Genomic DNA, 266663 nt, shown 5'->3' with positions numbered 1-266663 from the left:
AGAGAAAGTTTCTTAAGTAGGCTTTTGGCTGCTTTCTATCCCAGGGAAGAAAGAGCACGGTTTGGAAAAGGGGAATCCGGTCTCCGGGTAGAGGAGCTTCAGTGTGTGTTGATAGCAATGGAGATGGTTGGAGGAAAAGCACAGTACTAAAGTGCAGTTGTACTCTGAAAAGAGGCTTAGGTACCCACGTTGCTGGTGAGAAAGGAGGCAGAACAGAACACACTGTGGGCTGCTGGCGTTTTGTTGGCTCTGTAGGGCTAAGAGTGAAAGCTTGGTTATGTGAGTGAAACAAGCAGCTTTAATTAACATGTTGCAGTTAAAGGACCTTGCAAACAGTAATTTATACTCTCGACTGCTGCTGTGAAGTGGGTATTGCCCCCATTTTACAGCTGGGGAATCCCAGGCACAGAAAGAGCATAGGCCTGATTTTCACAGGTATTGGGCATCCACCACCCTCATTGACTACAGCAGGTAGGGTAGGAGCTAAGCCCTTTTTGAAAGTCAGGCTCTAAGTAATTTGCCCATTGTCACATGGAAAGTCTATATCCTAGGTCTCACAGTCTTGCGCCTTAAACCTTAAAGTAATCCTTCCTCCCCTTCCATTATAAATTGAATAGACCAGGGTGAAAATCTTGTTCCACTATAATCAAATTGGAGTTTTGCTATTAACTTCAGTGGAGCCAGGATTTCACTTAAAGGACACACATTTCCAGACAACAACCATACTTTAAGGTAGTTAAAGTGTAAGAGCAATCTAATACATTCCCAAAATGGTGAAAGATGATGAAAATAGGTTTGTTCAAAAGATTTTTACATGAAAGATCAAACTTTCATGAAAAACTAGAAAATTACAAGATTAACAGCATTAAACAAAAAAGGTGCAAGAAATAACAGATTACAAACTGGGATAACTTTATCAAAGTTAGAAGATGAATATTTGAAATTTTGGGGGGGATTTGAGGTATATGCCTTAAGAGTCAAATTTTCATTCATACTCCAATTGTGTACAAAAAGGTTGCAATAATTCTTCTCTTTGCAAGTGTAAAAAGCACTGATTACACAACTCTGTTTAGCAAACACAGAAACCTGCTTGCATGTGCAGCCATAGGCTTAGTACCTGTAACCTGGCATAGGTGCAATGTTATGAACACAAATGAGTGCACACAGTTTTGTAAGCATAAAATTTGGGGCACTATGAAAATTTTGCTTCAACTTGAGCAGAGATGATGAATGTGGATTTGTGAGGAGGAGGAGGCCTAGCTGAGTTAATTTGCTGTTTGTGGGGATCATTAAGTTAATTACTACTAAGATGCTGTAGGCACGGGGAATGAAGTGAATGTTACTGGATTACAAAAATAAATTAATATTCAACACTAAGAATTATTGTCTAGTGTCAAGTAAGTTGTGATAAAATAAATTTAAGTCATACAATAATTAAAATTAAATAAAAAACTTGTGCAATGCCACAAAGTATTGACTGTAAACTGTAACTCCACCATCTGTAAAATAAATTGCCAATGAAGTATCTTAGGTCTTGTTCATAGCGTCAAGACCGTCCAGTGGAAGACGGTTTTCTGATGGCATCAACACTGGAGAATAAAACAAACAATAAGCAACAATAAAAGAGGTCCAGAGATAGCAGACTCAGATTTTGAGCAGGGAGTGAAAAGGTACATTTGAGGTAAAAAAGGTAAAGTAAAAGGACCAAAATTCAGAGGACTTATTCCATGTAGCAGTACCTCAAACAGCTTTAAAAAAAGGAGTCTACAATAGTGTACATTTCCTCTTTCCTGAGTACCTCAAAAGCACTTTACAAACATTAGACAGACCTCAAACCACTTGTAATGAAGGTAACCCCACTTTCCAAATAGGTAAAATAGGTGTTGAGAGGCTAAGTGACTTGCCAAAGGTCACACAGCTAGACAATGGCAGAGGCAAAGAGAACCCAGAAGTTCAAAACAGTTTCCTAATTACAGATTACTACAGGAAAATCCTTGAACCATTACTATCTCCGTGCATAGTTCATTAAATAATGTTAAAGGCTACAAAACTTAGAAACTGAATTGATACTGCAAAAATATCCTTCCTTACATAGCCCATCAGCATGGTATAATCTCAAGTGACCTGCTCTGCCTAGGAGACCTTCAAACAGAAAATAGATTTTTGCTACACGTGGTCAACATCTAGGCCTCCATGGGTCTCTTTTCCCCTTGACGAGTGCCTCCCATTGACGCTAATACCTGTTACCTTGTGGTTCTTGTGTTCTCGTTGTGTGTGTGTATGTGTGTGTAAGTAACACCAAGGCAGGTGTTTCAGCCTGAACTTTGATTGCCCCTCATCTGCTTTTGTCAGTTTCAGACCAGCCTCTCTCATCCCTTTGATGCAGATGTAAGTGTGAACTCTGAAAAAAATTTAAATGAAGGCCCTGAGTCCTGCTGAGCTGTGATTGACAATTGACATAAGACATGAAGAGGTGAGGGACAAAGCTGGCAGCATGCTACCTCTGTGCTCAGCCAGGGGACTGGGGCTACTCTAACTTGTACCAACGTTGACACCCATCTCAACATCATTATACTGGCTAAGAATTGCTGGAGCATAGCAACTTGCATCCAACATTTTACATGGGAAAGGGGTAACAGAGCCAGTTATGGCAGTGTTACAGCACTTGGGGACCCCCAGCTTCCCAACTAGGGTAATTCTGTGCCAACAGAGCAATTTGAAGAGACCTTATCAGGGCCCACATGTTCTACTTGCAATACAACGAATCTGCTAATTTATCATCTGGGACAGCAGAATTAAAAATAAATTAGTAAATTAGAAAACGGCACAGCTGAACATATCTACTCCAAACTATTCTGGGGAAGTAGGGGACAGTTAGATAATTCTGTTCAATGAGATTTGAGAGAGGGGGGGAAAAAGCCAGAGCATGTAATTGAGACAAAATAGTAAGACTCTTAAGCAGAAGTTTCCAGTAAGTACCCATCACGTCTGCATTATTGATCTGTTCTGGCAACATATATTCATGTGCCATATAATTCAGCAGTCATTGTCAAAATGGATCGTGTGAGCAATAACAAGCTTCCACCAACAACTGAAAGCTACTCTCTCCTCTGACACACACTGATGCAGTCTGGCCATAATTTACTTCCCTCTTGTGAATGGCAAATTGCCTTTCCGGTTTTGGTGATGCGTCTGAAATCCTTGTAGGTTCCTGCGGCTGATTGTCTAAGAACTGTGCACACAATTAGTCTGTCTGTTACTAGTCCACACCCATATTTTTGTCTCACGCAGCTGGTATGTCTTGTCTTTTAGACTGTAAACTCTTTGGGGAAGGACTTGTCCTTTACTCCATGTTTGTACTGGGCTGTGCACTAGCAAAATACAAATGTTAAATAGGCCAAGAAACAGGGGAATCTGTGAGAGAATTCGGTGGTGGTGGGAGATGGATTGACAGCTCTGAAGTCCTGTTTCTTCATAGCGTAGGTAGGGCACTGGTAACAGCATGCAAGCTGCCCCGCACCTCCAGGAGAGACTCCCTTTGCAGGTAAGAGAGGGGTTCAATCTGCACATCCCTTTAGTCCTTGGGCTCTGTTGAAACTGCCAACAAAATGTCCAACTATGGTGGTATCAGGGAAAGGTGAAATGAGAACTTTGGTCCACTAGGAATGGGGCTGAGCGCACCAGTATACTTTATCCTATGATGTTGCTGGTTAGAGGTAACTTTATCCCTAACAGGCTGGGCCGGATTCAAACCGGTGGTCAATTGGTGAAAGGATCCAGAGTCCATTTTTTTTCCACTGAGCCAACTAGTCCCCCAAATCAGGGAAAGCCAGAAATAGTTTGTTTTATGTGAATATGACTGTTCTTAATCCATCAGCACTCCTGGGAATTGCAAGGAACAGAAAAAGCCACTAATGAGATACATATTTTTATGCCACCTTGCAGAGAGATTGAAAAGAATGATGCTTGTAACTTATGCAGCTCAACCTATCTGAAATGAGCACTCATTGTAAGCCACTTGCTGAATGGTGGTAGCCTGTTAATAAGAACAGAAGAGAATTGTACTGTGTGTGTTTGGGAGATAGATTTCTGCTGTGAAATGACTCCAAAGTTATCTAATAAGGGTGGGTCACTTCGACAGGTTGCTCCGCACAAAGAGGAATGTTTTTTAAGTGAAGGGCTCTATCAGTGCAAAGCAAAAATTAAAATTTGATGAGCAATTCGATATTAATTGGTGCTCAGTTATTTCACTCTGATGTCCAGCAGGCCCATAAACAGAGTACTGCTAATAATAAACACACACATCAATACAAGTTTATGGCCATTGAAAAGAAGTTTGGAGCACCAAGTTGAGAATTTTTCAGATGCAGTCAGGCAGTGGAGATTGTCAAAGGCACAAATGGGAGCTAGGGACCCAACTCCCACTAAGTGTCACCGGAAATTGGATGCCTAAACACCCTTTGTGTCGGTGAAAATTTCCCCCACAGCTCATGAATAAAACATGCCATTGAAACGTGTCTTGTGGGGAGGCTTTAACAATTTGACTTTTATCCAGAAAAGAGAACAGACTCAGCTTTGCTATTTACAGGACACATTTCTCTTGTAAAATAGGAACTGTTGCTGAAGGTACCAAGGAGACAAGGATCTAGATGAAGCTGAAGCAGAACAGGAAGACAGATATGCACCTTTGCATGTCAATGCCCAGACTATTTCAATTCTTATAACAATGTTAGCGTCTGAGCTCTAGGAACAAGCCAAAATTTTAGGTAGGTTTGTGGATACAGTGAACGTGTTGCAAAATTCTACATGTAAGAACTATGGAAAGTTTCTCCCTTTACTCTTCTTACCAGTTTTGGAATTTGGAAAAATAGGAGAAAAAACAACACACGCTACTTTATGGAGATGATGGGAACTATTTACAGTAGCAGGGTGGTGGAATGAATTAATCAGTAGTGAGAGTGAACTCTCATTGCTTCATATTAATCCTAAATTAAAAATGCCAAATTAAAATATTTTGCATTAGCAAACATTCTGGTCAAACCAGAAAGTGCAAAATGCCATACTACACTAATGTTAAAACACTTGGTTAATGAAAAGTAACCAAATCAAACATTGTTTTCTAAGAGGAGCATTTGAAAGACCGATGCAGTCTCATTTTTGAATTTTGCAGTAAATAAGATTTTGATTTAAAGTAGCAGGAATGCAAGATACCAGACCGTTCATTCTAACTGGGAGGTCTTCCTTGTACACATTTGTAATGTGCATGAATAATAGAACTTGTTTCTTGTATCTTTCCCTGAAATTAAAATTGTAACAAATCACACATTGGTGTTTGTTAAGAATAAAAATTTCTGACATTTAAGATACAAGATGACAATGTTTTCCAGGAATAAAAAAGGCAGCATTCTTAAGAATAATCAGACAGATCTTTCTTTGTTGTATTTGCTCTGAATTCTAGAAATACATCTAAATGTAGTCTAACAAGACTGATTCACAAGAAATTAATGAGGAACAAACATTAATTATTCATGTCCTGAAACTGTAGGTTTGCTAATGTTTCTGCTAATCACCAAAGCCAAACAGATGTATCTCACTATAAAGGCAATCTTGGTGAAGAGGTGAAAGAACAACTTTGAAAAGTCTACTTCATTACAATTAGGTGAAATGCATCAGTGCCCCAAAATGTCCTCTATTTACCTGCAATTCAGTTTTAAAATGCTGCAATACAAAGGTAAGATCCCAGTCTGTTTCAAGCCATGTTCTATTTGAAAAAGCTTAATCTATGTATTGTACTGAAATACTTTAAAGCACTAACATACCATAGATTCATAAATTATGATGCCAAAAGGGATCACTGTGATCATCTAGTCTGATCTCCTACATAACATAGGCCATAAGACTTCCGTGAATTAATCCCTGTTTCAACTAAAGCATGTTTTAGAAAAACATCCACTCTTGATTTAAAAGTTTCCAGTGATAGAGAATTTACCATAACCCTTGGTTAGTTGGTCAAATCGTTCATTACCCTCATTGTTACTGATTTATCTAGCTTCAACTTCCAGCCATTGATCTTGTTATACTTGCATCGGCTAGATTGAAGAGCACTCTTATCAAATTTCTGTTCCTCAGAGAGATGCTTATAAACTGACCAAGTCAACCCTTAACCTTCTCTTTGTTAAACTAAACAAATCACTAAAAGGCATGTTTTCCAGTCCTTTGATCATTCGCATGGCTCTTCTTTGAATGCTTTTCAATTTTTCAACATTTTTTGAATTGTAGACACCAGAAGTAGACACAATATTCCAGCATCAGTGTCAAATGTAGAGGTAATATGATTGCCCCTCTACTCAAATTTCCGTTTATGCATCAAAAGATCACATTAGTCCTTTTGGCCACAGCATTTCACTGGGAGTTCATGTTCAGCTGATGATCCTGGTGGATAGTCTTTTTCAGAGTCATTGCTTCCCAGGATAGAGTCCCTTATCCTGTAAGCATGGCCTACATTCTCTGCTATAAGATTCATTAACTTTGCACTTGACTGTGTTAAATCACATTGTTTGCTTGTGCCCAGTTTACCAAGCAATCCAGATCACTATCAGTGACCCCATCCTCTTCGTTAATTTACTGACATCCCCAATCTGTGCGTCATCTGCAAACTATCAGTAATGATTGTATGTTCATCATTCTAATTTCTTAGTCAATATGTTGGTACCAACTCAAATACCTTGTGGACGTCTATACATATTACATCAACACTATTACCTTATCAACCAAACTTGTACTCTTAAACAAATAGCTTAAGTGTGACAAGGTCTATTTTCCATAAACCTATGTTGATTGTCATTAATCCAGTATCAGCCATTCCATTATTTCAGGCCGACAGGCCTATAACTACCCAAGATTGTCCCATTTACCCTTTTTAAATATTCACACAACATTGTCTGTTCCAGAGGATGGAGAAAGCTAATGTTCCAAAGACTTACTTAAAAAAACAAACAAACAAACAAACAAAAAAAATCCCAAAAACCAAACGCAACATTAGGGGGGGAGGGATAGCTCAGTGGTTTGAGCATTGGCCTGCTAAACCCAGGGTTGTGAGTTCAATCCTTGAGGGAGCCACTTGGGAATCTGGGGCAAAATCAGTACTTGGTCCTGCTAGTGAAGGCAGGGGGCTGGACTTGATGACCTTTCAAGGTCCCTTCCAGTTCTAGGAGATGGGATATCTCCATTATTTGTATTTAACATTCAAGAGAGTTCCTCAGCCAACTCTTTTGAAGCTCTTGGATGCAAGTTATCCAGACCTGATGATTTTAAAATGTCTGACTTTAGTAGATGCTGTTTAATATCCTCCTGAGTTACTGCTGACATGGAAAGCATTTCATCATCATTAGATATGACTACATGATCCAACTTTTTCCCAAATTCAAAGCAAAAATATTTACTGAACTCTTCTGCTTTTTCTGCAGAATTATTGACAATTCTACCATTTCCATCTAGTAATGGACCAATACCATTGTCAGGATTCTTTTTGTTCCTAATATTCTTAAACTCCTCTTTATTATTCTCAACTCTGCTGGCCATAAATTCATTCATGTCTCCTTTTGCTTTCCTTATTTTTATTTTATGATACCTAGCTTTTGATTTATATTTACTATCAACTTCTCCTTTCTTCCATTTGTAATATATGTGGGGTTTTTACAGCTGCTTTCACTTTCCCACTAAGCTAGGTTGGTTTTTTAACCAGTGTAGCCTTCTTGGCATTTAGTAATATGTTCTAAAACAATTCCTAAACATTCATATTTTGCTGTTTTAGTTCTTTCTCCCAACTAATTTGAACTTTGTGAAACTGATCCTTTTAAAGCATCAAATATATGTCACTGATCTGGACTATATTCTATTTGCACTTAACAAATGTGATCAAATCGTGATCATTTGTACCTAAGTTATTACTAATTTTTAGTTTGTGATAAATTTCTCTTTATCTGTCAAGATGAGGTTTAATACAGAATTCTCCTGCGCTGGATGCAACATGATTTGAGCTAGGAAATCATCTACAATATTTAGAAATTCCAAGGATGTTTTAGTACTGGCAGGCTGGGACCTCTAGTACATATCAGATTGAAGTCTCCCATGATCACAAAGCTATTTTCCTATACATTATTGGTAAGTGCTTAAGGAGCCAATAAGCCTATTCGCTAATGTGATTTGGTAGTGTGTAGTAGACACCAGCTAATGCCCCCATCTTGTGCTTTACGTGTTAGGACACTGGTCTACAAGCATTCAAGATCATTTTCTTCAAAGATTTCAGTGACTCAGAAAGAGAAAATGTCATTTTTGACAGAGTGCTACTCCCCATCCCCTTTTCTCCACTCAATTTTTCCCTGATAGGTTATGATCATTGTTTGTAACATTCCAATCATGCAAATAATCCCACCAGGTGTCAGTTATACCATACATGTCAAATATATGCTCAGAAATCCAATTTCCCTTGTTTATTACCCCAGCTCTGAGCATTGGTGCATCAGAAATTAAACACCCTATGGTGCCTTGATTAATTTTGTTGTTAACATTTTTTGTGCTAAATAACTACTTATTTGTTCACGCTTTTCATCCTCTCCTTTTCAGGGCCAGCTCTGACTTTTTTGCCGCCCCAAGCAAAAAACAAACAAACAAAAAAAAAAACCCAGGGCGCAGGGTCAGGGCCGGCTGTAACTTTTTTGCTACCCCAAGCAGCAAAAAAAGCGCCGCGCCGCTGGAGCGCCCCCCCTGCCACAGAATGCCATGCCACGCCGCACTGCCCCCCGCCCCCACCCCAAGCATGTGCTTGTTTGCCTGGTGCCTGGAGCCGGCCCTGCGCAGGGTGGCCAAACCCGGAGGCAAAGCCAAAAAAACCAAAACAAAAACAAAAAAAAACAACCACCACCCTGGGCGCAGGGCGGCTGGAGCTGGAGGCAAAGCAAAAAAAAAACACAGGGCGGCCGTGCCACCCTAAGATTGGATGGAATGCCACCCCTTAGAATCTGCCACCCCAAGCACGAGCTTGCTCGTCTGGTGCCCGGAGCCGGCCCTGCTCCTTTTGGTCAAATGCCCTCCTGACTCGTCTAGCCCAGTGGTTTTCAACCTGTGGTCCATGGACCTTTGGGGGTTCGCAGACTATGTCTAAGATTTCCAAAGGGGTCTGTACCTCCATTAAAATTTTTTTTAGAGGTCCGCAAATGAAAAAAGGTTGAAAACCACTGGTCTAGGCAAACTGTTCCTGAGAAGATGGTAGTATTGACATGGATGTCATCCAAAACGTACAGCCCCTTCTCCCTACAGAAGATGGACAAATGTTCCAGAAAATCAAAACCACAACCACTCTACCTTACACCACTTACCTAGCTAGGGATTTATTTTCAGAATCTTCTGCCTTCTTTCTTCCTTCACTTGCAGAACAGGAAAGATCTCAGAGATGATTACTTGGACATTCTTCTCTTTCAGCATCCTTCTGAATTCCATATATTGGGTGAGATATTCCATGACATAGTATCATTAGTGCCAATGTGCACCAGCACCAGGGGATCTTTGCCAACTTCAGAAGCCTCTCTTATAGTGGCATCTCATGGCACCAGAAGACAGCACATCATCCTGTTGTCTGTCTGTTCTCCCTTACAGAATGTTCTTCCCCATTATTTTTACTACAGAATGCCCAACAAGGATTGTCTGTCTTCCTTAGATGCTGAAGATCTTTGAGGGCATGTTTTATTTTCCCTACAAATTGGGCTCAGCAGCCAGCCACTGGCACACATCTCCATTCCATTCAACCAACTGGATTTTCAGAGCTATCTTCTGCAGTTTCTATGCTGATGACCTGGTAAAGACTGGAAAGTACTACAGGTCCTGACCCAAAGCCCGCTGGAATCAATGGATGTCTTTCTATTGAGTTCATTGGTTTTTGGCTCATCCCTCTGTAGAAATGGGAAATAGAAAAGGAAAACGTAAGGGGAAAACTGAGAACGTTAGCTTTTGGTTCTTCAAATACAAACTCAAGGATTGAATACTAGAATAAATCCTGTAGTTGCACTTCTAGTGTGTTGAATCACAATCCTAGATCTGAAGATCCACTGCTGTCTCTTCAAATGAAAATACATAGAGAGAACAAAGAAAAATTAATGCTTTAACAAGTTTTAGGGCCTGATTTTCAAACTGTGCCTCCATCTTGGTGAAAACAATTTTACTTCTAAAACTGAGCCTGCAAATGCTATTTAGACATTTGCCTACCAGAATACACTTGAAAAACTGGTGGCCTGGTGTGTGTGTGTGTGTGTGTGTGTGTGTGTGTGTAATCAAAGCATAATTAATGCATTAGACAAAGAGTTAGACATCAAGGCTAAAGTTTGGAGCACTACAAAAAAAATTAAATTGTGATCTTGTCTTTTACTTAAACAGTCTGAAATATTGTCAGACTTCAGAGATGGGCAATTTATCCAGGCGTTCTGCAATCATTTATTTTATGAAAAAAGTCAATCATAATGAAGACTGCATCACGAGTGAAGATTTTCCCTTGAGTGAGCATACGCACACTGTGCTTCTTCAAAACCCTCTCTCTAGCTCCTTGTGGAGCTAGGCAATACTGTTCCAGCTATTAGCCAAAGGGGGTCACTACAAAGTATGTAATAGGAGAACATGCTTCCAGTCACACCCTCCAGGGATTAAATGCTCTTCCAGACTGGGAGTGAAATTCATTCTAACAATATTGCAGAAAGCAAGTTCAGATTGTCACATATTTATCCCAAAGTGTTGTATTCACATATTTATTTCATACTTCTCACAATCAGTAGACCAGCAAGAGGAGATAATGGTTTTTCACTTCATTAAAATGCTATCCTTGGTGATTTAAGTAGAGATTTCAAACCTTCCTCACCAAGGAGCTGATAGCTTGGCGCTCTGGGCTTCTATCTTCAGACAGCTTATAAGAACTTTACAAACATTTATTCAATCCTGGAGCACTAGAATTCCACCTGTGCTGCAGGGTTAATTCCACCAAGTTCCTGCATAACAGGAGGAATTTTAGAGCTTGTTTATACTGGGAAATTTTTCTAACTAGTCTGTCTGTCTAACCTGATTTTAAACCTGGTTAGAGTCATAGTGGTCTCAAAACTAGTTCACTAAGACTAGGTCAGGCTGCCTAAAACCAGACCTACATTATAGCTGCATCTGCAAAACATTGAGAGACCTGCTCAAGGTCCCAAAGTAGGTCGGTGGCAGAGCTGAGGACAGACGTCAAAACTGACTCCTCCTCCTATGCTCTAACCATCAGACCATGCTCCCTCCTATGTACCCTGCGGACCCCTTTGAACTAGTTCCCATGGCAGTGCATAAGCGGTACCTTGGAAGTCGGCATAAAGGTTAACGGGTTGCTTCTAGAAAGTAACATTTGTAACATGTGCTTCCAGCTTCCACCCAAAAGTTAGCGATGCCCCTCTGGCTGAGAGCCGCTGGGGACAAGGATCTTTTAAAGCTGTTGGGTGCATGCCTGCCCTGTAGCTCTATAAAGTTATTCAGCTTTGTGTTTTCTTCACCTCCCTTTTACATTAATGCTCACTGAAATCTTCATTAAAATTTGAAATTAAAATGTAACAATCAAAGAAGGAAGGGGAGAAATCCTGTCACCTGACATTAAACTCACCGCGTCCACATTTACATTTGGAGGGTTTTTCGTTACCCCAAAATAAATGAATAAATAAATCACACCGGCTGCTATGTCAGAGTTTGGGGAACAGAAGTAGTCGCTGGCCAAAGCGTGTGTATTGTTAGTTGCACTGCCACAGCAAATCCCACGTATGATATCAGTGCTGACAAGCCAAAGCTTCCTGCACTACTCACTATGTTTTATTAAGGAACAGAATCTGCTGGGCCGTGTAGCTGGCAGTGGCTGTTGAACACACACCAGCTGAATTCCCTTTGCCGCTGCAGACACTCCCAAGTCACAGGCATCACACAGTATTTTCAGAAGCTCCGTGTATCTTCTTCTGTTAAAACATCCCTGATTCTTACCGCTGTTTTTCCACCCATCAAACACACCTATCCTTTCCTTTCCTGAGCTCAACAATCCTCCTGAAAGCCTAAAGGTCTTAAACAACATTATATTGGTTACAGAGCTGCATTAATGCAATGGAACCTTTCCACAGTAGCCGAAGGTTTATAGCTCATGAATAGCAGATAGGTGCTTTGGAAAAACTCCCAGGGGATTTAGGAGCATAGGCCCAATTGACATTCACAATGATTTTCAATGGGTCATATGCTCCTAAATCCCTTATGCACTTGAGAAAAATCCCACCTCACACCCCTCAATTATTTGGTCTCTTCCCCCTTGTTCCTTCAAACATTTTGCCCAGTCAGGGTCAGGCAACAGGGCTTCTGGCACTTCCCATGAGATTATTTTAGCCAGACATCACTCTCATACACTCTTTCCATTCCCGTTATTTTCCTTTGATTATTTTCACCTCATTAGTTTACCTGCTCTTCCCACCCCCAACCTCCTACCACACCTATTCTTTCCCCACCTTGGTCAAGCCAGAAACTCAAATTTGGGCTTTAGGTTCACAAATGAGTTTCAAGCCGGCCTTGTCAATACACCAGTATACTTACATACAGCCTTTTAGTGCTGGCTTTCCCAGTCATCCTTTAGCCCAGCTGCCCTTCAATACAAGTCTGCCCTCACAGACCAGTCCTTCCAGAACTTTCCACATGGTTGTTGCAATCCTTCCAGTTGTCCACCTGTGTTGGGGAGGTGCCCACGATTGCACCGATTAGCCCAGAGTGGTTGTACCAGTGCTGTATACAGGGAGACTAGCACTTTTTCAATCTATGTGCTGTCATTTGTGCAGCACACAGAGTAAGTGCATGGCTTTCCCCCACTCCCATTTCAGCCTTCCAAGCTTCTCCCTCCTGTTGAATACTGTACTAGGACGACAGTACTTCTCCCCTTGCCCCCACCTTCACACACACTTTCACTTGCATTCCTCTAGCTTGACACTTGTGCTGCCAATATATATTGCCACGTTTTGTCCCTTGGCATTATTCTCCTGCCCTCAGTAGTGATGTTGCATGGGGAAGAGGTCTGTGCATATGTGCAAGGTGAAAAAATGATGTTCAAGATAGGGAAGCACAAAGGACGCTAATCCTGCATTGCTTTATGTCTGGCTTACTGCTGCCTAGTAGCAGAGCAAGGCCTAAGGCAGCAACACACGAGTAAGTCCATCAACAACTTGATGAACATGGGGTATAAGTGTTTGTATTAGATGCAGCCATTTTTTTGTAAGGGAAGAGGAATTCAGACTCTGCACCATTCAGTGCAGAGAGCTTGTGCTTACCTTCAAATGTACTCACCTGCAGCCCCTGTTCACGCTTGCTTTCCTCTTGTTGTTTTACATGTCTTAAAGGTAGCAGTCACCCAAATAAAACAATTCTCTGGCTTGCTGGAGACCAGGCATGGGAGTGAATAGGCCAGTGAGCACATCTTTAAAAAGAGCTCTTGAGGTGTGACATTTTGACACAAACCCTCGAGGCAGGCTGTGAAGAGAGGCTGCCCTCCAGTGGCTTCTCTTAGAGAGGTTAGTACATTTACCTTGTTCTACAGGTGGTCACAAGTGAACCGGTCTTGCCAACCTTCCTCACTCCCCACATAAAACAGAACCCTAACCTTAAACATTAAAAATGCAGAAACCTCAAGCTGTGTAAACTAAAGCAGTGATAGGATCTTATTACTATGATCTGTGTCCCATTTCCCCCACCTTGCTCCTATCATTGGAGTTCTAGCTAAAGCTAGAGGTCCTGATTTTGACCACATTATTCATTTACCAACGTGATATATGCCATCATGTGCCAGCAATGCCCCTCTGCCATGTACACTGGCCAAATCAGACAGTCTCTATGCAAAAGAATTAATGGACACAAATCTGACATCAGGAATCATAATACTCAAAAACCAGTGGGAGAACACTTTAACCTGTCTGGTCATTGAATGACAGACCTGCGGGTGGCTATTTTACAACAGAAAAGTTTCAAAAACAGACTCCAATGAGAGACTGCTGAGCTGGAATTGATATGCAAACTAGATACAATCAACTTAGGATTGAATAAGGACTGGGAATGGCTGAGCCATTACAAACATTGAATCTCTCCCCCCTTGTAAGTATTCTCACACTTCTTATCAAACTGTCTGTACTGGGCTATCTTGATTATCACTTCAAAAAAATCCCCCCCCCCCTTACTTAATTGGCCTCTCAGAGTTGGTAAGACAACTCCCACCTGTTCCTGCTCTCTGTATGTGTGTGTGTGTATATATATATATCCTCAATATATGTTCCATTCTATATGCATCCGAAGAAGTGGGCTGTAGTCCACGAAAGCTTATGCTCTAATAAATTTGTTAGTCTCTAAGGTGCCACAAGTACTCCTGTTCTTTTTGCGGATACAGACTAACACGGCTGCTACTCTGAAACCTGTCATATTGAGTAGTACTTCATTCTGCAATTTGATTTCAGCATGACTACTCTGAATAAAGGCGACAGTCAATCTGTGATACTGTAAGCTGCAAGGAATTTTGTCTACAAGGAGTCATGCATACTTATGACAGTTTATAAATAATCACATTAAAAATACTATCCTAAAAGAATCTTACTATTGCAAAAGTGTAAAAAATAATAAGCTATCATAACTCATCATCATAATGCATGGCAAATTACAGTTGCACAAGCAGAATTAATTCTGTCACTTCCTAATTTTTGCTGGACTTTGCAATCATATTAAAGTGTTTGCTTAAAACAAACAAACAAAAAAATGCCATTAAGTGAAACCATACTGACCCCCTCCCCAACATGGATCATCACCAGGACTGAAGCCTCTAGATCCATAGAACAGACTTCTACCATTTGAGCTGATAGAGTAACTGGCAGCAGTAGTAGGCAATTATCCTCTGTTTCATCCCCCTCTAAGGGGCTAGTCCAAATACTTTGCCAGTGGTCTTCCATCCTTTGCTGAAAACACAGAAATGCTGAGACTTGAGGGTCCTGGGTTCAATTTCGAGTTCTAGAGGGGAGTGCCCTCTAGTGGTACTAAACACTTCTCATCCTGTTCCTCTCAGTTCCTTTATGTCCTGTGCCTCCCTGCTCCTATTATTCCCCTCCTTACCTCTGGCTCCTGCCCGGCCCTCTCTCAAATGCAGAGGGATGATAGGAAGGGAGGTTTTAGGTCGATTGCTACCTAGTCACCGGCAAGGGGAGCATGGAGTCTCCCTGTTCTCAGTTCCAGTACCTGGCACCACAGAGCACCAGCAGACGGGAAGAGCAATTAGAGGGCAAGTCCAGCTCAGCCCTTGCAGTAGCCTTGGGATGGAGCATGCTCTGTCATTCTGAGAGGATGCTGCACGCTCAATGCAGTTAGTATGTTTGGGGATGTGGAGCATGCCCAGTTATTCAATCTCTTGGGAGAATTTAGTTGCCAGCTTCTAACCAACTTCTGAGCATGTATAAACTGCAACTTTCAGAGGCTTATAAATTGGCCAGACTTGGGTAGATTTTTACATGAATGGCAGAGGGCACATCCCTAACATGGGGGTGACCTCCCTGCCAAATTTCAAGTCCCCTGCTCCAAAGCATGGAGGTGCTAGAGCTTTTCAATGAAACTGTGCTAAGGATCTCATGTGCAAAACAATATTTTTCCTTTAACTTTTCCCAGAACAGGCAGACATCCACCATGGACAATTTCTGCCTGAATAACTTACGCTTGGCAAAGTTGTAAGCAACTGAAACCAGGGACTTACAATGGAAAGTGTGTGTTACCTACAGATAGCACAACCAGCTTAGCCTAAAGTGTCCCATTAGGTTTCATTTACACTTTTTCCAGCGAAGAGATACAAATACTGCCTAGGTAGGAGGGCTCACTTCCATTCAATTCTTACTTCATACATGTCCAGCTGGAAAGGGAATCTTTATGAGAACTGAACTGACAATCACATTGCCCTGGGTAAAGATCAGAGCAGGTGCTGTTCTGATTTTGTACTGAGCATCATAAGAAGGTAGAAATTCTTGAAAGTTAGTTACCTTTCAATCCCACCGTCCCTCCCAATCCCAACGTGAAAAGTTGACTGGATCTACTGGCAAGCCATTTTCTTTCTATCCAAGTAAGAATAGTTCCGTCCATTAATTGAACTAGAATGTGTGGACAAGGGAATGCGCTAACAAAGCCAGAATCAGCAAGTACAAGCCAGAGACAAGACAAGAACAAAAATCCCCAAAACCAAAAAAGGACACATGGGACAAAATCATATTCCATTTCTACCCTATAGAACCGCAGTGAAGTTGGAGCAGAATTTAGCCAGGAATATTTACAGCTACTGTCCTTGACTCCATGGATTACCGTTTTGTCTGAAAATAGTGTACTCTGAATCCAGGGATCAAAGATTGGAGTATAAAGTCACGTTCCTGATGTATCATGCAACAGGCTGATAGTGTCTCTAACAATATTTAAAATGAGATTCCTGCTGTGAAGATAGACATGACTAAAAAAAGCAGAGGTTTTCATGTTTATCAAATCAATGGCTTTCAGACAGAATATCCTGTTTACAAGAAAATTGTTTTTACTGTCAGGTCTGCAAATGCAATCTGGAATCTAGAGCTGGCTGGAACATTTTTGACGTACTGTGGTCTTGTGGAGACGTACCCACCTCAATGGAGTTTTCGTCCAGGGGAGAATAAAAAACCTGACCATTTTGACAATTCATTTTTTGCGGAAACATTTGAAAGATTCTGGTTTTGTTCCAATGAGGAATGAAAAACATCAAAGACTCAGCAGTTGTTGAGAGATGGAATTGCCATCCTCCGATCAGCTCTCCTGGACTCTAGATAAAAGCTCTCTTTGTGATGACCTCTGAACCACCTGAAGTACAGGATTTTGAAGCAAGAACATGCGAATAATTTGTTTGGGGATGCACAAGTTAGAACAGACTCCTGTTTGCTCATGTAGTTATGTGGGCATAGTGGTAATAAAACACAGGACCTTAACACAGGAGCAGGCCTCTTCAACTAAGTGGCACAAATTTTGCAATGTCACTTTCAGGGCCGTCTCCAGCTTTTTTGCTGCCCCAAGCGGCGAAAGGGGGGCGGGGGGGGGGCGCAAAAAGAGATAAAGCCGCGATCAGCAGCACTTCATTCTTTGGCGGCAATTCGGCGGCCGGTCCTTCCCTCCCCGAGGGAGGGAGGGTCCCACCGCCAGATTACCATCGAAGACCTGGACGTGCCGCCCCTTTCCATTAGCCACCCCAAGCACCTGCTTCTTGCGCTGGTGCCTGGAGCCAGCCCTGGTAACTTTAAAAAATATACAACGCCCCTAAAAAAATAAAATACCCAACTGTAGGTGCTATCATACTTCCAGTCCCCACAGGCAATCAGGCTATACCCAGAAGTATAAACGACTTTTTTATACTTTGAAACAGACAGACTCCTGGTTGACTGGAGCTACCATGTCATCTGACAGGAAAATTGTTAAGCTTCACGCACTCATTTTAGGTTCTTTGTATTTGGGTCCTGGCAGATGCACGCTAGTTATGGAACTCTCAGAAAATATCAGCCTTCTCCAACCTACTACACACTCAGGCAACTAAGTGAACCATTAATAGCATGTCAGCTCACTGAACCATAGCAAAGTCAGAAGCATGCCTGGGGCAGTGTGCAGCATTTTATTTTAAAACAATATTATTTGTAAAACACTGGGGGAGGGAGGCAGAGGACCCTTATTTGAATGCAGATTAAGTACAAGCAATTAAGTAGCAGCACTGACATTTGTCTTCCACAAGCAGCACTATCTCTACTGGTGCAATTTACCCCTCTTCTGCTTAAAGGGGGATTAAAGGAACTGAGGTGAGGGGCTCTTTTCCCTGGCTGGCTATGAGTTGAATACATGTAGGAGGGTGTCCCAGTAGCCATACAGCACATACCACTGAGATTGGACTTCCTTAAGAAGCCTGTTTAACTTAAATGCTGCTCCCTGGGACACATCCCTCTCCAGCGACACATGGCGTCCATTGATACCACTGAATAGTGACGTGTTTAGATGATTTAGTAAGGGTAGAGCGTGCCACTTTTGCTGGAGCTGGGCAGGAAGCAGCAACAGTTCTTTATTCAGGGCAAACAAAGTTCCACCCCAATTCTGTGGCCACTGACAGGATTAGGTCGACTTGCAGGAAAAGAGCATTGCTCTTGAAACTATCCTCCATTTACCAGGAATTTCTTTTGATGGAGAAGCAAGGTAGGATCCTAATTATCTGCTATCGCCTTTTGCTCTGTTAGTGTCACAAAGAAGGAATTCTGTACTAAGCATTGGTGACTATATAAGATGAAGATGAAGAACTGAAGCTTGTTCCTGCAGCAAGTCAGTCTGGACTTAAGTTACACACTATCCGAGATGCATAAAGCTTTATGTCATGAAGAGTGAAATCAGCACAGCTGCGCCCGGGGTAAAGCAATCTGTACTCATCCGTCTGGGAGAGAGAGGGTAGAATCTATAATTCACTGCATTCACTGCCACCGATGAGTGCTTGTCTGTCTGTGACTCGCAGCAATGAAATGAACCGTCAGTTCCAAATGAGTGTTGCATGCCTTTCCAAGAATCTGTACCTTGTACCAAGAGGCAAATACTGTATGTTCATAAATATACTTAAGACAACACCAAAATTGCATTAAGATTTGGTAAGGAGAAGTTTCTCACTTAGGTCAATCCTCCTGCACTCCTGTTAAAACTTCCATTATACAATACACAAATAAAGTCAAAAAAACCTTCAAGACCTATATTAAGCTTAGTATAGAAATACGGTCTATGTAATAATACAAAAACAAGTTCTATCCCCCTTTAATAAAATCGATTTTTGAGATGTGTTCTGTTAAAAACTGTTCCTCACTTTTTTCTGACCCACAGATAATCCAGTCACTTTAAAATGTGAAACAGAAGAGTGGATGAAATTGTTGTTTGACATATTTTTGGCCACAAGAGACCACACAGAAGTACATTATATTGAGCTGACTCCAAATAATTTTCACATGAATTACTAAAGTGCCAGAAATGTATAATTTATTAACATTTAAATAAATCACATGGAGTAGAAGCGCTTTAAGGTTATCAGTGTGAGATGCACAGAATACCAAATTATAATTACCAAAAAAGGTTATCAAGTACAATAGACCCAATTGTGTCATAATTTTACATAAACAAGGCAAGACAAATATTGAAAAGAAGAGGGGATCTGTCTTTTAAACACACTGAATGATCATAAATACAATACCTGGTTTTAAAAAAATGCACTAGTTAAAAAACTAATGCCAGAACTGGTCCCGTTCATTTGGATCCATTGCTCTTCCTGACACTTTCACTGGCAGTAATTCTCCCTAGGGTCTACAACACATTTTTCCTCTCATCCTCATATGTGCAACTTCCATAGCATGTTTTCTATCAATTAGCAACCAACCAGTTTACAGTGCACAGCTAAAATAACCTATTTGGGGGAAATTCTAACAGATCATGAGTATTCAATGTACTGCTTCATCTGTGGCGTTTCAATCTTGTATACAATAAATAAAGCTTGCAATGAATAGAGCCCACCACAAATTGTGTTAGGGTCATTCCATTTTGACAGTGTTCCTATTACTCACTTTCAATATAGTCAGATACTTAGAATGAAGACATATCTGCAATTATTTCCATCAACTACTGGTTAGACATATATACAATGTAAATAAAGTGTGTAACACTTTTTTTGTTTTTTAAATAAAGTTCAAAATCTAAAAGCTACCTTAAAAAAAACCCACCTTTCTCCAGAAGCCACAAAAACTGAGAAATGGTAAAGAAAAGGGGTACCTGGAAGGCAGGAGTATAGGATGAAGGATAGTGTTGAGAAAACTTAAAGGACTTTAGATAAATCTTGATGGAATGTTTGACTCCTTGGTGGTAAAACAGGACTAAGAAAATAATGTCAATCATTAAAGTCCAGTTTTCAAATGTTCTTTACATATCAAACTTTTTAAAATGTTTTCTCTGTAACAACTTTGACATTAACCATCTCCTCCTGGAAGACCATGTCCCAAAAGCAAGTAGGACTTAATTCAAATATCTAATAAAAATCAAATGTTTTCATTTTACCTCTTTAAAAAAATGTAACAATTTCATCCCTTTATTGTAACAGGATTTGTGCTATATGAACTCTATGACAGATTATCTGAAGACAATGTTCTGCAAAAAACATTCCCCCATGTATAATATGTATTTAATGTATTTTGCACACAAACATACACCCTAGATGTGATCACGACCACCATGGAATAAGCAATGTTCATTTTTTACCTTCTCACCTGCTGTATGCCCTATGAATCTAACTTCATTAAAATGGTTTATAACACTCTAATCCTGTCACGTCTTTCTCCAATCAGCTCTTAAAACAAAATCACATAACCACAAGTTTTTCCTCCACAGCTACCTAACTTATACATTTAATACAGGCAACTCCATGGTTTTAATCACCATACGCACAATTTAAACAATCTGAAAAGATCCTACTCCCATTCCACCACTGATTTAGCTGCTTCTGCAGGGTTGCTACCCCGTGGGAAGAGTTCATTTGGTGGTGGTTGGGGGAATATCTGTGAAAACACCTGTCTTGCAAGTCTGGCTCATCCTGATGTCCTGAGGAAGAAGGTTTAATGGATATGGCCTTTGGCGATAGAGGTGTGCCCCCAAAGTTGCACTGCTGGCTGTTAGCTTGAGCATTGCTACTGACTGAAGCTGTTGAGGCAAGTCTCTGGAAGAGAGGCAGACCAACAGTCATGCCTGCAGTCCAAGGTCTAGATGAAATGTCAAAGTTGAAGTGGATCCAATATGACAGGGAAACAGCGTAGAACAGAAGAATTAGTTTGATGTGCTCATCTGTATTGCTTTAGACTACAGGCTGCCACGACACCCAAGCGAAGCTTCCGTGACCCTCACCTCTCTTTCTAGAAAGTGTGCATGCCCAGCCTGAAGTTGACTGAAGAAAGCACAGATCATCCTGGCGGGATCCACATCTAGCAAAGGGTGCTGCCTCACAACCTGTATCAGGTAAGAGCAGGGACTGAAGGTTACAATGAGACTTGTCTGTTACAGTCAGTCCTAAACAGATGCTAAAAAAAACAAAAAAACACCACACAAAAATACCACTGCTACTTTTCAATAGCACTGCAAGCTTTGCACAGTTCAGTATCTCTTGAGGTGTCCGTGCTAAACACAAATGTTTCACGTTACAGGTGTTCTAGGAATCCTGGCTGTTCAAAACTATGAAAGAAAACCCTGTTTTGCCTTGAACTAATCGGTTTGCTTCAATTCTAGACTTTATAGGAACTAATTAGTACTAATTTTTCTATCCTGTAGTGAGTGTAACACTTTAGTTACTGTATTATACTGAAGAAAACAATCAGAGTTTACAGGGGAGCAATAGAAGAACAAAACAAAATTAAAACATAACTACTCCATAATGTCTATATCACACCATATTTTTATGTATTGCATTTTTATTGGCATTTTGAAATGATCTGCAGAACATACAAATGGCACAGCCATGAGTAATTGTTATCTCAAACTCTTTCCAATTAGCTGCATATCACACATCCATCCATTTGGTATATAATGCCAAAGCCTTTTATGGTCATGACATTACTGAATGAAAGTGAAAAATCCAAAAGTTTAATATAGGATTGAAAGTATAATAAAAATGAATGTACCATTGTTGGAAGAATGAGGGTCATAATTTCTGGTACATTGACAAGATCCTACTTTATGCATGCAATCGCAAACTAAAAATACTACATCAGCTCTTTCTATCAATACAATTTTACAAAACATATGAAAACTGCAAGAACACAGCTAAATAAGTTTATAAACTTTCATTTTAAGCTAAGATTAAAAGAAAAGGCATCAAACTCACAAAAATATTGAAAAAAAACATACAGAGGCACCATATAAAAACTGAAAGATCATCGTAATCCAGTTTGCTATTGTGAAGGCACATTTAAGATTAAATTGAAAATAAAATAAGCAGCCAAATTACTGCAAAATGCTTCATATTTCCTGGATAAACATTGCTAGGGTCACAAAAGATATTGCTTTAAAATATGTTTATCTACAGATTAGCATAATCCTGTTCTATATGGTTTCCAATAAACTTTTCTGTGCTGCTCTTCCCAAGGGATACAATACTCATACAACTTGCAGATGGCGACAGATGAAGCTAGGACACTGACACTTGACAGACACAAATAAAATGGCCTGTTGACAGCGTTACTATACTTACCTCTACCTAAGCCCGCAATAAGCCAAATGGAGGGAAAAGCTATGCTCATTTTCTAAGACATGCTCATGCAGTGTTGTGTGACGGGTCAATACATTAATCTAACACAGGGATTCCCAAACTTGGTTCGCGGCTTGTTCAGGGTAAGCCCCTGGTGGGCTGCGAGATGCTTTGTTTACCCGAGCATCCACAGGTATGGCCGCTCGCAGCTCCCAGTGGCTGCGGTTTGCATTTTACATGGTCTGACTTAATACCATTATGACGCTGTCAGACAAGTTGCCAGCTCATGCCCAGGCCCCTAGGCCTCAACAGGGCACTGACCAATACATAACTGGAAACCAGTGTGTTAGTATTGTTTAAATAGATGTTAAGTTTATACAAATGTGTTTAGTGTTAAGGTTTTATGAAATGCTTATAGGATGCTGCACGTAGTAATCTCACTTACAACTCAGTACCCTATGTCGTAAGGTAATACTGAGGGTTTGCATTGCCTGGTCCATGCTGCAAAGTTAGGTCAATGTAAGGTAGCTTATGTTGACCTAATGATGTCGGTCTACACTACAGCCTTGCTCCTGTTGATGTAAGGGCCCTACTACACCGACATGTCTGCACCTCCATGAGAGGTGTAGCACGTATGTCGGTGTAATTAGGGTGATGCAGTGTCCATGTAGACACTGCGTTACTTACATCAACTGTTGGCTGAAATTCTTACCAATTTTATAGCTCCCCTCTCTGGCAGGGGGCTCAGAGCTGGAGCCACGAAACTGACAAGGCTCCCTACTATGAAACTGAGCCAGGGACCAAGCTGACAGCTGCCCCCTCTCCCCGCAGCTGTCAGCCAGGTGCTGGGCTCATAGCTGGAGCCCTCATCCCCCACCCCGGGGGTGACAGCCTCAGCTGTGAGCCCCGTGCTGGGCTCAATTTCACAGGAGGAGCCTACCAGCCTTTCTTGTCAATTTCACAGCTTCAGTTGTGAGCCCCTGGCTCTGAGACTGGCAGCAGCCCTGAAACTGACAAGAAAGGCTGGATGGCTCTATTCTATGAACCCCGCGTGGGGCTCAAGCTGATAGATCTGCCAATGGGTACATCAACTCATCTAGATATTTGCCTAGTTTTACAACAGGCTACATAAATAGCACTAGCGAAGTCTGTGTATATGAAATGTTAGTTTGTACAATGACTTGTTTATATTGCTCTATATACTACAATCAGCAGTTCTCAAACTTGGGTTGCAACCACAAAGTGGGTTGTGAGTTTATTTTAATGGGGGTGCCAGGGCCAGGGTTAGACTCGCTGAGGCCCAAAGCAGAAAGGCAAAGGCTGAGCGCCATCCCCTCGGGCTGAAGTTGAAGCCAAAGTCCGAGCCCCGCTGGATGGAGCTGGAGCTGAAGCCTGAGTAGTGTAGCTTTGCGGAGCCTACGGCAATTGCCCTGCTTGCAAACCCGTAAAGCTGTCCCTGAGTACAGAGAGAATACACTGACTTTAGGAACTATGTTTTGGCTTTCGGGTCAACATCTCTTTGTAAAGTCTCATTTTCTACTAAGACTGCCATCAAGACAAAGAGTAGGAATAGACTCAATATGGAGAAAAATTTAACTGCTGCTATGCTTCACTGCTTCCCAGAATGACAAGGCTCACAAGTGAAAACAGGCTCCAGTACCACACTGAAATTTAAGTACAATATTTACATTCCAATTGATTTATTTTATAACTATATGGTAAAAATGAGAAAGTACATTTTTCAGTAATAGTGTGCTGTGACACTATTTTTAGGTTTGATTGTGTAAGCAAGTAGTTTTTAAGGGGGGGTGGTGGTGAAACTTGGGGTATGCTAGGTAAATCAGACTCCTGAAAGGGGTACAGCAGTCTGGAGAGGTTGAGAATCACTGCCCTAACTCACCTAACAGGAAAGAAGCATTAACTCACATAAAATGCTGGCTTCCTACAGAAGGTGTTACCTCCTGTCAACAAAAAGGCCCATTGAAACCAAATGAGCCACTGTGAAACATCAAAGAACAAAGACTTAATTGTTCTTCCCCACCCATGATGAGTAGATGCTTGAACTCTGGAGGAAGGGAATAAAAATCCCTGACAAGAAGAAACTACCTCTATGCTGCTTTGACTTTGGGAGGGCAAGATTTCTAAGCACAAGCAAGGGATCCCCAGCTGCTTACCCTGGATTAACCCTAAAGCTTGCATATTACAGTAGCTTCTATCATCTTTTGAAACTGAAGACTAACTCATTTGTATGTTTATGTTTATCTGCTTTAACCTTGTAAATAACTCATTTCCTTTTCTTAGTTAATACATCTTTAGTTAAATTATAGGATTGGCTACAAGCATGGTCTATGGTGTAAAATCTAAAGTGCAATTGACCTGGGGTAAGTGATTGGTCCTTTGAGATTGGAAATAACCTGAATATTGTTGTGATTTTTGATGTAAGGGGCCATCAACCACAAAGGCAAGTTTGCCTCAGTGGCAAGATAGACCGGAGCACCCAAGGAGACTGTCCATGACTCCATGGTTATGCTGTTATAATACCTGAGGAATTTACACTTGATATTTGGTTAGAGAAATCGAAGTATAGAACTCATGCTTTTGAGTCGCTCCAGACAACTTGGCGACCACAGCTGATAAACAATCCAATTCCTGAGGAGGCCTCCCAGATAATCCATAGTACCTTATTTTAAATAAGGTAACACACAACTAAATCACTCAGCTGGAGACCATGGCTTTTTCAGTCTGGGTGTTGTGAATAGGTGTTAAGGAATTATGACCACCCCGTCCTTCCTATATATTGCTAAAGGGAAGAAGGGGCTCCAGTTCCTGGTAAAAATCAAGCACTCCTGTTCCTTTCCTAACCTGTACACATGGTCAACTCTGATGGGTATTTTGAGAGCCACAATCCAAACAGCCATTTCAGACTAGAGAGATGAGCCCCTCTGCATAATGAGAATAGTGCTTACCTCCCTTATTACAAGGATTTGCTACAGTGTGTAAAATGCTTTGGAGATGTAGAGTTCTATATAAATGTAAAGTGATACTAATAAATGCAAAAGTTAATTGCAGGTTAGAAGTTTAAACAGAAGTTAGGAAATGAAAACATGATTAACTCGCCCACATTGAAGACCTCACTTTTCATTGCCTGATCTGTATGCTTAAATTCATATTGCCACATTAAAGATTTTTACATTTAATTTCCTTTCAGAAAAAGGGACCTGCCTTTGCTTAATAATGTTAGCATTCAAACAGAAGGTCACACCTCCTTGATATGAAGAGGGATGGAGAGCAAATGTCCCTATTACTGTTATGTGTGCTCAGGTTTAGGTGCTATTAATCGCCTTTTGCTGGAGACAGGTTTTCTGCAAGGACTTGTCTACACAAAGTTTCGTATTTGAACAGGATTTTGATTAACTGATTTGTGGTTGCCATCATGTCAGCTAACATGATTCTTCACAGTGGTGTTCAAACACTGCAATGTTGACAAGCCCCAAAACTGATTTGGCATACTGGGCTGACACGGTTTACTTTTGCAAAAGGAAGTGTGATTAAAAAAAAAAAACATTTAAAATTTTAACAATGCAGAAAAAATTGCTGAGAAACTTTTAAAGTCATAAGACGCTCAATTTTCACATTATCCCTGAAAAGGTTTTTTCAAAAAAGTTTGTGTTGGTTATTTCAACAAAACATTTAATGCCAGATTTTTAAAAGTGCTTAACGTTGGCCTATCACTGCTTCAACTGAAGTAAAGGGAGTTTTACCATTGATTTTCCTGGAAATAAAATTAGGATAATGCTAAGCGCTTTTGAAAATTCACACTCTCAGCATTTCTTTTGTTCAAACTGTCCAAGAAAGCAGCTTGAGTACAGAAGCCTCTATGTCTGTCAGGTCAGCCAGTGAACTGAGGTTTATTATGCGTTGCTAAAAACTCATGTCTACTGAAACTGTTCAAAAAAGTTTGTTTTTTATGGTGATTCATACCCCTTCCTCCGAAGCATGAAGTACTAGTCACTGTTGAAGACAGGACACTGACTAGATGAACTATTGGCCTGACCTGGTATGGCAAATATTTTGTACTTGTATTCATTTCTCATCTATTTTACCCCCAAATAAACATCCACAAAGGACTAGCCACACATCAAGTATGGTGGGGTGTTACCGGAAACATTTTCTAGGTGCAGAGATAGGCGACTCCAGTAGGTTTTTATGATAAATATTCACCATCACTTACTCTCCAACATCCCTTCCACCAGTATTTCACCTTATATTATTATTATTGTGTCCTATTAAAACTCCTGAAAAAGCCTGCAGGCACCTTATCTGTTGGACCCTGATGGCTGTTTTTTTGGACTCTTAATACTTAGGGTGACCATACACCCCGTTTTGATGAGGACAGGCCCCTTTTTTAAGCCCTGTCCCTGCCATCCTGACTTTCTTGGCAAAAGTGGGCATTTGTCCCATTTGCTCTTGCCAACTGATCAAGTTGGCAAGAGCAAATGGGACAAATGCCCACTTTTGTGTAAAAAAGTGGATGTGGAGGAACATGCGGGGGGGGGGGGGGGGAGCGGTGATGCCAGCCCTATGTGGGGGGAGGCAGGGCTCGGGTGGCGGGCAGGCAGAGCTTGAGCCAGCAGCAACGCCACCCCAGCCTCGCAAAGGGAGTAGTGAGGGCTCCGGACGCCAGCTCCACACGGGGAGGTGGCTCAGGCAAGCGGTTCGGGCCAGCCCTGCATGGGGGGGAGGGCTCGGGCTAGCCCCATGATGGGGGAGCAAGGGAGAGGGCTTGGGTTAGCCCCACGCCCTGTCCCATTTTCCCTTTGGGAAATATGGTCACCCTAAATATCTGAAGCTAGAAATCTTTCCTCTGGAAATCAAAGCTATTCAAACTTGCCTTTTCCCTTACAAAAATAGGTTAGAGGTACTGGAGTGTGAATGTTTAGACTGGTATCCAGCTTAAAATGCCAAGTTATTTCTTAAAAACAACTGGCATGGATAAAGGACAGTACAAACCTATGGAGCAGGAATTTCTTTGCTGAGGCTATATCTACACTATGGACCTTACAGCAGCTATGCCGCTGTAAGGTCTCCCGTATAGCCACTGTATGGTGATGGGAGAGAGCTCTCCTGCATAATTAAACCACCCCAATGAGCAGCGGTAGCTATGTCAGCAGGAGAGCATCTCCCACGGACATAACGCTGTACACACCGGCGCTTTTGTCCGTCAGGGGGTGTTTTTTTTCCACACCCCTGAGCGACAGAAGTTTTACCAACAAAAGTGCTCGTGTAGACAAAGCCTTAGTTACAACGAATAGTGGAGATGTTGGCTGCTACAGAGAGGCAATTTGTTTAACTTTGGCTCTGGAAATGACAAGCTTTAGGTGTAGAGTGCTTTATTCTGAATGACAAACTTATCACACTAACTTAAAAAATCTGGTTCTTTGTGCCTAGCTGAGGGCTTTAGTCTTACAATGTTAAGACCCACGACATCCATTATGTGATTTTCAAAAGTACCTACATGTCTAACTCTCCACCTATCTACATCTTTAGGCACCTAAACACCTTTAAAGTTCTGGCAGCAAATACAGAGGTACTCTTCTGACAAGCTTTAGCAACTTGTGATGCCACAGATGTATGAAAGTGGGTTTAAGAGCAGACAGTCACAGTCAGAGTTTGTGGTGTAAGTGTAAGATCTCTGTATTCTTGTGCCCTCTACAGGATAAACTTCCTACAGCCTCAATTTCTCACCAATTCTTATTTCAACCCACAAGGTTTTCAGCGTACAAAACTGAATTAAATGGAAACACGAGAAAGAAAGCATTACTACAAGTTACAGATGTCAATGTAATTGTAACCAAAAAATGCATCAAAACCCAACGAGTTTCAGAAGATCAGGTATAACCACACACTTGTCAGGAGGTTTGAGCACTTTACCTTAAGCCTTATAGTGTCCAGTAGAGTTATGAATGTAAGCTCCCACACTCATCTTTTGAAAGTGTTGTGGAGGTTTCCGTTGAGGTCTTCATAAAGACACTGGATTTATGGCTTATTACTCCAATCTGTAACCCACTAACCCTCCTTTTTTGTCCTATGACTGCAGAGGTGTTAACAGGCCACTTCACCGGTCTCTTAAGCAGTCATGTAGACAAGCCCCAAATCGATGCAACTTATGTCGCTCATGGGTGTGAAAAAGCCACCCCCCTGAGCGACGTAAGTTACATCGACTTCAAGCAGTGTCTACACTGTGCTATGTCGGTAGGAAATGCTCTTCCGTCAGCATAGCTTCTGCCTCTCACTGAGCTGGAGTAATTATGCTGACAGGAGAACACTCTCCATAAGCATCAGTTCATCTGTGCTGATGTTGCCTGGTAGCGTAGATTAGCCCTTAGAATGTGTGTTAACTACCTACGCTAAACAAACTGTTCCACCTTGTATTTAGCTGTGATTCTTTACCTTTCCCAGATCCATATAGCTCGAAAGCTTGTCTCTCTCAACAACAGAAGTTGGTCCAGTAAAAGATAATGCCTCACCCATCTTAAACTTTATAGTTTAATAGTAACTATTTAAATTGTGGTAGCACCTAAAACTCGCTAAACACTTTCCAAATAAGCATACTACAATTATTTGAATAGTTAGTGCAATTCATTTTCTATACAGATATTCTCTTCAAATACAGATTTTTAAAGCTGTGAATGGGCAAAAAAGGTGATGTAGGAGAAGACAGACAAGAGAACCAAGATGTATTGTGAGAAAGCACTGACCTAGCAATCAGAGACGACCCAGGCCTGCTGATAGTGGGGGAGAAGGGGCAGAGGGAGGGCAGCTGGCTTCAGCAGTGTAGACAAGCAGCAAATTTAGGGGGCACGTGACCCTGCATGTGCCCCTCCCCAATGCGTCGCCTCTGCTAACACTTCTACAAAAGGCTCCTTCAGCAGATGTTGGTCTCAGTGAAATACCTTTTATCACTTGTTTTCTAGTTCAACCCTACGCTTTATTACGCTCATTTGAAAAAACAAAACTTGTCACCCACCAACTTATTTTTTATCTTCAGTATTTCATCGTTTTAATCTTTGATAAAATAGCTACAGATCAATGGTTACTATCAAAATACCAGGCTGTACTACACGCAAGACCACTATAGACGTCTAACAGTTACTTACCACAGTCCTACCTATATCAAGTAGCCTAACTCCAAAACCTGGACTGGTTGGTTAACCTTCAATGGACTGCAGAAATGTGCGTCAATGGCAGATCCTGTAGAAAAATAAATAAATCTACAATTAATCTGTTTGCATTTTGCCCCAAGTGAATTGTTCCACAGCTATAGCTTTACTGTGCAGAAAGTAGTGTAGCAATATGTATGTAGGCTTTAGTGAGTTAAATATAACTGACATGCACTGTTCAGTTGGCTTCCACTCCCCACCCCGGCCCCCCGTTATGAAAATCTTACAACTGACAACAAGACCGTCAGTTAGTTGCCACTTTTATGTCAATTTTAAGGACAGGCTGAAATCCTCCTCCCTTATTTGATATATCAGGATGTGTTTGTAATTACAAAGGAATTGTCATACCAGACCAGACCCATCATGCATTAAGTGTAACATCGTGCCTCAGACAGGGGCCAACGCTAGATGCTTCAGAGGAAGATGCAAAAAAACCCCTCCTAATAGCTAGTAGTTCAAGAGTGGTTCAAATTCTGAAGCATGAAGGTTAACATCTCTTACAAAATTTGATCGCATTATCCATTAAAACTTCGGATATTCTTGTCCATTAATATCTAATCCCTTTTCGAATCTTGCTACTTTTTTTGGTCAATGGCATCCTGTGGCAATGAGTTCCACAGTCTAATTATACATTGTGTGAAGAGTATTTCCTTTTATAGGTTTTGAATTTACCACATTTTAATTTCACTGAAAGCCTTTGTTTCTATGAAATAAAGCAGAAGCTCCTGATCTACCATCTAATACCATTCTTTTTATATCCTTCTCTCATGCCTCCTTTTATCTAGTCTTTTCCAAGGTAAATCCCAATCCTTTCAATCTCCTCATACAAGCGTTTTTTGAAGCAACTCATCGTTTTCATCTCCCTTCTCTGACCACCCCCTAATTCTGAAATAGCCTTTTTGAGATTGATTCCAAGACCAGAAGGGACCACTGTCATCATGTAGGCTGACCTCTTATATAATACAGGCCACAGAATTTCCACAAAACAATTCCTAGAGCAGATCTTTTAGAAAAGCATTCAATCAGGATTTAAAAATGGTCAGTGATGGACAACCCACCATGACACTTGGTAAATTGTTCCAATGGTTAATTGCTCTCACTGTTAATATACGTCATATTTCCAATCTGAATGTGTCTAGCTTAAACTTCCAGCCATTTGATTGTGTTGTACCTTTCTCTGACAGATCGAAGAGCCCATTATCAAGTATTCGTTACCCTTATAAATACTTACAGACTGCAATTAAATCACCACTTATCCTTCTCTTTGTTAAGCAAAACAGATTGACCTCCTTGAGTCTATCACAATAAGCATGTTTTTTAATCCGCCAATTATTGTTGTGGCTCTTCTCTGAACCCTCTCTAATTTTTCAACATCCTTCTTGAATTGTGGCACCAGAACTGGACACAGTATTCCAGCAGTGGTCATGTCAGTGCCAAATACAGGAGATAAAATAACCTCCCTCCTACTTGAGATTCCCAATTATGCATCTAAGGTCACATTTGGCTCTTTTGGCCACAGCTTTGCACTGGGAGCTCACGTTCTATTGGATTATCTCAGATGACCCCTCAAATCTTCTTCAGAGTCATTGCTTCCAAGGATAGAGTCCCGCATCCTATAAATATGGCCTAAATTCTTTGTTCCTAGATGAATGACCTTACCTTTGGCGTGCTTGCGCACAGATACCCAAGTCAGCCAGATTACTCTGTATTAATGCCCTGCCCACTTCATTATTTGCCACTCCTCAAATTGTGAACTACAGTGATGATTTTATGTTTTCTTACAGGTCACTGATAACGTTAAACAACATGGGGCCAAGAACAAATCCCTGCAGGACGTGACATGAAACACCCCTGCTTTATGAGGATTCCTCATTTAGAATTCTATTTTGAGACCTAGCAGTTAGCCTGCTGTTGATCCACTGAATGTGTACCATGTTCATTTTATATCCTTCTAGTTTTTTTAATCAAAACATCGTGCAGTACCAAATCAAATGCCTTAAAGAAGCCGTAATACATTACATCAGCCATTACCATTAGCAACCAAACTGGTCATTTAAAAAATAAAAAAAGTGGGGCGACCAGTCCCACACAAGCTCTAGACAAGGCCACATCACTGAGTTATATGATGGCATAATATTCTCCCTGTTCTCCACTCCATTCTTTATCTATCCTAACATCTTGCTGGATAGACAAATACAAGCCTACCCAACTGGGTGAATCAACAATACATTTATAAAAATTTTTTTTTTTTTTTTATAAACAGTGAAGAATAAGACTTAAGAACATAATTTTAGTTTAAGGAACTTCATGTTATCACATCACGTGCTTGGGTCAACAATGTTTAAATGGGTAACGGTTATCAAAAATCTGACAAGTATTTCCTAGTACACATTTTATTTAATTAATTACACAAGCTACAATCTGATCTTGTATATTTAAAAAGTAAAAAAAAAAAAAAAAAAAAAAAAAAAAAAATCAGTTATTAGCAAGTTCTAGTCCCGCCTCTGAGGAAATTCTATGCATAGAAATGCCAATCAACTCCACAGGAGTCCTGCATATAGGACAGGCATGTTGGTTTCCTAATTAGCAATGGTTGAAGTATAATGTAAAAATCTTTGAGTTAAATGCATTTACCTTCAATTTGTTCTGTTAATAGATTCCTTAATAAGTCTTGTTTTGACCATAAATGGTTTTAAAGAATACTTTCTTCTCTACCATAAGTGTAACTGCCACATACCAGTAAAAGGGCATTTATAAAATTCAGGTGCAAGACAGCTATATTCCCATACAAAAGATCTGCAAAAACATGAGAGAAAAAAATAAGAGTCCTGAAATACACACAGGATGATTTCTATTACCTTTTCTTGCTTAGAAAACATGTTCAATTAGTGGTTTTTGGGGCAACTATTTATTCTCTATTCCAAATCTCACACCCTAAACATCCCCATTTCAAGGTCTCTTTCCTTCAAAAGCCCTTATCTCGTAAGGCAGATATTGCACCAAGACTTTATATTTTAGGCAAAGGAAACAAGCTCCAAAAATGAAAACCTTTTTTTATTTCCATTATGGTACTGCCTAAGGCCCCCAATTGGGGTTGGGACCCATTGTGGAGAACACTGTAAAATACAGAAAAGCCAATTCCCGCCTTGAAGTACTTACAATCTAATGACAGACAGATGAAGGGTTGGGTAATAGGGATACAACACACCAGTGAATGAGCATGGTGAAGAAATGACACCACTGTTGCATGTAGCACAGCCTTTTTTTTTTTTTTTTAAAAAGAGACTAGAAGTAAAAAAAGGGAAGAGAAAAAGTCACAGCTTGTCACCTGCCTGGCCATGATCAGTAAGCAAGGTTTTGTAGGCATCGTGATAGAGCAAATTCTAAGGAGTAATTTGAAGAAGGATAAGGATGAGACTGGATGATTCCCCCCCCCCATATGCAGAAGGGACAACACGGAAGAAAATGCAGAGGCATTTAAGGAACTGATTGGTGGACATTAAAGGCTAGAAACAGTGGCAGTGGTAGAAGTTCTGATTAACAGATTGGATCAATGGGGGGGGGGGCATGCTATGTTGTGACAAACTTTAATCTTATTTATACTCTGATACCATCCCGCCTTAGAGATCATCAGGTGATATGCATTTGCTTTAAGGGGCTGTAGGGTGTGTAACTCACTCCTAGTCTAAAATAATTCTCCATTCATTGCTACTTTTAAATAGAACTTTAGAAAGGAAAGAGAAGCTCTAAAGATTTAGTATAAATATGGGACCAACACTGGTTCTCACTTTGCATTAGATCACTCTTAACTTGGTTTTACAATTGGCACATTGCAGTTTTATTGTTTCAAATTGTTTCAAAAGGTCGATGGACTGGAATTCATTTTGTTCAGTGCACTGGCAAAGGTGCATTAAAATAATTAGTTTACCCTTTAAATAAAAAGATATGAAATGCTTTGTCATTTTCTGCAAAACACAAATATACTCACAGTTTGCTGACCACATTACTTCATACTGGCTCTTACAGAACTGTAATGCTCTCCACAGAGAAACTATCTTCTCTCCAGCTGCTTCAGCAATATTTGTTAACTATAAGGCAAGCAAAAGCCTGCACATACAGGGACACACGCACACACACACACACACACACACACATTTTTCAGAAGAAAAGTGATACAGCTCTTTTTGTGATGGTTGTAATTTTTTGGAATGGTTCTTCAGTTTTCCAATTTTTTTAAGTTAGAGTTATTTGTAGCTTTTTCTTTTTTTAAATTTTGAACCATTCCATATTATATCTTTATTGCAAAAAGTCAACATGCATCTTAGAAATTCAGATTGTAATCAATAAAACAAACATTACATATATGAATTTAAATGTATAAACAGTTAGAAATTCAACAATATCTCCTATTATACTATTACACAAGTTCACAATTTTGTAAAAACTATAGTACAAGTTTACTATACATCAAGAGGAACTTATATTCCTTTTCACATGATTTTGTTAAAAACTGTTGAAACATTTTCATCATAAATGGGCAAGTGTTTTCAAATGAATCTTTTCAGCTCATGGGCTTTGTTATGCTTAAGAACTTAATTTGATGATAAAGAAATGAAGAATAATTCTTCATACCAAGGTTTAACGTTTAGCATATACAGTTGTATTGTCTGTAAACTAGGCTTTAGTTTGGTAACATTTTATTTTAAATTTCCTATACATATGTTGCTTGGTATTCATATATAGATATAGTACTGATTAGGAATTAAGTCAACTGTACTTTCTGAAGGTGTACATTATAATTTCATAATAAAAATAAAATGTTACCATAAAAAAATAAAATGGGCATTCTCAGTTACCTACTTAAAAATAAACAATTTAGTATTACCTACTAAGCCCTAAAATACAACACAGGGAAATCCTCTAGCTTTGGCAAAATGAAGGTCACTTTCAAACAGCTTTCCCACTCCTTAAACACCAGAATTAAGTCAATTACTGTTATATTATTGGTAATATAAGTGATAGGCAGCATAATAGCATGTTTTAAATACACAAGCTAAGTTCAGAGGCACAACTCACTTTTGTGCTTCAATGCTTAGAAATCATGTTTGGGATGTCACTTGAGGATTTATGTAAGGCTACCAATGTGTATACCAAAAGAAAATGTTATATAAATCTCTCCAAAGCCCATTAAATAAATCTTCCTCCCTTGCCTCTCGCCTATCTCACCCAAATAAAAAAAGCCAATACATATGAGCAAGGGCAAAAGTGTCTCTCAACGAAGTGTGCCGATAAGGTGTGTCCTTTTAGAGCTAAAACCATATGAAAAGGAAACCCCATTCTGTTTAACTGTGTCAAAGGCTACTGAAATTTCTCTTACAGCTTCATTCGTTCACTGTAATCTTCAGTTTCCAAATACAAAAATACAACAATTCTTATTGAAATCTATACGCTGGTAGTTTTAGTACACAAAAAGCAAAATATTTACAAAATTATACAGTTTAAGAAAAAACTCTGTACAAAAAAAATATATAAATCCTTTGTTCCCTCTATCATTTTTTAAACCATCAGGACTCAAACATCTGCTGTAATGGATCTTTCAAAATATACACTGAGCCACAGACATTAAGAAAATATTAGAGATGGTGGGAGAAGAGCAAGGATTATTCTTCTAGGTTCAAAGTATTAATGTTTTTTCATCATTCCTTCATAAATTTAATTTAAACTCAGCATTAGTAGGAATGCAGTATTTAACTAGAAAATGGAAGTCTTAATATGAAGGGGGAAAATATTGAAGGACATATTCCCTCCAACTGACACCGAAACTTAAAGCGATAAAGTTTTGGCTTCTTTTACATGTTACCACAGCAAAAGGATATTCAAATGGAGAGGAAGAGTACAAGGGGCAACTTGAAAGAACATGACTTCAAGTAACTAGCTATGTTCAGCCTAAATTAAAATTTCTGGTACATGTTGTATTTATTTTGAATCAGGAACCAGTTGCCAAATACTCTGGTGTGCTAAATATCTGAAAGCAATATATGATTTCTAAAGCCAAGAATGTATGCATTTGGTACATGTATATAACAAGCTGTTTAGAATCCCAGCAGTTGGTAAGAGTGTTTGCTCTGCTCCTTCAAACTGACATTCAGAATGCAAAGACTATTTTATATGACTACTTACATAACAGATAACTCCAACTGTACAAAGCGTACAGTACAGATGCCTACAGAGTGAAGGAAAGCCTACTGGATAATGTATTTATGCTCACGAACAGCAAGACCCACATAACAGAGTTATGAAGATCTATGGCTCTTGAGGGTCTAAACTTCTTAGCCCCATTTTTACCAAAATCACCATCATTTCTTTTTTGGTGCTTTTTTGTTTTAAAGTGGTATAAAGACAAAGGCAATTGAAAATTTCATAGTGTCTGTCTTACCTGCTTTTAAACTAAACTGCACTTTAAGATATAAATACAAATAGTTTTCCTAAAGTGAGTTTTAAACACTAGTCTTAAGAATCATATCACTTAAAGTGCTGGTTTAGTATAATAGGATATCGACCTTCCATGGGCCAAAAAACTTGCTCTGAACACTGTATGGGTTTGGCCCGAATATTAATAAAAGTGACAGACTTGGTCACATTGCGGAGGTGGGAGAAGAGGGTTCTCACGGTTGATTGTTTTAGAACTCTACACAGTTTAACAGGATTGACATTTACCAATACTGACAATGCAATAAATCAACAGCCTGGATTAAGCTTGAATCTTGTATCCAAACTGTAAGAAGGAATTGACACTGACAGTGAAAGAATGGACACAGATATCAGTGTCACTGCTAATGTTTCACAGTGAAACAGGATTTAAAGCAATTTACAGTGAACTAGTACCAGGCAATATCATACTAATACCCTGTTAAAGTATGCAAGAGGAAACAGAAGACAAAACACTAGAATGCAGAAAAGTTGGGGTCTTCTACACTGAAGTTGTGTGTGGCTCTCAAGACAGGTCTTGAAGCAAAAAATGAATTCAGACATTTCCTACAATAGCTGACTTCACATGTAATAAAATGCTACCCTTTTTGAGTTAGCAAACATGAAGCAATTGACATTTAATGAAAATGTGTCTGCAGCTCTCTCCTGCAACCCTATAATATTACTAAATAAAACCTGTAATATTTTTTCATTTATATCTAATAAATCAAAGCATTAAAAAACAAGATAATACAGGTGGTGTGAAAAAAGGGCTTGACAATATTGATAAGTTTCTTCTTTATAGCAGGACTACCACCACTGATGATCTTTATAACTCTGTAAAAAGTCATTGGGCCTTTGGCTGACCTAGTATCACAGCTAAGTATCTGACATGTTCATATCACAAACTTGTTCTCACTTGAAATCTACTGTGTGTTTTGAAAAGTAAAATAAAATAAAAATTTTTGGCTCATCAACTTTCTTAAATAAATTTTTAAAAGTTGTAGTTCAAACTATATTCCTAAAACTATACAATTCCAAATCAAGTTTCATCTTCTCCAAGAACGGGATTCATCTTCATCTTCATCATCATCGTCATCATCTTCGTGCAAAAATAAATCTGAGGTTTCAGTCTCCTGGATGAAGACAAAATTGCAGTCTGGTTTTAGAGCTGACACGCCAATGCACTTTTATATATAAGAGGCAACATACTATACAAAGCAGCAGCAGCATCTTGATATTATTTTAGGGTTGGGTTTACACAATGGCTTCTAGATACTATTTGAAAGGATTCCCCATATAATATGCATACACAATGTGTTGGCTCTAAAAGAAGGAGCCATGTCCCCTCCTCAATGGCATCAGCATGTTGCAAAAATAGTAGGATCTTTTTCAATTAAGTGAAATAAAATTCTTTACTAAGGGGAGAATAAATTGCAACATTCCTATTAAGTTCTGGTTAACAATATATCCATATCCCTCTATGTCAAGGGTGGGAAACAATTATCCAACTTAAACATTGCTTGGTTCAGGATGGCATGTGATTTGAGGAAGCAATACATAGTTTAAACTTAAAGATTATGTACTTTGCACATTTTTGTTGCTCTAAAGGGGTTTTGCACCATCTGGCCAGGATTAATAATACAAAATGTATCATCTAGTACCAATAATTAAGACTAGTAATTTCACCTTCTTACTAAATTGATTCTAGTAAATATTAGATTGTTAATGTTGAATTAGAGTCTCTTGCAAATATCTAGTAGTTTACAAGTCAAAGGGATAATCTTATCTTGAGATGTGAATAATTATTTCTACCAAAATTTATAAAAAATACTATTTTGCCCCCATCATAAGGGAGGAAAAAGGGTAGGAAGGAAACCGCTACCAGTCGACAAATCAAATACTGTACTATGCTGCTTCTGAGCAGTCTTTGTTAACTATAGTTGGTTCTCAGAAATGAGTACTTTCCTTTGCAGACCAGGCTAAGGCAAGTTTGTTTATCCATCAATCATTTATAAGTGCCCAAACCAGGGGGGGAAAAAAAAATAAAATAAAAATCAGGTACTAGAAATGAAGGATTTTACCCCATATCAGAACTGCTGATGTGCACCTTTAACAATCAGCACACAGAACTCAAATGTTTGGTCCTGATAGTTTATACAGGTATGCATATTTTACTCAAAAATACATATTGCTCTCTTAAGGATGCACGTGAAGGTACAATATCCAAGTAAGGTTTCAACATTTCTATCTTGTAAGAATTACTGTGAACTTTGACACAATATCTTAAGACAATTTCCACAGCAAATAGAGAGAAAACATTCTACACAACCAAAAATCCCGACACTGTTAGGAATCCTGTGAAAATGGATAAGCCACTATTCCAATGCACTACAGTACCTCTTCCTTGGACTCCTCTTCCTCAATTTCTGTGGACACAGACGGTACCTTAGGTTTGTGCCATGATATCTGAAGTCTTCGGTCTTTGAATCTTGATCCTTGGTTAGCAGCCTGGGTTTTATTTTAGATGTGTTTTTAACGGGAATTAAAAACATATGGTTCATAAGAGTAAAGAAACAAGGTAACCAATAGTGAGCTAGATACTTTAATCAGAAGAGGTTATCCCCTTAAGAAGTGTCAGTGTACATCTCCCAAATCTATGCTACACAACTACCACCTCCCACTCCCATGAGGATATTTCTGAGCAGCAACTTCAACACAGCTCCTAATTGGCGGGGTCACTGTATGTACATTGGCATTCTGGGAACAGCAACAGGGCTCCAAGATAGCTTGGCTGGAAGACTCCAGCCTTGAAGCTCCGTCAATACTGAGTTCACCAACCATTTAACTAATGGCAACAAATATCCACGCTGTCCATTCCAGACTGGTATGAAACAAAGCACCCCAAAGACAGTTCAACTAGTACATTGTACCAAAGAGTAGGATTCTTACCCTCAAATTACAGGAAGAGTTCCCTTACTGAACTTACATTTTCAGCTTCTGAGCGGGACTTAAAAGTCAGAACGACACTTAAAGGAGAATCCTCTTCTTGGAGGTCTTCAATATCTCCAAATTTCTGTGAAACAGATGTACAATAAGAAAAATCATCATTAAACAGGTGTTCTAGTCGGACAAACCATCATATTGTAACACGGGCCTATTCAAAGCTGAAATTTAAATATGGCTTTTTTGGTGGAAGGAAGAGAAAGCCTGAGGCTAGAAAGGTGCCACAGCTTGTACCATCCAGCAGCACTGTATAGCCTCGAGCCTGTCTCCCAAGAAACAGATTTAAATTACTTGCAATTAAAATTCACTGCTCAACTAGGAACACACATCCGCCCCCCTACAAAAAGGGGCCTTCACTTACCAGCGTGTTAAGAATTTTTTTTCCCCCTTAATCCGCTCCTCCACACACATACACACCCCTCCCCCATCACATAACTTCTCTAGTCCCATGAAGTAGTTCCTTTGGAGCTCATTAATTTGCAAAAGGGAAATTGTTCAGCAAGAGAACCATAGCACTCTGCCAGAAAACAGAAGCTTGATCAATCCACTATCACTATATTTGATGTTTACATTTTACAACTAACCAACTCCCTTTAATCTGAGTATTAGTGGCAATAACACTGGATCACAATACTAGAGAACTAGATTGTACACTAAAGCCAATCTTGCTGAAATGAGAGCAACTTACAAACTTTCATATTGTATTTGTCTTCAATACAAAAAGGATTTGTCGTCAGTGAAAGCATTTCTTGAATCGTAGTCTGAGTAGGAGAATGAAAATTATTCTTGTCTTCTACCTTAATTTTATGTAGAAAACTACTAAGCTTCTTGGAAACACTTTATTAACTCAGGTAATAGAAACGATGGTATGCCAAATCTCTTACTACAGGTCTAACAGCTGATGCTGCTGAACTAGCAGAGAACATTTTCATAAGAATGTAAGTCACTTAGAAAACGGGGAGAATTCCTAGAGGATGGGCACTATAGTGCAGTAATTCACGTTCAGCTAAAAAGTACTAGAGCTGGTTGAAAAAAATTCCAAAACAAAACTTTTCATCAGAATTTACCAGTCCATTGAAATCTAAAGTGTTTTGCAGATATAGTTCTATTTCTAGGCTCTCTTCCCCCTCCCCCCCGACCACTCCAGGCCTGGGCTCTATTCCCCCCCTCCACCCCACTCGCACCCCCTGCCACCCCAGCCCTGGGCTCCCCCCACACCAGTGCTGACTCCACCCGCTCCCCCCTCGCATCCAGCTGGTCCGGCACTGGCAGGGTCGGGCTAAGCAGCGGGACTCCTGGGCTGCACCTCAGCCCAGGGTCCCTCCATCCAGGGTTCCCGCCTCTAGGACCGGCTGGGACCCGGGAGGGCAGAGCTGGGGGACCACCCGGCAGGGGGCTGAGGAGCTGGGGCAGGGTAGCCCCAGAGGGAGCGGAGCCCTGGAGAGCTGGACGCGGGCCCCGCACAGCAGCGCCCTGCCCTCTATGGCCCTCCTGCTGCTTCTTCTGGCCGCCCTGCCGCAGTCCCTGGGCAGCTCGGGCTGGCTGCGGCGCTGGGGGGCAGCGGCGCTGCGGCACCTGCAGGCTGCTCCATGTGCCCCGTGGGGTGGCCCCCAGCCCGAGTGTCCCCTGCTCAGAGCCTGCCCGGCCCAGTCCACGACGTGAACTGCAGTGGCCCCAGGGCGCGACGCACTGCTGCTGCCAGGGCCGGCTCTAGGCTTTTGCCGCCGGAAGCAAAAAATTGCCAGAATGCCACCCTTGAAAATTTGCTGCCCCAAGCACATGCTTGGTTTGCTGGTGCCTAGAGCTGGCCCTGCCCTTATTTCAGGAGACCAAGAGAACCCGCCCTGGTCACATGGCAGGCAGGCAAGTTGGCAGGAGGGCTGCCTCAGAGTCCTGAACCCTAGGTCTACCAGGGTTTGCAGCTCTGGGTTAACCCAACATATGGGACACAGCCAGGATTCCATTCCCTTCTACAGAGAACTTTGAAATTTTTGGTTTTAGTTCCAATTTGGAATAAAATCAATTTCTGAAATATGAAAATTCTCTGTGAAATGAACTACCTTTCTCTACTCAACTCTAATAAATGGTTCTTAATATTGCCCAGTTTTTCCATATCACCACTTTCTCTTTGCAAAAGTTTAGGTATTCTTTGCATTAACTTGGTCAAGGTTCAATGTCATGTTTCACAAACACGGCATGTGTTTCAATTGCTCAAAAAGTTAATCGGCTTCTCGATTAAGAAGTGCCAGGATGCAGAAGACATTTAGGAAAATTTAACATGATAAACTGGTATTAAATTTAGTTGTGTCCCATACCAACATTGGATGCAACAGTTCACAACCCAACAAAGGGACCTGAAAGCTGCAATATGAACTTCCTACAAAGTTAAATTTGTGAAATTGCTGCTTTGCTTGGAAAAGAGACAGACAGTTACCTTTTTCATAACTAGTGTTCGAGATGTGTTGCTTATATCCATTCCATATTAGGTGTGTGTACTCACCACATGCACCAGTACCAGAAGTTTTTCCCTCATCAGTATCTGTAGGGGACCGGCTCTGGCACCCTCTAGAGTGGCGCCAGTATGGCATGGTACAAGGGGCGCCGCCCACCCTCAGTTCCTTCTTGCCCGAAACTTCGACAGTGGGGAAGGAGGCGGGTCATGGAATGGACATGAGCAACACATCTTGAAGAACACCATTTACGGAAAAGATAACTGTCTTCTTCTTCGAGTGCTTGCTCAAGCTCATTCCATATTAGGTGACTCCCAAGCAATACCATCAGAGGCGGGTAGGAGTTCACGGACGCGTAGATAGCAACACAGCTCTTCCGAACCCAGCGTCGTCTTTGGCCTGCTGAGTGATGGCATAATGTGCTGTGAGCATGTGAACAGAGGACCACGACATTGCGCTACAGATGTCCTGGATAGGGATGTGAGCCAGGAAGGCCACAGAGGATGCCTGAGCTCTAGTCGAGTGGGCTCTGACAATTGGTGGTGGTGGGACCCCTGCCAGGTCGTAACAGCTCCTTATGCAAGAGGTGATTCAGTTGGAAATCCTCTGTGAGGATACCAGAAGGCCCTTCAGCCTATCCACTGTAGCGCTGAAGAGCTGATTTGATTTATGGAAAAGCTTGGTGCGTTCTAGGTAAAAAGCCAAGCCCCTTCGGATGTCCAGCACATGAAGACACCTCTCATCTGGTCTTGTGCGGTTTGGGACAGAACATCGGGAGGAAGATGTCCTGGTTCATATGGAAGGGAGACACCACCTTCAGCAGGAAGGCTGGGTGGGGCCGCAGCTTAACCTTGTCTTTGTAGAAGACCGTGTACAGACGTTCTGAGGTCAAGGCTTTAATCTCAGAGACTCATCTCGCTGATGTCACTGCCACCAGGAAAGTGACCTTCCATGACAGGGAAAGGGATCAGGAGCCTAGAGAGGGCCAAGTTAAGATCCCACTGCAGAATAGGGGTCCGTACCTGCAGGAAGAATCTGACCGTCATTGTCATGAGAAAACACCGTCTGGCCCTGGATCGGCAGGTGAAAAGCGGAAATGGCTGCAAGATGCACTCTAATGGAAAAGTGTGCCAGGTCCTGGTTCCTCAAATGAAGCTGGTAGTCTAAGACAGGCTATATAGAAGAACGTGAGGGAGAGATTACCTCGCTCGGATGCCCAGCGGGAAAACCGTGTCTGCTTGGCCAGGTAAGTCAGTCTGGTTGAGGGCTTCCTACTCCTAGGAGAACCTGTTGGACCTCCTCCAAACAGGTCCGCTCCTCCGGGTTCAGCCATGCAGCATCCACGCGGAGAGGTGGCGGGATGTAAGGTTTGGGTGTAAGAGCCAACCGTGGTCCTGTGACAGCAGGTCCGGTTGACTGGGCAGGGGCCAGGGAGGGACCGCTGTCAGGTTCACGAGCGTGTCGAACCAGTGCTGGCAAAGTCACTCCAGGGCAATCATGATAACCTTTGCCTTGTCTCTCTTGATCTTTGCCAGGACCCTGCTGATGAGAGGAATCGGAGGGAACGCATACATTAGGCTCCCCGATCATGACAGGAGTAAGACATTGGAGATGGAGTCCTTGCCAAGAACAAAACTGATGACATTTTCTATTTTGCCTGGTGGCGAATAGGTCCACTTGGGGAGTTCCCCACCGCTGGAAGATCATGTAGGCTACCTCCAGGTGGAGTGACCACTTGTGGTGAGAGGAGAAGGCCCTGCTGAGGTGATCCACTAGTGTGTTCTTGATGCCAGGGAGGTGACAAACCTCCAGGTGGATCTCGTGATTGATGCAGAAGTTCCAGAGACAGAGTGCCTCTTAGAGAGTTGACGAACATGCTCCCCCTTGCCTGTTGATATAGAACATTGAGGCTGTGTTGTCAGTTAGAACTCTAACCATCTTGCCAGACAGGTGAGGCAGGAAGACTCTGCATGCCAAGCGGACCACTCTGAGTTCTTCGACGTTTATGTGTAGTGTCCTCTCCTTTGGGGACCACATACCCTGGGTCTGGAGATCTCAGAGGTGCGCACCCCAGCCGAGGTCCGAGGCATCCGAAACCAACTTGACGGAGTGAGGGGGGTTGTTGAATGGAACTCCCTCTAGGACTGTCTTGCGATCGGTCCACCATCACAGCGAGGTGAATATTGCCAGAGGGAGGGTAACCATCTTTTCCAGGTGATCTTTGGACTGGGAATAGACCATCGCCAACCATTGCTGCAGGGACCGCATCCGGAGCCTGGCATAGCGGACAACGTATGTGCACGCTGCCATGTGACCCAGCAGACACAGGCTGTAGTTGGGGGAACACGGACACCTCCGTGATAAGGTTTGTCAATGTCCGAAACTTTTCTAGAGACAGGAATGCCCTTCCGCAGATCGAGTTGAGCACCACTCCAATGAATTCTATCCTTTGCACCGGAACTAACGTAGATTTTGTTGTTGTTCACCAGTAGGCCCAGGGAGTGGCACGTGGCTAGCAGCACCATGACATCCTTTTGGACATGAGACCTGGAGCTGCCTTTGATCATTCAGTCGTCGAGGTATGGGTAGATCTGGATACCCCGGCATCTGAGGTAAGCCGCCACCACCAACATGCACTTGGTAAACACCCTCAGTGCTGTCGCTAGGTCAAACGGGAGGACTGTAAATTGGTGAATCGGAGAAAACGTCTGTGTCCTTGGAAGATCGCTATGTGGAAGTTTGCGTCCTTTAGGTCGAGGGCGGCATACCAGTCTCCCAGATCCAGGGAGGGGATGATAGAGACCAGGGAGACCATGTGGAACTTCAGCTTCTTTAGGTACTTGTTGAGGTCTCGCAGGTCCAGAATAGAACACAGAGCACCCTTGGCCTTTGGGATAAAAAAGTATCAGGAATAAAACTCCTTGTTCCTGTACTTGAGAGGAACCTCCTCAACTGCACCCAGCTGCAGTAACCCTTGAACCTCCTGCACGAGGAGATTCTTGTGAGAAGGGTCCCTGAAGAGGGACAGGGAAGGTGCGGGGTGGGGGGGGGGGGAGGGGGGAGAAAGAAACTGAAGGGCATAGCTCTGCACCACTGAGTCCTGAACACAAGGTTATAGCAGACCATAGGGAGGAAAAAGTAAAGGCAGTTGGGAAAAAACGGGGAAGATGGATCCAGGGAATAGTCTGGTAGGTCATCCTTGGGCACACCCTCAAAAAGATTGCTTGTTTTGGGTGGAGCCTGACTGAGCCGAGGGTGGAGGAGGGTTGCTCGGGTGGCGTTTCTAGCCCTTGGCCTTCTTGTGAAGCGGGTCCTGCCGAGCCTGGCTCCCTTGTCCCTGAGGCTGTTGTGGTTTGAACTGCTTACGTGCCGGGCCTGGGACGTAAAGCCTCAGAGTTTTCAGGGTGGTATGGGAGTCCTTTAAACCGTGCAGCTTGCCGTTTGTCTGCTCTGCAAATAGGGCCTCGCCGTCAAAGGGAAGGTCCTGCATCAACTGCTGAGCCTCAGTGGACAAGCCTGAGAGGAGCAGCCAGGAAGCTCGCTGCATGGAGATGGCAGAGACCATGGTGCGGGCGGCGGAGTCCGCCACATCTAAAGCTGCCTGGAGGGTTGCTCTGGCCACATCCATACCCTCATTGAGGATCGCTCAGAATTCCTTCCCGGACCCCTTGGGAAGCAAAGCCTCGAACTTGGCCATGGCCCGCCACATGCTGTAATCATAGTGGCCATGGAGGGCTTGGTAACTGGCCACTCAATTGCAGGCTGGAAGACTAATAAATTTTGCGTCCAAAGAGATCCAGCCTCCTTGAGTCTTTGTTTTTGGGGGTAGCCCCAGGTTGAGTTTGCCTCTCCGTGTGGTTAACTGCCTCAACTGCCAGGGAATTGGGGGCCGGATGGGAATACAAGTACTCATGCCCCTTGGTTGACAGTAAGTACTTGCACTCGGCCCTTGTGGAGATGGGGGAGCAAGGAGGAGGGAGTCTGCCACAGGGCATTAGCAATCTTAGATACCCCCTCATGAAGGGGTAAAGCCACCCTGGCAGGGGCCGAGGAGCAGAAGACATCAAACAGGGAGTCCAAAGGCTCCTCCAATTCCTCGGCCTGAAGCCCCAAGTTAGATGTGACCCTCTTCGATAGTTCCTGGTGAGCCTTGGCGTAATCCTGAGGAACTGGGTGAGGTGGCTCCGGGATAGCCTCGTCTGGCAATGATGAGGACGATGCCGGTACCGCGGGATCCTCAACGTCCAATGGTGGTCCAGCAGGCTGCTCCCCTAGGTCCTCCTGGACCTGTGGGGTCCTTCCCCCCCAAAGTCTCGAGGGGGTCAGGATGTCGAGGCTGCTGGCCTGTCTGAGGCTCCCAACACTGAACCGGCAGCCTGGGAAGGCTGGGAGAACCCCCAAGAGTTCCATGGCGCTGGCTACTGCGCTTGGGGCCATGGGACAGGTATTGATGCTGATGATGTAGGCAGCACCGCAGGCATTGGAGGCTGCCCAGCAGTTCGGGAAGCCTGCTCCGTGCCAAAGCTATAGCCAGAGACCACCTGGCGACCAGGATTGGGCGGAGCGGTGGCTCTTATCTGACCGGTGCCGGTCGTTGCACTCAGAGGTAGACCTATCCAAGCGAGACGAATGTCTTGGTTGGGGACTGATGGTATTCGGCGGATTGGCATCGGAAACCTGGCAATCTATGCCTTACGCTACCCGACTGGTACCGGAACGTCAAGCGGGACCGGGAGCTATCATGGGCTGGTTGTGGAGAGGATCTTCCCAAATACGGCGATCCCCATCTCGGAGACCAATGATAGGAGGCTGGTGACCGGTGGCTTCGATCCCCCAATCAGTCCCAGGATTTGTACTGAGCTCTTGGTGACATGAGGGGTTGGTCTCAGTGCTCCTGCCGGGGAGGTGCATGCCTCAGTGAGTCTGCACCAGGCTACTGGTGAAATACGTCTCAAATCTCACTGTTGGTGCCCAAGGTCCGGGGACCAAAGAGGGCTCCACTAGTTAGCTTGGGATCTACTCACCACAAGACATGCATTTCAAGTGTTTGAGTACGCACTCAAATCTAGGCACCTGGACATCCATAGAGACTGCAGTGCAGATATACCAGATATGGTAAGTATTATATTCGGGCTTGCCAGGATTACATTTTTATCAGTAAATGTCAATTTCACCATACACACACAAACCAATAAAAAAAGATTTTCCTTGATAAAAAAAAATTTACAGATAAGTAATTAAGAAAAATGCTGCTTGAGAACTTTTTAAAGTAAAAATCTAGTGATGTATACTTTTGAATTAGGCTTGTGCCAAATGGACTAGCAAATGAATAAAAGTAGGTATGATTTGTTGATTTAAGGACATTCACTTTGTTTATTTTGACATGTGACGTTGACAATTTCTGTTTTAATGGGTTATAAAGATTTAAATTTTTGAATGTCAACATCTAGTGTCACTAACAGTCTGCCCCTCCATAATTTCCTGGAACTGTGAAAATATAAAATTGATAAACAAACAACCCCCCCCCCCCTTCAACATCGATATCCACTGAAATTATAAAAAATAAAAATTGAATTTTGCAAAGCCTCGTTACATGTAATAATCCAAATCCCAATTTTGGAAAGCAAAATTATATACTTAACTTGTTCTAGGATATTGGGATAGTGATATGACTTATCTGTATTATGGAAATATGAATACAGATTCTCACATCTTCAAGATGGAGGGGGAGGGGGTAAGGTTTGCACATGAAGTTGCTTGAGTTCCTCCATTGGAAGATGCTAAAGAAACACCAAGTCTTGTATCTGCAGTACAGAATCAGGACTACATTTTTTTCCAGTTTAACTATCCAGAGCTGACTTACAGAGAAATGTTGTAATAATTCATCTTTCTCCTCTTCTACGAAGCCACCAACAGTTAGAGCTTTGGGGCGGTGATCCACCACCATATGATTCAATGTGCCCCTTCCTCTCCCACCACGACCTCGTCCTCTTCCTCTGCCCTGAGCAGATATCGCCTTTCCTCGACCTACAGGCAAGATACCTAAACGGGCAGCCTGTTAAAAAGAAAGGCACATAGTGGGCAAAGCTATTTTCAGCTTTCAGGGGAGTTGAAAGCTTCATGTAACAGACATGAAGCAGTGGGGCAGCACTCCTTACAAACTCACCTCAACCTGTAGTTGACTGAGTTTTTTCCGCAACTCTGTTGTATCTTCTCCAGAAGACAATCTTTTATGAAAGTCCAGTTCTGCATCTAAAAGCTCCTTTTGTGCCTTAAAAAAAAAAAATGGGGATATTAGTACTTATCCTCTGAACACCTTATTGCATTTTCTTTAGCCACAAACTTTAGAAAAATCGCCCAGTATCCATATTCTTCCTTAAGCCCAGTGGTTCATGCCCAGTAGAAGAAAATGATGTTCAACTCTGAAGGGAAGACAATTTGAATTCCTGTGTTGAAATACGTACAATGCCAGGCTGGTCAAGTTCCTTTGGACAAGCAAACTATGATTTCAGTGATTTCTTCTCAGGTTGATCATTGAACTGTATGGATCAAAAGTAACTTTCAAAAAGTTATTTTCTATTGGAGTTGATGTATTTGCCCATGCTTATACTTATCAGTAGGTATTTGGTTATAAGGATCACAGTGAAGTAATTTCTTAGGTTTTCACATTATGAAAGGATTTTATACTAAATGCTGCAGGAGGACAACTTTACTGCTTGTGGAGTGCCAGTTAGTCATTTATATTCCCACTAATCTATCTTGGCCTTTAAATGCTGGTAGAACTTGTTTTGTCATTGCATCTAAAGCTTTTGCTTATACCTTTCCAATATGGAAAGTTCAAACAAGTCGCAGCAATTAAAAACAGTATCCCTAATGCTTTTTAAATAGCTGTATTACTGTAAACACTGTTACAAGTTATTGAATTAGAAAAGTAATCAATACCTTCCTGTATCATTCATGCAATACAAACCAGCATGTACAGTAACTCCCCACTTAATGTCCTCTCGCTTAACGTTGTTTTGATCTTACGTCCCTGCTCAATTACAGAACATGCTTCATTTAAAGTTGTGCAATGCTTTGCTATAACAACATCTGGCTGCAGACCCCACGGACCAGCGCCTTCCCCCTCCTCCCCCAACCTCCTGCCTGTGAGCCAGCTGATTGCTGCGGGCAGGGGAGGGAGGAGTGGAACCTGCGCGCTGAGTCCTTGCTCCTCCCCCCTCCTTCTTGCCCCCTGAATGTCACAAGCCAGCTGATGGTCGCTGGGGGGTTGGGGTTGGAGAACAAGGACACGGTGCACTTCCCCCGTCCCTCCCCTGCCGCCTGCCCGCGGCGATCAGCTGGCTTGCGGTGTTCAGGAGGCAGGGGGAGCCTGCATGCTGTGTCCTCGCTCCTCCCCCCTCCCTCCTGAGCATTGCAAGCCAGCTGATTGCTGTGGGCAGGAGGCGGGGAAGGAGCGAGGACGTGGCGTGCGGAGTGGGGGGGAGAGGAAAGGCGGGTTTCAGATGGGGTCTTGGGGGGGGGGGGGGGGAGGGCTGGTGTGGGTGGGCCAAGGATTGAGACCCCCGCACCTGGTGCTTGCAGAGTAGGGGAAGCTGCCGCTGGTGCTGCGCAACATGCTTCTCCTAGCCTACAGCACCCTTAGCCTCCTTGCCGGCCTCATTGTCTCCAGTGCCAGTGGGCGGTGCCTGTGCGGGGTAAGGCGGGGACACCTCCCAACTATAGTACTGTACTGTATGGCAAAAAACATTTCCCTGGAACTTTACCCTCCCATTTACATTCATTCTTATGGGGAAATTGGATTCACTTAACATCGTTTCACTTAAAGTCACATTTTTCAGGAACATAACTACAACGTTAAGTGAGGAGTTACTGTACTGGGTAACATGACAGTTCACATTCAGGACCCAAAGAACAGGATTGGCAAGAAAAACTAAATTATTAAATTATTACTCAGTTTGATTTCTTCTCAGAACTAGTGTGATACATTTTACTTCAGAAAGTTGACATTCAAGCAATGTCTAATCAACTTAAGGTTTGAGATATGCTCAGATTACTATAACAACTAGGTATACCAGTTCCCTGTGTACCAGTGTCCTAAAGTGTATTAGCTTTCCACTTTGTTCTATCTCCATATTTCATTGTCCACTCTAAAAGATGAGGTGAGAAAGTAAACCTGAAGACTGCTATTGCCTGTTTGCTAAAAATCCTAGTAATGATTTATTTCAGAAGATTGTATGTATGCATGCATAGAGGTAGGACAATGCACACACCTCTGTCTTGGACTTCAGTTTTGATGGTGTGGAGGCTACAGAAGAAGTTTTCAATTCATCCTTTAATTGAGAGATTTTTCCTGTTAGTTCTTTCAAGGTCTTCATTATTTCTGCCCTCTCCTCTGGTTTCGTGGCCTTATTTTTCTCCAGCTTAGATATCAACATCTATGTAATGTTTAAAAAAAAACAACAACTGAGTAAGAAGATACAATTTAGACAAGCAACCACATTGAATAATTTTGGTGCCCACTGGAATCAGAATGGATTACATTACAGCTGGAATACATTCCAGACTTACCTTTTGGCATTCTATTTGTTTTTCTAACATCTCCTGCTTCTTTTTTCTCATATCTTGTTGTAGCTTCATTGCCTCCTAAGTGAGAAGGACATACTTTCAGTCAGTTATTGGGCAAATACAAGTTACTATGATTAGAAAGAACTAGATTAAAATCACACTACTTTTTCTTGGCTGAGATCTAGAGTAACATCCATTAAGTATTAAATTTGTCCTGCAGTGACACACAATGCTACACTGGACGGGGGATGGAGTCAATAAGTCTTTAATCTATAATTTTCTGATTATCCCATATATAGCCAAGAAAGCCAATAATAATAACAACTTTTCTAACACTCCTCCTGATAACTGCTCAGGTGTTATACTTTTTCTTTTAAAAATAATAAAAATGAAAGCACTAATGAAGATTAAAGGTGTGTGTGCTGCACAAACGTAAAGAGGCTCTGATCCTGATTCACTATATCACAGTAACACTAAATGCTCCAAGCTAATGCTGCAACATGCACACAAAACAAGGGACAGCATAGACCACTTAAATGAAAACATTTGTCTCTCCCAATTTCCCTTCATCTTTTTACAAACACTTTCTTGGTCAAGTAGGATAAATTTAAGTGCCTGAGAACTTTAGAGATAGAGGAAACATCCTCTGATACAGAACACATCAGCCACACAATAAGAGCATTTCCAGTAAAGACAAAAAGATATAATACACGTAACACCATACGCTCCCTTTACTGCAAGGGGGAACAACTATTGAAAGCCACTGGGCCCACCAGGAAGAGGAAAGTGGCCAAAAGGGCTGCTCCTGACCCTGCTTAGCCACACTGCCTCTCTGCAAGATATCCAGACAGCCCACAGGCTGTACTGAAAAAAAAAAAAAAAAGTGGGATCACTGTAAGAGGCATGTTGTCTCAGAACAGATCACTGCTCTACAGGAAAAGTTGGAGTTAAAGCTATGTGACCAGGTATATTAGGCCTGGAAGCCCCGTGCTGGAGACCTCACAGCCTTATCCAAAAAAGAGTAGAAGAGGATTGTCCTCCAAGCTACTTAGAGAGGCTGCAAGGATCAGCCAACCAGGGCCCCAAAAGACTCATATAAAAGGAGCTACAGAGCCAGAGTGAGTTCAGTCTGCTGGCAGGGTCTGGGGAAACAAGGAAGGTGCTCCTGGCTGTCTGCAGGAGATGCAAGGGCCAAAGTGAGCAGTTACTGGCAGGGACTGGGGGAGCAGGGAAAGTGCTCCTGGCTGGCTGCTGGGACATGAGTAAGACAAGGGCCACAGGGAAGTGGCCCAGAGAAACACAGTAAGTTAAAGGGACGCAGCTGCTACTTAAGAGTGTCCATGGGTTAGGACCTGGAGTAGTGGGCGAGCCCGGGTCCCCCCCCAACTGCCACTGGGGAAGTGGCTAAGCCCTGAGCAAGAGAGTTTAAACAGGCCCAGTGAAGGGCTGCATTTGGAACGGTGTTACCATGACCAGAAGGGGCCGAACTGAGACTAAGGCCATGTCTACACTACCCGCCGGATTGTCGGGTAGTAATCTATCGGGGTTCGATTTATCTAGATGAGACACGATAAACTGATCCCCGAATCGACGCCCGTACTCCACCTCGGTAGGAGGAGTAAGTGGAGTCGACAGGGGAGCCACAGTCGACTTGCTGCCGTGAGGACGGCCAGGTAAGTCAAACTAAGATACTTCAACTACACGAACAGCATAGCTGAAGTTGTGCATCTTAGATCGATCCCCCTCCCTCCCAGTGTAGGCCAGCCCTGACTCTGCTGGAGAGCTGGGGTCAGTGAACTGAGTTCAAGAAAAGTGGCTGAGTTGGAGAGCTGGAGTCACTGAGGACTCAAGAGAAGGCAAAAGTCGCTAGGGAGGAAGCCCTGGGGGCACTGCTCTACTCCAGAGCAGGAATCTTTGCAAGGTAGTCCGGCCCCAATTGAGGATACCATGATGAGCCCTGTTGGATGGACTGACTAAGGACTGAGCCCGGAGAAGGCTGCAGGACTTTGAGGGCCTCGCGATAGGCTCTGTATACCAGTGCATCCCACAAGGTGGGGGGTGGTGGTGAGTGAGAGAGAGAGATTTGGCCGGAGAGCTGAGTCACTGGAGACCTGCCTGACAAGCACAGTGGCTGACAGTGGGCACTGTAAGTGGAGAACTTGAGAAAAAACTGCAGGCACACGCAAAGTGACCTTAAGAGGTAATTTCTTTACAAGGATCTTGACTTCTAGAATATCCAAACATATATACAATTACCTGTTTCTTTTTAAGGGCCTCTTGAACGTCATGGGATTTAGATCCTGTGCCAGATTTCACAGATGTCTTTAAGTTTGGGGAATTGTACACCATTTTTGTATGGCTTGTAGAAGTAGGAAATGTCTGAAATAATAGAACACTAAAATGAATTAGGTTAAAGATGTCTTTAAAAAAAAAAAAAGCTATTTGGTATTTAGGTGATGCATGACAACTTAATATAGAGAGACAAGATGGGTGAAGTAATATCTTTTATTGGACAAGCTCAAAAACTTGTCTCTTACCAACAGAAGTTGGTCCAATAAAAGATACTACCTTGCCCACCTTGCCTCTTTAATATCCTGTGAGCAACACACTACAACTACACTGCAAACTTATTGATTCCCGTATACATGTGTATATATTAACAGCATAATTCTGCCCAGAAGAGTAAAGCCTGAATGCTTGTCAAAGGCATTTGACAAAAGAAAACCTCTCCCTTACTAAAGTTCTTATTTAGAGAATAATACAGGGAAAGATAAGAGCCAGTGAGGCCATAACAAGCTGATGCTGCCAGTTACACAAACCACATCAGGATCAAATTTATCTTTGCTAACCACTATGGAGACTAAGTGTATTACTTCTGCATTCACACGCCAACATTATGCTTTCTGCTCAGAATTTTAGAAATGTGATTCCCATTAAAAGAGCAATAGTTGTTCAGCCTAAACCTTGCACGATTCCTTTCCACTACAAGCATATCTTTTGGTTACCAGGGCTGTTTTGCACCACAGCATCAGTGCAACTCAATCTGCATTACTCTGAACTGTATGAAGATTTATATGGTTCTACAGCAAAGTACCTATCCATGCAGATCAGTGCACATGAAGAGTAAGTTTACAGGAATAAGAAGTGAAATCTTGTCACTAGAGATCTGACTGACTATACTGAGGGATGAGATTTGTTAGCTAAGCAATACCTTTTGAATATTTATTTTTCTAATCAAACCTATATTTTAAACCAAGATTCAGCAATTATTTCCCACAGACGTTACTCTGCAGATAGGAAATTGGAGCTACAGAGATTAAATGACTTGCTGGAGGTCACACAGAACGTTAATGAAACAACCACAAACAGAACCCGCAAATCCTATTTAGTCATCCTCTGATCTAACCAATAGTGAAAATATTAAATTTTGAGATTCACAGGGACTAATCTTTGTCAAACATACCTGAGAATCCTCTGCAGTAGCAGTGGACTGGTTTAACAAATGTGCTGCATCGGTCTGGTTTCCACCTGCTGCTCCAAGGCGACGTTTAACTGAAACCTTATTAAGGACATAGGCACCCGATGCCAGTGGTTTAGTTATCACCTGCATATGAGTACACATAAAAAGGAAAGATTATATAGTTGCATCTTTAAAGCACTATCCACTTTGAAGCATCACTGATCTTCAATGCTCTGACCAGTTTGACAAAGCAGCCTCATTTTGCATGAGGGCAGTATACCTTTGACACATTGCTATGTACCGTTGCAGCTGGAGGTTGGGCAGTCAGTGTTTGTTGTTGAAGATGAAGCTGGTGATGCAGAGATTGTGGTGGTGGCTGCTGGTGATGGTGCAGGTGTTGCTGCAGCAGTGGTGGCTGCTGCTCATTTTCCCTATGCCACAGCACCCTTATAAATCGATTGTTTAAAACTGCCTCTGTGCTGGAAATGGCCTTTCTGGCCTCATCGTTAGTTAAATACTGAATTAGAGCAGCTTCAGGATCATTCTTGAAAGCAACCTAAAACAGAAGTTCGGCATATATGAACAATTGCCACTGATTCATATTTCACAGGAAACAAAGCATCTGAAATGTCATGTAAAACTGTATTTGACAAATGTTCGCCAGAAAGGAGGGAGTTGTATTTTTCAAGTATCGATTACACAAAAATGACACACTGATGAAATCAAAGCCAAATGTCCTCTGACATACTTTACATGGCACAGACAATAGGTTTTATGCATGTAGTAAAATACACTACCATTGTGTTATCTGCTATCATCACTATTAAATATTCACTATGAAGTGAGACAGAAACAACCGTTGCTGCTCCTATCACAGCTGTGCTCTGCATCTCCAGTTCTTCCTTTTAAAGCGCCTGTGGAAGGGCAGGATTCGAATCCATACAAGACTAAATATCCACTGTATTAGGCATTTGGGTTACAGAAGCAAGGAGAATTCCGCCCAAAGGCCCAACAAAGTCACTACAATGCAAGCCACAAAGGTTTGCTCCACTTTTAGGAGAAAAGCCTCCTAATTCCATGTGATGCATTTGAGGAAAAAAATGTTTTATTCAATGTCAGTATCAAAGACCAATTTTATTTTCCAGTACAAAAAAGGTAATTACATTTTTTAAATACACTATTTTGGAGGAAGATAGATACTACCAATAGAGCAAGTCATTCTTAATAGAGAAAGCTAGATAGTTTTGGACTAAAAATGTCCTTACTCATATCAAACTCAAAACATGGGACCTATGAAAATCTACCTACTTTTTATTCAGTTTTCTTATCAAAGGCCTAAAGGAAGCCAAGCTACTTTCCCAGCCAAACAGTGGGAAACAGTTGACTAAGATTTTAGCCATAGAACTAGAAATATTTTGTTTATATAGTTCCATGCCAGACAATCCCAAGCACCATCACTGAATTGCAGTCACCTCTGTGGTGGAAAATGGCAGTAAATTGCTACTCAGACTTTTGGTGAAAGATTGGATAAAGCCCTGACCTTATGAAAAATACTATGGGATCTTCAATTCCCATACAAAAACACGAAGGATTTTTGTTTACCAGGTCTCTTCCAAAAATCAAGTGTAGGGTGCTCAGTGAATGTTGGGGTTTCAGACCCAATGCTTAGCCCCCTTGCTTCACCCCCAGCTTTGAGAGTTTAAAATGCACCTGTGCAACTAGAAGCTACTGTATTAATTTTTAACAGAGTGGAGAGAGTAATGCAGAGTGGACCAAGCACAAGAGGCTTCTGATTCAGTCCTTTGCCCTCCCCACTAACTATCCTGATTTCCCAAATGATACAGTATGGTTTTTTGACAAAGTTATTGGAGAGAGACATCTGAAAAAAATAATCTTGATTTTACCTGAATGTTAACAATAGTTCCAAATTTGCTGAAATGTTCATTGAGTCGTGTAATATTATTCAACTCAGGTGGGATTTTTCGAACTTCCAGCTTGGTGTTAGTGTACTGATTCTTTTTCAGAAATCCTGGTTTATTCTGGTTATTGGCTTGCCTAGAAAAAGCAAGAGTGAGATAACATTTATGGGAAACATATTGCATACTAATTACTTAATAGCCTACTGTTCATTACTTAGGTTTATCCTTCTATAATAAGGGTAGATGACAAACTCAAGATTTAATGAGACTGTGGTATATGTAGCATTTAACATCTGTAGTCTCAAATGGCAGGAGTCTGTTCACTAAGCCCCAGAGTCTTGAGAGCGCTCTGGCTCAGACAATTATATTCAGAACACTGAAAGAAATCCATTTTACTCCCTTGGTGTTCACACCTCAACTGCTAGCAGAGCACCTCACCCTCCCTGATTGAACTAACCTCGTTATCTCCATACTGATTTATACCTGCCTCTAGAAATTTCCATTACTTGCATCTGAAGAAGTGAGGTTCTTACCCACGAAAGCTTATGCTCCCAATACTTCTGTTAGTCTTAAAGGTGCCACAGGACCCTCTGTTGCTTTTTACAGATTCAGACTAACACGGCTACTCCTCTGATACATTTTACATTACTGATTAGTCAGCTGCATTTAGATAATCTCATCGTCCCTTATGGCCTTATACTCTGACTTATTAGTTCTTACTTTCCCATCCAGGGTTTCTTTACAGATGGGCCTTCCATACTACTTGGAGGTCTTTTCCTGTTGTCTGGCTCAAGCACCACTCTGGTTACATTGCTGCTGTTATTTGCAATGGAAATGGGAGTTTCAGTCTGGATGACAATGTTGGCCGCTGGAGGAAAAAGAAGCATATTATTTAAAGTGCTTTAACCGAGACATCCCCATAATTAGCATTTAAAGTTTAAAAAGCAGACTTTTGTTTAAAGAAAAGCACAAGTATACATACAACAGATGGGTATGTTCAGCTGTTAATACTAAAAATCAAAGGTTTTGACAAGCTGATCAATCTTGTTTATGGAATTACTTCAGGGAATGGAAGTAAGTAGCTTAACAATAAGCTGAGTAGTGGAGGGTAAAAATCTCTCTTAAAAAGGACTTTGGACAAGCACCATATTAAAATTAGAGAAAAAGCCTCAAATTAAACTTCATACTTTAATTTCCAAATTAAGTGTCAGCCTATTTAACTCATTTAAGAAAGTATGAAAGCCTTAAGAAAGCCACAAATATAGGCTGAAGCCTGTCTGTTCAGACCACGATTAACATTTTTTAGCATCTTAGAGACTAACAAATTTATTAGAGCATAAGCTTTCGTGGACTACAGCCCACTTCTTCGGATGCATATAGAGTGAAACATATATTGAGGAGATATATATACACATATACAGAGAGCATGAACAGGTGGGAGTTGTCTTACCAACTCTGAGAGGCCAATTAAGTAAGAGAAAAAAAACTTTTGAAGTGATAATCAAGATAGCCCAGTACAGACAGTTTGATAAGAAGTGTGAGAATACTTACAAGGGGAGATAGATTCAATGTTTGTAATGGCTCAGCCATTCCCAGTCCACTGACTTCCTGAGGAAACTACAATCCATCGGTGATCTTCCAGAAAACAGCATCCTGGCCACTATGGACATAGAAGCCCTCTACACCAATATTTCACACAAAGATGGACTACAAGCTATCAGAAACAGTATCCCCGATAATGCCACAGCTAACCTGGTGGCTGAACTCTGTGACTTTGTCCTCACCCACAACTATTTCACATTTGGGGACAATATATACCTTCAAGTCAGCGGCACTGCTATGGGTACCCGCATGGCCCCACAGTATGCCAACATTTTTATAGCGGACTTAGAACAACGTTTCCTTAGCTCTCGTCCCCTAACGCCCCTACTCTACTTGCGCTACATTGATGACATCTTCATCATCTGGACCCATGGAAAAGAAGCCCTTGAGGAATTCCACCATGATTTCAATAATTTCCATCATACCATCAACCTCAGCCTAGATCAATCCACACAAGCGGTCCATTTCCTGGACACTACTGTGCTAATAAGCGATGGTCACATAAATACCACCCTATACTGGAAACCTACTGACCGCTACACTTACCTACATGCCTCCGGCTTCCATCCAGGACACACCACACGATCCATTGTCTACAGCCAAGCTCTAAGATATAACCGCATTTGCTCCAATCCCTCAGATAGAGACAAGCACCTACAAGATCTCTATCAAGCATTCTTAAAACTACAATACCCACCTGCTGAAGTGAAAAAACAGATTGACAGAGCCAGACGAGTACCCAGAAGTCACCTCCTACAAGACAGGCCCAACAAAGAAAATAACAGAACACCACTAGCTGTCACCTTCAGCCCCCAACTAAAACCTCTCCAGCGCATCATCAGAGATCTACAACCTATCCTGAAAGATGATCCTTTACTCTCACAGATCTTGGGAGACAGACCTGTCCTCGCTTACAGACAACCCCCCAACCTAAAGCAAATACTCACCAGCAACCACACATCACTGAACAAAACCACTGACCCAGGAACCTATCGTTTGTAACAAAGCCCGATGCCAACTCTGTCCACATATCTATTCAAGTGACATCATCATAGGACCTAATCACATCAGCCATACCATCAGGGGCTTGTTCAGCTGCACATCTATCAATGTGATATATGCCATCATGTGCCAGCAATGCCCCTCTGCCATGTACATTGGCCAAACCGGACAGTCTCTCCGCAAAAGAATTAATGGACACAAATCTGACATCAGGAATCATAATACTCAAAAACCAGTGGGAGAACACTTTAACCTGTCTGGCCATTCAATGACAGACCTGTGGGTGGCTATCTTACAACAGAAAAACTTCAAAAACAGACTCCAACGAGAGACTGCTGAGCTGGAATTGATATGCAAACTAGATACAATCAACTCAGGATTGAATAAGGACTGGGAATGGCTGAGCCATTACAAACATTGAATCTATCTCCCCTTGTAAATATTCTCACACTTCTTATCAAACTGTCTGTACTGGGCTATCTTGATTATCACTTCAAAAGTTTTTTTTCTCTTACTTAATTGGCCTCTCAGAGTTGGTAAGACAACTCCCACCTGTTCATGCTCTCTGTATGTGTGTATGTATATCTCCTCAATATATGTTTCAGTCTATATGCATCCGAAGAAGTGGGCTGTAGTCCACGAAAGCTTATGCTCTAATAAATTTGTTAGTCTCTAAGGTGCCACAAGTACGCCTGTTCTTTTTGCGGATACAGACTAATACGGCTGCTACTCTGAAACCTGTCATTTTTTAGCATGACTTTCTTTCTTGGGCTTAAGATCAAGACAGAGGTGAGAGGCTGCAGAAGTGCTGGGAAGCTGCAGTTAGAATTGGATGCAATTAAGAGAACTAGGGAGGTGAGGAATATTTGCCTAGTACTTGCTTGCATCCTGCTTAGATGCTGCTATTGCCATTAGTCTTTCACTTCCCACATGCCAAATACTCATTCCCCTAAAAAGAAGCTTGCTTAACTGTACATCATTTTATACGGTTTGTATAAGTACCAGAGACTTCGGTAACACTAGTTACACTGGTGAGAATGAAGGGTATAGGATGCACAGATTTTTTCATTTTAAATATAAAAACAGCTTCCAAAGTAAGTGCACCTCTCTTAGCCTTGAAAAACTTGAATATAAGGGACTGAAACAAATTTGCCTATAGTGTTCTGGATTTTCCCCGTTACTGAAATGCATTCTCAGAGAGCAGTCTCTTAGAGCTTGCCGTGAAGTAAATCTTGTGTTTATGGCATAACAATCCTATGCTATGGAAATGGCGTATCAGATTCCACAATAATACCTCACTACTAGATCCTCTGCCCCACCCTCCTCCACACCTCTGGGAGCTTCTTTAATACTGTTCTGGGCCCCAACAATTTTTTTTTTTTTTTAAAGCCTTACAGGTGTTATGTGCAAGCTAAAGTTTTTTTATACATGAGAATTAACCCTTCATTTAAACTACACCAGCTCAACTGAATAAATGCAATAGTTCCACACGCAAAAAGATATAATATTTCATGTGTGATAGTCTGTTTAAATTAAGATACCTTGCTTAAAATAAGCCAGATCCTCATGTGGGCAAGACCTGCCACAGCAGCTCCTTTGCCACCACCCTCACTTCAGCTGACACAGGGAGTATATGGAGAGAAGATGGTGTGGGTGGGCATTCTTGTGCCCAGTTACCAGAATGAACCTTTGTTACATTAAAGCAGTGTTCAGGCTGCTTATGTTATAATGGGTACGATTTTGGGATTAGGTAGCTTAAAGCTTTTTGCCCCATCTCACCTCCCAGCTGCACTAAGAGCTTGAGTGCTTTTGAAAATTAGAGAGAAAGTGATTTGTATTTTGCACTAGTCTGCAAAGTAGCAAATCAGTTTTAAGTAATAAGTTTAAAAAAAAAAAAAAAAAACTTTTAGATGATCATGTTAGCATTCAAAATTATCTTCTACTTTAATAAGAACTTTGACATTTAAAGTGTGTGAAAGTTATGCCTGAACGTTAGTTCAAAGGCTCTATTGGTTTTCCTTTGTTCCAGGCTGAAGCTAAGAAAAACCAAGTGATGACAGACTCAACTCAGCTCATAAGAACAGTTACAGCAGTGTCAAGATACCTTTCTTACCTCTTGGATTTGTATCCATCTCCCCAGACGTTAGGCCAATCAGATTTGGACGCTGTGTCTGTGTTCTAGTAAAGAACTGTCGGTATTGAGATCTACCAGCACTGGTAATACTAGGTGCTTCAGGGTTATAACCATCTGGCTCATACGTATCTATCAAGAGACAGAAAAAGAAATGGGAGGGATTTCTAAATAATTCCACAATTTCAGGTTAGTTGCCTTGAGGAAGATGATTTGAATGTAACACGTCTGATGTACTACACTGAGCACATAGCCCTTGTCTCAAGGAAAAGAAATTGCAAAATAGCATTCAGCGATATCATCCTGAAGGCCATCTCCCTACCCACCATGACCTGCAAAACCATGCTGAGGTCCAAGAATTAGAGCCTGGTTTGGGTGGGGAGAAGAGATGGGAGTAAAATAGGGCATAGAAATACACGTAGCTTGCAATCTAAAACACTTGAGTAATATTATTGAACTCTGTAGTAAACCCGTGCTCTACTTAGTTTGTCACTGTTGCTAGTTTGATGTGTGTTAATACTTCAACCTTTTTCATGCTGGTCCTCAATTCAGAAATGAAGGAAGATTTAAGCCATGTAGGTTATTTTTAATAAATACGCCAGGCAGTAGGGTTTCCTTATGGCACTCTTCACTAAATCTAATTATATTCCAGTGCCTGAGGGGAAGCAAAGCAGACACCCATGTATTTTGCAGAGCAGGGTGGGTAGGGAGACGGACCTTCAGGATGATATAGCTGAACTCTGTTGTGCAATCTCTTTTCCTTGAGAAAAGGGCTATGTGCTCAGTGTAGTACATAAGACACGTTCTACATTCAAATAATTCTAAGACAGCTGAAATACCGTGCAATCATTTGATCAAAAATATTTACCCACTAAATGAGCCAACAAACAGAATTTAGCTATCTGACTCCAAGACCAGAAAGAAGAACTCTGTGTAAGCTTGAAAGCTTGTCTGTCTCACAACAGAAGTTGGTCCAAGATATTACCTCACCGACCTTGTCTCTCCAATTAGACATTAAGGATCACAGTAATCAAAAGGGATAAAGTAGGGCTGTTGATTAATTGCAGTTAACTCAAAAAATTGCAATTAATCGCAGTTTGAATCGCACTGTTAAACAATAAAATACCAATTGAAATTTATTAAATATGTTGGATATTTTTCTACATTTTCATATATATTGTATTCTGTTTTGTAACTGAAATCAAAGTATATTTTTTATTACAAATATTTGCACTCTAAAATGATAAACAAAAAAAATAGTATTTTTCAACTCATCTCATACAAGTACTGTAGTGCCATCTCTGTCATGAAAGTGCAACTTACAAATGTAGATTTTTTGTGTTACATAACTGCACTCAAAAATAAAACAATGTAAAACTTCAGAGCCTACAAGTCCACTCAGTCCTACTTCTTGTTCAACCAATACCTCAGACAAACAAATTTGTTGATATTTACAGGAGATAATGCTGCCCTCTTCTTATTTACAGTGTCACCAGAAAGTGAGACCAGGCATTTGCATGGCACTTTTGTAGCCGGCATTGCAAGATATTTACATGCCAGATATGCTAAACATTCGTATGCCCCTTCATGCTTCAGCCACCATTCCAGAGGACATGCTTCCATGCTTATGACGTTTGTTAAAAAAATAATGCATTAATTAAATTTGTGATTGAACTCCTTGGGGGAGTATTGTAGGTCTCCTGTTCCGTTTTACCCGCCATCTGCCATATATTTCATGTTATAGAAGTCTCGGATGATGACCAAGCACGTTGTTCATTTTAAGAACACTTTCACTGCAGATCTGACAAAACGCAAAGAAGGTACCAATGTAAGATTTCTAAAGATAGCTACCGCACTTGACCCAAGGTTTAAGAATCTGAAGTGCCTTCCTAAATCTGAGAGGGACGAGGTGTTGAGCATGCTTTCAGAAGTCTTAAAAAAGCAACACTCCAATGTGGAAACTACAGAACTCGGAACATCAAAAAAGAAAATCAATCTTCTTCTGGTGGCATCTGATTCAGATAACAAAAATGAATATATGTCAGTCCACACTGCTTTGGACTGTTATTGAGCAGAACCCGTCATCAGCATGGACGCACGTCCCTGGAATGGTGGTTGAAGCATGAAGGGACTTATCAATCTTTAGCGCATCTGGCACATAAATATCTTGCAATGCTGGCTACAACTGTGCCATGAGAATGCCTGTTCTCACTTTCAGGTGACAGTGTAAACCAGAAGCAGGCAGCATTATTTCCTGCAAATGTAAACAAACTTGTTTGTCTGAGCGATTGTCTGAACAAGAAGTAGGACTGAGTGGACTTGCAGACTCTAAAATTTCACATTGTTTAATTTTTAAATGCAGTTTTTTTTTACATAATTCTGTAAATGATATTCTATTATTGTTTAATAGGGCGATTTATCCTAGGTCTGATAGCGATTAAGATCCAAGAACACAAGAGAAGCTAGGTTGGAGAAACAGAGCAAGTGTGGGGTCTTTCTAAATGCCACATCAAGGATGTCTCCTTCTATCAAACGTATGAGGAAAAAAACCCACACAAAACCCGGAGTTTGTTAAAATTTGTGGAAAGCCTCCAAGTAAATATTGCATGGCCTGGAAGGTGAATGACTGAATAGAGAGATTCATCTGACACCAAGTATCAAAAATCCACCAAACCAGCCTTTCACATTGCCAAGAGGCCATTGAAGTTTCCCCAATACATACTGTAAGTTTTAAAATGTATTCTTTCAGAAAAAGCAAGAGTGATAAAATGCTTGATCTTGGATATTTTTTAAAAGCAATTTAGCTCTGGATTCTGCTGAGGACTTCTGTTAAGCATATGTAAATTGTCCTCTAGTTGCTCCTTTGTTGTATCCCATCTGATTTCAAGGGCACAGTCACTGAATGTTCCAATGGCAACAGTGAGAATTTATGTAGTGTCAAAGCATCAGTAACATCCTAAGAATTAAGACAGATTAATCAATCACGAAGAAAAACCCTGCAATTGAAGGACAATCATGTGGGGACAACATGGACTGGAAGTATTTGGGATAAATGAACAAAGATTTCAGCAAGATAACTGAGTGAGCTAAAGCAACACTGCCCTTCAGAACAAGGAAAACAGAAATGCCAATCGACTCTTCATTACAGGCAACAGTAGTGTAGCACTAAAGATATTGTTGGATTTAAGTTAACCATTTAAGGTTATCCAGTGACCAGATATATTCAGTTACTGCTTTCAATTATGTTTTATATAAAATCTTCATTTTCCATAGTAAAGAGGGACACATTCATCTTTTGGATAATTACAATGAAGTCGCAACATAAACAAAGTCTTATCTTTATAGCTTGCTTTTCTGGTGGTAACATACTTGGAGGTGCAGTCTATTTTGGTAGCTGCATATATATATTTTTTTAATAGAAAATTAAAAGATGTTACTGTAATCAAGAATAGAAGCCTTAAAACTGGCCAAAAATAAAAATATGGCTGAGCGAATGACTGGGGGGGGGTGGGAAAGCTACTTAGAGGTTTAAGCGTACACAAGGTTACAAGTTTAAGTGTAAATACTGAGGATTAAGCTGATAGTTTTAGACGAGACTAATAAATCTAGTTCACCCCAGGATCCTCCACATTCCCTGAGGCTGCAGAGATCCTATGCCACAGTCATACTGCTTTAAGGAGATGATGCCTGGATGAAATTCCATTTAAATGTGAAACTATCTTCTCCTCCCTCCTGCCCCCCTCTCCCCCAACAAATGGAGCATTAATCAAAGGAAAGCCACCAGACTGAATGTTTTTGGATTTGTATGCACTGCAAGAAAGTAAAAGTAATCACCATTTATATTATACAACATTAACAGAAGTAGTTTTAACTCTATTTTATCCCAGGCAGATTAAAAGACATTTGCTTACGTTCTGATACTGTATACAGTAGGTTCTGGGGTAAAGGAGGAGGTAGTCTTGCTCCCACGGGTGCAAGATTGGGCACTGCACTCGTCCGAGGCTGGTCACGGTTATTCATCAAACTTGACTGTGTTAAAGGTGGTCCTATAATGACAACATTAAATAGATCACTGACTTCATAGCCCTACAGATACTGAACAAGTTTGGACTGAACTGTTTGTACATTTATACTCAGCCTTTACTATAACCAAGTTTCTTGAGACTGCAATATTTTCTAATCTGAGCAATAAAAACATTCTGTATATGAAATGTGATTTGGGTTATTTACTCAATGATATTTTATCAGAAAGAATAAAGCTTTAAACTAAAAGGCACTCTCTCTTCCCTTGGAGACTATAACTATTATTGTTAGGGCTTACATTTGCTAGAACAAATCCTCCCTCACTTCCACCAGGGGAATAAAATCCCATTGAGAGCAAGAGATTACAATAGTGCTGTTTAGCCAGCATTTCTCAAATGTGGCCACCAGTGGCTTTTCTTGTGGCCGCAGCCTTCCGGATGGTGATTGAGGGGCGGGTGCAAAGCAGTGACCCTCCCCCGGAGCCACAAACGCCAGAGGAGCAGACAGCTGGTGTGAGTTCCCTATCTTCTCCATGGCGGTGGGGTTCAGGCTTTCAGCTTCACCCCTGCAGGGTGGCGGGTTCCGGCCATGCGGCAGTGGGCTTTGGCCTTGGGCTGTCCCTCGGCCCCTCGTGCACCACCCCCAGTCCTCGCTGGATCCTCCGGCCACTCACCCATCCACTACATCACCCCCAGCTCCCACTGCCTCCCTACCCACATCGCCTCCAAGGCTTAATTTGTCTCCCGGCTTGCCAGGGCTGAGTAAGTCTGCTGTGAAAAGTGATATTTGCATGTTTGTTAATATCACTTTTCACAGCCTCCCAGCTAGCTTAACACCACAAAACAAAACAAAAAAGACAAGAACATGCAAAGCACCTTATTTGTGTTTCTATTCTGTTTAGGTCCAGTAAAGGATAGAGACAACTGTATGCTATTTTTATTATTGAGCTTGCAAAAAACCTTGCATAAATTACTATGATTTGGACATGTACATACACACACACACACATATATATATTTTAATTTTTCCTAAAGTTAATTAAGTATTTTAGGAAAAATTATAGTGGCCACCACACTCTGAGGCCACCAAAAATTTTGTTGTGAGAACCCCAGGTTTAGACTACAGGTCTAAAAGAAGAACTGCAAGGACAAGAATTAATCCTTTTGTGGACAGAAGCATTTTTGTGTTCAAGCTCAGAGTTATTTTACTATGTTCTTTTCTACTTAAGTCCAGTACAAAACTGAGAACAGCTTTGATTTTTATTCATATTTTAAAGGTCCACAGAACAGTGGCTTAATCATGATATGCATCCAATTAATAAGGTTTCAACCATGATCAGACCGCACTACAGTCTGTTTTCTATTGAGCAAAAAAGGTGGTAAGCAGCTCCAAGTAGTTTTTCTGCTGATCAGATGTACTCGTTTTTGGGGGGGAGGAGCGGGGAAAGAGGGAGGAGAGAGAGAGTATGTTTTTCCATATCCAAATGATTTTAATTTCATTTTCTTATATTTTTAATACAAATATAAAAGTTAAATGTATCGCCACAAAGTTCTTAAATCCTGAAGCCATTTCAGAAATCTTTAGAAGTTTTGCACACAAGTTGGTCAATAGCACTATTTTTGGGGGGGAAGGCTAGCAAACTCAATCCTCAAAAAGAGATTGTATGAATTATTAAACCTCACATTCACACACTTTTCTGAGTATCACTTATCTGAAAAATTTACAGGAGGCCCAAATGCTGAATGCTTGGAGAGTTCTGACTAGTCCACAGAATGCCACATGTACTGTGTTGATGTAATGAATAAAACAGTGCTGGAACACAGTGTACATGTTTCCAGTATTCTGCAAAATTCTTCTCACAGGCACAATTTATGCCCCCAACATTTCTCAGAACCAGCAAAATACATTGGGATATAGTAGAGAAGTGGCTAGGGAAACTCAGCCACCACTGACAAGCCAAAAAACCCTAATCAACCAGAAATGTTAGATGTGCTAGAATGCATCCTCTTTATTTTGGACATTCTACAGCTAAGAGAGGAAATTTTGAAAAATATTATTAAGTATGATATGCTTTATTACCAAGTCTAGTAGGACAACTACAGAACTTGAAACCTCTGCCTGTAAGCTAGTTCAGTTTTGATGACAGCACACATTTTCCTTAAAATTAGTTATTTGAATATTATATGATTGGTAAGGAGTTTCAAACTAATGTGAGAATCTTTTGACTAGACTAACCTAAAAAGGTCATCTAAATTAATTGTCAGCAATAATCAGCCCCAGGTATATGAATAGCTGCATCTATTCCTTTGTATTTAACATACTTTGAGTCCTGAGTATCTACTAATCAAAGGGATATATTATACTGAATCTATAGTGAGACTTATTGGAGACTGAAGTGCATGAATCTAAATGCTCAATCCTACACTGATGGATGGGGGATGGTTAGAGACACGGTGGGGAATCTAGTTTCTATATTAGTCATTTATAGTGTTGTGAACACTACATTTTTAAAACTGCCTTCCAAGTTTCATTTTAGTAAATGTTTTGTACAGCATACAGATAGCTAAGAAGCTAGAACAATGTGTTACTTTGGGTAAATAAAAGTCTCTCTTTTAACAGGAGCCAAGTAATTCATACTACAAAATAACCTACTGCAATATTTTAACTTACTTGATACAGGAAGCACGACAGGAGGTGGTGGCCGAGGATGTACTTGTGGGCCTGGCATTCTCATATTGTGAGCTGGACCTGGCATTGGAGGCATTAGCATACCAGGAGGAGGAGGAGGAGGAGGGAGTCCTGGGGGTGGTGGTGGAAAAGGAATCATGCTTGGCAATGAAACTTCATCTACTACTAAAGGGTCATTTCCATGATCAAATTGGCAAAGGTCGCCAAGGACACAAAATCCTCGCTCTGCAAAGACAGACAGACAGACAATTTCATTACCATGTTTCAAGAACTTCAAAAGTGATGACTATAAGATTTAATCAAGTATCACTATTTCTGTGCTTTCTCACTAAAAGAACAAATAGATGCATTTAAGAAGTTCAGCATATTCTGATCTAACATTTCCCACCATTAAATAAAACTTCAAACTAGAATTCCAGTTGGAATATTAGTTTAGTGTCAAAGAATCTGAACTGTTTCCACAACAGTGTACAAACTTCAACAGCGACATGGGGGATGGGTAGGTAGGGGAGACAATCACCACCTGTTTTATGTCAAACCCTATAATCTTACTGAAGACTGCTACTGGCTGAAGTATTTGCGAAGGCACGCCCATAGAATTATGAACTTAATACATTCCTGCCAGTGCCAAGAATTGTCAGATTTCAAGTAAACCACTTCCAGCAAGATTAAATCTTATCCAAGCAAACTGCAGGCTCATATGCATCCCTACATTAAAAAGAATCTACCTACCACTTAATCTTCATTTACTGCTTGCATTTAGTGAAGAATTTAGTAGATATATTTAAAAATAAAAGAATGTGTGAGAGGTAAGAAATAAGACACTAGGGAAGAAGTTGGAGAGAAAACAATAGCTTCCTTACCATCATAATCTCGACATCGTCTTTTAGGAGGAGGGTTTCTGCCAAATGAATTGGGAACACTATGATTGTTATAATAATTTGACCAACTCTCTGTGGTGTTCTCGGGATGGTGAGCAGGTGCAATCACGGTAACAGCACTGGGAATAGACTGCGCAGAGGAATACTGTTCAGTAGAATTACTGGATGACAAAGACACTGGGTTATATGAGCTCTCCATGTCATTCCTTTCACTCTTGAATTTTGCTCTCTCTTTGTGTTCCGCTTTAAAAAAAATTAGCAAAATAAACCAGGTAAGTTTTCATGCTTTTGTTAGGTATATCAAAGTCCTGGAGAAATGGAATGTATAGATGGTTAGTGGACATTACACAGTAATACAAACTCACGTATTCACCATGCAGAACGTAGAGTGTTTATACTGTTTGTGTAAAATTACTTTTCTTAAAATGCTAAAACTGTAGACCCAAGACATCGAAGAAGTTTCCACCTCAGAAACTGATCATTACTCTCACAAAGCTCACATTCATCCATTTCCTTTCTTGAAAATGAAAGCAACTTTTCCCTCTAATGTTGAATGAATGACAAACACTCCTTAACATATCCTGAAATACACAACACTTTATTCTGCCAATCGCTTCAGTTCCTGGATTCCCTATACAAGACCAATAGAACACGATGCCATCATTCCATTTAAGTATTAAAAAAAAAAAAAAAAAAAAAAAAAAATCTCCTAAAATTGAAACAATTTTATAGGAATAAATCAACTTCTGCATAAAAAGATACCAGCATTTTGGAACAATAATATGTTTTATCAACAGACAGCACAATACCAGAAGCATACATCCACTGGAATACACTTATGAATAAATTAAAATGGAGTTTAAAAAAAAAAAAAACACCCTAATTCCCCTAACTATACTACACTACAGAACAGCGTCTTAATTGGTTTAATTATGTCAGCAGCATGTACTTCTCCAAGCCAGTTCCATAGCTAGTGTTCTTAAACAACTCACAGGCATCCAACTTCTGTTTATACATTTTGCATTAATCACTACAATGAGTCAGATGTTCTTCTAGTGCAACTTTTTGGCTACTCACCAATATTTCTGTTCAGATCCCGGTCTTTGCTTCTACCCCCGCTGCGGCTACGACTTCGGCTTAACCCTCTGCTTTTACTACGACTTTTACTCCTGCCTCTTCGCCAGTCGTATTTGTCTCTATATAAATCATTCCGATCATAGTATCTGTCATAGTCTCTCCATTTGCCATCATCTCTCTTTTTCTCTCTGGTTCTGTAAGTCATGTACGTATAAGCCACATATATTGAGAGAAACAAAGCCACGGAACAAGTTTGGAGTCACAAATGGTAAATGTTCTTCCCTCCTTACTCTACTCAGACAGTGGCACCCACATGTGCCTCTATTGCCATGCTGTCTCACAAGACAGAACAGGTTCCTGGAATGGCCAACATCATCAGCTGCTGTTAATATTGTGCATAAAAAAACCCCCAATGTTCTTCTACTCTCTCTCTCTCCTTTCTGAAATGTGGGTGAATAGATGGAACTCTTAAATATCCCTAAGCACCAGCCCGTGGGATACTTTGCGGTGTTCTCAGAGGAGACTATATTCTATCAAAGAGCTACTGGAGGTTGATGGCAGAAGGGGAGGGAGGACCGAGTAGGCATTCTGGTAAAATTACAGCCTCAAGAGGTGAAAATCCACAGTTAAAAGAGTCTGGCCAGCAAGGAAAGGGAAAGAGATGAACATCTTGTGATTAAACGGCAATACTAACCTTTGTTCATTAGAATCTAAACGGTTTCTCTGTGGGCTAGGATACTTCTTTTTCCTGCCATCTCGTTCTTCCTCAAACGACTCTTGAAATATCTATTTAACAAACACCACATCATTAAATATAAACAGCTTTAAAAAATACAAAGAAATAAACCTAGATTTAGTTCAAACCACAGCTAGCAGCTGTTTAAGACAACAGGACACCTATGCTAAATGTGTATGTAACAAAGCAGCAGGGTTGTAAATCTTCATGTCTTTTTAAAAGCTTTTAGTTTCCCTTTGTCAGTAAAGCTTTCCAAAATTAGAAGACTATTTTTGGGTTAAATTTACATTATACAGGTGGTGTTGAAGTTAAAGAAAAACAGTGTGTCATCCTCTAATTGGTTGCAGGGTTCCTTACTGTAAGCAAATAGGATCTCCTACATACGATTTCCCAGACAACGGGAACTTAAAACTATGCAGCTTTGCAAGCCTTCTTTCATATGTAGTTGCATCATTAATATGAATTCTGGATGTGGTAAATTATTCATATATTTGGATAGTACTGTACAGGTCATACCTCTTACAAAAATTAACAAAAGCCAAAAACAATTTCACTGGTGTTTTTACTCAGCTCCACCATAACTTGGTCTGTTAGAAACAGTACAAGGATCTTTTTCAAAGTTTATTTGTAGCCATTTGGTTCCAAACAGTGCATCACTTCTAAATTATTAATAATTTTGATGGCAACAGCAATGTTCTTCTATAAAAGCTTCAAGATAACTATATTTTATAAGATTCTTCCTTTGTCTGCATTATTTTAGCTTGTGTCATTCCATTTACAGGAATCCCAAAACATCTCTAGATGCACAGCAAATGACGTTTCACAATGAGTTTAAAAGACATTCTGGTCTAGGACTGGCTATATTATGTCCTGATCCCATGCAACCATACATAAGAAACCCAAATACCCAATTCTAAACCAAGAGAACAATGGCAGTTTTAAAATCTGTTCTAACATGAACGATCATAGCTAAATACAAGTGTTATGGCATCAAAAGAAGTGATAGACTTATAAGGATGCAGTATGATAAACTTTCACTCAGGATCAAATGGTATTTCAGAATTAGAATTTTGGTATGAAGAGATGATCCTTAGATACAATGAAGGGCAACTTAGAAATAGCTAGATTGAACAGTGTAGATGTAAATCTACACTAAGTTACACTTTTAGCAGAGAAATGTCTCCCTTTCCAAAACCCAAGGTTACATGACTATTCTTTGGAGGCCTGACTGACAGTTCGCAATGTGTGATCATTTACTGCCTCCATGACCTTCGGCTGATTGCTGACATTGCAGACGGGACCACAAAAATATAGTAAGATATTTCCAATATCTATATGTAGACTCTCAGACAACAGTGGATATATGAAAAATCCATTTAGAGGCACTTGTCTTAAGCCGTGTTTCCCAACTGTTCACTTACCAAGGAGAGATTTTAGAAGGGAAACTTCTAGTAGTTCTAAGAGTACATGATATACATGCACATGAAGCGGGAGAAGGGGGTCAGAATATCATATATCCCATCTGACCTTATCTAAATATAGCCAGCTCTTTTCTGTAATAACTACATCACTTAAATCAGGCTTGTGAATCTCACTGAACCATGATGACTACATCCAGAGAACAGAGAATTATTTCTATTGCATTATCTATTAAACACTCCAATCAGGATCAGGGCACCACTATGCTAGGTGTTTTACAAACTTGTAGAAAGAGGTTCCCTGTGCTGGGGAATACACAACCTAAAAAGACAACTATAATAAAAAAAGGTAGTGGAAAGGGGTACAATATACAAATGAAGTGACCAAGGCTGATGATGGGCACACACTTTGGCGCCTCCATTTTTAAACATTTTTATTATTGTGGGCAACAATGAATACAAGTATAAAAAGCAGCTGCTGTGGAAAGAAAACTGTATTATATCCAGGATAATTCCTTAAAAAAAAAAAAAAGCTTGCTAACATGTTTAATTGGTAACAACTTTTCTAAAAAACCCATTTGTTATGCATTTAATACTGCATACACAATAGCTACACCTAGAGTAGTGGTCTTTTGGAAATCTACATGCATCTTTTGAGGTAGCTAACAAGACCCTTACATCATTCCCCATTCCTTAAATCTGTCCATTGTAGAGTCATTCCTCACTGCCAAGGAGGGCCGAATGAGAGTTCGGAATGCTACTCCCACATTGATCAAAGGGAGGTGTCTGCAAAAGGACACAAAATGCTCCCTTACCCAATGGACAGACCACACCACCTTTACAGTATTCATGCAAGCTCAGAGATGGTAGCACAGACCATTAGCCACAAAAGAGCCTGTTCAGAGCATGTTTTGTTTTTATAACAACTTCCTACAAAAGCGGATGGTGGAGGGACTAGTTTGAGAAGCTCACAGCAGCAGGTGGATGGGAAGTTAATATTACCTCCTCTTTGATTTCTTCTTTTTCCTGACCTGCAGGCTTCGGTTCTAGTTTTGCTGGTTCAAGGGAAGGAAGGTAGTTCTTTGTGTACAGACTTTCAAATAGTTTATCTACAAAACCTGAAGTTTCTGAGGAGAAAGATGCACACAAAACTTGATTATACATCTTGACTTAAGTCTATTGTCCAGAAGGACTATGTTGATAAGACAATTCCCCATAATCCAACCACAAAATAGTATTACTTTGAAAAAAAAATCTTAAATTTGTGTGAATTTTAGTGGTGTTAGGTACTGGAATGACAGCCCTAAAAAATGATGTTTTCCATACAGCTATAGACATAGGTACATAATAGGAAGCAGCATGGACAACGCCACATAGCCTTGCTAATACATCTTAATTTGTGGTGAAGGGACCACTTTTAGGACTGAATACACCACTATCTCAATTGCTCATTCGATTTTTGTCTCTGTAATAAGATTGCCGACTGCAGCAAGTTTTGTGACGTAGACACTCATCCACAGGAAACAAGACAAAATTTCACACTGGATCCCAAAAGGCCATTGAGAAGTACTAAGTTACAGTCTCTATTAAATTGGTCTTCACTTGAACCAGTGGCTTAGAAATGAGAGGTTCTGTATCTCCATTGCCACTTCCTGGACAATACAGTCCATTCAATACAGGCTAAAAAAAAAAAAAAAAAAATGCAAAAATACAACCCACCAATCTACATTTATTAGCAAGTGAAAGTTTAATATTTCAAAATCCCTGAAGTTTTAATTCCATCAACTTGTCCTTAGCAATTGAGTCCTAACCTCTCGTTTATTTATTCTTCTTACCAGCGCTTCTATACTGTAACTACTGCATGCATGCAAGCGGTGTGTGATATATTAACTTTTCACATTCTGTGCACAAGGGATAACCCTTATAGAATCATTTGACTTCAACTGCTGAATTCTTTGTGAGATATCTAGTAGGCCTATCTCGAGAGTCAGTTTTCTTTAACCTAGTTAATTAAAACACTTATAGTAAACAGAGTTCATGCCTGCACTGAGAGTTTTAGGCAATTTTTGGTCTAGATACAGTAACGCTTTCAGGGTGGAAGCAACAGTGTAGACACACTGACATTTTTATCATCAAATCATCGAAAGATGCTCAAAGCAAGTCTAGATGACAAAAATAATGGTGTGCTGTCTACGCTGCAGCTTTCACCATTGTTAACACAGGAGGAGCTGTGCTTGTGCTCAACTTGATTAAAATTCAAAGCATAGACAAGAGATAAGGGTTTTAGTGGCATTTCAATTCTGGCTGCATGAATAGGAAGGGCTCCTCACAAAAATCAGAAATGGAGAAGGGAGATCAAACTGCTCTCCAGTTTTCAATAAAAAGGGGGTTCTTACAAAATGACTTTTTTCTATAAGAAGAGCCCCTTTTTAGTCAGAATTCAAAGGCTGTTTGAATTTCACTTCCTATCACACTCAACCTTAGTTATTTTAGAGACATTTGCAAGTGGGCATTTGTACTTTAAAGGACAATATAAGTCTTAGTATAACTCTGCTGAAGTCAATGGAGTTACACCTGAGATAAATTTGTCCCAGAATATCAAGTCTCTGATCTGACATTACAAAGATGGCATTGGGTTCCCTACCAGCAATGAGGAGGAAGATTTAGTTAGGCACAGGAGTGAAGTAGCACCTTTGAGCCCTGAAGTTTCCATCTATTATAATAAAATGGTTCCATCCTGTTGAGGAGCTGGTGAGAAACAGGCACCCAGGAAATACCTCAAATCCTCGGTGTTGTGAAAGTTCGTCATCTTCATTACTCATGTTTAAAAGCAATCTCATCCCACCATACCCACTAATTTGGCCACTAAGGGTCAGATTTCCAAGTTCTCAGCACCCATATTTGGGGCCAGATTTTCAATTGGAACTGAGCTTCCATTTTGGCACTTAACTAAGGGCCAGATTTTCAGAAGTACTCTACATCTGATAGCTCCTATTGTGAAACTTATGTATGGCCCAATTTTGTTTTGTAAACCTGGCCACTAGTGTTTAAGGAAATTAAGTGTTAATTTTTGCTTAACAGGCTTTAACTCAATTGAAGTTGTTTAAAAATCAGATCTTGGAACCTTCATTTCCTGGCAAAAAATGCTAAATCTCATTATGAATGCAATATACTTGTATATGGGAAGAAAAGAGTAGGCCCCAACATGACAAACTTTATACAATCCTTTCTAAACTTTAACTATGATGTTACAGAACAACAACCTTCCAACTCTAAACCACTAATCACAATAATTGCATTTAAATTTTATAAATTATGTTGAATATTAAGCTACATAGTTACAAAGAAAGCAGAACAAGTACCTTTCTGCAGAAAGACGTCTAACTGATCAGCACAGAAAGCCTTCAGCTCTTTCTCTGGTTTGTCTTTCTTGACTAATGCCACAACGTAGTTAGCTAAGGCTGAAGGGTCTGCATCACATCTGACGAGGAGAGGAAAAAAATTCTTAGCAACATACAAATTGATTTTGTTAAACAACGTTGAAAATCACTAGAAATTACATTCTGGACAATCACAGTAGTTATAGAGGCATCATCAAGACAATCTTCTGGCAATGCATGTTGTTGGACCTTTAGGATAATATCGTGCAATTCAGTAACATCACAGTTGCACCTGGCTCCAGTGTCACAGAGCAGTTTCTGCCATTGTTCCACACCAGTGAGCTGTTTCGATTTTATTTTGTGCTCCACTAACAATGTCAGAAAAAGCTTCCATGCCTTGTGCTTGTTCTTTGGCTTTGCTTGTGAAAAACACCATAATACAATTCTTAGGTCAATCAAGCAGATGCTATCATTTCTGGCCAACACCCCCTTACCAAAGCACACCCAAAACAACTGTGCCCCACCATTAATGAGAGAAACTTACAGAAAAATGACCTGGAAGATTGTTCCACAGTGGAAATGTTGTATGATGTCTTAACAACCAGAACAGACTAACCAAACACATCTCACCAGGAAGAGATCTGAAAAATGTGTATTACGTACACAGTTTCATCACACAGAAGCACAAGTGAAAAGAATGAAGCCAACATGCAAACCTTCTTTCTTTTCTTCCACAGTACTCTCAAGGTAGAGATTTCACTATCTAAAAGTGCCTTTATTATCACAAACTAATTATATTACACTCACAGCCCAGCAGACTTTATTTGGCTATGTGAAGATCACTAGAAACACATCCTCCCTTTGTACTACAATGTGAGCTTTATATCGTACACTGTTCAGCCATCAGAAAACGTTCAAAAATGAGAACCTACTTGCCATAGTGAAGCATTATACAACACAACAAATGTAGCAGCTAGGTGAATAGATGCAGAGGACCCCTAAATGCCAGGGGTATGTATTTGTATTTTATTCTAAGTTCATTATTAAAAAAAAAGAAAAAAAGAAAAAAAGAAAAAAAAAGATTCTAAATAACCTTTGACTGTCAACATTTGCTTGCTTTTGGAATTGTCAATATAAAGCATACTAGACATAGCAAACAGTTTAGAGCCTCAAACTTGTAACAAATTATTTGTTGAAAAATGCAAAACTTCACAATTAAATATTCAATCACCTCTACACCCTATTAATTTGCTCACTTATTTCCAGTGTTTGATGGTTTCAGGAAAAAATATTTTATGTTTCAAAAGGACGTACAGAAATACAGTAATGAAAAGGGTTAATCCAAAAAAAGTGGAAGATTATAATGTTTGTAAAAGTGCGGTTGATATGTTCCATCCAGTCCCCATGTACAATTTAATGAAAAGAAAAAGCTTCAGGGGTTGCAAAAAAAAAAGGGAGCGCTTCCATCCCTTCTAAACATGTTTTTTTATTTTAAACTTTCCCCCTCCTTCTTTAGCATCCCAATTTCTCTCAGGATGACCCACTGGGATATTCTAGCACTTGCTTATTACATAACAGAAACTTGCATAAACTGCTTATTATACCCCGGAAAGGATCTGTGCTGCACGTTCACTCCTCATTGATCTCAAATGCACAACCACCACCACAAAGAAATTCTAACACTGTTTGCCAAGAACCCTGGTCTCCAGCTGAAATTCATTCAGAGTATACCTTTGGTACCAGAAGTCTGAAAGTGCTCAGGTTAGAAGGACGATCAGAATCAATAATGAAGACAGATGATTTAATAGAGATTGTAGACAGTAATATGCTAGATCAGGGGTAAGCAACCTATGGCATGAGTGCCAAAGGCAGCATGCGAGCTGATTTTCAGTGGCACTCACACTGCCCGAGTCCTGGCCACCGGTCTAGGGGGCTTTGAATTTTAATTTAATTTTAAAGGAATCTTCTTAAACATTTTAAAAACCTTATTTACTTTACATACAACAATAGTTTAGTTATATATTACAGACTTCTAGAAAGAGACCTTCTAAAAACGTTAAAATGTATTACATGCACGTGAAACCTTAAATTAGAGTGAATAAATGAAGACTCGGCACACCACTTCTGAAAGGTTGCTGACCCCTGGAGGCTTTTTTTTTTTTTTTTTTTTTTTTTTAAATAAAGACATGATACTGTAATTCTCAATTTAAGCTTTTGTATCAAAATTAAAGCAAGTGAAAAGTTAAAGTATTCAGAGGAAAAGAACCACACTGTAAGTACAAACATTATACTTTAAATGTTCAAACATCCATTGGTAATAGGAAATGGGGAAAAGTTTCAGCCAGTCTTTATTTCTTTGCTATTATAGGTTTAGGACAGACCCCTAATATTGTTATAGCAAAGTGGAGAGTAATATCAATGTTTATTTCTTTTAATAATTACATACAAGTTGTTAAAGACTTTACTAACTCCTCATGTAAATATGTAACAAAACTAGTCTGCAATAACTTTTATCGTGTATCCGTATACAAACAATTATTTTACAAAACTGTGCTATTTAACAGATTGTAGCCAGTCTCATTGTAGGACCTCCCCAAATTTTCAAATGGAAAAAAAACAAATACAGAATATAGTCAGTGATAAAAAGTAGATTACTAATAGCTTATAAATTACACAACTGTGAATTCACATAGGCCTCTATTTTCCTCTGATAAAAACTAAAAATTCAGATAATTCCATCCCCCCCAACAATCCTGTCCCACAGCTTTCATTATAGGAAAACCCTGTTTCTGGCAAACTTTTATGAAGTGAGTGTGCATTTATACATAGACCTCTACCTCAATATAAAGCTACCCGATATAACATGAATTCGGATATAACGCGGTAAAGCAGTGCTCCAGGGGGGTCAGGGCTGCGCACTCTGGTGGATCAAAGCACGTTCAATATAACGTGGTTTCACCTATAACACGGTAAGATTTTTTGGCTCCCGTTATACCGAGGTAAAGGTGTATTTTACAAATATTTACCCAGTACATCAGGGACTCTTTTAGAACGACATTTCTTTGTAATTACAGAAAAATGGCACATTATCAAAATCCTTCAGAAGTTTGACTGGAAAGTTTCCTGCAGATCCTCAAGAGTGGCTTTTGAGTGTTAACTTTTCCCACCTTTTCAATGTGACTAAAGATTTATTTTATGAACTATTTTATATATATTGTGTGTGGGGGAGGAGGGACTGAACTCATGTTGCACAGTTGAAGTTTAAATGCACGCTGAAGCCAAAAACTCCCAAACCCTCAAAATATGGTGCAAGTGCCACATATTCTGTCTGCAAAGCCCGTGCAAGTGTTAACTAATTAATCCTTCACACTCCTGTGAAGTAGGAAAACAAGTATTATTCCCATTTTACAAGAGGATCAGGGAGATTTAAATAACTTCCCCAAGGCCAAAGAGGGCATCAGTAGCAGAGCTATGATTAGACCACAGAAGGTCCCTGGACCTCAGACCATTTTAAAAGGACAGTCTCTCTGCTTACTGAAAAGTATGAGCCACCATAGGAGTGTGACAATACAGAAGCTGCCGCATCAACTTGTTAGCTACTAGGCCCTGCCACTAACCCACTGCATGGACATTCACGCCTCTGTCCCCTTGGCCTACCCCCCCAGCCCGCATACCAGGCGCAGAGTCCAGGGCACCTTTCGGACAGGGGGAATATGGACCTTGCCTCGCAGGAGCCTGGGAACTCGCTGGCCGAGCCCAGAAGTTTATTTGCGAGCCCGAGTGGGGGCCAGTGGTGGAGTATCCGTTTTAGAGACAGCCAAGCCGTTTTCAGCGGGCAACACATTTCAACCCCCGAGTTTCCCGCCCCCCATGAACACCCTCACCCCCCACGGCACCCCCCATTGTCTCCCGCGCCAGCAACCAGGCAGCCCCTCCCCCCCATCGCCACACAGACCCCTCGCACCCTGGGGCCACCGGCCCACACACGCCCCCAGCCTTCCCAATGCCCCCCGCCAGCGCCCACCCCCCCGCTGCCCTCCCGGGCCGCCGCCCCTCCCCTCACTCACATCGGCTCCAGTAACTTGGCCAGCCAGGTCTTGAGGGCGTCCACGTTCTCAATGATCATGGTGCCCCCCGCTGCTCCGCCCGGCGCCTCCGTTACACCCCGGACACCATGGCCCCAGGCCCTCAGCGCCGGCTCGGACCCCGCCTCCCCCAGGGCAGTTACTCGCCAGCAGCCCCCTCCCCCCCGCCAGGGCCTAGTACAGGAACTAACCACCCGCACACAACGTAAACTGCTGGTTGCCAGCAGGGGCGGGACCCCGTTCACGGCCACCAATCACATGGGCGGGTAAGCGCGAAACCAGCCAATCGTAGCCGCGCAAAGCTGCTCGGCCCGGGGGTCACTAGGCAGGCAGCAGGTTAGGTCGAACTAGCACGTGAACTCTTGGTGCAACATGGGTAGAGGAGGCGTTCTTAAAGGGCCAGGCACTTCTATTTTCCACTCACCCGCCGTCCCAAATGGGTGAGCAACAGCCGTAGTGCCCTCACTCAGCCCTGCCCCCTGGGGCGAGCCCCTCATTCCCAGCCGAGCACCCCGGCCCATTGAGGGACGAACCTCCCCATTCCTCATCCCCTTGCCTATGGGGTGGGCATCCCACCTTCCAGCCAACCCCCCCACTGGGGAGCACCCCATGGGGAAAGCATTCCACATTCCTCCCAGCCCCCTCCTCACCCCCATGGAGTGAGAGCTCCCTATTGTCACGGCCAGAGTCCTAGGGACTGAGCACCTTACAGTGCATCTTCACACTTGCACTGCAATCCTGTGCACACTGTTCTACTGTGAATCCTGCACAAAATGGCTTTCACGATCTTATTTTTAATAGGCCGCTACTGTCACCAGTCACACACATGACGTTCAGGGTAGGACCTGCAGGGGGCAGGGGATTGATTCCTCAGCTATTGGCCTCCAGGGGGAATTAAATTTATAAAACCAGCAGGTACACTTGCAGCTAGGGTGCCACTTACAGTTTAAAATACTTCCAGCTTCACTTGCTTCTGTTTTCTCTGGAAGAAATCCCCACAAGTCCATCCTTTTATGAATGACTGTGTTATCTTAAATTAATTAAGGCATAAAACAAAGACTCATACTCTGATGCTATATTTAAGAGGATTTTGTATGACCTGGCTCAGTGATTTCCCTACAGCTCCCCTGAATTTCCCCCACCCACCCCCCAGTTTTGTGAACTAGTTACATGCCAATTTAGTGCCTGGAAATTTGAATTTAAATTGAAACATTAGTACACACTTTAAAAGCATATACAGTGTATGATAAAATACATGTATCTGAAAAAGTATGATAGATTTGAAAAGTATGAACATAGACTAGCTTCCTTATACAGCTGTTGTTTTTTATAACATCAGTGCATTCATTTTGGTGACGTTGGCCAACCTAATAATTTCAAATGATGATTTGTAAGCAAAGTCTAAATGAGCTGTCCCTGACAGCTAGTGATGAGCTGGGGTAGGGGGGAAAGGCTTCAATTACATTCACACCTAATCTAGGTATCCAGCAAACAGAGCTGTGTTGCCCAAGTGATAGATTTTGGCTGGGGTTGGGTTACAAATCACTTGAATGTGGGGGGAAGGAGGGAATGAAATGTTGTTGTTGTATTGGCTGATGTTTATGAGTCACATTTGTCTTACCGGATTGCTTATGCCAAATAAATACATTTGTCTTACAAAGAGACTATATATAGTGCAGCATGCTCCAGCCGTGCTTTTGACATGCCCCTTCACCAGTGCTTGGAACAAGACCAGTTTAGAGCCTTTTCTCCAGCTGTCCACTGACCAGGAAGGACCTCTGCACAGGCAGTATTATCAGGGAGCTGTTTCACTTTAAAGCCCCCTTCCACTGCTAGAGTGGCATTGGGGGGGATCTCAGTATAAATAAGGGATTGTCCACACTCAAAATGCTACAGCGGCATAGTTGTGCTGCTGTAGCGCTTTGGTGTAGACACCACCTATGCTGACAGGAGGGGTTCTTCTGTCAGCGTAGGTAATCCACCTCCCTGAGAGTTTTACAAGTGTGAATACATACAGACCTTCTCAAATATTTGTGATTATATTGCCCTGTAGTTGGTGTCCCAAAAAAGAATTACAAACCATAATAAAATACATATACTGCAGATTTTCTTGCAGCTCTAGTGCTGATCTTCTTTCAGCAGTGATAGATATCTAAGTCTAGACTAGCGATCCAGTTGATTGCTTCAGGTGACGTGGCGTGGATTGAAAAAATATTCCTGGGCTATAACTCTTTGGGATGTTGATTGCTGAGGGGTGCTGTAATCTGAAGTCCGTTTCCACAGCCACAAATACAATTGTGTCTCAGTCCCCGATTACGGAGGAGGTAGGTTCGACTGCCATGTGATTTGCAGATGTGGTTCAGAGTAGACCGTATTTTTTTATGGGAGTGTAAAGCGACTGAGTTCTTTGGTTGATCCTCAATGAATTGTTTCTTTGGGACATTTGCATCCTTCCACATTGTTCGCCATTGATCTTTGGGGGAGAACCCTGAGTGTTTGAATGCTTGCACTGCAAGCCAAAAAGGTTTTCTGGATTTAAATAATAATCTGTTTATTGTTTAGGTCTTCATGTATTGGAAGATATTTGTTCCCTTGAATACAATGGAGCTCCCACAGGATTCTCATTTTGTGAAGAACTTAAGGTGGATAGATTTGCACCAGTACAGGAATCCACAATTTTGGAATTGATTTTACTGTACCTGTAATGAACTGCATGATAGTGTTAAGTTGAGAATTGAAAAGTGATGTATGGGACTGTTCACCCATCCAGATGGGTGAACAGTATTCTGTGGAAGAGTGGACAAGGATGTGTAAAGAGGTCCATAGAGTTTTCACATTAGCTCTCCAGGTGATTCCTGCCAGTTTCTGGATGAGATTTAACCACATCTTTATTTTGCCATGTATATTTTTCAGGGGCTGTCGATACGTGAGGTTTAGGTCTAATGTCACACTAACATAATTCAGGATAGGATTGTTTCTTATCTGGTGGCCACAAAAGTCCATGAGCAGCTTTGCCCTACCCTTTCGATTGATTAGATGAAATGCTGGAGCAGGTGATGATCACCTTCTCATGGTCTGTCCTATTATGGGCTAGAGCACAACCAATGTTACCAAATAGGCATCTGAACATCACTCAGTGAAGTCCTGGAAAGAACAGCAATAGAAATAGTTACTTTAGTGGTAATAAGAACAGGAGTACTTGTGGCACCTTAGAGACTAACAAATTTATTAGAGCATAAGCTTTCGTGGACTACAGCCCACTTCTTCGGATGCATATAGAATGGAACATATATTGAGGAGATATATATACACACATAGAGAGCATAAACAGGTGGGAGTTGTCTTACCAACTCTGAGAGGCCAATTAATTAAGAGAAAAAAAAAAACTTTTGAAGTGATAATCAAGATAGCCCAGTACAGACAGTTTGATAAGAAGTGTGAGCATACTTACAAGGGGAGATAGAATCAATGTTTGTAATGGCTCAGCCATTCCCAGTCCTTATTCAAACCGGAGTTGATTGTGTCTAGTTTGCATATCAATTCTAGCTCAGCAGTCTCTCGTTGGAGTCTGTTTTTGAAGTTTTTCTGTTGTAATATAGCCACCCGCAGGTCTGTCACTGAATGACCAGACAGGTTAAAGTGTTCTCCCACTGGTTTTTGAGTATTATGATTCCTGATGTCAGATTTGTGTCCATTAATTCTTTTGCATAGAGACTGTCCGGTTTGGCCAATGTACATGGCAGAGGGGCATTGCTGGCACATGATGGCATATATCACATTGGTAGATGTGCAGGTGAACGAGCCCCTGATGGTATGGCTGATGTGATTAGGTCCTATGATGATGTCACTTGAATAGATATGTGGACAGAGTTGGCATCGGGGTTTGTTACAAGGATAGGTTCCTGGGTTAGTGGTTTTGTTCAGTGATGTGTGGTTGCTAGTGACTATTTGCTTTAGGTTGGGGGGTTGTCTGTAAGCGAGGACAGGTCTGTCTCCCAAGATCTGTGAGAGTAAAGGATCATCTTTCAGGATAGGTTGTAGATCTCTGATGATGCGCTGGAGAGGTTTTAGTTGGGGGCTGAAGGTGACAGCTAGTGGTGTTCTGTTATTTTCTTTGTTGGGCCTGTCTTGTAGGAGGTGACTTCTGGGTACTCGTCTGGCTCTGTCAATCTGTTTTTTCACTTCAGCAGGTGGGTATTGTAGTTTTAAGAATGCTTGATAGAGATCTTGTAGGTGCTTGTCTCTATCCGAGGGATTGGAGCAAATGCGGTTATATCTTAGAGCTTGGCTGTAGACAATGGATCGTGTGGTGTGTCTTGGATGGAAGCTGGAGGCATGTAGGTAAGTGTAGCAGTCAGTAGGTTTCCGGTATAGGGTGGTATTGATGTGACCATCGCTTATTAGCACAGTAGTGTCCAGGAAATGGACCGCTTGTGTGGATTGATCTAGGCTGAGGTTGATGGTGGGATGGAAATTATTGAAATCATGGTGAAATTCCTCAAGGGCTTCTTTTCCATGGGTCCAGATGATGAAGATGTCATCAATGTAGCGCAAGTAGAGTAGGGGCGTTAGGGGACGAGAGCTAAGGAAGCGTTGTTCTAAGTCAGCCATAAAAATGTTGGCATATTGTGGGGCCATGCGGGTACCCATAGCAGTGCCGCTGACTTGAAGGTATATATTGTCCCCAAATGTGAAATAGTTGTGGGTGAGGACAAAATCACAAAGTTCAGCCACCAGGTTAGCTGTGACATTATCAGGGATACTGTTCCTGATAGCTTGTAGTCCATCTTTGTGTGGAATATTGGTGTAGAGGGCTTCTACGTCCATAGTGGCCAGGATGGTGTTTTCTGGAAGATCACCGATGGATTGTAGTTTCCTCAGGAAGTCAGTGGTGTCTCGAAGATAGCTGGGAGTGCTGGTAGCGTAGGGTCTGAGGAGAGAGTCTACATAACCAGACAAGCCTGATGTTAGGGTGCCAATGCCTGAGATGATGGGGCGTCCAGGATATCCAGGTTTATGGATCTTGGGTAGCAAATAGAATACCCCTGGTCGGGGTTCTAGGCATGTGTCTGTACAGATTTGTTCCTGTGCTTTGTCAGGGAGTTTTTTTAGCAGATGGTGTAGTTTCTTTAGGTAATCCTCAGTGGGATCAGAGGATAATGGCCTGTAGAATGTGGTGTTAGAGAGCTGTCTAGCAGCCTCTTGGTCATATTCCAATTTATTCATGATGACGACAGCACCTCCTTTGTCAGCCTTTTTGATTATGATGTCAGGGTTGTTTCTGAGGCTGTAGATGGCGTTGTGTTCAGCATTGCTGAAGTTATGTGGCAAGTGATGTTGCTTTTCCACAATTTCAGCCTTTGCACGGTGACGGAAGCAATCTATGTAGAAATCTAGTCTATTGTTTCGACCGTCCGGAGGAGTCATTTAGTGGTAATGACCTTGATTGTAGGAAGAAAGGTCCTGAGTTTTAATCCTTGCTGACAGCTATGAAGTCTGCAATACAAATGGTGACTGTGAAACCCAGGGTGGCAATGGAATAGTTACATCTTCCATCATTTTCATTAGTCTACAGTGTTTTCATTCACTTGTTTGTTCATGGGCATACTAGCTGACGATGTCTGAAATATAAATGTGAGGAGATGAATAGGGACACTACTACACCTTAATGTCACTGAAATACCCTGGACTAAGGGAGATTCTGAGAAAGAGAAACAGGGAAAATGGTAAATAGTAAGACTATATGAATGTTGCATCGGTGTCAAAAAGATCATTAGGCTTGTTTTCACTGAGTATTCATGCTCAGCAAGATAGAAATATTTTTCAAATGTCTCAGCTAAGCTCTACTGGGTTTTCAGTGTATACTCTTGAAACAGTAGATAAGTGAATACAGAGCGGCTCTTGCCATATTTTTCTATAAACGTAGCTTTTTAAATGAAGTCTAATGTCAGAAGATTTAAAATTCTCTCTCTGTTTGGTGCAGGAGAGACTAAAATGTCAGTTGTTTGATGCAGCTTCAAAACTATGTTTTAAAAGGTATTAAAACATTTTAAGATGAAACTAAGCTGTTGGAGACATGTATCCAGGATGTGATGCATTTCAGTTAATCAAATTATCAATTCTTAATGTCATCCTATGTTCTAGTTGTCTTTGAGTACTTAAACCCTATCGAAAATGACATTTAGAGGAAGAAAATACTGGGTCTGTGCTCCCCCCACTTATGACTAATAAAGAAGGTCTGATTGTTCTTTTTATATTAGAGATTCAGATCCTCTTTAGTCTGGAAGACTCCCTGGACACCTGGTAAAATGATGATTTCACTAGCACTAAACAAGAAAAAGTTGAGGAGTTAGGCAAGGAATTAGTCGGACAAAACACTTTTCCAACTTAAGTGACTAATTAACAGTTTGAATAAAAGAAGCATTTGTTAGACATGCAACACCCTCATACCTTCAATTAAGACATTAAGAGGTTTCCGTGTACATGCCTTATACCTCCTACTAGTCCTCCAACGAAACCAGGGAAGATTAGATGTTATATTCCTGATATTTCTAAGATTAAAAAATACTAGCAGGAAAAATGAAAGAGTTTAGGCCTTTATACATCATAAAGAAACATAAAAAGAACAAGCACAGTTGTTTTAAAGTCCTTTGGAGATCACTTTTAAAATAAGAATAGCGGTTAGAAGAATTGAAAATTGTAAAGCTAATATAATAAGCTACTGGTACTGTAGCTTTAAAAACACCGAAGTCCAGAGTCTCCTCTGCCTTACACCTTGTGTATTCCGTTACACCTCTGTAAATGGGAGATAAACTGTTACTAAATCAAAATATCATTTTGATATCAATTATCAAATCAAATCAATATCATTATCAATATCACAGATTTAAATGTTGACACCGTACCAGACAGTGGAGAATCAGACCCCAACTCTCGTTAATGGATACAAGTAATAATTAATTATTGGAGCCTATCAATACAGCTCACACAGAATTACAGTATTAACTATTTGTAGGAGCCAGAAGGGGAGAGAAATACTTAGATTGTAAACTCTTTAGTGCAAGGGCTGTCTGTTTTGTGTTTGTACAATGCCTAGCACAATGGGGTCTTGATCCAGGACTGGGACTCCTAGATGCTACGATAATAAAAATAATAAATAATATTAATAAAGCAAAAAACACAGGCAGATTCTTATCAAATACAGAATTCAAATTCTTTGCTGCTGAAGGTGATGCAGTTGCACCCATTTTTACAAACAGAGAATTGGTCCACATTGCAACCTAGAAATAGAAGCCAGGTGATATAAGCCTGATGTTTTACATCTCCCCGAAAACAACAACAAAAACAGCCAACCACCAATGAGCCCTGACTTTGTAAAGGGTGTGCTGGAGAAGTCAATGAAAATGAAAGCTGTTTTCTACTTCGCCTTACAAAATATAAAGTAGTACCAGAAAGATATTGTGCTTCCTCAAACTACTGGCTATAGTAAATGACTTCTAGCTAAAAAAACAAGAAAGAAAAAACAGGCATAACTGTGGAAGAAAAGAGAAAGCAGAAGCAGCCTTTGAATCAGAAATACTAAAAAATAAAACTTAGCCCTTATGTTGCATTTTAAATGTTCAAGTCTGTCTACAAACAACTTTTTTGTCCTTTTAGATTTTGTTTGAGCAGAACTTTGAACATTTAAAGTGTAATATAAGTGCTAAGTTGTATTATTTCTTATTCAGAGGCTGGCTATAGAATGTGAGACGTATTTGTGCTGTTCTTTTTCTTCCCAAGTTATGCTATCTTATTTTTTTGTTAAGTTGACTTCTTGGTTTTTAAAATTTTTAAAATTTTAAGACTTTAATTTTATGCTGCTAGTCTGTGACTAAACTTGCAGCCGCTAATTTTTCTGGTGACTTTGTCAGTTTCAAAATGACACTAAACCTCACATGGACACATATAATATCCATTTACCACATTATCTTTGGGAAACCAGACCTATAAACAGACACTGGATGTATTAACTTCAGCAACAATTGAATATCTCGTCATGCCATTCCCTTCAGGTTTGGATCTTTCAGCCTTGAGAGTTTCACTAAGCAAAACTAATCAATGGTGTATGAATTTATCTGGTCTTACGGTCTGATGATTTATGCCTTTGAGTTAGCAAACTTGATTCTTATTTGTTCCTTGCCTAACCTTCAGGCAGGAATGGTATTTGAGGGCATAGGTTCCTTGAATTCAGTGGCCATGCAAGAGCTTGCCCAGATCTCAGTGGAAATTAAAACAGTTTGGGAAAAGAGACTATATGTAGTGCAGAATGCTCCAGCCTTGTTTCTGACATGCCCCTTCACCAGTGCTTGGAGCAAGACCAGTTTAGAGCCTTTACTCCAGCTGTCCACTGACCAGGAAGGACCCCTGCACAGGCAGTATTATCAGGGAGCTGTTTCACTTTAAAGCCCCCTTCGACTGCCAGAGTGGCATTGGGGGGTCTTAGTGTAAATAAGGGATTGTCCACCCTCAAAATGCTACAGCGGCATAGTTGTGCCGCTGTAGCGCTTTGGTGTAGACACCACCTATGCTGACAGGAGGGGTTCTTCTGTCAGTGTAGGTAATCCACCTCCCTGAGAGTCTAGCGCTGTGTACCTGGATCAGTTTAACAACATTGCTCAGGGGGTGTGGCTTTTTTAAACCTCTGACTAATGCAGTTAAACAACCTAATTTTCTAGTGTAGACCAGGCCTAAAAAACAGACCCAACACAAGCCCAAGCCCCTTTGAAGTCATGGAGTATCTTTCCATTGACTTCAATGGGCTTTGCATCAGACTTCTTATTCTTGTCTCTATCTGTTATATGTGCTGGTATCCTCTGTAACCCACATACCAACATGATCCCAGGCACTGTGTTTAGCTGTGCCAGACAGAGTTGCTTAAGGGCTGTAATGGAATCTTGCATGCAGTTGCAGTCAGATATCTAGGTCAGTGTTTTCTAAACTTTTACATCTTTGACTGGCTCTATGAATAAATCTATGACTGGGTTTGGACAGTACTTGCTTTTTAGGCAAAACAATGAATGATGCAATCTGAAGCTGGTATTGTGTCATACATGATATGAATTGCATCATGTTATTCCTAGAAGTCATGGATGATGCAATCATAACGAAGCTTACATCACTCTGCTGAACAAATTGCCCTATATCAGCTCTAGAAATCATACAGTGTCGTGCTCTCTTATTTGTCAGTGTTTGATTTTGCAAAGGGACACATTTCTGTTTAGCCAAAGTGAGCACAGATGCCTCGTACTTGTGTGAACAGCGCAGATAACTTCTGCTATGTTTGTGGTGAAGTGACTTTTGCATCACAAAAGCGCAGTATAACCACTATGGTTAAGAAAGCCTATCACCTTTATTTTGGCTGCAAAATTGGAGATCAGGACAAGAGGTGGGCCCAACACATATGCTGCAACACTTGTGCAACAAATCTTCGCCAGTGGTTGAACAGGAAAAGGAAATCTATGCCTTTTGCAGTGCCAATGATTTGGAGAGAGCCAACAGATCATACCAGCAATTGTTACTTCTGCATGGTGCCTCCAGTTGGGAAAGGTGTGTCAAAGAAGAAAAAGTGGACTGTGCATTATCCAAACATTCCATCAGCTATACGCCCAGTACCCCACGGAGAAGGACTGCCGGTTCCTGATGCACCAGAATCATTCTCACTTGAGTCAGACGAGGAAGAGGAAGAGGATGAAACTTCTGGTCCTGAACCATCAATGTTACAGGACCCACATTTTCTCCCATCCTCCTCCTCTGAACCACACCTCATAACACAAGGTGAACTGAATGACCTTGTCAGGGATTTGGAACTACCCAAGAGTAAGGCAGAGCTGTTGGGCTCCAGACTACAGCAGTGGAATCTCCTGGCAGGTGATGTTAGGGTTTCCATGTTCCGTGACCGTCAAAGGATCTTGTCCCATTCTTCTTCATGGAAGGTGATCTTGTAGCCTGTAACAACATCGATGGTGTGATGGCAGCCCTCAACATCGTTCACGATCCAGATGAGTGGAGACTGTTCATTGATTCATCGAAGACGAGACTTAAAGCTGTTTTACTGCATAATGGCAATGTTTTGCCACCAGTTGGTCATGCAGTCCATATGAAGGAAACCTATGACAACATGAAACAACTTTTGAGGTGCATAAACTATGACCAACATCAGTGGCAGCTCTGTGGCGATTTGAAGGTTGTTGCTCTCTTGCTTGGTCTGCAGACTGGATACACAAAGTACTGCTGTTTTCTCTGCAAATGGGATAGTCATGCAAGAGATTCCCACTACATCAAGAAAGATTGGCCACTCCGACAGTAATTGGAGCCTGGGAGGAAAAGTGTTCAGCATCCACCACTTGTTGAATCAAGGAAGATTTTGTTACCATCCATACACATCCAGCTGGGTCTGATGAAGAACTTTGTCAAGGCCATTGACAAAACACAAGCTGCTTTCAAGTGCCTCCGTGGAAAATTTCCAAGGTTAAGTGAAGCTAAGATAAAGGAAGGTGTCTTTGTTGGTCCTCAGATTCGTGAACTTCTTCATGAGATGATGCATTTGACCATGCACTGTGTTGGCAAGGAAAAGACGGCATGGAAAGCCTTCCAGTTAGTGGCAATAAATTTTCTCGGAAACAACAAGGCAGACAACTATAGGTTGTTGGTGGAAAACCTCCTCAAGGCATACAAAAGTCTTGGTTGCAACATGTCACTAAAGATACATTTTTTGCACTCTCATCTAGATTTTTTTCCACCGAACTGCGGAGCAGTGAGCGACGAGCACGGCGAGCGATTTCACCAGGACATTGCAACAATGGAGAAACGCTATCAGGGAAAATGGAGCCCATCAATGCTTGCAGACTATTGCTGGACAGTGACAAGAGATGCTCCATTTAATGAATACAAGAGACAAGCCAAGAAGCGCCGAGTAGACACTGAATAGGTCTAAATTATGTACATAATAGTTTTTTGCCTTTTGTTTCATAATAAATTTTATTTATATAACCCTTTTGCTGATTTTTAAAGTGTTACATAAACAGGACAGGTGAAATATTATCATGTAAAGCAACCATAAACACATGAAAAGACCTAGGTTTACAATTTATGATTAAAACTCTACTATCTACACAATATACATAGACATAAAATGTAAAAACTTAAATATCATAGAAACAGTAGCCGATCAGTTGTTTTAATTGTCATATTTGAATTCAGCACATCAAAATACATAATAAATAGCACATTTTATCTCTGAAGCAGACAACTTCTCAAAAAATATAGACCAGTGTAATAGGACATGCTCTATCCTCATCCTCTGATGCCCCAGAAACCTCAGTCTGTCTAGTAAGTGGCAACTTTATGTGAATTTATTTACATTGCCATCACCAATGCAGTCTCATGCAGCAAAGTATTTACAATGCTTTTTGTCCTTTCCCACGGGTTGTGGGTGCACTCTGGTCTGGGAAGATTGGATGAGAATAAATAACCTGGATTAACATTTCTCGAGTACATCTTCTGTATCCTTGGCGAGACCCATATTTACCCTAACATAAGAATGGCCATACTGGGTCAGACCAAAGGTCCATCTGGACCAGTATTCTGTCTTCCGGCAGTGGTCAATGGCAGGTGCTTCAGAGGGAATGAATAGAACAGGTAATCATCAAGTGATCCATCTCCTGTCACCCATTCCCAGCTTCTGGCAAAATCGAGGCTAGGGACACCATCCCTATCCATCCTGGCTAATAGCCATTGAAAGACCTATCCATGAATTTATCTAGTTATTTTTTGAACCCTGTTATAGTAACCCTACTGCAGAAGTTGAGCTGGAGGTTCAGGGTTGGAGATCTTCACTGTGTTCTGGATGGTCAAGGTTCTGCCTTGGCTGATACTTCAGGGGAGAGACTAGTTTGGTTTCTCAGCCCTCATACAGCAGGGGCTAGAACAACCCAGCGCCAGAATGGTTTGAGGTCAAGTAGAAAAGGAAGTAGGAGGGCTAGAGGCTGGAGTAAGAACAGCAAAGGGAGACTGAAAGAGAGATCACAACCTCCCCAAGGACTGAGGGATCAGCCTAGAAAATACCAACAAGAGTTGGACAACATAAGCTCCACACAGGGGAAAATCATCAACCAACTAGTCATGTTAGAACAAGAGACCACGTTTGGATGTGGGCTAGGAGGAAAAGCAACAATGTCTAGTCCTGCAGGAAGAACTGGTCTGGGCCCAGATAAGGAAAACTGAACAGGATACCGTGGAGACCCAAACAGAGTCCCAAATTCAACAAGGTGTCATAGGGACCCAGGCTGGACTCTCTCCGTTAAACAAGCCAGCAAGAGGATTCAGACAGGGCCAACATTTACTTCTCATGGTGAGACTGAGGTAGAGAGTCTGTGTGCAGAGACAGAAAAGCCTAGGCATGCAGCAACCCCGAAATCAAGGAGACAGAGATAAGATATTTTGTTGTCTCATCATCCAGTTTTGTGAGATCCTTTTGTAACTCTTCGCAATCTGCTTCGGACTTAACTATCTTGAGTAGTTTTGTATCATCTGCAAATTTTGCCACCTCACTGTTTACCCGTTTTTCCAGATCATTTATGAATATGTTGAATAGGACTGGTCCCAGTACAGACCCTTGGGGGACACCACTATTTACCTCTCTCCATTCTGAAAACTGACCATTTATTCCAACCCTTTGTTTCCTATCTTTTAACCAGTTAACAATCCATGAGAGGACCTTCCCTCTTATCCCATGACAGCTTACTTTTCTTAAGAACCTTTGGTGAGGGACCTTGTCAAAGGCTTTCTGAAAATCTAAGTACACTATATCCAATGGATCCAGGGCCAGCTCTGGCTTTTTTGCTGCCTGAGGCAAAAAAGCCTCCCGACGCCCCCCCGCTGGGAGCGCGGCAGGGGAGGGCGGTGAGCCCGGCCGCGGCCCCGCTGTCCCCGACCGGCCAGAGCGCCGGGGGAGGGTGGCCCCGCTCTTCCCGGCTGGCCTGAGCGCCAGGGGGAGGGCGGTGAGCCTGGCCGCGGCCCCGCTCTTCCCGGCCGGCCAGAGCGCTGGGGGGAGGGCGGCGAGCCTGTCCGCGGCCCCGCTCTCCCCGACCGGCCGGAGCGCCGGGGGGAGGGCGGCGAGCCCGCTGCGGCTCCTCTCTCCCCGGGTGAGCGCCGCCCCCCTCCAGGTGCCGCCCCAAGCACATGCTTGGAGGGCTGGTGCCTGGAGATGGCCCTGACTGGATCCCCCTTGTCCACGTGCTTGTTGACCCCCTCAAAGAATTCTAGTAGGTTGGTGAGGCATGATTTCCCTTTACAAAAACCATGTTGACTCTTTCCCAACAAATGATGTTCTTTTCTCAAGACTAAACAGGTCCAGTTTCTTTAACCTTTCCTCATAGGTCAGGTTTGCTAAACCCTTTTATCATTTTTGTTGCTCTACTTCTCCTCTGGCCTGTCTCCAATTTGTGGACATGTGCTGTCAGCTGCTCAGTCCCCAAGAGCAAGAGGCCCTTGGTGCAGACGCTGACCCCTCCACTGGGCTGGACACTAAATCCACTAAGCGAGACTCCCGGCTCAGGCAATCTCTCAAAATGGCCAAAATAAAGGCAAGGGGCAACAGTAACCCCAATCCTACCCCTTCTCCTAGCCCCAACGACTAAGGAGGAGAAACTTGATACTCTCCTATCTTTGAGGGTTGGTATAGCCCAATGATGAGCATGATGGGACTTGTAGTACCACTGCGAGGCTTCTGGGAGCTACACGTCGGCCAGCCATGCGCCCGGCGGCGCGGAGATTTCTGGGACCTGTAGTGTTCCAGCCCATCCTTCAGCATTAGACTAGCAGCGTGGAGAACTACATCTCCCGCGAGGCCTTGCGGTAGCGTTCTGGCCTTGCGCTTGGCGGAGTGTGCCTGGCAGCCGGTACAGCGTGGAGAAGGCTGCGGAGGCCAGCTGGGGAGTCGGGACTCCGGTCGCAAAGGATAGGATTATGGTGAGTATGGGGCTGTGTCCCGGGGGCACCCCGGACAGCTGGTGAGAGAGCGAGAGGTTGGGGGGGGGTGTGCATTGACCCACAGGGCGAGAGGCTGTGGCGGTGGGGGCTGTGCATTGTCCCACAGGGTGAGGGGCTGGGGGGACCAGGGGGCTGTGCATCGTCCCACAGGGCGAGAGGCTGGGGCTGTGGTGGTGGGGTCTGTGCATTGTCCCATAGGGTGAGGGGCTGGATCCATTTCCTGTCATGCCTTCTGTCAAAGGATCTCAAAACAATTTTCTACCATGGATTCACTGAACTTTACAATGCCTTGTGAAGCTGTTGTTCTCTCCCTTAGAAAAGGGGAAGCTGAGGCGCTGAAAGGTAAAGTGACTTGCCCAAGGTTACAGAATGGGATGGTAGCAGAGCTTGGGAAAGAACCTATGTTGACGCCAAGTGCTGTGCTTTAACTAGCATATGGCATGTATGGTCTTGCTCGACTTTGGCCTGTCAATATGGCACATGCACTTAAGGGGTTCTTCCTTTTTAGACTGTCCTGTCAGAGGATTTTTGTTTTACAGTGTAGTGACAATTATACCGTTGTGTTGAAACATACCCAAAGCTATCCAGGATTAGTCTTGTAAAATGCAGGACTGCTCCAGTGAAAATTGGCACTTTCCCTTGAAAGAACAGGCAAGTTTACTTAGACTTAAATTTGGGAATTATAAAATGTTTATAACAAAATTTTAAAAAAAGAACTTGGTTCATCTCTTCTCATTGTGTAAGGCAAGTGTTCTCAGCCTTTTTGTTTCTGAGGCCTTCTCTAACATGCTGTAAAAACTCCATGGCCCACATGTGCCATAATAACTGGTTTTCTGTGTATAAAAGTCAATGCTGGCATAAGGGGGTAGCAACCAGGGCAAATTGCCTGGGGCCCCATGCCATAGGGGCCCCTGCGAAGCTACATTGCTCAGGCTTTGGCGTCACCCCGGGTGGTGGGGATCAGGGTCCTGGGCTTCAGCCTCATTCGGTGGCGCTTCAGCTTTCTGCCCTGGGCTCCAGTGAGTGGCCCTGCTTGGTGGACCCCCTGAAACCAGCTCATGGCCCTGGACCTCTGGTTAAGAATCACTGGTGTAAGGTCCATACACTAATAAGATGTTTGGGATATCCCTGTCTATTGCACAGACAGTGGAAAAAATAGTGTTAAGAGATTATGAGTATCCATTTTAATCTCAAATATAGGGATAATTCTATATCAAGCATAGGAGAACAAGAAGATGTCAGTAGATGGGGTAGATTCGAAACATTTCATCAGGTTATGTAATGCCTTTTGTATGGTTTAGAGTCATTCTGTGCCTTTCAATGGCACCCTTTTATTTCAGAGGTCCCCAAACTGTGGGGTGCCCCCACTAGGGGGGGTGCAGAGGAATGTTCTGGGGGGATGGGTCAGCCCCCCACGAGGGCTTGGGGAGGGAGCGCTATCCAGCCCTGTTCCACCCCCAGCTCTCAGCCCCTTGCCTGGCCCTGCCCTAGCCTCAGCACCTGGCTGCAGCCCCGCCCCCAGCTTTAGCCCCTGGCCGCAGTTCAGGCCCTGGCCCCAGACCTGCCCCCAGCTGCAGCCCCCTTACCCCGTCTGCATTTCCCTCCCTCCTGGAAACCCCGGCCCAGCTCCTGGGGGGGGAGGGGCACCAACAAGGGTAAGAGGGGGTGTGACCCTGAAAAGTTTGGGGACCACTGCTTTATTTAAGTCTGTGCTCACAAGTGTATTGGGTAATTTACAGACAGGTAAAGGTAGACACAATCCAAACCACAAATTGCTTACAATCAAGTCCCTGTCCTGAAACCAGTTCCCCTTTAATCTTCTTCTTCAATGCTTTGCTGGTCGACCATAGAGATTGTTCGCCATTTGGTCTGTTCCTGTGTGGGACTGCAAGCACTTGATGGGCTGAAAGTCCAATGTTAGAAGTCACTCGATGCACCCTTATAATAGGGGGTCTGCCTCTGGGCCGCCTCCACCTCTCGGTGGGTGGAATTTTAGTTCAGATGTTCCCCTTGAATGGTCCCTTGGGATATGTGCTAACTGCTTATGCTAAACTATCTGTTCAACCTTGTATTTAACTGTGACACTGTGAGTACCTTTCTCAGACCTGAGGAAGAGCTCTGTGTAGCTTGAAAGCTTGTCTCTCTCACCAACAAAAGTTGAGCTAATAAAAGATATTACCTCACCCATCTTGTCTCTCTATATATACATCAAACTTTATGCATGTTAGTAGTCTGACTTCAATATTCATAATGTTGGAAAATACACAATGAGTGCTAGTAACAAACAATGAGTATACAGAATAGGGAGAAGGAATAAGATTATGTGGTTTCCTCACGTTATGTAGGTCTTAATGGTTCCAGTAGTTGTGTTTTGTGGGAAAGTATATGTATATGAATGCATTTTAAAAATGTATCAATGTTCGTTGCTTATAAAATAATGCAACTTAATTTATTAAAACCTTTTAGTCAAAGATCTTATACTTCACGTGCAATAATGCAAGCAGACTCTGCTCTCTTGCACTTGTAGGAAGTATTATTTCCATTTCCTGTAGGGGGAAAATTGAAGCACAGTTAAGTCTGGAGACTTGTCCAGCATTACACAGTGAGGTAGTGAGAGAAATAGGAATAGAGATGCATGACTTGTCATTCCTTGTTCTAACCGCTACTCATGCTACTTCCCACTAGATCCAAGCTGTTTGCCAATATCTAACTCATTACTTGACAACACAGTAACTGCCCAGGCATAGGCTGTAGCCATGATGTGCTTATAAGGCTTTCTTTGAGGCACATTTGCAAGGCCCTTTGTATGCTACTGTTGGCTACATCAAGCCTTCTGTCTTGGAAGAAGAGTATTAATTACTTTCTTTGAGATTTTTGGTCTTATCACATGATTAAATCTTAGGGCTACAGCCGTCTGTGGGTCAGTCCTCATCATAATATCAATGTCCTGAAGCTCGTTCAGGCACTATGGTGGCAGGGAACAGTGTGTTCAAGTATTGTCACTCCTTAAGGTGAGGTCAGAGCAATAGTGAAGAGCAGTAATATTTTAAATTCAATAGAAAACCAAAGTTAAGTTATAAGTATTGTGGTACAAAGCTGGTGAGATCAATCAGCAAGGGCTAATGCCTGTCTGTGGCATAAAGTGGAGGTCAAGTTCAATCAGTTTGGAAAGAACATTAGTGGTTTTGAATTAACTGTTACAATTTATTGTCCAAGTGGACCTTTTGTGCCAGTGCTTTCATGTTTTAGAATTCATGCTGGTGATAAAGCATGCAGTATAGCCTCTTGGTACTTTATCACTCCTGCAACAACGCTCTCTGCCAAAGACTATGTACTGAAAGCCTCGCCATTCTTTTAAAACTATGCAAAATAAACTAACCTGTATTTTTATTTTTAAACTTCCTAACTCCTTGGTCTTTAGGTGCACAAATTGAACCAAACCACTTATAGTTTGCTTTGTTTTTTCCCCTAATGTCAGGGATGGGAACTCTGTAATGCACAAGTCCATGGTAATTTAGTTGTGAAGGAAAGACAGATCATTTAGCAATAGGGCTCCAGGACAGGAGGCTTAATTTCAAGTGGCTTCCTAAAACTGACTTGGAGCTAATATGGAGGGAGCATGGTTTAGTTATCTGAGCACATGGGAGTGCGTTAGGAATTTAGGAGTTCTAACCTAATGTAAATTGCGCATCCCTATTTGCTATCAGGGAAACTGAGATAGAAAAGTTAATCGTACTTCATTTAGGTAGCGAGTGTATGAGAATTCATTAATTATAGTAGTGCTTTGTAGATATGCAGCATTATCTGAGTCCTAAACATTTTACAATATTCACTGAATTTTAACCAGATGACACTAGTTTTAACCTTAAAAAAAAAAATCTTAGGAGAATAGGAGACATATTAACATTTTGATAGATGGCAGAGTGCTCCAGTTTTGTGTACTCCAGAATGATGATTGGAAATCTGAGATACAGTTCTAATGTCCAATTACAAAATGAATGCAGAACTGTTCTGTGGTATAACGAGTGCAGAAATATGGTAAATGGTTGGCCAACTGGCTACATTTTTTTTCTCTTGTGTTGAATAGGAACGGAAAGGGACAGCAAAAGTGGACTTCCTGAAGAAAATTGAAAAAGAAATCCAGCGGAAGTGGGATGATGCGCGAGTGTTTGAGGTTAACGCATCTGATATTGGGAGCCGGACAAGGTAACACTTTTGTGTGGGGAGGGAAAGCTTCTAAATAGAGCTGGTTGGAATTTCTTTGATGGAAATTTTTTTTGGTCCAAAACTCCTCCCGCCCCCCATTTTTCAACCACTCTGTTTTTACATAATCCGAAATATTTTTCTGTTTCTACATTATGTGGGAATCCCCGTTGCGCTGACGCATGTATGTTGGCTGAAATACCAATGAGCTAAAAGAGATTTCTTCCATTTCCTTTGTAGCAGCAGGTGCTGCTGACAGTGAGTGAGGATGTTTCTGAGATCCCCTCTGTGACCAGATGATTTCCTATACTTTGTGGTCCTGGTAAAGATGTGTTGGTCTTAATATTTCAATATGGGGCAGTCTGCAGTTCCTGCAAATCAGATAATTGGTGACCCAAAAGGGGCAAACAATCTCTGAATGCTAAGAGAACTAGTGCAACAAACCATGTGTGGTTATTTTCCTTGTTCAGATTTCAGGAAGATACATGGGGCAGCTGCAATCCCCTATCTTTAATATTCATGATGTTATCCTCCCAAAAGGTCATGGATTTAAATCCAGAACTATTAATGTTTTTGAAAGTTTCAGACTGCAAAGGAAAGCTACAGGTCAGCACTCCATAGACAATTTTACAGTAATAAATCCTTTTATCTGGAATTCCACGGGGCACTATGGTAACAAACAATCATTCTATTCATAAATGGAATAAAAGCTGCTTTGCTAAATTAAGCTGTTTATACTTCTAGTTAGCATGCAGTTCTATTTATTTTGGGGTTTAAGGTCCTATGGCTTTAAACTCTTGGCACTATTTGTAAAAGTTAAAATAGGTGAAACTGGCTAGAACTACCCCAAAACAGAGAGTTTCCAAGTCACTGGTGCAGCTGCCCTCTGCAAACAGCTTGTCTTTGAATAGTCTAATTAGGAGTCAACCAAGTCACCAAATAGGGTATGTCTTACATTGTACTGAGCCTGAGCTCTTCTAGATCAGCAGGGGGAGCAAGTTATGAACGTGAGGGCCTCCTGCTGAGAGCTCTGCTGCCATTCCTGGATTCAGTCCTAGAAACTGACAGCAGGAACATCCCTATCAGTCTTAAATGCTACAATGAGATATAAGGTTTCATAGATTCACATTAATAGATTGTAAGGCCAGAATGAACCATTGTGATCATACAGTCTGACTTGCTGCATAACACAGGCCATATGACTTCCCTGAATTAATTCCTGTTTAAAAAATTCTAGTCTTGATTTGAAAATATTGAAAATGAACATTAACAGTCCAGAGAGTCTGTCAGCCAGCTCTCTTAAAACTTGAATGCAAGTTATCTGCACATGCTGATTTAAAAATCTCTAACTTTAACAGCTGCTGTTTAACATGCTCCTGAGTTATTGTTGGAATGGAAAGTGATATGACTACATCATCAGGCTTTTTTCCAAATACAGAACAGAAATATTTATTTGAATACTTTTGCTTTTTCTTCTTTATTGTTGACAATTCTGTCATTTCCATATGGTAATGGACCAATACCATTGTCCTTAATATAATTAGAAAAATTCCTTATTGTCCTTAATTCTGCTGACCATACATTTTTCATTGTGCCCTTCTGGTTCCCTTATTAAATTTATACAATGCCTAATTTCTAATCTATCTTAGTTGCTATCAGTGCTCCATTTCTTCCTTTTGTTATATGTTGTATTTTTATTTTTTTAAAGTTGTTTTCACTTCCCCTCTAAGCCAGATTGGTTTTTTAACCAGGGTAGCCTTATTTCTTGACTGTGGCTTCATGGGTACTCATTAAAATGTTCTTAAACAGTTCCCAATTATCATATATATATTGTGTTTAAATTGTTTCCCACAGCCAGTTTTGCTCGTAATTGTTTTCAGCTTTGTGAAACTGACTTTTTTAAAGCACCCAGTATATAAAATACTAGTTTGGCCTTTTATTCTGTTTGCACAGAAAAAATCAAGTCTTGATTGCTTGTACCTATGCAACCACTAATTTTTAGTTCTGTAATCAATTCCTCTTTATCTGCTAAGATGAGGTCTAATTATAGAATTCCCCCTGCTGAATGCAATATTTTTTGAGTTAGGTGAGAGACCACCTCCACGTTACCTTAGTCCCAAAATATTCAGAACTCTAAAGACTATAATTAGGATCCTACCAAATTTATGGTCCATTTTGGTCAATTTCATGGTCATAGGATTTTAAAAATTGTAAATTTCATGATTTCAGCTATTTAAATCTGAAATTTCATGGTGTTGTAAATGTAGGGGTCCTGACCCAAAAAGGAGTTTTGTGTGTGTGGGTGTCACACAAGGTTATTGTGGGGTGAGGGGTTGGGGTACTGCTACCCTTACTTCTGCACTGCTGCTGGTGGCGGCGCTGCCTTCAGAGCTGGGCAGCTGGAGAGCGGCGGCTGCTGGCCGGGAGCTCAGCTCTGAAGGCAGAAGCCACCGCCAGCAGCACCGCAGAAGTAAAGATGGCATAGTATGGTATTGGCACCCTTCTGAGCAGCTGCCTCAGTCAGCAGCTGCCACTCTCTGGCCGCCCATCTCTGAAGGCAGCATTGCAGAAGTAAGGGTGGTGTGGTATGGTATTGCCACCCTTACTTCTGTGCTGCTGCTGATGGGATGCTGCCTTCAGAGCTGGGTGCCTGGCTAACAGCTGCCGCTCTCTGGCCACCGCTCTCTGAAGGCAGCGCAGAAATAAGGGTGGCAATACTGCAACCCCCTTAAAATAACCTTGTGACCTCCACACAACTGCCTTTTGGGTCAGGACCCCCAATTTGAGAAACATTGGTTTCCCCCATGAAATCTGTTTAGTATAGGGTAAAAGCACAGAAAAGACCAGATTTTACAGGGGGAGACCAGATTTAACTGTCCATGACGTATTTTTCATGATTGTGAGTTTGGTAGGGCTCTAACTATAACCAACAATTTGAATTGTACCTATAAGCACTGGATGCATATCAGCAGAATATGTTTGTGCTTCTGGGAGGAACACCATTCTGTTGGCGAAAACAGGGTGGTCTGGAGATATTGAGTTGTATTTCCAGCTCCACTTCTGACTCAGGGTAGGATTTTCAAAAGTGCTTAAGTGACTTAGGAGCACAATTCCACTGAAAAGCAGTGGGGCTTATGCTCCTAAATTACTTAGGCAGTTGAGAGAAATCCTTGCTTTTATCTCTGTGTCTCAGTGTCACCATCTTTAAAAATGGAGATAAATACTCACATCACAGGGCTGCTGAGGCTTCAGTGTCTGAGGTGTTTTAAGATCCGCAGATGAAAAGCACCATAAACATGTAAGGTGTATTATACAATTTGATAGCTGAAATCAGCTGGGACTCTCTTACTAAGAGTCGCTAGTTTTTGAAGCTGGGTGGGATGGAAGCAGAATGTGCTTATGGGGGGAGATATGGGGTGTGTCCCTCAGGTCTAGAATCTGCTTTCCTGTCTGTCCATTGGTGCAAAAAAGCCTGTTAGCTGACTCTCAAATCTTGAAACATACCTTATCAGTTTATAATAGGCACCACTACTTTTACCTCTCCTAGTTCTTTAAATTTACTGTGAGAATCATGATGGCTCCCATCTGAATGATAGAGAATATTGTGATTGGATTAACATCCTTACTTTTGCTTGAATAAGGCGGCTTGAGTAGATTGTTCTCTTGTGGTTCTGAGGAGGGAGTCAGTTTTGTTGTCTTCCTGTTATTTGTTTAAATGTTTTCAAGTTATCATACACGTGCCCAGACAATGAGGAGGGTACAAATAAATACACTTTTAAAAACTGATAATATGACTCATAAGCTGGGTGGCTGCATTCTGCACGAGCTGAAGCTTCTGGGCCTGGGTGCTGGGGGTGCTGCCGCGCTCACTGGGTTGAAGTGGTTTCCATTATATACAGGGTTTAGAGTTTGGTTCAATGGCTCTCAGTATCCCCACTATAAAAATTGTTCCAGCACCCCTGCTTCTGGGTGGTCTTCAAGATCAGCCCTAAGCAACGACAGTTGTGGTAGTAGCTTGTCCTAGATATATGATAGGAAATAGCTGCTCTTCCAGGGCTTTTAGACTGTCCTTCCTTCAGAAAACTGCCTTAATGATGCTTTGTGTATTTACTCATTTAATGCATACAGCCATCAATGTAAGAATAACTACACTGGACAATCTGAGAACAGAAATCCATAGCTAATGAAGCTTGAGGGTAAGACTCTAAATAGCATTGTAGGCATTACATATTTATAATAATACATGTTCATATGCTGGGAGAGTGGAATGATAGGTGGAGGAGGATTGAAAGCAAGGCAGAGAGAGGATGTGGGGAGGTGAGCCTAGAATTTTCTAACGTTCCCAGGGCTTAGACATTATCTTGGTAGTTTTGACATTCCAATCTATAATTGTAGCAGTACATAGCACTTTAATGTTTGCACAGCATTTTGAATATACAAACAACCCAATGCTCGTGTGAAGTAGGTCAGTATTATCTTCATCATGCAGATGGGGAAACTGCCCTACAATGTCTTATTACGAAGTTCTCTGATTCATACAAAATCTTTGGGCTAGCAATAAGCTTGAAAAAGACAGTTGTCATGCACCAGTTCCAGATATCACCTTAGATGGTATTTGTCTTGATGATGTTAACTAATTTTGCTACCTTGGCTCTACTGTTACCAGCAATGTAGATCTAGATGCTGAGCTCACTAGTAGAATCAGCAAAGCAGCCAGGAACTTTGGTCTTTTGCAAGACAGAGCCTGGAACAATAATAAACTGTCAACTAAAGTGAAAATCCGTATTTATGAGAGAGATTTTTTATCTACTCTTCTATATGGCTCAAAAACACGGACAACTTATGCCACACATACCGAAAGACTAACCAGTTTTCATATCCGATGCTTGCGTAAAATTCTTCAAATAAGATGGCAAGACAGGGTGACAAATGTGGAAGTGTTAAATTGTGCTGATATGTCATTCCCTGGAATGTTGATTAGTAAGAAAAGACTCAGGTGGCGTGGACATGTCAAGTGAATGCTGGATTACGTGATCCTGAAGAGCATGTTGTACTTTGAAGCTCGCAAAGGGTCTGGAAAGAGAGGCAGACTGCTGCACAGATTTTGGAATGCTTGCAAAGATGATTTAGTATCCTTTGGAATCTCTGTGAATGATTGGAAAGGAGTGCAGAATGCCACTCTGGTTGGTGGAGTCAGTTTGTAGATGGAGTGGGGCATTGCGAGATGGCCTGGATCAAGCTTTGTGATGTCCGGCATCAGAGGAGGAAAGGATCTGTTGCTCTGATTCAGAGCATTGCTAGTGTGTGGGTGTGACAGGACTGTCACTTGTGCATTGGACTCGGCAGCCATCAAAGAACTCATCGGCTCATACACCATGCTCTGTAAAGAACATTGGTGTCATTGTTGCAGGTGGGGAATCTGAGGCATAGATAGGTTAAGTAAATGACTTATCCAAGGCTATGCATCAAGTCACTGGCAGAATCAGGATTAGAACTCAAGTGTTTCTTGGTTCTTAGTCCACTGGAAGATGCTTCATCTAGTTACCACCTATCTTGTTAGAACAGTATTCAGTTTATTTATGAAGACATTTTGCTTATAACCAAATAGATGTTGTTGCTGGGGACACTTACGTTATCGTAGTTGTGGATCTACGGTAGCTAAACCGTTTATTTAAGCCTGTTTGTTTAATAGATTCATTCATTTAAAATAGGTGGTGCTAGTCTCTTATTCTGAAATTCACTTTAAAAGCTAGTTATGGTGGCCTTTTAAACATCTTTTTAATCCTTCCTCAGTAAAGGGAAGTACTTCGTCACCTTTCCATACCCATATATGAATGGTCGCCTTCACCTGGGACACACGTTTTCTTTATCTAAATGTGAGGTAAGAATTTTTCTTTCCTAATAGCTTTTTATTTTAATGCCTCCTCAGAGCAAATGTTGTTGAGCCACCAGAGTGCTTCACTTATTATTCTCTTGTCTTAGTAATAACAAAGACTTAAGATGCCAAGTTTTCTGTTTTCTCTACATTTTAATGTCTCTGTCCTTACATAAGTAAGTAATCCAGTAAGTAAAAAGTAAAATGTTTCTAATCCCAGCAGATTGTGAGATGTTGGACCTTAAAGCCAGATCATTCTGATTATCCTGTCTTGTATTCTTTGTACTCCCATTTCAAATTCGTCATGATTTTAACAGCTGCTTTCTCGCATGAGTTAGAAGATTAAGGTCTGAGATTTCCAAAGAAACCTCAACACATCTTTCTTTTGTGCAAGCTCTAACACCCACGTCCAAGTGTTTTTAAATCCTAACAGCTGCGCATGCACAAAATCCGCCATCTGTGTGCATATGTGTTTGTGCACACACTTGTTCGTATCCAAAAGTAGACTATTTTCTGAAATTCTACCACTAGAGAGACGGTATAAAGCAGTGATTTCTAGTTATACTGGTTTTCATAGTATTGTCTGCTGAAATCATACTGGATTTGAAGCGTGGATGGCATAAGAGAGTCGCCATAATCACAACTGAAATATTTTTTCAAGGTGCAATGTTTGTGACTTGCTGGGCTAGAGAAGAATGATACATAATATGGGAAAGATGAGAATTCCAACTTTCCTAATGGGGCACAACATGAATTCTATCCCTGAAGTTCAGAGATATCACATCTTAACTACCATTTGATCCTTCAGTTTAGCAGTGTCTTTTTGGCACTCATACAGGCTGAACAGACCATATGATCATTCATTAATGTATTATTCATTGTTATCTACTTGACACTGTTTTTTCCTCTTTGTTGATCTGTGCCAATTGAACAGGAACATTATAAGGCGAACTGCTATTCCCTTTCCTTTCTTAATATAAATATTTGTGAAGAAGAGTATTAGTCTAGATCATTAGAATAATTTTATAGAATTTCACTGCTTATTTAGTGAAAGTACAATGGGTGTTATACTTAAGTTCATGCTCACCTTCCTAATGTACCGTGTCTTGGAGTGAACAGTTTATATAAAATTATGATACTGCTGTGCACTCTTTTCATCCATGGAAACTCAGTGCTTTACAAACAGTCAGTCAAGTCTTGTGGGATCTGTCATATAGGTAAATATTGATTTCGCTTTTCAGATGGGGCACCTGAGATAGACTGAATGAATCGCTCAAGGTTTCACAGCAAGTCAATGGCAGAACTGGGAATATAGTCCTGATTTCCATTCCTTCGCTCAGATCATTAGACAGTATTCACTGCTTTGTGTATTTTTAGTAATTTTGACTGCAAAATGAATCTGAGTCAGAGATTAAGGACTTAATGTGTCAAGTCACCTGTTATAGCTTTTTGCAGTTATTGCTTCATATTTCTGATGGATGCCTTTTTTTTTTTTAAACTTTCTGTAGTTTGCAGTTGGGTATCAAAGGCTAAAAGGAAAGACTTGCCTGTTCCCATTTGGCCTGCATTGTACTGGCATGCCTATTAAGGTAAGACTGCTCTGAGTTACTAAGGTCTCTTCAGCATAGTTCTGTATTTAAGTGAAGTTTTCAGTTAGGTCTACACTGCATATTCAAAGTATTGATTGAACTGACTGAAGAATGCATAGATGCAGTTTGAACTGAAACCCGTCAATTTTTAGGATTTTTACAGTGTGAAAGCATGGCTGAATTTGAATTGAAAAGTATCGCCTGTGGGCACTTCTGGAAGTTAACACCCTGGTCTCAAACCAAATCTATGTTTAGATCATATTTACATCCTTTCCACACCCACACTGATGTGTGGTATCCCCTGTCATAATAGGTACAGACAGAATCCACAGTACTTGGATTTGGACAATTCCTAGGATGAGGATGGTATTTTAGATTATAGTGGATAGGATTAGATCCTTGCCATGGTAATTCTAGCTGACATGCATAGGATGGAATTGATTGCTATGTTATTCTCCAGTGCATGCAGCCAGGGAGCTGGTGGGGTACATCTCTGCTCTGATGCCTTATATATTTATTAATTAATAAATATATATTGCAATAGGCCCTAAAGGCCACAACCAGGTTTATTATGTGCAAACACCTAATGAATGACTTACTACAAAGATCTTACAATCTGAGTCATTTGGGTGTATCCAATGTTATCCGTGCACGAGGGCCTTTTAATAATCTATTTTCATGTTCTAAAGTTACTTCATAGCTGCAAAACTTACAAGCAAATTATGTCTTTGTTCCTGCGTAGCCAACATTGCTTATGCACCTAGGACTATGATAAAATTGAGCAGTGACTAATAATATTTTTTATTGATTAATGGCTAATAAGCTGTCCTGATTATAACTGAGGCTTGATAATTGCTTTCCTATTTCCATCACTAATTAAAATATGAAGTGGAGGAGAATTTTTTCAATTCCTAGCCAGTGGTCAAAGATGGACAGGTTAGTAGTGAATTAGGGGGAATTAGTGAACTACAAGCCAGGACACTTGCAACTTATCATGAGTCTCCAGAAGTGGTTTAAATTGCTCTAGTGGAAAGGCAGATCAAAAGCTGAGTCCTGAGATAAAGAACATTATAAATATAGTCTTTCAAGTACATAAATAATTGATATAAAAATCAGTCATTGATAATTGTTCCAGCCTTAGCCACTGAGCAGTTCTGATAGGTTACCAATGACTTTTTATTTAGGCATGTGCAGATAAGCTGAAAAGAGAAATGGAATTATATGGCTGCCCACCTGAGTTCCCTGATGAGGAGGAGGAAGAGGAGGAAATGGCTGCTAGAAGAGAGGAGGAAGTGGTCATCAGAGACAAGGCAAAAGGCAAAAAGGTAAAGTTTTGTATCAAACCTTTCTGAAAGTATTTGTATAAATACATATGAGCACATGGCATATATACCTATGCACGTGAAATGTAAACATGGAGATTTTTAGTGTACATTTGTTAAAGCTATTTTTTCACTTTAATGTAGTGCTTTAATGTTGGCTTTGAAAAGATGCTTTAATTACATGGTCTTCAGAATCTCATTTTAAAGCATAAAAGCTTTCTAATGATGAGCTTTCTTAGACTCTTCAATAGTCTGAGGGAAATGGAGTCTGCCCCCTTGCTTGGCATGTTGAAAAGGACACTGGACAAAGCACTTGAAAACATACTGAAGGAAACAATCCTGCTCTGTCAGTGTGATGGATTAGATGACCTAATTGGTAGTTCCATCTCCAGATTTTCTCGTGACTCTCTGGGCTAAATTGAGAGTCAAACCCTGGCTAGACGTATCCAGTATAACCATATTCAAAAGAGTGGTTATCAAACAAACTATTAAGGAGATTTATGAATTTGGGAAGATGCAAGAAATATTAGGGCTAGGGAAAACTTAAATTTTGGGGGGGTTAAGTCTTGTTCCACACAGATTAAGTTATGGTTTGTTAAATAATTTGTGAGCAAAGGATTTTGGACACAGTCTGTTCTCTCCATGTGCGTATATGTGTGAAAAACAGATCTTGCATAAGGCGTTGTCTACACTGGCAACTGAACGACAAAACTTTTTTTTTTTGAAAAAAAGTTTCAGAGGTGTTAAAAAACCACACCCGCGAAAGACAAAAGTTCTCTCTGCGAAAAGGGCTGGTGTGAACAATGCTTTGTCGGCAGGAGCGCTCTCCTGCCAGCAAAGCTACCGCTGCTCGTTGGGGGTGGATGTTTTTTGTCGGTGGGAGAACTCTCTCCTTTCTCAAACATCATCTACACTGCGTGCCTTTTAGTGGCACGGCTGTAGTGGCACAACCATTTCGCTAGAAGGTGCGTAGTGTAGACAACGCCTAATTTGGCCTGTGGCAAGTGAATATTTTGTTTTGTTTCTCCACAATCTTCAATCTTAATTTCCAGCTATTTGTCCCTAGCATGTGCAAGCAAAATAGGAGCAGAAGAGATTATCAATCAATCAGAAGGATCTAGAGCAGAGCTACTTAACCTTTTCCTGCAAACGTATTTTTACTAGACCAAGACCTCGCCTGTACCAGGCAGTGCTTGCTAACTGCCCCACAGCATGCCCTGATCTCTGAAAGTATTAGGACTGATCTGAACTTCATTCTCATGGCTGCAGCCTGTTAGAGTAGACACATGTGAATGTGAGGCAGACGGTGAGTATATACCAGCACCCATCGCAGTGTATCCTCATTAAATCACAGAAAGGCAGCCAAAATAGCAGTACTAGTATGCATCTCAATGATTGGAAGGTGTTATGTTAGGATTGAATGATTCCCTGCAGGAGAAGAAACAGTGAGACATGCTTGGATGTTCTTTTGTTCATTATACTTGTCTTTTTAGAGTAAAGCTGCTGCCAAGACGGGCTCTTCCAAGTACCAGTGGGGGATCATGAAGTCTTTGGGTCTCTGTGATGAAGAAATAGTGAAGTTTTCAGAGGCTGAGCATTGGCTTGATTACTTCCCACCCCTTGCTCTCCAGGACCTAAAGAGCATGGGGCTGAAGGTACACGTTTAAAATCTAAAATGCTGTTACAAACATGAATTCTCTAACTGATTTTACTAAATTAATGTTGAGCTCTCTTCTCCCCTTGATGTGTTTGCCTAACATTAGTGGCAGTGCAGTAAGTATTGGAACACCCAAAGTGCTATAAAGCATTAATTAAGCTTCACAATATCCTTGTATGATCAGTAAGTATTATCTCAGTTTTACAGCTAATGCACAAAGATTACCTGAAACACTGAAGCTCATATAGCAAGACAGGAATAGAACCCACTGTGTATTGCCCCAGAAGATATGTCAAATGCCAAATTATCCCTGCAGTTACTTCCACATCACACAGGAAACTCTCAATGCCAAATGGCTTTCTAGTGATGGAATTCCTTCATTTTTAGGACCCTGGCTTACAAGTGACTTGATGGTGGCGCAAGTAATTGATAGTTTTTTTTCTGCTATCCACAACTTCCCGCTGCATCAGATCCTGCCCTGGTGGTTGATAGCCAAAAGTTGTTGCTGTCTCACGTCTGTGCATTGATTTGTTATTAATACTACTGTGGTTCCTTTGGGCAGTCTCTGTAGAAAATCCAAGGACTGAATGTATATTGAAGACAGAGCTGCCTCAACAACCCTCGAGGGAGTCTCTTCCACGTTACAGTTGACTCGCTGTTTTTCTAACTGGTTGGGAAACTTTCACTTTGTTACTCGTGCCTGCACCTGTTCTGTGGATAGAGAGGATGTCAGATTTTTAGTTCTTTTAATCCGGCCCTTTTCACCATCAAAAAACTTATTTAAATACAGAGAAATAACTGAGGGGAGTCTATTCATTTATTTATTTTAAAAAATGCCATCTCCCTGAGCTTCAGTGATGGACGTTTGCTTGTCCATAAAGGGGTGTGTGTGTGTGTGTGTACACGATGTGATTTTTTTTTTATATAATCATACCTTACTTTTTTTTTGAAGATTTGGGGGTGAAAGGTGCTACAGATCATTTACATGCAATGCCATTTACAGGCAGCCCCCTCTAGGGTGTAGCATAGCCTCCAGGTAGATAACATGCAAAACACATGCAGAGGAGAAAGAATCCATAAAGGACATCAGAGAAATATGTCCCCACCACCCTGGTCTTACAAAAAGTGCCATGGAGCAAACTGAAGACAGAATCCAGGCTTTTGAAGGTCTTTTCTGAAAGACCCACATGCAATCAACTGCATAGACTTTATATATACATACAAGTGTCAAACAATCAAAGGTTGTTGTTTTTTTAATTTCATGGAGCAGATACCTTGTAGGGTTTGAATAAGCATAGCAAATGAGTGAGATGAAACAAGTGTTCTGTGTGTGAATGTTCACAGAAATCTTTGGCTGGATTTGCTTACCTGTTACTTGCATATCTTTCCAGGTGGATTGGAGGCGTTCTTTCATTACCACTGATGTTAACCCTTATTACGACTCATTTGTACAGTGGCAATTTTTAACACTGAAGGAAAGAAATAAAATTAAATTTGGGAAACGGTAAATATGCTCTCTTTAATTTACTAAGTCTGTACTATTAAGAACCTAGCAAAAAATGTAAATTTCCCCCCATGCACTGCTTTACAAAGTTGGGTATAATATTATGTGTCTCTGTGACTTAGTTATAATCATTCTGTAATTTATACAGACTCACCCCAGCAAGCCCTCTGAATGCAGATGTTCCACCGAAGTTAGTGGGGCTACTATGCTCAGCCAGCTGTCCAATTTGGTCCTTAGGCTTCAGGGGTGAGGTTTTTAAAAGCTTTCAATATTTACCTACCTTTGCTTCCATTGATATCTCATTGACATTAATGGTAGCAGAGTTAGCAAATTGAGTGTTATTGAAAATCCCACCCAAAGTTCTTTGTGCCAGGGACCTTCTCCTCCTCCTTGTCTGTAGATTGGCCTGCATACCCCTTAATGAAATAATTTACTGTGTCTCCTAGGTATACAATTTATTCTCCAAAAGATGGACAACCTTGCATGGATCATGACAGACAAACTGGAGAGGTATTGTATTTTATTTGACACAGGTTCTTTGTACATTGTATGTATCTTTTAAATAATGAAGACGTATGCTCTATGCTGAAAATAAGTCAATATGAAAATATATTTAATAATCTGATCTCAAGCTAGTCATACGTGGGAAGCTTGGATGTCTCTAGAAAAATAATAATTGTTGTGACACATGCAATAGATAGTGTTAACTTTAGCCAGTTTTCTCTGAGTGATAATCTGGCAGTTGATGTCCTGACTTTCACAAGAGCATGATTCAATGCCCCCTGAAGTCCAATTCATTTACTTTAGTAGTGTAATATAATAGCCTAGATGAGTAAGGTGTTTAATCAGTTTGAATAAATAGGACTCTGTCCTGCAGTCTGTATGCTGCTAAGCTCCCATTGATATCAGTGGACTCCAATATAAGATCCTGAAATAGTATTTGAATTGTGCTACTACAAAATGTAGAATTGATTTTTGGGAAATGGTACTTTTGCTGCATGAGTGGACTTTTATATTTACTGGTCTGTTTGTGTGACTCTTAGGGTGTTGGACCTCAAGAATATACGTTAATAAAAATGAAGGTGGTAGAGCCTTACCCTGCAAAGCTAAGGTATGTCTCATAGATTCATGGATTTTCTGGCCAGAAGGAACCATTAGATCATCTAGTGTTACCTCCTGTATAACATAAACCACAGAATTTCAACCATTACCTCTGCATTGAGCCTAATACCTTTATTTGACTAAAACATATCTTCCTGAAAGCCATCAAGTCTCCTTTATAAATGTATTTAAGAGGGATCCAGTCTCCTTAATTAAAAAACAAAAAATTGGCCAGGAAAACCTTTAAATTCACCTGGATTTTTTCTCTCTTGTAATTATAATATTTAAAATGCACTTCCCATAGACTCAAATTTTAAGGCCAGTGGGGACCATTGTGATCATCTAGTTTGACTTCCTGCAAATCACAGGCCACAGACCCTCATCCACCCACTCCTATAATAGACCCCACAACCTCTGGCTGACTTATTGGAGTTGTCAAATCATAATTTAAAGAATTCAAGTTACAGAGAATCCACCATTTACTCTAGTTTAAACGAGCAAGTGATCTGTGCCCCATGCTGCAGAGGAAGTGAAAACCCACCAGGGTTTCTGCCAATCTGACCTGGGGGAAAATTCCTTCCTGACCCCACATATTGCAGTCAGTTAAACCCTGAGCATGTTGGCAAGACCCACCAATTAGACCCCTGGGAAAGAATTCTCTAACTCAGTGCCCTGATCATCTAGTATGTCATCTCTGGCTGTTGTGTATATTCGCTACTAGCAGTCACAGATTGCATACAATGGCATGTGCACCATCATACTTATCCCCTCAATAAAGTTATCAAGCTCAGTCTTAAATCAAGTTAGGTTTTTTGCCCCCATTGCTAGTCTGTTCCAGAACTTCACTTCTCTGATGGTTAGAAACCTTCGTCTAATTTCAAGCCTAAACTTGTTGATGGCCAGTTTATATCTATTTGTTCTTATGTCAACATTGACGCTTAACTTCTTTCCCTCTCTAGTGTTTATTTAAGTTATCCCTCTGATGTATTTATAGAGAGCAATCGTATCTCCCCTCAATATTCGTTTGGTTAGGCTAAACAAGCAAAGTTCTTTGTCTCCTCTCATAAGGTAGGTTTTCCATTCCTCTGATCATCCCAGTAACCCTTCTCTGCACCTTTTCCAGTTTAAATTAATCTTTCTTAAACATGAGACCAGAACTGCACACAGTATTCCGGATGAGGTCTCACCAATGCCTTGTATAATGGCAATCTCTATCTCTACTGGAAATATCTTGCCTGATGCATCCTAGGATTGCATTAGCCTTTTTCATGGTTGCATCATATTGGCGTCTCATGCTCATGCTATGATCAACTGATACACCTTTCTCCTTCTCTGTCACTTCCAACTGATAAGCTTATAGCAAAACATTTTTGTAGTTAGTCCCAAAGTGCATGATCTTGCACTTTGCACTATAAAATTTCATCCCATTTCTATGACTTCAGTTTTCAAGATCCTCCAGCTCTTGTGAGATAGTTCAGTTCTACTCCCAACTTTGTGTCATCTGCAAATTTTATTAGCACACTCCCACTTCTTATGCCTGCGTCATGAATGAAAATGTTAAATAAGATTGGTCCCAAGACCGATCCCTGAGAAACTCCACTAGTAACTTCCCTCTTGCCTAATGGGTCACCTTTCAGTATGACCTGTTGTAGTCTCCCCTTTATCCATCTTTTAATTCTCACATTAATCCCCATCTTCTCCAATTTAACTAATAATTTCCCAGGTAGAACTGTATCAGATGTCTTACTGAAATCCAGGTAGATTAGATCTACTGCATTTCCTTTGTCTAAAAAATCAGTTATTTTCTCAGAGATCAGATTGGTCTGGCACGATCTACTTTTTGTAAAACTATGTTGTATTTTATCCCAATTACCATTTACCTCTGTCCTTAACTACTTTCTCTTTCAAAATTTGTTTTCATACGTGACAGAATGTCTCCCTGTGTGTGCTCAGTTTCACATCTAGTGACTTAATTGACAGTTTACTGCTCTTTATTCCTCTTGGCCAATAGTGACCTTTACTGGGAAGAGAAAAGTGCTTTGGCTAAGATTTTTCAAAAGTGATGACTGGAGACTCCTTAAAGGGGCCCGATTTTCAGAAAGTGCTGAACATCCATCACTTGAAAATCGGGCTCCTTTAAAGTGTCTCAAGTTGGGCACCCAACTTGTGAAAGACTTGTTTGCTGTCTTGAGACAGTGTATTCATGAATCTAAATAAAGACTCACTAAATTCTACAGTATTAGATTAAGTGAAAAAGCCTAATAGACCATCCTGATTCATCCCTTACAGAACTTTCCTTAGGGCTAGGTTTAGCTTGTGAGTAATTAGACTGTGTAATAATCCGAGTTTTCTTATTTTAATGTGCCCTATCTTATTTTAGTGGCCTTAAAGGAAAAAATATCTTCTTGGTGGCAGCTACTCTCAGACCAGAGACCATGTTTGGACAGACTAACTGTTGGGTTCGCCCAGATATGAAGTACATTGGCTTTGAGACTGTGACTGGGGATATTTTTATCTGCACCCAAAGAGCTGCCAGGAACATGTCCTACCAGGGCTTTACAAAAGATAACGGAGTGGTACCTGTCGTCAAGGAGCTGATGGGAGAGGTGAGCATCTTGCAGCTTATAGGCCAAGTTATGGACTCCTGCAGGAGTTGTGCTTTGCCTATTTATGGCATCCAAACTTGATGACACTTTAATCTATATTGGTAGCTTTTTGGTGAGTGTTAAGTGGCCAAATAAAGAATGGGGAGGAGATTACCAGACTAGTGCAGATGTTTAATCTATGGACAAATGTGTTAATGTTGCCACAATCTTAATTGAGAACTAATGGCACAAGTAATGTGTGTTGCAGTATGTAAAGCAGTGACTCGTTATTTTTACTACAAAGAATGGAGGGGAAATAATAGTTAGTTAGAATGAGTTAAATGAGTCCAGGACCATTCTCTACTGAAATACCCAGTTCACCCTGGGTGAGAATAGCTACTTCCTTTGACTGCTCCCTGTCTTTAATGCTTTCGAATGCTTGGGCCAGGTGTTCAGCATATTTAGCTTCTCAAACATTGAATAAAAATGCTGACCCAATGGCATTTATTCAACATAACAATGCAATATGGGGTGTGCCATTCTACATCACTGTCTAACTAGAATGCCACCTGCTAAAACTTGATGCACTGGATCTCCTAACAATGTCCTTTGTGTTACTAAGTCACATGAAGGACAGAAAGTGCAATATTCTATTCCGTCTTGTTAAAGATAGAATCCATATAAATTGGAGTTGGGGAAGACTGCTAGGACACCTACTCCAACCCTTTGTCAATGCATGAGTGGTCCTCACAATATGAGTGCTTTTCCAGTCCTTCATTCAATTTAGCTATACATTTCCCAGTTCCTTCCTCCATTTTCTTTGGGAGACTATTTTTCAGTCTAATAGTCCTCTGGAAGTTTTTCCTGATATTTGGCCTTTAACCCTCTTTCACCTAAATGTACCACACTAAACCATTCCATTCTCTCCTTGCTGTTTACACTTTTCAGTTATTTGGAGACAGTCTCTCCCCACTCAACCATCCCTTTATCAAAATTCTTCTGTGTCTGGAAAACGGGTATAATCCTCTGTACTGTTCTCCAATTCTAATAATTTGCGCTTCTCTGAATTCCTTCCACAATCTGGTACTTCGTTTCCTAGTAATGAATAAAACAGTCCATTATACTGTCCCACAAAGCGATATGCACGGTATCTAGTAACTTTGCAGAAGAAGGGCTTCTGCAGTTTGAATTGTGTCATGGCCTTTTAATTTATTTATCTATTTGCACTATGTGGGGAAGATCAGCTGGGTTTAAAGGAACATCAGCTCAGCAGGGTCCTGCTGAGCCAGGCCAAGACAGTGCTCCTTGTTCTAATATTCCTCTCTTGCACAGGAGATTCTTGGAGCTGCACTCTCTGCCCCTTTAACTTCCTACAAAGTTATCTATGCTCTTCCTATGCTCACAATTAAGGAAGATAAAGGTAAGATAAAAGTAATTTTCTTGCATGAGCCTGTTCATTACATCCCATGTTTCATAGTATATATTAATTGATTTTTGTTACCTGATTGATTTTTTGCAAGGCACTGGAGTGGTCACAAGTGTCCCATCTGATGCTCCTGATGACATTGCAGCCCTGAGAGATTTGAAGAAAAAACAGGTCAGCCTCTCATTCAGATCTGTATTGCTCACAGTTCAAGTGTTCTGAGTGACAAAAACAAGTACATTGATAAATAAAACGGGGACCTTTTTTTTTTAATTGAGGAAACTTCCATGAGTGGCCTCTAAACTTATGTGCAAACTAAGTGTACGGTGTTGCAGACTCTAGTTTGGAATCCACTTGTAAATAATATTTAAAAAAAAACTGATCTTCAGTATATTTTCGTGCAGACTTTGGAAATGATTTTGTACCAGAATCTTATCACTTTTATATTATATAGGTGAGGTTGACAAGACTATTAAGATGGAAATTAGTACCGGGTGTGAGAGGGATTTCTCTGGTGTGGTCACTTGTCCTTTGGTTACTAGGCTGAGACCACTGTACTCATTTCACATAAGCCAAGTAGCAGCCGTTTGATTATATAGTACCAAAAGCATGATAGGTGTTTCAAAAATATGTGAAACTGGTCCCTGCCCTGAAGAGTCTAGACATACATTTTCTAGGTAGTGTGGTACCTGAGCACCTAACAAATGCTAATGTATTTATCCTCACAACACCCCGGGCGGTACAGAAGTAGTATTTTCCCCATTTTATAACTGGGAAGATTGAGCCACTTAGGGATTAATGAGTTGCCTGAGACCAACTGGAAATCGATGGCAAAATTGGGGGACTGAACCCAGATTTCTTAATTCCCAAGGAGTGGTGGGCAAATAGGGTTGACAGCATGTCTGAGAGCATGATATATTGTTCATTCAGCAGGACATTCTTTTTTTTTAAGGAATTACACATAATGAAAAAATAAGTTAATAAAACAGAGGGATTTTTTTTTTAGTGTGCTTTTTTGTTTTGTTTTAACATCTTCTGTAGGCACTAAGAGTGAAGTATGGAATTAAAGATGAAATGGTCCTGCCTTTTGAACCGGTGAGTGCAGCTAAGTGTGTGTCTCAAATACACATGGCTATTTTTACTTGGATTAGGAGCTTGCATACCTTTCAGAAATTTTGGTTTTAAAATCCTTTATTAGCCAAAAGATCTTGAAGCATCAGAAGAACTTGCCCTCATAGTTGTGAAACTGCAGTTGTTAGACTGTGGCCTTGAAGGAGCAAAGCTCCATTACTTCGAATTTTTTTTACACAAAATACTATTTTTGTAGCAAGTGCTACTTTGAGGCTGCAGTTTAGAGTTTGAGTCTCTCTTTGTGGATGAAAACTTTCTGTGATCATCTTGATTTAATGGAGAGTATATTATCTGCTCCATGCAAAGTTCTATATCTGTGTCACTTCTGTTACTGCTAATGGAATTTATGGGGATTCAGCCATTTATGTCATTTTGAGAGTATAGGTTACAGCCAAATACATCTCAGATTTTCTGCATTGCTCCTGCTCTCCTCTCAGTTAGCTGCTCAGCACTCCTTGTCTGTCTCCTGCGCAGGGGAAAAAATTGGGTTATTGCTTGCAGACGTGCAATCAGGAGTCACTCTGGGGAGTGCCAGAAATTCCTGATGAGCTTAGTGGCATTGTGTTGAATTTTTGTAAAATTCCACCAAATTTGATTAACAGTAAATTCTGGAAAGCAGCACATTATGTATAAAACAGCAGGAATTCAAAGACTGCTGTAACTTTGACAGCTGCTTTTAATAGGTGTTTTCTCTATAATATCACTTGTTCTGTGCAAATCATACAAGTATAACGCTCATGAATTTTCACAATTGGTAGCTATATGCCTTTCTTCCTCCCCTCCAAATCTCTGGTTTCAATTCCCATGTTGGTTGTTGGATTGTGAACATGGAAGAAAAATGCACTTGGCTCTGCATTTTCTTCGGAGTACAATTTCCACTGAAGGCTGTGAAATTCAAGAGACAATTCCCTGTGGGACTGTGTTGCGATCACACAATTTGAAACAAATCCTGACAATACTATGATATTCCCAGGTGCCCATCATCGAAATCCCAGGCTATGGCAACCTTTCTGCTCCATTGGTCTGTGACGAGTTGAAAATCCAGAGCCAGAATGACAAAGAGAAACTTACAGAGGCTAAGGAGAGAGTGTACCTGAAAGGATTTTATGAGGGAGTAAGTAACTAGGCTTCCCTAGGTGTGTTGTGAAAACTGTTTTTTTCTTTTTTTTTTTTTAATACTGAAGTTGAGAAACATTTGAAAGGAGGCAGATCGGGGGTGGCCAACGTGTGGTTCCAAAGCCACATGCGGCTCTTCAGGAGTTAATATGCGGCTCCTTGTATAGGCACCGACTCTGGGGCTGGAGCTGCAGGTGCCAACTTTCCAATGTGCCGGGGGTTGCTCACTGCTCAACCCCTGGCTCTGCCACAGGCCCTGCCCCCACTCCACCCCTTCCCACCCCCTCCCCTGAGCCTGCTGTACTCTCGCTTCTCTCCCCTCCCACGCGCCCTCCCCCCCCCAGCCTCCTGCGCGCCATGAAACAGCTGTAACGGAGTGCGGGGGAGTCAGGGCCCTGCACCCCTCCCTCTTCCTGAGATTCACCGTGACTCTCAGCCAGCCAGTAAAACAGAAGGTTTATTAGATGACAGGAACACAGTCCCAAGCAGAGCGTGTAGGTACAGCCAGAACCCCTCAATCAAGTCCTTCTGGGGGGTGTAGGGAGCTTAGACTCCAGCTTGGGGTTCCCTGCGTTGCACCACCCAGCCCACACTGAAAACAAAAACTCCTCCAGCAGCTCTCTCCCCCCTCCCCTCTGCTCCTCCTCTCCTTTGTTCAGTCTCCCGCCAGAAGGTGTTACTTCTCCCAACCCCCCTCCTGGCTCAGGTTACAGCTCAGGTAGCTTCCTTCCCATCCCCAATGTAATTCCCCTGCAACATTCCCAGGTCAAATCCCCCTGCTCCGTCACAACAGCTGATTGGGAGGTGCGGGGAGGGAGGAGGAGGTGCTGATCTGCGGAGCTGCCGGTGGGGCGGGCGGGAGGCGCTGGGAGTGGGGCGGGGGGGAGGCAGGAGCTGATGGGGGGCTGCTAACATATTACTGTGGCTCTTTGGCAATGTACATTGGTAAATTCTGGCTCCTTCTCAGGCTCATGTTGGCCACCCTTGTAATAGATTAATAAATTGGGAAGGTGAAGGTGTATGGATTTTTTGGGGGACGAGGGTCGGGTCCTATGGGATTTTTTCATGGCCCACATTCTAAGGAACTTCCCCTTAAGTGAGCCTCTGTATGTGCTATGGGGATAGTGTAGAATCCCAGTTGAGAGGTTGGAGGTGTGTCTGTCTCAAGATGAGGCCCACGGTATGGCCACTGGATGCACCTTTCTCAGGAAACAGTCAACATCATTCCAAACCTTGACTTGAAGAGGCTGGTAGAAAATGACAGAAGGGTGGTTCTTCCTCATTTCTGCTCATTCAGTGGGCTTCTGTCACAGTGCCCTAAGCCTCAGCCCATCTAAATTATTTGGAATTCTAAGACTAATTTCCTGTGTGGCAGGACTGTGCATGTCCAGCTAGCCCTCCTGGTTTGAATGTGCATAAGTAAAACATATAATGTATAAATATATATGTGGGAGTTAAGGGAGATCTTTTTTTTTTCTTTTAAAGGCAGATTTTCAGCATCTAATTTTTAAGGTACATCAAAGGTCACAATACCAGTATTTCTTGTAGCTCAAAAGAACTGGTTGTTTTTACATAATACTTGAAACTTTAATCCTTTTAAAAAAAACTAACTTCTGCAATGGTCTCTCCCTTACAGATAATGTTGGTGGATGAGTACAAGGGGCAAAAAGTCCAGGATGTCAAGAAGCTTATACAGAAGAAGATGGTGGGCAATGTATGTGGTAGTTTGGATACTGCTTTCCAAGATGATCCTCTGTCTTTCCCATAGCAGGATAGTCACTAAATAAAGTATATTGTCTTGTTTCCACAGAAGCATTGCCTTAGATGTTCTTTGGAAAGAGCAGTAGCAATAGAGTACAAAGTGATGCTAAAACAAAGTACGGTATTCTTAGATAAAGAGAAATGTATTGTACCTGATGGATCAAGTAGAAAGAGACGTCTGTTTTTTTTAGCTTTGTGTGTCTTGCCTTATATAGAGGCATGTCTTATGGCCTAGTCATAGCCCACAGAATCATGATGGTAATATGGAAAAGGCTTTGGTTATTTAGTCTATATCTCTGTCAGTGCAGGATTGTTCCCTTCAGTCTGTAGTGTGGTGCTCTATCTCGTTTTTCTGATACAGAATATGGATGCAGAATTAAAGCTAATCACTCACTCACTTCTCTCCCATTGCCCATTTTCTTGAGGATTTTGTGCATCATATTTTAAAGCCTTGTTATACACATTTTTACCATATGTACATAGCTTTAAACAGTAAAGACTTTGTGCTTCTATAGCACCTTTTAACTGAGAATCTCCACACACTTTACAACATTATATAAAATAAGTCTCAGCGTCCCCTCTCTGATACAGTTGATAGTATTTTCTCTATTTTATAGTTGCAAATACCAAGTCATAGAGAGGCTGGGGCTTGTCCAAGGCATCACAGTAAATTGCTGGCTGAGTTGGGATTATAATAGGGGGTTTATTATTGGTAAACTCCTTTCATATAATGCCCGATGTGTTATAACTTCTTTAAAGGTATAAATATACCTCTTCCCTTTTATCTCAGGGTGAAGCAATGATTTATATGGAACCTGAGAAACAAGTTATATCAAGGTCCATGGATGAGTGCGTGGTGGCTCTTTGTGACCAGTGGTGAGTGAAGTGAAATCACTTAACCCATCCCTCTGTTACACCCTTATGTGAACTTCTTTATTCTAATTATTTTGCTTGATCTTAAGGTACCTAGATTATGGCGAAGTAAACTGGAAGAAGCAGGCATCTGACTGCTTGACGGATCTAGAGACGTAAGTTCTGGGAAAGAGATGGATAAAGTGTAGGTTGGGAAGTGGCATGTGCTGACAATGTAACTCTGAGGGAGACCAAGGATTAATAGTAGTCTGTTCCGCATAGGTTTTGTGAAGAGACCAGAAGGAATTTTGAAGCTACACTGGGCTGGCTGCAGGAGCATGCCTGCTCAAGAACATATGGCTTAGGTAGGGAAAACGCACAGCTTTTCCTCACTTGCTGCTTGAGGAGAGTAACTCTCACTGTTTCAGCCATTCATGCTTTTCCTGGTGTGGCTTGCAGCAGTAGCATGAAGGAAAGGGAGATCTGGTCCTCCCTATTCTCCCTTTCCTCCGCAGGGCCTACTTCCAGAGGGACTTTCCCGGTAAAGTTCCAACGGGAGCCTCCCAGGGGGCATCCTTATCAGGTGCCCGAACCACCTCAGCTGGCTCTTCTCAATCCAGAGGAGTAGCGGCTCTACTCCGAGGCTCTCCTGAGTAGCTGAGCCCCTCACCCTGTCTTGGAGAGTAAGCCCAGCCACCTTGTGAAGGAACCTCATTTCCGCTGCTTGTACCCAAGATCTTGTCCTTTCAATCATTACCCAAAGTTCATGACCATAGATGAGGATGGGGGCGTAGATCAATCTGTAGACCAAGAGCTTCGTCCAAGAACTCAGCTCCCACCTCACCACCATGGATCGGTATGGCGCCCGCATCACTGTTGACGCCGCATGAATCCGCCAATCGATCTCATGCTTCTGCTTACCATTGCTTGTGAACAAGACCCCTAGACACTTGAACTCTTCTACTAAAGGCAGCTGCTCCACCCTCACCTGGAGAGGACCTAATTCCCCTGCACTAACCTTTCAAATAGATGTAAAATCACTAGACATACTGATCATTTTAAATCTAATCCAATATCTAATTGAGAGGTTAGTGGGAGGAATTAGGTAGGCAGAACAGAATTACCCCAATTAGAATTTGACCCGGGACATCAAAAAGATGACACCTTCCACATGACCTGAGTTAATTAGGAGCTGTTTTATTTTTTTGTATGGAAATACCACCAGCAATAAAGCTCCCCCCCCATCACCATGCATGGCCCATTTGTTCAGAGATGACATGGAAGGAACCAGTACCATTTCCTGCAGCGCCTGGGGGTTTTCCTCGCAGGTCTCCCATCCAGACCCAATCCTTATTAGTTCACAGAATAGGATCCTGATACAATACCACCTGACTCAGTATGGCAGCAGGCCAGGATAATCTCTTTCTATGAAACATGCAGAGCAAACGATAAGGTGAACAGGCACTTCAGTTTGTTGAATTTAGAAGTGAGCTGACAGTTGCATTAGGAAAGCTAAGGACAGTCCCCTGAAAGGATTCCCTCTGTCTGCCAAGATGTTCAAGAACAAAAAACCAGCTGCAACTGGCCCATTCTCCTGAGTGAGAGTTTCAGAAGCACTGAAGTGATTTAAAAGCGCAAGTCCAACTGGAAGTCAGTGGGGCTTGTGCTCCTGAGTCACTCGGGCACTTTTGAAAATCCCATCATCTGTTGTGAATTCTGCAAATGGAAATTCTGGCCTGTGCCTGGTAATGACCATCTTTTTTGGGTCTTCTTGTAGGTACTCGTTTGCCTTGGGATGAGCAGTGGCTGATAGAATCTCTCTCCGATTCCACTATCTACATGGCCTTCTACACAGTCGCTCATCTGCTGCAAGGAGATAATCTGCGTGGACAAGGAGATTCTCCACTTGGCATCAGGTAAGGGATACAGGTTGGTGGGGAATGGTATGTTTCAATGTATTTCCGCACTGGCTCTTTCCAAAGGCATAACTTGTAGGCCGACTCTTCAGATTTGTGCTTAGAGCATTATATATAAATAGTAGCATAGATAAAGGCAGAGCCCCGATTTAGCAAAGCTTTTAGACTGGTAGTATTGGAGGAATTGGGAAGGACAGAAGGGAGTCCCTCCAAGGGCAGCTGAAGGAGGTCTGTTTGCAAGTAACCTTCTTTGCTCAGCACTTGCTGCCTTCAAATGGAAACTGCATGATATTTTGGTAACTGATTGACTGGTTTCATTGTGGCTCCTGCAAGTACTTCTGTGGAAGCTGCTAAAAATCTGCTTTGTAACTTCTTACAACCTCAGCAAATTGCAGCTGGTCCCCTTCTACATGCCTGCTTCTGGGGACAGAGTGGACAAGGATAGGTCTTGCTCTCAATCACAAATGAACCCACACTAGAAGCTGGCGGTTTTCTAAGAAACGGGGATTTTTACTATGCTGCAGCCAATATTTATTTGGAAGGCTTCTAGCTTTTTCTCCTCTCTCGAATCTGAAGGATGTTTGACATACCAAGGATAGGTTTCACTTTTGGGGTCTGGCTCATTTGGTAAGTGTCCTGTGAAAAGCAGTTGTGCTCGGATGTTTGCCTGGTCTGCTCCATGACCTCTCAGATTGGATGGCATCTCAGACTGATAGTTTGTGTTCAGTCTTCTCTTCAGGACAAGAACAGCCAAGTTTCCTGCCACTGCTACTCTCCCCTTTTGATGCTGGGGCTTTAGTTTAGCGTTTCATGTGTTCAGGAGAGAATAGAGGAAGGGGTGAAAGCTTCCTTCAAATGTTGGACGGAGGGATTGGAGGGGAGTGAGGAGAGGTATTCAGACGCTGCTGGTGGGGGGAGGGGAGCTGAGCCCATTCATGGCTGAAAAGGAGGGTCCTTGGGGTTTCTACCTGTTCCTGGGCCTCGCAGTGGCCTTTTTGGGTCCTGCTCCCCAAGCCTGATCCTGGGCCTTGTGGCAGCTGCTTCAGTCCCTCTGGGTCTCATTCTCACACCTCCCATGTGCAAGTTTAAGGGGGGGCAGAGCCCTCACAATATTTCCACTGCAGGGGCTCTAGCCTTTCTGGCCTCTCAGTTCTGTCACTCCTGTACACATCTGCTTTGGAGCCTCGTTTGATGCTTTAGTTAATCTGGAAAGGAATTCCAACATAAGGTACCTGCAACAAAAACTATTCTTAAGAAGCCTGGCAGGAATTTCATCTGGCTCAAAGAACACCTCTAATTACATACAGAAGATATTTTTTGCACTAGGTATGTCTGGAAACAAGGTTTGAAGTGAGCAATCTGAATTGCATTGAATTTTAGATGCACCTGTAAATTGTGTGCTTTGCCTAATATAGAACATCTAAACATCCAAGGTTTGCAAAGCACTTTTTGCAGAGATTAACACTATTGTGTGGTAAATAAGGGATGTTTAGGGATCACTTCACCCTTTGCTATAGTGTAGCGATCTTTGGCATGAAACATAGCAGTTGAGTAACAGCACACATCTCTAACCTGTAGGGTAGGACAGTAACTGAAAGCCTTTCAGCAATAATCCACCAGAACTAGAAATTTTAAAAACTTTGGGGAAATAAGAGCAGGTAGAGTCTAATAAACTTCAATGAAATCCCCACAAGAAATGGGGGATGAAATCCCCCATACAATAAGTGCCATGGGATCTTGAATGACTGCAGGTGACTGGAGCCTTGGCTTTGTATGTGATCTCTAAGACTGCACTTCAGCATAGCACGTTTGTTCTAAAACTACTGTCGTCCTGCCTCTAATGTTTTATAGTATATGCCTTTCATCGTGAGAAAATGTTAATTGTGTGGGGATTCTGTCTCTTGGCCTGTGTTGGAAGAGTCTGGGGGTGCTTGCTATGGGGACGAAATACTCACTCTCTGAAGTGGGAGGTTGCCTTGTGTTGTTGAACAAGTAATTCCCTCCCTCTTCTCTTCCTGCCCTCTCCGTGACAGTTAAGGGGAAGGGCCGACACACGTGAAGGAGATTTAATCTTGTCTTCCACCGGAGGGATGGTAGCATGACCTGTGAATGACCCGTGGCATAGAGGCTTGGGGAAGACTTAAATTCTGGTTCTGGGTTTTCAGGATAGTATTTAGGACACAAAGGATGCCCAGACAGGAATGGGGAAGAGATATAAAATCAAGTTTCCAGGGCATTAAAGTGTTTGTATCCCCCTCACTTTTCAGGAGTCAAAGGACACTGTCAAATAGAGAGGGGTATGGCTGAGACAGGACATCCTGAGTTCTGAGCCTTGCTCTGACATCGACTCAGTTGTCTGTGTCCAAGGGTAGGTCCTCTCTGGGTACATCTGCACTGTAAAAAAACAAAAAACAAAAAACAAACAAAAAAACCTCTCCACAGCACTGAGTCTCAGAGCGTGAGTCAGATGACTCTTCCCTCATCAGGTGTCAGAGATTAAACTCCAGTCTGAGCAGGAATGTCTATGCTGCTATTTTCAGTCCCATAGTATGAACCTGAGTCAGCTGACCTGGACTCCGACGCTTGCTGCTGCAGTGGGGTGTTTTTTTTTTTTTTTTAAAGTGTAGATGTACCCTCTGTGTCTCACTTTCATCACCTGTAAAATAGCAATAAGAGTAACTAGCTCATAGGGACTGTTGTGAGAATTCATTAGTTATTGTTTGTAGATCACTTTGAATTAGTAAAGTGCTAATTTTTGAATTATGTAGTGATAGGCCTCAGAATCAGATTTTGTTAAAAACATCCTGATTTTTAAAGAAAAACTAACTCTGTGTGTGTGTGTGTGTGTGCGCTTTATTAAGACGTTAATATTTCTACGCAGGGCGCATCAGATGTCCAAAGAAGTCTGGGATTACATATTCTTCAGGACTGCTCCATTTCCCAAGACACAGATTCCAAAGCAAAAGTTAGACAAACTCAAGGAGGAGTTTGAATTTTGGTATCCTGTGGATCTAAGAGTCTCTGGCAAGGATCTTGTCCCAAACCATCTATCATATTATCTCTACAACCACGTAGCCATGTGGCCAGATCAAAGGTAAGTTTGGAAGCAATGTCAAGCAAGCGTGGAGATAAAACTACGAACGCTCCGGCCTTGGTATCTCCATCAATGGCTCTTGACAGGATGTTCTGTATTTGGGACTGGGTAATAGCATGTGTGTTTATTAGTGGGCTGCTTTGCAAGTATGCGTATATACCATCAAGACCAGTGGTTCCCATATTGTGGCATGTGAGCTTAATGTTCCATCCATTCACTTCTCAACAATTCCTTAAGAAAGTGATATGTGAACCAATAAAGTTTGGGAGCTGCTGATCAAGATCATAGCAGGAATGGGGCAAATTTCCTCTCTCAAGCATCCTTAGAGCTCATAAGCTTCTTCTATCAGCAAAGGTGTGTGAAACAACTGGCTTTATCCATTGCTACTGGTCCCTAATTTCATTGGCACTAAATTTAAAATAAAAATGTAATTGAAGAGAGGAGAATGTGTGGGGGTAAGTGAAGTATAGTGTGTTTTTTTTAAAGCTCTGTAGTGCATGTTTTGAATTGTAGTAGCAATAAGGCTTAGCACATGTAGTGTAGCTCTGTTGTCTTCAAAGTGACAACATTAATCCTCAAGATCCCCAGTAGGTGCCTGTTTTGAAGGTTCCACTTAAAAACATGCCCATTCCTAACTGAAATCACTAGACTTTTGTTCTTTATTGAAGAAAAAATGTAATTGCTTTTTAAAATAAAAATACTCCATATTTTGTGTCTTCAAATGCAGAGACAAATGGCCTGTAGCTGTGAGAGCAAATGGACATCTCCTCCTGAATTCTGAGAAGGTACAGCAGTTTTTCATCTGTGATATTCTTGTGATGGTCAAGACAGCTAGAAACTCCTGGGCCCCCTTCAAAAATATCTTCCTGCAGATCAATCAGGGCAGCATTTAGCATGCTGATTACTTCCTTCCTTTAAATGCCTCAGTTACCCATCTTCCAAAGTAGGAGCCTGCTTTTCTTCCATTCCATCTGTCTAGGTTTTCTACTATAGTGTCTGACCATTGAATGGTTCTGCATAGATCAGGGGTAGGCAACCTATGGCATGTGTGCCAAAGGTGGCACGCATCCTGATTTTCAGTGGCACTCACACTGCCCGGGTCTTGGCCACTTGTCAGGGGGGCTCTGCATTTTAGTTTAATTTTTAAATGAAACTTCTTAAACATTTTAAAAACCTCATTTACTTTACATACAACAAGAGTTTAGTTATATATTATAGACTTATAGAAAGAGACCTTCTAAAAACGTTAAAATGTATTACCGGCACGCAAAACCTTAAATTAGAGTGAATAATGAAGACTCAGCACACCACTTCTGAAAGATTGCTGACCCCTGGCATAGATCATCAGCATACCTGATCCGATAATGCTTTGTAAGTTTACCTGAGGTATCTGCTTAATTCTCCCAGAGTTTCAGGATTACCTGCCTTTATGGGAGTGTTTCTTATGTCAGAATCTTAATTACAGTACTTTAAAGGTGCATTTCATTTTGAAGTGAAAATGGGGGGAAAAGGGGAAAGTTCATGCAGACAAAATTTGCTTTACTGAGTGTGTTTTGTCAAAGTGAATTAAATGTGCTTTAGCCTCAGGGTATAATTGTCAAAAATGCCTAAATGACATAGGGAATGCCTACACTTCTGTCAGAATTGTGACTGCAGCACATGTAGAAATACTTGAGCTAACTTTGGTCTAGCAAACTTGATTAACAGTAGCAGTACAGGCCGTATCAAGGACTGTCCATCTCCACCCAGGTCCCTAGGTATGTACTCAGGTGGCTAGCCTGTGCTGCTGCCCTGGCTTTGCTGCTGCCCTGGCTTCATTGCTGCTGTTCGAGCTAGCTAGATTAAAGATAGTTCAGCATGTCTATATGTGCTTCAGGCACATCTGTTTGCAGTGTAGACTGAGGCTGTGCCTACACTACAGAACCTATGCGGGTGTAGCCCCCTAGTGTAGATGCAACATATGCTGATAGATGGAGGAGTCCTGCCAGTGTAGAAACACCACCTGTGCAAACAATGTTGACAGAAGCCCATTATGGAAAACAGGAGACTGAATCAGGGACTGAGTTTGGGTGTCTTGCATGGTAATGCAGAGAGCTAAGTCCTGAGCAAGCCACAGGAATCTCTCTCATCTATCTTGGTTATCAATAATGCACAATCCTACCCTCTTAGGTGGGGACAGCTTGTTTTATTTGCATCTTTCCCCCTTTGTTTATCAGACTGAGCAGCATGAACGTGTCAGAATTTCTCTTGTCTGTCTTCTCTTTCAGATGTCTAAGTCTACAGGCAACTTCCTCACCCTGAGCCAAGCTGTTGACAAGTTTTCTGCAGATGGTAAGTGCCCGTTAACTTGCATTTGTTTTAGTGATGCTAAATTTTTGGGTGTGTCGTGCCATCTTCCAAAGAGTAATGGGTTATTTGCAGCTTTGATATTTGAATTGCAAAAAGTACAATGGTTATCGGCTGCTCTTGTCTGTGAATAGTCACTGAGCTCTTGTATCTGTAGGAATGCAGAGTACATGTTAATCCTGGCATTAGTTATCAGGGACTCTGGGTCCGTAGGAAGGATCTTTTTTTCCCATCAACTGCAAGGTTCTTTGGCACCTCCTTTCGGCATCCTTTCCTGTCGCACGTCCCCTGCTGAGGCCCAGGGCCCAGATAGTGAATGAGAAAAGTGCAGAATTGTGCTGCTGTGCTAGACTCTCATTACTTTGCTCCCTCCTACCCCTCTCTTTTTGGACATGTCCCCACCCAAGATCATTCCTGCCTCTTGGGACACAATGGTTTTTGTCCCCCTCACTCCTGTAACAAGGCGGTACGCTGCCCTCCTCACTCCAATCAACCAGATCCCTTTTGAGGCACTGCTTTCACTCACATTGACCACATGCAACACACGCTTGTCCTTCATAGGTGAGTGTTCTGTCTGCATTTTGCTGGCCCTCTGCATAAAAGACCAGTTAGGATTCAGGCAACCGCATTTACTAGCTGGCTGTGGAGCCAGACATGTTAGTTAATCCTGTCTCTCATTCCTCTAGGCATGCGTCTGGCACTGGCTGATGCTGGCGATACAGTTGAGGATGCCAACTTCGTGGAAGCCATGGCAGATGCTGGTATTCTCCGTCTCTACACCTGGGTGGAGTGGGTGAAGGAAATGATTGCAAATAGGGACAGTTTAAGAAGTGGGCCTCCCAGCACCTTCAATGACAGAGTTTTTGCCAGGTACCTCTCAGAATAAATAGCTTTGTAGTTTTTAGCTTCTTATTGTGAGTCTAATTTTCACATTTGTTTGTTTTATGAAGCTATTTCTACAGAATAATGAATGTTTTAAAACAAACAAATGTCAGACTATTGTGTGATCCTGCCAGATCAGGGTCATTTATAATGTCTCATTACCATTATCTTTAATTATTATTGCCATTATTATGTAAGTTGGACTGCGTGATGCTAATGTTTTCTCTTCTCTTTTTTTCTTCCTAGCGAAATGAATGCAGGCATAACAAAGACAGATCAAAATTATGAGAAGATGATGTTCAAGGAAGCTCTGAAAACAGGCTTCTTTGAATTTCAGGTAGGAGGCCTACTCTTCAGGGGGCAAGAAACCAAATACTGACATTTGTTACGTCATGTGGCTTTTTCTTTTGATACTGATGTCTCTGATTCCTATTTAATTATACAGTTGAATCAGGGTCCGTATTGTGCTAAGAAACAGGAATAACTAAATTAAGTAAGGATCTGAGGTCATGGTGGTCTGTTTGTGGCATAGTACTTCTACAGGAAGCAGCTGTGATATTGCAAATAGAGCCCTATGATCTTAGGTGAGCAATATGCAGCAGAAAAAGCACAAATGGTTAAGTGTTTCCTTGCCTCAGCTTTTTTTAAACAAGAATAATATACATGAGAAATACAGAAAATACATCAGCAGAACTATTTGGAAATGGAATGTTTTTCAAAATGTTTCATAAGGTGTCAGCATTTCTCTAAAGTGTCTGCAGAACCATCTGATTTCACTTAATAATATCTTGTAGAGACTGCTTTACGTGATTGACTTGTGATAGATCATATTTATTGCCTTTTTTCTTAGTACTTAATGGCATCTTTTATACGGGCCATTCAGAATGATAGCACCTAATATACAATTACAGTTATCTTTGACTTTTATGTCTGTGTCGATAGATGTCTTTTTTTTAAGAGCCATAATAATGTAAAACTACTATGTCCAATTGGCAGAAGTTCGTACTCTTCCATTCCCAGCTGTTTAAGAAAATATAGTCCTTTTAATAATCCATTATCGGATTCTAAGTAGTTTACATTTTAAAGACATATTAAAGCAAAGAAATTGGCTTTTTAAGAAATGTTTCTCCATGACAGCCGGAATGTTTAATGGTGGCTGTGCTGGCTGTGTTTCAGGCGGCAAAAGATAAGTACCGAGAACTAGCCGTAGAAGGAATGCACAGGGACTTGGTCTTCCAGTTTATTGAAGCTCAGACCCTGCTGCTGGCTCCAGTCTGCCCTCATCTCTGCGAACATGTGTGGACACTGTTGGGAAAGGTACTATTATATAACTCAAGAATGCTTCTTTGAGACTCTACTTTTGGCTCAGGTTAGTCACAGTAAGCATGCATGCTTCGTCAGCCCAAAGTCTGGGGCAAGAGAAAAATTAATATGCGTCATGAATAATTGAACTTTGACAGCATCATCAATCTATTTGAGTTGAAGGGACTGCCCCAGTTTTGGTTGTTAGTGTTTAAAATTTTAGGCCTCTATCAATATATGAGATACACCTCTACCTCGATATAACGCTGTCCTCGGGAGCCAAAAAATCTTCCCGCGTTATAGGTGAAACCACGTTATATTGAACTTGCTTTGATCCACCGGAGTGCGCAGCCCCGCCGCCCCGGAGCACTGCTTTACCGCGTTATATCTGAATTTGTGTTATATCAGGTAGCGTTATATCGAGGTAGAGGTGTATATATGAAGTGTATATTTGTGATACTTTTGTTATGTGAACTTAATAGGTGAGAAATTTGATGCTGGAGTGTTCAAGATGTAGCCTGATCTATAGATTATGTATAAGAATTCCCAGTTACCACTTTGCGGGTTGACAGGTTATTGTCCCAAGATCAGACTCAGTATTGTTAAAATTACTATATAGTTGTGAAGCCCGATGTACACAGTTGCAACTCAGACTATAGGAACTCTTCTATATTTACAAATAGTTTATTAATACATTTAGCACAGTCACAAACACTTTAACTCAGTAAGGTAGATAGAGATAATACAGAAAGTACAACTGAACATCCATACTTACACCATTCCTTGCAGAACAACCGGAAATCTTAGCCATTATCTTCCTCGTAATCATCACCTTCCTCATCTGCACCAGTGGCCATCATTCTGTCACCTCCCAAGAACTACATCTCTCTCTCTCTTCTCCTGCCCACAGCAGGGATGCCAGTTTTATAATATGCTATGCTGATGCTACCATATCTAATGCATATTCAGTAGGGGTTTCTCCCCTCTTCCTTATTTGTATTTCCTCCCCATACTAACGTTGAGGTATCCTTCTTCTATAGGTTAGTATATTAATGCTTTCAACTCATTATCATATATGTCAATTCATTGCCATGGCACTCTTGTGTTAGAATGTTCTTTCCAAAACCTGGTGCTAGCTCATGTTTCTGTGGTTGGCTGATGTCATTATGGACAAAATCCCCCCTTACACTCTACTTCTAGTTTCCCAAAACATAGGGGTTACTGTTGGGCCGTTTATCTATGCCAAAGTTCATAGACCTCGAGCCTCGTGCTAACTGCTGAAGACAATGTCTTACAGAATGCAAGCCTGTAGGTTCCTTGCATTACTACTGAATATAATAAAGGCAAGGCAGTGAATCATGTTTTCGCCCTGCTAGCCCTATGAGCTACAGAGGGTGTGTGTGTGTGTGTGTGTGTGTGTGTGTGTGTGTAAAGTGCCGTATTTGCTATAAAATTAATATTGGTGTGAGAAATGTAATTGTAGTTGATAATCTGTAGATGAAGGCTTTATCCAAAGCCTGTTGAACTCAATAGAAAGACTTGTATTGATTTCAGTGGGTCTTAGATCAGGTTTGTGCTTAATACCTGGATGTCTTCCATATATAGATAGAGGAATTGTGTAAATGCATGTCATACAGCAAGGGAGTATGACAATGTGAACCTTGTATATGCGGCTATGTTTGCAAGGATGTTGTGTTAACATACAAAATTTTAATGTAGTCATATGCCTCATTGTTATGAGGTGACCTAAAGTTAACCCAAATAACAATGTGGAGTTCATTCACTTAGTCATATAGCCAATATCCACCCTTGTGTAGGTAATTTAACAACCACAGAAGTAAATTTCAAGTTTGCATATGAAAAATTATGTAATGGTATAAACATGAGCATGTGTGTGTGGGCATGAATGCACTTTCACAAATGCATGCTAATTAGGAGTATATTTCTGTACTTCACAGCTGAATTATAGGGTTAGTGAGTTGGTGTACTGCGAAATGTAAACTCTTCATGTATCTCCTGATTGCTCAGTTTCCAATTAAAATACAATAGATAGAGAAGTCACCAGAATTTCTTGTCCATTAATCCCAATGCCTGTCATTTTCTTTGTTGACAGCCTGACTCCATCATGAAAGCTTCATGGCCAGTAGCAGGCCCAGTGGATGAAGTATTGATCCGATCTTCTCAATACCTCATGGAAACAGCCCATGATCTCCGACTGCGTCTCAAGAACTACATGGCACCCCCGAAAGGAAAGGTGAAATACGCTAAGTCCCTTCTCCAAAAGTGTATGTGAAAGTTAACAGATTCAGGGACTCTTCTGAGATGATACATATTTTCCCTCTTCTTTCTTTAGAAGGGTAGTAAGGAGCTGCCCCAGAAGCCATCCCATTGCACCATCTACGTGGCAAAGAACTACCCACTTTGGCAATATACCACCCTATCAGTTTTGCGCAAGCACTACCAGGTGATCTGCTTTTGTTGACACTTGTTGCAGTTCTCATCTGCTCTCTATTTTTCTGTCCATGAAACAAAAGTTAGCTTGGCACTGAGGTATTTGAATGCAAGGAGAAATAGTTTTAACTTGCTTTATTATGCTCTTATAACTCGACAGGGGATTACAGTGTTCAGTAAAAATGGGTTTTGGCACATGATTGAATCCACAATGTGACCTATAACTTTTGACATTTTTAAAATAAAGACTGGCCAGCATTCCATTACTTTTAATCTTTTTCACATGTATAGATTAGTAAAATATTCCCCTCCCCCGCAATAACGTTTTTGAGAAAATATTGCCTATTGTCAGACTAATTCTGCCTTATTATGCAAGGAGGTTTAGAAGCATCAGTTCTGGTACTTGGTGGGTATGGTATTCAGCAACTTTGCAGGAAATTTGCTGAAATGCAATCAATTCTTCTCTCTTGTAAGTAATACAGTGTAAGGAAATCTGGCTTAAAAGCAGAAGACCCTGCTTTGCTGAACAGCTAGAACTGATCCTGTAATTGTTATTGTGCATGAACAATTGTTCTACTCGGCCCTGACAAGTCACTATCATAATTGATAGATTGTAAAGTTGTGTTTTTCCACCCTCATCTGTAATACCATGGTTACATTTCACATATGGTTGGAAATGAACAAATGTTGGTATTCTGAGGGTAAACCAAATTGGAGTGAAGTATGCATTTTCTTCACATCAGGGTCCAAGTCTGCCATTGGATGCAGAGGTGCAATGGTCACCGCTGCCAGTGAAAGTTGCAGAGCGAATATTTAATTGTGGAATTTGAACCTTAAAAAAAGAATGACCTAAGATACTGCTGCTTCACGTCTGCTTGAAGGAGAGTCTTGTTACACAAGATTAAAACATGTGGCGAAAATCCAGGCATACTTAATGTAATAGGTTTATGCGTGTTGCTTTACATAGTGAACAAAGACATTGGGTAACGTTTTCAAAAGTGCCTAAATCTCATTTTCGAAGTGATTTGACAATGGGACTCAGACTCTGCAGTCACTAAGGTGTTCTGAAAATATCCCTCGTCCCAGTCTCAAATAGCTTAAAATCTATGTGGCTGGGATAGACAGGATGCTTGGAGAAACACCGAGTTAGGAGAGTGAGGGATATACATCATAAGCAAATTGGTCGCCTGGGTGGCATATAGTCATGTTTTTTTTTTTTCAAGCTTTTTTTAGGTTTACTTTTTAAAAGTTACTTAAAGGGACTTGGAAGATCGTTCCCCATGGGATTGTGGGAGCAGGTGGATTTTGAGGTGTGTGCACTGTAGGTGGAGGGAGGACATTACAGGCATATGAGGAGTGTGAAAGAAGGTGCGGCGGAAAATGGTAAATCCCTGTGGAATGTGTTGATATTTGCTGTGCAGTCTTTAATGGATTGTTGTTCCATGTTGTAGATCAATGGAGGACAGTTGCCAGATAACAAAGTAATTGCTGGTGAATTGAACACCTTGCCGGAGCTGAAGAAATTTATGAAGAGGGTTATGCCTTTTGTTGCCTTGATTAAGGTAGGTGCCAGAGAACAGGACCAAGATAAGGACAAATTTTCAGTCGGGAATAAGAGAATTATCTGAAATGTAGGCAGTGCTATCGAATGGTTAGAGCATAGGCCTGGGTGTTAGGATTCTCTAGTCTATTCCTGGCTCTGCCTTACTCTGCCATTTTGGGCAGATCATTTAATCCCTCTCTGTTCAATTTCTTATCTGTAAAACAAATGATATATCCCCAAGAAGAAGAAATGGGGCTTTTTGTTGTTGTTAATAAAGCACTTTGAGACTGTTGGACAAAAGGTGCTGTGTAAATGTCTCCAATATGTATTGGCCTAAGTGAACTATGGACTAGTTGACACTCAGTAGCTTGCAACTAGAAAATTTATATGATTTGTGCCACACTGCTTCAAGTGTATCCCTCCTGCATGCATCAAATGCATCATCTCTTGTTTGTGTTCTCGGAATGAAAACTGGAAGAAGGTGGTGTTATGGGGACATTAAAAATTGTCTTAGCGGAATTCTTAGTATAGTTTAGAAGTTTGGCACAAATCTAGAGTTAGTTATTGGGCACTCAGTTTTTAAGAGTGCATCGGGGATTGCTGATCTGGATTATTAGTAATGGAGTGTTACCAACTCTCACAATTGTATCATGAGGCTCAAGTTACTTAGGAATTTTCTTAAAGCCCCAGCTCCTTGTCATGTAATGTTCATGAGAGTCAGAAAAGTAAGCTTCTATCCCACATGGTGGCACAGAAAAGCTCAAACACAAGAACTTGGAATGCTCAAAAACCAAAAGATCAATAGAGTCCAACATTTATTATATTTAAAAATCTCATGATTTTTAAGCCAGTGTCCTGATTTTGGGGGCCTGACTCATGATTTTTGAAAGCTTGAATGGGGAATGTTGATGGTGAATAGAAGGGGCTAAGGCATGAGCATGTGAAAATGTTACATTTTTTTCTAAAATAAACTAGAAGATGTTAACTTTTTTTTTTTAAACACATGTAAGCAATGTTATTCACTTCGTAGAGCAGTGAGTTTTATTGCACCATACAAATGCACGCTCGTTCTTTCCCTGTGCATCCAGCACTAATCTAATTACTCCCTTCTGCTGAAGCACACAATGTTCAGAGAAATAGAATGGGTAAGACCAGCTATAACACTCCCCGCTGACTATTCTCCTGGGCCAGTGTCTGCTGCATTAAAACATGCCAGGGGATATGGCATCCTTTTAAGATTAAACTAGTTTAATTCTTCCATCCCAAATATAAAACACACCATATGGCTTTTAGGGATTAAGGGGAGAAGATTTTGTTAGGGAATGTTCTGCTTTCTTGATGATGCAGAACTCCATTGATGTAGATGTTGTCTGTCTTGCTTTGGCTCCAAAAAGTCACAAGGTTCTGCAGTTTAGTGTTTTAACTGTTCAATGTGTCTCCTATACTGAAACAAGCCTATATTTAAAGATCCTATCTGATGCGAGGATGCTGGCACAAACTAGATGGCTTGCCTTCATCATGAGCTTCGGTCATGCTTACCACTTCACCTCCCTACGCATAAGGCTTATCAGACAGGCTCAGCATGTATGTTTTGAAGCAACAGTAGATAGCAGTTACATAACGAGACCTAGAAACATCCAGCCCAGATTTTTAATTTCCTAGGCCAATAGTTCTCAACCAGCGGTACACGTACACAGATGTCTTCTAGGGGGTACATCAACTCATCTAGGTATTTGCCTAGTTTTACAACAGGCTACATAAAAAGCACTAGTGAAGTCAGTACAAACTAAAATTTCATACTGACAATGACTTGTTTATACTGCTCTATATGCTAACTATACACTGAAATGCAAGTACAATATTTATATTCCAATTGATTTATTTGATAATTATATGGCAAAAATTAGAAAGTAAGCAATTTTTTCAGTAGTAGTGTGGAGTGACACTTTTGTATTTTTATGTTTGATTTTGTAAGCAAGTAGTTTTTAAGTGAGGTGAAATTTGGGGGTACGCAAGACAAATCAGACTCCTGAATGGGATACAGTAGTCTGGAAAGGTTGAAAGCCACTGGGCCAACATGCTATGCTCAGAAGTAGATTATTCAGCAACTTCATTGTACAAAAGATATTTCTTATGTTGTTCTTTCCATTAAAGAAAGGTTTTCTAATTTACAAACTGAAGCAAATTACTGATAGTTTTTTAAGATTCTTGGATATTAAAAAATCATGTATAAAAACAAATTCTCAATGGAGCAGAAAGCCACGACCACCTGAAATTTGACCTCATTAGACATTAAGGGAACAGTGCTCAGTTTGTGAAAGAAAGAGAGGGGCTGGAGCCTTAGCTTTGAAAAGGAAGTTCTGTTTTGTTCTCATTAGAGATTTCATACATAGGAGATGACATGCTGGCCCCTTTTGAAGTCAATGGAAAAAATCCCATTGATTTCACCGTGGCCCCGATTTCACCCATTGTGTGTATTAAATTAAATGTTGGAATTTTGAGTAACTGTGCTTTAATATACAAAGTACTTTTTTTCTATGAAGAACTTATGTCCAATTTCTGCCTGCCTGTCTCAAACTAGGTCATCAACTGGACTTCCTACTGTGAAGCAGCAGAAAAATGGCAGCTTACTGAGAGTGTCCTACAGTTTGCACATTTAAAGAGAGAGTGAAATGTTCACAGCTATTTCTATATACTTTTCAAATTCTATGTTAAAACGCATTCTTGCTTTTAAAAGAACATTCAGCTGTACAAATACTGGAGCTGAGGTTCGCTTCCCCTTCCATCAGTGTCAGTATCTCGCTGTAGAAACAGCCATTTCACTGTCAATTATAACTACTGTACTATAGTGCGTGGTGAAATTGTTGCCAGGAAAGAGCTCTAACAGCGAATAGCCTGGTCTACTCAAGACTGATGCAGCTAGAGTGTGTAGGTTCCCAGTTTTCTCTTCATTTACAACCTGGGAGAGTTTTAATCCAAATTTCCCTTCTTTTGACATAACAGGAAAATCTGGAAAAGAAGGGTCCACGTGTTCTTGATCTGGAGCTGGAATTTGATGAACGGGCCGTGCTCCTGGAGAATATAGTCTATTTGACAAATTCCCTGGAGGTTCGTATTCATTTGGGGGCATATTTTATTTGACCTTTATTGGAGTATCTGGAAGCCCAACACTTGCTGAGATTTTAAGCCTATCTAAATTCATTTCTGACTTGGGATGACCATGAATGTTTAATGTTTTTATCAACACTGACACGCACACTAACACAAAAAGCAGAGTTTGCTCTTATTGAGAGATTCTTTTTGTATGTACGGTGATGACCTCAGTGGTAACCCAGCTCTGAAGAGCCAGTTCTCTGGAATTGTGTCTGACAGAAAGTCAGTGGGAAAAGGCTCTTTGCCGGTGAACAGTGGAAAACGTCAGACAATATTCTGGCTTACTCAAAAATTACAGATAATCAGCCTCTTCCATGGGCAGAGCCATAGAGGGCTGTTCCAAGGGATGCCAGTGAGCATAGTCAGAATTCTGATGCGGTTACAGCTTTTGATCTTGCCATGGCAACTATATGTCATCTCCTCAATCTCCATGCCAGGGCATTTAGAGCTAGACTATGGTGCATGCTGCTTTTACAGTGCATGCAGATGCCAATTTGGGAAATTGAAGGGGAAAGCCTAGGCGCAGTTACAGAAAATAACTTATTTCAGGATTTCTAATCTCATGATATTTAGATGTAAAGCAATTGAATGCCTCACTTTCAATTCTGTAATCTATGCAGTCGGTGAGCGTAGCTACGTTTTGAATTCAATCCTCTGAGCAAGATCACCATGCTGGCAATAGTATGCTATCAACTTTTAAGTTTGCTGTTCCTGTTGTTCTTTGTTTTGCCTTTTATCAATGGGGATTGCCTTCCTCTGTACTGTAGAAACAAATCTACTTCAGTGGCCTGGTATCTCTCATTAATTCAGAGGGGATGATAGTACTTTTATTTCTTCTTTCCCAATGCACCAAAGCTGGATCATATCGAAGTGAAATTTGCTTCCGAAGCAGACGATAAAATAAAAGAAGATTGCTGTCCTGGAAAACCTTTTTCTGTGTTCAGAATGGAAGTAAGTTCAGAAATCCAGAGGCATTGGAAATACAGGGTACATCATTAACTAATTTAAAAAATAAAATGACTTTCAATTTGAGGATGTGTTCCCATCAAAAAATATATGCGCTGAAGGGCTAGATGGCTCAGGGCACTTTGTGACAGGACATGCTGGTTCATGTTAAGCTAAAATTGGTAAGGACTAAATTGTTGTTATCTTGCTATCCAGGAGCTTGTGATATACGAGTTTGTTCTCAGTCCAGTTCCCAGTGGATATGATTGCACAGCATAAATATCCATCCCCCTACTTGCACCTTGATCGGCGTTTCTGCCGAAAAAAGCCACAGACTGGATGTGTGTGGAGACTAAACTACCTTTTCATGTCTATAAGTGAGCCCTCTGGTTAAGGGCCAAAGCACATTGACAGGGTAATGATGGGGTTTCAAGTTATGTGATCAGTAGAAAAACCTCTCCTGTTGTCGATCCAACACCTTTCACAAGCACTGAATTAACTTAAAGAAGTGATGCTTGTTTTGTTCTTTAGATGTAGAATTTAACATGACTGTGATTGTGTCTTAAGTTGACTTTCAGTAGAACCTCTCTAACTTACACTAACTGGGAGACTCATCACAGATGACTGAATTTGGAGGAAACTTCCCCTCCCTCCTCCCCTCCCCCCCCCACTCACTCACTCGCACACAAGTGCACAAGAATAACGCTTGCTAGAGAGGGGTGGATAATCTTGTGGCTAAAGCACAGGGTCAAGTCTTGGGAGTACAGAGCCCTGGGTTCTATTCCTGGCTCTGTCATGAAAATCCTGTGTGGGCTTGGGCAAGTCTTGCTTCACCTCTCTCTGTCTGAAAAATGGAGCTATTACTCACCCTATCTATTGAGGGTATTGCAAAGCTCAGGGTCTAAAAAGGAATTTGAGCTCCCACATGGAAAGTGCTATTGTTGATTTGATGCATCCCAAAATGTGCTGTGATTTTGATTATGATAACTGCAATAATGTACTACTGTTTTGCATTGCATTTTGTGAAAACTTAACAAAGGCCTGTAAATTGAGACCTCATTACACCTCTCTGTAGTGAAATCTTTGAGAGGTAGAGTGAATAATAAGGCATGGAGCTCAGTGAAGTTCAGTGTAATGCTACCTTGTACCAATCCTTCAGCTAGTTATAATAATTTAATATGGCTATCTGGATATCTTAAAAGCAAAACACTTGAGTGTATTTAAAGAAACAGTAAGCATTGTTATACATATGCTGTAGCTTATTTTTTTAGGTCTGTGATGGTGCTTGCATCCATCCACTGGTATTAAGTATTTCTGAATAAAAGGTTTTCTTGTCCATCTAGAATGCAGTTGGATGCCAGACATTTCTCTTTGTTCCCTTGCTGGTTGCATGCTTCCTGTGCAATTCTACCCACAAAAAGCATGATTTAAAAAAAAATTGTTTATTCTTAATTTCTTACAGCCCAGCATATCTCTATTTTTGGTGAACCCCCAACCATCTAATGGCCACTTCTCTACAAAAATCGAGGTCAGGCAAGGAGATGGTAGAGATGCAATAATCAGGCGTTTAATGAAGGTGGACAGAGGAATCAAAGGTAAACGTTGGTTTGGAAGTACAGATATCACATTTCAACCAGGCAGTCTCTGAACAATTGTGCAGTTTCTCGAATTCCCAGGAGACATTGGGAAACAGGAGGCAGCTTGGCAGGTCTTCATTATCAACAGGAATCTCTTTCTGAAATTTGGCCTGTTTTAATAATTGCTTAGTAAGAAGCCAAGAGCTCTGTGCTCAGTAAATGTGAATACGGGATAAAGCATGGTGCATACTCCTTTTGAGGTGTAAAATTACAGAAGCTGAGGCATTATTGATAAGCAAATGAGTGTGCCTCTGATATGAACCCTTAATATGCACTGTCTTCCCTCCTTGGGGTACGTCCAGACTACCTGCCGGTTTGGTGGGTAGCGATCGATCTATCGCGTCTTGTCTAGACGTGATAGATCGATCCTCGAACGCGCTCCCGTCGACTCCAGAACTCCACCACTCCACCAGGGCGAGCGGCGGTAGCGGAGTCGACGGGGGAGCCGCAGCTGTTGATCCCGCGCCGTGAGGACGGGAGGTAAGTTGAAATAAGGTATGTCGACTTCAGCTTCGCTATTCCCGTAGCTGAAGTTGCATATCTTACATCGCCCCCCCCCCCCCCCCCCCCTTGTAGACCAGCCCTTGGTTAGTCCTTTATTATCCACCAAAAGAGCCACTTACTCTCTCTCTCAGTGATTTGCACAGTGGATGTGTTCTTGTGCCAGGGATTCCCAAAGGGGGGTTTAATGGTCCAATAGTCTGCTATATGGAGCTTCTTCCAGGAGGGTGAGGGCCTCTTAGGTTAGAGCCCTCTGAGGAGAATTGCCGGATTGCAATTTATTTTCTGTTTAGACATTTAAAATGAATTCATTGCGGAGAAGGTGCCAGATGGACATTTCAAAGCTTTTCTTTATCCTGCGAAGCTTCTCTACACCCCATATCCTTACCAATACCCAATCTACAGATATAATCTGTGTGTGGGGGGGGGGGGGGAGAGCTCTTTGTCACAGTACATCTCCTCCTTAAGGCCACTCTTTTAAGACAGTTGACATGAAGGCCAAACAGTGCCAACTACAATAGCATGATTTATAATGTGAACACTTGTCCTCTAAGAACCTAGACCGAAGCCGTTAGTTCATTTCAAATAGGGACCACTGAAAAATTGCCCCAGTGGTCTATCAGTCACTATTGACCTCTGCTAAATTGGAACCAGTGACCTAAATGTGAAAGGCTCAGTATTCCATTACGAGTCCCCTGAGCCATCCATTCCCTCCCATTTCTTAATACACTGAATGCCTTGTTTTAAATTTCAGACTCTCTAGTGTTAAAAGAAATAGGGGATAAGTACCAGCAGAAGCTTTCTGAAAGCACTTAAAGTTCATTGGCAGTAATGAGCTGCAGTGTGAAGGCATTAAGACAAATGCGTTTTGTCACCCAGGAGCCAGAGTCTGCAGGTAAACTGCTATAAATTCTGTTCCACCCCCCTTAGAATAGCTGAAGAGAGAGCTGTGTCACATAAACATCAAAAGGTTATATGCAGGTGCTGCAACCTCCTGTAGCAGCTCAGGGTGGTTTTCAACAATGAAAAATTGGGTCATGGTAAAGTTAATGTGTGTTAAACAAAACCAAAAAACCCATGGACTCTGTGCAAATATGAATGTGCCCATCTCGAATTCCCATTGTGCTAGGCTTGTGTGGTTTCCTATTTAGAGAAATTATCTCCAAAGTAACCTCCACAAACTTTCTCTTGGAGACTTCCAAGGTTGCTGCTGATATTCATGTGATTCAGTGTCTGTTCTTGCTTCTTTGCTTTCCAGACATTATAGCCTTGTGTCCTGTTGTTTGACTCCTGCCTTATGTTGCAATATTGCATCCCCCCATTGTAAGTGCCAGAGGGGCCGCATGCTTAAATAAAACGGAGGAAAGGAAACCCCGTGTTCTCCTGCCGACTCTGCCATTGACTTACTGTATGGTCCTGAGCAAATTCCTTAGCACATTTGAGGTACAGAGAGGCTAGCTGTACAATGGGGATAATAGCTGTTTCTCACTGGTGCTGTAAGGGTTGATTTGATTAATATTTTTATAGTGCCTTAACAATGAAAGTGCTTTGTAAGTAGTATAATTTCAGAGGTCATGTGGGCAGCATTTTTTTAGCGGTTACATTATCCTTTTCATTTTCAGCTAAAACAAGTATTTTTCTCCAGCTTACATTGATACATTGATTTGTTTAGCAGTTCCTAGTTTCTCCTTAATCACTTGCTAAAGAATGCCTTACTGGAGAATACTGTGGCCATCAAACACATTGTTGGAAAAATGTTACATTTCAGGCTAGTATGTTGAAGGGTAACAGTTTTCTTAAAGGGACAGCAGCTTTTCTTTGCCTGGAGACTTCGCTAATTCCAGAGCCAGACAAGGAAACCTCAAGCAGTGCAGACTGGCAACCAGATATGAAATGAAAACTGGACTTGGTCTACAGGCTTGTAACACCAAGGCTGCTTTTGTTTCCATGTGATTTAACAGCTTTCATTTGCAGTAATGCTTATCTCAAGAACAAAGAGACAATTTTATAGTGATGCATAGGGAAACAGTACTTCAAAAAAAAAAAAAATGCTCCAAGGAAGGAGTACATGGTAATGTGCATGGCAAAGCACAAACAGAAAGGACTCATACACACCGTTAACTAGAGCAGTGGTTCTCAAAGCCGGTCCGCCGCTTGTTCAGGGAAAGCCCCTGGAGGGCCGGGCCAGTTTGTTTACCTGCCACGTACGCAGGTTTGGCCGATCGTGCCTTCCACTGTCCGCAGTTTGCGGCTCCAGGCCAATGGGGGCCGCAGGAAGCTGCACAGGCCGAGGGCCATGCTGGCCACCCTTCCTGCAGCCCCCATTGGCCTGGAGTGGCAAACCGCGGCCAGTGGGAGCCGCGATTGGCTGAACCTGTGAACACAGCAGGTAAACAAACTGGCCCGGCCCGCCTGGGCTTTCCCTGAACAAGCAGCTGCCCTAGTTTGAGAACCACTGAACTAGAGTTCTGCAGACTAGCAGTTTGAAATGAATGAAAACAATAGAGAGAATAAATCAATGATTCTTCCAGATCTTTGTTGCTTCTAGGAGATATCACTGTTAAGCAAGTACCTGAGGAGTTTCTGTCTGATGAAGGCTAATGGTGAGAGAGAGCTTTATTCGACAATTAGTTTCTGGGCTTGTTAGTAAAGCTCTTGAGATGTGAATTTGTTGTTTGTGGTCTGTAATAGCTGCTGAAAAAGCAGCTAGTGTCATTCAGTGCTGAGCTTTAGGAATTGGGACTCCTAGGTTCTGTTCCCAATTCTGCTAGCAACTTGCTTTGTGACCAAATTGTATAACCTCTGTGCCCATTGGTAAAATGGTCATAATACATATCGCATATGGCTTGAGGCTTAATTGGTGTTTATAAAGTGTTGTGCATTTCTTTGAAGAAAGGTGCCTTAGAAGGGCCCATTATTAATTAAAGACCTTCATTCTGGTTAGTTTGGGTGAAACCCAAATCTGGGTATAGACTCCTGTGACCTGAGAATTGTTAATTCTTTTGTAGAGCTCTCTAAAGTAAAACTAATGCGATTTGATGATCCTGTGCTGGGCCCCCGTCGTGTTCCTGTGCTTGGAAAAGAAGATGCAGAGAAAACGCCCATTTTAGAGCAAGCTGTCTTCCACCTTGACCTGGCTGAGAAACGGGTTCGCATAACCGAGAACGGGCTGACAGCAGATATCGGCGACACAATTGTCTATCTAATTCATTAATTTGTGGACTACACCAGCTTGATCCAGGGTTAATATGATATTTTAAAACTCCAGAATGGCTTTGAAAACATCTGTAATGGACCAAGATAACTGTCATTTCTTAAAAGAAATGTGTTGCACGTCCCCAAAATCTTTTAAACATGGGTATAATGAACATTTTCTTCCTTCCCCTTGGCTCTTCTTGAAAAAAATAATTTCCCCAAATGCTGAGACAGCAAATTCACCTTTTTCAAGAGCTTCTTAGCTTTTTGGTATTAGACAAAGCTTTACGTGGTATTATTCTTGTCAGCTAGATACTGATTTCTGTACATAGAAGGTGATCAGCTCTCTCATGGATAGATTGATAAAAATAATAGAAAGCGGAAAAATTGCATTTACTTACACTGTCTGACTCTTTCAAAGATTGTGGTCAGGCTTTAAGCATAATGCAATGGATTTTTATATGGACCTGTAGCTCAGAAGGAATTGCGTAGTGAGGACCCCTCAATGAAAGCATACATGGAAGTTTCCTCATTGAATATAAAATATAATAGGCAAGCATTGATACTAACAATTGAGATGTACCTCAAGCACAGTGCTGTTAGTTGAGGCCTTCCACTTTTCTCTGTTCTTAAAATTGTTTGTAGAACTGTTTTTAAGTGGCGAGATGAAGTGTCCTTTTCCTAAACAGTTTCAGTTTGAACTATCCTGGCTTTTGGTATTCCAGGACTACCGAATTGTTTTTTAAAAATGAGCTGTTCTAACATAAGGCACCAACAGTACTATAAAGTATGTTCAGCTCATCTAGAGAGAAGTGTCTATATTTGGCTTGAGGATCAACACACACTGCTTCAGAAATCTTACACATACAAAATTTGCCTATGCAGATTTATATTTAAATAAAGGTCACTGGTGGCAGGCAGAACTGGGATAATTTGTTCTGTACAATCAGTCTTTGACTGAGTTTCACAACTTCTGATACTGCACTTCGCTTAGCATGTTACCAAGGGAAGATCAAATTTATAGTGGGGGTGAAAATAAAGGGAATAGTGTATTAGTCTAAGGGCAGGTCTTCACTAGTGTGATCGATCTATCAGGGATTGATTTATCACATCTAGTGTAGACGCAATAAATTGATCCCCGATCGCTGTGCCGTCGACTCCGGAACTCCACCACTGCCGAGAGGCGGAAGCAGAGTCAACAGGGGAACGGTGGCAGTCGACCCCGCACTGTGAGGACATGAGGTAAGTCGATCTAAGATACGTCGACTTCAGCTATGCTATTCTCGTAGCTGAAGTTGTGTATCTTAGATCAATTTCCCCCCCCCCCCCCCCCGTGTAGACCAAGGCTAAGAATTCTCATTATGATTGTAAATATTGCCATGTCGTTTTCCTCGTCTCCCGTTTCATTGTCCCATCTTATGATGTGTATTTTTAATGTACATGATGTGCCCTCTCACCATGGAGTGTGCATATACAAATGAAATTAGACCTACATTATTTGCCTCTATAGAGAGAACTAAAGCAAAATACCAATAAACCTCCACCAATATAAACAAACATTCCTTTGCCACTAATCCTTCCACAGCCCCACCAAGAAATGTTTGAGAAATAGGCCTTGTCTTGATCCCTAAAGATCCACCCTCACACCAGTGGGGGAAAATAAGTTCCATAGCCGAGGGCCACCCACTGAGCATGCCTGGCCCGCAGGGATTGTTAGCTTGAAGTCAGCTACCACTGCAGAATTTGAGGAAGAGGCTCTACTTCAGCTACACCCGGCAAAGCCTTGAATTGAACCCAGGAGCCAATACCGTTGTTTTAGAACGGGTGCCATTTGTTCTCTTCATCTATCACCAGCTGATATAGCAGCAGAGAGTAACTAATGATCTCAGCTATCATAGATGAACTCTATAGCTCCCCTCTTTACAAGTCAGCAGGGGGAGAGAGTCCAACGTGTAAGGTCACTGGCAAAGATCATCTAGAACCTCAGTCAGCGAGACTGTCCCAGTCTCTGTTAATTTTATCCTGGAAAATCCCTCATGGTATGAAGATCAGATGATTTCCAAGTGGGAGGTAGCCATGGTCAACTGCTTAGAACTAGAGCTGTGCAAATCATTGAGTGTTTTTTGGGGTTCCCTGGCAATTCTGAAAAATTTTCATTTCAGCTTGATCCAAAATGAAAAGTTTTCAGTGAATTGAAAAGTTGAAGAAAACCTTTGTTTTGGGTCAAAAGAAAACTCTTGTTTGATCCGCAACAAAATGTTTTATTTCAACTTCGAGCATTTTTTTACTTTAAAAAACCCAACCCATTTTGAATTGAAAAATCAAATTGTTTTTGTTTCAAAGAGGTTTAAACAAGATGTTCTGATTCTCCCTCCCCCCACCAGAATTGTTTAAAGGCTCTTTCGGCCAAATCAATTTGGCACAATCTTCAGGAATTCACGAAAGGTTGACCCAAATTTTTCATTTTTTTGCAACAGAAAATGGCTGAGAAACTTCACTCGGTTGTACTTGGCACCGTTCTTCTTCACATGCTCTGTCATGTCCAGAAGTATGGGTTTTACCGCTGCTGTGCCACAGGTCTTCAAGAACTCACATAGAAAAATCTGAAGTATTTAAAAATAAATAGTAATCCAAGCCATTTCTATTTCCTGTCCAATATCCTGGGCAGAGTGGCAGCCACCATCTTTTTCAATAACTTATTAACCAGTGTGGAAAAGGGGGTTGAGGGTGAAAGACACTGGTCCTTCTCTTGCCTTTTTCTCTGTGCTCTGATTTATTTCTCTTCAGACATCCAGGCTGCCTCCTAACGCCTCTTTAACTAGGGCTTGTCAGTAAGAAAATGAGCTATTTTAACTGTGCAATTACAGTGCCTGCTGAATGCTTGTCATCACAGCGGTAGGAACCTGCTCTGAAGTGTATATCTGTTTGAGAGGGAATTACAGCAACCAGGGCAGAAGTTATAAATATGCAGTGAGACTCGCATACCAAACCCCCTCTGTTTGTGTAAGTATATAAAACACTGACAATAAGACTCGGGTTTTTTGGCCAGCCAAGGAAATAAATGTTCAGAAGACTCCATGCTTTTGATGGAGTTATACTCAGGAGAAATAAATAGTTAGGTGTGTTCATAAAAGTGGGTAGAATTGTAGGCACAGGTATGTAAATACATATGTATACTGTCCGAATAAGATCTCCAGTGACCTCTTCATCAGCAAATCTGAGGTCGTCTACATCATCCCCATCCTCCTCAATCTTCTTTGCTGCTTTTGACACTATCACTTGTCCTCTTCTTGAAGTGACCTCACTGAGTTTGAGATCCTCGCCTTTCTACCTGTTTTTTCAACATGTTTAGTGACTTAAGGCAGTATATATAGCAGAGTGTTGCTGGTAGAGAGAGTAGTACAAATCAGAGAGTGAGGGAAACGAGATAAGGAGCCTTAAAAGGCAAAAAGGTTGGGAATAACAAATGGTGAGGAAGCCAGGGAAAATGAAAACAGATCTGGATGGTAAGTGAGATTACATTGGGCCTGATGAGGCTGACATGAAACCCACTTCTGGCACCCTCAGTAGCTCAGGCTAACACTTCTGCTTTTCTTCTGCCTGCCTTCTCTCAGAAGTGCCTCGCTGTGCTAATCTCCAACATCACCTATAACCTAGAGTTAGACAAACGATGCAGTAAACTTAACTAACTAGGTCTGACTATTTAGTTACAATCAAGCAGGAATAACTTTCATGCCCTCTACTCAGACTGACAGTGCATGATTTCATCCTCTTTTTGTCATGCCCTAGCATCATGTCAGTCCCTCTGTGAGCTTCCATTAATTGCCCCTGTCTCCATATGTGAGCAATGATCATTTTTGCCCCTCACCCCTATTTATAATGTCTTGGTCAGCTCAAGGTGTTAAGTCTTGATTAGCATTGTGCACTTTGCTGCTTCTGTTAGCTCAAGACTCAGCACCTTGCATTCTCAAGTTCCAGTCTTTGCTTTAAATTCAGTATCCTCATGAAATCTTTAATTCATGGCCTCCTAATTTCACACAGGTGTATATTGAACAGTGCAATGGGCTTTTTATACATTTCAAAGAATTCTTCTGAGTCTATGTAAAGGGCTCTTGAATAAACAGACCTTGCACATCACAACCAATTCGGTGTTTTGTAGGAGTTACCTCTGACCCTGGATCTTTTTCAAAGGATCTCCATACACCCATTCTCCTCTCCGGTGTCTCTGGGTAAACATCCCGCTTTAGGAGAACCTTTGTAGGATGTTAATGGTTCCTCCTACTCCTCAGGTTTTTCAGGCTCAATTGTCAAATAAAATCACTTCTTTAGACTCAGTATTATTTTTTCTTACCTATTTTTAGCAAATAGTTTATAGCAGATTGTCAGGGCTCTGAATGTCACAACTTGTTTGACTTTCCTTAAGCAACCCTCACTAACTTTGGGTCTGATACTGAAAACTGAGTTTTTAACAAACAGAGAAGGAGTGAAAGACGGGTAAGTATTTCCAGATGTGCCGCCGTGGTCCCAGTTCATAACACTGACACCAACTTCAAGCCAGAATGCTAAAGGTTTAGGTGCTACCCCAGGAAGGGACGATATACTAAAGCTGACCCTTCTATGCTGTTCCAGTAGGTTGTTGTTACATTACAAGTCTCCTCCTTTGGAATAAGGCCTAAAACCTTTCCACCAGCTTTGGTGGATATCCAAGTGGAAGTAACAAATAGGTGCTGCTGCAAATAAGTACAGATGTTATTGGCAACAATCCCCAAAAAGCCCAGCTGAGTTTCAGGCCAAAGTGTAGAATGGAGATGATCAAAAAAAATTTCTTAAACAGCTGCTTTCCTTGTCTGGAATCACCCTGGCTGGCTCCAGAAATTGGAAACCAAGCAAGCAAATAAATAATCCTGAAGTAGTGTGGACTGAAGTAGTTTGGACTGACAACCAGATAAGCAGGGCAGGCTGGACTTGATCCAAAAGCTTCTAACAGCAAAGGTTGCTGCTTGACCCTCCTCATTTAACAGATTGTGTTAAAGCTTATTTCAAGAACAAAGAAGATTTCAGACTGATGTTGCACAGTGAAATAATGTTTTGGTTTGCTTTTTAAAGAAGGCATCTAGGAGGAAAATCTTGTACTTTTCATTGTGAAGCAATAAACGAAGACAAATATGCTTCACATTTGCTCAAGGTTCCTGCAGTCCAGACAAGCTAGTTTTAAATGCATGAGAAGCAACTGATAAACTAAACTGATTATTCTTCCTAGTCTTGTTTTGTTTGTTTGTTTCCAGGAGATGTCACTGTTATGCAGCTACGCATGCAATTTCTGTCTGATAAAAGCTAATGATGATATAAAGAGATTTGTTAGTGTTAGATTCTCCTTATTAGTAGCAAAACTCTGGCCCTTCTTCACAGCCTTACTGGAAAAAGTTTGGTTAGGTAAGCTTTAACAGGGAATTGCTTTTAAAAAAACATTGATGAGCAATTTTTTGCTCATGCTAAAGTATAGTGTTGTCCAGTGGTATGGAGCAGAATGACTATCAAGGCTCTGCTATTAACCCTTTATGTGGCCTTGGGCAAATTCCGTTAATTCATCTGTGCCTCAGTTTCCCTATCTTTAGCAGTAGTATTAAAAGATCTTCCCTTCTCTCAGGAGTTTTGTGAGGCTTCATTAGTGTTTCTAAAACTTTGAGATCCCCTGAAAAGTGCTATAAATGTGCAAATTATTATGGCTGCATTACCTAAAGCCATCACAGATTGGATGAAATCCCAAATTGTGCATAGATTTCAGCAATCTAAAAATAAACTCAACACTGAAAATAGATTTCCTCTTTCTCTGTAGTCCTCTCCAAAGTGACACAAATGTGGCTTGATTTTCCCTCATCAGGTGTCCATCTTAGAAGATTCAAGGAAAACTCCAATAGCAACAATCTTTTACATGGGTCCTGCCAAAAACCATGTTAACCTCCCCGGGGGCAGTGTGGGAAGCCTGCTCTAATGGAGGCAAGAAACCAACCCCTCCTATGTGAACTGTGGGTCTGTAATGTGGGTACTTGACCAATTTATGTCTGATAAAAGTTAGTGACAAGATAAAGAGATTTGTTAATGTGTTAGATTCCCCGTATTATCAGCAAAACTTTGGGATGACTTTGCCTTACGGGAGAATGGGGGTTAGGCAAGCTTTAACAGGGAATAGCTTAAACAAAATCACGAGCACGAACTTCTTGCTGCCCTACAACAGCATTAAATCTGTTTGCACTTAATTCCTCCTGTACCTGGTTTATCTCTGTCTTTCAAACTTGATTTGGTAGAATGCTCTGTTTTCAGAGCTGTCAGCCAGCATTAAACTGTAGCTGTTTCTTTGCCCTCTCTCCCCCCACCCCTTTCCCTCCCTCCCTCCAGCCTTAGGCCTGGTCTACACTTTGAAATTAGGGCAGTATAACTATGTTGCTTAGGGGTGTGAAAAATCCACAGCCCTGACATGCAGTTAAACCAACCTAACCCCTGGTGTAGACAGCGCTAGGCCTATGGGAGAATTCTCCCATTGACCTAGTTGCCACCTCTTGGGCCTGGTCCCCACTAAGTCCCCAAATCGGACTAAGGTACGCAAATTCAGCTACGTTAATAACGTAGCTGAATTCGAAGTACCTTAGTCCGAACTTACCGCGGTCCAGACGCGGCAGGAAGTCTCCCCCCGTCGATGCCGCGTACTCCTCTCGGCGAGCTGGAGTACCGGCGCCGACTGTGAGCACTTCCGGGATCGATCCGGGATCGATTTATCGCGTCTTAACCAGACGCGATAAATCGATCCCAGAACATCGATGGCGTGCCGCCGAACCAACCGGTAAGTGAAGACTAGGCCTTGGAGAAACCCTCCTGTCGGCGTAGGTAGCATCTTTACCGAAGTGCTACAGCTGCAGCGTTTTAAGTGTAGACATGCCCTTAGCAACTGTCTTCTCACATTGCTTTTGGTAAATTGTTGAAAGATTTCTTCAAACACTGTGAAATAATATATCATTAGTTGTATACTATAACTGTTAGTAGTTCTAGTTTGAAAGGCTATGGGCAGGGGCGGCACCAGCGCACCAAACGCGTGCCTGGAGCGGCAAGCCACGGGGGGGGCTGCCGGTCTCCATGAGGGCGGCAGTCAGGCTACCTTCGGCGGCATGTGCCTGCGGGAGGTCCGCCAGTCCTGCGGCTTTGGCGGCAATTCGGCAGCGGGTATGCCGAAGGCGCGGGACCAGCAGACCTCCCGCAGGCATGCCGCCGAAGGCTGCCTCGCTGCCGTGCTTGGGGCGGCAAAATACATAAAGCCACCCCTGGCTATGGGAAAGGTGGATCTACTACTACCGGATCTGATATTTATACCATTATACACTTCTTGGCTGGAGCTATAGGCCCACTCGCCATTGGATCATGTCTGTGGCAAAAAAATACATGGGCACTGATTAGCAGTTCTTAATCAAGGGGGACTGGATTATCTTCCATCACTTTAAATTTCAGGCCTGTATCTCCAGTCATTCATCATTTTAAAGGACTCTCCCATCCACAACAGACATGCTTTAGAGGCAGAAGGGCTATCCTTTAATGTAAAGGTGTGTGTGTGCGTAATTTCTGGAGGAGGAGGGGGTTTCACTTTCTAATCTGGAGGTTGTTTCAGCTGTTGGGACCCTATTGTGACATCAGGCCTGAGTATGCAATGATGTCATCAGTATTCAGCTGTGAGCAATCTTGAGGCACTTCTGAATCCAACAGAGGAGAATTTTTCTCTCTCCTTCCCCTCAACACCAAATGAACCAGTTGGGAAGTCACTGCTTCAGTGTGACTGAGGAGGCCTCGTTGCCTGAGATCCAAGCGCCGCTTATCCTTTCCCTAACAACACCTGAAGATGGGACCTTTTTTCTTTCTGCTCTACGGTAAGAAATAAAACGAGGCACTTGCCTTTCACTTCATAGTTGGCATTACAAATAAATGGTGTGTAAAAAAACAAAAACGTATTACAGGTGATCAGAAATGTATGCTTGCTGCAGTATAGTGCTGTGTACAGGATTCGGTTTGACACAAGTCTTAGAGATGATTCCTTGTTATTCAGTCTTGTGTGGATTTCAGCTGAGAAGCTGATTGGTCCTTTTAGGCCTTCATGGCCAATGAAGAGAGAACCAGTGACTGCATGGGGCACCAACAAAGCACCGAGAATCCAAATTTTGATTAAACCACATCTGGATGTATTTCAGTAGTGTCTTATTGGGCTAGCAAGATAGTTTGACCTTTGCTATTCTCCACTGAGATTAGGAACAACCTGAAATCATCAGCTAAATGTTAATGAGAGACACACATCAGCTGCTGAGTAGGAAAGGAATCCCCTTTAGGAAACAGCCATGAGTGAGCACATTTGCAAATACTCATTTTTAATTTTTATGTAGTGCTGTGCACTTTCATGTGGCTGTACGTTAATACTGATCAACTCTCAAATTGCCTGTGTGGGATAGAGAAGCATTATCCCCATTTTACAGCATAGGAAACAATGGCATGATACACTGCGGTTGAGTCTTGCCTGAGAAGCATCAGTACAAAACTGGGATTACAGCTCAGGGCCTCGATTGGCCCTCCTTGACCCACATGGAGAGGATCTTCCCCCTTGTATGCATGTGTGTGTTAATTGCTTCCACAGCACCTTCCTTGTGCTTCCATGGGGCTGGGAATGAGGCTGAGAGAGCCCCCAGGCCTCCCTCCAGCAACTCTGCGGAGAATTCACTACTCAAGCACTGATATAGCCAACATCTATATTACTTCATGAGCCAGAGCTGCTCTGTACTGACCCAAGGTACAAGAGTCCCTGGCAACATAGAAGGAGTGGATCCCAAATCCAGTGTGGAGGCACAGGGCCTCCATGCAGATGAACCTCATTCTCCAGCAGACCCCTGCTTTTACAGAGTTTGGCTTGCCACAGGACACCTTCCTGTGGGACTTTCTATAGAAGAGCGTGGCTGGGTCCCAGGAGTTCTTGGCTCTTAGGTCCATGTCAACTAGACCTTGCTGCCATTTATAATTTAAGTGCGTGTTGTCCTGTATGGTCAAAATATTGACCAAATCATCATCAGATTGTTGTGTGTTCTCAAAGAATAACATTAAGAAATGCTGAGGATTGATACAGGCTCCCTCCTGAATTATATAGTTTAATAGCAGAACCTATTGATATTGGCATGAAGGACAGCTTCCCTGATTTAGCACAGCAGCGAGACTGCTGTGTTCTTCCACTGCTGGAGAAAGGGGGTGGAGAAAATAGTTCCCCTAGGATACTATAGTGGAGATTTAACTGTTGTGATTTACTGAGGTAGCATTGCTGCAAGAAGCATTAAAAAAAAATCGTTCGGCAAAAAGCAGCATTACTTCACCAGAAGTCCAGAGAAACTAGTCAACCTCTCAATCCCTTTTTATTAAGGTTCTTGCAGTTTCAGTTTCAAAGCAAGTGGAACACCATTATTGAACCTATTGAAAATTAATTACTATGTGGAGCATTTTAATAAATAATTTTAAAAAATCCATGCAGGTCTGTTGCTGCCAACTCTTGGTTTTTAAATGGGGATCAAACCACTCTGGCTTGACTCTCCATTTGTATGAAATAAACCTGAGACCTGGGAGCTAGATTTTGGTCCCCACTCTGGCCTCTGTTTGTGCTGCTACCATGCCATGTAGGCTGGGGCTGTAAAGGTGTCACCTAAGCCCTACAGCAAATTGCCCCAATGCTGGAGCTGCTTAATGCCAGTTTACGTGGTCCTATTTTCATTGATTTCATAGAGTTTAAGTCCAGAAAGGACCATTATAGATCATCTAGTCTGACCTCTTGTTTAACACAGTCCATGAATTTTCACCCAGATACTCTTATATAAAGGCTAATATTTTGGGGAGTATTAATGGGGAGTGTTTTATGTAAGACATGGGAGGTAATTGTCCCACTCTACTGGGCACTGGTGAGGCCTCAGCTAGAGTCCTGTGTCCAATTCTGGGCACCACACATTAGGAAAGAGGAGAGTAACAAAAATGATACAAGGTTTAGAAAATCCTACCTATGAGGAAAGGTTACAAAAACTGGATCTGTTTAGTCTTGAGAAATGAAGACTGAGGCGAGACCTACTAACAGTCTTCAGATACGTTAATGGCTTTTAGAAGGAGGACAGCGCTCAGTTCTCCAGGTCCACTGAAAATAAGATAAGTAATGGGCATAATCTTTAGCAAGGGAGATTTAGGGTAGATATTAGAAAAAACATTTCAACTCTAAGGGTAGTTAAGCTCTGGACTAAGGGCTGGTCTACACTGAGGGAGGAATCGATCTAAGGTACGGCACTTCAGCTACGAGAATAGCGTAGCTGAAGTCGACATATCTTAGATCGACTTACCTCGCATCCTCACAGTGTGGGATTGATGGCTGCAGCTCCCCCGTTGACTCCGCTTCCCCCTCTCGACCTGGTGGAGTTCCGGAGTCGATGGGGAGCGCATTCGGGGATCGATTTATCGCGTCTAGACGAGATGTGATAAATCGATCCCCGATAGATCAATTACTACCCGCCAATGCGGCGGGTAGTGAAGACATACCCTAGGTTTCCAATGGAGGCTATGGAATCCCCGTTGGGATTTTTTTTAAGAACAGGCTGGATAAACACCTGTCAGGGATGGTCTAGGTTTACTTGGCCCTGCTTCAGCGCTGGAGCTGGGCTTTGATGACTTCTCCAGGTCCATTCTAGCTCTACATTTCTATGATTTGATGCATTTAGATTGAGCCCAATGATTTTAGTTAGACAAAAGCATTTCAGTCCTCAGGAAACAAAACCATTGAGTGCCATAGGCAGAGAACAGGAGAGACCGAGGTACCGCTGCCCGAGGCCCCTGCAATGGCAGGAAATAGATTAGGTAAGACATGCCCAGATGATCTTTGACCCTTGCTGAAGAGAGAGGCAAAACTTCCCCAAAGTCACAGCCAGTCTGACATGGTGTGTGGAATCTTCCTGATTCCAAATCTGACGATCTGTATGACCCTGAGCATGTCAGCAAGAAACACCAGCCAGGCATCTAAAAAAGAGGATTCTCCATGCCACCTGAGAGCACTGCTCCTCCCCATTTGTCATCGTGGCTCCAGCTGTGGCCAGTCTCTGGTGCTTCAGAAGAGGGCAAAAAAATAAATAAAAAAATTTTCAACAACCCTAGAATACATCTGGCCAATTGTGTATCAGAGAAAAAATTCCTTCCTGACCCTGCGGGCAATTGAATGAACCTCTGACGCATGAGATCTGATTTGCTGCTCCTCTCCCTGTATTTCAGCCTCCCTGCTGTAAGAAGCAGGGCTGGGAACATGGCATGGGTGAGGCAAGGGTGTTGGCAAAAAGAAGGGGAGTGGATCTAGCATTGAGCACCTCTACCATTCTAGGCTGCAAAGATCCCTGCAGATAACGGTGAAGATGCTGCCATAATTTGGGGTTTGCAGCATTGGCTGCAGGCACAGTCTGGGTGGTACAAAGGGGGATTAAAGGTACCTTGGCACACCCTACACCCCTTGGGGGCATCTTCTGGGCTGCACCTCTTGGAAGATGCAGCACCGAATGCAGCCGTAGATATTCCACCAGAAGAGTTGCTCACAATACTACTTTAGAAAGAGGCTGGGTCTGGCTCAGAAACCAAGTTTCATGCTATGTCCGAAAAGGAAAGAATGCAATTTCAGCATGCAAATGAAATCGTTCCACTCAGAAAAAAATCAGTATCAGTAGCTCAGCCCTTGAAAACCCCCTCTGGTGAAATGATGAATGATTTGATACATTCATCATAAGGATGAAAGGTCTGTGCTAGGAACAGATTTCTAGCGTTAACATTCAAGAGGTAAATTGCAGTGATTTGGCTGGTGGATGCTGAAACTTGCATAGATATTGTATATTTGCACTTGAAGTACTTGGTTTCTGATCATTTCTTTGTTTGCTAGAGACTGAAGGGCACTGGTGATCAGCTATATTTTCTGCCACACTCTGAGAGGATAGAGAGCAGCAGCAACAGAATCGGAGAGAAACGAAACTGCAAAAGAGGATAGCCATAAAGCAAATTGGTAGCACTAAAATAATGAATTCCACTTTTGTTTTCTGTCAAACTCAGGATTGCTTCGTTTATGAGCAACCTTGGTGGTAAAAGGCCAGCCTTCCTTTTATATTTTATTGCTTTTTTTCAATCAGGAACAAAAAGCCAACAGAGCCCGTGACAACTCAGCCGACTCGTGGGGTTGGCACGTCCACCGTCACAACAGTCATACAGACCGGAGGAGATTGGACCACTGGCCTCTTTGGTATCTGCAGTGACAAGAGTGTTTGTAAGAGTTTGCAGTGTTTTATCATTGCTTTAATTCCTCCTTTGGGGATGAATCCAAGTAATACGGGGAGGAAAACAAAATGAGACTTTTATAGACCAGTTACCAGACGCTGGAGCTTGAAGATCAGACAATCCATCATGGCTGGTTTAGGGGTAATGAAATTAATATAACCGAGACTCCCAATAAATCAATAGTCAAATCATAAAAACAAATAACACTTGTGGAAGCCTCTTTCATGGATTCTAAAAGTTGGGTGTATTTTATTGTCCCATTTTGTCAGTGGGGAAACTGAGGCATCGGACCATTAAGTGTCTTACTGAAGCTAACACAGTGAATCAGTGGTAAAGTCAGGAATAGACCAATTCTTCTGACTCCAATTCAGGCGCTGAAAGCTGTAGAATGCCTGTCACAGAGTCCTTAGTTGTTCCATGTTTTTGTTTCATTCGGGTGCTCCATGTAAGTGAGTGCTAACAGAACCAAGTATTAGCCCGCGTAATGCAGGAACTCATTAAGGATTTTGCAAATAGTTACAAAGAATCTTTCACACACACACTTTCCCCTTTGGTTTATCTGGTGTCTTGCAAGCTTCCTCTACACAGCCCTGCTAATGAACTCCCTTGCTGACTTACATTTGCGAGTTCTGTGCCTTTCCTGAACAGGGGATACCCATCTTCTCATATTGCATGGTGATTTATTGTGTGGGCGAATGATGGGATCAAAGTGAGATCTCTACGCGAATTTTACTTGTGACAGTGTTTATCTCAACTTCCCTGCATTCTGGAATGGTCCCTAATTTGAATGGCTGCTACTATTTCCGTTGCCAGAAGGAAGAGAAGGAGGGGTGTCCTGAAGCAGGTTTGAGCTAAATGGGCTCTGTCTATTTTCCTCCCCTGCGGGCTGAATTAAACCACATCAGTACTTGAGAGAACCAGGGAAGATGGGTCTGAAAGATTAGATATCTCCAGCCAAATCAGTTTGCTCTTGTGCATTAGTGAGTTGCTTATAGCCATGTTGTTTGTTGAAGTAGTTTGTAGTTTCTGGTGCCAACTCACTCAGTACCAAAGGACCTCCGAACCAAAACTCCCCCATCTACTTTTCTTCCATAGTTGCAAAATAGCTTTAAATATTGGAGCCGTTCTTGAAGATTAGTTTCTGGAATATTGAGAACAATCCTTGTCAAAAGAGAATTGATTCGGAAAGTTATCATTTTCAGAGGAGTTACTCTCACCAATAGGAAGGCATGATATTCCATCAGATGACTAGAATGCCCCATTTTGTAAGATAGAGTATGTACTATGAGAGGTGCATGTTACTGGATTACCTGTGTGTTAAACACATTTTGAACAGACGTTCAGAGAGGAAGGATGGTCTAGTGATTCAGGCACTAGCCAGAGACTTGAGTTCAAGTCCCAGCTTTTCCCCCCTGCATTCCTGTGTGATCTTGAACTAGTCAGTGTATGTCTGTGCTACAAACAAACAAACAAAAACCCAGGGCACTGAATTCTGGAGCCTTGGGTCAGTAGACTCTGACTCAGGTTGTGGGGCTAAAAATAAAAGTGTAAATGTTTGAGCTGGAGCCAGGGCTCTGAGACCTTCCTCTTGCACCAGGTTTCAAAGCCTAGGCTCCAGCCTGAGCCTGAACATCTACACCGCTATTTTGAGCACTTTAGCTTGAGTCCTGCAAGCCTAAGTCAGTTGGCCTGGGCTCTGAGACTTTGTGCTGTGGGTCGCAGTGTAGACATGGTCTTAGCCTCCCTGGGTATGTCTGCATTGCAGTTGGGAGCAGGTCTCCCAGCCAGGTAGACAGTTGAGCTAGTGCGCTGAAAATAGGAGAGTGGCTGTTGCAGCATGGGGAGTAGTTCGGGCCAGCTGCCAGGGTCCAAGCTCACCCGAATTCCTGGGTCCAAGCTCAGGTGTCTAGCCCGAGCTGCTGCCTGTGCCACAACGTCCACACTGCTCTTTTTAGCATGCTAACTTGAGTGGAGCTTGTCTGTCTACCTGGCTGGGGGACACGCTCCCAGTTGCTGTGTAGACATCTCTTTTGTGCCTCAGATCCCCATCTGTAAAATGAGGATAATAGCACTGCCATTCCTTGGGAGGGTAAATATGTTACAAACTGTGCATTCCTTGGGAGGGTAAATATGTTACAAACTGTGAGGTGCCCAGATACTCCGGTGATCGAGGCCAGACAAGTACTTTAATTAGACAGAACTTGATTTAAAAAACCAAATGAATTGAAAAAGGTCAGTTCTCCAGAGCTGAAAAGCTAGTTTAATTGTGTGATTTTCCCTGAAGGAAAGAAGCAGGGACTGTTGAGTGGTTAAGGTGCAGCACTTGTGAGTGGTTAAGGTGCAGCACTTGTGAATCATGAGTTCTTCTCCTGGCTCTTCTAAAGACATGCTGTAGCATGATTGTAAGCTTGGGCAAGTCGCTTACCTTCTCTGTCCCTCAGGTTCCCCTTTTGCAAAGTGGGGATGATATCTTTGTCTCATGTTAGACTAAATTCCTGTATGTCTATCAAGGTCTTTGATGTCCTCATTTAGGAGGAGTGGAAAGTATTAATTTCTATTTGAAAACTGATCCTTGAACTTGCCCAATATTAAATTAGCTTAATGCTGCCATTCTTTTCAATTAGAGAGAATAAATTTACATACATGGTGGCACATCCACATATAGCGCTTGGAGTACCTGCTGCTACCGAGGGGTTGAAATGATAGGCGCTAAAGCCAGAAATACAGCCCCTTTCCTCCTCCTCCCTTATTTCAGTTTAATTAAATAACAGAAAAGTAAAAACTCATTATTTTCAACTTTCCATTTTCTTTGGACTTGAGTCCCTTTCCAACCAACTGGAAAATGGCAGGATAACCCAGAGCTGTAATTTGTGTGTGCCTATGGGCTTGCATGCGGTGGGTGGAAGACATATACTCTCTTTACTCCCTTATTTAATTTGGTCATAAATTATGTTAAGCAAGCAATAGAGTACATAAGCCCCTCTCTACTGCAGCTGTGTTAAATCTTGGCTGCCGAATAACTCCTTTTGCTTCAACCGCTCATAATGTCACAGTTATTAGCCGTCATGTGGGAACATTTAAATCTAGTTGGGCTAGATCCCTGAATAGTGTTCAGCACTGACATCATCCATGGAAGTCCGCTGGAGTCAGGGATGCTCAGCATCAAAAGGGATTTGGTCAGCTAGTTGTTCTTTTGTCATCCTCATCTCCTGTGTTACACTGAGAATTTGCATTATCCCCATGGCTTATAGCACTAACTAGGTGCCATTAATCAATGGCTTCCTGCCATCCCTGACTAAGAGAGAGACGGTATGTTCGTAAACACAGTTTTTTTTAAAAAACCAAACTCTTTTGTGTATAAGCAGTTGCTAAAAATTAAAAAAGGCAATGAACCTGCCTTCTGTATCTTAGTCTGACACACCATGGAATCCTAAACATGCATTATTTTCCCTCTGATCTTTAAAAAGAAATTGTTTCTTTGCCTTAACTAAAAAAGAAAGGGGAAACAAAGAAAAGAAATTGTGGCGGAAATTTCTAATCCTTTAAACAGAAGGTAAACAACTAATAGCAATGTTTTTTCTTTGTTTCTTTTGATGTTTTATTTCCTTAATAGCACTTCAGGTTTTCTTGTCTTTATTTTCTCTCGCTTATTATTTTCTTCTGGTTTCTTTTGTCCTTTTATCTCTTTCATAATATGTCAACAATAGCAAATCATCACTATTAATTTGCAATAAGAATACAATCTGGAGCAAAGCCAGATTCGAAGGCACAAGGTGCTTCATATTGCTCATTGTGAACTAGTTCTCTGAATTTTATTCTGAACACAACTCTAAAGGCCGGGGCTGCTTATTTTATGGAAAAAGTATTTTTAATGCCAGTTGGAGGAATAAACTGGCATATGTATGTGTTTGCAATTGTTCAATAGATCAGTGAACTTAAATTCACAGTGGAGCAGCTGAAACAATACAGCTGATGTGCATGTTCTCAGAAAACTGCTACTGCTTTGCCTGATTTGTCTGAAGGTAGCTCAGCTGAGCTTTGGATGCAGGTATGAGGTCAAACTATGCCCTCATTGACACCTGTGGACTCTACTAAAATCAGTGGAGTTCTACATGGAGGGGGCACGGCTTTTTAATTCCAGTTTCTGGCTGGGTTGATTGGGCCATAAAAATAGGTTGCAAGACCTGGTTGGCATCGCTACTCAGCTGAAGATAGAACTGGGGATTCACTTTTGGCTTTCAAATTTTGCTCTCCGCCACGTGGAGAAAATACTGGAGAAAATATCCTTCTGGATGAAGAACTCTGTTTAGTTTCTCCTGCTGTGTCACCTGGGATCGTTTGCATTGACTTTGTTGTCTTAGCCTGCTCCCAGATTAGGTGAGTTGAGGGCTGTGGTTTTACTATTTCTTTCAGCTTTTGTCATCTTCAGAACATAATATTTAAAGTAATTACAGATTTAGGCTTCCACTGAGATTAATGTGAAGATTTCCCGAAAAGGGGGCTATGGACCACAATTAACAGAACAGGAACTAATATATTTTATTGTATCTGTTGTCACCAAAGAAATTAAATGAATGATTCCCTGCAGTGGACACTTGTGCTATAATTCTGCTGTAGACAAATGCTATCCTAGGTGCTTTTACTCCTGATCTGAGAACAAAAGACATTTAAATGAATTGCATGAAACTGTGATAACAATGCTGTTGAATTTACCTTTTTCAAGAATTTTAAAAAGAAAAACAAATGAAGCCAAATGGGATTCAGTGCTGTCTGGAAAGATATTTTGAATACAATGCATTTTAAGCTTTGCTGTCAGTTCATCCCCCTTGTTGTTCATAGAGTGACACTTCTGGAGATTTAGGGCCCATTTGCACTACAGGGGAGTGTATCTTCTGACTTGGTTGGAACAGTCGTATAAAAAGGCCGTTAGTGTTAGAAAAGTGTTATATAGATTACTTTTGTGGGGGTGGGTGATCCATTGTATACCTGTATTGGTTGTTTTAGCTCAAAGATTAAAATCCCTATCCACACTGATCAGCAAAACCATAGCAGCATCCTGCTAGCAATGGTTGGTTGAAGATAGCATAGTTCATAGATCCATAGACATTAGAACCAAAAATGACCTGCTGCGCCAAGTAGAGTAGTGGTTATCAAACTGTAACTTATGAAACCCTACCTGGTGTTCTGTAGAAAGCTACATGTTGAGAACTAAGCACTAGGGGATTGGGAAGAGGAGATGGGACATGTTGGAAAGCCGCCACCTCCCTGCTAGCGTAGGGTTTGCTAGAATTCTGTGAAGTCCAGTTTAAAACGTTCTTATCCCCGAGGGGACAAGGTTATTAGAATAAAATTAATGTCCCAGGTTATTTTCAAAGTGCCGTTTGCCTCTTGATAAGTGTGAACCTACAGCACTCCTGTGATTGTGGTTACTGGCAGGTGTCTGTGGGGCCTTGTGTAGCCCATGTCTAGAATGCGACCTTGCAAGGCACTATGGGGAGTGCCTGTGTTTCCCATTGCTGCCAGGTTCCACCTTAGCGTTGAGAGTCGGCGCCAGAGAGAAATACAAGATACGAGTAAGTCTTTGTGTGTGTGTGTGTGTGTGTGTGTGTGTGTGTGTGTGTGTGTGTGTGTGTGTGTGTTTGGGAGGGTGGAGGCGGGAGGCTCTTTTGTGCAGCTTACATAATGCTAAGAGGCATGTTCCTCCTGTTCCCAAAAGAGAGACTGCAGAACAAGCTTAATATCTGTAGACGTGGTCAAATGGGATTAGTGTGCTAGAGTGTGCTATTGAATATTGATGATGTAGAAATTATGCAAATGTAAAAAGTTCATTTGGGGCCTGATCCTGAGAACAGGGAGCTCAGCACCTCACTGGCCTTCCTCCTCCCTTAGTTTGAACAGGGTCCTCTAGCCAAACTCCTCTGTGATCTGAGAATCTGTTGTTTAGATGCCTTAATGCATTTTTAAAGCAGAACTAATGCATTAAACCTCAAGAATGCCCTTTCTCTTTGCACAGAGGCAAAGGCAGCATTTGATTTATAATAGAATGCCAACTCCAAGCAACTACTCATGTTTTTTAAAGTACTTTGGAAGAACAGAACTGTGGGGGTAGGTGGGTGGGGATTGTTGTTTTTGTTGCTGTACATTTACATAGCCCAGAGCTGATGCTGTAAAATATTCATTGCTATGTAATCAGGATGGCAGGGAACAAAGAACATTGTTCAAACCATGTGTAGAGACACTTTAAAGGCTTATGAGGTCCTGAATATCCTCAAATCTCATTGGCTTTAATGGGAGTCATGGGCAGTCAGCACCTTGCAAGATCAGAGCCTAAGGTTATGTCCGCGCTGCAGTGCGGGGGTGTAACTGCAGCTCGTGTAGACATACCCAAGTTAGCTTCAGTCTAGTTAGCTCCGGTACTGACCACAGCGAAGCTGCAGCAGCCTGGGCTTCAATATGGGCTGTACAAGCCTGCCCAGGACCCTCAGCAATTACCCGGGCAGCTAGCCTGTGTTGAAGTCTATGCTGCCGTGGCTTCACTGCTATCCAGTACGTGAGCTAGCTGGATTAATGGTACACTGCAGTGTAGACAGATTCTAAGTCTTCTGTAGGCCAGTAGATTAGAAAAGATCCTGTTAGGCACTGGGCCCAAATCAGATCTCATTTGCCCCAATGTAAATCCAGGGTAACTTGTTGATTTAGGTCCGAATCAGGCCCAGCAACTTGTCCTGACTGTAGGGTGATTAGAATAGGAAACACACAGCGAGGCGGAAAAGCTGCTTCACGATCATTCCATTTGTGTGAAATGATTTTCCTGCTTTCCCCAGGGAACCCTGTGTGAAGACTGGATGGCAGTTCATTGTTGCTGGCCTTTTGCTGTTTGCCAAGTGGCCCGCGAGCTGAAGAGGAGGGCTACGACCCAGATCTATGAAATAAACACTGCTCCTACAGCTAAAGATACCCTAGTTTAAAAATTCCCAGCCAGAAAGCTTGACTCGTGATACTTCCCCGCCTGCCAATGTAAAATACCTTATTTTTAGAAATAAAATGCATTTGTGTCTTACAGCAAAGGCTTTTTAATACTCCTGCAAGGCTGTATATGTTAAACTCTGATATAACACCTAACCGCCTTAGCTGCAAATTTCCACAGTGCAACCATATTATGTGGTTCAATGATCTAGGGCCTGCTCTGAAGTATGGCACTGTTGATGACCCCTCTCTCTCTCGGCACAGGGATCTGGAATCTTGATGCAAAACATTTTGCATGCAGTTCCTTAGCAAAGCAGCAGTGGCAAAATCACTGCAACTGAAAAGGCTATAGAGTCCATTAATGGCTATTAGCCAGGATGGGTAAGGAATGGTGTCCCTAGCCTCTGTTTGTCAGAGGATGGAGATGGATGGCAGGAGAGAGATCACTTGATCATTGCCTGTTAGGTCCACTCCCTCTGGGGCACCTGGCATTGGCCACTACCGGTAGACAGGATACTGGGCTAGATGGACCTTTGGTCTGACCCGGTACGGCTGTTCTTATGTTCTTATAGAGAAATAGCACATTTAAGGGAGGAGGCACAGTGCCATGAATAGGGCATGAAACTGGAAGTGGAAGGAAATGGATTCTTTCTCCAGCAAGTCACAGTGTGACCTAAGCAGCTCACTTAGTCTATCTGATTCCATTTCCTAAACATGAGACTAATGGTACTCACCCTCCTTTGAAATGCACTTTGAGATCCTTGGAGGAAAACTTTCTTAATAGTATGTATTATTAATACAGTCCTTTGTAGATTACTGCAGTTTTGCTGGAGGCAAAGAATGGAGATAGATCTCCCTTTAATCGGGTGTCAAAATGGTGATGGGCAGAGGGAGACAGCCATGGTAGTCCTAGCTAGAGTCCCAAACTCAAACCACAGTCCCAGAGTAGCTGGAAAGGAATGGCTGAATTCGGAGTAGATCTGCTAAGTCCCTTGAAACCAGCACTAAAATAATTCTCCTGTACAAAGTAATTCCTTTCATGCGGGCAACTGGAAAGACTAGAAGTAGAATTAAGTTCAAATAAATGAAAATAAACATGGTTTTATTGTTTCATGCAAAAACAAATGTCATAGCAACACAAAATATTTTACAGAATGGAATCATATACATATTTGGCATTGGAAACTTGACCAACATCTATACTTTCCATCTGTTGACCTCCACCATGCTAATGAGCTAATTTTTGCAGTGCACTCATTCTGAAACCCAGTCTGTCAATGACATTTCCAGTGTATAAGGTGCAGTAGTCCACTCAAGTCAAGGTAACTTTTTTTTTTTTATTGGTCTATAGACAACAAACCTAAACATTAGAGTTATAAACGTAAGCAAGTAAATTTGTAGTAACTTAGAGCATTCTAAAACCAGAGCCTTTCAACTGATGAAATACAAAATAAATACCTCAGTGGTTAATACAAAACAGAAGATGAAGATACATTTTGTTCATCAACTTTTCACTTCCTCCTCTTGAGGAAAGTGAGTTAAATCAAAAAACCTTTTAAAAATGAACTTCACATAACTGAATTTATACAACAGTTATTTTTAAACAATAGATGAAAATGATATGTTCTGTCCACCTCCCCAAAGCCCTCCCCCATCACAAAATTAGGGAAGAAAATATATTCTATCATCTCTATTACAAAAAAAGTTTCCATTCTATTAATTTATAACACAATGCAATATTACAGCCATATTAACCGCTATTGGGTTCAATACAGGAACAACTGGATGAAATTCTCTGGCCTCTGCTATGCAGGAGGTCAGACTAGATTATCTAATGGTTCCTTTTGACCTTAAAATATATGAATTTTGGGCTGAAACTTGGTCTAGATATATTATTTTTTCCATGTTTATATTTTTACCAAGTTTGATCATTTTTATGGTTATCAGGAGCCAGTCCAAATAGTGGTTTCTGCCATCAGTAAAATTTAAAAACCAACCAAACAAAAAACCAGTCTCATTTACAAATTCAGAGTAAATAACTTGTGTACGTTCTCACTGAAGTTTCTGGCTAAACTCTCATTGGCTTTAGCTGGGCAGGATCAGGCCCTAAACATGGACTACTTTGGGTGTTCTAAACTGTTACATTTTAAACAGCTGAGATAATGATAGAAAACAAACATTTTAAAAAGCCACTGTGCATGAAGGAAAAAACACATTTTATGGATTTTATTACATTTAAATATTTATTTACACAATAAACTGTAATGACTCTATTTAATAAATGATTCATATTATAAATATACATATGAAATCACTTTTGTGTGTAATCCGTTGGTCAAACCCTGCATTACTGCTTTTCTGCACTAGGCACGGAGTAGGGGGAAAGAGAGAGAGAGAGGGGAGCATAAAGCCCACCATCATGCTCTCAAAATTCTGGGCCCAGTTGGGCCTTGAGCAATTTAGATCAGCCCAATGGCTTCTGTAATTTACAATTGCTTTCCATGTGGTAACTCCTGTGGGTGGTTTCATCACTGAGAAGAGCTGGAGGGCAGGATGCTGTGGACACATCCCCTGCACCTCCACAGTGGGATCTGTGAGGAGAGGTAGTGTGTCCTGTGCTACCAGAAAATCCTCCTTATATTGGGGGTATTTCCAGGGCAGGAGCAGTTGTCTCCGTAGTTTACAGTCCCTTTGTGCCACCCTAGAAGAGTAAAGGGGCCACAGTGGATTCAAGAAGCTGGTCCGGTATCTATAATACTACAGTGACACATTTGCCTATAGTAACATCAAGAGATTTTATACAATAGGCATGTGGTGTTGATTTGGCCTCACTGCTCATACTCACTCTTATTTCTTCTTACTCTTCAACTATATATTTGATGCCTCTGATGAGTTTTTCATTTAAAAAAAAATACTTGCTATAAAGCTAACAAACAAAAAAGAGCTACAGGGCCCCAGGTTGAAGTAACCCCTCAAAGCAATGACAGTTCAGAGGTCAGAATGAAAAACATAGGCGGACACCAGTCTTATTTTGCATTATGCCTCTTTCTATTGCCATATAGTAAATAACTGCTATGTAAGGTAAGGGCTGTCTATCCTCCCAGATTTTTAGCCTTTAACCTGGATTTTGTGGATTTAGGTCAGACCTGTTAGTGTTTTAGCTTCTTTTTTGTAGTTTATGAAAAATTAACAGGATCAGGGCAGAACATGAAACACTGGGAAACAAGTGACCTATTTAAAATACCTCGTGACTAAAAATACAGAATGGATTTGTTGTCTAAATGCACTAAAGCTAATTGCTCTGCCTAATGCTAGTTTTAGAAAATGACCTTGCCAATTCAGGGCAAAATATTTGGAGCAGGAGAAGAAGGGTGCATTGCTTGTCATTTGATCATGACATGTAAATAGACTGTATGCCCCATGTTAGGTAAGATCACTGCTGTGGATATATTATGCTAAGTGATGAGGAATGATTGTAAACTTCGTTGCTTGTTCTGATGCAAACAGAAGATTCTTCCTGTTTTTTCTCTGAGCACTCTTGAGATGGATATCCAACAAACGTTTCCTGATGTCCTCCTCTATTTACAATACAGCTCTACCTACCATGGAAATTGGTCACTAGTCACAACCTAATTCTCCTTAGCATCTGACGCTATTTCTTCTGTACACTGTTTTCCCAGATGCTAGTCTGTCTTTCCAGTATCAAGACACCTGGATTGTGTCTGAAAGGAGGAACCAAGCATGAGAAGGAAAGAAACCAGGGTTTGGTATTGTACACCTCATTCTCAACTTTGACTAGTTTATCACAAGATTTATGATATCTGGTGTTTTTTCAAAAAGCCCCAGTTTCTGGAGTCAAGTGATTAAGTGACACTAAGCTTTCATTTACAGAAAGTTTCCAGCTCTACTGGTTGTGGAGAAAATGTGAACACTGAAGGCTCAAAAATAAGAAGGCAAATAAAAGGAACTCCAACTTATGTAGCCCGTGATCTGCATATATACCTCATTTGCATGTCTCAGCTCTTCTCAGCTCCCAGTAAACATATGATTCTGAATCTACTTTCCATATGACTGGCCATCCTCCTTGAGTGTAACCCATTTATAATCCCAGCCCATCCATCTCATCAAGTGATAAAACTCTCCATTAGGCACCCCCATCATGGGGCAGATACTGTCCCTCTGCAACTTTTCCCCCTTGTCCCAACTACAGTTGTCAAGCTCATACTAGAAGGGACCATGACAGCAACAGAGTAAGGGTGGGGTTGCCTCTAAAGTAGCCTTGCAAAATGTGGCAGGTAATGTTTTTGATCAGGAGCATGCGCAGGAATTTAAATTTCACCGCTTTTGGAGGGGCACGTTTTGTACCTCTGCCAGAGCCCCGGGGCTGGAGGAGCTGTCAGCTCCCACCACGGCCCTTGGGCTGGAGGAGTTCTGTGCTTCCACTGATTAGCGTGGGGGGCCTGTGTCCCTGTTTGCCCTCCTTTGTGCATGCCTTTGTTTTTGATGGGTCAGAGACTCCTTTTTTTCATTATTCTCCTCCTTGTGGTAACAGATGGAAAAGCAGATTTTGGGCCTGGACTGGTAAATTCTCCCATCAGTATTACAAGGCTATTTGGTTGCCTCTCTGGTGAGTCTGACTGCAGCCACTTCTGGCTGGTTGTATTCTTCAAGAGAAACTGGTGGAAACAATTGGTTAAAATGTTCTGGTTCTCGCCTTTGCTCTCTCTTCTCTTTTCTTTTCTTTTCTCATCAGGAAACATGACTGCAGTTCAAGCTCAAGGGGTTAGGTTACTTACTGAAGGACTTCCAGGTCCTTGAGCAGCTAGGCAGGCAATTAAAACAGGGCTGATGAATGATCTGATCCGAACTCCAATTCATTAACTAATCATACAAAATGAGCTGATACTGTGAGCTGAGGAGAAGCCCTGTTCACAAACTTGAGAGAGGTTCATTAACAGTCCCTCTGTCCCCAATGTACTACTTTATTCACTATCCCAGGGCTCCTTTCTATGCACTTCAGACAATCAAGGCACTCTATTGATGGTGGGAGGCTCTGTGTGTCCAGTCTGCTCTTTTACTTTCAGCTTGTTAGATAGAGAGCAATATATTTTCATTATCCAAACCCATTATGCTCCACTGCATCTGGAATGATATTCTGACGTTGCTAACTTTTTTTTTCTTTGTACCTTGTACTTTGTCTGATAATCTGTGACCAAAATGGAAGGCAACGGAATTATCAATATAGCAAGTTTTGGTCTTGCTATTTCAATTTGCAAGAACTGAGTGCTACAGAGACATCATGAGGGACTGCCAGCTGGGATCTGTTGTGGTGCACCTACATCCAGTATACTGCCTATGACCGCACCAGATGCTTCAGAAAATGGAGCAAGAAACCCCATGGCGAGATAATCTGCCTCCCCTACCCCACCCTCAGAAGCTCTCATCCTAAACCCTATTACTTGAGATGAGGCTAAGCACTGAAACTTGAGAGTTTCTCTCTTCCTATGCGCTTAAGCACTCATTATCATGTCTCCATCATTGTATATAGCAGGGCTACATGGGAATGTTGTGTATCTATTTGAACAAGCCAGGTTTAGTTATAGGTGCTGGAAGTAGGGGTGCTGGGGGTGCTGCCACACCTGCAGGTTTGAAGTGGTTTCTATTATTTACAGGGTTTATGGTTTGGTTCAATGGTTTTATAGCACCCCCACTATAAAAACTGTTCCAGCTCCCTGGGGTTTCGTAGCTCATCATCACGCTGCACAAGTGCTAGCAGCTGGCATCTGGGTTTAAAAAAACCCATTCAGTGGCCAGAGGCCACCAATGGCATAGACAAAAGGCCTGATTCTCCATTGCCTTGTACTGTGTGCTGTCATTTAGGGTATCTCTACTCTTGGAGCTGGGGGCGAGAGTCTCAGCTCGTGGAGACATACATGCGCTCTCTCTGATCAAGTTACCACACAAACAATAGAGTCTAGCCACATTGGCGACATGGGCTAGCCACCTGAAGTATGTACCCGTCTGAGACAGTAGGCACATACATGGCTCCAGTCACCCATGCTGTTGTGGCTACGCTCTGTTTTTAACATGCAATCTGCATCAGAGCTAGCGTGGGTAGGTTCCTCGGCTGGGAATTGCACTCCCCATACAAAGTGCCGACATAGCCTAAGACTTGTGCAAAGGGGAGGTACAACGCTACCAAATGAGAAGTAGCAATGTACTCTCAATTTGCACAGACAAAAATGACAACACAAGGTTCAAACGAGTGGAAAAATCAAGTTGTTTGGTTTTGCTAAAAACTGCCACTCCGATGACTAATGAACACTAGATTTCCTCAAATGCGCTCAAGGAGACAGAAAAGCCTAACAGACATGGCCTGGATCAGATCTTTTAGCAGTTTATACCTATAGATGGGCAGGTTTGCCTGCTCATGCCCTACCTCCGATTTACAGCATACTGATGAAAGGCTAGGTGGCTTTCTATGACCCACTCTGAAATCTGCTGATATACTAACCAACAGCTGGCTCATCTAAAGCAGCTATGTCAGAGCACTGGGGGGGGGGGGGGGAGCCACCCAGGAGAATTAATTATACAGATGGAGTCACTGGCAAATGCTGCAGGTGTGGAAAACAGTAGAAAGTGGAACCTTGGATTCAAAATAGAGAGGCTATGGGGGAAAAAGCCATTTTATCCATTCATATGAACACACTAGAACCAAGCCTAGTGTGATTGTCTTGATTAGGCCATTTGTAGAGTCAGAGGTGTAGTTGCTCTGAACTGTATGTGGCCCATGGGCCTGACATGCGTGAGCTAAAGCATTTACCTTAAAATCACACAGCCCTGTGACCGCTTGCTTGCCATTAAGAAGCAAAAGCTCAGAAGTTAAGCCTAAGAAGTTAAGATTTTCACTATATATATATATATATATATATATAAATATATATATGTATATCTTCCTACTGTATTTTCCACTCCATGCATCTGATGAAGTTGGTTCTAGCCCACGAAAGCTTCTGCCCAAATACATTTGTTAGTCTCTAAGGTGCCACGAGTACTCCTCGTTCTTTTTGCTGATACAGACTACCACGACTACCACTCTGAAACAATATTCAATGGCAGCTATTCTTTGTAAGGTGGGGAGTTAAACTTCCGCTTCCTTGCCAGTACGGCAGGACTTGGAGCAGGCATTTCAGTTCTCTTCCACTGCACGCATTTCACTCTACGCTTCCTCAAGTCCATAGGAGGAAGTTAAAGAGAGAGAGAGACAGCTATGTCCACTGAAGATGGAGAGATTAGGTTCCTAAGGTGCTGAATGTAAGTGCTGGAACAAAATGGAATATTGTAAAGGAGACTCTCTATTTAGACTTAAAAGCTTGTTGCATCATGAACTAGTGGGATCAAGGTGTTTTGCTCATACACACACATTATGTCTCTGCACTAGATGGACAGAATGATTCTATATAGAATGTTACTGATGGCTGATGCATTTCCCGGCATTTCAGCTAAAAAAACCCAGTCAGGTTTGAGGCTGTCAATTCCAATTTTGCCTGGAGCATGATTCATGACACCCCACATTCATCAACAGCCAAGCCTGATGTGATGGATTGGGAAGCCTCAGGCAGCTCCAAAAAAGATCCTCTCGGATTACTGGCAATTAACCCCTGGCTTAGAAGGCTATGGTGTTGTAACTTCAGAACCTCAAAAGAGCAGGGTGAAAGAGCAAAGGAGAGCCCATCAGTAGTTTTGTAAACTCAACAGGCACGTTAGAACTGTCTGCATGCAAAGAGAGATTTAAAGAAAGAGAACAGAAAGGAAGCAACACACTAATTCACCAGTGTCTTCAGATAGAAACATATGTTGAGGTAAAGTCACCTTGTAAGGTTAATCTGTAGCTGGGGCAGATTTTCCCACAAGAGACTCCATTCAGGCAGAAAGAGGTTATGGGAATGATTAATTATTAATAACAGAATGCCGTTCATTCTGGGGATACCAAGTTAGGTACCCAGCTAGAAATTTGTGCAATTGAGGTGAAGCTATATTCCCTTCTCCCTTTCCTGAGTCCTGCTATCCATGCAAAGGCATGAAAATTGGTAACATGAATTTTTTTGTGGCCTGTTTTTTCAGAGATGTGGAGCATCTGCAGCTCCCATGGATATATCAGTGAGAACTGCAGGTGCTTAGCATTTCTGAAAAACAAACCATTACAATTGAATAAACCACTAAAGTCCTTCCTCAAACCCATACCTACACTAGCCAGATCCAGCTTGTATTAGCATCAGTTCAGGAGCTTCCCTTTCATGAAAAAACCACCTCTCTCCATGTGGATGATAAGATACAGTGAGATGAGTGAGGTTTCATATCACCTGTGGACACACGAGTTTGCAAAGCCACACAACTGTCCATTATATGATACTGAATATGGAATGGTGCATACACCCAAACAAGTGCCACATATTCAACATGATCGAAACACTTGTGAACTTGGACCTTGTTCCCATTGCATCGTGACAGCACTAGCAGAATCAGGCTGATCAAAAAGGAGGGGGCTTTTTGCTTACATACACACACATGCTTTGAGCCCTGAGCAGTGACAGGGAAAGAAAATACTGACAGTGAAATTGGCACTTTGGTAAAATAGCATGTAGTTATTTTGGGCCAGGAGATATCTCAATCAGAGTTTTTGCGCACAGTGTTTCAGTGCTTTGATGCCATGGTGATAGGTATCCTAAATATACCCAAGATATAGAGAGAGAGACTGATGTGAGGAGATCAAAGTGGGGGTGGATGTACTTTAAAGTGACAGCTCTAAAGACTGGTTCTGTTGTCTTTGTCCAACCCCTTCCAGCTACAAAATACACCCACCTTCCTGTTTAATACCAAACCCTGTTATTGTGAAAGTATTGCAAAATATATTATATATATCCTTAGCCCCATAGTCCTTCACATTTGGGTCTTTGCTGCATACCTAGACATCATGAACCTCAACATAGACCCGGATTTTTAAAAATCCATTTAGGATTTAAATAGGGGGAAATAGCATTGCAGCTGCATCACAGGCATCTTTTTGGTGTTGCCTATACTGTGCACAAATCAGAAAAAAAAACAACCAATCAGCAGAAGCAAGATCCAAATCACATGACTGCAAGGACTCAATGACTGTCATAAACAGCTGCAGCTTAGTACTGATTGCAGGGCAGGGTTATCTCCCCAGAAAATTACCTCCACTCTCAGGCTCAAAAACTGAAGCAAAAACCCATCAAAGGGGAACTTGAAAATTCATCCAGGAACTGCCTGAATTTGATTTATGGTTTCTTTATCCTGTAGAGCTGAGAAAGGTAATGAACCAGAGTTTTGATCTCTATGGGTTTTCATAGCAGAGAGGAGACCAAAAAAGGTTTAACTATTTCTGATATATGCACACTTTTTCCCTCTTCCACTTTTCTATAAGGCTGGCTGCAAGATATTGGAGGATACCAGAGAACGCTGGTTTTGTGGGGACCACAAACCCATTCCATGTTGATCTGTGGTGCTTGCATCTACTCATTGGGGCAGTGTGGGCTGATGACTTTGGATGCATTGCCATGACATACAGATGTGGATTGCAGGATGTGGGTCATATGCATTTAAAATGAGACTCTACCATAAAATTAGAGAGGGGTGCTGACCCCATCCCAGTTCCACAGAGACCCCCAAGTTACTGGCTAGCCACCTGCAGATATCATGAGTGCCTGAAGGAGGCCTTGCTTCCTATGGAACTGAGGTCTGGTAAGTTCCTGACTGGATCTCTAGCTCTTGTAAGGAGAAGCGGGAGTGGTGGCAGGTTGGTGTGAGGTCTGTGGCGAGCTTGTTTTATCACAGAGGAGAAAACCCCATTTGAAAAGGAAAGCAATTAAATGGAAAAAACCTGTCAGTTCTCGGAAACGCTGCTGTAGTTCTTTTTGGTAGGGAAGGTCAGTTGCCCCGCCTGGGCAGAAAGATCCAGCGATGATGTCTTTGGGTGCAGTGTCCTCCTCGGATGCACTGGGCTGGAGCTGATTCGGTGTGAATAGAGAGCTGTCATGTCAGGGCCCAGGGTGTTTGCTTCTGGCTGGGCTGCCTCTGTGGCTGCTCCCTGCTCAGTTTTGCCACCTGGATGGTTTGGTGATGGCTGTGAGCTGTGTCGCTTGGACGGAGGCGGGCTGTAGTTCTGAAATCTCACCGTTTTCACTTGCTGAAATGTAAACAGAACCAAGAGTTACTACGGCAGAAACACAATGAGTCTCTGCCTTTTGCTTTGATCTGCTGTGGCATTGTGCTGCTAGGATGGAGCACAGATACTTTCGCAGCCGGGGACTAGGTACACAACAGAGGGTGTGCTGGAGTGCCCCACGCCTGGGATGGTGTGCAGCAATGGAGTGGTTAGAGGCTTTACAATGTGTACCAGGCGGGAAACATCAGAAGAGCATAGCGGGTACCAGAATAACTGGATACTACACAATGGGGGTGATATGAGAACCTAGAGAGGCAGGATTGGATACAGCATGAGTTAAAATGGAGGAGACCATAGACTATGGAATGGTGGGGAGACCTCTGAGAGATGCTGACTTCTATCCCGCTGTGCCATGCACCCAGATACATGGGTGTGTTCAGAACCTGATTTCCATCCTCTGGCTCTCTTTTACCTCAGACTCTGGAAAGATGAAGCTCTAGCTAATATGCTAATCAGAAACCTCTGGGCTGGCCTCATTTTGTGGGACTTGTGTGGTTTTTACAAAGTTATTCTGCAGGTGCCACCTGTGGGGAAAGTTGTCACCAGGGTAGTTTCACTCCTCGAATGGAACCATTTGTGGTTTTTTACTACAGATGTCCACCAGAAAACACCCAACCTATTCCGCAGAGAAGCAATTAACATGCAAGCAAAAGAAGCCAGTCAGGAGTCTCAGAAGCCCTGGTGGGACAATCCTGAGTTATAATAGCCAGATTCGGAGCTCCTTACTCGTTTCTCACTCAAACCCTCATGGACTCTTGCCTGGGTTAAGGTCTGGGTAAATATGTGAGGATTTGGCCATAAGTGAGCAGGGGCTTTTGCAGACAAAGGAGTCCACAATATCTGCGTCCTGTGAATGGTTTCATTCCAACAACAATAAACTTGGGGTGGGGTTGGGTGTGGGAGAGAGGGCAAAATCCTGAGAACTTTACTCGGGCACAAATCCCAATGAATCGCATTAGGAGTCTTGCCTGAGTATGGACTCACTGAAGTAAGGACCTCCTGGGATCTGAACCATGGTTAATAGTCAGCTGAAACTTAAGGTCAGTTCCAGCAGGATTTTCTGGTCTTTCCAGAGGTGGAGGGTCAGTGTACCACTCCTTGCAATGACTCTGCCTTACTCTACCTTTTCGGTGCTGTTCCGGGAGGTATCTGGTTTCACCAGGATGGAGGGCGGAGCTGATGGAGGTGGCTTTGGAGCAGGTTCGCTTTTTGCTGGGGATTCTTTGGCATCCAGGATCATTGAGCTACATACAGAAGGAGATCTGCTTTCACCCGCCCTGGGCACAAGCAGCAATGAAGCATCGTGGGAGGCACTTGGCCTGGCTCCTGGGTCCACCATGCCAGCAGTGCCATGGGGCTGAGAGGAGACATGCTGGTAAAGCTGAAGTTGCTGGGGCCGCACCGTGGCAGCTGGGGTGCGACTGAGGGAGCCGACAACCTGAGAGAGAGCTCCGGGCTGCACAGGTCTCTGCAGTGATCCATCTGGGAAGAAAGATCATTTTGAAGTCAATAGGCGATGAAGGTTAAAATAAATAGGCACCAATGGGCAAATATGAAAATTTAAAAGGAATCAGAAAAGAGGAAAAACTCTCATGTTTCATCCCCTTCCACCAGCTCTTGTTGGATGCTGAGTCTGTCTGCTGTCTGAGGAAAGGTCTAACTGAATTCCTACAAGTCTGTAGGGGCCTTTGCATGGTTGGGGGCCAAATATAAATGACAGATGAGCAAAAATGACTTCTTCCACTCCCTGCAATTCCACAGGGGTTCCCTAAGCAATCTTTGCAGGTAACAAATTGTGCCTTTTATCTGAGAATCTCAAAGCTTAATGAATTCATTTTCCCAGCACTTCTGTGTATTTGTACAGCACCTAGCACAATGGGGCCTCAGTCTGACTGGGGCCTCAGTATGCTGGGGCAATACAAACAATAAGTTGTGGTACTAGATAAATACTGTTGTCGTCATTTTCCAAATGTAAGGAAATGAGGCGCAGAGACAATGTGATTTGCACTGGCAATGCAATGACTCTGTGATGGAGTCAGGAATAGAACTGAGGAGCCCGAGTCTGGAGTCCCCTGCTCTAACCACTGGGCTTTACTCCCCTCCTTTGTCAGTTAATGTAGGCTGAACTCAATCCATGGAATGTATATGGCAGTGGGCAGGACAAGCTTGACGTTCCTCAATCCGCCTGTATGCTACAGGACCATTAAAGACTCTTAGAGTGACCAGACAGCAAATGTGAAAAATCGGGATGGAGGTGGAGGTTAATAAGAGCCTATATAAGAAAAAGACCCAAAAATCGGGACTATCCTTATAAAAATCAGGACATCTGGTCACCTTAAAGACTACAGCTATCTCAGGCTTTGAACCATGTTAACACAGCATAACAATATTGAATTTCCATGTTGGACTCTTGCATCAACAGGTGAGGCAATGATACGTCGCACACTGATTCGCCACAAAATTCTTCTACTCCCACCCCACCCCGGACAAATTGAAGTAGGTGGGTAGAACCCTAACCTAGAAGGATCTGATCGTGCTAGATACTAAGGTCCTTGCTTGCTGTGTGCCCTCAACTACCACTGACTTCACAGAGGTGGGCTGTTTTTTGCCAGTCAGCTACTAATCCCAAGCATGAGCCCTATACTTATGGTGACCAGATGTCCCGATTTTATAGGAACAGTCCTGATTTTTGGGTCTTTTTCTCACATAGGCACCTATTACCCACCACCTCCTGTCCCAATTTTTTTTTTTTTGACACTTGCTATGAGCCCTCACTAGCAGGTCTCTCAGCTGTGTGACATTTGTTGTTTGCACATCACAGCCTATTCCATTTGAATGTTTACTTTACAGGTGATGCATGCTTTATTCCTTTTGCAATTTCCCGTTGCTTGAAAGATTGATTTTAAACAGAACCGCAGTGGGGGAACGAGTCCTTTAAGGTAAAACAACGTTTAAGATTAAATCCAATTTTGAGCCTAAAAACATTGACCGTGTCCTTTGCAAATGAACCTCACCCCCTGCCAGTGACTCTGCCCAACTCAAGTAGCAGTTCAGGCTGAAACAATTGAAAAATGCATTGCTTAGTTGCTTAAATATAGCTGGAGATTTATTCCATGGCAGTCTGTGCTGTCTGAAATAATCCTTGCCAACCTCATGGAAAGAATGCAGCACGCTGAGCTCTGCATAAGCCCCTGGAAAGGATCCTTTTGTGTGTTGCGTCAGGAATTTGGAATAGCAGGAGCAGGGAGAAAGGATGGTCTTGTGGTTAAGGCAGGACTAAGAACAGGAGCCTTGGGTTTGATTGCCAGCTCTGCTATAGACTTCCACGATGACCTTATTCATTCTGTGCTTGTTTCCCCATCTTTAAAATGGCTGCAATAATACTTTCCTATCTCGTGCAGGCTTCTCTGAGGCTTGATTTGGTGATATTTGAGGTTCTCAGCTATTACAGTTATGCCAATAAATAGATCTTACACTTCATCCTGATGAAGTGTGAGTATGCCCTCTGGACTGAAATGCAGCCACTTCTGGAGTAGAAGGCAGCAATCAACCAACATATAGAGCCGTAAGGGAAGATTAGGGTCAAGGACATGGGACAGGCACATACTCGGACTCTGAAAGTGACATCTAACCCCTTGTTTGCACCCAAAAATCCAGTAGTGAGATGTCTAAGTGCTGTCAAATGCACCTACAATTATGTCTGTTCACAAAATTTCACCTGCAGTTCTTTGCAGGTACAAAATCAGAGGCCATGTTGAAGCTCTTTGAAAGATCAAAGCTTTACATTCTGGAGGAGCCAAATTGATCCCTCTGTAACTCCCAGGACTCCAGCCTTACAATCTCAGTATTTAAGGACTCCTGAAACCTCCACCTCCTCTTACTTTAAACAGCCTGGAGATCACTTAATTTAACAAGGAAGAAGAAGAGTGGGAAATGACAGTGCAGATCTAGTCAGTCTATATGTTTTAACCAGGATGTATTTGACTGTTAAACAATCTCTCCTGACAGACCCCCCAGTCCATCCACCTGCAGGTTTTACACAAGACTAAGGCCTGGCCTACACGTAAAGGTTAAGCTGACAGAGCTTGCACTCAGGCATGTGAAATATCCACCTACCAGACCATCGGAGCTCTGCTGATCCAACCCCTGGGGGAGGTGCAGCTGGTCACCAGACGAATGCTTCTGTTGACTTAGCTACGGTCACTTGGGAAGGTGGAGTTCCTACAGCAATGGGAAAAACTACTTCCATTGCTGTAGGTTGTGTCTATACTACGGGATTACAGCAGCATAGCTATAGCACTGTGGCTATATGTAGACATTGCCCCCATTGGCTTCCATCCTAGCTGGATGCGTTCTGTAAAGCGGCCAGCTCTAGGAGCTGTAGCATGTTATTTCTTACCAGTATTACCTCATTCCTGAGTGTGTGTGTTAATTAAAGGCTCCCAGTACCACTTGTCCACCTGGGAACACACTCACAGGCCTGTTTTCACCCTCCCACCAGAACTTACTTTTCCTGGTACTGCCGCGTCCTCGCCTCAGTGATGTTTGTCCTGAGGTGGCTGGCACAGCTACGTTTCTCAGTGGCGAGGACAGCACCGTGGGCATGAAGGCCGATTTCAAAGGCTTGCTCTGCCTTGGGCCATTCTCTGAGATGCTCCCCTGGGAGGAGAGTGATGCAGTGGATAATGTCCAAGTGGCATACAGGGAAGGCATCCTGGATTCAGAGAAATTGGGTGACTTCCTGCTTGTATAGATTGAAAAAGGAGGGGTGGGGGGAAGGAGGAGAAAGAGAGAGAGTTAATTAAATCGAGCTACAGAGAGGCACACTTCAAATCCAAATCTACACACACACACACACACACACACACACAGGTTTTGTTTGTTTTTGGTTCAGCCCATTATAAAGAAAAGGACTGTTTGCAAAACTGTGGAGCCAGATCAGAATTTTTAACAGCCCCTCCCTAGAGTTCATCAGGTTTTCAAACAAACAAACCCTTCTGGGATCCCTGCAGTTCACTTTCTGGTTCCATTAGAGCAAGCGTTCTCAGCCCTATTGCTCTTGCCACTCATACATGCCCACTTTATACCTGGGCCTTCTCAGACACGACCTAGATTTCTTTGCAACAGTTCCCAAGGGGGACCAAAAGGAAGGGGGGCTTTTAGGTGCCAGTGTTCTACCATAATGCCAGCAGGGGACATGCCAGGTAATTACTGTGTGGAGCTGCAGCATTTGTCCCACTTACTAATGTGTTAGGCAGCACAGAAGCCATCAAAATCTCGCAAAAAGCAACAAAGAGGCCTGAGGCCCCTTAAAGACTAACAGGTGTATTGGCGCATAAGCTTTCGTGGGTGAATGCCCACTAAATCTCACAGACGCGGTCAGGAGTCATATGTAAATACTCATAATTAGGTTTGCACTCCGCCCATGGAGTTAGGGAAGGAAAGCTATTGTGCTGTATTTAGCTTAAGATGCTCTGAAGCCAGCTTGGTGAATTAACCTCACCCGGTGGTCTGGTCTGATCTGTGCCTCTCCAAAGGGAAATGGAATCATTTTCATTTCAGTGTTACTGTAAAAATTCCATGCCACTAAAAGATGCTGGTTTTGCTCATTCGGCCTGTGTCCGACGCATTGTCCTGCACTGAATGAGCTGGGCAAGTGAGCCTGTTGGCTCGCTGACATCACACCTTGGCTCTCAGTACAGCTCTCACCAGAAAGAACTAAGGGAGCGCAATGATCCTTAAGGAAAAGGCTGTGGCGGCTTTCACACTCCTTGCCCTTCTGACTCCAGTTGCCCAGTTGCTGTTCGGGCCCCATTGCGAGCAGCTGTCACTTCCCATTATTCCTCTCCTCATCTGCTTTCCTTGGAGAGGGCATGTTGGCTTTTTCACCTAAATCCGTTACATTGCCATAAAGGCCTTCGATCTCCCACATCAGTGTGATGCTTAAATAACCCTCCCAAATGCTCCAATACAATGGGAAAGTCAGCCAGGGTAAAGGCTGTCTAACTCCTCTGAAAGGGGAAAGACGGCTCCTTCTGACTCTTCTCTTTCCCTTCCCGCGGCTTTCTCGGACAGTAGAAGAATGATTTATGGTTTAATAACGGGCGATTCATCAAAATAACTGGCATGTCAATTTAGTATGATGAACTGTCCAAAGGAGGATACAGAAGAGTAGCTCCAAAATTGGAGCTTATGGCTGAGGCAACTTTAGGGTAGCTGGGGTTTGCGTTGGATTGTTTGTTCTGTTTAGCGGGAAGGTGGGGCCATTATCAGAGGCTGTATCGCAGAGAAATGAGCCAGAGAGACAAAGAATAATCACTGGCTCCCTTTAAATCAGGGAGGATGTTTGGAGGGCTAATGCTGGGATCAAAGCGGCAGCATCGCCTTCAGTCTGAAGTAAGAATTTAACACAGTGAAATATAAGCAGGAAAAGAAACAGGAACTAGAGTCTATCTGTCAATGTCAGAGAGAGTGGGGTGGGGAAGGGAGGGTTGGGTTAGGCCACCATTAGGCTATTTCAGTGGGTCAAAGCCTGAGTTCCTTGATAAGTTTTCACACAGGCCAAACTGAGGCACACTTCCATAGCTGAGTGGCTGCTCGCTCCTTCGTCCAAAAGGCAGCACCCTTTGCCCCATCCTGGGGCACTGGCTCAGGAGTGACTCACCGGGTAGGGAGCCACCTGCAAACCCCCAGTACCCGCTTCTGACACCACCCTAGAGGTTGTAATGTGTCTGTGGCTTTCCGGACTTCGCAGTCTCTGGGGCATGCTAGCTGCACAGGACTTCATGGCCACAGATTAGCATAGACCTAAGCTTCTGCTGTTGTTAAAGCACAGGCATCTTGGGCAGGAGCCAGAGGAGAAGCTCAGGTTATCAGTGTATCAGAATTCTGGCTTATCTCTGCTCTGCCACTAGAGGGCAACACACACCTTGAGCTGGTCTGACCTTCCCTCAGTGGTGAGGTACTCTATTCCTGGCAAGGTTTCTGAGATAGGGCATGCTATCTTTTTGGAACTGGGAAGACCCGGGCAGTTGGGTGGGTGGCTGCCTAGCTAGGATTAAGTCCTCAGACCTCATTTTCCCTGTCATGTGTGCAGAGTTTTTGAATGAGGCATGAAGGGTTTAAGCAGTTGGGAAGCAGATGCAGATAGGGCTTGTGAACCTTCCAGGCCTGGCTGCTGAAAAGTGGGGGCAACAGTGGGGGAAAGTCTAGAGGACAGAGGGTCATTCCCCATTGCTCTGCACTAGACAGGGCTGTTTACACCAATGTAAAATGCTCCTAGATCAGGATGGGAGTGTTTTACTTCACTTTGCAGTTTGTAAGTGACTGTGCACAGTGCAGGGCAATGGAGAATCAGGCCCTGTGTTACACTGCTCATGCTCCAGAAAGGATGAGATTTCTCGTTGGACCCATTTATAGAAAATCAAAATGGGGAGAACTTTTGTTTGGCGAGCTATTCCTAGCACTGGTATGGGGCACCCCCTCCTCTGACAGTCTCCTTTCTAAGTGCTGGCCAACCTCATCTCGAGGTGCTATCTATTGAGATCTATAAATCAGTCAATCGGATTTGTATGGCACCTATCACAGTAGTACCAAACACCTTGCAATCTTTCATGCATTTATCCTCACACCACCTCCCTGGAGTAGGGAAGCAGTATTTATCTGCGTTTTTATGGCTGCAGGTACATGCTACAGTGCTTTCTCCAGTCCAGTTTTGAATAACCAAATGGAGGCACTAGTCTCTTTAGCAGACTGTTCTGCAAACTAATAGACTCCCTTCTAGCAATCCCTCCCTTCTCTGACACTCAAACTTCATTTTCACATGCATTACTTCATCTCCCTATTCCTTGGATCAGCCCAAACAATTCCGCTCCCACCTTGGCATTCACACCCTTGAGTGACAGGCTGTTGCATCTGCAAAAAGGGCTGTGATGCTTTGATGTGATCACATATGAAAGGAAAGTGGGTAGGTTTGGAAATTATCCCCACAAGTCCTTTGCTGTTCATCTCTGCTTATCGCTCTCCCACTTTTCTCTGATGTCCATCCCTGCCTTGTTGTACGAGAGAAAAGAAGCTGTAGCAATCCACAATGAATTTTTCAGCAGTGGAATCTCTGCTTTAAAAAATAAAAAAGCCTTGATGTTCCTATAAGATGTTGCCTAGGTACTGACTTGTCCCTGTTCAGGGAGTAAGCTATTGATTTGTGGAAACAATTTAATCATCTTTCTACTTTGTCCCTTTTGATTGTCTACTTAACCTGAAGCACCTCAGAGGGGACTAAGTGTGCATCCATGCTGCCTCCCCCAGATTATAAGCTTCCAATTATTACTTTACGGGGTTGCTAATGCACATTTATATAGCTAGGTCAACACTTTCCAACGTTTGGAGCAAACAGCTGCTCTGAAGACAGTGCTTGGATTACAGTAGGGTCTTGAAACAAATATAAAGGGGATTCTTTATTGAGGCCACTGGGCATGGAGAGACCCTCTGGCTCCTGATGGCTCTTTAGCTCCCAAAATAACTAAGGATGTTGCCTCATGTTATTAAACAGGGTTTCCTTAAATCCTGGAGTGGACTAAGCAGTATTGAAAAGGGCTTCTAACTGCATTACACTGTTGAAATTTCAGATTCAAAAGAGATGAATAAAGGATGTCGCCATACTGCTCATCTGTCCATCTTATCTGGACCCTATGGCAATTCCTACGAGAACACTGATCCATCCAATTGGGTATCTTACAGCTAGTGGTGGCCAGTGCCTGATCTTCAGAGGGAGGTAAAAGCACATATAGCGCATGTGACCAATGGCATAGTGTGAAATGAGATCTGGTTATTCCGGAGGGGTGGCAGCAGGACAGCATTCCATATACTCAGGGTGTTGACAGCCATGATCAATATTCTGGGAACATTTCACTGCCCTGGAGCCAGGCAGTGGGCTTCTTGCATTATGTGGAGGAAAAATAGTCTAAGGCCTAAACTTTGGTCAAGTGAACTGTATTTAGGGTCAGGTGAACTGTATGTGTGGCCTGGAGGAAGGAGAAAGGGGGGGTGGGGAGAGTAAAGGAGAAGGGTAGACAGAAATCATAAAAGCAGAACTAACAATTTGGGGGCTTGTCCGGGATCCACAGAAGACTTCCCCAGACTGGAGGACCATGGGCAATCTCCCACCAAACCCAGGGCCCATCTGAAAGGTAAGAGACCTTTTGAAATCTCTGGAGTGGGTTTTGGTGGAGGATCTGCCCGTAGGCTCAGGGTTGGGTGAGTTGCACGCTGGATCTGAACCTTTTGCTGACAGACACACATAATTTTCCACAACAATTATATTCCCCCCCCCCCATGATGAGCAGATATCAGATTACCCACTAGACCACTCCCTCTACAAATATGTTATTTCACATAAGGAAATCAGACCTGAAAAGGGGTACGACATAGTTACTGGGGAAGATCCCAACTCTTCCAGTGACCAATGACATCCCCCTGAGCCAGCCTTCGTGGTACTTCCCAAAAACACGAACACCTTCTCCCTTCTGCAAATCCAGCTCCTCCGGACCATGAGCAGTGTAGGAGTGTAGAGCGACGCACCTGGTGATACACAGGAAATTAGAGAAGCGCAGACACGCACTATGGAAAAGTAGCCTCCCCCGCATGCCGTAAGGATAGGAGATGACACAACAATCCTGTTTCTAATCATTCTGGGAGCTGATGCTGTTGGTTCTATGTGAGCAGAGCCTATTGCCTGAAGCATCTTCATATGGCACTCGCATCATATAGCTGGGTGCTGTCATGAATGTGGAAAGGCTTTGTAGGAAGGAAACTGCTTACATCTTAAGGCCAGGGGGGATCTGAATAAAAGAAAAGCTGCCAGGAATGAAGAATGAAGCAGTCTTTATCAACTTTTTTTGACCTAGTCCTGTCAGTCTAAGCCAAAGGGGCCCAGCAAGTATTGGGGAGGGAGGGGGCTGTTTTTGTTCTCAAACCGTGAATACTCCACTGAAATAACCAATTAGGGACTAAGTTATGCCTCTTCCAAAGCAGAGCAGCACTAGAGCGCAGGTGAGGTGCACCACCCAAAAGACTGTGTCAAAGAGGCATTATATCTTTGAAAGGTACAATGGGATCAGTATGTGGTCAGCAGCAGGACTTGCTAACCTGGGTCATCCTGCCAGCATTTGTTGGTTATAATCTCACCCAGACACATCCAAAGGGACTGTGAGCTCAATAGAAAGCATTAGCCAGATACCCCCCCCCATCTACTTTGCTTTCTTCAGCATGTACTGCTGAGTTATCGCTGTCTCCTGTACAAGTGTTTGGGGGCTCCCTGCACCCTGTCTCTCCTGCTTAGCAAACCTGGTCAGAGAGCTGTGTTTAAAAAACAAAACAACCCCCCCTCAACCCCCCCCCCCGATTCCAGTTGTGTAATGAGATTGCTTGTTCTCAGCAGGGGGCCTCATGAGACAGAATGGCAAAAAATAACGAAAACAAAACATCAAAAATCTCATCCACCTGTTTTTCAATTTTACCCCTTTCCCAGGGCCCTATGGCTTTTATTTATTTATTTATTTATTTTAAAGAACTTTTGTCTGTCTCCAAGGAGACACATTTTATCTAATTGCATTGGTTTTTTTTCTCCCAGGTGGGATGTCTGTTCTCAAATATTAATCTGAGTAGCAGATGCTACAGCAACTATCATCCCCTCAAAACCAAGTGTTATTGAAAAAAGGAGACTGTCAAGGACGTTTTGCTAGTTCTTAAAAGCAATTGTTCTCTCTGTGTTGGTCATAACAACCATTTGGAAGTTTGAAATTGAAATGTCTTTCCTTATAAGAGGATTTCTCCTTCTATTATTTGTGCAGACCTGCTCTAACTCCCCAGTGGTTTATTTTTTTTAATTGACATACCGCTCTTAGGTGGTAGCTTGCACTCATGATAGTTTGTTACTGTAGGTTCTGAGCAACGAACTGTCCAAATTAGGGACCCAATCCTACTAACACTTCAAAATGGCCCTAATTCTGCAAATTCTTCCACATGTGCTTAATTGCAACCCCTTGTATACTCCCATTTCAGGTCATTAGGATTACTCATGGATCTAAAGTAAGCCAGGTGTGTAAATCTCTGAAGGATCAGGGCCTGTGTATGTAAGTTTATGCATGAGAATAACTGAAGTTATACACCTTACTAATATGTATTTATCTTTGCAGGATCAGGATCTAGATTTTTTCATTATAGAAGTGCTTATGAGAAGTAGACTGCATTCATGCTCGTTTGTTCTTGTAGGGTTGCTTATCATGAGAGCTAGGCTGCTGATTCTTGTCCAGGAGACAGACAAACAAAACACTGCAATATATTTATTTGCAAATTTTAACTCTACATGTATTTTTCTTTGAATTATTTGTTTTAAAAATCAATTAACTTTTAAATAGTTTCTTAGTTAAATTTAAAGAGCATTTCAGTTCACTTTTAAAGAATTTGGTTTGAAAATGTAGAAACACATCAGTAATTCAATGGGCATCGGAAAGAGATAAACAATCAGAAAGGTAGAAAAAAACAGTGTTAGGATTGTAGTAACTGAAATCTGAAGATCATACTAATTTAAATTGAGCAAAAGCACTCAGAATCTATGAAAAGCCCTTGTGTGCTGCCAATATTCTATCTATATTTTTCTACTGCTCTATGTCCTTTCACTTCCCTAAGAGTCAGGCTGTGAGTTCAAGAGTTTTACGAGGGCTCAGTGATCTGATGGCTAGAATGCATAAGAAAGAACTATGATTCCAAAGAATCGCAGCTTCTAATCGGGTTTTAGCTCCTCATCGGTATGTGACTTCAGGAAATCACTTAGTGTCCATTCTGCCTTGGCTGGGTAACCCCCAGAAGCCCCACTGAAAATGAGGTGCCATATATCAAGATGGGATTTCACAGATTAAGCTCCACGCCACCCTCTGAACCAAAAGCAACAAAGTTTCAATATTCATACGTACATATTAGCTGATATGTGTTGCTGAAGATGGGGAAGGGTGACGATGGCAGTTGAGTGCCCCAGGGATCCTGGTGCAGTATAATAAGAAGCGCTGACCTACAATGAAAAATGGAACCAAAGTAAGTAGAATAAAATGACCTTGAGTTTAGGCTCCTTCAGCCATTGGAACCCCACTGTGAAGAGTGTGAAATGACCCCACAATCATTTGCCACCAAAGCAAGGAAACATGCCATGTTCCACAAAAGTGTTCTGTTGCTTTATTATCCCGATGGCCTTGAATATCACAGAACGGTTTGTGTAGGGGCGGAGACAGATTGAATTCCAGCCCAGTTCAGTAGTGATTGCTATCATCTTTTCAGTGGACTGTTGTCTCAATTCATTTCCCAGTGGACAGGTTATCTACATTCCAAACCTCTTGTCTACACCACAGTAGATGCCCATGGGCAACCTTGCTGCCAGTCACAGAAGAGAGTCCAGAGGCTGCGTGGGTCATGGAAACTTAAGCTACTACCCCTTCATCTCTCAAGGTGGCCTTTCTACATCAACGCTGATGCACACAGGTGGATCAGTGAGGAGGAAGTTGCACTGTCACTGCCCATGCTATACCATTCTGTGAGTAAAGAATGGTGTCTAATTTCAAGGGTTGTCAGCCCAGCACCTTTCACTAGTGCCTATTGGACTTGCACGCACACACAGGGCCTGATTTTCCCCTGATTTACACTGGTTTTACAGCTGTTACTCCACTGACTTCAGGGGAGCTATTCCCCCTTATTTACCCTGGTGTAAGTAAGAGGATAATCAGCACCACATACTTTAAAATGGAGGCATAGTAGGGTTTTGCCTAGTTTCGGAATTCAATACATCATCATTTTTGATTCAGTTCTCCAGCTTATGGGTGGCGCTAGTTCTGCCCTTAGTGCTACTGCTGCATGGCACAGAAAAATGGCCAGGTAGATACTTTCCCATTGCTGGCAAGGTGCCAAGCTACAGGCTTATAAAGAGGGTTAATCTTGTGTTTGTGGAGATTTTCAGCACACTGATTAAACAGGATAAACGTCATCTAACAGCCATGACTTTCAAATGTTATGTCTGAGCCCTAAATCTGTAAGCAGGGCTGATCATATAAATATGAGATCCGCTCAAGGGCGGTGGAGTTCATTCCTCTTTTTGGGTTTTTTTCCCCCCTCTTTCCTTTTGGATTAGTCCTACAACAGGGGGAGTCCTTGCTTCATTTATTGGGACTGATATGCACTCCAGGCATGAAACCTAGAAGGGAAGAGGAGCTGGCAGGGGTTGACAAAATGTTATTTAAAATCACAAGTGTGATAATCAGGGGGAAGAATGTCACCTCAGTCAGGGGAGTGGGACTGTATAATTATAATTTCATTTACTAAACTCCAACCAAGTGTTTGGCTCTGTATGATACATAAATGAGACAGTCCTTGTGTCAGGGAGCTTGCAGCAATAACAACAGTATTTATTAAATTATTATTATTATCTGGTATTTATAGGTTGCATATCATCCTAAGGGATCAAAAAGCATTTCATGCATCTACAAAGCTCCACTGACATGCAGCCACTTCTGGGGTGGCAGGTGATAACTATGTGGCACACAGCAAGCTGCAGTATAGTTTGGGAAGTGGGGTCTTTCAGAGGTCGTAATTCCACAAATGATGTGACTATTGTTGAGGGAACACTTCCTTCCTGCCACGTTCCCACTGTACCAATCAACCTAACACCCAGTTTGCACTTTTCTCGTGTGATTCTCATGTTGGGGCGAGGGGCCTGAATCTGTGACTGTTGTCAAAGCAATTATTGGTGGTCATGTTTAATACAAGTCCCTGCCAGAGCTGGGGCAAAAGTTCCTGCCTAGAGATTTCTAAACACTGCTGCTGCTTTCACCACTGATGTCAGGCTGCCTGTTTCATCTCCCACGAGACTAGCATTCCTGGAGGCTGTGCTGCCACAGAGTGACTGCTAGGAGATGGGCCGCTATTCACAGTGTAAGTGAAAAGCAAGTCCAGGAGAAGGGAAAGAAGAAACCTTTATAAATCCCAACTTTCACCAGTCATCTATCAATCATACTGATCTAGCCCCATTACCAGAGGATCTGAGTGCCTCTCAATCTTTAATGTATTTATCCTTACAACTTCCCAGTGATATTAGGGCTATGCCGTTATCCTCTCCTGGGGAACTGAAGCCCAGAGAAACGAACAGTACGTCTGCACTGCAGTCAGAGGTGTGATTGCAGTATGTATAGACATAACCAAGCTAGCTTTAATTTAACTAGCTCATATAGCAATAGCAGTAAACCCATAGCAGCACAGCCTAGCTGCCTGAGTACATACCCAGGTGGGCTTGTATAGCCCATGCTGCTGCCTCTTCACTGCTATTGGTACCTGACCTAGCTACATTAAAACTAGCACAGGTATGTCTACAGGGGCTGCAATTACATCCCCCAATTGCAGGGCTGACATACTCTTAGTGACTTGCCTGTGGACATTCAGGAAGCTTTTATCAATAAATGGGTCACTGTCTCTTCCCCGCAATGCCCCTTGAAGAAAAAAGTCATGGGTTAAAGGGATACAAGCCCGTTAGCCAGAAAGATTATTTTATAAAGTAACTTATGATCTGTTTTCCTCTTTTCTCAGCTTCGCCGCTTTGGTGAGTAGAGCTGTATCTTTCTTAGCACCAGTCCTGAACAGTGTTAGGCTCACTCCTAATATTTATGGCATTGAAAAGTATTTCTGGTTCTTCCCTGTTTCCATGCCCCTAACCTGCCAATGTGAGAAATCCCGAGATTGTCATATGCTAAGGAATACAGTGGGATTCAACAAGCGCAGTAGAGGTTAGGTCCTTAAACTATCACAGTATTTAGCAGCCCACATTTTCTCTTGGTGTGAAGCATTTTGTATTCGACATGGGTTAAGGCAGGCATATTCCCACACATCCATTATCTGTAATTCTTGAACTTCCCACCCTCACGCCACCACACAGCAGCTACAAAAATGACACATTCCTCCCAGCTCTGAATCCCTCAATATCCTGCCTTTAAATATGATTCAGTAAAAACAGAGTAATCTTGTCATGTCATATGTTGCATGGGAGGGTTTTAGATGATATAGAAAGATAGGCAGATATTGGCTCCTCTTGAGAAGAATGTCAAGATTTATTGACTGAAGAGTTAACAGGGGGGAGGGATAGCTCAGTGGTTTGAGCATTGGCCTGCTAAACCCAGGGTTGTGAGTTCAACCCTTGAGTGGGCTACTTAGGGAGCTTGGGCAAAATCAGTACTTGGTCCTGCTAGTGAAGGCAGGGGGCTGGACTCAATGACCTTTCAAGGTCCCTTACAGTTCTAGGAGATAGGATATTTCCATTAATTCTATTTAAGCCAAGTTCGCTCAAGGGACAATGCATTTTGCTAGTCCTCAGATGTTTTGTTCCAGATGTTCTGAATATTTTCACCAGAGAGCTCTCTCCTATTATGGTCATGAATTTCTTAGTGTAAACGTTTTGTTTTTTTTCTTTGAGGTGACTTGCTAAGAAAGGATGAAATTACAGGGCCAGGAAAGAAACCAACAACCCTACAGTTGGCTTCTGATAAGCCAGTCAAGAGCAATGTCAGGTGTCAGCCTGCAGCAGATCCAGCCTCCCGGCAACTCAAAGGAGTGCGGGTGGCCCTGATGGAAGCTGTCTGATGGACTGTGCTACCTGATTGGCTGCTGATTCCTGCAACCTGATATTTAAACTCTGCAGCAGCAGTCCATGCTTGGTGTCCCCTTCAGGTTTCATTTGTTTGTTTGACTTTCACACCTGCCCCTGTTACATTTTTGGTTGTCCCCCATAATTATTTGAGTTCCGGTTCTTTAGCAGTGGGCGGGCTTTTGCCCGCCTGCTTCCCGGAACCCAATAGGAGCAGCAGAGTCCAGTGGCTTCTCAACACATTCCTAGACAGCAGCTGCACTTGGTCCACTGTCTCTAGCCTTGCTCCAGCCTGTGCCTGCTCCAGCCCCCAGCAACTTCCTGACTTCTGATACCCAGCCAAGACCCTCGGCTCCACTTTCTGACTGCGACTCTGACTTTGGCTTAGGCTTTAGTCTCTGATTCCCAGCTATGACCCTTGGCTTCGCTCCAGGATCTGCCACATCTGGCTTCAATGATAAATGGCAGACTGGACTCTTGCTTCAGCCACTAGGCCAGACTGCCCATGACTTGGTTGCTGACGGTCTGAGAAGCTCAAAAGATTGAACAAGGGTGGGTACAGGGCCGGTGCAAGGATATTTTGCACCCTAGGTGAAACTTCCACCTTGCACCCCCCTTCCTCTCCCTTTCTCCCGGAGCATCGCTTATTATAAGCTTTCAAAAATGAATACTGCATAACGTGGCATTGTTCATTAGAATTAATACACGTTCGGATTGAAAATTTATTAATTTCATTATTTAGTCTACATATTTAATGAAAATAAATGGCCTTGTGTCTCCTGCATGTGGCTAGAGTCCCTCCTGCCCTCACCCCCAATGGATCTGGAAAGGGCTGTTTTGGGGATCAGAGCACAGAGCTGGGAGTGGCTTCTATTCTCCACCCTGGCACCAACTCCCTGGATGACTTCAGGCAAGTTACTTCCCCATTCTGGGCTTCAGCTCCCCCCAACGCTAAGGTATGAAATGGTTCCTTGCTCCTGGGCTGGAAAGTGCAATGCAGGTGGGAGGGGGTGTCTGAAGGCCTGTCTTCCCCACAAGTATGAGGTGAGGACAGAGTTCCAGCCTCCGCCATGACCGTCCTGGTTGCTTTACTCTGCCCCACGCCAATCACTGCTGAAGCCCCTTACTCAGAGAGCTCTGGCCCAGGGCAGAGGTGTCAGTGTCATTCTGGGCCTGATTTTCAGAGATGCTGAGCACCTGTGGTTCCCCCAATGTCTGTGGGAACTCCAGGGTTCTCAGTACTTCTGAAACTCAGGGCAATTTATTTCAAATGCTGGGCCAGGACTGAGCCTGCAAAGGCAGGTCTATATATACCCCTCAATCCACAGCAGACCTCCCATCAATAACAACACAAGCAATCAGGAGAATGATGAGGGGCAGTTGGCCCAATGCTGGGAATGGGGAGGATATGGCCCTAATGTGGTCACTAAACTTCTACCTAGTAAAGTTACTGGTGCATCTGCTGTCATTCAGTGGGAGAACTAAAATCTCTTGGGTGCTGCAGCCTGCCCAGGTTCAGCTGCACTTAACCTGAGTTGCTCGCAGACTTGCAGTGGTTTTGCACCATGCAACTGGTCACCCATATTACATGAAAATCTGGCTCGGACAGTGTCGTAATTAGACTTAACAGTTACTGCCACATTTCCTAGAGCTGTTGTCCCAGACTGGCTGCAGACACAGGCAGACAGAACTGTGTCGGCTAGACGCCCATCACCTTTGGAAGATTGTCCTTGTAGCCATAAGGGCTCGAGACAGCCGTGTTTCTTCACTGAAAACTTGCAGTGTGCTGCCCCTGAATCCCAGACGGATACCTTGTGTGGGCAGGTGCAGAGCTCAGGGCTTGAAGGCCTCTGGTCTAATGGTCTGAGCCAGTGCAGAACTAGGAGCCTCGATCTCCTGTGTTCAAAGCAGGACTCCGACAATGACTCCCTGGGTGACCTTGGGCAAGTCATGTCCCTGTTCTCTGCCTCAGTTTCCCCCCAAATGGGGCTCTATTTACCTGCTCCACAGGGCTGCAGGGATGGATGGAGATGATGCCTTGGAAGGTGGCACGTGCTGAGGACGGTTACACTTTTGCAGCTCTTTAACCCTGTATCCTCTGGCAGGGCCATGATCCACCCCCGCAGGTGAACCGGTGGCCACAGTCTGCTCTTCCTTTCCCCCACCCCCGTCCCCCCTCCTGCCGCTGCATTGCTGTCAATAGGGCCAGCTGCAGGCGGGGTAATGTCACCCGCTCCGATCTGCAGCCCTTGGGCAGCAGCCACTGCTGCGGCAGGGGGTCCGGGACTGCCAGAGCCGGAGGGAGCGGGTTAGAGAGTGATGCGGCAGCTCAGGGGCTCAGGGAGGAGGCGGCGGCTCCAGGCTGACGGGGGTGTGGCGGGCAGGCAGTGATGTGGGGCGTGGCGGAGGGAAGCGGCAGGGCCCGCAGTTACAGAGGATGCCTGCAGAGGTAGGTGCTAACACGGCTGCAAGCGGCCCATCCCCCTGCCGGGAGCAATAGTGTAAAAAAAAAAATTTGTGGGTACCGCTTTTTGGTGCCCCCAAATCTTGGCACCCTAGGCAGCCACCTAGTTCGCCTAGTGGGCCCTAGGTGGGTAAGTGTTTGGATTTCCCTTCAGATGGATTCTGAAGAGGCAACTGTGCTCCTGCTGAACATTGTGGGATCTTGCAGACCCTACAGGCCCAGGTTATGGCCTTGCAGCCCTGGGGGCTGAAGTCATCCTGCCAGTGGCAGCCATACTGGCTTCTAGGAAGTCAGAGATTCCAATCCCGGATAAGTTGGCTGGGTACCATAACAAGTTCCGTGCGATGCTGGCTCCTTGTTCTCCACTGACCAGACCCGAGTAGGACTTATTCTGAGTCTGCTAACTGGGGAGGCCTTGGCCTGCGCGTCTTCCCTCCTGGAGACTTCGAGACCCCTGCTGGGACAGTTTCAAGTGTTTGTCTGAGCGACGGCAATTGTGTTTGATGATCCAAATTGCACACGATCCACCAAGAACCTGCTTCGGGGGCTGCGTCAGGAAAATAGGTTGGCCACCAAGCTTGTTGCAGAATTCTAGCAGCAAACGCTAAATGGAATGAGGTGGAACAGCACTATCATTTCTGACATGCCCTAAGTGAGCAAATCAAGGCTGAGTTGGCATGGGTGGAGCCACCATCCATCCTGGTTGATAGGTCAGGGGGTCATAGGTACCTTGACCAATCTCCTGGAGAGAGAGTCGAGTTCCCAGTCCCCTTTCACGTTCTCATTACAGCAGATCAGCTGGGTTTGGCCTTGCCTGTGATGCAGAGAAGGGCTGGCATCATGCTTTGGGCCTATGCCTGTACTGTGGGGAATTTGGACACTACACTTCAGGATGCCCTGCTAGGAATCCAGCTGTGTCTTGACTAGAAAGACTCCAGGCCTCAGCCCTGAGAAGGGGGTCTGGCTGAGCCTGTGTTTTCCCTCTCCTTCCCCCTCACTCCAGGAACTTGTACCCCAGCTGTGGAGGGACACCATGCTAGTGCCCTCCAACTCCCTCTCTGGCTACAACATCCCACCATATCAGAGGTCGAGCTGAGGAGGCTTGTGGACTTCAGGGGCCTCCAACAATTTCATGGACTTAGACTTTGCCCAGGATCACAACATTCCAACTCAGTGCAAGAGCACCCCTGATTTGGTGGAATCTGTTGATGGATACCTCTTCTCCTCTGCCTGGTTACTCCTCAAACAGCACCCTTGATGGTTACCATGCTCTAGGGTCACCAGGAGGTTTTACAGTTTGGTCTGATCTGTGCACCTCACTCCCCTCTCATCCTTGACATTCCCTGGCTCATCACCCATAATCCATGCATCCATTGGGGGCCAGGCACAGTATGCTTCACATCAAGACTCTGCTGACAACTTTGCCTCCCAAAATCATGTGCCGGACCAGAAGCCCCAGTAATCTTTGCCATCTATCTGAGAATTCAGAGACCAAAGGAGGTACACTGAAAGTGACTGCTGTCATCTCTGCGACTCCCTTGATAGAGTCCAGAGTCCTGGTGAAATATCAAGATTACTCTATTTTTGATAAAAAATAGGACAGATACTTTGCTGCCCCATCACAGTTATGATTGTCCAACTGACCTGCAATCTGGAGCCGAGATCCCCTTTGGCCACATATACTCCCTCACAGAACTTGAACTCCAGATGCTCTAGGAGTACAGCTGCAAGAACCTAGAGAAGGGGGTTATTCGCCCCTCCACCTATCCGATGGGACTGCCAATCTTCTCTGTGGCAAAGAATGATGGCTCCTTATGCTCTTGTGTTGACTCTCAAGCTCTGAACAAAATGACAGTCTGAAAATGCTTCCCCCTGCCACTCATTAACAAACTCTTTGAGAGGCTTCACTTGACCAAGAGTTTTATTAAGTTGGATCTTCATGGGACTTACAACCTTATCCAAATCAGGGAAGGCACTGATACCTGCACCTGACATGGACATTTTGACTATTTAGTTATGCCGTTGGGGTTATGTAACCGTTCGGTGACATTTGAGCACTTCATCAAAGATATCTCAGTGACATATTGGATCGGTTTGTGGTTATTTATTTGGATGATATTCTTGTTTTTTTTTCTGAAAATCAGGCACTGCATGAGTAATGTGTGCCACGTTCTGTCAAAACCATCTTTATGCCAAACTGGAGAAATGTGAGTTTGACAAAGACACAGTTGAGTTCCGTGGATACATCATTTCCCCCCAAAGGCTAACAATGGATCCACAGAAGGTATCTGCCATTTCTGGGTGGAATGCTCCAAAGAGACGTTCAGTAATTTCTTGGGTTTTCCAATTTTTATAGGCATTTTACCAAAGGATTCTCTCACCTACTTGCCCCGATAACTGTGCCATTTCATAGGGAGTCCACTTCATCTTGTCACCAGAGGCAAAGTTCACATTTGATCAGCCAAAAATATCTGTTACCTCTGCTACCATTCTTGTGCATCCAGATCATGCCAAGTTCTTCACCATTGAGGTAGATGCTTTGAATTTTCCCACCAGAGCTGTTATGTCACAACATACTGGCTCTCATAACCAACCCCCTTCCCCCACATACCTTTTATTCACAAAAGCTAACCTCCACTGAGAAGAATTCTGATATCTAGGACAAAGAGTTACTTGTGATAAAGGCAGCTTTTGAAATGTAGAGACACCTAGAAAGAGCTCAGTTCAGGTCCTTACTGACCACAAGAATCTGAAATATCTTCAGACTGCTTGTAACCTTAACCACCAACAGATCTTCTGGTCACTTTTCTTTGCCAGATTTGATTTTTGTTGTCACCTACCATCCTGGATCACAGAATGAGAAGGCCCTGTCCTACCAGGATAAATACATAGCTCCCTTGGCTACCATTTTACACCTGTCAAATTTTTATTCCAGGGACAGCAACCAGGGACTGGATATTCCTTACCTGGTCCCTGCTTCCCCATGACCTCCAGGCTATTAAGATCTGTCAGATCCTAGATGCACCTAACCTTGTGCCCAGCTCAGGGTTTCATTTGAAAGATGGTTTGCTTTATTGAGGAAGGTGCCTTTATATCTCAGAAGGCCAGCCCAGACTCGAGGTGTTAAAGATGTGTCATAATATGCCAATTGCTGGCCATTTTGGCTACTTCAAAACCTGAGACCAGTGTTAGGGAATTTCTGGTGGCTAAGATTGAATACTGATGGTAAGAGGTTCATTAATTCATATCATAGACTCATAGACTCATAGACTTTAAGGTCAGAAGGGACCATTATGATCATCTGGTCTGACCCCCTGCATGTTGCAGGCCACAAGACCCTTCCCTGGACTCTGCTGTTGAAGTCCCCAATCCTGTGTTTTAGTGACTTCAATCGGCAGAGACCCTCCTGCTAGTGATCCCTGCCCCATGCTGCGGAGGAAGGCGAAAAACCTCCAGGGCCTCAGCCAATCTACCCTGGAGGAAAATTCCCTCCCGACCCCAAATATGGCGATCAGTAAGACCCCGAGCATGTAGGCAAGAGTCTCTAGCCTGACCCTTGTTGGCCATTATACTATTTACATACCATCGCTTGGTTTTCCTCGGCTACTATGTTTTACCATTACACCATTCCCTCCATAAACTTAATCTTAAAACCCGACAGGTCTGTCGCTCCCACCGTTTCCCTCGGAAGGCCGTTCCAATATTTCACCCCATATGATCTGTGCTGTCAGAGCAAGTGCCCATATGCCAAACCACTCAGCCTTCTTCAGTCTTTGACTACCTCATTTCAACCCTGGTCCTTGATATCCTTGGTCTTCATCACAGAGCAACCTTGCTCCCTTGTCACTGTTGATCTCCTCACCAAGAAGGCACACTTTATTTCTGTTCATTCCCTCCCAACCGCCCAGGAAATAGCCTGCCTTTTTCTAGATCATGTTTTTCAGCGCCAACTTGAGTAGTGGCAGGTCGAGGTTCACAATTCACTTCCCATTTTTGGCACAAACTCTGCAAACTCTTAGAAATGGAATTGCTTACCTCCTCAGCCTATCACCTGCAGACCAACGGGCAGACAGAACGAGTGAACCAGGTCCTCGAGCAATACCTCTGTCACTTTCTCAGTTATCATCCTCTTGCCATAGGCAGAGTTGGCGTACAACAATTCCACCCATGCAGCCACCCGACATAGAACGGGCTATGCAAACTATGGTTTCCACCCTGGACTTCATTCAGCTGCACCCCCTCCATGGTCCCAAGTTGCTGCTGCAGCAGTTCTAGTTGTCCATCTTCACCAGGTCCACCAAGAGCTTAATGAATACCTTGAAGCCTCCAAGGAGGCATACAAACCTCATGCTGATTGAAAATGCCAAGCCACACCAACTCTATATGTAGGAGATAAAGTCTGGCTGTCCTCCAAACACCTAAAATCCACCAGTCCCATAGCCAGATTGGACCATTAATACCCAGGTCCATTTAAGATCCTGGAACAAATTAACCCTATAGCATTTAGGCTCCAGTTGCTGGAATCCTTGAAGGTACACCCGGTTTTCCATGTGTCCCTTTCGAATCCTTATGTAGAAAATCCCTTTCCCGGCTGTTCTGCTCCACCAGCACCTGACATAGATGTCCAGGGCCAAGAGGAGTACAAGGGCTGGTAAATTCTAGCGAGTTTGAGACAAACTCCATTATTTGGTGAACTGGGATGGCTATGGGCCGAAAGGGGAGTCATAGGAGCTGTAGAAAAAGTTCATGCTCCAGAACTCATATGTGCCTTCCATCAGAAATACCCCCCAAAACCAGGTCCTATGGTCCTCAGAAGACGCCCTTGAAGTGAGGGAGGGTATTGTCAGGGGCCAGCCTGCAGCAGAGCTAGTCTCCTGGGAACCCAGTGAGCACAGCTGGTCCTGATAGAAACAGTCTGACTGTACCACCTGATTTGCTGCAGACACCTGCAGCGTGATACCAAGTCTTGCTAGCAGCAGCAGCAGTCCAGTGGCTGCTCAATGCTTTCCTAGCCTCCAGCTACACTCAGTTCTGCCCCTGCTTCCACTGTCTCTAGTCTTGCTCCTGCTTCAGCTCTTCAGCTCCTTCCTGACCTCTGACACCCGCCTCAGACCCTTGGCTCCATCATCTGACAGCGATTCCAGCTAACCCTGAAGCTAAGGCTTTAGTTTCTGACGCCTGGCTATGACCCTTGGCTTTGTTAATGGAGCTACTCCATCTAGATTCAGCTCTAACTGGTAGGCTAGATTCTTGCTCCAACAAGACCGGCTGATAGCTGGCAAGTAAGATATTTGCACATGTTAGAGGACTTTAATAGTTGTCACTGCCCTAAGCCACAACTAGTCAAGATGCAGTAACTTTTACGTATGTGATCTGACTAATAGGAAGCCAACCTCAGAACTGTTCACCTTTGAGGGAGTAATAAAAATGTACTGATTCACCATCTGGCTATTTTTCAGCATTCGTAAGCCAAACTTCTTTCTTGTATGTAGCAATTTTTATTTCCTTCTTACTTATTTGCATATTTCCACCTTTTCCAAGTTCTGTATGCATTTTGTATTTAATTTTTAGCTCTGCCTCACTTAAATGGTAATGGTGTGGACAAAACTCCCTTTCTCATGTAGGGGTAAGAGGCAAACACTTACTTGTGTGAGGGAAAGGGTTTCTGGGGCAAATTCCATTCTCTGTTATACCCCATTGGCTTAAGAAGTGCCAGTACACTGTGGCATTGCCTGCCTGTAATTGAGAGCAGAATTTTGCCTGCTATTTGTAACAACCCAGAGCTTAAACATATTAACCCTTTAAGAGCGCTGTGCTTAACAGGAGGAAGCAGGAAATGGTGTTGAAATAGTGGAATCTGGAGAAAGCAGGTTATTACCGCCCTGTTCACCTTAAATCTTGGGGTCTGCTTGAACCCCAAGGTGTTTCGACCTGTTACTTTGTGCTTGCATGAGCTGCAGGAGTATGCTAGTATGCTATTGGCAGGTAACTCATATCCAGCTGTTGATTAGTGTGCCTGTGTTGGGATATCCTCCATGGGCTCCCATTTGTCACATGCTGCTTGATAAACAGGTCTGAGGAGACGAAACTTTAGAACAGAGCCGATTAATTCTAATTTGGGAAGGAACAGGCTGTGGATGGGAGTCATCAACCCAAGAGGCTATGTCGCTAATTTTTCTTATCAGTGTTTGTCTCAGAGCCAGTGCAGTCTTCTAAACCAGCCTGTACTTTATTAGCTACAAGCAGATAACTGATGTCACTTGGTTGCCTTCAGAGAAAAATCTTCACTGAGCAACACAGCTGGACCAGTGAAGGGGGATGGGAGCAGTCAGATTAGGGTCTCTCTCATAAATATACCTCTTAGAGGAAATGACATTAGGAAGATGGGTTGTACAGATCTCCCAAGGATACTTCCACTATTGCCCATAACAAATACCTAAAGGACTCTGTGATTATTCAGCTAATTAACTGATGCCATTTCTTTCGTAAGTTTATACTTAGGCAAATAGGATCGGCTCTACCAATCAAATAAAACCTACACCTACAAACCCAAGCCTGTTGCACCTGTATACTGAAGGATAGGGTGGGGACTCAGGGTACAGCTAATGCGATCAGAGGCTTTTACCTCTAGGTAGCCAGTTTGATGTCAGTTAAGGTTGATAGTGATTTAAAGGTGTGGCCATCTAATAGCTGTTTGATTAAATGAGTTGGCGGTGTTAGTCCAACCCTTAGTGGAATTGACATCAGAGCTGGCACTAGAGCTGGTTGGGAATTTTTCCCGCCCCCTGAGGAATTTTTTGACTTTTTGGCAAAAAATAAAAAAAACAAATAATTCAATTTAGAAATGTTGCCGCAATGTCTCATGGGAATTTGTAGTTCAGGTGCCTCATGCTCCCATTTTCCTCTATAGAGTGGACTCTTTTGCCAAACAGCATCACCCACCGTACACCATAGTCTCCTTTCTTGGTGAGGGGAGCTGATGGATCATGGGATTCCCTGCCTCTGGTGCATCATGGGAGATGTAGTGTGGCTACGGAGCCCAGCCCATAGGGGAGAATGGAGACATAAGGCAACCAAACTACAACTCTCATCAGCACCACAGTGGCATGTCTTAATTGAAATATTTTGTTTTCCTGGCACACAAATGGAAAACTGTAGATTTTTGGGCATTTGATTGTTTTGATGAAAAAAAATCAAAATTTTCCTCAGAAAGCAGACACTTTTTGTGAAACATTCTGTTTAGCTGAAAATCCAATTTTTTGGGAGGAGAAAAACTATTTCAGCAGAAATTTTTTGACCGGCTGCAGTTGCGCTAGGCTTGTTTGCAGCTTCAGCAGAGAGACAAAGGATTAAATGAGACAAGGAGAATGAAATCTCTCTCCTTCAAAGGTGGTCCCTTTGCACTTCTATAACACCTTGCTTTGGAGGCTCTCCAAGTGCTTTATAGACACAAAGAGATTAATGAAGTCTCACATCACCCCGAGAGGCAAGGGGATTTTGTTATCTCTCTTGTACAGATGGGGAGGCTGAGGTCCATTGCATAGGGTGATGGGGGAGAAGCTAGCATTGCTCCACCTAGCATTGGACCTGCTCTGTGCACTGGGGGGCTGCAATCTCCTGGGCTCTCAATCCGCTCACTGTCTTTCACAGGGACAAAAATTCACTTCAGAAAGAATAACAAACAGGTTGTGCTGTTGAGCCCTGGTTCATGAAGGTCTCATTTATTTAAGACAATTTAAGACTCATCTGTGCATCTTGGGATTCTTATAAGGTGGCGCCCAGGCAGTTTTTTGTGATCCAGTCCTTGTGTGTAACAGCAGTACAGCAGCAAACCAAAGGCTTTTATAAAGGTGATTTCATGTCCTTTTCCACTTTCCTAATTTCTACTTATGAAGTTCAAGTTTGTTTTTCTTCTTGCTCTCTTTATATTGGCAACACAGCCTCAGAGACAGAGCTCTTGTACACAAGCTGGCATAGAGCAGGCAGTGTACTGGCACTTCTTCAAAGTCAGGACACACGTAGTTGAGGGAGGTGATAGGCAACCTTCATTAAAGGGTTTTAATTATAGCCTCCTTTTGCAGCTTTATAACTTGGTCATAAACATTTGCTCTGGGATGAAACTAATACAAGAATCAGTTCATCCACTACAAAAATGCAGCCACTTGCAGGCTGAAATACAGAAGCCCTATTGCACCATTTATGTGGGATAGCTTTTCTCAGGAGGGGGACTGAAGAATAGCTTCTGCAATTCTGTTAACATGGGGAAGTTTAGGTCAGCAGAAAGCATTTAAGCTGGAATTTGCCAGGCCACATGGACTCATCCTCCTACTCTGGAGAAAAGGGCCACAGGATCTTTAATGATGAAAATGGTCAGAGCTTTAATTTCCTATCCCATCTTAAAGCTAACAATTCCAGCCGTAGTGCCCCCCCCACTTAGTACCATGCCTGGGGCATTTGTTGACTTAAAAGAAAGCACTGCTTATTGAGTTACCAACTCCAATCCCTGCAACATATTAGCCCTGATTTTCAGTTCCTCTGTTATGCCCAAAGCTCAGGAGTTGTGGGTGGGGGGGAAGGTGGGAAGAAAACAGCTAGCTTTAAGCAATCTTTTCTCTCCCTGGGCCTTGGAGAACTGCCCAGCCTCTGGTATAAGTGTCCAGCCATCTCTAATGACAATTCTGTTTTTGTGACAATTTTTGAGGTTTGGAAATTTGTTTTAGTTCCACACTGGAATGAAAGGAAAATTGTGTCAAAACATCCATTTTTGGATTGAAAAGATAGGGTTTTTGATCTTTTTCCTCCCTCTTTCTCAAGTCCACCCTGGACCTGAGAAACTGTCCCGTAGAAACCTCTATCTAAATTAAATTTAGTTTTGCAAAGTATTTTGGTTTTGACAAAATGGCATCTTTTGATTAAAAAAAAAAAGTGTAATAAAAAGTTTCCGGCCAGCTGTAGGTCGAGAGCAACCTCAGGGCTGTTGTAATCATTTGTGCTCTGCTACCCATGGATCCCTCCTGTGCACCCTCAGAAGCAGGGAATAACTGTGTCCTCTGCTGGCCCTTGGCCCACCCTCTCTCTTCAACTCCTGCCATCTGTCTGCAATATGCTGTCTACACTGGGTGCTGATGTAAAGCCCTTACACCAGCTCCGCATTGGCCCAGGAAGCCTTCTTAGCAAGGGGATACTCGCACGGGGCCATTTCTGCCAATTTACAGTGTAAAGTGGCCATAGCGTAACTGAAACCCAAGTCCTACATGTTTTGTATAATGACTGGTATAAAATGTGATGCTCGCCATCACGTTTCTTGAGCTCCTCTGCTTTCATTGACCCACTTGACTAGTGGTGAAGAGTAGCAGTGGCCTCTAGCTAAGTGCTCCCTGACCTTGCTATCACCCAACTTGCCAGGATGGGCTTGGTTTGGATCTGGAAATGAGTGTAGTAGTTTAACAAGAGATCCCTGTAGCTTTTTTTTACCTTCTTGTGGATTTGGAGGGGAAGGACTGAGATCAGTGACTGAACAATGGCTTTTTTTCAGTTTGGGTGATTTCACAACGTGCAGTGCTGCTCACTGCATGCCCAGGCAAAGTGGGCCAGAGTCTTTTAGAACTGGCTTTGGCTCCTAGAGGGTGCGTGGCTTGGCAAGAGTAAAAGGAAGGGAGAGCGTTGCAGTATGCCAGCAATTACGGGCAATGGGAGGAGGGCTGATAAGAGAAGTCTCTCCCAGTTCATTTCCTTTTATGGACTGAAATGAGTCTGACATGATCCTTCACAGTAAAGGTGCCAGGGAGTAAGGTAGAGCAGATTTTGGGAGACACTAGAGATATCCAGTGGGGATTTTCTAACATGAGTTATTTTGCTGGTATGTACTGTGTTGTGCCACCCCTCCCACCCCCTCCAGACCCCACTTCTGCTTTAAAGATACACATATTTACTTAACAGTGATTGGGATTAGGGATTGATCCTCTTCCCACACTTCTAGCATCATCAGCTCCCTTGGAGGCACTGAGGCCATAATGGAGACAGACTGGATGCTAGAGGGTTTTCTTCTCATGCCTTTATTTTGGACTGGAATTCTCTTCCACCTCCATAATCCATCTGTTTATCAAGATGCGGAGGAAAGAGGTGTCTTTTCATGGACAAGATTACTGACAGCTTCCTGCAGGACCATACTGAAGTTCTAACTGGCCTGTGAGTAGTAATAAATCTAGTGGCCTTTTGACTGAGGCCAAATGTATAATCTTAACATTTATTTAGGAGATTCTCATAGACTCCAAGGTCAGAAGGGACCATTATGATCATCTAGTCTGACCTCCCGCATGATGCGGGCCTCAAAAGCTGACCCACCCACTCCTGGAAGAATTCTCTCCCTTGACTCAGCTGTTGAAGTCCCTAAATCATGATTTAAAGACTTCAAATCGCTGAGAATCCTCCAGCCAGCGACCCCTTGAGGGGAAAAAAGATATAATAGGGTTTTATTTTTTCAGTTTCTAATAACTGATTCTTTTTTCACCTCTACTTTGCCCCACTCCACAATTGCTATAGCGATTGAGACCTTTCCCCCTCTGTGATCCCAATTTCTGCTAACCCCAACACCTGTGAGCCTGCCCACAATCTAGTCTTTTTGTTTGAGTCTCACAAACCCACTACTTGGACTCCTGCCTGCGACAGTGTATTGCCTCAAAGGCCAAAATTCACCAGAGATCATACTCAGGACAACTTATTCCAGCCTAGGATTGAGCTGCAGCCCAGACAGAGAAGAACTGTGAGCAACAGGTCTTAGGGATGCTGACTGGGGCAGTTTCTTTCATTGAAGGGAGAGAAGCTTCCTGTTTTGAGGTGTGGTGCCCCATGGCACTGAGTGCTCCTGATCTCTTTGTATTTCAAATGGACGCCTCAGATACCTGAGTGAGGACTTTCCCTCGCTCCCAGCAAGGGAGTATGTCTGTCATGATGCATATCTCTCATGCAGGCGACTCAGCCTATTCGCCAGTGTGCCTGGCGATCCTAATGCTTTCACTCATTGCCTTTCATTCTGTGATGAATTTTTGCTCCATCTAAATAAACCCATCCTTCCTCCCTTATAGCAGACAAGCATGTTTCCTGCACTCATCTTAGGACAGCTAGAAACTTCCACTAGGGGATGAAAGAGGGAGAGGTGAACATTGTTCCATCTTCTATCCCTTCTCCATTTAGGATCTACAGCTTCCATCCAGGCTCCAACTCATGAGCTCATGTTAGCCTCTCTGTGCACTGTACTCTAGGCAGACCTCACCTTCTATTAAAGCCTTTCCTGCCAGAAAGCCAGACAACAAACTGACCTTAATGGCAGAACTCTGGAAAATCCCTCTGAGAGCCTTCATTGTTTGCAATAGGAGGTCAAGTGACTCTTTCAGAGCACATCTAACCCCATCTATGGCTCAGCATAATTGGGCGCAGAGACTTGGCAGCTGATGGAACTATACGGAGATTTATACGCAGGAAGCACATGGCTATTTCAAGATGACACTTGAGATTCCTAGGCCAAACTGAGAGGTAAGGAGATCTAAGCTGTGTAACTTACACCTTTTTCTATGTTCATAAGTTACACTAATTTACAATACAGTAGACAGAGCTGATCAAATAATTGATAGCTGAAAAATCTGTAAACAAAAATCCATTTGTTTTGACCCAAATCTGATTTTTTTTTGTTTTTTCTCACCAAAACGAAAAACTGAAAACATGGTGTTTGGAGGACCAGCATTTGGGTAGAAGGAAATGAAACAGTGTGTTTCTAAACGAAATGTCGACACAGTTAGTTTAGAAAATGTAAAAATGAACCATTTTGACTTTTTTGAAATTGCTTTCCTCATATTTTTTTCAGTCACAATGATTCGCTGGATTTGAACGGATTTGTGAATGGTTTCAGTCACCCCCAAACTGCATTTTTGGGCAAATTTACTATTTGCCCCCAAAATTTCACCCATCTGTAACATTGGCCTCCTTGAGGCACTCGGCAATTAGTGATGTGTAACTTGGTCTCCCTTACAGTCAGTGATCCCAGTCCAGAGGTGATGAGAAAGGATGTATAATTTGCAAGCTTGGGGGAGGTGTAGGTTTGGTCAGCTTAAAGTCACCTTTGACTTTGGCTCTTAGATTGAAAGAAAGCTTGTTATAATCCTGAGTGAGTTCACCTCCCCACCCACCACACACTGACTGGATTTCTAAAGCACCTTTCTTCTAAGGACCTCAAAGTGCCTCACAAACCTGAACCGACCCTCACAGCACCCATGCAAGGCAAGGTGACATTATTATCCTCATTTTACAGGTGAGGAAAGCCAGGCACCTGGCAGGATGTGGTGTGGGAGAAGCTTACATTGCCATACCCAGTGTTGGACCTGCTCTGTGCATTTGAGAAGCCATTCACTTGGGCCAGCACGGGGAAAAAAATCAGCAATATAGTAATAAAAGAAAATTGGTGCTGCTGCCTGCCTCATCTCCTTCCTGGTGATAGTGAGAAATGTTGATCTTTGTGAGGCTGTCTCAGCTCCATTGCACCTAACCCAACGCTCTTCTAACAAAACTGAGTCATGGTTTTTTGAAAATATCGGAGTATTTTTCACACATGACGCATACAATAATTACATGGTTCCCCTAATATTTTCTCCTCTATTTTATATAGTATATACAATAAGACCATGGCCCCAATAATCCTTTTGTTCCAAACAAAGCAAAAGGTTATAATATATCTTCACTGCAAAACTAGGTTTATTTTTTTTCAGTGAAATAGCTGTCTCAAGTTACCTATCTTGATGTAAAAACAGACCTATTTTTGCATTGGAGACAAAGCTTCAGTTTAGATTGTATAAAAGAAAGAGCTGGTGAAAGGGAAAACTAACCTGCTTGCAAAGAAACCTTCTGAAGCTGCAAATGAAAGTCTTGACAGTAGACCCCAGGCTTGCAGTCAAGCAGAACAAGCCAATGTAACCCTCCAGTTTCCTGCAGGCAACCATCCAAGGCAGAGGTATCACCAGTCTCTAAGAAGGTATTGGAGAAACTGACAGGCTCCCTACTGAGTTAGGAAAGCAAATAAAACCCACACCTAAGCCCAGGAATGCTTCAAGGAATGCACCTCCTTAATGCTTCCATTTCAGAGAGTGATCCAAGCTTCCCTAAAGTTTTAGGGGAGGAAGGGGATTCTGAGCAAGAGTTTGGGCCCATCTCTAGTGAATAAATTTCAGGGCTTAGCACCTCCACTGTTACCTGTCAGTTACAACATAAAGATGGATCTGAACAGCCTCAAATTTGTGCAAAGTTTTGCATCCAGTCTCAGATTTTGACTTTGGTGTTGGGGCCTATTTTGTTTCATGTCTTGGCATGTGGAAATTTCAGCTGGTTCTAATTGGCCAAGTAGGCAATAGAACAAAGCAAAGTCTCCTGGGCCACTAGGGCCTGGGGCTGCCAATAGAGAACAGGTGAGGGATTCTAAAGAAATCTACTGGAATTTCCAGTAGGGTATAACAAAGGAGCATTACAAGGAGGTGGGACCTGTTTTAATTTAGTTGGACTTACCCTTAGGGGAAGTACCTAGGCTCCTTGCACTGCTGGAGCCCAGCACTTATCTTAGCTCCCATGTTGCTGTATAGTGTGTGTGCATTTGCTTGAGGTACTCATGATTTTATTTCACAGCAACATACACAGAGATGACATTGCAACATACAAAATATTGTTGGTATTTTTTTGTTTTAATACTATTAGAATGCAGCCAATTATACTTAAAGTGGATCACACGGTTGGGTAAAATGCCAGATCTAATTGCAGTAAACCTGTGCCTCTTGTTACAGAGGCAGGTCATCATCATACTTGTCACTCCAAAGCGGCAGCCAAGACCTAATGATGTCACTTATCTCAAATAGTGCCCTGGGAATACAGGGTATTGACAGGGACCATTATATCAGGCAGTGTTCAAGTGCTTGCCTACGCTCTCCACATTCACATTTGGGATTGTTCCTTAGATTCCACTTGGTCATATTGTCACCAGTCTTTGCTACCCCAGCTCGAGTTCGATTCAGAGTACCTAGTATTTTCTTTCGAGGTCAGTGCCTAGCAGAAGTTGTTCTATAGGAATCGGTTGTCCAAGATCACTGGCATTTCTAGTTATTTGGTTACTCTGTAGCCTTCAACAGTGATATCTTTGGGGTAAGGGATTTTCAGAGGCTCCTTCTGGACTTCAGCCTCTTGGTTCAACGTTGAATACTTACTGAGTCAGGTGAAGTATAGAGGAAAGTTTAAAGTACCATTCTGCTCTGAATAGTGATGACATAAACACTGGCTCCTTCTAAATCAACCAATCTGCTCCCTCTGTGTATTCAGAGTATTATCTGCTGACTTTAGTGATACAACTATTCTTTAATGCTTCTTAGGCCTGCAGGCCTGACACACCCAAAAGAGACTGAACTGTGGGTTCGGTTCCTTTTGGTGCATCATCAACAGAATGGCTTATTGAGTTCCAGTCAATTCCACCTCTGCAAACCTACTGCAGGCCACAGAGCTAATTAATTAATTGGCTTGCAGAACTTTTATTACTGATGATGATGTGCAAGAAAGAAAGAACCTTGCATGACTCTCAGATCCCAGGTTGAGTTTGCAGAAGAACCCCCCACCCCCATATGTCTTTACTTGCAAATAGAGAACGTTTGATCTGGAGTAATTAAATCTGAACACAGAACACCCTTTCTCTACCACGCAATGCCATTTGTATACAGACAATTGTCAGGATACAATCACACTTTAGGTGATGCACTGATGACCAGATTTTCAAAAGTTCTCAGCACCTAAGTCAAGGCCAGATTTTCAAAAGAGTTTACCTAACATGATGACCTAGCATCAAATTTTATCTACAACTTTGGCTCTCATCATTCATCACCTTGGCACAAAAAGTGGGAATATGCTAATAAAATTTGCAGATGACACAAAGTTGGGAGGTATTGCCAATATGGAGGACTGGACTATCATACAAGAAGATCTGGAGGACCTTGAAATGGGAGTAATAGAAATGGGATGAAATTTAATAGTGCACAGTGCAAGGTCATGCACTTTGGGACTAACAAATATCCAAAAACTGGATGAGGCAGAACCAGAAGAGAAAATAAGTTTAATTGAAGCATCTGCTGCTGCTCACTTTGCATTGTCACTTTAAAGTGTGGTTTCTAATATTGCTAACAATAACACAGGGGACATGGGGAGCCAACAATATTTGGGACTAACAACAAGAATTTTTGCTATAAGCTGGGAACATATATCAGTTGGAAACAGCAGAGGAGAAGAAAGACCTGGGTGTATTGGTGGATCACAGGCTGACTATGAGCCGCCAATGTGATGCAGCAGTGAAAAAAGCTAATGGAATCCTAGGATGCATTAGGCAAGTTATTTCCAGTAGAGATAGGGAAGTGTTATTGCCATTATACAAGGCACTGGTGAGATCTCATCTGGAATACTGTGTGCAGTTCTGGTCTCCTATGTTTAAGAAAGATGAATTCAAACTGGAACAGGTGCAAAGAAGGATGATCAGAGGAATAGAGAACCTACCTTATGAGAGGAGACTTAAGGAGCTTGGCTTGTTTAGCCTAACCAAATGAAGACTGAGGGGAGATATGATTGATCTCTATAAATACATCAGAGAGATAAATACCAGGGAGGGAGAGGGAAGTTTAGATCTATACCCACACTCAAATCTGAACTTTGCTAATTAGAACAAGCCTGAGGTGCAAATATCACAGCCCCAAACCCAGACAGGAGATAAAAAAACATAACCTCTCTCTCAGCGTCCCCTCTCCAAAACAAACACCAGCCAAGCAAACCAACCAGCCAAGGTTGGCTTAGAAAAAAAAGCCAATTAAGAGCCATTATAAGGCAACAAGGTAACATACTTGCTCTATGGCTTATGCTGTTGACAGTAGTTCACAAGAGACATTTTTCAGTGAAAGGACATTGGGTTCATAAGCCATGATACAATTTCAATTGAATTATGATCCCATTGTAGAGCTTTACTTTCACTCACAGTAAAACAGGATCTAGCCTCCAATGCGCTGTGCAACGTATTGCTGAATACAAAATACCTGCTGGGTTTTCTTGCATAGCCACTGCACTACCAAGAACTCGCTTATTGCTTATAAAACCTTTGGAACTACCTTGAGTGTGAAAGGTGGCAAATAAATCTTAACAACCCCTTTTTCTTTTCAGATGATCAGTAAACAAACAGGGTGGAGACCTCTGCTCAGAGAGTGGGGATCTTGGGACCTTTCGCTTCCCTGAAAAGGAGCGATCTTATTTTGAAAGGTCTATTTTAATAACACTGTTACACCATTACAGTCCCAAATTCAGTCTGTCTTGGGACAATCTTGGGGTAAGGTTTGAAAGGAGGCAAGGATTCCTAGGCTGCCATGAGAATTTACTGCCATGGTAAATTCCTCTTTTGGAAGTAAAGGGATGCAGGCAGCAGAGTGACGTAGCGGAAGGGCAAAGACCAGGGCTCCTTTCCAAAGGAAAATGGGTTCTGGTCTGGATGATCGGATTTCTTTGCTATCTGGCTTCATAACAATCATGGAATGGAGGAGTGCGAGATACGTGTGTGTGAGGGGGGGAAAGCAGGCATCATGTGTAATCAAGAGACAAGACAAGCCTTACTAAGTTGTATTAAGGTTGATAGGCTAAGATCATCTTTCAGAGGGCATCACGTTTATTGCTAGCGAAGTCTGAGTTCATTACTCTAGTACCACCTCTCTTAACTTCCTGGAAGGTGCTTTTTACTATATCATTAGAGCAGGCTCACCTGTGGCCTGATCCCCTGCCTACTGAAGGCAGTGTCAAAACTCCCATTTAATTCAGTGTTGCAGTATTTGGTTCTCAATGATGACAGGTTTCCATTAACACTATGTTGGCTTTCAAGTAATAGTTTCCACCCTTTTTAGCTGGTAAGTTACAGCATTTCTTGCTTTCTCCAGATTATATACTGAAAGAGGGTATCTTAGGGCTTGTCTACACAGCAAGTCAGTGTGTGACAAGCCAGGGTGTGAATCTACAATGCATACTAGCCTGTGGTGCACTAACTGGCTATCTAGACACTGCTACTGCACATAAAAGTTCCACTGTGCGTTTTAATGTACTCCTGTTTCAAATTCCTGATTCAAACAGGAGTATATCAAAGGGGAGTTTGTCAAAGCACACTACAGAACCTTTAGTGTGCAGTAGCAGTGTCCACATGGTGAGTTAGTGAGTGTGCTGTAGATTCACACCCTGTTTTGCTGCGAACTAACATACCAGGCAGACAAGCCCTTAGACAGCGTATTTAAGTAGGGTATTTATAAAAACAACCAACCTCCCAACCCCCATTGATTGTGGTCAAATTCAAGTTTGGGAAAGCATATTCTTCTTAGTTAAATTCACCTGCACTCTCAACTGGATATAGTATTCCTAAATTAGAGCCAATCCTCTCAGGTGTTGAGCACCCTCAACTTCCATTGATTACAGTGGGAGATGAGTTGGTCCATTTCCATGGTGGGTAAAGAGATACCCCTATGCAGATTGTGGATTTTTATAGCTGAAAATTGCTACTCGAGGTCATTCTCACAGCCTGTGACTTCCATAGTGGAATTAGCCATTACAGCTTCTGCAATCTACCAGATAAAATTGATTTGGTAACTTTTCAAGGCAGGCAGGCAGGCATGCTGCAACACCCATCTTTCCTTGCCAGCATTTCGGGATTGAGTCTGTAGGGGGAGGGGAGGGGGTTGTAACATGACTGAGTAGAGTGTCTTTTAGTTTTTGTGGACAAGTCTTGTAAGTGGAAAATTTGCCTTTAGGAGAAGCTATTGCATTAAAATATTGTATTGCACATTTTGGATTTTTAATGGCGTGCTTTAGAGTACGTGTACACAGGGACAAAATATGTGCGGCATGGCCACAGCTGGCCTGGATCAGCTGATTTGGGCTTGTGGGGCTCGGGCTGCAGGGCTAAAAATCATTGTGTAGGTGTTCTAAGGCTCGGGCTGGAACCTGAGCTCTGGGACCTTCCCCCCTCACAGGGTCTCAAAGCTTGGGCTGCAGCCTGTCAATATAGCGCTTTTTCAGCCCCAGAGCCTGAGCCTTATGACCCCCAAGTCAGCTGACCTAGGCCAACCGCGAGTTTTTTACCCCTGTGTAGACATAACCCTAGATGCCAGGAGTTTCCTAGAACTCTGGAAAGATGACAGAGATATTTAAATAAATAAATACATTAAAAAACCCCAAGGTTTACATACATTTGACATTCAAGCAAAGAGACAAGAGAGAAGCCCGTTAAAACAACTGCCATCTAAAGGATCCCTAAGGCATTGCAGCTTTTTCATTAACCTAGCTGGACTTTCAACTCCTCATTAAACATGATAACTTGAGATCTGACTTTGCAGGTCCTTCCTCACAGGGGCGAACCTCACACTGAAGTCCGTAGGGGAGAAATCCTGGCCTCATTGAAGTCAATGGCAAAACTTCCAATGACGTCAATGGAGCCAGAATATCACCCGAGGAGTTCAGGCAGCACAGGGAGTGCAGAAAACAGTCTCTTAAATGCGTCATCAGCAACACTTACGCAAACATGTACCAGTATTTACAACCTGAGGCTGTGTGGGTGGCTAGAAACATCAGTGAGGTGGCACCTCTGAACTTGGCCTATCAGTGTTTTTAATTTTACCTTCTATTTTGTTGATATTGTTTGTTTTTGTCTGTTTGGACTATACCTTCACATAAAGCAAACCCATAGTTGTGTGTGTGTGTGTGTATGCCCCCACATGCATGTTTATGTGGTACACATTTCTCTGGAAATAAACTGAGGCTCAGTGAATTGCCCATGGAATGCACATTCCATGCCAGATTTTCCAAACTGGAAAGTCTTTTATTTTTTTAAGAAAACCCTCTTTCTTCTCAGTCTCCGCCTCCGCAGTTTACCAAAACAATGTAGTCATTCTGATAATTTAATCTCCCCTTTTATGAGTCACATTGGCATGTGTGACTCAAGAGCTTTCCATTTCCAAAGGAGGGAAGAAATCCCAAACTTCCTGACTTCATGGATGACATTTGGTCTTGTAGGTGTCTCTAGCACTGGCATTCCATCTCCCCTCCCTCCCGTTTTTTTAACATGCAATCCTTAAAGGGAGTTTTTTACCTTTATCATCTTCCTGTAGTATTTACAGAAAGCTGCACTAAGCTGTGGAAAAGAGTTTAAACCATTGTAGATATAAAAATGTTTAAAAGCCTAAAAGAGCTGTTTAATTCTAACTTGAGCTTTGGCTTTTCAAATTGCTATCTGCATAGTGAAAAATGTTTCCACCTAGAATTTACTTTTCAGCCTATTGTTTGCTCTGCAAACAATATGTGTGCTCAACAATCAGCAACATGAATAGTTTTTATTTACCTGGACAGGGGTGCCATATGGGAATTCTACTTTCTCACTGCTCTGGGTTGCCACAGTCGGATTACTGGAACTGATGAGCACTGGTGAGCTGATTTCCAGTGTCTGCCGCTCTGTGGGTGAGTGGACCATCCTGTTGAGTGAATTCAAGGCATTCGTGATAGAAAATGGTTTCAGGCTCTTCCTCCTAGATTCTGACACCTTGCGGAAGGTTGGTGACTCTGTGCCTTTCGCTCTGGGAGAGGCTGTCCTTAAGGGTGATGAATATTTAAACGGGGAGGATCGGTGGCTTTTCTTTGTCTGGAGGAGTTGTCTTGCAGTCATGTTTGGCTGGGACAGAAAGAAGAGAAGTTTTATGGCACCATCTCAGAAGCTAAGCTTTGCATAGACCCCAAACCCCGTGAGCATAGACCCACATTTTATACCTCATCCTAACAAGGAGCATAGCTGTGTTTGGGCTTCAGATGACATTATGGTTAATCTTTGCAATTGAGTGGCTCAGCTTTGTTATATTTTCAGTGACAAATCCCAGAGGAATAATTACTAACACAAGGCTGACCACCAAATTAAAATGGATCGGAAGAAGTCTGTCACCAAGACACCATCTGATTAAGCTTGGATGTCTGGTTCTCTCTCCAGTTGGAGTCTCACAGAAAAGTATGGCTTCCTTTCCTGTCAAAACTTGAGACTCACAGAGATGAATAAGAATGCATCTCAGCTGGTTTCTTCCACTCAGCTCCGGTACACATGATAAATGGAACACCAAATTACAATGGACTAATGGGCACATCTTCCTTAATTGCTTTGTGTTGGCAAGATTGGGTGCATTTCACAGCAGGGGGTCACGTCTCTCCAACAGATATGAAGGCCTTCATACCGAGAAGTCCTCAGTGAAGTTAGCTTTATGAGCTGTGTTGTCTCCATTCAGTTAGATCAGTTTAGACCAGTGGTTCCCAAACTTGTCCGCCGCTTGTGCAGGGAAAGCCCCTGGCAGGCTAGGCCGGGTTGTTTACCTGCTGCGTCTGCAGGTTTGGCTGATCGCGACTCCCAGTGGCCGCGGTTCGCTGCTCCTGGCTAGTGGGAGCTGCTGGAAGCGGCGGCCAGTATGTCCCTTGGCCCGCGCCGCTTCCAGCAGCTCCCATTGGCCTGGAACAGTGAACCACGGCCACTGGGAGCCATGATCGGCTGAACCTGCGGATGTGGCAGGTAAACAACCCAGCCCGGCCCACCAGGGGCTTTCCCTGAACAAGCGTCGGAACAAGTTTGGGAACCCCTGGTTTAGACCAAAACATTCACAGCATGATCCTGCTCCCATTGAAAGAAGTGGGATTTTTACCACTGATTTTAAGGGGAGCAGAGTCAGACCCTCAGTTTACATAGAGACTAAGGCATATCTACACGTACAGTGCTGCAGCGGCGCCACTGCACCGGTGAAAGACGCTCTATGCTGATGGGAGAGAGCTCTCTCGTTGGCATAATAAAACTACCTCCGTGAGCAGCAGAAGCTATGTCAGCAGGAGAAGCTCTCCCACCGACATAGCCCTGTCCGCACCGGCACTTATGTCGGTGTAACTTATATCACTCAGGGGGTGGTTTATTCACACCCCTGAGCAACGTAAGTTCCGCCACCATAAACTAGTGTAGAAATAGCCTGTATTTCAACAGGGTTTCTTAGAAACTGCTTATTACCTCAATATTAATATCAAAGGGCATGTGGTGGCAATGTTTCTTACCACAATGGCTGCCAAAGAAATTAATCATGATTTACTGCTGACATTAAAGAATTGCAAAACTTTGAGATTCTCGCCCACTCATTTGAAGCAGTATGCCTAATGCCTAGGATGAAAAATAATCAATCTAGCATGGAACAGGTAATTGCCCCTACAGTATCATCATTTAGGTTGTTTTTATATTCCCTCCTCCTCAATCCCAAAGACACATTCTTAAAACAAGATTTAAAACAGGTACTGTGTATGTGCTATACATATATTAGACTCCTCTCCAAGTACTTACAGAAATAAGTGTTATGTATAATATTGTAATTTCTGTAAGTAATTAGAGATGAGTCTAAAACCAAAGCCATTTATCTGAAATTCCCCTAACACTAGGTGTTTGGTTAAAGTGGAATACAGATCTGATCATTGTCTGTAAAGCCAAAGACAAAAGAAGTCCTGTATCTCCCAAACTAGCCCTAGGTTTGCCCTTCCCATAATCAATGTCTAATTCCCCAGTGATGTAATTAATTTATTCCAGCTAATGCCAGATTAAGTAAGTAATTACCTGAGTCAAAATTATTTCATGAAATGAAGAGACATTTTACAAAATCTATTAGAACTTCAAGTAATATTTTTACTAGTGTCTGTCTATAAAGTAATTGTGGAATAAGTAACAAATGTTTTTTGTAATTAATTTAATAATATCTCCATTTGTGTCTAGGTATTTTGATTTGTTTGTGTGCTATTTACAGTTTATAGCCCAAGCTAAACTTAGGGAGTTCATTAATGACCAATTCAGTATTAAATAAAAAATGTTGTGACTGGGGAAAGACTAGATGGCCAAGGAGATTGATAATGCACTAAATCTCTCTAAATCTCTCTCTCTAAATCTCTGCTTCGAATTTGGGGCAGGTTGGTAGTGACTTAAGGCTGTTACTATCTGATAGATGTTTTGTGCTTTATTGGAAAATCAGTTGGTTGATCTCATTACAGTTTCTAGTGGAACTGTATTAATAGAGCTGATCAAAAAAGGCAAGTCTAGTTTGTCAAAAAATTAGCAAGGAATGAAAATTTTCCATGACATTTTTTGGATTTATTTTTTTTGCCAAAAATATGTTTGAAATAAAATTTTGAAAAACATTTGAAAAATGTTATTTTGATGGGGAAAAACAACCCTATTTCATTTTTTCCCACTGGAAATGATGAGTAGCGGGGGAGTGAACGTGAAAGAAAATGTCCTCCTCCCCATAAACAACACAAAACAAAATGGAACTTGGATGAATAATTTTGAGAATTTTCACTTAACATTTTTTGATCAAAAAAATGATTTTTTTCCCCATGAAAGTGTTCAGTTTGGTTGAAAGGGTCCCCCCATTTAAAATAGAATTTCAATTTCGCAACTATTTCTAATTATTAACATCACAAAACCCATCATGTATCAGGGGGTAGCCGTGTTAGTCTGTATCTACAAAAACAACAAGGAGTCTGGTGGCACCTTAAAGACTAACAGATTTATTTGGGCATAAGCTTTTGTGAGTAAAAACCTCACTTCTTCGGATGCATCCGAAGAAGTGAGGTTTTTACTCACGAAAGCTTATGCCCAAATAAATCTGTTAGTCTTTAAGGTGCCACCAGACTCCTTGTTGTTTTTGTAAAACCCATCATGTTACCCTCACCCTTATTCATAGTGTCAGCAAAATGCCAAGAACTGAATAGGCCATGAAGACTGAATTACCCCTTCATTGGTAGTTGTGGTCCCTCCAGTTAGGAGGTGAGATACATTGACAGGGCAGTGTTTGAGAGTATCTCCTTAGCTTCCAACCACCATTCTTCACTTAAATGAGATGTAACAGAAACCAGAGAATACCCTCCAGGATCATGGACCACCTGAGGAGCATCATTCAGTATGGTGGGAGTGAATACACGTGTCAACTGCTTACTGTGGTAATGGATTGAATAAATATTTTTGAATGTGCTTCACTTACCTCCACAAACAAGATGGGGAAGATCCCTATTTTATCACCTAACTTGCCCTCTGCCCAGTTCTCATCAACTCTGCTAATCACTGTGATGATATCGCCCTGAAATGCAGAAGCATATTGTTACCAACCTTCCCATCTGGGATAGGCAGATAGTAGGTGTAAAGATGGGGTTGACCCGTAATTGCTGCAAAGCAAAAATCATTAAGCAGCCTCAGAGGTATGTCCACTGTAGAGAACACAGGTCTTCAGCAAAGCTCTTTGGCACATGCGTAGCCTTAAGTACATGTTTAAGTCCATTTCTATTCAGCTCTATGCTTAGTGTGCATTTAACTTAACTTTAAATGCTTTGCTAAATCAGGACCATGAAACCAAAAATAATGGAAAATGCATGAAAAGCAATGAGCTTATGACTTTTTAAAAGACTCCCTTCATGTGGAAATTCTTTAATTACTACGCATGAATAAAATAAGGAAAATGGCATTTCAGATATGTACCAAATATAAACCATTATAAGTTTCCAGGCAATTGGCACTGTACTGCTAAGAAACTCATATAAACCAATATTTCAAGAGTTGAAATATCCTAATATTATTGGACCTGCAGTACTTCAAATCAGGGCTGGCTCCAGGCACCAGCTTACCAAGTAGGTGCTTGGGGCGGCCACTTTGGTGAGGGGCGGCACGTCCAGCTATTTGGCGGCAATTCGGCGGACGGTCCCTCACTCCTGCTCGGAGCGAAGGACCTTCCACCGAATTGCCACTGCAGATCGCGATCGCGGCTTTTTTTGTTTGTTTGTTTGTTTGGCTGCTTGGGGTGGCCAAAACCCTGGAGCCGGCCCTGCTTCAAATACTCTGGAGCAAAACTAATTTTGTATCGACTGGTGGCTAAAAATCCTTTGGAAAGATCCATTTTCTGTGCAACCCAGCAGAAATGAAATATTATTAGTTTTTAATATACTTGTATTTGATCTTTTTAAAATACCTGCTGGGAGAAAAAGTCCAAAAATGCATGGGACCAAACTCACATTTTTCTTTCCTTTGAATGAATTTGAAGTTTTAGAGTAAAAGTTGATTGAGTCTCAAATTCCAATTGAGAGCAGAATGGTCTTGGCCTAATTCCCCTCTGGCCTGCATCACTTGCATCTATGCAAAGTGGGTAGATGAGGATTCCATTACAGTTTGGTAGAACTTTGCTTTCCTTTTGCGCAGGTGTAAATGACTCCACAAGATGAAGGAGAGGGGATAATCGGGCCCCCTTTCCTGATGTTTCTTTTAATAATAATACATTGCACTTTGATAGCGCTTGTCATCTGGACTGTGACTTAAATCACTGCATAAACATCCAGGGCCAGATTGTGGTTCACTCTGAATCGGTGCACAGAACCTCTCCTTTCTTGCATCACCCATAAGGGTCTTGTCACAACTCCAGTGCCTGGGTTCTGCTGACTACTAGCACCCACTGGGGTGCAAATAACCTCAAGAGGGGAATAGAGCAATAGAGAGGAGGGTTTGCAGGGTATGCTGAGCTTTGAATCCTCCTGCTGTGGTTGGGTGCACAGAGGGAGCTTCCTAGACCTCGTGCAGCCTGATGGGTGATATTAAAGGGAATCACTGCAGCAGCTGGTATCCTTCAGTGAGAACATACAATGTGAGCTGTCTGACTAACATTGCAAGGGACGGGGATGTGAGTGAGTGAGTGAGTGTGTTGTCCCCTCCTCGAAGAAGCATCTGCCTGTTTTATATGTACGATAACGCTCCGTGTGCTAACTGAGCTGTAGGCGTGGAAATGGAGTGCTGTCTCCAAAAGCAAATAAATAGAATGAGTAAGCAGTGAAACAAAGACAAATAAAGCAAAAAAGAAAACAAAACCAGACGGCATGAAAGAGAGGAAAGCATCTGCAGTTAAAAAATATTGTCGGCTCCCCGTGTCCCCTGTGTTATTGTTAGCAATATTAGAAACCACACTTTAAAGTGACAATGCAAAGTAAGCAGCAGCAGATGCTTCAGTGAAACTTACTTTCTCTTCTGGTTCCGCCTCATCCCAGTTTGAGATAACAGCTGGTTTTTGGATATTTGAACTTTCTTCCCCCCAGCCTTCCCCTCACCCAGCCCTATCCATCAAGCCTCTTAATTTTGTCCTTAAGCCACTTTAGAGAACTGCTTGTTTTTGTCACTGATTAGCAACAGCACTAGGGGCTGAGTTGCCAAGTGAAAGGAAAAACAGGTGACTTTTCTGTTAGGACATCAGAGCCCGTAGGCGTTGGTTTCTCGGCTGGATTCAATATGCTTCAACCTAATTTTGACATACTAGGAAGTGTTGACATTGCTGTGAAGCACAGTTACCTTGAAAAAATATCTCCTCTAAAAGGAATAAATGCAAGTCCCGTAATTTCAGTAGAATACCATGACAGATGGCAAATGTCTGTAGAACCATGCAGGTGTTGCTTCACTAATGTATGTTCCTAAAGGAATGGTTGAATATGTTGATGGTGCATAGATGACCTCTGTCCTCTGACATTAAGTCATTCTCCTTTTATTATATAACTAAACATCTTTCAAGGCAAACCCTCCCATAGTTTAGGGAATAATGCCGCTAATCGGTTATTAGCTAATTGACTAAAGGAGCATTGTTGAGAAGTTAAAACAAAGGACTGAACATCAGGCTTCTGGGTTCTGTTTCCACCTCTGTCAAATTTCCACTCATTTTCTAAATATCAGTGTGTGTCCTTGGGGAAGTCACTTAGGTGGGACTTTCAACCATTGACTTCAATGCTTGGTTAGAGTTGGGTTAACACTGAGGACGTCTGAAAACCCTACCCTCAACCTCTCCGTCTTGGTTTATCTATGTGTAAAATGGGGATGATGCTTACCCCACTGAGGTGCTGGGAAGTGTAATTCTTGTTTGTATAGAGCTTTGAGATCTTTAGATAAAAGGTTCTATAGACCTGCAAGGTTCTATGGTGCTGATGACAGGACCCAGGATTGAGAAATTACCCAGCTGTTAAAATACCTGCCCCTGACTTGCGGAAAGGCAACCTTACCTTATGAAATGTCAGGCAGTCCTTATTTTCATTTTTATCTCTCTCTCTCAGATCAAAGTTGTAAAGTGCTCTGCACAGGGGTGGTGGCAGTGGAAGTTGTTTGATAACCTGCACTGAGCTGGTTGGGAAAACCCCACTGACCCCATTGATCTCTCCCAGGTACCATTTTTCATCCAGCTGTCGGTGCAATATGATGATGTCCCCTTTATTGAACCTCAGTTCACCAGGGTTTTGTCCTCTGTAGCTGTACAGGGCTCTGGCCCTGGGAACCTGCAGGATAAGAAACAAACATTAGCTTTTACTCGTGACCTGCTGACACAAAGTTCTGCTCATCGTTGTGTAAGCTAACATGACTCCTCACATTTGCATCCTTAATTGATGTCAGTTTCTAGTGAAGACAAGCCCCAAAGGAGAACTCCTGACTGACACCAGTGCAGCTAACACATCAGGTTCAATATTTAGGAATTTGATGAAATGAGCAATTGCTTTCTCTGTACTGTCCTCCTTGTGGGGCTTAATTGTCTCCTGTAAGTTTGTGATCCTCTCACAATGTTTTCATATTAATAAACCCACATCATTAGGCTTTTTATTAGTTAGTTTTTTATTCAGTATCCTATGCACTATGGTTTAACTGTTGGCTTTAGTTTATATTTTACCTGCTCAGCACTTCAGGAGGGGGCACTTTATTAATAATAATTATTAATATTATTATTGTTTCTTAACTGTTCAATCTGAGTACGAGGGAGACATGTACTGAAATTAGAAGAGATGAGGGAACCTTCCCGCATTGTTCCCTACAACAGTCTCCTAAGTAAAACTAGAGTTCACTTAAAATATCCACTTTACTGACCTGAATCATATTTTATCCACTCCAAAAATTCAATTTAATACACAGTGCAATGGATTGTTTGGATGGTTGAATCAAACCCAGAGCCATCACTGGCCTCGCTGCCCTGAGCTCAGGAGCTACAGTTTGAAAGCAACCTTGCAGATTTTTTCCTGGAAGAAGACGAGTACAGATAAGCCAAAGGCTGCTTCTTGCTATGCAGCGGTTCCAGGTGTGCAGCGCTTGGTGTGACAAGCACAGGGAACAAGCGTCTGCATCAGCTCAGAAAATGAGGTGGGGGGTTTGTATTCCAGGCTGGTGGAAACACCTTGGGTGAGCAGCTTTATTAGATAGTGTACTGTCCTACTACACTCCACATAACACTGGTGGACTTTGGGTTTCAGTTATATTTACTGAAATTTGTACCGTATGCTTCTGGTTGAAGTGCAAAAGGAACTAAAAAGTTGGAAGTGCAGTAAGGGTTAAGGCTTGTAATCTACCCACAAAATAACCCTGTGTGAGGGCCAGCTGACTTAAGTACTGTATAGGCTCTCTGAATAGGGGTGAATTTCATTCCAGGTGCCTGAGTGTTGTAAAACGTTGTATTGCCTACAATAAAGAGCACTGCCAATAGACCTCTGCAATCTCTAAGCACAGAGGGAAGAGTGACATTAGAAGCAGCAGCTTTATTGAATATCCTTGTTTTGGCTTGCTAAACATTATTTATTTAATAATGCTATTTTAATACAGCATCTTGGTGCTATTTAATACAGCAGTTGCCATGCTGTATCAGACTAGTAGTCCGTCTGGTCTTGTATCCAATTTGCAATGGTGGCCAAAACCAAATGCTTTAGAGGTACGTGAAAAAACCCTTATGCTGCACAATTTTGCAATAGCATGCCTGTGGGAGAGGTTTCTTTCTAACCTGAGCCAGTTAGTTGTTGGTTTTATGCTGTGAAGAAGGAGGGTGGATATAGCTGATAAAGTTTATCCTAGCTAGTGTAACTGCAGATGTTATTCTTCTTACTCTTATTAATCCTTTCATGAATCCTACAATATTGTTTGCCTCCATAATATCTTGCAGCAATGGGTTCCACAGGCTATGCATCTTCTAAAATAGGTTTCCTTTAATACATTTTTATTTGCAATTATACAGTTCCTAGTGGAATATGCTCAAGTACCTTCCCTGCAATTGTTATGCCTCTTGAAATAATGGCAGCTCCATTCTCTGTGGAAGTATATAGATCACTCACTGAGAACTCTGAACTTGAGAGAGGGCTCTAGGGGTATCCTGATTCCTCCAATGCAAAGATTGAAAAAGTATAAGTCAAAAATATCCCACTGATCCATTGTGGGTTATAGATACAACATACCATGGTGCTGAAGCCAAGGTCTAAAGACCAGAAAAAAAAATTAGAGCTGGGTGGAAAGCAATTTTCTCTTCCCTGCAAATATTTTGGCGCTTTTGAAAGTTGTTCCCACTCTGCATCAGGGTGAAACTGAGATCTTTTGAAGTTTTTCATGGTGGCTGGGGAGAGGGACTCTCAGAATAGCCAATAGCCCAATAGTTAGGGTGTTCACCTGGGATAGATGAGAGCCTGGTTCAAGTCCCTTCTCTGCCTGGTTCAGCGGAGGGACTGGAACTTCAGTTTCCCACATTCAGAAGAGTGCCCTGGCTGTTGGCTCTTCTGAGGTGGGTCTCTCTTCTGTTAAAGCTGTTCCACTTTGTATAAATAGTTAAATAGTCACTGAGTCAGAAAGAGAAAGAGACTCTATAGCCTAGTGTTTAGGACCCTCCCTTGGGATGTGGGAGATGCAGGGACTTGAAAAGAGATTCCCCCCTCCCACTTGCAAATTCTATCATCCATTCCACAGTCATTCATGCTGAAAGAAATCTAAACTGCATAGTGTCTGATCAGTTAGGAAGGTTAGAATTGACACATTGGATCAGATTAATCATCCATGGAGTTTGGTATCCTGTCTCCATTAGTGGTCAGTACCAAGGTGCTTCAGAAGAAGGTGCAAAGAACACCACCAGCCCCCAAGGGAAGTTCAACCCTGGGATACATTTTACAAAGGCTGGGTTGTTTCCAGACAAGCAGATGTGCCAGTATTGTGAAGATCTGTGTAAGAAGGTGTGACATTACGCCCCATATTCTTCATGGAGATATGGTTATGATATGATTATGGCATAACTAAGATGTATTTTATGCAAGATGGGTCATGTGAGATATCATTGGAAAGGTTATGATTTACTGAATATGATTATCCTATTTGTATGCATGTATCATTTTTGTATCTGAAGTTAGGAATATTGACTATGCATCTGTTACAAATGTGTTTACACCTGGGGAACGCTCACCAGATAGAATACAATCAGTCCTGATGGCCGGTTGGGAAGGACCATTAGGGAAAACAGTAGGTCTTTGCAGATGCTAATCTCCCATTGGAAAGCATTCCTGGGGACCCTGCAAACAGCCTCTGAGTTATGGCTGCAGGGTCATGTGACCAAGTCACCTGGTACTAGACTTCCGGGGGGAGGGATAGCTCAGTGGTTTGAGCATTGGCCTGCTAAACCCAGCATTGCGAGTTCAATCCTTGAGGGGGCCATTTAGGGATCTGGGGCAAAAATCTGTCTGGGGATTGGTCCTGCTCTGAGCAGGGAGTTGGACTAGATGACCTCCTGATGTCCCTTCCAACCCTGATATTCTATGATTCTAAAATACTAGTATTTTTCCACTAACCAGGGGTGGGAACCACACTGGGAGACAAAGGATTCCCGCCATATGCAAAAACTATTTAAGGCAGGGGAGTGACATTATCATGATTCGTTCTTCACTAACTCTCTGCCCAGTAAAGAAGGCTGCTGGAAACACCTGAGAAACAAAGAGACTGAGCTGGGGTAGGGTGGGAGGGCTGAGCCCAGGCTAGAGGGTGTCTGGCTTGTGAAAGGAATCTCTGGAGTTTTAAGCTGCAAGCAAGTCTCTGCAATCTGCCTAAAACATCATTTAGGGTGAGAATTTGCTACTTGTAACCAATTTCTTTAGTATATTAATCTTAGATTGCATTTTGTTTTATTTTTTTTATGTAATCTGCTTTGATCTGTTTGCTATCCCTTATAATCACTTTAAATCTATCTTTTATAGTTAATAAACTTTGTTTTGTTTTGTCTAAAACCCAGTGTGTGGAATTCATAACTGAGGGGCAAAAAGCTGTTGCATATCTCTCTCCACATTGAGGGAGGGGGCGAATTTCACGAGTTTACACTGTACAATTCTCTGTGCAGCACAAGATGGTACAGATTTGGGTCTACCCTCTAGAGTGGGGGGCGTGCACTTGAGTACTGGGAAATTCCTTAGCTGAGCCTTCCCATGCAGAGCTGATCTCAGCATCTGTGTGTAAAGCTGCAGCTGGGGTGTGTCCCTACCTGTATGTGTGCCGGTAAAGTGCAATCTGAAGCTTGAGGGGGAGGGCTTGGCTGGCTTGCGTCAGCAATACAGTGTCATGGGAGCCCAGGCTAGTGGGTCAGGTGGGCTCAGTGGTACCCCACTTCCGAGTGGCACCCTGAAGAAGGGGTGGGGAACCCATCACAGAAGGCTCCACCACTTGGACTTTTCTGCCCCTATCCGCACAGTGGCTGGGCACAGCTGCCATCCTTATGCTCCCCAGACACAGGAAATGTCATCTTCTAGGGCTTCCATGGGGAGCCTTGAAATGGGCATGGTGGAGGCATGGGTAAGGTCTATTCCTCCTCCTCTGTGTTAATAGCAGAACTAAGAGCGAAAGAAAGGTGCATTGCTGTTCCCTCCCCTCAAGGGAGGTTGTCACAGGCACCTCCCTCCGCACGTGGTCTGGGGTTCCCCTGTTCTATTGAGGCTCCACAACCTCTAATCCCCACAATTACCCAGAGCTATGCCTGTCAGGCACAATAAAGCCCCAGGTGTTCTGTAGTCACCTCCCACATGCTGTAGAACAAACGTTCTGAGGGAGGCCCACATTCTGGAACTGGACCTTGGCTCCAGGGTCCAGATCAGAGTTAAATGAAACTGCTAATGCTAAAGATAGCACCAGCAAATGCCTCTTCATCTCTTTTATCTTGTCTCTGGAGCCATAGATTAACTCTCCCCATTCTTTGGGTTTTGCAACTTTATGTAGGGGGAGAAACTGCACATTAAGTGTAAAGCAGCTGGCAAATGTGTTTAATTCATTATAGGTACTTTTTTGCAGCATGACCTGGTTATTATTAAAGTGGCATTCACTACTGTTAAATGTATTGACATGAGCTGTTCAAAAGCTATCTGCTGCCATAGGCTGAGAGGCCAAGGATTGTCTGATCCATAGAGACTGAATAATTCATATCACTATCTAGAAGTGGACTTCTAGGTGAGGAGCAAGGCATGTTAATTGGGCAGTGGGGAGGATTGAAGTGGGGAGCTTCCACTGCTACTGCTCAGGCTGTGCCCATTCCATGGATAAATTGTGGATTTCAGTCCCTAGGGCAGTCAAGGGCTGGGTGACAGTGTGTCCTAGTGGCTAGGTTACTGCACCAGGACTCAGGAAACTGGGATTTAATTCCTGGCTCTGCCACTGGTTTGCTGGGTGACCTTGAGCAAGTCACGTCCCTCCTCATGCCTCAGTTTCCCCATCTGCAAAATGAGCATAATGATCCTGACCTCACTTTGAGATCTGTGGATGAAAAGTGCCATGTAAGAGCTAAGTACTATTATTAAATCAACTTACCTTCATGTGCCCTAAATTAAATCTAAACTAAACTCTAGTATGAATGGAAAAATTTAAGTCCCTGGTTCCTGCTCCCAGATCCTGGCTTGCTTCTCACATAATAACCAATATACAGTAAATCATCATCATTATCATCTTATTGGAGAGGCAGCACAGGCTAGTGGGCCAAGCACAGGCCTGGAAGTCAGGAATTTTGGAGTCCTAGTACTGGCTGTGCTGGCCTGAAGTGCCTCACTTAACATCTTTGTTGTTTAGCTTCGCCATCTGTAATGTAGGAATCACCACTCGCTGGGGTGGTGGTGGGGAGTTAAGGCTGGTTACTGCTTGCTGTGGAAAGTGCTTAGTGGTGGTGTTCTCCACTGAAAGTGGCTATCGCCCCCAAATCAGAGCTAAACTGTTATTTTAAACAATGTTTTTATCTGACAATTGTGTTCCCTTTTAGATTCTGCTGACTGCTCCCCCAGTGATTAATTGCTCTCCCACCATCCTTCACCAGCACAGTCTGTCAAAACTGAAGCTCCGCACGGCTGTAAAAAACGCTCTCCCTCTTGAGAGCGTAGCTCAACCGCTAATGCTTCCAAAAGGCTAGCTTGGTTCTTTCATTTCCGAAAGCTTCCGTGGCTCCAAAGCAAATATTCTGAGCTCACCTCCTAACTTGAGGCCCAAGAGCTCCCGTGGAGGGGAATGGGATCTGTGATCCCAATTCAGGAAAGTACATAAGTATAGCCTCAAGTCCCATTGATTTCAATGTGACTAAAACTCATGCTGTAGAGCTTGGCTGAATCAGGACCAATATGTGAGGAGAATTTGGCCCTTGGTATGTGTGAGGGTTTGGGGAACCTGTATGAAATTCTGGTTGATTATTAAGTTGTTATTATGAAAACTGCTGTATCATTGAATTCCCCTATGTAAATATGCTGGGGGGGGGCTGGGTCTCTGGCCCTGCCAGAGCAGGGCAATAGCCAATTGGTTCAGGACTATCAGCACCTCAATAGCCCTTGCCTGGGGAGAACAGAAGAGTTACTGCTTCCTAGGGCAACACAGTTCTCTCAAAATTCCCTCAACAGGGAGGGGAGGAATTGGAGAAGGTGGAAAGGGGAAGACTCAGGGACACACACAGGAAGTTTGAGCTGGAGAGGGGAATGGGACAGACCAAGGTTGGAGAAGAAGAGCCAAATACAACCATGCACTGAGACAGAAGGATGGTGGACAGCCCCAAAGGATTCTGACCCCAGTGCAAAGAATGCTCCAGAAAGGTGAGGAAATTGGGGAAGGGAAGTGTGTATAGCCTTTATTGTTCTTGTATAGACTTGTGCTATTAAAGAAATAGCAATAATGTTGTAGAACCCAGTGGCGGGGTCCCCTCACAGCAGTCTGGTGAGTGGCCAAGAGGAGAGGCTCGACTGGGTTTGTGATAGTAGATAACTAGTCTGTGGAGATGGTATATGTGCAGATGGAAAAGACTTTTAAAGTCAACTAGCTCCTGTCACTGCAGGATTGTTCCTTACTCTCTACATTTGTTAGTGCTTTTCCTGGTCTGGTTTTAAATGTACCATGGGTTTGGGAGGCAGCACTGAGCCAACATATAACAGGCAACACACCCACACCCACGTTATTGCAATTTCATGTTTGTTCTTGTTTTTGTCATTCAGACAGAAAGTGTTTGGTTACTTTTTGTGTGTGGAGAAATACAAGTTTCCACAACCGCAAATCTAGCAAAGATATGTCAAAGCTTAGGATTGGGCTAGCAGTTCATGTACACAAACCCATCAATCCCAGCAGTATTCTAGGAGGAAGGTAAGATCCCAGAGAAAGATTAGACTCCAAGTTAATTAGAGCTTGGGGAAAGATCAGAAAGTGACCTAGAACTTGGGAAGAGAATGTTCTACAAGAATAGTTACATAATCATTGCTACTTACTACAGAGAAGGGAACCAGGAAAAGAAGAAATTCCTGTAATACCTTCATAGCTCTTTACACCTTCAAAGTATTTTGAAACATAAAGCAATTAATATTAATGTTTAATGCTAATTAAAAGTAATTCATTTTGTACTGTAAAATGTGCTAATGGTAAACATGCATGCACCTGGCTTAGTAATACTTGAAGTGCATCTGTGCAAAAGGAAAGGCAATGAAAGAACTCTGTGTAGCCTTAAAGTTCTTTGACGAAGTCCAAACTCTGCAAGCTCTGTTTCTTTTCAATCACAAGAATTTGTTATCAAAACAAGTGGCTTTAATATTCATCTTCTGAGCACAGTGTCTCTCTCTCTTTCTGAGGATGTAAGGGCCAAACAATCTTATACCTGCAACTTAAATGACTTATGTTAGCCCAACACTACAAGACTTCATTTGTCAGAGGTGCTGAGTACCCACAGGTGTCACTGGCTTCAGTGGCAGGTGCTGAGCGCCTATAAAATTCTGACCTGTAGTTTTAGAAGGTTCTGGAGGCCTCAGTGCCCTTTACTTTGTGTCTCCCTTTGTCCTCCCGCCCAGGAGCAATCTCTGACTTGGCTAATCCATGTTCAGTTATGCCCTTGCAAACCTAAGAGAGTCCACAAGATTGCATTAAAAACTCATGTTGGCATCATCCAATGCACAATCTAGCCCTGGTTCTGCCTGGAATCCCAGAACCTCATCTGCCCAACCCAGCCTAACCCTGGATCCAAGCACTGTTGTTTTAGCCCCTCTGAATGAAGAACTGAGCAGTAAATTGCCCTGTTAATCTAATTTGATCAATGCAAACATGATGTGGAAAGCCTGGCCGCCTTGCAACAGTTTCACTGCATTACATCAGATGAGCCCAATACAATCAACTGTGGTGCTGCAGCCACAGGTGTCCCCAGTAATTCTTGCTTTTTTCTAGAGCTGGCCTGAAATAGAGAGAAACCAGAAATATCTATGCTACCTGTCGATGGGTCCCACGCACATGCAGCCTTGCCACCATTTTTCACTAGTCGGTCTCATTAGGAAATGCAGGTGGCATCTATTAAAGAGGGCTCAGTGAGGGCCTGGGTCATTAGTGGGGATTAAACCCCAGGAATTTGATCAAGGCTGCTACCACTTAACCAAACCAGTGGTCCCCAAACTGTGGGACATGCAGGGGGGCGTACAGCAGGGCTGGGGCCAGCCACCATGAGGGATGTGGGGAGGGAGCATCACCCAGCTCAGCTCCGGACCCATCCGCAGCTCTAGTCTGTCCCCTGCTCCACCCCCAGCCCAGTTCCAGCCCTGGCCACAGCTCCACCCCGCCCCCTGCTCCACCCCTAGTCCAGCTATGCCCTCATTCACTCTCCACCCCCAGTCTACTTTCATCTCTAGCCTTAGCTCTTCCCCCCATCCCCAGTTCAGTCCCCAGCTCTGCCTTCAGCCCAAACTCTTCTGCTGAGCCAACTGTGCAGTAGTGGAGGTGGGGGGCATGGACAGAGTCCATTGCTGGTAAGGGAGGGACACGACAGGAAAAGTTTGGACACCACTGAGCTAAAGGGATAACTCCATTAGCTGGTAGCAATCGTCTCTTATGTTTTATATGGACCAGGCCTTAGCTGTTCCCAAACTTTTTACCTGCATGACCCCATTTCGGACTTATTGATTCCTGTGACCACAGACAGCAACAGAGCAACATGGGCCTACAACGTGATCTCATATGTATGATGCCCTCAAGGTTAGACCGTAGAGCAAAATGGCAACCTCTGTGCAACGTGACTTTGCACGTATGGTGCATGCAAGGTCACACCACTGGAGGATGCCATTTTGTAGAGCAGTTCAGATGTGTTCATGACCCCATCCGTTGATGACTGGGGTCACAATCCATAGTTGTGGAATCACTTAGAGAAAGACAAGACCCACATTTTTCCTCATGTGTTACACACATGTTCTATGTGCTGGGAACCTCTGGGAGGTATTGTGACTGCCTGAGAAACAATGCCTCCCAATGTATCTGCTTGGCATCTCCGCCCCCCCACAAAGTCGACCATTGTTTAATGGACCTAACTAAGCCTTTAAGTTCATAAGCTCTTGAGAGTTGTGACCTTGTCTTATTGTCGTTAGAGCACCTCGTATATCACTGGTGCTGTCGGGAAGAAAATGCTCACAACAAACCTCTGCAGAATGGTTCTAGAGATAACCAGAGACTTCATGTTGAAATGTCCAGCTCAATCTCTCCAGCCTGGAGTCATTTTTAAAAAGCAAACATGGAAATGCTGCTGTTGGGTTCTTCACTGAAACGAAGTTTTGTGCATGTGTGGCAATGACACGCAGTGCTTCGTTTCATGTGCATAATTTAAGCATAGCGCTTGCTCTGATTTCGATCTACTTTAAGAACTAAATACACCTAAGCAGGCGGGACATTTGTTAACTGAAGATTTAACTTTCAAGGTATATCAAATTGTCCAGAGCCAAAAGTGACTGTCTGTCTCCCTTAGATAATACACGGCTGCAAAGGTCCTGGTAGATGTAGCTTGAAGAACCTATCAGTTCACTCCAAATTCAAATCTGGACACAAAAAGGGTCTGAAATATCTGAAAGAAATAGAGATATTTGTTTGTGCAGAGCCCACATGAGGTTAGCTTATTTTATACATGCCGTGGTACTTAACAAAGAGAATAAATTTTAATCTGATTGCAGAAGTAGTCAGATCAGGCCGGGTTGTATCTGCCAATGCAGCTTTAAATGTCAACAGGCTGAAAGAAGGGATCAAAACTATCATCTAGTTTATTCACTGAGGAATGTCATCAGACTTCTCACTGGCACCTCTGTTTAGTTACCTTCATAGTGAAGTGTTTATTGATACCAGCCTATTCCCTTCACACTCTGGAAACCAACTCTCTTGGTTGCTGTCAGCAGGTGAAATTCCCACTCTCTTCTGAACAGCATTAGTGGTGCTGTACTGAAGAAAGCTCTAGTAACATTGTATGACTGTGGTCCTCTTAGCAGGGGTTCTCAACCTTTTTCTGGCTGAGGCCCCCCTCAACTTGCTATAAAAACACCAGGGTCCAGCGGGGATCAGAGCGGGGCTTGGGCATAGGCACAGTTTTACTTCTATTTTTTGTGGGGGTAAGGGCTGGTGGGGCTTATGCCAGCTCCGCATAGCAGGGTCCAGGGAGGGAGCGCCACCTCCATCCCCTGACTCACTCAGGAAGCCACCCAGCCTGTCTGGGCTGTGGGGGGATGCAACCAAAAATATCACTCAAAGTGGGGACTCAGTTCAAAAAGTTTGAAAACCAGGCAGGGGGTAGCTAGGGGCTGTGTGCAGGCAGGGGAGAAGCTCAGTGTGCAGGCAGGGGGTAGCTAGGGGCTGTGTGCAGGCAGGGGAGTAGCTCAGTGTGCAGGCAGGGGGTAGCTAGGGGCTGTGTGCAGGCAGGGGAGTAGCTCAGGGTGCAGGCAGGGGGTAGCTAGGGGCTGTGTGCAGGCAGGGGAGTAGCTCAGTGTGCAGGCAGGGGGTAGCTAGGGGCTGTGTGCAGGCAGGGGAGTAGCTCAGGGTGCAGGCAGGGGGTAGCTAGGGGCTGTGTGCAGGCAGGGGAGTAGCTCAGTGTGCAGGCAGGGGGTAGCTAGGGGCTGTGTGCAGGCAGGGGAGAAGCTCAGGGTGCAGGCAGGGGGTAGCTAGGTGCTGTGTGCAGGCAGGGGAGTAGCTCAGGGTGCAGGCAGGGGGTAGCTAGGGGCTGTGTGCAGGCAGGGGAGTAGCTCAGGGTGCAGGCAGGGGGTAGCTAGGGGCTGTGTGCAGGCAGGGGAGTAGCTCAGTGTGCAGGCAGGGGGTAGCTAGGGGCTGTGTGCAGGCAGGGGAGAAGCTCAGGGTACAGGCAGGGGGTAGCTAGGTGCTGTGTGCAGGCAGGGGAGTAGCTCAGGGTACAGGCAGGGGGTAGCTAGGTGCTGTGTGCAGGCAGGGGAGTAGCTCAGGGTGCAGGCAGGGGGTAGCTAGGTGCTGTGTGCAGGCAGGGGAGTAGCTCAGGGTGCAGGCAGGGGGTAGCTAGGGGCTGTGTGCAGGCAGGGGAGTAGCTCAGGGTGCAGGCAGGGGGTAGCTAGGGGCTGTGTGCAGGCAGGGGAGTAGCTCAGGGTGCAGGCAGGGGGTAGCTAGGGGCTTTGTATGGGTGGGGGTGGGGTGCTCCCAGGGCAGCTCCCAGCTTCAGCGGGGATGGAGGAGCACTGAGGCTCCTGGCTTCAGCCCCCCGCTGCTCCTGGCTTGGGTGGAGGAGGTTTACTGGCTTTAGCCCCGTGCTGCTCCTGGCTTCGGGGCTGGGGCTCGGGGCACTGGGTTTCAGCTGTGGGGCTCCACAGCCCCCCTGAAAGCGCTCGCAGGCCCCCAGAGGGTTGAGAACTGCTGCTCTTAGCACCTCGTGAACACAAGGTATGGGTCAAACCCATTAACCACTTCTGTTAAATCCCACAAGGCCTCTAGAAATACTCAATATAGTGTAACAGGCTGGCAATGTTTGAGTGAGACCCCTGGCCTTGTTAGTAGCTGTTGATCCTGCTAGAAAAGGGTTAAGCAGGGTCTGCTGACTTGCTGAGTCAGGCGACTCATCACCCCACCTAGATATGTGGGAGACAAGAGTGACTCTCTTAGGAGAGAAGATCTAGGGAGTGGGTTGAGCAATCTGGAGGGAGGCACTCCGGGAGCAGCTAAACCTGGGGAGTATCTTGATATTACCTCATTCTTATTTTCTTTGTGAACAAAGTCAACCCCCAGGAAGTGGAGGAGTTTGGAATTTTCATACTGTATGGATTGTGACTGTAGCGTGGATTGGCAATGGCACCTGCTCAGTTAGACATAGAGGCTTTCCAGTGGGGCGTGGGTGTAGCTCACTATTTGTTTTGCTCATAGTCAGCCTAGTTTCTAAAGTTAATGCATATAAAAACCTGCTGAGGCCTGCCATGTGGGAAAGAACTCTTTGGCTAATCACTACCATGGCTCTTAACCCATCTCCAGGCATCGCCTCCTATACTAGCCACTCCTTTCACTTGTGATCAACATGCCCTCCCTAACCTTGTCAATATCATCACACGGTCTCTCTAAGGCTTTGTCTTTGAGGGATACAGTAGATCTGACCATATACTTCAGTTTCTGTAGAGCTCCCAGTGTAAAAGAATTATGCTGGATTGTCCTTCCTGCATCCCAGGCTTCATTTCCTCAACACCTTTTTGTCCTTCCTCACCCTCATATCCAGGCTCCTGTCAAATCTTGCTGCTTCTTTCTTTGCACTGCCTCTAAAATACAATCACCCCTCTCTGTCCAAATTGTTTAACTTTGGCATGTACATTGATTAGTTCCATTACCTCTATCTCTATGGTCTTCCCAGCTCCGCAGTCTACTCAAAACATTACAAATGAAGTATCGTCTTGTCCTGATGTTCTGACTATATCTCTCCCCATTGAATCCCTTCTTTAGCTTTTTCTCTCTCTTTTTTCCAGACTAAGGTTAAGATGTTCATTTTCACCTTCTTTTTCAGTGTCTACAGCTTTGCCTCCACTTACATTGTTGATCTCCTTTCCTCCTACACCTCGTCTCACACTCAACCCCTCCCCTCATTTCTCAGTCCTTACTGTTCCCCTTTTTTTCCTGACACTCAAAATTCAGTGCCTTTCTGCCACACCACGTTTTTCACTATGGCTGGAACAGATTCCCTCTTATTGTGTCACTTAGTGCAGAGCTTCTCAAAGTCGGGCCGCCGCTTGTTCAGGGAAAGCCCCTGGCGGTCCGGGCCGGTTTGTTTACCTGCCGCGTCCACAGGTTCGGCCGATCGCGGCTCCCACTGGCCACGGTTCGCCGCTCCAGGCCAATGTGGGCTGCGGGAAGTGGCGCAGGCTGAGGGATGTGCTGGCCACCCTTCCCGCAGCCCCCATTGGCCTGGAGTGGCAAACCACGGCCAGTGGGAGCCGCGATCGGCCGAACCTGTGGACGCGGCAGGTAAACAAACTGGCCCGGACTGCCAGGGGCTTTCCCTGAACAAGCGGTGGATCGGCTTTGAGAAGCACTGACCTAGTGGCCTCCCTTGTTCAAATCCCTCTTTAGACCTCTTCTTTTGCTTACCCTTCCATTAATCTCTTCTCCGGCTCTGTTGCTCCTTAATTGGTGTAGAGAATCTAATGCTGACTGTAAACCCCTTGGGGCAGAGACTCTCTCTCTCTCTCTTATGATTTTATAGAGCTGAGCACACCTATGGCCCTTCTGGCCAGATTAAATGCCTATTGATGTTAGCTGCAAAACTCTTATTGACTTCTCTGGTAATAATAATTAATGATGCTGCTGAAGTGCTGCTTAGTTCAGTATCCACAGTACTTTGATCCCGTCTCTCCACAGCTGGATTTTTCACCTATTCATGGGTTTATGGTTAACAGTACATCAGGAGACTCGCTGATGAAGTGCATTTGCCTTCCATTCATTGAGACAGTGACAAATACCTGCATTTTACAGGACCCAGTACTCATCCTGAACATCCCGGGAGCAACAGTTGTGGGAAGTAGCTTCCTTCACCTCCATCTGATCAGGAAATGATGATGATAATAATGACCCCAAGGGCTACACTTTTCATGTGTAGATTTCACAGTGATCAATGGCTGCCACCTCCAGACTTTATACACACTGTACTCAGGGCTAAACGTGAAGGTACAATGGAAACTCAAACCCATGCAGAACACAGCAGCTCCTCTCCTTGGCTGGAAAAATCATTAAGAGCATGTACTAAAGTTCTGCATCTTCCACTGGTTCCACTTCAGGACATAGATCAACACCCTTATGTCAACCTTTAAGGATCTCTGTGGGCTGTGGTACAACAACATCAGAGACTGCCTGTCCAGTCATGGCCCACAGAGACAGCTCTGTGTCTCTGGGACAATGCAGCTAATATTGCTCAGGGTGACTTTATAGAACCAGTGATAAGATGTTCTTTGCTGAGAGTACTGGGACCCTCCCACTTTTGTGGGTCCTAGAGCCCAGGCTACAATCTGAGCCCGAATATCTACACTGCAATTAAACAGCCCAGTGAGCCCAAGCCCCGCAAGGCCGAATCAGCTGGCACGGGCCAGACATGGGTTTTTAATTGCAGTGTAGACACCACTTCACCGGTCGCTTGGTTTCTGCCTGCTTTTATTGTATCAGCAGCATCTGAAAATAAACCTGTTTAGCCTGTTTTTAAAAGGATTAAGTATAACTGCAGAAATCAAGTCATTGGTAGCGCAAAGTAATGAAGAACATGCATGTAGAAGTAGCATCCCCTGTGTATCCTAGTGGGTACCTCCGAGTCTCTAGCCAGAGGCCCCGCTCCATAGTTTGAGATACTCTGAGAACGGCTGTTAATTTTCACAGAGTATCAGTAGTGGCAGAAAGTTTAACCCAGATAACTTTTTGGAAGTGGCGATACATTTGAAAAATCCCCTACATTCAATGTACCTTTCTGTGTGTCTCTCTCTTATGTATACATACACATACACATTCTAAGGATCCTGAACTTTGATATCAAACAGGAATGCAGGCTGCAGGAGCACCTTTTTTTCTTATGCTGCGTGTACCTTTTAAATTGATCTAGATGTATATTTTTGATTCAAAACTTTAAAATAAATAAAGCACAAAGTGTAAACATGCCATGGAACCTGGGGCCAGATCACATTCTCCTACTTGAATGCTCCCAATCGTTACTGCGGGGGAGGGGGAGAGGGTTGTGTGGAAGAAGGGGGTAATTAAGTATGAATATTAAACTCTTTGGTCACATTTTTAGGGCGCCAAGTAGAAATGGATGAATGTCATGTCTTGCAAATCTTGCATGTTCTTTTTGGGGTGTGCAATGATGGTTTGTGTTTGTAAACTCATTTTCCCAAGACTTCAATGGATATAATATGTGTGTGTGTGTGTGTGTGTGTGTGTGTGTGTTTCCCCCTCCCTCCTTCCCCAAGTATGATTCAATTTTAGAAACCACTTTTTGTTAAGATACAGGGAACCTGTGCTAGACATTGAGGGGAGAATTCCCCTCTCTCCCCCAAAAGAAGCTAGCTAGAGGCTCCCCCTTCCCCGATCTCTCTCTTTTTCAGTCTGTCATAACATTGCCTTATGCCCACCCCCTTTTTTCTATTTTTTTCCATTTTTCCTCTCTCTAAGCTCCCTTTTTCAGTCTTGCCTAAGTGGAATGTGACCCTTATACTGCACTCACATTTGAGTGGGTATTTTAAGATCACAGTGTTTGAAGGGTTGAAATTATGGCAAACGAGCTTGCCCACCACTTGTAGTGAGCTAGTCCAGTTATATCGGGCTGGTAGGTGTCTTTAATGCAGTCAGTGTCTGGTCCCAATGTAAAGCATTTATTTTGAGACTTCAGGAGATGGGGAAGAGAGAATGCAACAGGCCAAAACTAAAGGCTATGAGATTCAAGAGCTCCGTGATTTATCACTACAATAAACTCTCTGGGCAAGCTTCTGCCCTCACTTGTACTCTGTGCAACCTCACTGACTCCAGGGGAGTTGTACAGGGTGTAAGTGACAGCAGAATGTGGCCCTTTGTGCCTTCCAGAATACTGGTGCATTTGAGAGGGAAGTGGGAGAAGTAATCTTTCTGGCTGAATTTGGGGTTTTTTTGTTTGTTTTGCATCTGGCTTTAGCGGAGCTGTGGCAATCATCCCAAACATCTGAATCTCCCGCCATACAAAACCGAGAGGCAAATTAATATCTATCTATCTATATGGAAGCAGTTCAAAGCATCTCCTCATAGCTGGGATAAATGTGCACTATAATTATGTTAAATGAGCTAGTTATAACTTCTCCATTATTGATGCTGGATTATTATAAGATTGCATAACTCATATTATTGGAATTAAAAGAAAGGAGGGAGGAAGGCACATTAAAAATGCCAAGAAATAAGGACAAATAAGGAAGAACAATGAGGCAGATGAAGACAGATTTCTGGATAAACCAAGTTTCAGGCAATTCCGTTGAATGCCATTCATGACAAGCAGCGTGATCTGACTTGTGGTGTCCTGCCAGCTGGATGAATGGAGCAAACAAACTGGCTGGGATACATCAGGATGAACACGTGGTTGTTTTAGGCATCAGAACAATGCATTTCCACAGAATTTCCCTTTAATCCCATTTGCAAGGGTGCACGTTGCCAGTGATTTAGGCGGAACCAAACTAAGGACGCTAGTGTGGATTTCCCCTCTTTCCCAACAACTGTATTCATGGAAAAGGCAACAGCGTTGTAAGTAAACATAAAGAAATGAACAGCACCTTCCTTCTCTCTCCAGCTTGTTGTCCTTAATTACTGCATAGTGTCTGCTTACTGCAGGGCCTCCAACCAGTTGGTGATCTTACATGCTTGGACAGGAGACATTCAAGAATGCCACAGAGTGTTGCAAGAAGTAGTGACCTTGTTTAAATAGGTGGCATCCTTCCCTCTGCGTCAATATTGAATCCATCTCACATTGTGGTGTGAAGGGTCACTGTGGTCCTGAACTTAATGCCTTTGGGTTGATCTAACTTACTTTCTGCTTTCCTGTCCCCTCTGTGGGCTACGCCAGAAAGGGAATAGCCAGAGAGGAGTGTGCTTCAGCCAAATCCCTTCCCCCCACGATGCCCCTTCTCTCCCTTAACATGGGATCAGTGCTGGCACAGAACTAAGCCACAGAAATCAGCTGTAGGCCAACTGGGGAGACCCTCTGCATGGGAGCTATTCCCAGGGGCCATTGCTGTCCCCTTTACATCCACTTTGATGCTCTGGCAATGTTAAAAGGATTTAGTGTGCCAGAGCATCAGGCCCCATGTATGTGTGTTGGAAGAGACGTGGGGCAAAGAGGTCTGTTGATACCTTCTCTTGGGACATTTCTTGAAAATACCTCCTATTTGGTGTGTTTTGGCCCATTCCAAAGGGGAAAAATGCTGTTCAGTATTTATGATCCTCAGAGAATGCCTTTTGGTTGAATCCAGTGTGAAAGCGAGCTTAATTGAAGTAGGAAGTTCACTACAATCCTTTCAGTTTAGTGGCAGGATGTTAATTAGAGGCCTCTTGGAGTCCCCCTCCAGCACATTACTGTTCTGATTGCTAGAGTCAGATTCACAGTCCTTAGGATGATTTGGGCAGACCCAAACATGGCTTGGTTCAGGTACATTTGGATTTTCACTCAAGTGACTTTCCCAGCTGTGGTGTTGATAATTCTACACGGGAAATGCCCTGGAATCTCTCTTCCCTGCACCTGTCCGCTTGAATACAGAAAACCATCCAAACCATGTAGTCTCCTCCCAGACTGGCATAGTTTCCCTGGACTAAATAACAGGAGCCAGATTCTGATCTCAGTTTCATGGGTGTAACTTCACTGACAGGAATGGAGTTACTTCTGAGTCTCGCTGGCACAATGGAGAGCAGATTCAGGCCCTAAGTATCTTTGAAATGCTGGCCTCTGACGGGGAGACTCTTGAGCACGTTCGAAACTGCTCTGTCCAGTGGGTGTTGGGAAATCAGGCTGCAGTCATTGTCAGCTAGATAGACACAGATGACCAGAAATAGAACTGGAACATTGTAAATGAGCTGTGAAAAACAAATCTAGACCCAGATGTGCCACCCAAAAGGTTTGGCAGGACATCAAGAAGCAGAGATGCCGCAGAGAAGAGGCATAGCCACTCTAGTGAACGGACCGGAGAGTCAATGTAAATGGCTGCACAGATCCAAGCTGTACTTGCAGTTCTATTCTGCTTCACATACTGGATTATTTGTACAATAGCATGAGGGGGGTTAAAGGCAATGGCACACTGAGGCAGTGGCTGGCCTGTTGGTAGATGTTTATGTACCTCACTATGGTCTGCTCTGGAGCAGTGATTTATTTCTAGGAACAAGGTATTCATCGCTAGGAAAAAGAAACCCAAATCTGGAGATCTTCCAAATTGACTTCTTGCCCACTGGAGGCTTTTGTTTCAGTTTGTAAATATTTGTTTAATTCTCTTTGGCGCCATTGCCCCTTGGTCCCATCCTATGCTGCCCTGACATCAGTTAGAGATGGGCCAAAATCTATAATCCAGATCTGTATTTTGAACACCCCAATGTTCAGAAGTGTTTGGATCCATAGTTTCTGTTCAGACCCATTCCTAATGGAAGCATGTGAAATTTAAGCCCACTTGTCCCTAACTCCTCTAGACTGGTTCTGTGCCTTGTGCTCCATCGAAAGTCTGAACAAAGTTTAGTCAAGTGTTCAAACTATACTGAGGTTTTTGAAAGAACATCCTCCTCCCACTCCCTGAAAAGCCACAGAGGAGTAAAGACTGAGGATCAGTGTCAACATGTGAAAAAGGGGGAGCTGCAACTCTGCTGCACCAGTTACTTCTCCTTATCATAAAAGCAAACTCTTAAAAGGTGCAAAAGTGACATTTCTGGAAAAAAAAAAAAGGACTTGTCTTCATTGCCTAAGACAGTGGTGCCCAACGTACAGCTATACATGGTCCACCAGAGCATTTCATAAGGCCCACGGCCTGCCAAAGGCCTAGAGACACCAGAGGGGTCTTGAACCCTCAACTACTCTTTCAGTGAACAAAACTCCATTTTTAGTTAAACATGAAACTAGATACAACCAAGTGGGTGAGTTTTGCCTGACTTCACCTTCAATTAAGATTGCTTTGCATGATTTTGCTCAGTAGTTTTCACCTCCTTGAGGGCTGGTCTGAGTGAAGTTTAGTAGTGACCACAGGCCACTGACAGCTATCGGGTTTTGGGTGGCCTATGTGAAATGAATGGGTTGACCATAATAGACAGGAGGCCCCATCACTAACCCACCACCACAATTTACAATCTTGGGCCAGGTCAATACTCAAAGGTAAGTCAACCCAGTTACGTTGCTCATGGGTGTGAAAAATCCACACCCCTGAGTGACATAGTTAAGCTGACCCAGCTGCTGGTGTAGACAGCACTAAGTCAACAGAAGAATTCTTCTGCCAAGCTAGCTACCACATCTCAGGGAGGTGGATTACCTCTGGCAATGGGAGAACCCCTCCTCTTGCTGTAGTAAGTGGCTACACTGAAGCGCTACAGCTGCAGCACTGTAGCTTTGCCACTGTGGCACTTTAAGTGTAGACACAGCCTTGGTTTCAATCCTGTCAACCTGTAATCACCTGAGCAGTCCTGAGTCAGATGAGTAGGCCTATTGACTGCAAAGGTCTGTTTATCTGAGTTAAAGGTTTTCAGAATTGTTTTCAGTCTCATTAGCGAGACAAAGGGTGACTCAAGACAGTGAGCTATCTACTCATCTCTAGAAGTGGTTTCTGTAGATTATATTTCAAGCACACAATCTGTGCTCATGCTGCACATGTTGTACCCATTTCAGTTAGCTAAACTGTTTCTAGTTTGGTCAATCCATCGTATCTCACCTGCACTAAGTTCCCCTTTAAAACAAAAGACAAGGAGTAGCCAGTATAGATATGAATAGGATGATCTGTTGACCCTTTCTCTTATAAATGTATCTCATTTTAGCCATATTCCCTTTCCTTTCAACCTCTGTGACACGCACAAGCATGAAGACTTCTCAATTCCGAATCATTGTGCACGCTATGCAATAACGTACAAACTCCCATTGTTTGAGACCAGGGAAGCATATTATATCTTGCCGGACCTACTTAACTTTTTAACAGATAAGTGAAGCTGTCATTGAAGTTTCAGGACTGCAACTTGGCACGATTATAGGCTTATTACAGATAACTTGCTGGCTTGGGTTGTGTCTACCCTAGCCTTTGTCTTAAATTCTCCCACTATTGCACTTCTTTGATAGCAAACGTTTACTTAGGCCAACTCTACACTCCAGACTTTTGCCAGCATAGTTATTTTGGTTGGGCATGAAGTGTTGTTATCCCTGACTGACATAGGTGTGGTCCCTACTGTAGACACAGCTATACAGGTACCAGCAAAACTTCACTTTTACAGGAATAGCTTGTTCCATTTGTGAAGGGTTGCTTTGCTCTTCTGGAACAAAGTGCAACTTTGCTGTTATAGCTGCATCCACACTAGGAACGTTGCTGGTATCAGGATTTCTATTCTGCTCCTAGTGTAGACATGGCTTCATACTGCTTCAATCACCTCACTATTATTATGGATTTTTTGCTGTTCAAGTGGTAGTGCACATCATTTTGCTTCTCTTACATGTAAGAAGTGAAGACATGGCATGGTTTGAAACATACATGGTACTTGTACTATGTGTACTTGAATTCTGGCAGTGTGCAGACAGACTATTCTGTTACGCAAATGAAAATATCAGATACAAATATACATGTCGAATGTGTGCCAAAATTGGAAGCTTAAGCTCTGAAACAAATACCCAATCTAACAATTCTCATTTACAATGACTTTGCTGCTATCAGTCATTATTATGATTTATATTACTGTAGCCCCTAGAGGCCTCAACCAATATCACAGTCTCATTGGCTAGGTGCTGTACAAACACATGGTAGCAGAAAGTTGCTTCCCAGAAGAAGTTACAATCTGGAAAGGCAAGTGAGACAAAGGGGGTGGGGGAAGAAGTGTTGTTATAGATGGGGAACAGACATTAACAGACTTGCCTAAAGTCACACAGGAAGCCTGTAGCAGATCTGGGAACTGAATCCAGGTCTCTAGCATCCTCGTATAGTGCTAGAACCACATAGAAATAGAAGGCAGGTTTTTATTGCTGTATTGACTTCCATCCTTCTGAGAAGAAAGACAAGCAATAGAAACTCCATTTCAATAACTAACTTAAATCTCCATTGCTACCCCCATTTAATAGTATGTCCCAAAGGGGACAGAATTTCAAAGGCGGGAGAAGTGATTCCTACATCTATAGAGTTTGTACAATCACTTCACAAAGTTTCCAGAGCTCTTTGGATCCAACTCGTTGAAAGGAACCATTTGAAGGTAAGTTCATTACCATTACAATTCTGTTTTTCTTCTTTTTAACAGCATTAACGTCAGCCTTGTCACATAGAACAAAACCATCAAACTTGTCATTTCAATCTCTTCATATAATTATGTTCTGTGAATTCAGACAGTTGGGTAGTTTTTGCATTACTTCTCCCCTCAGGAGGAATGTTAGCATCTCCCCAGCAGCCTGTTTTTACACCAGGGAGAATAAAACCATGCCCTGTGAAAGTACTTGCATAGCATTCACCAAATCTGCCTTCTTTTCTCCTCATTCATTTTAGACGTTCGGTGAAAGCTGCTTTGTGGCTCAAGTTAATGAATGAGCCATGTTCAGACCTGGTGGGAGTGGATGCAACTCATGTGGAAGTTGGTGATGTAAGTGATGTAGATTTAGCAAAGTATGGAAAACACTGGCCTAATTTACCCATTGGGTGTAAATTGGTCAGAAACCAGGTGTAAGGGGGTGTAACAGACTGAAGAAAGATATCAAGGAAAGCAACCAAAAGTAGTATCTAAAAGCATGTAATGTAAAGTAAAGAGCATGTAAATTATGCTCACTGGGCTAATTTCTACTCTGCTGCAGCTGTGAGCCTCCACGTCAGCCAATGGTGCTTCACCAATGTTGATCAGAGCACTTCCCTAATTTGCATTCGATACACAACCACACCCACACGTACATCATTTTGTGAATTGGGTGTATTGTTGTGACTATTTACTGGGGAGGGGTCGTGACTGAAACAGTGCAGAAAAAATGATTAAAGATAATACTTTGCCCCTTTTATTGCAAAGGATCTCAAAGCATTTTACACCCTGAAATTACATGACTCATTACTGAAATGCACCCATCCTGGGGGTGGAACACATCAGCTATTTAACAGTGCACAGTAATACCGCACAACAGGTCAGGATGATGACATTACCATATTAAGTATTACTGTATCTGAAATTTTGAGATAGGCAGAATTAATGTCAAAACAAAGTATAATTCAGGGATTATATCGGAATCTGGCTTCATTTGATGGTTACAAATTCTTTTGTGCATACTATGTTATGTAGGTGGTAGGAAAAGGTGAAGATGGATTAGGGACAGGTTTGAATAAATCATCCTATCTTCTTTCTTGGGGAGGTGGAGGGAGGAAGTAGGGGGAAGAATTTGTCAGCAGTATGTATCATCTTGGTCCTGTAGCTTATGGGAGGCACAGTATATTTGCTGCTGGTGGTAGCTACAACAGGCATGTGTGAGCTGTAGCCTCTGCATCAAACCTTTTACAGCTGTTCCATTCATGGTTTTTGCTATTGGATTTTTTCCCCCACCAATGTGTCAGCAATCTGGGACATTGTTTAAATAGTGTGTCATGATTTTTAAATGGCATCAGAAATAAAATGTGCCAGCCCTCACTCAACATCTTCAATCCTGATTCTTTGTACTTTAGAACCACAGTTTAATCCTCACCCAGGATTATTGTCAGTAGCAATGGGAAATTTGTATTTTGCTTCTGTTCCTCTGATTTAAGAATCTGATTGCTTGGCTCTGTAGCCATCAGTATCCTTAAATTGCTAGAGTACGGCAAATTGATCATTGAGCCTATCACCGAGGGAAGGAAAATGTTAGGGGCAGCAGTGTTGAGTAACTGTTTGAATGGGTGACTGGTCTTTTAGGGGTTGGACATTTGATAGTTTGCTTATAGCAGTAGCAATCACTAGAGGTGATCATATACTAATGCTCCACTAGCAGGAAAGCTGGTTACCCTTGTAGTCATAGGAATTACATATGGAAAAGATTTATTGGGTCCTCCTGTCCAGGTCTTTGCCCATGGAAGGTATGAAATCCCACGGCATGGGCTACTCAGAACCTCTGCAGAGTAGAAAATTGGCCAACGTGCAAAACCCCAGAGATTTTGTTCAGAGGGGTCAAGTGGAAAAGGGAATCATCTGAAAGGTCTCTTGTCACCATTGTAAGAATCGTTGCACAGGGCCCCAAACTCTCTCTTCATAGGAACTGCAGCATGTGATTTATTTCTGCAAGTTAATTCAGAGCAGAATATTGTTAATGATGGCACATGCTTCTAACCATCAGCTTGGAACTCCAGGAGGGCAGCCATTTTGATGTGAATGACTGGGTCCACCAGACCCAGACGCAACAACAACAGGAAGACCTTGATGTTCATACTCTACATAAGGGGTGGTCAACTGATAGACCCCGGACCAAATCCGGACCACCAGATGCTTTCAAATAGACCCCAAAATCTTTTTATTTACTTATCGTTGTTGTTGTTGTGTTTTTTTGTATTATTTTCTGTGGAGTCTGGACTGTTGCTATACCTTGACCAAGAAATGTGGACCTTGGCAAAAAATAATTGACTATCTCTGCTCTACATGGTCTCTTGGCTGCATGCACTCTTGACCAGGCCCTCAGTAAGTACTGTGACAAGCTGGGTGGGAATTTTCATCACAGAGTAGGTGCCTAGAGACTTTGAGTCTAGCGGAGTGGCCTGCATAATCTAGATGACATGTTTGTGCCTTATATGGTACTTGAACAAGGGAAGGAAGATGATACTGCTCATAGACAGGTAGGGCTGCCAAAAAGATGGCAGTATGTGTCTAGATAACCAATGCATGTAGTAGGTCAAGCAGCGATGGAACCATTTGGAAGATCACAAAGACATTCCCAACTCTCTTAAAGGAGAAGAGACCAGGCCCATCATTTTGGTCCCTAATGATGGTGAGTATGCAGCCTGACACTGCTGCCAAGATCACTCTCCGAAGTTCTTCTCTTCTCTCACTAGATTCTTTGTGTGCTAGTCTGATGCTGGGGAAGGATAGTATGTAGCTGTCTCATTCTGCTACCTATATATATGGAAGACTGTATCAATGCTACTCAAAGTGCCTGCTAAGGGAGCATCTTTTGGTGTGAATGCCTCATAAATAATAACTACAAAACAAAAGCCAACATTTAACTGCAAATGCTATAGTTTTCTTAGCGAGGAGGAGAACTGAAGGAGACCAAGAGAAGAGTTTAAAATTGAAGCAATGAATCAGTGTTCTTCCTGTCAAGAACTAGCCTCAGACCTCTCAGATCATCTTTTAGAATAACTCGAGGCTAAAAGCAAAACTGACCCATGAATCTGCCTTTTCTTTCCCCTTTCCTCCAGCAATGAAAATTACAAAATCAATCCATTTGACTTGAACTCTGTGATCACAAACCCAACCAACCACCTGTGTGGAATATTTGATAGGAGAATAAAAGAGTCTAAGATTTTCCCCATCCATGCCTCCAACTGCAGTATTTAATAGATGAACATAGCACACTGCCGAAAGCCTGGGTTATTCTATTCCTGACTTGCCATCTGAGTCTGACTCATTGCCTTGGTAACAAATTAAAACACTTTTTTTGGGGTGTGTTTTGCTATTCAGGACCTAATTTTGTAAAACCAGGGAAACCAGCTTCTGAGATTTAGGGCAGGTCATTTTGCTATTTGTCAGTGCACGGCCCTACCCTAATCCAACCTCTTTTCTTTCTTATACCTGATTAATTTATTGCAAACCCGTGCATGCTATGTGTCGCTCTCTCCACGCATGCCCAAGTCAGAACTGCACTCATGTTGTGGGATGGGAAACAGCTGAGAGCTTGCATGAAGCACAAATTGGCTCATGTATAGTCATTTTTGTTCCCCTACCAATTGCTTGAACAAGCGTGTAGGGTGAGCTGTAATGGATCAGGGATAAATATCTCTGCAGTCTTTCCAAGTTACTGACAGATGGGTTCAGGTGTGGGAACCTTTTTCTCCCTGTAGTTATTTGGTTCACTCTCTGCATCACGAGTGTGGTTCTTGCTCATCATCACCCAGCAAAGCTGGATTAGAGGTTTCTAACTAGGTAAGCGATTAGTAGATTCATAGATTTTTTTTTTTTAAGGCCAGAAGGGACCATGAAATCATTTAGTCTGACCTTCTGTATAACACAGGCCAGAAAATGTCATTCAGTTCCCCCATACTGAGCCCGCTAATCCCTACTCACATTTTTAGGTGAATTTGTGTGCTTCTTCCTTTCTCCTGCTCCAAGATTAAATTTTCTTCTCAAGTTCTTACATGAGTGGCCTTTTTAGTGCGTTCCTAATGCTGCACAATTCAGAGCTAAAATCCTCTTCACTGAGAGTGTTTTTAGCTGTGGTTTTGGTTTGTGCTCCCCTCTAATAAAAATGACTGAAAGTTTTGATGTCCCCTTGTAAACACTGGTAACTATATTTTTCATGGGCTAGCAGGAGACATATAGAGACCTTAAAACGTAGCACACAGTGCTGCCTCTTGAAAGCCTGCTGTGTCTCTAGGGCTAACCTCTTTTACTGTTCATATTGTCAGGCTCTCTGCATTTCAGTGAATTGCTTTCTAATTCCAATAGGCAGTAATTACCACACTAAGACCATCTGAGGAGGGGTGGGGGCAAACAATGTTGTGATGCACAGAGGGTGCACAGTGCAAAGTGCATTATTTGTTCTGGCAGTAGGGAAATCATTAGTCAAGTCACATGTAGGATACCAGTGGCGCCAATTCAGATTTTTTTTGGCGGGGTGGGGGAATTCCAGTTTCCTCTACACCTCCTGTAGGGACCACAGTTCTCCCTCAGTAGGGGAATCTCCCGTCTCTTAACCACATTGTGCATAAGCCGGTGCTACCAGGGGTCAAGTTCTCAATGGACTCTTCTGTGCTCTGCCATTCAGGAACAGATCCCATGGGCGAGGTGGCAACACCACTCCATGAAATTTGGCCCCGCTGCCCCTCCATCCATATGGAGGGGTGGTCAGATCAAATGTCACTGGTGCTGAAATCACACGGCTCTAGTCGCAGCTGTATTAATTTGTTACAGGACCACTGCTTAAAGGTGTCAGGCCATGCCCCGCCCCTCTGCTCAGCAGCCTATGGAACTTTGAGGAAGTGCAAAAGCCTTGTGGGGGAGTAGGGTGACCAGACAGCAAGTGTGAAAAATCGGGACGAAGGTGGGGGGTAGTAGGAGCCTATATAAGAAAAAGCCACAAATATTGGGACTGTCCCTATAAAATCGGGACACCTGGTCACCCTATGGGGGAGGAACATTGGTTCCCTGGACCTCCTAACTGATGACACCGTAGGATACCCTATGCTGTTCTGGTCACCATAAGGCAAATCCTGACTTGGGGCATAGGTTGCATCCTTTTCCAGCAGCACAGCCCAGCCCCAGGAATGGAAAGAGAACTGACTTCATCTCAGCTGGTGGACAATGGGACATGGTATGGCAGCCAGCGTGGCATGAACGGGCCCCCCAAGTGAGCAGCACATATACCACTGCCTGCAGTAGCTGCTAGCCATGGAGAAAATGGTCCTTCATTTAAAAGAAACAGCAGTGTGTGCCTCACCCTGAGTCAGTGTGCATTGGTAGGAAAGCTCTTGTTCCTAATGCATGCTCAGCATTTATCCACTCCTTTCCCTTCCAAGCCCAACCTGACTCTAATTAGTAGGGACAGGATTTTGCCTCGTATTGTTAGGTCATTCCTGAGACTGGAAAGGTGCAGAATGCAAGGAGAGGAAAGCTAAGTAGTGCAATGGGTCAATAATTTGTTTCCTGCTGCACTTGTCTCCTCTTTCTGGAATCCTGGGTGCCAATGCAAAGAATGTTGGACATTATAGCTTTAAAAGAGCTGGCAAAGTAAATCCTGTCTGTCAATTCCAAAAGGAGTTGCAGATGATTTCAGAAGAGAAGAGAATAGCAAGGCATAGTCACTATATATAGGACTCAGTGTGAAGGTGGCGACGTTGGAGTATATTGTATTTTTATCTCAATAGAGGAGGCATCTGTCTATCTCTCATAAAATGCTGTGTGTGGAGTGTGTGTGTGTGTGTGTGTGTGTGTGTGTTCTCCTCCTGTTCATGCACTGAGACAAGAACATAGGCCTTAGGCGGACTAGTATTTTCTGTGTTTCTAAGGGCAGATGTTCATATTCTCTGGATATTTTTGCCTGGCTCTGTTTTTTCCCCTGTACTTTCCTTGCACTATAATGTTCATCGCCCAAATAGCAGTTTAGTGGCATGATTCATGAACAAGATATCTGTGTCTGGGGTACAGTTTGGCCCTGCTACACTTTGGAGGACCATGGAAGCTTCATGCATAGTGCTCCACGCAGAAACTTTTCATGCTTCTCACGACTGTCAAAAATGTATTTTATTTAGTTTGTATCCACACTGTAGCTTTCCCCCTGAGCTGTGAAGTATGCCCTCACCTAGAAAGTAACCTTATATTGCACATGGAGAGGATGGTTTTTAACAGTCTAAAGGATCCAGATTAAATTATTTACACTCCCTAGCATTCAGTTCCCAGCAAATCCTTTAGCCCTCTGTTAGATTGAGTCCCATGCAGTTTATTGTGTGGGGATCTTTCAGATAACACTTTTAAAAGCAAAAATCTTATGCCTTCTGCATAGGCATTAAAGATCTCATGGCACTCTTTGTAACAGTTGAGGTTTGCCCTGGTTTCCTTTGCAAAAATTCTTCCTGCCCCTGGCTCTTGAACAATAAATGGTGCACTATTAAATTGCCTGTGTCCTCCACTTCAGAAGTGGCTGCACTTCCATGGTGGGCTGCACTTCCATGGTGTTTGTATAATGATTCACATATGTGTGTCATATATATATATATATATATACATACACACAACATACTACATTGTATTCACATGTGCAGAGCATGGATAAAAATGATTTAGGTACCACAAGGTAAAAAATATGTAGAGATACGCTGGAACTATAAAATACCCTTTCCCTTTGTAGGAGTTTGGCTCTGGCTGTGAAATTCTTGGCTACGGTCTGTCTCTAGATAACATTATTTCAGCAGCTCTGCTGAGGCTCGTATGCACTTTGCGCTTGGAATGGTTTGAATTCTTTGCTTGCTCTGTGGTGATGGGATTTGTTTTAGTTTTTTGGCTTCATGGACACTTCTCCTGAGCTCAAGAGGCTGAAGAGCAACAGCTTGCTGAGTATCAGTGGCAACAAGAGGCTTCTTGCCAGGAGTTGAGAATCCAAGCAAACGGTCTTCTTGTGCCCAGCTCTAAGCTCTTTCCATCTCGCTCAGCTCCATAGTGTTAAAGGGGGGTATGTTTGTAGGATGGCTTCCTAAGTGGAAGAAAAATGTGTTCCCTATTCTGCCTTTCATGACACATCTCAGATGCAGTGAGGCGTGGAACAGAGTAGATTATTTTATTAGCCTTGTAAGAGGAAGTAGCTTGAGGCTGATGCACAGCTTCCCATGGCAGGGAAGGGAGACGACTTCCATTGAGCATCACCGATCTTCACTACTACAGTCATACATAGACACTGCATCCGTGCACACACAAGCAAGTGACCGATGTTAGCCTTGTGATGAACTATCGTAGCTGTCCCCACTAAAATCCTCACCAAAATGAGATGCTCATTGAGATCCTATCTCAGGGCCTGATCCCAAGCTCATTCATTTTGATGGGAGCCTTTGACTCATGCCCCAAATGAGCAACATTTTAAAATAAAATAATGTTCTCCACTCTCCCTCAAGAGCTACCGTCTCAGAAATTCTAACTGCACCTACTGAATGTGCCCCAAGGATGTCTGGCTCACCCCGACCTCCACTGTAAAAACAATGCTGAGGTGAATTCCTCTAATTTTACAATGTGCAAAACTATTCTCACAGTTCTAGCCCATAAGCAGGTTGCTTGGAAGACAGTTGTTTATTATACTGCAGGACTGTGTCGAGTCTGCCTGGTGCTTATGGAGGAAAGGATTAAATACGATTGGGGAGGTGTTGGGAAGGATATGGAATGACAGAAGAGGTGTGTAGGCGGGTGGTTTCTCTCCTTGTGTATATGTGGCAGGGGCAGGAGAGAGGAGGGGTGGGGAAGGTTAAAATGTTAATAAAGATTCTTTAGGAGTTCTTTTTAAAAAAAAAATCTTGTAGAATGGCCAGGGCAGCCTCACGTGTTACTCTGCACCAAATGGGAAATTTCACTGGCGAGAAGGTAGTGGGTGGGTTGTCTCCTAGGACTAGATTACTCTTTATCACAGGCTCCAATAGCTTGTTTTTCTGCAATTTTAAACTGAGAAGAGTCACCCGTTTGAATCATTGTTACAGTTCATCTGAATGCAAACAATGAGCTAAAAATCAATAGGCTTCAAGAGATTTCTCTGCATCTTCCCAGAGGTTTTCATTACTTTTCGTTAAACTGGTATTTTTTTGTAATCAAGTCATTTCAAGAACATTAGGAAAGCTGCTGGAGAGGGTCAGGGGAGAGGGAAATCATCTCAGAAGTTCAAACTTGTTCTTCTACAGCTATGAGATCTAAAAATACCCAAGAGACCAGGCTACTGTCTTTCAAAATTCCTCCATCCTAGCTATATAATAATAATGCTAGTCACATCTAAGGCTTGATCCAAAGCCCATGGAACGACTCCCCGTTACTTCAGTGGGCATTGGAACAGGCTCCTTTAGCAACTTCTAGCCCAGGGTTAGGAAACTTACAGCATGCGTGCCGAAGGCGGCACGCAAGCGGATTTTCAGTGGCACTCACACTGCCCGGGTCCTGGCCACTGGTCGGGGGGCTCTGCATTTTAATTTAATTTTAAATGAAGCTCCTTAAAGATTTTAAAAACCTTATTTACTTTACATACAACAATAGTTTAGTTCTATATTATAGACTTATAGAAAGAGACCTTCTAAAAATGTTAAAATGTATGACTGGCACGCGAAACCTTAAATCAGAGTGAATAAATGAAGACTCGGCACACCACTTCTGAAAGGTTGCCGACCCCTGTTCTAGCCCAAGGTCTTAAAGTGCTTTACAATATACAGTACCTCTGAGCTAGGTAATTATCACCATTCTACAGATGGGAGAACAGAAATGACCTCCAGATTGCTACTCTTGTACTGTTGCCAGAAGACTATCCTTCCTCCCAATCTGCTTAACCAGAAAACCATTTCTCTCTATATAGCTATGTTCACAACAGGGGCAACATTCACATACATTTTTATGGAGGTCTCAGATTAGTGTGATATATCTTGGTGATTAGAGGACATAAACTCAAATACTCCCATGATGTAGACTCAAGATCAGCCATCATTTCTTAGTCTTGAATTTTTACACTATAAGCACACCTGAGGTTAATTGTTACCGTCTTAGAGGCAACAGCTTCTTGTCACGAAGGGCTGGTTCAATTAGGGGTGTATATGTGTGTGTGTGTGTGTGTGTGTGTGAATGACCCGGTACAGCAGCTAAGGAAATATGTCACTGCTCTATATATACTGAGCTACCAAAACATGTTCCATTCTGTAGCACATTGCTGCTGAGGATATCAAAGTGCTTTATAATATGAATGAATTAAGCTTTACAGCACTCTTGTATAATATGTTGTTCTACCCTTTTCCCAGATGGGTAGACTAAGGCATGGTGACTTCCTCAGTCTTACTCAGTGAGGCAGTGCCAGAGCAACGTACAGAACATCACAATCCTGTTGTCTAGGACTCTTCTCTAGCCAGCAGGGAAATAGTCTAAGCAGCTATTCTGATTCCCAAGGATAATTTGATCGTAACTGTTTTTGGTAGCAGAAAATAGCTGAATGACACCACTGCACAAGATCAGTAACAAGTTTTTACTTGTCCTGAATGCTAAGTAAAACCTAAAGCACACAGAGAAAAAAGAGTAAGATGATCATAAAAAGGAATTAAGCTTTTGAATGGGGGCTGGATGACACAAGGGTTCTGAACAGGATAAATTATGAAACTTTTCACCTCAAGGTGCAAATTCAGCCCATAATGATAGTGACTGAAAACGACTGCTATTTGATAAGTGACTAGTAGCCTCTCTGAAATAAATGAGTGATTTAATTCCAGCTCCTAGTGGGGAGCTATTTTATATTGGAAAACCCATCATTGGCCATGCCACTGATTGTCTCTCTCATTGGCAGCTTTAATACAGCAGCCAAGGGTTACATGGTGATGGAGGTTAAAATACCCATGCGGTGTTCTCTGGGGTGAGGAACACAGATTTGGATATTGTCAAAGGAAGTTTGCACATACACTATCTGATGTATTTGTTCCGTGGCTAGAGAACTTAGAGTCCCTAAGACTAACTAACTCTTGCCCTGCGTTCACTCATACAATAATTTACAGAATGAAATGATAAAGTAAATAGCAAGAGATTGATTTTTTTATGGTATTTACCTTCCACTTAATGAATCACACTATGAATATTTCAGAGTAGCAACCGTGTTAGTCTGTATCCGCAGAAAGAACAGGAGTACTTGTGGCACCTTAGAGACTAACAAATTTATTAGAGCATAAGCTTTCGTGGACTACAGCCCACTTCTTCGGATGCATATATGCAAATTTGTTAGTCTCTAAGGTGCCACAAGTACTCCTGTTCTTACTATGAATATTGCAGTTTGGGCCCTTTGGATTGTGATTAGTCTATGATGGTTGGGACTGGGTTTGAGTTGCAGCCAGAATTTGCCTGATCTGGGTTAAATATATTTTGTGGCAAAACAGGTATGTGTGCAAGAGTACTAGGTGATTGATTTCCTCCATGCTGACTGGTTCTGGTTTCTTATCTGGACAGCGACCTAACGGAATGAAAATGAAAGACGACTACTGGCAGTGATAAGGCCAGTGTGCTCGCTTAATAACCCCATTGGGATTACAATAATATCCAAAGATAGGCTACCAAGTCTGTTAATGCTCTCCAGTGGGATTTGCAGCTTATAAAATGTCTTCCCTTTTTTTTGCAAAGAATCTGGTGTTGAGCAACCCTTACCTTTCACTTTTTACTGTCACAAGGAGATTGCAAGTGACCAAACAATTGTAAAATTTCATTTGCTGCAGCATTCATGATGAATGTAACAATATAATAATGGAGGCCAGTCTTCTAATTTCCCTCCTCTGTATGTGTGTATGTATTTATTTATTTACTTATTTATCGTATGAATTTAGGGCTGATGAAAGGTTGTGGATTGACAGTCTTGGAACCACTAGCCCTTCATTTACTACAGACCAGGTCAAGAACACACAGCGGTAATGCACACTTACCCATCCTGTCCCTGTGATGTATGTCAACCCTGACCTTAAAGAATCAGACTTCTATAACTGAGGGAAATTCAGACTCTTGGTTAAGGCTGCAACGGGAGGCCATTAATGTCACTGTGCCACATTAGTCCATTGGAAATTGGAATGAAGATACAACATATTTCTCATACACCACCCAACAGCTGCCAGGGAGTAGGCATTCTGGATCACTACCACCAAACTGTGCTGGATTTGAACCATTGGCTGATAACAACAGCCATCCATTCCCCTGAACAGCACAGGTCTTTGGTGGCCACATCAGGAGGAGGTCCAGTGCATAAACTTCTTGAACAACAATGTCACATTTTCTCACACTAAGAGAAAAATCTGAGATTCATTCTGAAAAGATCATTTTTTAAAGTGCCACACATGCAAGAAGAGTTTCTAACTCAATAGAGGTTATGAGATTCAATGGGATGCATCTACCAAATTGTACTTATATAGGGTACAGTATAACAAACTGTACCCGGTTCTAAATGTATACAGAAATATGCTTGTACATAAATGTTACATAAACACTATGCACATGCAAGTGTGTGTTTCTTCACTGTATATACATTTGTAAATTCATATCTCTGACAATCATTCTACCCAGATACCCTCTGCCTTCACAACTCTTTGTTCTCGAGTATTATGAAAAGAATTTAGATGAGCATTATATGAGGAGTGCCTAAGAATCGAAGCGATGACAAGTTAGGGACAGGAATCCTGTGCAGATAAAATAAAACCTAATGTCAACCTTTACACCAAATTCAGACAGAAACAAACCTATTCAAAAGGTCAAATAACATGAGTTGAATATATAAGAAAAAACTGCTCTTATGGCAAAAGCCACTTAGGACTTCTAAAATTAGACTGGTAAAATCACTGAAGAGAAAAAAAAGACCAGTCTCAGTCAATGGATAAAATGAAAACACGTTTCAATCTCTAACTTCCATGATTCTGCATTTCCCGAGTTAATCTCGGACGGGAGATATATGTACCAAAATATCATCTGCAAGTCAGAGCACACAATATTTCTGGCCCAACTGAAACTAGCAAGCACCAGAAAACTCACGATGAAAATTGTTTTCTTGAAATTTTTGCAACCTGATTTTCAGAAAGACAAGTTATTTTTTGATAAGCTTGAGATTTGATGTTGTTACTGCAGAGATCAACTCAAAATAGCCAAATATTACAGGGAGACAGCAGGCAGATTTGTAATCAAGTGAATAAATCTCTCCTATTTTTAAATATTTCTGCAGTGTTACTAACATGAAGGTTTTCATAGTTCTTGACACATAATGATGCAACTTTTTCTGCCTATGAAGATATTAAGAAACATGGACTCTCCTTACCCCTTCCATATGGATCCTGGGATTTGGTGCCAGCCTGTACTGATTAAGTTGTAAACCTCTTGGATCTCCCCTGTCTCTCCTGATTGAGGCAGGAGAGGTCAGGACCCGAGATCTTTGGATTGAGCCAAACCTCGTAACATTTTGTCCATATCTGACACCGTCCAGTAAGCGAATTAGAAGCAAGTTGGATGGTAACTCTTCAATACTGCAGTAGACTAGAGTTCTGCACTCTGGGCACCTCAACTCATTTTGGGATTTCAGTATCCCCTGTAGACAAGGCTTGCAGAAGGTATGCTGGCATGGTAGCACCTTGGCCGTGACATCTAGCTTTTCAAAGCACACAGGACATTCCAACAGGTCAAGTAAAGCAAAATCGTCCATCTTTAGTGAAGAACTTCAGTCTCACGTGAGGCCAGGAAAGTCCACATGATACATTCACCAGAGCATTGGGTAGCAGTTGCTTCAGTACCTTCAAAAACGACACTGAAATCCTGAACTCAGAAAACCATCCTGCATGAAGGAAAAGAGAGGAGGAGGGGAGAAAAAAGAACAGAACTTGACTGCTACAGTATGAAACCTATCCCACCTACATTGCAAAGCAATGCCTCACGAGCCAATTTGCAAATGTATACTTTGCTCTCACATCCAAGTTTGAAGTGAGTCATTTGTGATTCAGTACTAGTGAGAAGAATTGTATTCAAGCTCAAGTCTGTTGCAGGAGAGACCAAGCTTCTGTTCGTCAGGGTAGATAAATAACTGTAGCTCAGATTGAAGCAACCATACTAATTCATGCCTGTGACCCAAAGCAGGGCAACTCAATCAAGACAGGAACATTCCTTCTCACATGTACTGTAGGAAAACTTGATTGTAATGCCTTGCAGTCTATTCTAATGTTAATTAAGAATAGTATAACAATACTTCAACCAGATCAGGAGCGGAGATCCTCTGGTAAATATCCCATAGAGTCGAGAGTAAATATGTTCAATCTTAACACAGCAGTTTAGTTACACACAATCCCACACACACCCACACTGTTTCATTTTTAACATCTTTCCTAATTAGCTTTCTTTCTACTAGTTTTGGCAGCAATTCTATATAAAAAAAGTCACCCAAATACAAACCTAATTCTTGTACCTTGAAGAGAGACTTTAGTTAAGGAGTTTAGTATTACTTTAGTTAAGGAGCTCTGCAATTTCATCTTCACCTAGACTAGTTGCTTCGGTTATCCAAAACAGCCTCAGAAGTCATTATTCCCTTCCACAATGTAAAGTCACTCAACCTGTTTAGCTCCTTTTACAATTATATGTTGGTTTACACTGAAATATGGATACATTTTTGGATTCAAGTTATGGCTTGTGAAAACAAGTACAGTTCTGTAACACACAGAAGTGTGTGTGTGTGTGTGTGTGTGTGCAAAAGAAACCTAACAAGATCCTATTTACCAGGAATCATTTCCCCTCCGATGCTGAAACAAATATTGCCCACCCTGAAACCTGCTCTCTGAAAATCCAGTGTGGTACCCGTGCCACATTAAATACAAAGATTTTGTAGGATACTTTGCCTAGTAATCCTGATCAATATATACCGGAACATTTCTCCATGGACAAGGAACATTATAAACAGCATAACTTCATTTGTTAAGCTTGTGTTTGAAGATGTCTGCCCCAAAAGGAAACTAGAGCAGGTTGCTAATTCTTTAAGTATCACTAACCTTGCTTTTTGTGCCCCTTCCAAGGCAAAATCAGCTCTGCACAGCTCAAGAGATAAGAGCTCTTTCTCTCTCCACAAATTGCAATCCTGTTGAAAACTTTAACATAACAACTATGTATGTTACTCACTGACAGATCAACTTACGTGTCCAGCCCTGTTAACTCTCTGACTGCCTGACTGCTACTCATAAGCAAGTTTCAGAAAGAAATTCCTGTACCGTGGTTCTGGTTAGGAGCCAGATCCTGATTTGATGTTCTGATCTCAGTGGAGTTTATTCTGGACTTGCACTGCATAAATGAGATCGGAATTTGGATCTTCCTCTTTCTTGTCTATGCAACTGTGCTTGTTTCTGGGAAAAGGCAGGAACCATTTTTAAAACCTCCTTGGTATAAACACTTTAATCAAAACAAAGCAAAGCAAAAAAAAAAAAAAAAAAAAAAAGATGCAGTCTCGGAAATAGGCAGCAGTCAGACTTAGCATTATAAGAGTTTAGATTTGTCATACCGGAAAAGACCAATGATCCATAGATGAATACCCTGTTTCTAGCACTGGTTATGGAGGCAGCAGACCCTCCAATGGCATCTCTCTTTGTTATATTTTATCAGAAGTGGGAATCCACTTTCTGATCTGCTCTGGTGATCAGCTTTGTCTTCAAGCATAGGCACTGTGATATCTTATCACTTACATACAGGGGGCTAAAGTCACAGAGGGACTTAGATACCTAAGTCCAACATTTAGGTGCCACTGGCATTCACAAAACTCCTGCTCCTAACCCAGTAGGCACCTAAAAACCTACTTGGCACCTAAATTTTCAGGCTAAAAGTTCCCTAGATGCCTATGTTTCTGCCTCTGGGCATTTGCACTGATGCCTCACTCTAGTCACCAAGATGTCTAAGCCCCGGTGTGATTCACAAAGCAGGGGAAGATAGGAAGGGCATCTGTGGGGCTCAATTTTGCAGGCATGTTCATAGGCTACCTACCAGATTGCATGCCATTCAAAATCCCTTTGCAAGAGGAGGCAGAGGTGGTGCCTACCATCTAACTTTTAGCCCAGTGGTTAGGCCATTCACTTAGGATGTGGGAGACCCATGTTCAAATCCTTTCTCCCCTTCAAGCAGAGGGGAGAAAGGAACCTAACTTTAAACACCTGACTCCCTGAGAGGAGCAGGGCTTAGGATGTACCTCTCGCCACAGCATCTCCCATTGGCTAGCTTAGGCAGCTCCTAACTCACTGTGCTGGCTTTTGTGAATCCCATTGTTAGGCATCTCTCTTTCCCCATTCATTGTACAGGGAGCCTTGTGCCTGCTCCAGGCTCTGTGAATCCCAGTGATTTTCTAGGTCTCTAAACAGTAGGCGGTGTGATGCTCTGCTTTGCAATGCTGAAGTCCCTTTGTGACTCTGGCACAGTCAGTGTAACTGCAGATGGTATTCTTGTTCAGATCAATGTATAATTCTTTTAAAGAAACTTGGTAAGCTATTTACCTCCATCCCATCTTAAGTCAGTGAGTTCCACAAACGATATATTGCTTTTAAAAAAAGCTTATTTATACCATTCTAAATGTTTAAAATTCATAGAGTAAGAGAAAAAGGTAACGTTGTGACATGTTTATTTCAAAGGGAATAAAGCATTAAGGATACAGTTTCCACATCTTTAAGGTATTATAGGATAGTTTAAAAACAAGAAATGGATCTATGAATATACTGGTAACACTTTTTAAGGTTCCCAAATGCATATTTAAATTAGATTGGGTATTACAGTTATGGTACGTTAAACACTAATCAATTATTAAATTCTCAAAACTTATTTTATCAGTGTGGTAGACATTACATTTTATATGACCAAGGTATTTAGCTCAATAGATACATTTTACGCTTCAATTAGTGCTCATTTATTGCAAAATAATGGGCCGTATCCTGTTGTTGCTATGGATGTGGAAATCCTATTGTAGTCACCGGGAATAAAAAAATCGTTATTAGGGTATGTTTTAGTCACTTCCAATTGAATCTAGGTTTCATAACTAACTTTGCACGTGTTCTCATTTGGAGGGTTATATGACTCATTTTTAGACCCAAATTTACCTGAGCTCTCTTACATTATCATTATTTGTATTATCGTAGTCCCAACGGAGATTGAACTCGGAAGACTGGACAGAATGAAGAATCAAGCCCAGAGAGTTTTGGAACTGGGGTAGCAAGCTCTGTGCTAGGTATCTCTGCAAGTGGGTTGGATGGGAATGACTCTTCATTTTATCGTCATCCCAGACTGCAGTGACTTCAGAAGTGCTCCATAGGAACTACTTCAGCTCACACTTCCTTTTTCTAGCAATACTTGGGTTCAGAATTGTTAGTGGCCTTCTCCCATGAGCCAATGGGCCTGCTCCTACTCCCACTGAAGTCAATGGGCATATTACCATTAACTCTTGTAAGAGCAGGATTGGGTCCAATATGCTTAGGGATCATTTAGCAGATTTGCTGCTTTGCAAGGTTCTATCCTGCAAGGTGCTGAGCGTTCCTGTGGAGGTGAGCACTCTTGTCTTCCCTTTACTTCAATGGGATTTGTGGGGGCTCGGTACATGGGAAGACCGAGCCCTACAATAATAGCATCTAACATTTAAGTAAACACTTCCTCATTTTTCAGTTCAATAAGGCATCATATAATAATGAGTGCTCCCCTAATTATCTGTTAGTTCTAAGTCATAACAAAATGTCCTATCTGGAAGTGGAACAGGAAGGCAAGGGAAGGAAGTTCATAGTACCTTTTAATTTGTGCTGTTGGCATCAGTGTCCCTTGTTTTATCAGCTGACCTTCTCTTTAGATGCCTGCTTTTGCTCTAATATCCTGATGTGCCACCTTTGTAGCAAGGGGAATAAGAGCCTGCCCTGTATTGAAGAAACCAGATACAAGGAAAAGCAAAATAGATTCCCCCCCACCCCCCCAAATTCCTGCCATACCTCAATTGCATGTTTCTAAATGAACATTAGAGATTTCTTTTCACTCCAGTTCTATCCAGGGCTTCTGGTGAGTCTTTATGCCCCAGTCATATATCCCCCCCCCAAAGGTATAAATGGGTATATAATATGGGTTTGACCACCCACATGTCCAGTATGGTTAATGAGAGCTTCAGGTGTTCAGCACCTCTGAAAAGAAGGGTGTGTGGGGGGATGGGGGTGGAGGAGGGGGGAGCGCATGCATGCACACTGGATAGTGCTAATCCCCCCCACCCATAGATTTTGATTTTGTTAATAAATCCATTTTAATTGCTCTTAAGCCACATGTAACCTCTCATCTGCTTTGGCTATACTGGTAAAATTGCACCGAGGACTGAACATAAAAGCATCTGAAATAAGGATCTAGATTGTAAAGACTCTATCTCTCCAACCCAACCCAGTTACTACTTTTTCCCTTTGTAAATCTTTCTCATTTGGTTCAAACAATTGGAATGAAGGTTTCTGAAGTTTTAAAAGCTAACCTGAAAGTGGGGTCTGATCCTGAAAGGTGCTGAATACCCACAATTCCCACTGCTTTATGCAGGAGGCAAAGTAGCACAACATCTCGCAGGATTGGACCCTTTAATATGGCAAGTGTTCTTTGCAGTTTGGTGGCAATATGCAGACTACTCAACCATCTCCTCTTTTAAACTTTCTGCTGTTGGAAGCACCTGTACAGATTGCAGTCACATGGGAATGACAGTATATACTTAGGCTTTAGGCATGTCACATAATATCTCTGTTCCCCACCTATAAAATCATTTTTCCCACCCTTTGTCTGTTTTGTATATTTAGACTGAAAATTCTCAGAAGCAGGGACTTTCTCTTACCAAGAGTTTGTCAATTGCCTAATGGGGCCCTGATTTCAACTGGAGTCTCTAGGTGCTACCATAATATTAATAATAATAATACTTTGCATTTTATATCATGCTTTTAATCTTCAAAGCTCTTTCCCAACAGTATTTAATGCTGGTAGCATTCCTGTGAGGTAAGTAAGTATTATCCCCATTTTGTATCTGGGGAAACTAGGAAGATGTGGATACATTCGCATGAGGTCACACAGCAAATCAGTGTCAATCTGGGATTAGAACACAAGATTTGACTAGCTCCCAGCACCATGCTCAGCCTACTAGCCTAGACCATCTTGCCTGCCCATTGATTTAGCAATGTTCCTCTTATAATTATGTGTCTGGAGCTATAAATCTGTCAGGTCTTCCCTTTCATTTTAAATCTTCCATTTGATACTTATGTTATAATTAACAATGGTCCTGGTCCTGCAACGTGCTTAGTGCTTGTGAGGTGCTGCGTGCCTGCAGCTTAGCGGCGGCTCCAGGCACCAGCGCCATAAGTGCATGCCTGGGGTGGCAAGCCGCGGGGGCCGGCGTGTCAGTTGCTGTGAAGGCGGCAATCAGGCAGCCTCCGGTGGCATGCCTGCGGGAGGTCCTCTGGCGGCCGGTCCCACGGTTTCAGTGGCAATTCGGCGGCAAGTACGCCAAAGTTAACAGGAGCTGAAGGCATGGCAGCATCCTGGCAAGAAGAAGGTGGGAGAAATGACCTGTAGTTATCACAAAGTCTGGTCTTGTTTCACCCAGTACCCACCTGTTCTGTCTATTTTTCAATTCCCATGTTACAAAGGGTGCCTTCCAATGAAGGACAATATATATTCCTAAAGTCAAAGCAAACTTTGTTCTTCTTTACATTGAACTTTCTCTGTTGTAAAACTTCCTTTTTGGGAAACCACAGTTAGGGCAGGAATCGCTATTTTGCTTCAATGTACCTAGAGCTCAAGCAGATGGTTGTCACAATTTACTGTAGCCACAAGGCTTTGCACACAAACTTGTCTGCCAGAAAGCCATAATCTTTTGGCCTTTCCCCTCTGTCTCTAGTGCACTCAGCTGGCTTTTTCAGAAACTAGATCAAATAAACAAGTCCCAAAACATACATGTTTTGTCCCTTCTGTGTCTCCAGATGCATCATCGCTAGTGAAAGGTTCTGCCCTCCCAGAGAGGAGAGTTAAAAAATCAATTACTGAGGACAGAATGAACATGCCCAGCTTCGTAAGAATTTGTCTTCCCACTCCCACGAGGAGAAAGGATTGTTGTTGTTAGTAAGCAGGACAATGCCCTGCTGACTGTCAAGGCTTAATGAGCTCAGTCATTGCAGCAGGCGTCACCTTTGTTTTCTGTAGGCTGTCAGTGCCATTGGGATGTTAGGTCTCTGTCTACCCTACTGGGGTGTTGTAAAGATAAACTACAACACCCCAAAATGTCCTTAAGCAGTCCTATGTGAAGTCTTTCCTTGAAGAACTCTGTAAGATTTCTGCACATCCTTGTGAGTACGTTCCATAACATAGGAACAGGTACACTGATTGATTCGGAGCCGAGGTCCATCTTTCCAGTGTCCCACTGCTAACAGTGGCCAGCACCAGATGCATCACAGGAAGGTGCAAAAAACCCATCTTGCACTAAATCTGTGTGGGATAATCTGCCATCCGGTTAAGGATTAGGTGACACTAAGCATTGGAGTTTGTGTTTAAACCCTGAAGCATGAGGTTTAATATCTCTCTTCCAAAATTCATCAGCATTAATTATTGTAACTCTGGATATTCTTGTTATCCATATAAATATCCAGTCCTTTTTTGCATCCTTTTTGCTGAGTTTTAGGCTTCAATGACATCTTGTGGCAGTGAGTTCCACAGTTTATTCACACATTGTGTGAAAAATACATATCCTTCTATGGATTTTGAATTTGCCACCTTTTCATTGACCGTCCCTATGTTCTGATATTATGAGACAATGTCTTACATAATAATACTTGTGTGAAGTGTTGTTGTAGCCAGATTGGTGGGTGAAGTAATAGCTTTTATTGGACCAACTTGTGTCTCTCACCAACAGAAGTTGGTCCAGTAAAAGATCGTGATACTCGGCACTTAAAATATATTGATGGATATCATCATACCATTTTACAGAATGGGAAAACAGGCTGTGTGCCTTTTCAAGGTCATGCAGGCAGGCAGAAGCCGTGTCAGGAATAGAACCTAGATCAATTGACCTCCCTTTGTGTTCAGCCTTGCCTCATTGGCAGCTTTACATATCATAATGTATATTCATTCCTATATATTAAAAACAAAAATTCCATTCAACTTTCCTATGCTTGTGTAAGCAGAGTTAAAAGAATATGGAGAGATCATATAAAATGTGAAATTCCATTCAGCGTATATACACCTGCATGCTCAGTGTCAATGGAACACTGGGAGATGATTAGTGAAAATCCTGCTATTGTAAAACAACAATCAGTGCACACAGGCAAAGTAGTCTTTTTTTTTTTTTTTTTTTTTTAAAGCCCTTGTACATGGCCAAATCAAAACCAATTTTCCCAGGACCACATCCCACTGAGTTCTGCAGATACAGAGACTATGTCCCTGTGTCTACAGATAGGTATTTCAAATCAATTTGACCCCATATTTCAGCGTTCTACTGAAACTACAGAGACACTAGAATTTCATCTTTTCTTTTTTACTTTTTTAAGTTGCAAACATTTAAAAATAAAACCAAACTGTACAGCCATTCCTTCCCTGCCCACTCGTTGTCCTCAATAATGCCTGTGCCATTTTTTTCCTCAAACTTGCCCCCCAAAATTCGCTCTCCAGCCGAGCATAAATGTGGATGATTTCAGCCCCAAATGGAAATGTCTGAGAAAGATATGGAAAGGAAATGCTTGAGCATTAACTTAGAGGAGTCTCTCTCTGCACTCTGCCTGTAAAGACGACGATGCTTGCCAAGTGGTTTGAATAAGTGAAGTGAGCCTCCACCAATGCTACCCTGTCCCTCTTGTGCAGTGACTGCCCACAGTAGCAGTCCCCAGACCCTCCCGAGCACAGGGACTACTTCTTGCTTGTGCCCTCTGGGCTGTTGCCAACCCAAAGAGCTGGCGATACAGAGTTTGCTCGCTAATTAGGGGAATGTATGTTGCACTCCCTGCATAAACATGAGCTCCAGAATACCTCTGCATAGCTCTCAACACGGGGCTGTAACCGAGGGAGCTATGTATGGGTGGTGTCATATACTAAAAGTGTGTGTGTCAGAAAGAGGTGGATGGTGGTGGTGAGAGCTGGCAGAGGGCATGTGCATGACAGCATTTCACTTGGGAATAGAGAAAAAGCCTGCTGTTACGTTGTGTATTGTAAATGGATGTCACACTCCTCCTCCTCTGGGGAAATCAGAGAACTCTGACTCTTTTTTTAGCTTGTGGACGGCAGGGAGTGGGGGTGCCACTTCCAAACTGCTACAAATTATAGATCTAACAACTTGTCCTCCTACCCACTCACAAACACATCACACAGACCTGCTATTGTTGTTGTCTCTGAAGGCTGGCAAGCAACCGAAGATCCTACTTGTGTTTCCAAAGTTCAAAACTAATACTTAGGCTGAGGAGGCTGGGGGTGAGTTGTCTGTTTTAGTAGCCATCTCACACTCTTGGAAGCTGTAATTTGGGTGAGCTCACTCTGTGCTTCTGGTAGGACAATGTGTCATGCTGGTCTGAAATGTGGCCAGTGCAACCAAGTATACATAGCTGCTGTATTCTGGCAATGGATACCGGACATTCAGCATTGACTATAAAACATGCATGTCTAGTACATGCATTACATTTGCTATAATAACATAATAGGACAACACGAAACCACAGTAATGGACACAATAGAGGAACCCGGACAGAAGAGAACAGAAACTCCCAAATCCCACAAATCTTCCAAATCAGAAACCAATATTTCATAGTTTATTGTATATCATAATTCTCGCAGACAAACACAAAACGGTCTGCCTGTTTAATTGTGGTGGCTTCAGTCCAGAATTGGGGGAACAGCAAAAAAAATTGTAAGCAAAAATTTTGGCTTCACCTCCCCCAACCCCGTGATATAGTGTGAACCTTTCTGCTAGCAAAGCTCTGTTCCTGTGAATGTTCATAGAAAGAAAATTTTGTTTCTGCAGCTGTGATTAGTCACAGATTAATCGAGGCCCGATCATGCAAAGCACAAGCATATGTGTAACTTTGCTCATCTGATAGTTCCACTGAAGTCAAAATAGGACTCCAGGGGGACTTAAGTGGCACAGGGATCTTAGGTAAGCTCCTCACAGTGGTGCATTTTTCCTTAATAGTGCATTGTCTTTCTGTTGTAAAGCTAAACACAAAGAAAAGAAGGTTCAGAAATATTTCCACTTTGCACTGTCAAGTCTTGAGACCACTCTTTGGTGACTAGGGTTCAGGGACTTGGGTCTCTCTATTGGTGACTTCTTCAGAATAAAGCATAGTTGGAGAAATCAGCACTTGGCTATGTTCTTTAATATAAGGATTTGCACGTATGTATTCATTTTTATTAAATCTAAAATGCTTATGCTGCATGTTAAGTAGATCTGGCCAGGAATCGGATTTTTCATCTTGTGGGAAATTCCATGATTTCTAAATTTTTTGTGGTCCAAAACATTACAAAATTTCCTGTGAAACAAAATTCCAAAACCCCATTTTTGATAATTTTGATTGAATTGTTTTATTCTGATTTAAAATCCAATTAGTTCCAATTTTGACCTTTAAAAATATTTTTAATTAAAAAAATTAGATTTGGAACAAAAAAATCAAAATGTTTCCATTCCAAACATTATCAAAGTGCTTGACTTCATTTTATTTCAAAATTGACAATTTTTTATCAAAATTGACATTTTTTTTAAAAGATTCTATTTCAATGAAAATGTCATTTTTTAATTGAAAAGCTGTTTTGACAAAAAAATTGACCAGTCTTTAATATTAAACATATATCAATTGATTCCTATATATATATATGAGTCTTAGCAGCAGCTGGATGACAGGTGTGTGTGTGTGTGTGTGTGTGTGTGTGTGTGTGTGTGTGTGTATTAAAGAGTTATTGAACCTCACAAATTTTTTAATAATCAACTATTGTATGTTACACAAAATAACAACAATCTTTTCAATCTATCTTCAGTGGACATTTGGGAATGTAATGTAAACCATATGGAGGTCAGTTCAGAATAGAATTGGTATAGGTTGGCATCTGTCCAGAAGGGAGTGCATTATTGTAAAATGAAATGTAAATAATACTCCCTTGAGAAAGCATGTTGGAGATTGTTAAAGTGGAACGAAAATAGGATATTGTGCAGTCAAGATGGGCAGAGGTGATCTTGATTTTCTTCTGGATATTTAAAGTAACGTGTATATACTGCAACAGATCCATAGCCAGTGGCTCTCTGTTGCTTCAATATTGCCACATGCTGCATAGCTTGGCTTCTTGGGACTTTATGACAGCAGCAGAGCAGAACTCTAAAGCAAATAAAAAGAACACCAAATTTATTATTTTTTAAATATCATGATTTTTAAGCCAATCTCTTGATTTTTTGGGGGGGGCGTAGAGGGGCTGACTCTCGATTTTTGAACACTTGGGGTTGCAATGCTGAGTCTCTATTAGTTGTTAACAATAGAGGGCCTATGCCACTCATTTGAGCAGGTCTCATTCCAGTCAGTAGAGGGCAGCGTGCACACCTCCACATTCAAGTACTTAATTTGGCAAGAGAAAGGCCAGTGGTGCAGGTCACGTGGCTGAGAGCATTGCTGTTGTAGCACCTGGGTTCTGCTCTGCATGTTGGGTCTTCAATGTGCTGAAACTGCAGCAGCTGAAGCTCCTGCTCTTCACTATGCCAGAGACTGGGAAGTGGGACAGACAGACGGACTTGAAGCTTGCCAGCAGGGAGGGGTGAGGAGTGGGGATTGGGATGACGGACGCTGGGGCTTCTTGGTGGGGATGGTAGGGAAGCTCTCTTGGGGGAGGGAGTAGAGGTAGAGGCCAATGGGCCTGGATGATGGGGTGGACATTGAGAGGGGAAGAACCCTAGGAGCAGATAAACCTAGGTCAGGCTCCTACTTCAGTGCCAGATGTCTTTTTTTCTCTTTCTACTTTTTGGCTTCTTTCTTTCCCCTCTTACGGAAAAGAGCCCTGCCTTCAATAGTAGTATCTTCCTTGCCCTTTTAAAGATAAATAAAACAGTAATATAAGTTGTTGGCCATTCTTCCTTCATTCCCCGAGAAAGCAAGTTCTAACCAGGCCCTGGAGATGACTACCATGACAAGCTGACTTTGTTTTTTTGATTGTATCATTTCTTAATTATTTTTGAGGGGTTTGTTTGGGCAAACCTTAAAAATCCCCCTCACTAGCAGGGAAGTTTACCCACAGGAAAAAGAGGGGGGAAAAAAAGCAACTGATTTTGTTCAAAACATTTCTGGAGAATTTAATGCAGGCAACCCCTCACAAGCTCATCATCAGCACCCCTACTACAAAAATTGTTCCAGTACCCCTGCTTACTAGGGTTGCCAGGTGTCTGGTTTTTGATCAGAACACCTGCTCGAAAAGGGACCCTGGAAGCTCTGGTCAGCACCGCTGACTGCGCGTTAAAAGTCCAGTTGGTGTGGGGTTGGCAGGCTCCCTACCTGGCTCTGTGAGGCTTCCGGAAGCATTGATGTGTCTCTTGGGTCCCAGGCAGAGGGATGACCACGGGGGCTCCGTGCGCTGCAGCTCCCATTGGCTGTTGTTCCCAGCCAATGCCAGCTCCACAGCTCCCATTGGCTGGGAACAACAGCCAATGGGAGCTGCAGGGGCAGTGCCTGTGGGTGGAGGCAGCACGCAGAGCCTCCTGGCCGCGCCTCTGCCTAGGAGCCAAGGGTCATGTCAGCCCCCCGCCCCAGCCCTGAGTCCCCTCCCACACCCAAACTCTCTCCTGGAGCCTGCACCCCCTCCCATGACCCAACTCCCTGCCTCAAGCCCTGTACCGCATCCAAACTCCCTCCCAGAGCCTGCACCCTGCACCCCCTCCCATGCCCCAACCCTCTGCCCCAGCCCTGAGCACCCTCCTGCACCCAAACCCCTCAATTCTGGCCCCATTCCAGAGCCTGCACCCTCAGCTCAGAGCCTGTACCCCTCCCACACTCCAACCCCCTGCCTCAGCGTGGAGCTCCCTCCCATACTCAAACCCCTTGGCCCCAGCCTGGAGCCTCCTCCTGTGCCCCAAACTCTTTGGCCCCAGCCCAACCCCAGAGTCCACACTCCGGCCCAAAGTCAATACCTCCTCCCACACCCCAATCCCCTGCCTCAGCCCGGAGCTCCTTCCCATACTCCAAACCTCTTGGCCCCACTCACCCACCCCAGAGCCCCTTCCTACACCTCAAACGCCTCATCCCTGGCCCTACCCCAGAGCCTGCACCCCCAACTGACACCCTCACCCCCTCATGCACTCCAACCCCCTTTCCCAGCCTGGTGAAAATGAGCGAGTGAGTGAGGGTGGGGAGAGTGAGCAACAGAAGGAGGGGGGATGGAGTGAGCGGGGGTGGAGCCTCAGAGAAGGGGTGGGGCAAAGGCAGGGTCTCGGGGAAGAGGCAGAGAAAGGGGTGGGGCAAGTGTGTTCGGTTTTGTGCAATTAGAAAGCTGGCAACCCTACTGCTTGCATACTTCTGGGGATCTGGGCCACAATGCATTCTCCCATCCCTAAAAGTCTTGTCGCAGTCAAGAAGGGGATTGAATGTGATTTAAATTAAAATGTAGAGAGGTTTTGTCATGAGGTTTTGTCACTGTTGAACCCAAACCCTGAAATCTCTCTGTCATTTGGCCTCACACCTAGGCTGTAAACTCAGTCTAAACTCAATCCACTGCAAACATTTCTGGCGTAGTCCATAACTGTCTACCTCACATTTCTTACACTATACTGAAGCCATTGCTGCTCTGTGCATAGGGTGACCAGATGTCCCAATTTTATAGGCACAGTCCCAATATTCTGTTTTTTTTTCTTATATAGGTGCCTATTGTCCCCCACGCCCAGTCCAGTTTTCAGCTGTGTTGTGAACTTTTCTCGGACGTCATCTTCAGAACTGCAGCCCTTCCGTCAGGCCTGGGGATGGGTTGTACTAATTGCCCTAATACCCAAAGCTTGGGATAGGAAGTAGAGATGAGGGGGCTTGTTAGTTTTTCTTCTTGCCAGCCTCTTCCTTTTCCTGTCTGTTAAGGCCCCATTTCTTTCTCTATTTTCTGCCTCCAGTCATTTTTTCCCCCTTTGTGCACGGAAGAATTACAAAATATCCCTCTGGAATTGCCTAACAAAGCCTTAACCTATACCAATAACCTTTATTAGGAAAAGAACAGGTTTCCAAGCAGCAACAGACATGAGCAGCTGTCTAACCAGCTTCTGCAAGCTGGTCTTCGCTCTCCTCAGCAATTCTTTGCACAGGTCTGACCACAGACTTCAGTTACCTAATTAAACCCAGATGCAAATGAGAGCATTATTTGCAACAATATATCACCGCTTATGGTTCCCAGGTGTTTCTAGCTAACAGGAGCACAACAATTCTTATATTAATGGCTCAGGCTTCTGTCTAAAATGGAAGATTGGCCACTGAAGGAAGCATATTTTTAAAAGTTGACTGAAAAAGTACAGTTCCTGACCCCATGGTGGAAAAGCTCTGAGTGGGAGTGTTGTAATGGGGTAAAGCCCCCTAAATCAGCATTGAGGTACAGTTTATAGTATAATGGGAGTTAAACTGACTCAAATGTATCCTTATTCCACTGCATTAAGAGACCAGAGATTCAGCTATCTGTTCCTAAGTGTTTCTTTTAACCTGCTACTGTTATGGACAGTGACAGAGTCTGAGTTCAATTTTCCAACAATTGATCCTTACAAATTAGGGAGACTTGGAGAATTAGATACAAATGATCTTATATCAGTTTAATAAATAAAAACAGGAGAGAGAGAGAGAGAGAGAGAGATGTTCATATGGTTGAAAAATATACTGTATTTGGCAAGATTGTAACATAGTTTCCCTGACTGGCATAGACAGGTTACATTTTCTGGACATCATGTGATAATCATGCCCTAAACCCACACCATGTAAGGGCTAGGCTATATCATGGCTTGGTCCTTGGAAAAAAAATCGATGTCCAGGCTGGTAAGGGAAACTGCTCTAGAACCTTGTTAACAACAGGTTGTTCTGCTAGCACAATTTACTGATCGTGGAATATGCCATCGAGAAAATGAAAGGTTGGAGTATCTGATTTTGAAAGCAGGCCTGTTTTTGTGGCTGCAGTAACATGCCAACACAACTGATGTCACTCAGGATCTGTCTACAGTGCAATCGGAAGTGTGATTGTAGGCCTTTCTGTGCTAGCTTTCATCTGGCATAGCTAAAAATAGCAGTGTAGATGTGATGGTGTCGGCTTCAGCCACCTACCCAGAGTTCCCTTGTACAGCCCACACCAAAGCCTGTGCTACCACAGTTTCATTACTATTGGCTAGAATAGCTAAATATATCAAGCTAGATTAAAGCTAGTGTGGGTATGCCTTCCTGAGCTGCAATGACACCTCTGATAGCAAGGGGTAGACATACCCTTTGATGTCCATCTCCCTGACTGAGGATTGCATTAAAAACTAAATTGTGAGAACAAAATTAAAATTAAGCTTGAAAGGCACACAAAGGGAAGGCAGGTTTTTATAGCATGGCTGAGAGAGCAGCAGAAACACTATTTGTTTGGCTACTCTAATCGGCTGCCCCAGGCTATTGGAATCAGGAGTTCAGGGGGGAGAGAAATAGAAAAAGCAGAGAGTTACTCAAGAGGGTGGAGAGGGTCCATCATGCTGGAGGGTCAATCAAAGCCCAGGAGTGTGCATTCAGTTCACACACAAACGGAGCAGTTTGCAAAGGATGGAGCTTATTTTGGTTTTCACAGCTGCCCACTCTCATGCTGAGGGAACGGTAGGTCTCTTTATAGGCATTTCTTTTAAAGATAAAGAATGTCAGAATTTTCTCTTGCTAGCCAGCTGGCAACATTCTCCCTATGCTTGTATGCTGGTCATTGCTGAACTCTGAAGCAGTTTACATTTTCCTTCCATTGCTCCTCCTTGTGTACACTAAAGGAATTGACATGTTCTCAGAAACACCCAAATAGGACCCAACACTTCCTCATCTCTCTGACTATTGTTTAACTAGCTCTGATGTGTTTTCTGAGTTAGGTTTCTTGCCACTTTGAAGTAATTTTCACTGATTTCTGTTTCTTAGTGGCTTTAAGCCTATGTGCTGTAGTTGCAAATGTGTTTTTTTTCCTCCCTTCTCTGCTGTCATGAGCATGACCTCTCAGACCATGATGGGTTTCATTTTCACCAGAGATACCTTCAGTTTCTGCGGAGGGAACTGGAGTCTCTCATCAGGGGGTTGATTCTGCTAGCTGCTGAGTGCCCTCAACTCCCTTTGATGTCAGGTAGCATCTTGCAGTTCCCTTGTTGTACATGCATAACCAGGGCAATGAGCAAGCAAAGATAAGGAGTTATTTTCTGGTTGTCTCACTGGATCAGATTCTGCGTTTGATTACACGTGTGCCCTTTAATAAAGCTGCATGGGGATAATGGGGACAGAATGTGGCCCTTTTTCTAACAGACATGAACAAAAAGTTTGAATACTAAGGATCTGAGGTGTTTAAGCAAATCAAAGAAAAAGGATTGGCAGCTAGTGATAATCGTTTAGTGATTTTTTTTTCCCCACTGACATCAGGACTCATTGAGCATTTCTTGGGAAACTGAATATATCTAATCAGTAGCTACCACTAGATAGTAAGACGTTTCCATAAAAACTTGGCAGGAAAATAGGAGACTAATAGCCACACTTTCAAAAATCTTAGCAGAAGGTACTAAAATAAATAAAGAGATCCTGTCTCCTAGAACTGGAAGGGACCTTGAAAGGTCATCAAGTCCAGTCCCCTGCCTTCACTAGGAGGATCCCCCTCAAGGATTGAACTCACAACCCTGGGTTTAGGAGGCCAATGCTCAAACCCCTGAGCTATCCCTCTCTCCTTTAGTGCTTTAGGAAGCTTTGGTTTGGGCATGAGGTGACCATGTATATTTTTGCTTGGATGGACTGTCAATTTAAGCAGTACATACAATTGCTGTTAGGCTTTAATGCAGGAGAAAGAAAAGTGTAATGAGTCCTTTTTGAAGTGCCACTTTCTGCGCAGTTTTCCTTGGTTCTTGTGCACCGCTTTGGACCTTTTGCAGTTACTCCTGTGAAATTCCACATAATGTTTTTCTTTAAAGGGGCAAAGCCCCCTTTTTATAGGGAAAATGTGCGGAAATGCACTATGAAGAGTGATCAATTTTCTGTCTGCAAAAGGGGCAGAGTGCCTGCAGCTCCCATTGACTTTGGACAGAGCTGTCCCTAGGGTACAGCGAATCACGGCACCCCATGCTTTGGGGGGGCCTGCAGGAGGTGGACAGGGAGGTGAGGCTGGCAAGCGAGTGAGGTGAGGAGGCGAAGGGGGGGTGGTGAGGGGCAGGCATGCAGGGGGGGTGAGGAGGAGCCCCCTCTACCAGATCCTCCTGCCCACCGGCGGGCCCCACCTGCCGGATCAGTGCCTCCCCCTCCCTCTCAACGCCTACCATGGATCAGATGTTTTGCCTGCAGTGTCAGGAGATGCTGGGGGGATGGAGGTGAGAGGAGCAAGGGCACAGCATGCTCGAGGGGGAGGGGGACAGAACTGGGTGGGGAGGAGGCAGGATGGGGGAGGGAAGAGGTGGGGTGGGGCAGGGGTGGGAAGAAGCCGGGCAGGGGTGGGGCCTTGGGGGAAGGGGTGGAATGGGGGCAG

General features: G+C 42.7%; 4 protein-coding genes across 9 annotated transcripts; 2 read left to right on the top strand and 2 right to left on the bottom strand.

Annotated features, from left to right (window-relative positions):
* Nucleotides 1-19090: 19090 nt before the first annotated feature.
* Nucleotides 19091-78613, bottom strand: RBM27 (RNA binding motif protein 27). Of its 3 annotated transcripts, none has more exons than XM_054037405.1 (23): nt 78445-78613; nt 74360-74478; nt 72000-72124; nt 69538-69629; nt 68844-69037; nt 67749-68009; nt 66868-67110; nt 64086-64220; nt 60157-60306; nt 56160-56307; nt 55425-55575; nt 53801-54076; nt 53524-53664; nt 52317-52439; nt 50064-50138; nt 49766-49930; nt 47659-47763; nt 47356-47547; nt 39026-39112; nt 38437-38547; nt 32203-37172; nt 29506-29599; nt 19091-21114 (listed from the first exon to the last, which is right to left on the bottom strand). In XM_054037405.1, exons 1-21 carry the CDS (start codon nt 78501-78503, stop codon nt 37086-37088), a joined length of 3039 nt encoding a protein of 1012 aa, XP_053893380.1. In that variant the 5' UTR covers nt 78504-78613; the 3' UTR covers nt 19091-21114; nt 29506-29599; nt 32203-37085. The 3 variants fall into 3 exon arrangements, with proteins under 3 accessions (XP_053893380.1, XP_053893381.1, XP_053893383.1); XM_054037406.1 differs by having other exon boundaries at nt 32306-37172; XM_054037408.1 differs by having other exon boundaries at nt 53822-54076.
* Nucleotides 78614-92371: 13758 nt separating this feature from the next.
* On the top strand, nt 92372-146833 carry LARS1 (leucyl-tRNA synthetase 1). Of its 3 annotated transcripts, XR_008445886.1 has the most exons (34): nt 92372-92469; nt 96578-96696; nt 102487-102574; nt 104077-104157; nt 105342-105482; nt 106973-107134; nt 108528-108640; nt 109087-109150; nt 109684-109751; nt 112122-112347; nt 113659-113746; nt 113847-113923; nt 114791-114844; nt 115854-115994; nt 117633-117710; nt 118548-118633; nt 118720-118785; nt 118892-118974; nt 120387-120525; nt 123407-123619; nt 124347-124404; nt 125887-125950; nt 126652-126835; nt 127094-127184; nt 128024-128164; nt 130263-130403; nt 130503-130613; nt 132052-132162; nt 135147-135251; nt 136152-136247; nt 137704-137836; nt 138292-138358; nt 139134-139274; nt 141388-141475. XR_008445886.1 is itself a non-coding variant. In XM_054036759.1 (33 exons), the coding sequence occupies exons 1-33, from the start codon at nt 92467-92469 to the stop codon at nt 141395-141397; spliced, it is 3402 nt and encodes a 1133-aa protein (XP_053892734.1). In that variant the 5' UTR covers nt 92372-92466; the 3' UTR covers nt 141398-141483. The 3 variants fall into 3 exon arrangements, 2 of the variants coding, with proteins under 2 accessions (XP_053892734.1, XP_053892733.1); XM_054036759.1 differs by lacking the exon at nt 139134-139274 and having other exon boundaries at nt 141388-141483; XM_054036758.1 differs by lacking the exons at nt 138292-138358; nt 139134-139274 and having other exon boundaries at nt 141388-146833.
* Nucleotides 146834-148145: 1312 nt separating this feature from the next.
* Nucleotides 148146-160979, top strand: PLAC8L1 (PLAC8 like 1). Its single transcript, XM_054036760.1, has 4 exons — nt 148146-149484; nt 153781-153914; nt 159362-159498; nt 160750-160979. Exons 1-4 carry the CDS (start codon nt 149360-149362, stop codon nt 160891-160893), a joined length of 540 nt encoding a protein of 179 aa, XP_053892735.1. The 5' UTR covers nt 148146-149359; the 3' UTR covers nt 160894-160979.
* An 8857-nt stretch (nt 160980-169836) lies between these two features.
* On the bottom strand, nt 169837-251063 carry SH3RF2 (SH3 domain containing ring finger 2). 2 transcript variants are annotated; one of them, XM_054038300.1, is made up of 10 exons: nt 251000-251063; nt 249289-249798; nt 215435-215704; nt 212398-212493; nt 208701-209027; nt 183113-183207; nt 180549-180719; nt 175649-175881; nt 172264-172622; nt 169837-171101 (listed from the first exon to the last, which is right to left on the bottom strand). In XM_054038300.1, the coding sequence occupies exons 2-10, from the start codon at nt 249667-249669 to the stop codon at nt 170799-170801; spliced, it is 2235 nt and encodes a 744-aa protein (XP_053894275.1). In that variant the 5' UTR covers nt 249670-249798; nt 251000-251063; the 3' UTR covers nt 169837-170798. The 2 variants fall into 2 exon arrangements, with proteins under 2 accessions (XP_053894275.1, XP_053894276.1); XM_054038301.1 differs by having other exon boundaries at nt 171048-171128.
* Between the last annotated feature and the right edge of the window lie 15600 nt (nt 251064-266663).

The sequence above is a fragment of the Malaclemys terrapin genome, chromosome 8 (genome assembly GCF_027887155.1).
Source record: "Malaclemys terrapin pileata isolate rMalTer1 chromosome 8, rMalTer1.hap1, whole genome shotgun sequence".
NCBI lineage: Eukaryota > Metazoa > Chordata > Testudines > Emydidae > Malaclemys > Malaclemys terrapin.
The sequence above is the reverse complement of the archived record's forward strand: the minus strand, read 5'-3'. Positions and strand labels throughout refer to the sequence as shown.

What these genes read in the sequence shown, in the direction of transcription:
- RBM27 (XM_054037405.1), bottom strand. Translation starts at nt 78,503, where the DNA reads ATGATCATTGAGAACGTGGACGCCCTCAAGACCTGGCTGGCCAAGTTA. An exon ending in ACGATGTCGAGATTATGATG is followed by an intron (nt 67,111 to 67,748) that starts GTAAGGAAGCTA and finishes CTGTCTTTGCAG; the next exon opens with AGCGAGGATTTTGTGTCCTT. An exon ending in TGTCGTGCTTCCTGTATCAA is followed by an intron (nt 64,221 to 66,867) that starts GTAAGTTAAAAT and finishes TTGTCATTATAG; the next exon opens with GACCACCTTTAACACAGTCA.
- LARS1 (XM_054036758.1), top strand. An exon ending in TGGTCCTGCCTTTTGAACCG is followed by an intron (nt 114,845 to 115,853) that starts GTGAGTGCAGCT and finishes TGATATTCCCAG; the next exon opens with GTGCCCATCATCGAAATCCC. An exon ending in CTCAAGAACATATGGCTTAG is followed by an intron (nt 118,975 to 120,386) that starts GTAGGGAAAACG and finishes GTCTTCTTGTAG; the next exon opens with GTACTCGTTTGCCTTGGGAT.
- PLAC8L1 (XM_054036760.1), top strand. Translation starts at nt 149,360, where the DNA reads ATGAACCAGTTGGGAAGTCACTGCTTCAGTGTGACTGAGGAGGCCTCG. An exon ending in CTGCAGTGACAAGAGTGTTT is followed by an intron (nt 153,915 to 159,361) that starts GTAAGAGTTTGC and finishes GGTTACTGGCAG; the next exon opens with GTGTCTGTGGGGCCTTGTGT. An exon ending in GAGAGAAATACAAGATACGA is followed by an intron (nt 159,499 to 160,749) that starts GTAAGTCTTTGT and finishes TGCTTTCCCCAG; the next exon opens with GGAACCCTGTGTGAAGACTG.
- SH3RF2 (XM_054038300.1), bottom strand. Translation starts at nt 249,669, where the DNA reads ATGGACGATTTTGCTTTACTTGACCTGTTGGAATGTCCTGTGTGCTTT. An exon ending in CAACACATATCAGCTAATAT is followed by an intron (nt 180,720 to 183,112) that starts GTACGTATGAAT and finishes GTGTATCACCAG; the next exon opens with GTGCGTCGCTCTACACTCCT. An exon ending in ACGCGGCAGTACCAGGAAAA is followed by an intron (nt 172,623 to 175,648) that starts GTAAGTTCTGGT and finishes CTTTCTTCCCAG; the next exon opens with ATGGATCACTGCAGAGACCT.